General features: G+C 39.5%; 2 protein-coding genes and 5 long non-coding RNA genes across 8 annotated transcripts; 2 read left to right on the top strand and 5 right to left on the bottom strand.

Moving 5' to 3' along the window:
• Positions 1 to 20,203: 20,203 nt before the first annotated feature.
• Positions 20,204 to 23,605, bottom strand: LOC122999517. Its single transcript, XR_006407762.1, has 3 exons — positions 23,249 to 23,605; positions 22,483 to 23,131; positions 20,204 to 22,373 (listed from the first exon to the last, which is right to left on the bottom strand). It is a non-coding gene; the product is annotated as an uncharacterized LOC122999517 (long non-coding RNA).
• Positions 23,606 to 57,716: 34,111 nt separating this feature from the next.
• LOC122999514 lies at positions 57,717 to 77,674 on the top strand. Its single transcript, XR_006407759.1, has 3 exons — positions 57,717 to 57,815; positions 76,866 to 76,871; positions 77,663 to 77,674. It is a non-coding gene; the product is annotated as an uncharacterized LOC122999514 (long non-coding RNA).
• A 9,974-nt stretch (positions 77,675 to 87,648) lies between these two features.
• Positions 87,649 to 89,520, bottom strand: LOC122999506. 2 transcript variants are annotated; one of them, XR_006407749.1, is made up of 4 exons: positions 89,015 to 89,520; positions 88,667 to 88,741; positions 88,364 to 88,559; positions 87,649 to 88,156 (listed from the first exon to the last, which is right to left on the bottom strand). It is a non-coding gene; the product is annotated as an uncharacterized LOC122999506 (long non-coding RNA). The 2 variants fall into 2 exon arrangements; XR_006407748.1 differs by having other exon boundaries at positions 87,649 to 88,559.
• An 8,478-nt stretch (positions 89,521 to 97,998) lies between these two features.
• Positions 97,999 to 99,361, bottom strand: LOC122999519. The gene is made up of 2 exons (XR_006407764.1): positions 98,927 to 99,361; positions 97,999 to 98,839 (listed from the first exon to the last, which is right to left on the bottom strand). It is a non-coding gene; the product is annotated as an uncharacterized LOC122999519 (long non-coding RNA).
• Positions 99,362 to 107,087: 7,726 nt separating this feature from the next.
• Positions 107,088 to 107,650, bottom strand: LOC122999503. Its single transcript, XR_006407744.1, has 3 exons — positions 107,636 to 107,650; positions 107,398 to 107,401; positions 107,088 to 107,205 (listed from the first exon to the last, which is right to left on the bottom strand). It is a non-coding gene; the product is annotated as an uncharacterized LOC122999503 (long non-coding RNA).
• A 287-nt stretch (positions 107,651 to 107,937) lies between these two features.
• Positions 107,938 to 253,443, top strand: man1a1 (mannosidase, alpha, class 1A, member 1). Its single transcript, XM_044376385.1, has 12 exons — positions 107,938 to 108,724; positions 140,712 to 140,808; positions 158,167 to 158,282; positions 170,104 to 170,184; positions 214,092 to 214,186; positions 229,376 to 229,499; positions 229,771 to 229,864; positions 235,980 to 236,095; positions 239,158 to 239,377; positions 240,278 to 240,450; positions 240,603 to 240,718; positions 246,134 to 253,443. Exons 1-12 carry the CDS (start codon positions 108,215 to 108,217, stop codon positions 246,258 to 246,260), a joined length of 1,869 nt encoding a protein of 622 aa, XP_044232320.1. The 5' UTR covers positions 107,938 to 108,214; the 3' UTR covers positions 246,261 to 253,443.
• Positions 253,444 to 259,412: 5,969 nt separating this feature from the next.
• LOC122965673 (NACHT, LRR and PYD domains-containing protein 3-like) lies at positions 259,413 to 281,082 on the bottom strand. The gene is made up of 12 exons (XM_044329834.1): positions 281,055 to 281,082; positions 279,982 to 280,081; positions 279,341 to 279,419; positions 278,930 to 279,158; positions 275,110 to 276,913; positions 274,836 to 275,009; positions 274,527 to 274,700; positions 274,218 to 274,391; positions 260,676 to 260,849; positions 260,368 to 260,541; positions 260,214 to 260,260; positions 259,413 to 259,990 (listed from the first exon to the last, which is right to left on the bottom strand). The coding sequence occupies exons 1-12, from the start codon at positions 281,080 to 281,082 to the stop codon at positions 259,413 to 259,415; spliced, it is 3,735 nt and encodes a 1,244-aa protein (XP_044185769.1).
• Positions 281,083 to 288,358: the final 7,276 nt, after the last annotated feature.

Below are 288,358 nucleotides of genomic sequence, written 5' to 3'. Positions count from 1 at the left end.
TTGGCTGAAAGTTGTGCAATATTTAACGTGTTCCTTTTTCCCCCACAGTGCACACAGTGCGTGATTATCTAAAGGGCGTGCAATCATGAGCGACAGGCAGAGTGGAAAAGCTTGAGTCATTAATGCTCTTAAGTGGCATTATTCAGTCACATCCAGACCTGCCTTTATCTACCACTCTTTTTTTTTTTTTAAACTATTCTCATATTGCTGCTTTCATGGCCGACTAATGTAGACGCCCACGATTCAGTGGTGCAGGCGGGTGGGTTGAAGAGAAAAGAAGAGAGAGAGATATATAGACGGAAAGGGTTCACAAAGAGGAGAAAGGTTATGAAGAGAACAAACAGAATAGAACAAAATGGAACAGATGTGGGTAGATTTAATATTCTTCTCCAGCATGCAGGTTGATATTTGACACTCATTTAATTGTCATAAGTGACCCTGGCCGTGATGAATGCGATAAAAGAAAAATCAGAAATGAAAGAAAAGGGGATGAGAGGTAAAGAAAATGAGATCACAGGAGGAGGCAAATGAAGAAGAGACTGAAAAGAAAAAAGGTTGTTGCATCCAGCAGGACACACACATAAACACACATGCTGCAGGTGCACATTTAAAGCTACTGATGGTAAAGTATCATGCACCCCATTACAGAGACGACACGGGGTTCCAGCTCTGTTCAAAAAGCAGCCGAGTGATTCTTTTAAATCCCTCCTGCCCTCCTATAGCCTCCAGGTGAGAAAATATTAAAGTGAGGAGAAGAAGAAAAAAAAAAAGCAGCAAGAAAAAGAGTTTTCATTTTATCATCAGGGGAAAGATCCTCACTTCTTCCTACAGTGGAGGAGATTATGAGCCATAAGGGGTTAGCTGCACTGAATGTGATTGCTACACAGTCGGAGATGAGTTTGTTGTACAGTGATGGGAATCAATGTGCACTGTTCAATCTGTGCAGATAATAAATATGTTTTACTGCTCTGTCTCACTGATTAATAAGCTATAGGTAGGTGGTGGTTTCATGTCTTTTTCTGCAAAAGGTAGAAATAAAAATGATAAAAAAGTACAATCTTGAGCATCTAAAGTCATTGCAATGAACAAATAACAACTGTATTTCTTCCCATACTTGTGCAATCTTGTTTGTTTTTTTTATATCTTATCACTCTGGTACCTGAGGAGTGTTAATTTCCTTCCTTTATGTGTATAAATGTGTTGGAAATATCAATAAAAACCTTGAAATCCTTGAACTCTGTAGATTCTAATCAGTTCTATTTTTATTGCAGTTATTCTGTAATGATTGTGATTCATTTAGTTTGTCGGCTTTTGGAATCAATTAAATGAGTCACTAAATTAAACTCGATTAAAACTGTAAGACGTGATGCAGGAGAGTAAATAATCTCTTTGTCATTTGTAATTGGATCATTACAGGACAACCTGTGTGTTAATACATTTATCTGACAGTTGTTTGTAACATCGGGGTTTTTTATGCTATAGAAAACAGTGTCTCATGGGGATATTTTGAATTTTACATAATTTTTTCATTATGACAGTCACGTATGATGTCCTGCCTTCTGATCCTGTGGATCGCAGCGTCCTGATTGGCTCCTCTGATCAGCTCCCTGCAGCCCATCAGATAATCAGCTTTACACCAGGCAGATACACCTGGAGACACAGTCCGCTGCTGAGGTTCCCAGTAACTCAACTGGAAACCAGACATGGCTCCACAGAAATGGTACATATGTTAGAGGCAATTTAAAAACAGTGATGCTTATAATTCCTCAATAAACAGAGATTGTTATCATCACATATATACATGTTTCTACTCACGTATATATGCTATATATATATATATGTATATATATACATACATATATGCGTCTTTGAATGTGTCTTTTAACTCATTGTGAGGCCATGTTTCACTGATTTTAACAAATATTTACCAGCATTATAAAAACACTAACAACTTAAGGCAGACATGATGGAAAACAACATTTATATATTATAATATAAAGTTTTAATAGAAAATGTGTCAGAAAAAAGTTGCCAACAAACAGTGGTGAACTTAAAGAGATAGTTCAGGTTTTTTAAAGTGGGTTTGTATCCATAGTCAGTGTTTAACCTGCAGTAGATTTGGGTCAACAAGCTCCCAGTTTGGAGAAGCAGCACTGTACTGGTGTGGACAGGGGCAGCAGCAAAATGTGTTTTAGCCACTTAAACAAAGGCCCACCGAAAAAAATCAATATCTAGTCTAACGGTACGATATATTTAGAAAATCTTCACCACTTTACTACATGAACTACGTTTACTCAGCCGTAGAGCTTCAGTATTTGATGGATAAAATACGTTCAGCTGCTCTCGTCCACAGCAGCACATCACTCAGCTTCCTGTCTGCTTCATAAACCCTCATACAACCCCACTTCAGAAAATCTGAACTATCCCTTTAGTTCAGTATTCGCTCTACCTTTTAGATCTGTTTTGGTCTCCTTTGCATCTGGTTTTAAAGCAGCTGAAAGCTCCACTATATTAACCAGTTAACTGTCTGCTGCTCCAGTGGGTTTATCAGCTCAGTTTAACAGCTTCCTGTTGCAGCTGATGAGAATGAACCAGAACAGTAAAGTTATGAACTGTAAAACTAAAACAAATTAAACTGAGAGGATCTGTAGAATCAGAGCCGTGTGGTCCTGCAATTCCAATTGTGAAATATATATTTTAATGTAAAATTGTTTTTGTTATTGTTGTTTGTTATTGTTGTGTGTGTGTGTGTGTGTGTGTGTATAAATTTCAGTTGTTACTCTAACATGAATCACACATAACTACAGAAACATGTGATGACTAATAAAAAAGTGCTGCCTACAATCTTTTATCTGCCCGACGGCAATATGTGTGTAATATGTTCAGCTTTTCCTGGTGGCTCCTGATTGGTTGATACTGTATACTGAATATGACTGGATTGGGGGAGGAGAATTTTACGAAGAAATGTTGTCAGATTGAGCCATTTTTTTTATTAATGATTGACTGATTGATTTATTGAACAGGACGTTGTGCAGTATTAAGCATAAATGATGCACTGCACCAGAGTTAGCTTGAAGCTTATTTTCATCTGTAGTCCATTACAATCAAAACATACAACAGCACAACAACAAACAGTACAAAGCAAAAAAAAACACAAAGAACACACGATACAACAGCACATCACATACAACCACAATGTCAATTAAAAGTTAATAATGTAAACTAGACGTTCCACTGAGTTGTAGCTTTCACACAGAAAGCTGACTGTCCAGATGCAGTGTGATGAAATGGTTCGATCTTGTATAGAGGATATTCTGGAGGATCTAATAGAACTTACTGAGCGAGTGAACACAAAGTCACATAGTGGAGGAGGACAAACCATTTAAAATGTTATAAACTAGGCACAAATTTGAGAATAATATAAAATTCTCAAAGCTCAGTAAATTGTATTTCTCCAGAACCCTACAGTGATGGAAATGCATTGGCTTTTTGTCCAGATATTTGTAAAAGGACTCAAGAGGTTTTATGGCTGTTTCTCCAGCCTGCCCCCAACATGTGATGCAATAAGACATCTGGGAAAGAATCATAGCTGCATAAATATCTTGGCTGCGTCCAAAGAGACAGTTTCTATTAGTTAACATTAACCCCCTGAAGGCAGCGAAACACGGATCTCTGAGGTGATAAATGTAAAGCAGTTGCTAAGTAGCCACCAAAAGATAAAAGCTGCTAACCACCAGCAGCTAGCTTCCTGCTACGCTGTACGGTGCATCACACACGGTCCTTTCACCCATTTGTAGTGTAAAAAAAGATTCATGCAGCTTTATTTTCAATTGTCTAGTGTAGCGTCGTGTTAGTCTTTACATTAATATGTAAGTGTGATACTGATGCACATGTCCATTAGTGATCGTGTTTCTTTCATCAGTGTTTTAACGTGCAAATAAATACACAAACAGACAGCAAGGCAGAGCTGCTGTAGTTTTAACACCTTTGCCTCAAAACTGCTGACACTAAACTTCACACATACACATGCTGGTGAAAACCTTTTAGAGACAGAGCGGCTGGGAACGTGGCAGACATTTATACACAGTCTAAGACGAGGAGTGACACCACACAGTAAACAGAGAGAGAGAGAGATGGTGAGCGAGTCACAGAGCTGAAAATTTAGTCTAAATGCAACTAGCGTATTAGCCGACCCATTAACAAAGCAGGTCATAGTGGCTCCCCTTTCATTAATTAGAGCCTCAGTCCTCATGCGACTAATTAAAATGCTCAAACCCACAGAAACAGAAATGAAAACATGTGTGTGTGTGTGTGTACATATCTCCAGAGAGGTGTAATACACCCCCCGCTGGTGGTTATCGCAGAGTTTCTAGCAGCCTACAGCCGTTCTCCGTTATCTGTCGTCGTTGTCATGGTGTCACCTTCGTGGATGCTGAGTAGCCACAGTGGCTATCTCCATGGTGACTGACATGCATCAATTCCCCGGCGAGGAGGCTCCTCTCGATGATGTCATTGTGTGGTAATTGGATTGTAATTGGTGTTTAATGGTCTGTGCGTTGATGCCGCTGGAGCCCGTCTCCGTGGAGACTCTGTCCTCAAACACAGACGTATTAACGTCCTGCAGGACCGTCGTGGACTTCTGCCATCGATTTATGATTCCTTCCAGTCTCCGTGATTGCATTGATTTTCCTCTACAGTCTCTTGAGGCGTTTCTTAATTGAATATCACATGACTTTATGATGTAGTCTCTTGAGCCGACACAATAATTATATCTCTGGGCTCTTTCAGTCCAGCCGATTCAGCGCTTTTCAATCCAGTGTCTTGATTCTTATCTCGACATAATGTCGTTAACATTTATCAACTCAACCTGACTTGTAATCTCGTGCTCTTACAACTTATTCCAGATAAGCTATCACACACCAGTTGTGAGTGAGTGAGTGTGTGTGTGTGTGTATGGTTTCCCCAGCTTCTCCCTGGCTTTCTGTTTATAGGCCAGTAGACACATGTGGTGGCTCCCCAAAGGCATCGAAATCCATTAAGAATTCATCAGTGGCAAGATGGTGCTTTCTTAATCAATTCTGTGTGATCTTGCAGAAGCATTCAGCCTCATTGACAGAGAGAGCGAGAGACATGAAAGTGTGAGAAATGGGTGTGTGTGTGGAGTGCAACTGGTAAGGGTTTTGTAGGCCATTTTGTGCTGAATTTGTTTTTGCCGTTTTCATGCCAAAAAAACTCGCAGAAATGAGTTTTTCAGGATTTTTACAATCTACGGCCGAATGTAAGTGGACATTCAGGTCATGATACATCCAGAAAGGCTTGTTTTGGGTGATCTTAAAGCTAAAGCATACAGTGTACACAGTCTAATCAATGGAGTGCTTCCAACTTTGTTGTAACAGTTCTGGGAAGGCCTTTCCTTTTTAAACATGACCCCTGTACACAAAACTTACTGACCATTTTAAAACTCTGGTGGAAAGTCTTCCCAGATGAGTGAGGGCTGTTATAGCAGCAGCTCATAGTTTTCAATCAATCAATCAATCCATCAATTTTATTTGAAGTGCAGAATCACCATGCAGAATGGTCCCAATACACTTTACAGGTAAAAAGAATACACAGGACAAAACATACAGCAATCAATTTACAATAATAAAAAGGAAAAGTGAAACAACCACATTAAAAACATCAGTGTTAGATGGATGTTAAAAGATGATGGACCCGGCTAAGTTTTAGAGGGGGCTGTAATGAAATGAATAAAAGTAGGTTTTCAGTCTTGATTCGTGCTTCTTTACCATGTAATGGAAGGCTGTTGCAGAGATAAAGGGCACGGCAGGCAAATGCCCTGAAGCCAACTGATTTGGTGTAATTAGCTCAGATAGGTAAGGTGGTGCAAGTCCATGCAAGGCCTTATAAGTCAAAAGAAGAACCTTAAAATCAGCTGTAGCTTGCACTGGGAGCCTGTGAAGAGAGGCCAGAATGGGTGTTATAAGGTCAAATTTTCTGGATTTTGTCAAGAGTGAGATACTAAACAATCACACAGTTGTTAGTTGGGCAGCCCTTTCACAGGTCAAAACAGTCCTCCAACATAATCTGGAATGTTTTAGTGAAATTAATACTTGAAAGGTCCAATAAATGACACTGAGCCTCACTGGATGTCAGCAAACAACTATTTGCTATGTAAAGACATAGTAGAGTAATGGCGACATGAGCAGAGAATAAAGTCGCACCAAATGACTTTATCAACAATGAAATTTAAACAGTTTTATACCAAACACCTTGTCTGAAATAAAGTCCAACTCATTCAGATCAATCATGTCCAATGTTCTAAAAATGTACACATGTACACATTATTATTATTATTATTATTATTATTGTTATTATTATTATTATTATATGGGCTCCTTTGATAAGAAGGATCCAGACTGCAGTGACAGTGTTTCTACCTGCTGATGATGATCTTTACACAATGTGGGTGTTTAATTTAATGCACAAATGCTTTACTTTGTTTTATTTCCATGACACATTTACACCAATAAACTTTAATAACCATTGAAGAGAAGTCTGCGCTGAGCCCGAGGCAAACTTCCTCTCAAAGGGGCTTTAAAGTTAAGTTTAATACTTTTAACAGTAATTGTGCAGATGTAGATTGTATTTTAATACTAGATATAAACAAAACTAAACAACAATCAATATATGCATATTTGTGAGGAAATGAATCAAAATGTCAAAAGTGTTTACAGTTCTCTGAGTGGATCTCGCAGCACAGAACATATTTTAAAGTTTATCTTAAATCATCTACAAGAATAAAAGTTTGTTTGTTGACCAGATTTTGTGTATTTCAGCCTGGAAAGCATCGTGACCGCTGAACAACAATAATAAAGTATCGTCTTCTCTCTCCATCACTTTCTCTTCAACTCTCCACCTCTTCATCTTCCTGCAGATTACAGTTCATGTCTCTTGTTGTCGGGCTTTTACCGCTGCTAAATGAGGTTGCCTGAGAAACACTTTAGAGCCCTCGGGAGGCACGGAGAGCCTTCCTAACTTTTATCTTCAATAACACACAAACAACACGCTCAAATGAAGAGAACAAAGCCTCGCTGGTGTTCATGCATGAAAGTGATTGGAGAAGAGAGACGAGAGAAGACACAAAAGAGGAGAACAGAGTGTTTATTTTAGTAATGAGCTCTTGTCTTCACGGTTTCCGCTTCCAGCTGGGCGTTTTTTTGTTCTTCTGGCTGCATTTCATGTACACAGTGGATTTAACCGTAGAAAAACTCTACCTTGTTTTGACTGGAGTTGCCAAATACCTTCTTAGAGAGAGCTGTGTATATGTTAGCTTGGCTTGGGGGAGATATACAGCGTGTAAATTGATTACACTTGGCCCCGTGGCAGCATAAGCAGCATCTTGCGTTTACTCCCGTTTCCCTCCACTTGTAAAATAATCTGACTTTAACTGTATCTGCGAGGAGAAGACTTTAAGATCTTCTCATGACTGCCGAACATGTGAAGACACAAACTGTCAAACTGTCTCGTTCAAAAAACATCAATTCTGTCAAAATCTGACAACTTGACAAACTTAAGTCACAGTTTTAGTAGTAAAGGAATCACTGAGCATCACACATTAGAAAACATCACAGTGTGTTTCTTTCATATCTTCCTACTGTCAGGAAACAAATACTGTACAACTGAACACTGGAAGGAACTTGTCAATATGCTACATATTTAGACAAGTTTTCCCATTATTGGCAAATAATAGTCAGATTTAAAGTCTCCCTCCAGTCAAAAATGAATTTTTCTTCTTTCTTCTTCACTTGGATGTTTAAGCTTCATTGTGCAGAATGATATATGTGCTGATTTTGAAGCTAAAGGGCTGTTAACAGAGTATTTTCTATAAGTCTTAAAACATGTCTGGAGTGGATCTTTAATACAATAATAAGAAGAAGAGTCTACAGCCAGGCGAGCGTCTCTGACAGGTGCTTTAAGTTAAATGCTGTCGTCCACATGCTCACGATGAAAATGCTAACATGCTAATATCGAGCAGGTGTACATGTTAGCATGCAAACATCTAAGTCTAGGTCAGGGGTCAGCAACCTTTAGCGTACAAAGAGCCATTTGAGCCCATTTCCCACCAAATAAAACCACCTGGAGCCGCAAAATCTGATTGATCCCTAAAATGACAATTACACCGCTTATAGCTACATTACACTTATGAGTGAATATCTAATTAAGGGTACATATTTCACATATTTCACATAAACAAAAACGTACAAATGTATTGTGTTTTCTCAATAAAACAATCAGTGGTTTAAGTTAAAATATTCATTCATTCAGCTTGATATTTTAAGGGAAAACATATTTCTGCTAGTTAGTTTGTCAGCTATGTTTTGGACAATCTGTTCGCCATTACAGACTGACTAAATGCTTTACTTTAGGTAAAACATTATTAGGAGTTCTTGTGTCTATTCTGCCATATGTACAATGATTTTTTTTTTTACTTTTTTTTTTAAGAATTGAATATTTTGCAGATATAATAGTGATATGCTCAGCACTGTCATTAAGGTCAGGAGTATTTTTAATCATAAATCCATCTTACAGGTCATTAAGATAGTTTTAAGATATGTTATGCAGAACTGTGTGGATGAGCGATGTCCCTCAAAGGATAACAGGTGAATCATTCTCGTCAACAGTAAAAGCAAATAAATCTATCCATGAAGCATTAAAAGTTCTATTTTCATCAGAAAACTTTCTTTTTTTTTGGAACGATTTTTCCATCGTTAGCTTACCGCGGGTAGACCGCTCAAAAAATGCACTTGCCTGTTGCCTGGCAACGGCCCGGCAGGTGACGATCGCCAAAATATTAAAACATGTTTTATTTTTATATTACAAGATCACCTAACTCTCCAAAATGACAACTATTACATTAAAATAAACTAACTGACTAAATTAAAATGAAATAGCCATTATTTATTGATATTTTGTTTCAAAGAGGGCAGAGGATTGAAAGAGCCGACTCCTGGTCTGGTGGGAATGTCATTAGTTTTGCATGTATTTGATATTAAACCGAACTGTTGGACAGATAAAAGTTTTGACCTGATGATGGCACCAGATGAAAAGTCACCAACAGTATTATAATTCATCCTGAGAAACATGAACGTCTGTTGTTGAGACATTTCAAAACCACAAACGCTAAAACTGTATTTATGTTGGTCATTAAAACGGTCATTTTTCATTCTAATCAAACACAACTGAAAGTTTTTACACTGTCTGAAGTCACGTGTGACTGAGCCTGACCAGATACCGTAGTTCATATTGTAGAGGTCAGAGGTCAGAGAGGAAAACCTGCTGCAGAAGGGAATATTGTGGGAGTATTCACAGGCTTCAACTCGCCAGCACCTTGTCACATTGTTTTATCTCTTTACTTTGTCTCCAAACTATCTTGTTTTGTTTCACAGATGAGCAGAAGCCGGAGAGACCGTCTCGCGACATGAGCGCACCAGATGCTCCATACATAAATATGACAAGAAAGAGACACTTCCTCTGTATTTCCATATTTCCTGTGGTGAAATATATGGATACTTTCTGTTTTAGAGTGAATACAGTCAGAGAGTAAACTGGCTGTTGGCTCCGTAAGTCAACACATTGGATTTGATGTAATAATGAATATGAGGTTAAAGTGCTGACCACGTTCAGATGTCTGAGGGTGTTAACATCTTTACGGGATTTTGTTTATTTTTTTTTAAATCTCCCAGTTTTTGTGCAGCAGTGACAATGATCCAACAACAGTGAAACGTTCCTCAATCCAACCGATCATGTGTTTCGCTGCAGAAGACTAGCTTTAAAAAAACATTTGAACAAGCAGGAAATGAGAGCGGCTGCAGTGCATCACAGGCCTGGCAGAGCGTCACCGAGGAAGAAACCCAAGTGTCTGTTAATTTCCGTCAGTCACAGACTTCAGACTGTATGTGTCTGAAAAGGATTTGCAATCAGATATTAAAGACTTATCCACCTAACATTGTGTTCATCTGACGCCACCTTTTAATTCAAACTGGCAGTCAGCAATAAACAAAAAATGATGACAAAAAATTAATTGGCAACCATTATGACAATCAATTCATCATTTTGAGGCATTTTTAAGAAAAAAAAATGCTAAAATTCTCCGGTTCAAGCTTATTTAATGGGAATATTTTTCTGTTTTTCTTAGTCCTCTATGACAGTAAACTGAATATATGTGTGTATTGTGGACTGTTGGTCGGGATAAAAGACATTTTCAGATGTATCTTGGATTTTGGGAACATTTTATAGATCAAATGACTAATCCATAATGACAATAATTGCATTAATTGCAGCCCTGTTTTATATATTGGATGCATTACTTCTTTGGATGCCGCCAGTGGTTGTGGAGAACATTTACAGTAGCTGTAACCAACTGCAGCCAACCAGATTCAATTCAAAACAACTTTATTTGTCTCTGTGAGCAGAATCATGACACCCAGATACACATAAGATAGTTAGGAGAGAAAGACTATTAATCACAAAGCTAAAAACATTCAGGCTATAAGCTTATAAATTATAATTCTGAATTGTTCGACACATCTTAATGTAAACCCGACTGCAAAGTGTGAATAATTGTTTAGTTTCATTGTGGAAAACTAAAGGCAGCACTGGATTAAGAAGATCTATCTGTCACACATCAGTGGAAGCATTAAGCTACAGTAACTGACGTTAAACAGCAGAAAGCTCAACATTTACATAAACACATACAATAACAGCTTTAGGTAAAGTTTTATTCAGGGAGGAAAAGACCAGAAAAACAGAATAAGTGACTGAGTTTAAGGCGCATGTGGTTCAGTTTATTTTCTTCCCTGTTTTCAAAAACTTATTTACAGATAAAGGAAGCAGCATATTGAAATACACCTGGAGCTGTGCACTAAGAATAAAACATTCTGAATAAACAGTATCTAAAAGGTACACAAGGAAGATTAAATTTAGCAAGAAGTAAAAAGAAAACAGGGAGAAAATGTATCTTCCAACACTTTCCCACAGTAGAAGCTTGTGTGTGTATCCCTCTGTGGACTGTAGAGTCAAACACAAGGACATGAATGATTCAACATCTGGCTCTCCCACATCTCTCTACATGTATCCTCTGTACCAAAGGGAACAACGAGAGACAAGAAAGAACTGCTATTCTGTCCCTTCCTCATCATGTTTGCTCAGGTTTCAAGCTGTGTAACTTTTGCATGTTCAAGAGCCCGAATGGTCCTAACATGTATTTGTCCAAGGATGTATGTACTAGAGATGAGCAGAGAGCCCAGTATTTGTATTTGTATCTGTATTTGTTGAGGCATTTGTATTTGAATAAAAGTGTTACAATAAGTTTTTATGAATAAACTACCTTATGAAGGAGGTCCCCACACCTGGTCTGGAACTGGAGTCTCCCAGATCATAGACGACTGCGCTGACTACTGAGATAAAACTACTAAGACAGACATCTACCTATTTATACACCCATAACACAGAGACACCACAGCATGTAACATGTAGAAGAACTTCAAAGGTGATTCTTGCTTTGCATTTTTCATTTATTGCCTATTTTTTACAACCTAACTTTGTGGAAAGGAGAAGGAGAACAACAGGTTATGGAGAGTCCGTTGGGAGCACTTTGCTTGTGTCAGTAGTTCAGCTTTATCTCTGGGGAACATCCCCGACTCCAGGACTGATGTCCAAATTAGGAAATGTGCGTCATGTAGCAGGTGGATGTGACTCCCCTCGTTGAGACCTGCTGATAGACGTCACAGCGGAGCAGAGGAGAGACACTGAGATAGTGATGTAACTGCATGCTGGTATTTGACGTTTTTTCTTCTTCTTGAAAACAAATAATTTTTAAAATATTTGTATGAAACAAATATTCGTAGAAAACACACTATTTGTGCCAAATAACGTATTTGTATTTGGGCACATCCCTAGTATTGTTGAAATGTTAATATGCTACGTGTTACGTAGATATTCAACGTTTCTGTGGTTTGCAGAAACGTACAATACCAACGTTATATTCTGGCGACCAGGCTGATATGATTTGTGATATATCAGAGGGAATAATCATTTTTACATCATTATTCTCATTTTCATTGAAAAACATATTAAAATGATTATGGTGTGATTTTTGTGGGACCAAACAAAGATGTTTTTTTTTAAGTCTGTAGAAGATGATGTGTAGACCAGGACGTCTCTGCAGCACAATATTTCATTTAAAATGGTATTTTAACACACATTTTGATAAAGATTTTGATTATTGTTCGGCCTTTCAGAACCCTGAAGGGTCTGGATATCAGCAGCAGGCTGGATACTCCGAGACAATAACATACATTCAGTTTTGCCAGAATTTAAAACTGGCTTATGTTTGATGAGATCTGAAACGTATAATATATCGTACCGTGTTTACCTCCAGAACCAGGATGCTGGAGCTGATAGGATTTAAAACAGCTTACCACCTTATAAACTACCGGCAACAGATCACTTTATATCAGAGGTGAAGATCAGAATATTTTATCCTCTGTTTTTTCCATTTTCAGGATACATCAGTGCTGTGAATGGAAGAAGGATTAACAGCTGCATAAATAAGAGCGAGCAGCATCGAAGCTTTACAGTGTTTCTCAGGTTATAGAAATCAGCTCCTCATTAACTCTGAGATGTTCACATCATGTCCTTCATATATAAAGACACTTTCTCTCCTTTGCATTGAATTCTCAGCATTTTTCTTCACAGTTGGAGTGTTTTCATATCACGATGGCAGTGGTTGTTCTTTTTTTTTTTTCTTTGTTCTTCAAGCTTCACAGCCAACAGATTGATCAGCACTTCAATGCTTCTACTTAACACAAGCATTGAAGTGGTGTTAGCAGCTGTCTGAAAGGCTTCTGTGGTCCTGAGCTGAACTTACTGCCAGAATTAAAGTCAGAAATGCAAGAGTGGACGGTGACAAAACATCAAATACAAGGAATTTAACTTTAAGTTAACTTTAAGACTTAAGTTAAGTCTAATGTTGGTTAAGATGAACTGAAACTGGCGATTAGCAGGTAATAAGATCCTGATTTCTATGTTACAACTACGCTAAATTTTCTAGAAAAGTTCCCCACTGTCAAGGAGCAGGTGGACCCAAACGCAGAGATGGTAGGCAGGGAACCTCTGATGCAGATATTTTTAATGAAAATGCAAAAAGTCACAGGAACAAACCAGAACGCAGGAGACACAGGAACATCGAACAAAAGGAGACAACTCGACAAAGACCGAACTGAAAACTGGACTATAAATAAACGAGACACAGGTGAGACACATGAAATAATCAAACACAGGAAGTAAAGTGACCAGACACAAGGAGGAAATATTTAAAATAAAACAGGAACTAAAGTAAACAAACAGGTGACACAAAAAACACAGGAGGAACACACAAGGGAAACAGGGAAAACCAAAACCAGGAAACAAATGCAACACAAATAAAAGAGTCCAACTGAAAACAGAAAACGTCTGAAGGCATCAGAAGGAGAACAACAAAAACCAAGGAAGTCAAAAGAACAAAAACACAAAGAGTCCAAAAAACAGAAAAAGTCCCAAAACAATGACTACTGTATCTACCCTCAACACCTGCGAAAACTCAAACTGTTCTGTGAGGGGTCAGTGGATATCAGTAAGATATTTTAGATTTGTTAGCGAGGGCATTCCCTACTGTTAAATCAGAGACCCCCCGGTTTATTTTCTTTTGTAATTTAGTTGAGTTTAACAGGTTAATTTGCAGAATTTAATTAATATAATGGATTAAATTTAAACTGCATAAAAGTTCATGTCTGCAGGCGATGTAGATAATCCTAAACGCCTTCCTCACACAGCGTTTGTGAGTTTGTATTTCATTCAGTATTGTTTGTGGATGCGCCGTCTGGTTCCCGCCACCAGGTTATGCTGTTGAGTCGAAAAAAACGAGTTGTAAAGGAGAAAACTGTTGTTGTCGTTGTTGTCATGGTAGCCAAGAGAAGAAGACAATAGTTTTTTAGCAGCAGAGACTGTAAGAGTGAACATATACTGCTTTGTTTTTCGTTGTTTGAGACTTTGCTAGTTGCACGACAGTCCTGCATCTGCCGGAGTCCTTGGCTGCAACAGTTTGGTCAAATTTATCCCAATTTTCATGTTTGGAAGTCTTTTGACCTGAAAATCACCAACATTAGTATTTACTGTTATTATTTGTAACACATCAAACTACACTACATTCATAACTTCATGTTCCTGTTTGGGTTCACACGAGGCCACCAGAGTTGAGAAACAGAAAATGTTTGACTTTGTTTGACAGTGTTTACCAGGACACACAGCAGAGCGTTAATTAGGAAGCTTAATGATTCAAAAGAAAACTAAGACCATTTAAGACTTCAGTCGGCGGGTTCAGTCTCATTGAAGTCGAGGTAAAAGATAAAAGATTTATCGGGCAGAAACCTTTTATGTTAAATAATTCAAAAGCTGACAGCACTATTAGGGATAACAGTTTGATGTACGGCTAAATAAAGGTGGAGTTTCACTCACTAGCAAGAGTGCAATTTCCTGCTACAAATCACACAGAGGCACATAACAGACACGTCTGACTGGTGATTGAAGGCTCTGAAGATGTTACTCTGGGATGAAAAAGCCCTGCATCTTCTGAGGAGGACAATGGGCAATTTTGTTTTTTGATAGCTACAACTGAGCTGAGGCAGCAGAAGACGGTGACTAAACATTCAGTCTTAAAAGGGAACAAATCAGGCTTGTGTGTGTGTCGTCCTTTCTGTAGCCTCTGTTGCTGAGGTTGTCTCCATTTCAAGTGAAGAAGAAGAAAATGAATTAAAATCCTGAATCCTATTTGTTGACGAAGCCTCCCGAGCTGACCAATCAGAACAGAGTGGGCTCATCAGGAGGCGGGGCCTTAAAGAGACAGGAGCTAAAACAGCCTGTTTCAGACAGAGGCTGAACTGAGGGGCTGCATAAAGGACCAGTAGAAGATAAATAAGGAGTTTTTAACTGGAAATCATGTAAAGATATTCCAGTAAAGCCCCAGAATATAAATATAGAGCTGGAAATGTGCTGATACGTCCCCCTGTAAAGGTTTTGCATGTTCAGTTTATTTTATTTTTGTAGTTTTTACAGTTTGCAGTTAAAAATGTGCAGCATTATCTAAGTCTCAGGTCCCTGTCAATGAATAAATAAAATGTTAAAGGTTAGCGCATTACTTATAAAGACACGACGGCCGGAGCGGCTCGCTTTGAGCTTCAAAACCGCTCTTCAGAAACCAACGGGTGACGTCACGGTAACTACGTCCATATTTATACACAGTCTATGGTCTGGCTCTGTGTCCCTCCACCAGTCCACCAGACGCTCTCAGACTTTGTCCCAGTTTGTTGAACTGGGCTGAGTGGCAGTCAGCCCTTCAAGTTAATATTTAGTGAGTGAGGAGTTTGACACCTAGTGGGACGTCAAAGATGAAGCAGTTTATACATCAGGCTGCTCATCCCACACGTCTTCTGTGTTTACATTCAGTGCATTTAGCAGACGTTCTTATCCACACGCTGACAGCTGTTTATTTAATAGCTCGACTCTCTTTAATTCATCCTCAACACATTATGAAAAAAGCCAGTTTGTCAACATTTGTTTCTGTAGATTTGAATAATTTGCATTTACAGCCTCTGTGTGAGAAGAACTGCATCATTATGAAACTGTAAATAATTATAATGTACCTATGTATCTGAGTTTATTCATGTATATTCTTAAATGGGCTTATTGAATAACAAGATTGTGTTTTTGATTTCCGGCCCTGCATCAGTCACCTGACCTGCTCCCCCGTGTCTCCACCAGCCAATCAGCTCTCAGCCTGCTCTTGCGTCTCACCACTTGTTCCTTGTTGTTTCATTAGTTCGGTTTGTATTTAAGTCCTGGTTTACGGTTCGTTCAGTCTGCTCTGTTTGTTTTGTGTTTGTCCTGCTTCGCTCCACTTAACACGACGCTGAAGTCACATAATTGTTGTTAGATGTATTGAAGGTAGTAAATAAATGGATGTAAATAAATAGTTTTCCTTTTTCTTCAGTTAAAGAACCCCAGATGTGGTTTTTGTCCTGTATGAGCTTCTGAAACCACATCTGCACCCTTGTGTAACGATAACAGTAGTTAAATAAACTGTATTTTTTTACTGCACCGAGTAGCCGAGCTTCTTCTTTCCTTTAAAAAAACAAAAGGCAGCTTGTATGAAGTTATTATTAACATAAAAGACTAAGGAGTTCTCTTCCTTTACACACTTGGTCTCCAGAGACGCTTTTAAAAAACAATTGAAGACTCATATATTTAAATTAGCTTTTGTGTCACCTTGAGTTGGATGTGATGTGAAGTGTTTGTTTGTTTGTTTGTTTGTTTGTTCTTGAGGTCTCCTGCTGCCTGTGTTTTGTCTTTATGTTAACGTTAACTTGTGGCAAAATGTTTTTATTGTATGATTTTATGGTCTTAATTTTAACTTTGCGATACTAAATCAACTTCTTATTACTTATTTATTAAAAACCCTTTAAAAGCACTTTAACAACCATTTCAAATACAAAGTGCATTTGGATAAAAAATATAGTGAGTTGAATAAACTCACTAAAAAAAAAATGGGAACCAATGAAAAGAACAAAACCTTCTCTTCTCTCCCTCGGCAGCTTCAGATAAATCTAATTTAGTTGTTTCTCAAGGTTACGTCGAGCGCTTATATCTCTGGTCCAGAGCCATTACTCAGGATCCTTCCTGAGGAGCTTTTTTTTTTTTTTCCTCGTCACAGTGGAGCAGTGAGAGTGGCCAAGAATCACGACCAATATTAGTAATGCATTCTCCTGCGAATTTACTGCTAACTGTGTGTGTGTGTGTGTGTAACAATGACAGTGAGCAAGCTAATGTATTTTAATTTATTCAGGCCCTCAAACAGCTTTGTCAGTCACAACTAAAATGCCAATAAACACATTCTTTAAATACACAACTCATGAATAAGTGAGTCACAGAAGAAGAAAAGCAAAAGGAAGATAGAAAGTGGGTAGATAGAAGAAGTTTAAACATATGAACGGCTGAATTCTTGAGTTAACAGACACATAAAATGATTAAGCTTATGTGTGTAAGCTTCTGTGTAGGGGGAAATTAAGTTAAAATTATCCCTCCTCCCTTTTTTTCCATCTTTTCCATCTCTTATAAAGTCCAAAGGCGACTGAATATGTGATCTGGAGGAGGAGAAATGTAGGAAGCGAGTGTCAGAGCCAGCAGTTATAAAGATGACTGATGTATGTAGCAGATGGAGAGTGTTTTACGACCTGTACCGGCACTCCATTTAAGTGTGTGTAAAATTGATGGCCGACCATAATTGACCTCAGTAGCCACTACAGCGCTGAAAGCTGTTCCTCCACTCTGAGGAAAGAGGGGAGTTCTTTTTCTGTTTTTCTCCCGACATGGTGGGGGTTGATTTATGTAACTCTGCGGCAGGTCGGCGTTTCATCACAGGCTTCTGATGGATTTTTCTGTGTAAGATAGAAGAAGAAGAAGAAGAAGAAGAAGAAGAGATGCGGGGGGGAAAAAAAGTAGAGAAGATGAGGGAGGAAGGGAGGAGGATGGAGATGTAAGGAGAGGAGGATGAGGAGACAGGAAGTGGAGGAGGACTATTGGGAGAAATTCTGTAGATTTTACAGTAGCCGAAGGATATTTGTCACCATGCAAACCTCCTCTAGACCATGACTACCTGGGATAATGGATTCTGTCATCTACACCACAACTATTGACAGCCTGCATCATCATATTGGACACGTTTCATGGCCTGCGTGTCATAAAGGCCACCGCTGCTCTGTGAATAATATATAACTACAGTATATAGAATATCACTATATGTTACATGAGCTGCATACAGACACATAATCACCTGCTTGTGTGTCTGTCAGCAGATGCATTTTAAATACTGTATGTAATAAGAAAATAGACAGAAAGGCTTTTTTTACATCATTTTGTAGCAAAAACTCCCCCAACTGTTGATGTCAAGACCCCATTTTCAAGTGCTTCAGTGATTGAGGATGCGGAGAGCAGTAAGCGTAGCAGGAGTAGACGATAAAAAGCTTTGTTGTTAACTCTCTGACCCTCATTCTGCCTTCAAAATTCCCCTTAAGCAGAAGTTAGATAAAAAAAAAAAACCCATCTATTTCACACTGTGACAATGACTTGTTTCCATGCTTCATCGGAGCCGATATGTTCCAGCTGTCTGCTACATCATATTTACTCATTTTCTGTTGTTCAGTTTGACATGTTTGGTTTCTTTTGGAAACATTAGGATCTTGACAAGAATTGAAGATCAGTTTCTGCTGGTTTCCTTGATGCTTTTTTTTTTTTTGTGTGCAACAGTTGTTTTGTAATGACGGACCCCCGAGGGATCCACCTCTAAGATACGAGTAGTTCATGTGTCACTGAAATGATGTCTGTGATTCTCAGTCATCATAAGATGTCTATAATAGACTTGCTGTACAGTTTTGAAGCAGTTGCCAGAAGAAAATGTTGGCATTGAATGTCTCTGTAAACCACAGAAACCTTGTATATCTACGTTTCAACACGTTATACGTATCATTTCTACCTGTTGAATAATGATGTTTTATGGTGTGACGACGCTGTGGTTCAGGTCTGGTGAGGTTTAGGCACAAAGACCACTTGGTTAGGGTTAGGGTAAAATAAAAAGGGCCGATGTCTCACTAAAAAAAAGCCGGTTTTCTCACCAGAAAAACGGCTGCAAATGTCCTGACGTCTCACTAAAAACACCCACTTTTGTCGGTTGAAACAGGAAGCAGACATTGGTTTCGGTTTCAAGGTGGTCTCGAACCGTGTTCAAACAAACTTACTAACCATCCACCTGCCCCTCTTCCTCCTATATAGGAAAGATCAACTCATATAGATCACATGTGAACTACGTCACTTTAGAAATGTTGATATATGTTTTGTTGAAATGTTAATATGCTACATATTTCACATGTTGAAACGTAGATATTCAACCTTTCTGTGGTTTGCAGAAACGTACAATACCAACGTTTTATTCTGGCGACCAGGCTGCTTGAAGACAGTTCAGCTCTTTAAGATTCGTTCACAACTTCAACAATCGTGAGACTTCAGCAACATTCACATGACGGCCATGTGACCTGATGACACATGGATGGAAGTCAGAAAAAGGTTTTCCAGCTTCCTGGTTTGCTTCCACGTTGTTGTTTTTAGGCTTTGTGAAGTTTTGCAAATCTAATACATTAATGGTTTCAAAGTTTAAAATACAGAGTGATAATTCACCTTGTTTGCAGTTTGCAGTGTCTTGTCAACAGTTTTACAGATGTCTCTTTGATTATGGTGGTCAGTTATGAAAAATGCTTTTTCAGCTACAGATTAATTTATTTTTTCTGCCGTACTACAGTCGACTACTGGCTGCAGGGCAGACTGGATGCACGTATCCAGCATTCCTAATAGCCTTCATCTATGCTAATGTGTCCCATGGAGTTTAAATTCCCGGGACTCTGCACAGGTCAGTCAGAACTGGAGAAGCTTTGCGGTTTAGAGGCCAAAATGTCTCCAAGAATCTACCGCAAGTCCAGCTGCCTTTGACTCAGCACTTCTAGATATTATGAAGATTATGTTAATGTGACTGTATCCATATGGATAAAGTGATGACCACTCTGAAATGTGAATTTTAAGTCAGTTTGGATCAACTTTTCTCAGAAACAAGCAAACCAGAGGACCTGATCTCAGGCTTCTCTCTCCTGCAGTTTCTGATGCTTCGACCGGGTGACTCGAGCATCACTGTCAGGGTTTGATTCCCATAATACGAAAACCCTCCAGCAGCCTCAGCAAGGAGTCTGCTTTCTACAACCAGAAACTGATTCTCCGAAACTCTGATTCTAGGAAATGTTTTTTGTTTATTCATCTATGTTTCTCTTTAGATATTATTATTATATGTTTTTATATGTGCTGTCTGGTGTCGTTGAGATTTAAGGAGTATAAAAGCAATTTGTGTTTATGGGACAAATGCATCACATTTAAGGTCTTTGCACACCGAGTCCGTTTAGTTAAAAAATAAATACGACGTCACGTTGTGTCGATCACGTTTACACGTTGACTCCGAAAGTTTCGTCCGTCATGAAAGTTTTCGGAGCAGGTTCGATTTTCTGCATTTTTTTTGCATCCGTCAAAAGCTTTTACAGAGTTGTTTGACCGCTCAGAGCCACCGTACACGCAAACAACACAGCCTGGAAACACTGATACTATCAGCTCCAGCAGAGAAGTTACACACAGACTGATCACAGGACAACTATTGATCATGATCTCGTCTGTATGCTGCAGCATTTTGAGGCTGTCTGAATATCTGCGGATCCAGTCGAAAGGCCGATCACCTGTGATCACCTGTGATCAGGTGTGTGTGTGTGTGTGTGTGTGTGTTTGTGTGCTGCCAGCCGCTGTTCAGGATCAATTGGATCATGGATATTGTTGGTCTTCTTTTTACTGTGTGGTTCTTTCATTTTCTTTCAAGAATTTAGAGGACCACAAAATCATCCTCACTGCTTGACGACTCCATTTTGCCTCGAATACACTAATAAAACGCATCAGACTCAGTGTGCAAAGAACTTTACTCCTCACAAACTGGTGCAGTGACTGTTTGCATGTTCTCGTTCAGTATCTCATCCGTTCTTGCATTTTTCATTACAAACTTCTAATCAGACCACCTGTGTCTCTACCTGTATGTGTTGTTGCTGTAGTTCTGTGCGTATTGTTCGTGTTGTGTAACGGTTTTAACTTTGTCTGTGATCAGTGTGGGACAGAAAACGTCTTTACAAAAGGTCTGCGATGAGCTTCAGGGGCCCGTCCACGCTAAAAAAAGCACACTGTACTGTACAGAACTCTCTGGATGAAGGCGTCCATCAAACACACCACACTGTTATGACTCACACAACAAGGAGCAGTCAGAAGTTGCACATGAAGTTTCACAAACACAACAGAACATATTGTAGCTACAGGCTAATTTATAATGAGGAAACTGGTGGGACGCAGTGTTCAGACTCTGTTTTATTGCTGTTGGTTTATTGAAACTTGGAAAAATATCAGGCAGATATTACCATAAACTCGGATATTAACCTAGTATGTAGTTAGTTTCACCACTGTTATAAATAGCCTCAAACAAACTGTAACCTCTACAGATACATATAATATAGTGAAATGTCAAACTCTGCTTCTTTTAGGCTTCTGGGTCAGTTCTGATTCAAAGCCAAGGTGTTCAGTGAGGGGAGTTTAAACCGAGCTGGCAGAGCAGAAGGGATCTGTGCACACCTTTGTAGTTTTCTGTTGGATGGTTGGAACAGATGGCGGGAAGGTTGCTCATAATCTTGGACGCTGTGTGTGTGTGACACTCTTCTCCTGAGCAGTTGTCTTGCTGTAAATGAGGACAGCAAACACTCATCTCGCTTCTCTGCTGTCCAAACTTTTTTTATCTGCATCTCTGATGTGTTTTGTCGATCATGGTTGCAAACGTCCTGTTTCAGTGTCACTGTTAACCTTCTACACTTTCTGTGCAGTCTATAGGATCCATAACAAAAGTGTACATGCACACAAAAGCCAAAAAAATAATAATCACACTTCTGAAACTGTGTTCGCTCACCTGCAGGCAGTGTTCCCTTTATAGATCACAGTCCACCTGGAAATGTGTGGAGCAGCCTGTCATATCCTGCTCTCTACACGCCCACATTCAACCATAGATGGTCAAAGCCCTCATGAATACTAATGCATAGAAATGAGCCTGCTGATCAGCGGTTCTTTATGGTGAATCACTGCAACATCCGAGAGGAAGAGCAAGAAAAAGACATTTTTCTGACATAGAAATCGATGTGCTCGTGGGTGAGGTGGAGGTTAGGAGGCACATATTGTTTGTTGGCCTCAGCGGCGGTGAGGTCACAAACAAAAGAAAATATACTGAGTGGCAACATGTTGCTTCCACTGTTGATGCAGCGACTTCAACAAACAGGACAGCACCTGAAATGAAAAAAAGAGAGTGGTCAGATCTAAAGGTGGAGGCGTCAGAGCGTGTCTGCTACTGGTGGAGCAAAGACACGCCTGAGCTTTCAATGCTGGAAACCCTGAATGGCCTCTACTGGAGGAAACAATGTGTGTGTGTGTGTGTGTGTGTGTGTGTGTGGTGTCGGAGCAGGAGGAAGACACACGACATGGCAGAGACCACAGACGAACCCATTAAAACACTGTTTTGTCTTTTATTGCTTGGCTCGGCTCTTTAGTTCTTCTTCCAGAGTTGATGGGAGCAGCAGGTGCTGAGGAGGTTCCTCGTTAATGTCATAGCAGACAAACTGAAACAAATAAGAGTCGTGATGTGTGAAATTTCAACGACATTAAAAGATCTTGTTAAAAAAAATGATCCTTTGTGTTGCTGAATTTATTTTACAAACACTGCATCACATCCTCATGAATCTTTGCTCCCAGTCGATCGTCTTCCTGTCAGGGAGGGGGCTGCTGGTCCTCATGCTGGGAGGAAGGGAGGCCAGGAGGGAGAAGAGACCATATTGTGCAAAGCAGCACACGTCCTGATAATTTTGCAGATTTTTTTTGGGTGGTATAAAAATCCGTCACCTGAAGCATCTACACGCCTCCATCTGAATGCGTTTGAGGATCATTGTTGCACGTTTCCTCTTCACTCTGCAGGTTTGCAAACAGGGTGAGGATCCAGAGCCTGGAGGGGAAGATACCGTCACCTGCAAGTTATAACGGAGAGTAATTACACATCAGGCTTAGAATTTCTACAATCTGCTGGTTATTAACTTAGCAAGAAGCCATCCGTCACGTACAGCGCCTGCATGTAGTCTGTTCTCTACACTGCTATGTGTCATGTGTTGAACCGGACCATCATGCCGCTACATCTGTCAGACTGTTTTCATATGGAGCCTTATAACAATATGAGTGCAGTAAATTATGCTGATTTGTATTTGTGAAACTGGACATTGTTGCAAATTGCCTTCTTGATGTTGGCGTGTTCTCCTACAGCGTAATGAAACCTGATGTATCAACTACTCACTTTAATCCAAAACAGCAGGGATGTGATATATCAAACCTAGGATGGAATTAACAGAATTATATTATTCCCAGAAGGTGTTTTAGGCAGAAAGGTAAACATATATATAGTGTTATTACTATATATTATATAGTGTTAATCATATCAAACACATACCTGTCGACTGGTTGTACCTGTATTTGTACTGGGATGGTGCGGTTCCGTGGGGTCCCTCCTAATCCTCACGTAGTCCTCCAGCAGGACCGGAGCATCCGTCATGCAGCATTACGCACGATTGTCACTGCAGTATTTATGTTCACAGCTATCAGACTGATTGCTTCACACCTTCCCGAAATGATCGTATCAATCAGCGGTTTCCACCACCCTCGGGTATCATCTGAAAATGAGAGTTTTGATAGATGAACATAATTTATTTAAGTTTTGTTTTGGTGAACTTGGCCTGCATTATGATTAGGACTGATAATGAGAATATGGAGTGTAATGATTGTGGGAGAGAGCTGTCGCCTGCTTTAGATCCAGGTGGTGAAGACGTGTCCGTCAGGTGACTGGAGCCACCGCGATGCACCTGACAGCACAGTCAGGTTCACTGCAGCAATTTTACACACAAAAACTACATGAAAATTAAAATTATACTTGGTGATATATGCACAGTATTAGAGGATATTAATAAACATCTATCAACACTCTGTTCTGCAATTCTTTAAAGATTTGATGTAATTGTGGATTTCTACAGATGAGTTGATTAACGTGGTGAAAAGGAATCAGTATGTTCACGCTTAGTATCAATGCAAGACAGACATTCCTGAATCCTGCAACCTGCCACATCCCAACGTCATCCCGCTGTCATCCTGACATGTGATACTGATCAGCGTTGATAAAATCGTGAGCAGAATTTAAATTAAGATTTGAGTTGGTTTGTATCTTTTAAAATTGCTAAAAAAGTGCTTATGGATTAATTATGGCTAACTAGCATAAGTACAGATAATGCTGCTGGTCTGAATGTTTATGATAATGCGGATCTATAATGAACATTTAATATTGAGTGAAATTAAATGGGTGAGAGGATCTTTACACAATCTGGTTTCAATTCACCACCTCACCATCTGCATCGCCACTGTCCTCCGTCTCCAAAATGTTTGAACTCGTGGATCAGAGTTATCGTACAGGTGTTCACGTTCTCCCGTCAGGTTTGTGTTTACAGATCACGACTTCATCGTGGGAAGTGCTGAACGCGTCTTTCCAGCCCTGTTTTGTGAGCACACAACGGTTATAAATGAGGCTGCAGCTCCTTACAGTAGTTTTCTCAACTCGACATCGTTTCAGTGTAAAAATAACCAGTTCATATACAACCGTCTTACTTTATTATTCTTAACTGTGGATACTATCTGCAAAATAAGCATTTTTCAGTCAGATTGAGACACAAGCATTAATATAGCAGAGGACTGCTGACAGCACACATCTGCCCAGAGCGCCTCGTGTTGAATAAACATGTCTGAATTGATATTCCAGTTTAAATATGTACTGAAAATTACATACATATTAGTGCATACATTTGTATGATGGATATTAACATACTAAACACTACAGACTAAAATATGCGCACTATTCTGAGAGTTTGCGTCCCATTTCTCACTGAGGGAAAAACAAGCAAAAATATGTGCATTAGAAGGCATCGATAAAACATTAGGCCCGACACAACTTTTATTAAATATTTTTAAAAAATCAAGTTTGTCTGAAATTGATATTTCACTATTTAGGGGTTTTTTTTTTTTTCAGTAGAAGACAAAATGACTTCATGGCAGGTTTTTGCCTGAACATTTGAATTGTTCATACAATACAGGGATTTGTTTTTGTGTTGCACATTTATACCGTTCATAGAAATAAGAACATCTATTTATTGCACAGTGCTTGCTGACCAGCATCAGTGTTTAAAGCTCATAAAGCCAAACTGACAAGTGAGAAGACATTCAAAGTCACTCATAGCTGCTTCTGTACCTGCTTTGTTTTGCGGATACATGACAATTAAATTCCAGGCTTGTGATGATGATATACGAGGAGCGACCAAAACCTTCCCAGAAGTCATTGATAGGTCGGGAACAGAGTGTAGTTATCGTATCTGCCACTAGGCAGCGTGTAACTACAGCTCGGTGAAACTAAAATTGGGAGTGAAAAGGAAAAGATTCACCAAGAAATCCAGAAAGAAACACAAGAAGCTCTAAACAGGGTGACAAAAGATGACGACAGGAAGTGTTTCCAGGAATGGGAGAAGAGTTGGGACAATACATGTATCACATCTCAAAGAGAGAACTCTGAAGGGGATAAGAAAGGTTCTACCAAAAGATTTATAATGACGGATTTTTTTTTTATAATTCCAGGAAAGTACACTAAGGTTTTGTTCCACCAAACAGGACGTCTTTAACAAATAAACCCAGACAAATGCAAGATAACACAATGTTAGCATGTTGTTGCTGTCTAACCAGATGGTTTGTTACACAGAAACATCTGAGAAGTCGTCCTTAGAAACTGACACTTTCAAGAAATACTTGGCAAGTGATTGGATGAACCATCTGTCTTTCACCGCCATCATCTCTCACACCTAAACCACATCTGTAGCTCCTCATAGGACACTGATTGGTCCAAACCACTGTTAGTGGACACTAGGGGTGCCCGAATACAAATACATTATTTGGCAAAGCACAAATAGTGGGTTTTATATGAATATTTGTTTCATACAAATATTTAAAAAATTATTTGTTGGGGGTGTTCCCCAGAGATGAAGCTGAGCTACTGACACAAGCAAAGTGTGTTGTCTCTGTGTTATGGGTGTATAAATAGGTAGAGGTCTGTCTGCAGTGAGGTGATGAGTAAAGTTTTATCTCAGTAGTCAGCGCAGTCGTCTATGATCTGAGACTCCAGTTCAAGACCCGGTGTGGGGACCTCCTTCATAAGGTAGTTTATTCATGAACACTTATTGTAACACTTTAATTTTCCAAAATTAAAGGTGTCATAAAAACAAAAACAGGATTTTTAAGCTTCTTTCCATTTTATTCAAATACAAATTATTTTGCTGCTTCAATAAATACAGATACAAATACAGATACTGTGATCTCTGCACGTCCCTAGTCGACACGAGCGTGTAACTGGACAAGATGGAGTCTCACATGATCTTGTGATGTTGTGATGTTACAAATCCAGCTGCCTTCATCATCTAATAAACATCTAAGCTCACTGTAGATAAGTAACGATCCACTTAAGATGACTCAGTTATCCTTGAGAGGCGTCAGGTTGTAGGTCAAGTTTTATTTGTCACATTATCAGGACGATGCTGTTGTGCAAAGAGACACAACATAAGTTTAAAAGGATAGAAGATTAAAATGTAAACAGGCACATAATATAAACATACATATAACCACACAAACACAGGCAACACATACTAAATATACCTTCTGCAAAAAAAGAATTTAAAAGAAAAGTAGTGGTGTGTTTGTCTAGCGGGTGTTTGAGGTGAGTGGGGGGGGGTTCGGCCCCTGAGCAGCGTCCTCGTTTAGCACCTGCAGCGCCTGAGGGAAGAAGCTCAGAAAAAGCTTTGCTTTTACTCAGCAAAGTCATCCATATAACCTGCTGTAAGCCTGCTTTCTGGAACAGACCCCAGTAGGCGGGGGCGGGTACACATCTGCTTTATTTGAGCACAAACTAAACATCAAACAAAATTCCCAACTTCAGTTTTAACTTCCCAGAGCTTCTTGTCCCTATTGCTACTTGTCCTGTTTTCACTTACAGTCACAGCCGCACAGTAAATCCCAGAGAGCGAGCGCGCGACCGGCATATTTATCAGGCCGCTAATCACCCTGATAACCTGCAGCTGTGCCCGTTTCCTGAGCGAGCTACTCTCCATCTACAGTCCCTCCTCTGCAGCCAGTAACAAAACCATATCCTTATGTTTTATAAACTTTTTAAATGTTTAATGTCACTTTTTATGGTACCATTTTATGCGGCAATAAAAATAATGTGTGCAGTGACTCACAGAATTCTCTGTTGTTCTGGGTATTTTACAGCAGCATCAAAGTGCGAAACAGTTTGAATACAACAAAAAGAAAGGAGTGCCAAACTATGTTTTCCATTTTGAACAAGTACAATGATTTGATTTTAACCTGTGTGACCCGTTCTGAGTGTTTTCTCAGCAGGTGTCACAAACAGCCAGATGTGATGAGGAGATACTGTTCAACAAAGCAAGTGTGAATTGTTTGATTCACCTTTTTTCTGGTGCACTGAGAGCCTTTTATTGAACAATTCTGAGAAAAAACATGTTATTTCCCTTAGTAATAACAATATGATGTAACGTGAAAATGTTGCACTCCTCAGGGGTTGAAATTGTATCGTGTAAAACATACACGGTTGAAATTGGCCTTGTTCATATATCTGTCAAATACTTTGCATGCTGAGTGAATAACAGCAGAAGGATTGTTGAGGCTTCAATGTGTATAAATGTCAAGTAGAATAAAATGAGGACAAATCATGTGTAACATCTGAGGGTATCTGACATGCATTAAAATCACTCTGCGTTGAGAAATATAATCCTGTTTGCTAAGAACATCAAGAGATTAAGAAATATTCTTATTCTGTGAAAACTTTCCATCTTTGAACTGAACTTACAGCTCGTCCAAACTGTGTTTGTCTGGTTGTGTGTAGATATATCACCGCACATGTAGATGATGAATGATTGTATATGTAACAGGGTGAACTGTGCAGCATATGTATTATAATTACACAAAATTTGTAAATAGTTAAATCCTGACGCGCTACTCCTCCAGAGTCAACAGGTGGAACATTTATGGCTCAGTTCACTGCACCCCAACGTTCACTTTGTGGGTCCGTCCCCCCTATAAATGATGTCCCCCGCCTTTACTGCTCCCCTTTTGTTGTTGTACTTCAGGGGAGATGTAGCACTTCCTTTGAATTATGGGCGTAAGTTTGTTTATTAGCTTGGACTTCCTGTGCAGTATGCTAACACATTTAATTTGTGTGAGTCTGAGTTTTGACCGGAGGATTTCTTTTATTTACTTCTGTCGTCAGGTACGTTTTCTGTGTTGTCATGTGTTTACTGCCCCCCTGCTCCACTCATCTACAGTTGTTTTAATAATGTAGAGCTGCAACGATTGGTCGATTAATTGATTTGTTGTTAACTATTTTGATAATTGATTAATTGTTTAGAGTCGTTCTTTAAGTCGTCTCCTCAAATGTGAATATTTTCTGGTTTCTTTAGTCGTCTATGACAGTAAACTGAATATCTAAAATAAGATATTTCAGGCGTCACCTGAACAACATTTTTCATCGTTTTCTGACATTTTATGGACCAAACAACTAATCAATTAATCAAGAAAATAATGTGTTGTAAGTGTTTTGTATTCATTTCTGTCATCCTGCTTCTACAGGTTGATTAAACATTTGCTCTTTGTCAGATCACCTCATGATTTATGAGTCTACTAAAGCAGAGCACAAACAACCTATGAATTTCAATTTTTACAGACTTGGAGCTGCGGTAAGACACACAAAACACACAAAACACACACACACACACACACACACACATAAACACACTCCTCTCCTTTGCTCTGTGTGTTTCCAAACTGAATACTGCACCTCTAAACAGAAAACTGCTTTGTCAGCTCCGCCGTGTCGTTTTTATGCACAGATTTAGCGGCTGCAGTTTGAAAAGGTCTTGTGCCCTTTTGAGAATGTGACACAGTTTCTCCGTCGGATGCAGCTGTAAAGTCGGGAGAGTTTAACACGCACTGTTTGTTTTTAATGGAGTTAAAGAGGAAAGAGTCACAAACTTTGTCCTCACGTCTCACGTGAAGGACTTTTTGCTTTTAAATTTGCTTGATCAGTAGAAAGTCTGCTGGCTCACAGACACGAGACTCGAGACAAAGCGGCTGTTCTTTCCAGTCTCAGATTAAACAGATACAGAGTAGAACAGGAAGCACAATAATATGAACTGACGCTGGTCTTTTCCTACATGCTAGAAGCAGAGATCTAACACAGCTGCTCTCACACATGTTACCATTTGCTATAAAATGTTTGCTACATATATTACTCACATATGATTTGCATAAACAGTCAGATTGTTGATGATTCTACAATTCATCATAAAAAACTGCACATTTGTGTTTGTTGTTGTGAGTCTCGTGCAACTACAGTTTCAACAAATTTGGTTTATTTATTGATCTGTTGTTAAACCACTTTGCTTCAGACTGAACATTCAGACATTCATGCTCCCCAGAAGATAAATCCTCCCTCACTCAGTAACATATCCTGACATTTACTGCATAGATTAGCACTAAATTTGCTGCAGCCATTTATCATTCAATACTACAATACCTGCAGAACTACATACATTCACGTCTGCCTCAGCTGTATGTTTGTGTTTGTTACAAATGTTAGCATGTTATCGATTTTGTCTTCAGTTTTTAACTATTTTATCTAGTTTATCTGCTTTTTATTACATTTTGCTGTTTACTGTCTACACTTGTTCTGTCTGTTCTGTATGAAAGGTGCTTTACAAATAAAGTTTGATTGATAGAGGGTAATTATAGCTTAACATTTTAACACCAGCATGTAAGTGTGTCATTGTGAGTGCAGCCTAACGTGAAGGCTGTCAGTCTTGTGTAAAAGTGTTAAGTTCTACAGGAAACAGACTTAAATACTTTCTGTTTCAATGATACCAGCATCAGAATCTGTGAAGTACAGAAAACTGAACTTGTTCACTTATTCTTCAGTCACATATTTCCTGATAAATAAATGAAATTCCTGAAAAATTTAAGAAACTGGTTTTATTAAAACTGATAAAACATTAAAGGACGACTTCACCGATTTTCAAGTTGATTCCTTTTGGTTCTAATGTGAATTATACATGAGTGACATTAAACTTTCCTCTGTCTTCTCTCTGTTGAAATATCTCTTCATCCAGCTGCAGACTTTAACATCTACATTTAACTTCTTGTCCTCATGTTTTGTCGCGGTGCCTTCAAGGACTGTCAGAGGACCAACGGAGCTCCGTTCCAGCCGCAGCCGAGAGAGACGCTGAGGTCGGAAATATCTGCTCTGCAACAAACTTTGTGGTGCTTTGTTAAACCTGACTTTGTTTTCTGACAGAATATTATACTGGACTCTGACTCAGTGACTGTGTGTTACCTGTAACACAATCAGGTCCCAGTTCTTCATCGTTCATAATGATAAAAGAAACAGCGTTTGGTTGTTTCACCAAGCTGAAAGCTGAAAAGGATTTTATCTAACTTTATTATTACATTTTCACTCGTTGGGGGCAGCACCCTTCCTTTGAAGGGAAAATGTATTTAATTAAGTCTTCAGTCGGTCTAATCTGAGCTTTAAGCTCCTTCAGTGACCACATGTCTCCTGCTTCTCAAAGGACACAACAGACAACTTCTTGGATAAATGAAAACATTTATTTAATAGATAAATGTCTTAATAATACAGGATAAAGAAAATCATAAAACACATGAGTAGCGAGGTCTAAATGATAATATAAACCTTAACTCAGTGAAGCATGTAAGTATAGCAAACGGAGGGACGCTAATTAACTTCTCATATCAGCAAATGTAACGTCTACTGTGTTGAAGACGTCGCCGCGGGATGAGGTCGTCTCGGCGGGTCTGATTTATTACGGCGTCGAGCTCGTTGGCGTGGTCTTCTTCGTGGGATTTGGGCCTGTTAGTGAGCCGAGTCCAGCGAGGTTCAGCTGATCTCGCTTCAAGGTTACACCATGAAAGAGTCGCTGCTGGTTCAGGTTTCAGCATCAAGACCAAAACCTTGTGTATCATACTGGCACCAGTATTGAAATAGTCCAGTATTATTGTATAACTATCCAGCATTATAGAGGCTTCATGTTTCCTGTTAATCTGAATGTTCCAGTAGTCTGATATAATAACAGCACCACTACTCACCCTGTGGCTGCTTCATTAAACTTTTACATTCACTGATCCAAACATCCAGTGTGAGGCAGGTTTTACCTCCCAACTGTTCATTGGACTTTTTATTATTGTATTTTATATTATTTACAGTGATAATTATTATTCCTGCACTGCTACACAGCTCTCTGCAGTAGTTCTGGTGGCGAGACGATCACTCCTTGTATTAGTATGTGTACTGGTGTTTTGTATGTGTTGAATAAGCTACTGGATGCCTACATCTATCTATCCATCTATCTATCTATCCATCTATCCATCTATCTATCTATCTATCTATCTATTATCTTTTACCCTTTTGAAACTGCTTTCATCCAAAATGAAAAGAAAAAATAAAAAACCATGGAAGGGTCAGCCGTAGTTGATCCTTTCTGCCCGATTAATTTCCTTTCTGTGAATTTCTCTCCTATCTGATTAAATGTGCACGACTTGTTCAACTGTTTGATCTTCAAGTACGTCTTAATAAATTCAGATAAAGTGCAGCAAAAGTCAGAGAGAGAATTAAAGAGCGAACAAGCACAGCTTAAACCCGGGTTTGTGGAAGAGTTTAATGAAGTTTTTTTTTTTTTTTTAGAGTGAATGAAGAGACGGTTTGTGAAGAGGACAAACAGATCTGAGACGAGTCAAGTGGAGCTGAAGTGAAAACGATAGTGAATCTGATGTGGAGATAACAGGATGAGCTGACACTCCGATGACTGCTGCTGCTGCCGCTGACTGGGAGACTGAGCAAATTTAATGAATAGAGGGAAAAGAGTTTTTACTTGGCTAGACTCCATTTTGTCAACACAATTGTTTTTTTTTTTTTTTGCAAATACAGCTCAGCCCAGAAGAAGGTGTCAGGCGGCTCTTATTATTATTATTATTATTATTTTCATTTCAGGAAAGACAGAGCAGTGAAATAAACTACTAAAAGAAAAATATATGGTCTTAGCAACAGTGATAAGACTGCAAAAGGTTTAATGTTGGTTTATACTGATGTGATATCATAAACGTGTATCTATTATATAAATCTATGATCATAAAAACTGGGAACTAGGAAAGAATCTGAGGAGTTTTGTCACTTTGTCAAAGATCTGCTGCTGTTTGGAGGCGTTTAAGGATCGGCAGATGGGAAAAGTCGCCACCTGCCAACACGGAGAGCTCCAGGAATGTCTGGCAAAGAAAGTTGAACCAGGCTCAACAACGCGTCGCCATCCAGCAGGGCGCTGCAGCGGTCAACAACAACAACAACAAACATATAAGTGCCTGTTCCTGGTGGATTACTTTGCTGTTTACCTCGTAATCATTGCAATGAAAGATAAAATAGTTTCCAGAGTTGTAAAACCCAACCGATGTGCTGTGTTTTGGCATTTGATAAGCCTTCAAACACACTCATTTGTTGCTCTAAATGGACCTCTTGAATTGTATTTCATCATTCACTGGTACCCTAAACAACACAGCCCTCTCGCTTTGCTTCAACACAGAGCTGTTTTTCAATCTGAATGCAGAATGCATTGAGACCCCAGAAGCCATCACACTGTAATCAGTGGCTCAAAATGATCAGTTATAGAAGCAGCCGGTCCGACAAGCATCACTTCAGGGTTTCCCCTGCAAGTAAAGGTCCTGGGAGCTGAGTGGAGACTTTGTTGAATTGACTTTTAGAGGAAAGAAAAACCTTCTCTAGACTTTTAAAACAAAGTATTTACATCTAAAAGGAATAAAATACAAATAATAATCACACTAATAATATTAATACAATGGTTTAAGATCTGATAAACATCACATGTTTCTCTCTAGACTCCCGCTGTGTTTCCTCCGAGTCATCCTGTCTGTTTGTTTCTGCCTCCATTTCTGATTCCCTCTGTTCACGGGATTCTCCGGCTGATCGTCCATGCCTCGCCTCGCCTCGCCTCGCCTCGCCGGCGCACTTGTTTGCGTCCCCTGCATCTTCGCCACTGTGTACAGCATGTCCTCATTACTAAAACATCAAGCGTGTTGCATTAATGCTCCCTGACAGCCCCGCCTTAACTCCATTGATGTATGCTTAGCTTGACATTTCTCCAAGATCCCCAACCAGGCGCCCCCCCCCCCCCCGTCTTCCCCCCACCGGCCTGCTGCACCACAGGGGTGGAATTGTTTGTTTTCATCTGTTTGTGTCTGTCTGCCACCCTGCATCTGTCTGGCCTCTGTCCTCTCGCACCCCAGACCTCATCCCAACCTCATTCCCCGTCATTGCTTGTAGCACTTTTTCCTTCTACTTTCTTACATAAATTGGCTCGCTGCCATTACGGCATCAGAGAAAAAAAAAAATCAATCCCTGCGGTTATTCTTGTACATTGTTATTCACCTTGAAGCTTGTAATGTCCAACAAGCATCAAATATTGAAGATGACAAGATAATGTATTTATATGAGAATCGCAGTCATTTTTCTCTCTGCTGTTGGATGAATTATGTGAGAGAAGACTTGTCATGGACACTTAAGTGAGGTGAACTTCAACTGGAGGCCTGGTGGGCACCGACCATGATAAACGGATTGAGCTGGTTCAGCTGTTCCCCCGAAGGATTTTATCACGGACACTAGCCATTGTGCAGCAGGCCAAGAGCTCTATATTGTGATTTTTACTTTCTGTTTTCTTTGTATCTCTAAAAAAATTCTTCAGCCCGAGTTGTGCCAGAGAGCTTATAAAGAGAGCGCGGGGGGACGATTTGACAGCATCTTTAAGAGGACAGTGGATGATGTAAGAAAGCAGAGCGCAGTCTGTGGAAAACAATACAGCTGCATTTATTTCACACACACACATAACTGTGATCAACAGCATCCTTACTCAATAAGAAATCAGCACAGTGACAATAAAAGGCTCCTGTTTGTCGCGTTACTTGATCCACAACTGTTCAAGAAACACAGTCGATCCTTCCTCACGACAGACAACATCTCTGTTTCCTTTGTATCTTTAAAGTTCTTCAGCCCGAGTTCTGCCGGAGCACTTTACAGAGCGAGCGGACAGTTTGACAGCATCAACAAGAGGACGGTGGATGATTTTTAGAAAGCAGAGCACGGTCTGTGGAAAACAACATAGCAGCAGTCTCTGTAATCTGCTCACAACATAACACGAGTTTACACGTTCAAACTGCCTGCAGTTGATTCACCGATCCTTCCCAGAGAAGTGACGTCAATATTATACCAATTTATTTTATTCTATAAGGTGATTTTTGGGTTATTAGGAGGAGGAGAGTCTAAACCATGATCTTTCACCAACACTAACCAAGAGGTTTTTGTTCTTAAACTTAACCAACAGTGTTAAATGACACGCAACACGAAAGTGTAAAGTCGTGTTATTTGTACTCAGATTGTGAGACCAGTTTGGTGATCAGCAGCATCCTTCGTCAATAAGAAAACAGCACAGTGACAATTAAAGGCTCCAGTTTGTTGCTTTACTTGATCCACAACAACTCAACAACACAGACGATTCTTCCTCATGACAGCATGACAGCAGCAGCGCAGAGATTTACAAATCACTAGAAAAACACTGGAAAATGAAAAAAGGACGTCATGCAGATTAACAGAAACCCTAAAACCAGACAGACGTTTTTCACTTCTCACAATCCTGCATACAGAAAAATATTAGTTATATATAATATTATAAGTATAAAAAGAGACAAAGAATTATACACATATTTATTTGAATTAGAGTCTGACTGATACAAGATTTAACGGAGACACTGATATCAAACTGATTAATGAAATTAGAAGAGCATAAACATTTTTGATAAAGATCCAAGATATGTACTGACCAGGGCCAAATGTGGCTAACATGCTGTTATCCAGCTAAAATAATCCTGTTAATTATCATCCAGCTCATTTAGTTCTTTTAACGCAGTTTGAGGATCAATTTGATTATCAATAATAATTGAATAATAATGGCAAAACAAGCAGAGAGTTGAAACTATGATCAGCGTTCATATGATTGGCTGAGTGCTGATCATGAGGTAGGTGTGTTCATCAATATAATTTACATGTATGGAAACATTTTATTGGTGCTAAAATCATAATTATATCAACTTTCTTTTATTGTAAATCTGTGAAAGTGAGAAATTTGTATCTGAAAGTCTGTTTATGTTTTTATGTTTTATGTTTGAAACAGAGAATCGATACTGATGTGACTGTTTCTAATCTAATTCATAACATTCTGTATCTTGTATTTCTCTACTGCAGTCAGTCGTCATATATGTTGTCACCAATATACTGAATCTGTAATAATATAAAAGGTCAATATTAAAGAAATGTCTTAATAATGAAACATAAAGATGTGAGCGGAGCTGTGTGTCCTTGTGAAGGTGGAATCAGCTCAGTGAGTGAAGTCAGGCAGCTATAAAACAATGATATCAGCAATCTAAACTGACTGTAATGTTTAATGACGTGTGATAACCGGTGTTCAGAAAATCAGAAATGTGTATTAATCCGTCTGACGTTAAGAGCTCGACATACATCACCGTACCGCTGTGATGTCACCGTCTCTGTTCCTGTTCGTGATGCTAAAACCACCTGGTTGCTAATCGCTTTAGTTAAAGCACACTGAGAGAAGCCTTCTGCCCTCCGTCTCTCTCTTCTCTCTTCTCAAAAACATTAGAAGGAATTTTATGTGATAATTTTATTGCAGCAGATTATTAAAATCACTAAATTATCCTTTTTGTATAAGATTCTTGATTCAATATAAACATTTCTGGAGACATTGTTGTGTATGTACGGTTTCTCATCAGGATAAACATCTGTAAATCTACCTCCAGCTCTATATTATAAACATCTGGACACCTTCAATACATTAAACTATAGCCGAGGTCTCTACATATGATAATGTGCAGTATGAGTCACATATGGTGCATTAATGTAGGTCCACTGTTGAATTATTCACACAAACATAATGACTAACAAACAGTGAGACTAGAAATGACAGCTGAAGAGGATGGCGTGGGTGTCAGTAATCAAACGATTATAAAACAGTTTTAAATGTGAGATTTATCTATTTAATGCGTAAAAAAAAGAAAAAAAAACAACAAAAAACAGCTGTATAGACCTCGAGCAGATGTGTCCTGCCAGCGAAGAGGGAAATGTCATTGCTGTCACGATTCCTGACTCGGCCGTGTGTCTGCCTACCTGTTGCCACTTCCCCAACGGCTCTCTCTCTCTCTCTCTCTCTCTCTCTCTCTCTCTCTCTCGCCAACTGGTGTGTGTGATTGTGTGAGTGGAGACAGATGTGCTGGCGTCAGAGCAGAGCCCCACCAGCTGCAACCCATACCATAATCAAGACCTCTACTTATACTCAGCCCTGCCAGATCGTTCTGTTACGACCCGAACGCAGGACCCAGACTCAGAGTTGGAATGAATAAGAAAAAGGTTTAATTGACCGGGCTCTCAGGGAGCGGAGGTGGATGGAGGAGCAGGGCAGAGCGGGGATGTTAACGTGGCTGGATGACGCTGGTAGACGGGTCGACAGGGTGATGATGACACAATTAGTTCAGCAAACAAAACAAAACAAGACTAAGCTCTGAATGCACATGTTCCACAATCCTCCCTCATCTCACAGGAGACCTTCAGCTGCCTGCCGCCGTTGCTGCTATTATTATTGTTGTTATAACCATTGCTATGCTGACGATACCCAACTCTTCCTGTCGTTCCCGCCGAAAGACCACACAGCCTCAGTCCGGATCTCGTCACATCTTGTCGATATATCGGCATGGATGAAAGAACGCCAGCTCCTTGTCGTCCCAGCCAGTCCCTCCATACAACAAAACATCAGCATCCGGCTCGATTCAATTCAACTCAGCCCACAAATTCTGTCTGAAACTTGAGCGTCATGATCGATGAGCTAACCTTTAAGGTCCACGTGGCCTAAATCACTCAGTCGTGTCGGTTTGTCTTGTACAACATCAGGAAGATCAGACCCTAGCTGTCTGACCCTGCAGCACAACTCCTGCTACAGACTCTTGTAATATCACACATTGACTACTGTATCTCCTTCCTGGCAGACCTCCCCGCATGTACCTTCAAACCTCTGCAGATGATCCAGAACACAGTGGCGGTGCGTCTGGTCTTCAACCAACCAAAAACAGCACACGTCACCCTGCTGTTCATCTCCCTCCACTGGCTCCCAGCTGCTGCCCGCATCAAATTCAAAACCCTGACACTTGCTTACAAAACAGCAACTAAAACAGTTCCTTCCTACCTGAACTCCCTCATTCAGGTCTACACTCCCTCCCACCCACTACGCTCTGCCAATGAAAGGCGCCTGGTACCACAACACCCCAAGTGACCCCCAGTCTCTAGCTGGACTCTTCTGCTCTGTAGTTCCCCGGTGGTGGAACGAGCTACTAAACTCTGCTCTTTGATCTGCAGAGTCCCTCTAAATCTTTAAGAGAAGACTAAAGACCAACTCTTTCACAAACACCTCTGCACTTAATGGACTGAAGGAAGAGAAAAAACAAAAATATGCCTGTTGGCATCTACGTCCTATCAGACTCAAACTTTGCTTTATAACACTTTACTCATGTTGTTCTCTTCTAACTAGATCCCTGCTGGTGTTCTATCAGCTCTCAGATGTACGTCGCTTTGGATGAAAGCATCTGCTAAATGAAAGATTGTAAGATTATTGTTGTTGTTGCTGTGCTTCTCTTTGTCTTCATTGCTGCTGCTCCTGTGGGAACACTGGGTCTCTGTAGATTAAAGAGTACAGTCTAGACCTGCTCTATGTGCCCTGAGATAACTTCTGTCGTGATTTGGCACCACATAGATAAAATAAACTTTACTTGTCGATGGCTGAAACAACAACAACAACCTGGCGATGAGAGTTGATGAAGAACCAGAGCTGATATACTGCTGAGTAGGTGAAGACTGGAGCAGGTGTGAAGGCTGGACGGCAATCAGGGAGCTGGGAGAGCGAAAGGAACACCACGCCCACAACACACACACATACACACTCACACACACACACACACACACCATACACACATATAGGGGAAACACCAGGAAAAAAAACTAAACCGGAGGCGCAGCCACGACTGTGACAATGGTTCATTGCGGCGGCTTGAAGAGTGCAGTCATACACTATACAGATCTCTGTTTGTTTGCTTTATGCTGACAGGACCAATTCATCACCGCCGTGTACGTCGGCTTTAGCCTTCAGCACAACCACTGCAAGCAAAGCAACTTTTCCGCGGGATGAATTCTCTCCTACGTTTCGTCGTATCTCCTCTGGCTCGCTGCCTTCTCTTCCTTTCATGTGTCCTTTATGTCGTTGTTTTCTTTTATCTCACGCTGTCTCTCAGCTCTCGTCCTCCCTGCAGATTTTTTTTGTACTTGTCTTTCTTGGTTGTATTTGTCCTTTTGTTCTTCTTTTCTTCTCTTCAGTGCTCATCTCCTCCTTTGTTTACATATCCTTATTCATGCTCATTCATTTTATCTTCCTTGTTTTCATTTTACTGTTGTATATACAGTACAAAACAACAACAACATACAACCAGTTTAATACTTTAATACACCACTGCACACTGAATTATACACATTCTCCATTCAACTTTAAAAAAACTACTTATCATAATCAAACATTTTATATTTGCTATAGTTATGTATTTTCTCTCTGTCTCAACTATTAACAAATAAACCATATATTACCTGTTATTTTTTTAATTTTATTTAATCTAATAAAATACAGTCCATCACCTCTCGCACTGTTGATTAAGGTTAAATGGACTCGACTGTGTTTTACATGCAAAAAACATGTTTTTCTTTCCATTTTCTTTGCAGCTACTCAAACATGATAAATGAAGAATCATTGTTTTCCTCCCTGCAGATAGATATCTTCTATCATAATGATGAAAGCACGGTGCAAAACAGCTTTTTCCCCTCTCAGTCTCATCAGTATTGATGACCCAGCACATCCACTGAGAAACAGTCTTACATGAACTATAAGAAGCCGGTTGGTTGAGGTTCATACTGTATGTTATATACTGTGATTAATGAGTCATGTCTGTATCTATGTTCCTGCATGTCTGTCTGTGTTTGATGATGGCTTCAGGGCAAGTTGACACTTGAAGATTGATTTTTTTTTTAAAAAGAAAACATTGCGAGTACACACTGACCTAGTTGCAATTAGCTAGAAATTAACCTTTTGTTAACTACGTCCACTCACACACAGAGCACAGCAGTAACTATATAATACAACAGGATGTAAAGAAGTAAAGGCACAGCGAGGCAAGAAACTCATACCAGAGAAGATTTAAGCTGACATGTTGTCACTTTAGTTTGTGTTTTACATGTTCAAACATCAGGCGCTAAATAAAACATAATGTAGAATGAATGAAGCAAAAGGAAAGAACCACAAGTATCATTTTAAACATTATTTGAGACGAGCATTCAACACTTTATTGGTTTCTGATTTTACAACATGCAGCTTCAGTAATGAAACTGACCTCTTCATTCTCAGTTTATTATGATGCTGCAGGCTTTTTACTGGGGCCAGCAGCTATAATCAATATTTTTTATAATAACAATGTCTCATATAAAAAAATGCATAATGTGCACTCTGATGATGAACCTGCAGAGAGAATTATCAGAGACTCTGCAGCTCCTCTCGGCTTTACGGAGCTTTATAGTGAGTTTCAGCTCGTTGTTTATCTGTCTGGCTGCAACTTTACTGGTTTTGTTCTCTCTCAGCGTCTCATAGCGTCGTTTTCTGCAACAAAAAAAGCTCTAAAAACACAATTTACACTGACTCAGCACTAAATGGCCACCAGACAGACACAGTTAGCAACTAGGTGGTGAACATAGAGGCCTAAAAAATCAGTTATTACAAGGTTTAACTGAATGTTATTATAAAACATACTTCTGTCACAGTTTTTATAAACACCAACTGTTCATGACTCTCTCGTCTTAAGTCCAAATCTAATCTGACGTCATTCTGTGTGTGTAGATCACTGATACAACAGTAAACTCTACAGTCTTCTGCTAAATTTTATTATTTTCATGAAAGCTTGAATAATTAAATATAATAATATGTATTTCATGAAACCTTGAGAGATCACACACATAGAAGATGATCATTATTTGTTAATTATCTTGCATGTTGTTGTGTATGTTTTACATTTAAACTCTTGCTACCTGTTTTACTTAAAGTGTGTTTATAGTTTCATCAGGAATATTCAAGGTTGCATCTCTCGCTAATTAGTTCTTTGATAGTGACCTCATCAAAACAATAATAATGAGGAAAATACTTTATATGTTTGTGAGGAAAATCATGGTTCAAAAATCAGCAGTTAATAAGGAAACCTGCTGTCTGTGTTTGCACCACGTTATGATGTTTTGCTTACAGTCACCTTGTATTAAACACATGGTGTCAGTGTATCAGACCAGCTTACAGAATGTTTCATTTGTTTGATTGATTGTTTCTTGTGATACCAGTCGTATAGTAAATATAGTTTTGGTATTTTTCTCACTATCGGCTGAGCTGCAAACATTACATGATGGCTGCTCAGTAACATGTGGATTCATACTGACTCACTCTTTCAATCTTATTTTATTCTCTCTCTCTCAGAAGGAAATTAGACTCAAAAGTCACTGTGTCACATTTTAAAGAACAAATATGCACAAAATCAAGTGTAATTTTATACTGGGAGTAGTGTGTCCTGACTGGTTTCTGGAGTCACTGCAGGGTTGAAGTTCAGTCCCTGAACAAATACCAGTTTAATTACAGTTAAAGGGGACATGACATGCTTTTTGTCATTTTCTGTCTTATATATACAGTTATTATGTCAGATGTCTGTGTTAAACACAGTCAAAAGTCAACCCGTCATGAACGCTCCTCAACTTCCTCATCAAACTGACATCAGATCGTTCGCACGTGCCCACAAACGGCCGTCCGTTCCGTAAGAGTTCAGGCAGTATTGTCAGCAAATACTAGTTACAAACAGCAACGATGGTAACAGTCGTTATAGTTGTACTTATTACTTGGACCTTAGATGCTTAAATCATCACACAGCAGTGCTGCAGATTTCTAAGGAAACACATTAGTGTTTATTGACTACACTGGAGCAAGAAATTGGGCAAATTGTACAACATTTAAGTAAACAGGTGATTTATTCCTGCCTGTGATGCAGCGTTTCATCTCTTTAGATGAGTTGGACCTTTGTGCACCACATCTGAAAACAAATGGCTGGTTTACATTCACCACCATCACACACAGCCTGTAGATAAAGACGGACATAGCGAGGTGTGACATCATCCACTGGTTGCCTTTCATGCTCTGGAAGCTAGTCGGGGTTAAAGTTAGCTACTTTGGCTAAATTGTGCTAACGGGGCAGGTAATATAATCTAACATTAATCTCAGTGAAACATTGCGTGACGGCGTCCTGTGAAGGTTTTTGGAGCCAGTCGGCACAAAATCATCCTCCCTGATGATGATGATGATGATGATGGAACTGCTCACAACTCTAAATATGTTCATAGTTTAAAAAAAAAAAACCCAAAAAAGATAAAATCAACAGTAAAAGTAATAAGCAAGAAAAGAACATGAAAGAAAAGCAAAGAACATCAAAGCAAAATATTTTAAAAAGATGGAGAGACGTGGACAATTAATTAAAGATCATTACCTGAATGTTTTTCTGTACCAGTGGGGGTTTAGAAGTGGTTCAAAAGATTATAGAGATTTAGCAGCCGGTGGCACTCAGGCAGGTTCATTTAAAGTCTAGAAACCCTGCTGGCAAAGAACCAATCACCTCCTGTTTTTAATCTACACTAGGTGTCAACTCCATAAAGCTGAAAAGTGATATTGTTTGTGCAACTGTTCCACGAGGTAAAAAGAGTGATTGTGATCCTGAAGTTGTAAAAGTCAACATACACTTTGATTCTTTAATAATTCAGTAGCTGCAGCTGGTTTAGGGATCAGTCTGTTGGTATGACGCACACATATGGAAGGAAACATAATTAATGATAGAATATAAGCAGTTTAACCAGCAGGAAAAAACCTACTAAAGCACAATATTCCTTCAAGGGGAAAAGACTGGAGTTATTATAGTTTCTTATTTTCAACATGGAACAGCTAAAAAAAAATCAATAATGTGTTAAAACATGGTTCAATACTTTCCAACTTCCCTTCGCTGTCTGCTGCCCCGAGCCCACTGCTTCCTGATGAAGACCAAAACCTACAAATATATAGATTCATTTTTTTTAAAAAGGGCTAAATCATTTCCTACTACTTTTTAGCAAATGTTACTCCAACTGGGACTGTCTGTCTTCAGCCGCGTGTTTAGTGAACATACATTTTGTTGTTTCAGGTTTGTTGGAAGATTCTCTGTCGGTCTCTCAGCTGTTCATATGGAAATCCTCCAGATGCAGCTGGACCAGAGGACCAGACTGAGGCCAGTCCTGCAGCATGTCACAGCCTGCCAAGGTTCATGTCAGCAAGGATGGATGCCAGTTTCACCCCCCCCCCCCCCCGGCGCCTCCTGGCTTCATCATACATAGAAACAGTCTGCTTCACTCTGCTTGTGTTCATTTTATTTTTTCGAACTGTTGGCTCTTTTTTTTTTTTTAAGCCAGGAGATGAAACAAGGCCAAAACAGCGCTGCGCCTGATTTCTATTAAAGCAGAGCGGAGAAAGAGAAGTTAGTTACAGCTGACAGCTTATAGTAACCAGAATAAAAATAAATCCAGGAAAGAAAAATAAGTGTCAACATTTAAAAAAAAAAAAAACGACTTCACAGCCAGAACCAGGATCTGAGTTCCTGCTACCTGCAGACTGCTGTGGAAGCATTTCTGGATGATTCTCTGGTCTTTTTAGGCTCCATTAGTGTATATTTTTTTAAAAACAAGAATCTCATATTGACAGTATTTACATTTATCTGTTGAATATGTTCACCATGTCGTTAATGCTGGAATGGGACTCATAACTTTTAAAGGAACGGCCTCTACAGGAAGAAATAAAACGCTTTTTAAACTAGATGAGATATAATAGCCTAAAATAAATGGATCATGAGTTTATATTATATCTGCATATGTCAGGAGAGTCAGAATCTGATGTCAAAGCATATCACAGGTGACATTTCTTTATAATGGTGATAATATATAATAGTGATATTTTTGTATTTTTTTTTGTATTTGGGTTTTGTCTTTACTTCAGAATTCAATAACTGGAGATCAGAGTTATCCTTCATAATTTGAACTTTCTATCCAGTGATAAATACACATTTTTGACTGTATGACACTAAAACAGTGAACAATTATAAACCATATTAGCATATACTGTAACTGTGACTGTGACTGGTCTTTAGACCTCGTTAGGACGGTCTTTGTTTCAGTCATTTTATCCAACATCAACTAAATATCAGGTCATAGTCTCCATTAGAATTTAAAATCTTCTTTATTTGGTTGTAAACAGCACATAACACACTTTTTATGATTTTCTATCATTTATATCCTGTTATAATGTCAAATGTCTAAGTTAAACATGTCTGTGCTTCTGCTTTACAGGTTTCAATTAGTGTCTAACGATGCAGCTAAATGTGATTTTATTCAATCTACATTTCTATTAACGTTAATATCTTCACGTATTTATTGTCTTGCATATCTTGTATTATTATGAGCCTCTGTGTTACAGGTTTTAAGGTTGTTTTTTCTTTCTTCATTTTATTATTTGTTCTGCATGCTCATAAATGATCTTAATAACTTTGTAATTTCAATCTCATTTTCATATTCTGTTTTTAGGGCGACTGTAACATCTGTCCATGAAAAATAGCCTCTTGGCTAACTCTGGTGCATTTATAGCAATGTTTATTAATGTGCACTGTCCCACTGCACTGTTAAATAAACAAGCAAATAAAGTAAAACTTGAGGTGAGCATATGTAAAAATGCTCCCTGCAAGGCAAAATTCGGGGCTCCAGCCTGCTCTGAACGCCTCATTTGCATTGTTACCTCTACGTCCGACATCAGACTGACGTCAGATCGTCCGCTCCGTAGCCTTTGTTGCTGAGGTTGTTTCGTGGGTTCCTCACGTTGTCCACTCGCATATTCAGATCAGATTTAGGCTGGTTTGTTTACGTTGCTTCCTGAAGCTGACCAATCAGAACAGAGCAGGGTCATCAGGAGGCGGGGCCTTAAAGAGACAGGAGCTAAAACGGCCTGTTTCAGACAGAGGCTGAACTGAGGGGCTGTGTAAAGGACCAGTAGAAGATAAATAAGGAGTTTTTAACTGGAAATCATGCAAACATATCCCAGTAGAGTCCCAGAATATAAATATAGAGCTGGAAACATGTGATACGTCCTCTTATTAAAATGATTGTTGGACAAACTACCTGCACTGGTGCGAGTATGTCCAGTATTTCCCATCCTCCTCCAAGTTATTGTTTTTCTTTTTGGTTGAAGCTGCAGTTATTTAGTTTCCAGTTATTTCTCCTCTTCCTCCTCCTCCTCACCTCTCACAGCCATTTCCAGTCCTGCCTTTTACACAGTGCACAACATCATCAATTTGCTTGTTTTCTTCAGCCGACACAGCAGGTCAGTCTGACAAGGACAAACAAGACGCTGGATTCTGACTGCGTGTGCGTATATGTGCGTGTGTGCGTGTGCGTGTGTGTGTGTGTGTGAAAGACAAGAAGCATCACTTGTTATCTCTGTCTCTCTGGATCTACAGCACCAGTCAAAAGTCTGGACACAGCTTCCCATTCACATTGATGAGAAAGTGTGTCCAAACTTTAAACTGGTGCAGGTTATTTATGAAGCGTTTCTTGTTCTGAAGGGCCTCATTATCATCATTGTTCTGTATTTTCTGTTTGTCTGATGGAGGTAATTATGCTTTGTTTGTCAAAGTAATTACATTCAGCTATTTTGTTTTGGACCAGTTGACCACTTGATGTCGTTCGGCCATGTTAGGTAACAGTCGGTGCTAATTTTGTTTTTCTTGTGAGGTACGTGCAGGTTTTTCCTTTCCTTCAGCCCATCAGAGCTTTGTAGGTCAGATGATGTTTTCTTGCTCCAAAGACAAATAAATCAGCAGCAGAAAAATGTGTGAAAGTGTGAATGTTGACTTACAGAAATAACACTTTTTTTTTTTTAAATTGACCGCTCCATGTTACCGCCACCGCTAACCGCTCCGGTGTCGACAGGAGGGCAGATGTGTCGCTCATATCCGCCGTTCAGTCTGACGTCAGAGCTGCTATAAAGACGCTGTTGCTGCTCAGATCATCATCAGCAGACTGCTGCTCATCAGACAGTCTCTCTGGATCAAGGCAGTTAACCCTCCTGTTGTCCTCAGGTCAATTTTGATCATTATGTGTTGTTATCAAAAAAATTGAAATGGTTTTAAAACAGTATCCTGACTAAATTTTTACATGTACCAGTCTGCCATAATCCATCAACATATTTCCCTCTGATCTCAACTATAGTTAAAATAATTCATAATTTCTTTAGTCAGGAGTCTGTTTTGAAACCATTTTAATTTTTTTGATGACAGCACATAATGACAGGAGGGTTAACAGTAAAATATGTCCAATCAATCAAGACAAAAATATTCAATCAAAATATAGAAATTAACTGATTCGATCGATTCACAGATCAACAGAAAATGAATCACCGACTATTTTGATAATCAATGAATCATTTATGTCATTTTTTTTAAAGAGAAACTCCTAAAATTATCTTGTTAAAGCTTCTTAAAAGTGAATATTATCTGGTATCTTTAGTCTTTAATTAAAATAATCGTTAGCTGCAGCCCTGTTCATTTCATTCTGGTTTAAACTTCTCACTGTCCATCCAACAGATTTCATTATAAATCTTTTCTCCTCGAATTGTCAGAATATCTCAGCTTCTCTGCACATGCCCCCCCCCCCCCCCCCACCCGACATTTTCTATTTTCAAGAACGAATCATGTCAGGTACTGCAGGTGTCTTTTCCTTCTTCTGTTTAATAACTGCAGGAGTTGCTCCTGAAAGCACAGCAGTGGACCAATACTAATGCCAAACGCTCCATGACGCTCCATCTTTTTCAGAGTCCTGTTGGGGGGGGACACAGGGAGGGAATGTAAACTTCACCAAACTATCAAACCCACAATCTTTTGGCTGTAAGGCCACAGTGGGTGAACACTGAAACACCACGCTGGTCTGATATGTGACTCACAGATACAAGATTTCAAAATGTCTGTTCAGCAACCAGCAAAGAACCAGTCTATCATTGCTGCAGGCAACCGGTTCTGCAGCTGAAAGCCCAAACTAGAGATGTTTCCTTTCAACTAGAGATGTTTGGTGTTAGAATGACCCTCCAAGCAAAGCTGGAAACTGCTGATTGTATAAATAATGGAAGAAAAGATTTCCATCATTCTTACGGACAAAAAGGTAAAATATAAAGTCTAAATTGATCAACTTTACTGCTCACAAACATTCATCCTGTAACCATCTGAAAACTAATTAGTGTGAATGCTGAAATCTTTATTAGTGTGAATGCTGAAATCTTTATTTATTATTCTTCCGTGTGTTTTTTGCAAGCTTTCAACTCCTCCATACTTTGAGTGACAGAAACTATTCAAATATCAAAATGTTCAGCTCTTTAAGGACATCTATGTTATTACTTTTATTATTTTCAGCTTTCTAGCATATTCCAGTGATTTTATATAATTTTTTAAAATATTAAAATTTATAATGAGAAGTCTATGGGAGGAATGTTTGAAAGCTAATATCTCAAAAACTAAAAGTGCTCAACTGTTCATATTTGATGTACAGGTGTCCCATGTCGAAGTGCTTAACATATTTAAACATTGTACCAATAGCGCCACCATGTGGTCAGTTATTACACGTTTAGCCTTTTGGCTAATAACTCATGAACCGTAAGACCTATAAAAAAAATATTTGGTCAGGATGTTCCTTGGATGATGCTGATTAGACTGATATAGGCCACGCCCATTTGCGCCCATAAAATTCTTCCGCCATTTTTTTTTTTTTTATAAACATATGTTTTGCTTCTGTTGGCACATATTTCACGCAATCTTCACCAAACTTGGTACATACCATATTTAAAGGACCCTGAACACAACTTATTTGTTTTCAGATATCTCTTACGGTTTGTCTGTTATTGGTTAGCAAACTTTTGAAGGCGTGGCCTAATGCACTTAATGGTCAATAACTCCTCAATACTGAATCGGATTGTGATCAAATGTGGAAATGTCGTACCTTACAGAAGTGTGTAACATTTCATAAAGTTCTGCCAAAAGGGGACGCTAAAGTAACCTTATAACATGATATTTCATCAGTTCTGTTGTCTTTAATGAAATGAAACTTGGTACACACGTTTTCCATGAGAATCTGCACAACATACTGAATCATGGCACCAATAGCCCCACCTTGTGGTCATAAACAAAACACCGCCATACTACTTATTAACTGCCAAATCTCTTAAATGTAACATGCCATGGTAATCGAATTCTATTTGTACAGATGAGGATCCTGAACAAGTGTTCAAGTAGTATTTTCAGCAATGCTTTGCGATTCCTTCCAGTTTTCAGCATTCACACGTATTTTCCACAGGAAGTGCATTTCTAGTATTTTGTTTGCTTTGGAGACTAAAAACATCCACTTTTCCTTGCTGAAGAAGTCATTTTCATTCTGAATCAGAAGTCAGTGGAGCCGTGTGAGACAGAGAGGACATTATGAGGTGAGAGGGTGATGAATGGAAGGTGATGAAGTGGGTCCAAGGTGTACAGCTGTATGACAGGTAAGGACAAAGCCGGACTGGATGATCTGTGATAATGGGAAACAGATGAGAGAGAACAGAGGGAGAGAAATGACAAAGACTCTGCCGGCTGCTGCTGCTGCTGCTCTATTCTTATGTAAAATTCAGTGGTATCACAGCGGCTGGTGCAACAGAGAAATGCATCCCTCAGAAACAAACTGACAGTCTGTAGCTGTCTGCAGTAAGTCTCCTCGATAGACAGATAATAGAGCTCCAATCATGAGTTGATCAACAGAAAATGAATCACTGATTGATTAATCATTGAGTCATTTTTAAATCTCGTTCCAGATTCTTTGATGTGAATATTTCTGGTTTCTATGATTAGAAACTGAATATTTTGGGTTGCGACTGTTTGTTGAGATTTTATGTTGCATCTTGAGGTTTGGAAAAATGGTGATCAGCTGACTTTTTATAGACCAAACAACTAATCAGTTAGGAGAGAAAATAATCAACAGATTAATTGATAATGAAAATAATCAGTAGTTGTTCATTTTTTAATCCCCTTTTGTTGAAAATGTGAGTTTTGTGTCAGAATCGGAGCTGAAACAGCTAATCAATTAGTCCATCAACAGGAAATTATTCAGAAATATTTTGATGATCAATTAACCAATAAATTGATTAATTCATTCATTGCTTTCAGTGTTTTATATTATAAATATATTCTGGTCTCCTTTGATGGAGGGTTTTTATGAAATAAATGAAAATAATCATTTGTGAGTATCTGTTCATATAAATTTACCATAAGATGGTTATTCATATTGTTACAATGTATATTTTTTTATTCCATAATTCAGTTACAGTATACGTTTGCATTGTAAACATAATCTTCCTGCAGCGCTGAAGACATAATGGGAAGCAGGTTAAACTCCCACACATCATGTAGGACACAATACTGATTATTTCTGCTTTTGCTTGCAGTGTCATCCAGCTTTTCTTCAACTTCGAAAGCTTCGCTTTTTTACAGAAAATATGCTGTGTAATCTAAAACCAGCAGCTGTGCAAAATGGCAACTCATTTTAAAATTGGAGAAAAGGAGACGAGGGGCCCAGGAAATAGACGTATTTCTCACTGCGAGAGAGTTAATGTAGGCAAACATCTGTGTATTCACGGCGGCGCGCTGCCTCGTGTGTAAGCCGAAGATAGCGTCAATTATTGCAACTGCTTTTTTACGATAGCATAGTCCAAATACGGTAACCTACCGATTACTCAACTGAAAAATGAATATCTGGATGAAATGTTCTTTTTTTTTTGCTTCTCAGGAGGGAAAGTCGAGCACAGAATAGACTGGAGTGTGAAATCCCAGAATTGAAATTTAATAGGAAAAAATTCAACTTGTTTGGACAGCCGAAGAGGACGAGGGGGGAAATCATGTGTTTAGCCACTGTGTAGAAGTTTAAATGTGGGAATAGAGAAAGAGAACAATAACCATCCGTACACACACAGTTTATTCATATACCTTCTGCAGCTAAATACATACAGAACATATATGAGAAGGACAGAGGAGGAGAGACATGCAGACAGACAGAAACACAAAGAGAGAGTCAAGAGGTGGCAGTCGGGAGGGGGGGGTGGGGGTGGGGGGGGGGGACAAAAGGAGTGTATTACCCAGAGAGACGTGCTTATCCTGCGTCGGCCGGTCATCCAGAAAATAGAACGTGAAAGGTGTTTTAGAGAGAGACACCAGATAAAAAGGTGATCCTCTCTCTCTCGCTCTCAATCCCCCCCAGTGGCTGCCGATGCCAAAATAAAAGCTGTCTGAGTGCTGATGCAGGGACAGGAAGTGTCGGGGAAAAAAAAAAAAAAAAAGACAGAAAGAAAGTGTGCAGAGTGTTTTGACATCTACTGTATGTGGAAGAGAAAGAAAAAAAAGCAGCTGACAGGATGACAGTTGTTATTAATCACAGAATTGATTTTATTTTTCCACTTTGAGAAAGCATATTTGCTTTTTTTTTTAACAAAAATGAGGAAGATTTACCACATTTTAACAAACATAAAAGATTCTTAGATGGAAACTCAACATGAGACGATCGTCTTTCCTGGTGATGTTTAATGCAAAGGTCTGCTGCAACTCTCAGCTGAAGACTTCTCTGTTTAATATTTTACACTGCACTGTAACTTTTATTCTCTTGTTTTATCTGTCTTATTTCCTTTTTAGCTTCTCAGTTTCTTATTCATTTGTCTCGTTTTGTCTGATCAAAAACACAAAGATATTCAGTTTATTATCTCTGACAAAGAAAAACTTCAAACTGTCACGTTTGAGAAGCTGCAACCAGCAAATTATTGACATTTTTACTTAAAAATGCCAAAATCGCAGCTGAAGACTTTCCTGTTTGCTGCCTTTCATTAAACCACATTGAAGGTTAATATTTTACACTGCACTGTTACTTTTATTCTCTTGTTTTATCTGTCTGATTTCCTTTTTAGCTTCTTTTTATGTGTTGCTTTTATATTCTGTTTTAATGCTTTTTATGCTCCATGTAAAGCACTTTGAATTGCCTTGTTGTTGAAATTGATTGGAAAGCTCCAGATCTCTGCTCTCTCATCTTCATCACCTTCCTCCCTGTTCGTCCAACAGGTGTTTTACTATGTTAAAATATTCCTTTTCTATTCATATCAGACACTCATGTTTAGATATGTTGCTTATTACTGCAGACAGTAGATTTCCAGCCAAAAAACCGCCGACCACCAGATATTTATATCAGGCCACTCAGTCTCATATACATCTGAAATACAACACATGCTGCTGGATGGATAATCACAACGCTATCAATTTTGCCTCCGAGCAAACAATTACCTTTTCCATTCATTAGAATTCATCAGCCTGTTCAGACGGGGGCGATTCAGCCTGGGAGACGGAGAGATTGGAAGCCAACAATGGGCAGACAGATAAATGATGTAAGCTGTGGATTATGATTTAAATAATTGCAACCCCTTGTGACCTCAGCTGGTGCTTCTCATTGCATACTCATTGATCTGGATCATTCTGGAACAATAAATAAACATCAAAGTCTGACTCTCAGGCCCGGTTCTCTCTCTCTCTCTCTCTCTCTTTCGCTCTCCATCTGAAATGTGTCTTCCCCTCTTCCTGCTGCGTTCTCCATTATGACTGCTTCAAAGTAAATCAGTGAAGCAAAGTGACTTTCCAATTCAAATCGTTTCTAAAGCAACACGTTCAATTTTATGATTAAATAAGCCGGAAATATTGAGGAAGCCTCAACCCTCCCAGTGGGGATTCAGCTGAAATTAGATTTTTACAGAGCAAAGGTTTCCTATAAATGAATAAAAAGGCTGTTGTTTGTCATCTCTCGTTAGGACAGATAGATTTTTTGTCTTTTCCTGGTGTGACATGCTGTTATGTTAAGCAAAGCTGCAATCAGTGTTGCCGTGTTATACATAAATACTGTCACATTGCAGAAGTGGGAGAGAGGATGTTTCTTCAAAGCAGAGCAGCAATGCCTACATCTAATAAATTATTTAAAGCGACGAAGACAAACATGACGTGCGCAGCGCTCAGATATAGGTACACTGAATGCGAGCGCACGTACGCTCACGCTCAGGAAAAACATCTGTGAGTGCCAACCAGTCAAAATGAGCGTATGCATAATACATGTATGTAAATCTCATTTGTGAAGCAGAAGACATGCATGTGCACCTCTGACACTTGCTCCATATAGGGAGCGTGGTTGGAAATATGCAATCTCAGACATGTGCAGAGGAGTTTAATTGTTCCTTTAACGGCTCATTTGACAACATAATTGTGGTGTTTCCATAAAATTCTTACGTTAAATTGGAGAAGAAGAATTAAAGAGGTTCCCCGTGGTGTGAGGGAAACGTTGGTAGAGGAAGGTAATTCTCACCTCATCTCTTCAAATTAATGTTAGTTGTGCTTAAAGGTAAGACGATGTATGAGTTTGTATTTTAATCATACATGTATGATTAGTTTCTGAGGTGGAAGCTGAGGATCAACCGTCACAGTTTTTATCTCTGTCAACAAAAAACTGGATTCCACGAACAACATATATCAAAAAGTAAGAGTTGTGCAAACATTTTAGTATTTGGCTATGATGAAACTGATGAAACTTCAGTAGAGATCTGCAAGTTTTACACCTGGAATTAACATGTGATCAGTATCTGGATGATGATATCTGATCAATGGGTCTTTGCATTTACACCTGGTATTAAAATGCATTCTCATTATTTCAATTCAGCACATATTGTGATCGGATCTCGATATGCAAATTATATGCAAAGCTCAGCAGAGCTAACTAACGTGGTGCGTTCAAGGTCATAAGTAGCAAATGCTGTGGATGGTTGATTTTTAGCCACTGTTATGACACATATCTTTTTCCAGGTTTGTTTAAGCTGGCAAGACCTTTCAACTTGCTGGGTGTATTTTTTTTTCTTATGAATGTGGTCTCGTTATATGGATTGATCCTGACCACCTCCAAATGTGGTCTGGTTGATCCGATCCTCACCTTGCATTAACAAGCGTTTTCCTTTATCCGGATATGTTATCCAGATACAGACAGCAGTTTAATACCAGGTGTAAATGGGGAACCAGTGACACAATTTTCATTCAGTATTTGTCATTAAAAATGTTTCGTTGAACATGTTTGTGTTTCTTATAGTATAGAATAGTACAATTTTCAAATCGGATTTTATGTATTTTGTGTGTTTTTTGGGTCCAATATGATGATATAGTATGTCAAAGTGGAAAAATAATTGTCTGGTCATATAGGTGATGTTGTGCTGAAAAAAAAGATACCAAACATTGGCATGTTAAACATTGTTTTAAAGTGATATATAAAGACAAATTCAAAAGTATGCAAAAATAGGCCAAGACTCCTAAGGGTTAAAGGACCAGTGTGTAGAATTTAGTGGCATCTAGAGGAACGGACTGGTCAGAACTGGAATATAATGCTCATAAGTATGTTTTAATTAGTGTATAATCAAACACTGGCTCTAGAGAGGGCCTTTCATGTTTTTCTATATACTTGGAAGGGTCGGGGGGGTGGGGGGGGTAGGGGGGGGGGGGTGGGTGGGGGGGAGGGGTGTTCAGTTGGTTCTGCAACCTCAGCACTAGATGCCACTAAATGCTGCACACTGGTCCTTTAAATCAAACCTGTAAAGGTAAACAAGCATAAGCTGTTACAGAGGTTTTTTTCCTACTGTGTGCCAAGCAGTTGTTTAAATTTTACTATAATTCATTGTACTATGTTAGATTATATAGCAGTCATTGGGTGGATGCATTTATCCATACACCACATACACACTGGGGAGCAATTTGGGGTTTAATGTTGTTGCTCAAGGACGGTCTATTCTCCACCTGAGCTACAGCTGCGAAATGGGATGTGATTTCTGTTTAAGTCCCTCAGATCCTGTTTAGTTTTAAAGGTTTGGATTTTTTCCAAGTCTATCTTAATACAATACTCACAAGTTAAATGTACATGGAGTTATGAGTCGCTGTAATGGTTCTTCCTCTCCATACTGGCCATGAAGTGTTTGTATTGGTTTATTGTTGGTCTTCTGCCCCTGAAATGTTACTACCAGGGTAAGAATCACCGTCCTTGGACACACAAGCAGAGAATTTCATACTAAAAACACTTATAACATTAACTTTGTGTTTGCTATGACTGAACTTTGAATGCATTGTACACTGAGTGAGGACCATGCATCCTGTTTTCAGTCTCTTACTGTGTAGCTGCTGCTACACTGGATGATCTCTTCATGGCCTGAGTGGTTTTTTATGACAGCTGTCAAAGACAAACACATGTTTTGACATCACTGATAACAGTGCTGCCACAACTTCAAATAAATTCTTATCAGGGAGACCCTAAAGATATATATCAGTGTCAGCAAGTATCGATCACAATTGATGTACTGAATAAGTCAAACAAACTACATCATATCCGTCAGCTTAGAGACCATCAAGACAAGGTCCCGTTTTTGATTCATGGCCAATATTGACCACAAATATTGATCCAATCCAGCCACTATTCATTCTTTCAGCATCATTGGCTTGACGATGAATGCATCGTCTGTAGTCTCTGTCATTTTTCCCCTCATCCTTCTCTCTCTTGTCTCACTTTTCATACATGCCCTTTTGAGACCGGCACAAAGATCTTTATTCATTAACATAATCCTCTGGTCATGGCTTCTGAATACATTGCCATTTAAAACCATGCATGCATCATTATAATAGGTCATACCCTAAAACCAAAACTAAAATGACACTATAAAGAAAGCACATTCTCAAATGTGGCGTATTTTCTTTTTTTCTAAAAAAATCTAATCAACAGTAATAGCCGTGTACGAGCTGGATAGTCTGGATCAGAGAGGTGCTGAAGGCGTTTATTAATCAAGGAGTTTTTGTTAGGATGAAAGATTCAAGCAGAGTTATGAGAGGAGAGGGGAAGGCAATGACTGTCCATATACTGTGATACTTAGTAATGATCCTGAATGATTTAGGCTAATCTGGCATCACATCCTCAATGCGAACCGGTTTTGCAAGGGCCAGAAAAACATCAGACACTAGAGGATTAAAGAAGAACTACTGCTGTGTTGTTTAGACCTCCCTCATCATCTACTGTAACTTCCTGTATTCAGCAGGTATGAACGTTGCTCCACAACTCGAGCAAAAACTTTTAATAAAATGAACTTTCATGCAAGTCACCAGTAAGTGTACTGTATTTGACAGCACCACCAATTTTTGTTTCATCAACAATGAATCAAACTCTTATCGACGTGTTCAACTCTGCAGTTCTACGGGGCTTTTTTGTTGTTTTGTGCACATTTCCTCTATAGGTTTATCAGCAGTTTTCAGCAAAAAAGCTCTGCTAAAAACACTCTACCACACCTGCACGGCAGCCAACACACAAAATCAGTGACTGACTGGTGAACTAAGTCAGACTCTAGCAGATAGAGTTGGTGGAAACCAAACCAGAGCTTAAAGAAGAGCAAAGTTTAGGCTTAAATTCATCAGGTGGCCAGAAACATGACTTCAAATGAATGCTACTGTTGCTCCATGTCAACTATTTGTTAACACAGTAGCCACAAAACCTTTATAAGACAATGATATGTAAAGCAGGTCACATGATCATGTTGTGGAGCATTTCTACACCAAGAGGCCAAGAAAATTCACTCAATAAAGCTGTAATAATACCTTCAGCCCCTAAACCCAGCTAAAAACCCATCTGTATAGACAGACATTTGTGCTATTCTATCTCTTAATTTGTCTATTTTATCTGCTCTCTCCTTGTATGTTTCTATCTAGTGTCTGTTTTTATTTATTTTGATGCATTTGACTTTATTTTTCTGACTGTGAAGCACTTTGTGACTGGTGTTTGTGAGAGGTGCTATATAAATATACTTTACTTACCTACTTCATTTTCTGACCTTGATAACTTATTCTCCACATCAGAATGCAAACTCCAAAATAACTTCTTCCTTCTGTGTATTAGTTTCTCAGATCTTAATGCGTCTGTCTTCAACAGTCACGCTCGGGCAGCTCATGTTACTCTCTGATCACGCGAAAGTGGATGAAAACCTGCAGAATCTTCTTTGTCCGAACTGAATTGGTTCTTGCGTGGCCGACATGGTGGACATTTATCTAGTTTTACATTTCCTGTCCTGCCCCATTCCTCACATCGTGTACTTACTGTGGACTTCAACCTACCATGTCCCAGCATGCACTTCTTCATATGAAATTAATGGAGATGGAGTCATTTGCCAGATTGAGTTGGTGGAGTTTCACTCTGCAGGACGTCGCCATGGTTACATGCCAGTGGCAGTGATTGATTCATTTTTAAGATGAGGAATTTGAGACACCTCAGCTACAACCTGCTGTGCAGGGACATGCATCATACTTGGAGTACTTTAAACAGCTATGAGAATGAGGTAATGGCCCGAGGCAGTTCAACCTGTGCAAAACCACCAATGAATTACAAGCAGGGCCACAAGGACATTTAGTCCATTTAATGCTGAAAAAAGTCATGAATGTCTTACATTCATCATTTGGTGGAACATATCTATCTTACATAACTTAAACATCATCAGGTAAAATATTAATGTGTCCTCAGATGACATTTTAAGCTCACAGCCACTTACTGTAACCCTGAAATGAATGAAACTGAGTCTTCTTGGCTGGACCAGCCAAGGACCAGCTCTATAACCCCGAACATCTGTCCATCACCGACTCACTGACTCACTGAGTGATGAAGCTACACCATTGGTCAACTGGCCCAGTGTTGGAGTTTCTTCAATGGCCGTTGCTCTTTCAGAATGAATAAGCTCAAACAGTTTCTATTACAGTCCAGAAATAAGTTTTGAAAACACACATTTACCGACCGAAGCGTCGCACACGGAGGCTCCGACACCGACAGGAGCAACAACCCACAGATACAAAGAGACACGATGGATCCATTTTACCAGCCTGCATGGTGGCTAGCAGCTAGTTAGCATGGCTAGCATCATTGGCATAGCCATGCCATGCTGCGTGTAGACCATACACGGTCTAAAAATAAGGTGTAGCCGCGGTGTTTCCAGTTTAACAGCACCGTGCTGGGAAGGTGGCAGGTGTGTTTACAGTGTTTGTGTGATCTGAAAGACGTTACGACGCAGATATAAAGTCACACAGCTGACAGACTGTTTAGCATGTTTAGCATCTGCAGATGAAAAAGCAGGAGGAGTTAACAGATAGTTAGAAAAGTTATAATTAGAATTAAAATACGTTCTATTTCAATATATAAGTATTGTTCTTGCAACCACATTTATATCCTTTTTTTTTTGACTCAAACGTTGCTTTAAAATGTCATGTGATGCTACTTCAGTACACTTTACCAGCAAATATTACAGGGACCACTACAGAAAATTGCTGTAACACACTGACCACACACAGTCCAGTTTACTAGGTTTTGACCTGGTCTTGTTAACATGTGATATGAATGGAAGAACTAGTACACAGAATACAAAGAAAAGCAGATTCTCCAGATGTTTTACTACAGATTTTTACATCTGTGTCTGTCTAACGGCTCATATGTCGTCATGTGACTTTCTTTATGTATAACTGACGACAATACTAAGAGCTTTTAACTAAACAAGACAGATGGAAGAAATAGCTTCGGGACTGCAGAATAGATTTACAGTTCAGTCTATAGATTATCCATGCTGTAAAAATAAAGGATCAATTTTTAACTGTAAACACACCAATGAAATCCACAACACAAGTGATTTACACCATTAATAGTCACATGCTTGGAGTAGAAATGGCTCAAAGATGAGACATAAATTAAATCAAAAGATATGTAATTTTATAAGTCTTCTTAATAATAATTATAATAATAATACACTAGAGTTTAAGTGTAGTACATATCAGGTACTGTATGTATTTATATGCTGATGTTCTTTCCAAATACTGTTCGATATTCTACAGCAACAAAGACGACGGAGACTAATTCAGGACAACAGCAGTAATCACAGCTTATGGCTGCTTCATGCTTCATGCTTCATGCTCGGCTGGACGTGTGAGAGCCGCTGACCCTCCACACGAGTGGCTGCTTAGATTAATCTGGCACAGTTTCATCTGATTCAGCGTAGCTTGATGTTCTTTTGCTTCAGTTTGGTTTGTTTTTGGTTTGATGAGTAAAGCGGCTATAACGGCTCGATGTGCAGGAACAGATCAAGAAGTAAATATTCTTGTAATTACGAACGCTCCTGTTTCTCGAGCAGTTTTTTAAGGCAAGTTTATTTGTGCAGCACATTTCAACAACAAGTCAATTCAAAGTGCTTTACATAGATATGCATAAAAGGCATTAAAACAGAATATAAAAGCAACACAAAGACATAAAAACAATTAAAAAGTGTTAAATTTGGAAATAAAAAGAAGCTAAAAAGGGAATAAGACAGATAAAACAAGAGAATCAAAGTAACAGTGCAGTGTAAAATATTAACCCTTAATGTGGTTTAATGAAAGGTAAACAGGAAGTCTTCAGCTGCGATTTGGTGTTTTTAAGTCAAAATGTCAATAATTTTCTGGTTGCAGCTTCTCAAATGTGACAGTTTGAAGTTTTTCTTTGTCAGAGATAATAAACTGAATATCTTTGTGTTTTTGATCAGACAAAACGAGACAAACGAATAAGAAATTAAAACAGGCATTTTAACTGTTTCACTGACATTTTATAAACAAAATAATTAATAAAAATGATAAAACAATCAGCAGATTAATTGATATATTGATAAATTATTGTTGGTTGTTGCCCTCGATGATCGAGTTTGAAACTTTTGCCTTTTTTTCAACTTTATTTCTGTGAATGAGTGAACAACATGTAAAGAAGCTGAACAAACACATAAAACATGACAGATGACAGGAAGACAGCAGAGAGGTCATGTGGTCAAGTGGGTTCAACATGCTCATCAATTAACTTTGATTTGTTGATTAGAATCCAATAATCTTAATAATAATATATAATAATAATAATATTAACTGCAGTGTTCAGGCCGTCTGTGTTGTTTGCTGACAGGCTGTGGAAACATCTGGTCTGTACAATATGTTTGCCTGAATTTCGGGTTATATGACTGTTTAGTTCTTAACTGGTCGTCATCAATCATTTAATTAGTGTGAAGTGCAACATATGAGGCTGGATTAGTGGTCATTCTGTTGTCATTCTGAGAGGTTTGAAAACCTGTAATGTGATAAACATTTTAAATACTAATATAGTTTCAATCAGTATCAATCATCATATTATAGCAGCAGTTATTACTGGTTCCATCAGTTCTGTTAGATATCTGGGAGCTGATTGATAAGTGTAACAAGCTAATTGATCGTTGTGATCGAGTCCCGAATGTGCAAAGTCTTTACTGTCACATGTGCAGTTAACACAAGTTTGCCTTTACAGTGAGATTCTTCAGTTTATTAAAGAAACAGGAGGTAAAGAAATGAAAAATATAGAAATAAAAGAAAAAGAATAAATAAAATATCAGGAGAGATAACATACAGTTAAAGCTGGTAAAGTTGTTTTACTGGTATTTCATTGGGTTTGATCTGCATCCGTCTGGTCTCGTTCTGGTTTTTTTTGTTTGTTTTTACTTTGCTTTGTTTGGCTTTGACTTGATTAGATCCTGTGTAACAGTAAATCAAGTGGTTGTTGAGTCGGGATAAGTTGCTTTTCCTTCGCCAGGCTTCCTACACACTGAGAAGGCTGCGAGCACTCTGCAATCTATCAAAGTGTATGAGGGTAAAGCACACACACACACACACACACACACACACACACACACACACACACAGTCATGTCACGTACACTTTAACACTCCACATGAAAACAAAATCTGGGGCTTGGCCCGCCGCCAGGTACGACTCCAGTGACTCTGTGTGTGTGTGTGTGTGTAGAGGATAAAAAACCTCGAGAGAGAGAGAGAGAGAGAGAGAGAGAGAGAGAGAGAGAGAGAGAGAGAGAGAGAGAGAGAGAGAGAGAGACACATCTATAAGGGAACTCCTTCCTAATCGCCAACACAAAGGGCTCTCTCTCTTGGTCTGCTGCCATCACACTTCACTTTGTGTATAATGTAATCTGTTTAATATCCCGGTCAGTCCTTTCAGCCCCAGGAATGCTTAGACAGACGTTTTTACCATAATTGCCTCATAGATCAGGGTCGGCTGTGTGTGGGGGGGCCACGGTATCCAGATACTGTACATCAGCTGATCACAGCTCCAGATAAGCGCTAACCCTGCCTCTCAAGGTGAGTGCATGTACCAGCGGGTGATGTGTGTGTCCTCATGGATTCAAGTCTTATCCATATAAAAAAAAAAGCTCCTGGACTGCTGGGTTTGATAGAAACTGAACTCTGTAGCTGTACGTCAAGCTCGGCCTCTTCATGTCACTCAGGACCGGTGAGGTTACGACCTCAGAGCCTATAAACACTTCCTGTCTACAGACGGCGAGTCACCTTCTCTCAGGTTAACGAGGGGCCGGTTCTGGACAGAGTTCATTCGTCGCCTTTGGGCTGTAAAATATTCTCAATTAATCCTCGTTTTAACCTCTAAATTGTTGTTTATTGTCAATTATAATTTCCTAAAGTCCAAGGTGACATTTTCAAATTGCTTGTTCAGCACAACAACAGCCTGAAACCCAAAAGGTCCTCACATCTCTACTTTGTACCGTATGTAAGCCGAAAACTAGCAGCAACTCTGGATGTTGGTGTGCTGAACTTCCTTTTACATCCTGGGTCTTATTTTTATAGCTTTTGCCACCAATTATAGCTGAATCAATTAATAAATCAACAGAGTTAATCAGCAACTATTTTGATAAAATTTTAAATGTCAAAATATCAGTTTCAGCTTCTATATTGTGAACACTTTCTGCTTTTCTTAGTCTTCTATGACAGTAAACTGAATATACAGTTGTAAGTCTACATACCCTGACAGAATCTGTAAGATGTGTATCATTCATAGTGTCTGTAGTTATGACCATAAAACTCAATTTTGAACTCATTACTTCAAATAACTTTGTTCCAGGAGTTTTGAGGTTTGTCTCAGTGCTGTTGGGCTGTTTTATGACATTGGTGCAGTAACGGCTTATTTCTGGCATTTTTGTTCAAATACCTCCTTGTTGTGCATCTTTCAGCTGAAAGTTGCATGTGGGTTTTTCTTTGCAACAGTTGTGGCTGAAATCTTTGTTGTTCTACCTGTCCGTGGTTTGGTATCCACTTCATCAGAGCTTAAACACTACTGATCGGCATTTTCAAATCTTTGGATACCTTTTTATATCCTTTTCCTGATTTATAAAAGTTCAACTACGTTTCCTCGCAGGTCCTTTGACGATTCTTTTGCTTTCCCCATAACTCAGTATCCAGTAAAGTCAGAGCAGCCCTGGATGGAATGTGCAGGGCAAGAAACTCATTGACTATTTATACACAGACACTAATTACAATCAAACAAATCACAAGTGTGGAAACTTACCCTTCATAGCCATTTCAACCTGTGTGTTTATTATCATATTATGTCAGTTATCATTATGATTTAAAAAGGGCAAACACAATTATGTGAAAATAAATGGCTTCACGGAACCACTATCCCTAAATAAAAAGAGAAGATTTCCAAAAAATGGCCAATATTTCACATATTCTACCAGGAGATGTAAACTTATGAGCACAACTGTATTTGGTTTTTGGACTGCTGGTTGGACAAAACAAGAAATTTAAACTTCACTCAACTCATATCAGTGAGGACAGTCATATATATATATATATATATATATATATATATATATATATATATATATATATATATGATATGATAAACTGGCAGCTGAATGTATGTTGTAGTAGTTTTATGCGTTACAGGATTACAACAACATCTCAGCTGAGGTCACCTTCAGTTTAAAGCTCCATATAAGCTGAAAATAAACTGGAGGTTAGTTCACATTCTGCCTTTTTTGTACAAATTAAAAATGAATAAAACAACCTTATGAATAATACAGCAGCAGCCCCGGACCCCGTCCATGTCAGTGCCTCCTTACATCAGCAGCTTTTTTTTACTTGGTGAGTAAAATAATAACCAACAGCATAAAATCCTGGTTGCAAAAAAGACAACAACAAAAAAAAAAAACAGAACAAGCTGTGAATTTCTTCTCCCGAGAGCCCATTACAGGCCACAACAGCAACACCTCAGCTACAGCGATCGCTGACGGAGCATTTATGCTGCTCTTTTACATTTTAATGTCCTTTTAAAAACCTCAGTAAAGTCACTATCCACACGGAGCCAGAACAGGAACAGAACAGGTGGGCGACTCCACTTCAGTTCATTAAGGTTAATCCAGGAGACGTCATTTCCACTTGTTTAATCTCAGTTTTTTAGCGCTATGGTGTTTTTGAGCTGCTAATCCCAGATATTGCTCGTCAATCAGCGAGTGCGTTCGGCTCTGTGACGTCTTTATCCTGGATTTTCTGTCTCTCTCTCTAGGAAACAAATCAACACATTTAGCCGCTAGCTGTGTCCTGACATGGCATTTAAAGAACTGTGATCCCGTATTACTTATCTGATGAAATCATTACATTTATTGGTTGTAATCTGATGTGAATATGTAATTCCCTGCTTTTATCCAGAGGCGTTTTTTTAAGGTTTCCACTGCTGGAAGTTGAAGGAAGTGAGGTCTATTATCTGAACTCTGTTTTGTTTTTTTTAGTATTGACTTCATGGAAAAACTGAATCTGAAGTTTCATGAGTGGAATAATCCAGGCTCCATTACTCAGTCATCAGTTTCCCGCCACAGCTCCACTTCTGTTTGACACACAGTAACTGCTTTCTTTAAGCTTTTTTTTTTTATACCTCAGCATTTCATACCGCTCACCAGCACACTAAAAATTAAATTGTTTTAGTCCAGAGAGACATAACCCTGCTGGAATAGGGTTAGCTTGGGATTTTACAGGTTTGAAAACTGTATAAATCAGCTCCCGACTGACTCGCTGCCAAGTTTTTAAAAATGACCTTGAGCTAAAGCATATATGGAGTAAAAAGGCATTTAGCTGAAACTAAACTGCTACAGCTAAAAATACAGTATAGAGTCAGAACAAGGATCATGTAAGGACAATTAAAAAGCACTTCAGCAAATATTTAAACCTCACAAGACACTATAGTGCAGCACATGAAAGGATTTTTTTTTATACAAACTGGAAATGTGGATGAGCAGAGACGCAGCAGGGCGAAATGAATAATGTGGGAATCCATGAGTGATAAAAGTGTTGAAGTATGGACCGAAGGAGGAATAATAAAGAAACTTATGTGTCTGTAAAAAAGGAGAGAGGAAGGAAAATAATCCTTGATTAATTATAGACTAACACATGAAACAAAGTCCTGACCAACCGCTGAACCCCTGCAAGGAGAAACACAAATACTTCTTTTATCTTTTTTTTCTCATACAGCTGTTTTTTTTTTTATCTTCTTCTTCTCTGGTGTTCTCGTTCAGTCTCTCGTCAGCTGTCTTCCCTCCTTCTTTCTATCTGCATCTTTTCTTCACTGCTTCTCTAAAAATCTTCTCCTTCCTCTCTCTCTTGCTTTCATGTTCTTCTCGCCTCCTTAACTTTCTCAATCCAGTGCTGAGAAGGTTAATCTGAAGTATTCAAAAACGTTAATACCCGGACTCTCCCGCACATACGCAGACATGCAAGCACAACTATCGCGAGTGCTAATTCCCTCCAGAGATCTCTCTTTAAAAAAAGGGGCTTCATCTACAAAGGCTGAAACCAGGGGATGATTCTCCATCTCAACGCCGCCTGATTGTTCTGCCCTCGCAGCAACCTTGAGAAAACCGGTTGTTGGAACATCAAGTGGAAAGAAAGCAGCTGTTGAATTCCCAATGAAGGCCGGTCCGAGTCCCCGGACACCGGAGTTGATCTGAGAGGATTTGGGTGGATATCAGCGAGATGGTGAGGAACAAGATCCGGAGAAGCCGTCACCGATAGGTCAATCAAAGGACGACGTGGAGTTACAGATCAACAATGTCAAGGACTTCCAACTGTCAAGTGAAATCAATACGCGTGTGTGTCCAGGAATGTCAGGCTGAAGGGAATTTAAAATCGACAGCAGAGACTTGCTGGTTTCTGAGCTTTTTTTTGCTGGAAGAACTGTGGAGGCATCATGCTGAGAGCAGTCTCAATACCTCTAACTGTACGGCTGACACGCAGCTTAAACTGGGTTTTATGCCAAAGAATCTGATTAACATGGTTCTCATGCTGCACTCGTTCCCGTTTATTTAGATTTTAAAGCTTTTTTTTTCATGAAAACGCTGCCCTTTTTGAATGTAGTTACCCAGATTTAATTCAGATTATGTCGTCGTTCTTATCAAATCTTTAGATTCTTGTCATATTATTGGAGTAAGTAAAAAAAAAATAAAACCTTTATTTTCAGGCCCAGTCAGTTATTTCAATAGAACTGCTGCCATCAGTGGATTTACTTGTGATAGTGAAGTAAATCCGTGCAAATCTTTCACATCGAGTTCAACTTGGTGGTGACCTTTGACACACGTTGACCGACAGTAAATGGACTTAAACAGTGCTGAGGGAACAGAGTCAGCTCATTAAACGTCCACTTTTATTTAACGTCCTCTATCGGAGAGCAAACGGCGCCGCAGAAAGAGAAACGGTTTGTATAGAGTTATGAGACAGGAGTGGATGGTACAAATCCATCTCTTAAATAAACTGTGTCCCATTAGCGACTGAGATATCAGGTTCGCTAACTGACGGGCAGCAATCTAGCTTGTTCAGAGAGCATTTTTACCGCCGTCAATAACTCTTAACTGAATGAAATGATGTACAATCCCAGGAACATAATTTCAGGGTTAGTAAAGTACACACAGTACAGCACACAGAAAAAAAGAAAGAACCTCTTCATCTACAGTCCACCAGCTAGTCCTGAGTGTATCATCAAGCCAATAGCACCAATTAGTCAGACAAAATGTGCAACTTTCTATTGTTTTAGGGGCTTAATTAAGTATTTTGTTATTCTTTTTGTTTAGAAAGTAAAATAAGGATAAATCTAAATATTCTCTATTTTGTGAGGTGCATGTTGGATATTGATCAGCAGATAATCAAACGATCATTTTAGTAATTAAACAGAAATGTTGGTTGGTTGAATCTCCTCAAATGTGAAGATTTGAGTCTTTTGTGTGATAAATAGTAAACTTATGGACTGTTGATCAGACAAAAGTATTTTTTGCAATTTTCTGTCATTTTACGGACAAAACAATTAATAATTTAATCAAAAAATATAATCAGCAGACTAATTGATGATGAAAATAATTATTGGTTGCAGCCGTACTGTTTTCTCTTTTAGAAATAAATCAGCAGAATCCAATACCGTGTTTTGTTCCTATAAATCTTCTTCAGAGTCTGTTTATTAATATATGTACACTAAAGTACTGTACGGTAGAGATGCAGTCGATGTCGTTGGTCGAACTATGATCTTCTGCAGCTTATTTAGATTCACGGAGGAGCCTCGAGCCCCCAGACTCACTGCCTACACAATACTTGGCCTGGATTGTTTCTTTGACTTTCGCTAATACAATTCCAATATGTGAGGGCACTTAAAGCCTGATTATGCTGTTCTGGCTTTCCACAACACAGCCTGACAGTCTGATGCTAAGTAAGTAAAGTGATTTGCTCCTGAATTAATACAGTCGTTGAATAATCTAATTAAAATGCGGTTACAACGACTGTCAGACTCTGTTAGACTTTCCTCCCTCTGCTCCCAGAGGACAGGAGGTTGTAAGCTGCCATCAGACACAGAGGGAGAGGCAGGAGCATTAATCAAATGCACACTTGCATTTCATCGGGTCTATTTTTCATTCTTGGAAGAACGGACGTAAATCTAAATGCACTGGTTGTTTATGATGTGGCGTTATTGTCACAGTGTGGCTGAAAGGGATCAAACACCCCATCTCTTCCTGATATAAACTATAAATCACTTCATATTAATGAGCAGTGACGTGACTTTTCCACTAGGTGGGGCTACGGCCACAGGTAGCTCTGTGTATTTTGGCCGTGAGCGTGCACCATACGATGCATGGATGTATAATAAGAGCTGGATACGGCGCCAACGCTCAGTCTTGCAGCCAGTTTTTCCCAGTGGTCACTCGCGGTATTGCAGAGAAAAATCCCCCTGCAGCCCAAAAAGCATTTTCCCCCATAGACCACCATTGTAAAAGAGAAGCCTGTAAAACTGTTGACAGGACGCCTCGAACTGCAAACAACATCAATTATGACTCTTTCTATTATGAACTTTTGATCCATGGGGGTTTTATGTTTGTAAAACTTTCCTCGAGCTGAGAAAAGCGATATGGAAACTCGCAGGGGAAACACTACTGCGCATATTCACTGGGCCGCACAGCGCGGAAGCAAACCCGAAGGCTAGAAACTTTTTTTGGCGTATGCGCCAGGCAAGCAATTCCTATAGGACTGAATGGGCGCCATTTTTAGTCCGGTATCCAGCTCTTATAATCCATCCATGGTACGATGTGGCGGAGACAAGCTGCTGGTAGCTAGCAGCTAGGCTAGCTGTTTCTAAAAGTTTTTTAAAAAAGCATCTTTTGGTGGCCACTTAGCAACTGCTTTTACTTTACATTTATCACCACAATGATCCATGTATGTTAGCTGTCATACAGTGATCAGAAGACCAATCAGGTGTGGAGCTAAATTTAAAACATGAACTATTCTTTCTCAGGTTATTCTGATTTATGACGTCAATATAACGTCACCAGTTTCGCATTAAGTCATTTTCAGTTGACACAGAAGCTGCAGCAGCATTTAATAGGAACAGTTCATATATTGTCACAGTGATCAGAGAAATATTTCCATTCAACAGTTGTTTCTGTAAATTGATTTTCCAACAACTTGATCAGCAGCCTTGAATTTATTCACACTTGTCATTTATTTGTCGTTATTTTCATGAATGATACTCGATATGCTTCACACACCTGACAGCAGCAGAACTCAAATGTCTTCTCACACAAGGAAATAAGGCTGCAATAAGGATTATTTTCATTTTTTGATTAATTTGTCAAATATTTTCTTGATTAATGACAAAAAAAACAGTGACAAATTATGGTTACAATTTCCCACAATCAAAACTTTACATCTTCAAATGTCTTGTTTTGTCCGACCAACAGTCCAAAACCAAAGATAATAAGTTTACTATCATTCATTACAAAGAAAAGCATTAAACTCTCACATTTTAAAGGTTGAAACAACATGTAAATAGTTATAAATATGTATATAAATAGTTGCAGACTAATTTCAATCAACTAATTATTGCAGCTCTACATGGAAAATACAAAGCAGAATAAAAGAACTACAAGTAGAACACATGAACAGCCCATAATGCTGTGTGATATGAACGATCGGAGGCTTAACAACAAAAATCCCATCAATTATAAACTCAGACACTCGTCAATCACACAATAATACAACAACAGATGCCACTGATGTGTCGTTGTAATGAAAACACAATATTTTCTTACAGCAAAAACAAATCATCCACTGCTTTATTCACACAAACGTGCAACTCTCTAAACACTGTGCAGAGCGGTAGAAGGCTTTCAACTGGCAGTTTTTATTTATTTATTTGCACAAGAGATAGAACAAAGATATAAAAACACATTCACACATAGAAGTTTCAGAGATTGCTGAACGCTGATAGTAAAAATACGCCCAGAGGCTGGAGAGGATTTCTCGCCTGGAAAAGACTTCAGAGGATAAAGAAATGAAGTGCAGAAGGATTTAACAATCTGATAAATAAAACCTGTACTATGAGTTATGCTATAAATATGACTGGCGCTACACGACCGGGTCAACACTCACTGTAAATCAGTCATTGTTCCTGAGAAGAACCGCCATGATGTTATTGAGTGTATGAAGAGATTTATGGATGCATGTACGGGACACTGAGTTTATTAGTCAACATGAGATTCACAGCAACTCTTCACTGTCACATGAAGACAACATAGACATAGATAGATAATCATTTCATAATTTAAGTCATGTCTCAAGTTAAAAAATGCCAAACATTTAATGGTTATTTGAGCGGTTTGTAGTTTAGGAGGCTAAATATACCTCGACAGCTCGTCTCACATGTTCCTTCCATCAAAGGCTTTTTCTATAGCGAGATGGTGAAGTTCAAAACAGCCACAAGCAAATTCACCCGGTGAAGGTAAAACAGAGCTGCAGTCATTTTATGTTAGTCAAGCTTAAAATGCAGCCTCACAGAGATTAGTGGTGTTTTCATCACAGTTGTCACAGCTGATCTGTTGAGGGCGGCGGCGGCGGCGGTGGCGGTGACCTTGAAGGTTGAAGGTTTCGACCACCAAGAGCAGCACAGAGAGTCCAGAAAAAATCCTCTGGTTACAAACTGAGAAAGTAAAAATTTGCAAATAATTAAATGATTTGGCTTCTACAATTTGCCAGAGCAAAATCAATTTAACTGTCTCCAACATCACATCACTGCAGCGTATATAAGTGAGGATGTGTTGCTGGGTGTGTAGAGGTTCTGGCCACGTCTGCAAAATATACAATCACCCAGCCGTACAGGCAATAACAACAGACCTGTATTGGATTGCCTTGTCGTACACTGCCTACAATTGCAATCATAAATTGCTCAATGAATCTTACTGCATCAACTTGTCTGTAAAAGACACGAGTCTTTGCAGCTATTGCAGTAGACTAATATCAGCCATTTCCCTTCACTGTGTGCTGAGCAAGACTCTGTCTGCATGACAATCTGAAGACAGTAAGATTCTTACTTTCAGGTTGTGTTTATGGGTCATCTGGACAATTTTATGCAGTGTTTTTTCCAAGTCTGTAGTAGTCCCTTTAGTACCTCGTGTTTTTTTTTACAAGAACTCGATGTAGTTCATTATTTCTAGATGTTGTCATATTTATTTAAAAAATGTGTAAAAAAAAACCCTCAAGAGGCAATATTTCAGATTTCAGCTGAACAAATTGAAATAAGCATTGTCTTGAATTTAAAAAAGGAAACATATTCATTAAAACTTTACTTTAAATTCTGTTTAGGTACAACTAGTCTCAGATAAAATGTGTGTTTTGTCTGCTGCAGTAGCTTTTACATTTGCATGGAAGCCACAGTGACATACTGAGTTAATGTGAGTGAACTTTGGTTCCTCTGTGATCTATTTAAAATATCTCAATCTTTCATATATCTACCAATTACTCCACCTCACTTTGCATCTATGCATTTCATATGATAGGAAAAGATGCATGTGGTACTACACAAACTCCCCTGATGGACGCTAATGAATAGGACAGGTCATAATGTTGATGTCTGACCTCAGTAGCAGGGGGTGAAAACATTATGCTACCTACACTCACATAGTAATTGCTTTCTCGGTTTAATGAAATTCTTCTCGCGGACAGTCACTCACCTTGAGAGGTGTCCTTGCATGTTTTTAAGAAGTAGAGGCGAAAGTTTCCTCCGTCTGTGAGAAGAATAATCTCTTTGGGTTTTTTTTTTTCCTCTAGAAAGTCTCTTGAGTTGACTGAACGGTGGAAATAACGTATGAAGTAAAGCAGGAAGACTGACAACCGCTAACATTCTGCTCATTCAAAACTGAGTTTACACTGAGTGTATTAATATCTTTCAAATATAAAATATATTTAGTCAAGGTGAGTGACCTCATGTGAAGGACTGTCCTCCAAAAAAAATGGTAAAATCAGTTGCTTAAAGGATCATTCTGGTGATTTTCTATATTTTTCTTCTTGTCAACAAATATCATGTTTGGATCCAAACCAACAATGAACTGATCTACTGACAAGTATTGTGTGTGTATCAAAGCCTGATACATCTGATTCCTCCGTTGTTGTTCCAGAAACTATTAAAAACACGTCAGTGAGTCACACCGCCGCACTGGGTCACATGTTCCTTCATCATGAAGAGTTTGGTCACGTTAGTTTGTTTAGAAACGGCTCCAAAGACTAATAACAGCATCATGTTTTCAGTCTCTGGAGAGTAGTTCCTTGTTTGGCAGATGCTACTGCTCGTGTGCAGGAACGCTCCATTTACAGCTTCGCAGCTTGTTGTGCTACATATCAAAACCTCCTGACTTTGTACTGATGTTCTTTGAGAAATTTACAATGTAGTACAAAGTCAAGAGGTTATGATATGTAGCACAACAAGCTAGCAAAACACTGAAAACAGCTTTGGAGCTGTTTCCAAACAAACTACTGTCACCATAATCTTCATGGTGAAGGAACATGTTTTTAATAGTTTCTGGACACCAGCAGAGGTCTACAGCACAGATGAATAAGATATATCAGGCTTTGATACATAATACCTGTTAGTAGATCAGTTCATTGTTGGTTTGAATCCAAACATTAAGAAAAACATAGCAAATCACCGGTTATAGCCTTTAAGCAAGTGCCTCAAAACAACATATATTTTATACTTAAGTGGCAGCGCCCTCTAGCAGTCGTAGTAAGTACGACAGGAGCAAGGAAGAAATCAGATGACATCATTACAGAGCGACAAATCATTGGACTTTTACACTAGAAGGGCTGCTGTCCACTTCCTGTTTTTAACCACGAGTCAACAACCCAAAATAACAGAGTGGAAATTATGGCCTTGAAAACGACTACTGTGCTGCCCAGATCCAAACGGTTTCCTCTAATAAAAGTCAACAAGTATTCAGATATCAGTCTAATGTTTAATGTTAATTCCTTGTAATGAAGACCTACACAAGCTGGAAAGCATTAGATAATGTTAACTTTTTACTGATTGATTGAGTGCAAACAGCTGGGAAATTAATGTGATATTAAGCATAATTTCTCCTCAGAATGATTGTTATCATGAGTATAAATCCTCTTTGAGGGTTGGTTATAATTAATGTGTTTATAGCTCCAACCTGAGCAGCACTGTTCCTCTGAAAGTCCACTTTACTCTGCTGTTTGAGGACTATTAGCTCAGAACTAATTATTTGCATTGGTTTTTTACTGACTTGGGCTCCATGGCCTTTTCCCAAGGATCTGTTTCATCACAGTGAGTCTGGCCTCAGGCATTTCCCTTCTCCAGTCAAGTGTACAAGCGATTTATGCAACGGAATTTGAGCGGGGGGTGAAGCGGGGGGGGGGGGCTTTTTGCTCTATAAAAAAAAAAAAAGGAGAAACTTGTTTTTTTCTGTCAGAGCATAACGCCTAAAAAAAAAACCTCCCACCCAATATGCTTCAGTCCCGCTCATCCCTCTTTTTGCAGAGCGGAGAGCTAAAGTTAAATAAATGATGATATTTATGAGACCTACACCTGTGAACCTGCGCTATATTTGTCACTCAGACAGCAGAGAAAAAACATGCCAATGCTGAGGCTCGTATGTCTTCTGCCAGTAGCAAAATAATCACATTAGTCTCTTTTCATCCCTCCTCCCACCACCTCCATCTCTGTCTTCTTCATCACAGTCATTATGTCTCAATGATCCCCCTCTCAGTCCAATTCTCCCTTTCTTTCGCCTTCCCTGCCAAAGTACCTCTCGTAGCAACAGTAATTCTCATTAATTATCACTGCAGGCGTGTTTCAGTGCCAGAGAGCCCCAAGGTGATAAAGCTCGGTCAAACCTCCCTGTTCCTGTTGGAAAGAGTCGCGCTTTGCTGGATCAGGCGGGAGGTCAGAGATCTTTAACACTCATCAGCACAACAGAGATTAACTTTATCTAAGAGATGGAGGCAGATTAATGGTTTAATCCACCGATTGTGAAAATAAAGCATGATTTTCAAGGCAAAATCTGGTTTTATTTGGATGGAGGATGCTTATAGTTTCACTTTTTCTGCACAAATGACTCTGAGAAATTATTAATCGTTTCCTCCAAAATTCAGATAATACTGAAGGCCACTACAACACCATGTTGAAATTAGTAACTCTGATGTTGGTTTCATGTATGTAAATGTACAGTATTAAAGTGATGTTGAACAACTTATGAGATATAATTAGTAACAGAAAAATACACATTTCATGTCACTCTTATATCACCTCCTATTCTCACTATTAAAAAAATCATTTTTTCAAGAAATTTTCTTCTGTGATTGTCATCCAGTGTCTAGTTCATAATCAGGTTTTGGGTTTATGCATCAATCACAAAGTTTTTAAAAAGTTCTTCAGTTTTATTAGCTGTGATAACAGTCGGCTGGAATGTTCAACATTGTTCAACTCTTTTGCTCTTTTCTGTAGGGCACATAGTTGATTTATATTAGCTGTAGTACTTTTAAAAGTACTTTTAAATTGCCTTATAGACTTCCAGCATGACGCAGTGGGAAGCAGCAGTATAAATCCCAGATGGTTCCCCAAAGTAAGAACTGGTTATTAAAGTTAAAAAAAAACGCAACAAAACCTGAGAATAAACAATAAACCATCCACTGACGGTGAGGCAACCAAGCTGAGAACAAGGTTATGGAGGTTATTCAAGCCAACATCACTGACGAAATAAAGGCTCAGACATGAAAAAAGATTTAAGCCAATCGATGGGATTACTAAAGAAGGAGGTTAGCTAGAAGCTGAACGCTACTGTTACCAAACTAAAAGAAGGAAGAGGAGGATCAGGGGGTGGATGATGTGGATGACATGTGCTGAAGCCAAGGAGGTGCCGTCTCACACCTTAGAACTTCAAGAGAACATCCAAGTCCAACTAACAGACCTGGAGGCGCGTTCATGCAGAAATAACATACACATCCATGGAGTTTTTCTTCGTATACAACACTGACCCAAAACACCACAACGTTCCAACCCATCGTCAGTGGTCGTCTACTTCCTGGTGCATAAAACTGAAGAACTTGTGCTTCCATCCACCATGACGGGAGAAGAGTGTTTTTGGACCAAGACAACCTGACCAAAATACTGTGAAAAGAAAGGCACGTAATGAAAAGGGGCTCCATTTCCAGACGTTCACCCAGTGAAGCTCTTGACACCCAACCCAGTCACCAGAATAAAACAAGCATTGTACATTTCTGCAAACCACGGATACGATCAAACTCTACTTTTCAATCTGTACATTGTGTTTTAAGCTTTTTGAATGTCATTCAAGCTGCACTGAATGGTTGTTATCCATTGAATAATGATGTTTTATGTTGTGACAACGCTATGGTTAAGGTCTGGTTAGGTTTGGGAAAAGATCATGATTTGGGTTCAAATACCTGGTTTTGTTGGTTGAAACAGGAAGCGAGCAGTCGTCTCTGCTGCTTTAATGCTTTTGCAACTTTGTGACATGCAACCAACCTTCTAGCCAACTACCCAACCTGCCTCTTCCTAACATGGCGGGGAGCTCATATAGATGTCATCTGAACTACATCAATGTCCCTATGATACGTACTGTAGAGATGTTGATGTGCTACGTATTAAATGTATTGAAATGTAGAGATTCAACATATCCGTGATTTGCAGAAATGTTCAATGTCAACATTTTATTCTGGCGACTGGGTTGTGACACAACAAGTGACTTTTTCCTCTGAGATTTTCCTCTGAAAAATGTAAAAAAATACTGAGCACATACATACATACTGTGTGTGTGTGTAAACTTTGTTTTATTTCTTTCTGCGGTAGAGTCGACAGAGGGAACTTCTATTAAAACTGAGTGGAAGAGTCAACCTTCCTCAGAGGTATTTTAGCTTTGTGAGAGTCAAAATCATAAAGACCTTTATGACGCTAAAGGACAATCATGGATATAAAAGACCTACAGACCTTGATATTACAATGTAACCCATTTTCTTTTCATTTTGCTGTCTTTTAAAATCATGTGAAGTATTTTATTTTATCTATGATGACCCTGTGTGTTGTCCTTTAGCCTTTTTGATCTGTTTTGTCTTTATATAAGCTATATGAGCTGGAAAAAAGACAGAATTGGTTGGTACTTGATATGCTTAGTTGAGGTATCAGCATTGGTATCAGGAGATAAAAAGTCGGATTGGTGCGTTTGTTAATCTCATTTGGAATTTTCTTTACACCACAAGTCATGCAGCATCACGACAGATAGGAGCGGGACGACACAAACTACAAGGATCAGACAAACGCTGCCTCCAGACAAAATGGTATATAATACAGAGGAAAAAAAAAAAAAAACAGCCTTGGAGGATTAGAAAAGTGTAAGCTCTCCTGGGGGAAATGATGAAACTCTAGATAATAGAGGAATCCAATCTGCATCAGCACAGCTTCATAATCCTTCTCCTTTTTGGCCTCTGTTCCACCAGGAGGGGATGCTTTTACTCGTCGCCACGACAACACAACATCACCCAAATACAAGACGTGCCTGAGAGGCCGCGGCGTCTTATTAACAGTTAATGAAAAATCCAGTAAAGGGGGGGGGGGGGGGGGGTTGTTTTTCCCATTTTTGCAACACATTTGTATGCTTACTGTATTTCTATATCTGATATTTTGTCCTTACCAAGGTTGTCCAGTTTCACCACAAGTCATTTTTAGTCAGCCAACTTCTTCCCTGCTATTACTGTGTGCAGAACCTGCTCCACAACTGACTGTGTGGCCGTTCCCCCACAAAGCACCTCCAGCTACTGAGGGGAATATACTATCTATTGAAATGAGATGGATAAATCTAAACCCAGCAGTCCACCTGATATGCAGCAGCAGATAGTCATTCAGTTATGCATATTAAAAATCACAAAAATTTATAGCTTGGAGCAGACGGTCTCTTCTTGTGAAACGCTATGTAGCATTGATAAGCAGCAGAGGAGCATCAGTACATGGATATGAGCTCAAGGTAGCTGCAGCAGCAGCAAATGGAAGAACAGAGGCTCGGCAGTTTAGATGTAATTATGATATGAAGAATAGTAACTCTAGCTGTCACATAATCACATTGGTATGAGATGAAATATTTTTAATGCTTAAAATGAAAGTGTGTGGAGAAAATGTGAATGTATCATATGTCAAAAGCCAATGTTTCCCATTATAGTAAATAAATACATTTTATGAATAGGATGTGTGCAAGACAACATAAATAATCACCTGCTAAAGGTGAGCCAACAGAAAACCCTTCAATGACAACATGAGGGTAAACATGCTGCAGTATGTCGCCCGTATCACTCATAATACTCAAACATGAGTATTGATATTTCACCACAGTATAAATCCATGTTATGAAAGCACCACAATGCAAAAGACAAACAATTAGCAAAAGAAAATAAGCTCAGTCAATACAAGAAGTTAAGTCACAATTAATACCAAGGCGATCAATGATGGACAGCACAAATATTCAGCAGAAATTGACAGTCAGCATATTGAAGATGTCTAAGGAGCGATACAGCTGTCAGCAGCCATATCATCGCGTTCACAAATGATGAACCGAGTCAAATGATTCACCCGCAGTGTGCATGTGAGAAGAAGCAGCAAACACATGGTGAAGTGGTGATCTGTCCTCCGCGTCTCAACGGAGGACGACTGAGATTTATTAATTTATTTATTCTTAAAGCCTTGATTCATTCAGTCACCCAGCAGCCGCAATTCAAAACCAGCAACCAGCTCAGTTTTAAATTAAAAAAATAAAAAATCTTGAATTAAAACCAGTTAGACTCACAAAGCATCATTACACACTGAATTCTCAATTTCTCTGTGGACAACAAGCACAAATTGAAACACAAACCAGCTGTTACCACATGACAGAACTATCATCCTCCACCAGGAAACTAAAAGCACATTCAAGCCTATAACTAACCCTTTTCAGAAAAAACACCACATGTGTTTGTTTGTTTAGTAATTATTACATAAAATTTAATTTATTTATTATTAATATATTTAATCTTCAGTCAGTTAAACATTCTTTGCTTCCTCCTCTTCTCTGTTCTCAGTTTCAGTTGCTTTGTGATGTTTCAGGCTCATGGTAGACATCAACTAACTAGCTACATGTTCTCTTCACAATCTCCCACCAGCCAGGTTGCTATGTTTGGTGTCATTGTCACGAGGTTTAGCAAGAATGGACCCAAATGCAGAGACCAGAATGCAGAGTTGACAGAAATCTTCTTTTAATAGGCAAAGGTCAGGACAGCACAGGGCGAAACAGAACAAATGATCCAACAGAGACTGAACAGAAAACTTAAATAGGACTTAAATAGTAACTGAACTAACGAGAAGATGAGGTGCAGATGGGGAGATGAGTGGAGAACTCAGAAGGGGAGTGAACAGACAGGGAGCCGATTGGCTGGGGAAACACAGGGAGCAGGGCGGGTCTGATGAGTCCAAATGCAGAGCAGGTGTTGAGGAGGACATGAACACACAGGACAGAACAACAGAAAACACAATACTCTAAATACAACCCACATCAACTCGTCCAAGAACCACCATGAACCTGAACCCAAGTATACAACACACCAGGGTAAACAACAAAAGGCAGTCCAAACCCACCACCCAAATATAACAAGAAAACCCATATGACCAGAAGGACTAAACGGAAGTGCAAACCAGGAAACCCCAAAGAACACAAAAACACAAAGAGACCAAAAAACACACAAAGTCCAGGCAGGATGTGACAATCATAGCAACCAACAGACTTTTATAATCCATGTACCCAGAGGAGCGTTCAATGTTCATGGTCATAAATTGCAAACAGGAAAGCAAAGTTAATTTGAACAAAAGCTGTATTTGTATTTGAATAAAAGTGTGAGTGGAAAGGGGCTTAAAAATCCTGTTTTTGTTTTTATAACACTTTTAATTTTAGAAAAATAAAGTGTTACAATAAGTGTTTATGAATAAACTACCTTACAAAAGGAGGTCCCCACACCACCTCATTGCAGACAGACCTCTACCTATTTATACACCATTACAGCACAGTGTACAACGTGTAGAGAAGAACTTCAAAGGCGATTCTTGCTTTGCACTTTTCATTTATTGCCTATTTTTTACAACCTAACTTTGTGGAAAGGAGAAGGGGAACAACAGGTTTCACTTTGCGTGTGTCAGTAGTTCAGCTGGGGAACACCCCGAACTCCAGGACTGATGTCCAAATAAGGAAATGTGCGTCATGTAGCAGGTGGATGTGACTCCCCTCGTTGAGACCTGCTGACAGACGTCACAGCGGAGCAGAGGAGAGACACTGAGATATTGATGTAACCGACCTGCACGCTGGTATTTGACATGTTTTGGTTTTTTTTCCCAAAAACAAATAATTTTTATAATATTTGTATAAAACAAATATTCGTAATAAACTCACTATTTGTGCTTTGCAGAATACTGTATTTATATTCAGGCACACCCCTAGTGAGCACATCACACCCACCATGATTCACCATATCTAAAGATCATATCTATCGTTGTGTTTGGACCTGTATATAATGAATATGTTTGATTTTTCCACAGGCAACATGGTGAAGTGGAAGTTTAGAACAGCTTTTACAATCGTTGCACCTTCAGCATGTTGTAAAAGTTGGCAAAGTGCTGAGCTTTGCTGCCAGTTTTATGCTTTAACAGCACTTAAACATCTCAAACAGCAAAATCCACCCCAAGACTAGATAATTCTTGTTTTGCATAAACCTTCTTTGAGAGATAACACACTTGTTTATCTGCTCTCACAGAAAGAAGTTGTTTCTAAGTACAACATGAACCCAAACAGTCAGAGCCATTCGTCTTTTAAACTTTTATTTTTTCCATCTCTTTTACTCTTAATAGTTTATTGTAGAGAAATCAAGACCTTAACTGAGGATCAAATTTAATTGGTAACAGTCATATTTTAGAATAAAATAAAAGTCTGATGGGATCAGTAGTGAGAATTTGAAGCGTTGAACCTTCACACACAGTAAAATCACTTGTTTAAAGTGCAGAAACTCCATCCAGCTCACTCTAACCCCAAAAGTCAGATGTGCCTCGATTTTACCAAAAAGTAATTTTAGGAGAAGACGTTAGTGATGTGAGGAACTTTGAGCTGAGTGTCTGTAAGGGGCCATTTTAGATCATTTAGTTTAGTATGTTAGTTCAGAATGTGGGTTCAGGATTAAGATAAGGGTTTGTGGTTTTGGCATTTAATTAAGGTCAAGATTTGGATCAGATGGTCTGGAACCCTCTTGCAAGAATTAAAATATATATATATACAGTTGTGCTCATAAGTCTACATACCCTGGCAGAATCTGTAAGATGTGTATCATTCATAGTGTCTTTAGTTGTGACCATAAAACTCAATTTTGGTCTCATCACTCCAAATGACTTTGTTCCAGAAGTTTTGAGGTTTGTCTCGGTGCTGTTTGGCAGATTGTAAGTGGGCTGTTTTGTAGCGTTGGCGCAGTAACGGCTTATTTCTGGCAACTTAACTGTGCAGCCCATTCTTGTTCAAGTATCTCCTTGTTGTGCATCTTGAAACACCCACATGCAACTTCAGCTGAAAGTTGCATGTGGGTTTTTCTTTGCAATCTGAACAATGAATGGCATTTTCGAATCTTTGGATATCTTTTTATATCCTTTTCCTGATTTATAAAAGTTCAACTACCTTTCCTCGCAGGTCCTTTGACGATTCTTTTGCTTTCCCCATAACTCAGTATCCAGTAAAGTCAGAGCAGCCCTGGATGGAATGTGCAGGGCAAGAAACTCATTGACTATTTATACACAGACACTAATTACAATCAAACAAATCACAGGTGTGGAAACTTACCCTTCATAGCCATTTCAACCTGTGTGTGTCGACCTGTGTGTATATTATCAGGCCAAACGTGCAAGGGTATGTAAACTTTTAATCAGGGCCATTTGGGTGATGTCAGTTATCATTATGATTTAAAAAGGGCACACACAAATAAATGGCTTCACCTGACCACTATCCCTAAATAAAAGAAGTTTTTAGCGTGATCAGTCATGTTTTCCAAAAAATGGCCAATATTTCACAAATTCTACCAGGGTATGTAAACTAATGAACACAACTGTATATATAAACTAAACTAAAAGAAATAATTAAAAGGAAGGCATCATTTTCTATTCTTTCAAAGTCCAGCATGGTTTAAGGTGCATCACTGTGGTTTAACCAACATCAAGGAAAAAAAAGTGATGATGACAATGAACTTTTGTTATCTGCAGCAACATAATCTAGATGTTGTGAAGTTGGAGATTAATATAATTTCTTCAGTACATGTCAAACAAGCCAGCTGACCTAATAAAAACTGAGACACATCAGAACGTAATCAGCCGTACAGCCAGAAGGTGCATCACAGTCATTAAAACACTCGACAGCTACATTATATCACTCAATAGAACAATTTAGCATGTCTCCGTTTTAACCCCCGTTTCTGGATGTGCAGAAATCTAGTCAAAGATTTTTAAGGATATGCAGTAAACAAATATCCTCCAGAGATTATATAATAGTGATACTGTGTCTCTTAATATTTGCAGTATTGATTTAAAGGGTTAGGGTTAATGTTAGGTGTCGCGGGTTCGCTTTCAAGGAGGGACCAATGATGGCTCAGATGACGAGAAAACTTCAGTGTGGTGATTTTTTATTCACACCAAGTTCCCAAACAAGAGTGGCAAAAATATTTACAGTGCAGAGGTGGAAAAAACTCAATAACAAAAAAAAGTATTTACAAGACAGGTTTCACACTGGCAGCTCGTCGTCACCCACATTGCTACTCGGCCCAGAACCAAAAATCAACAACCCTAAATGAGCAGAGCTCCCCTTATATACTCTTAGCCCCTCCCCCGGGCAAACCAATTAACAAATGATAGCGTCCTACGGTCAAATTTAGCATCACAAAGGAAAAATGGCACTAATCTCCCTCCATACAGCTGTGGCTAAATACCCCCAAACCAGAATAAATCATAAAATATCAGTCCATTCAATGTTAATGATATGGTCCACGGTCACCTGACCCTCTTAAGCGCACCACCAAGCGCTATTTATGGTGTGTCCAGGAAGTGCCTCAGTTTGGCCCATGCCCGGAGGCAACCAGAGGCAGCGGCAGCAGGTAAGTGTGTATGTGTGTGTGTCACGTCAGCGCCGAGTGTGCACCCTCGAACACCTAGCGTGAAGAAAAGAGTTCAGACAGTGGGGAAAAGTTTGTGGAAGTGCAGGACCGCGGGACACAAGTGCGGGCCTGCAAGGAATAGTTTTAACCGGAGCATGGCTCTGCAGGAACAGTGGGAGCGCTGTGCACTCCCGGCACCGGCGCTCTCTCTCCGGCCAAGAGAGAGAGAAACGCATGCCGGTTAGGGCATGATGGAGCGTTCACTGGCGCCTGTCACATTAGGGTTAGGGCGTCAGGGTGTTAGGGTTAGGGTTAATGTTAGGGTTAGGGCGTCAGGGTGTTAGGGTTAATGTTAGGGTTAGGGTTAATGTTAGGGTTAGGGTTAATGTTAGGGTTAGGGTTAATGTTAGGGTTAGGGCATCAGGGCGTTAGGGTTAGGGTTAATGTTAGGGTTAGGGTTAATGTTAGGGTTAGGGCGTCAGGGTGTTAGGGTTAGGGTTAATGTTAGGGTTAGGGTTAATGTTAGGGTTAGGGCATCAGGGCGTTAGGGTTAGGGTTAATGTTAGGGTTAGGGTTAATGTTAGGGTTAGGGCGTCAGGGCGTTAGGGTTAGGGTCAGGGTTTCAGGAGTGATGTCAGTGATATTAATGATTACTTCTCTTATACTACTGCCTGTACCAATTCAACCTTGTTCACTACATCTATTATATTCTCTATTCTTTATTTATGTTTTCATTAATATCTTTTAAATTCATAAATTCATTGATTTATTATTAAATTACAATAAAAGTCCTTGAATCCTTGAAACCTTGAATGTACAGTAATTGGTTCCCCCATCGAGCCGGAGGTGGTGCCCGTCATTTCCTAACCGCAGCTTCTCTATTTGCAGAGTGAACACTGAAGGTTGAAGCAAATTTGTTTTTGTGGTCCAATCTGGAATCAAGCACTCGCTTGATCAAGTTGACATTTAGCTTGAACACAGAGGTCACTCCACCGCCTCTGTGGATTGGAAATAAATGAGTTTCAAGATGGTGTGTGCTCAATTTCTCAATAGTAATCTGATAGCGTGGAATAAAGAAGCTTACCTGGTTTTTTTTTAAGGCGGGCTGAGGGTTGGTATGTTTGCATCCCGAACAAAAAAAACAGGTAATTTAACTGATTAACACAACAGAGAGCATGGTGAAGTGTGGTGTTGTCCATTTGATTGCTTGTCAGCTTTAAAGGAGAATTCCACCCTCAGCTTCATCAGTTTGTGATGTCAAATCAATCCCAACTGTTATTCTTTGATAAACTGTTCATATTTTTATGTCCCTTATTTTCCCTTTAATGGTTATATCTCTATTTCCTCCAGTTAGACGTCCAATATTCCCCAGAAATCAAGCCCCAAAGGAACGTCAGGCTATTCAAAGTATGTCTCATGACTGCATTGTATTACGGTGGTTGGAGAAAGTAAAATCTTTTCTTTAATTGGTGTCTTTCAGCACAGTCGTCAAATGTGAATGTAAAGCTGTGAACCAAGAGAGGTAAAAAAATATAGCCTCATATTTCTGCCATCAAACTCCGATGAAGCTACACTGGAAATGTCTCAGTTGTATCTACATTGGCCATTTATCCAAAGTAACTGGACTTAAAAGGCATTAAATAGTAAAATCTATTAAATAAGATCCCACCAGCCTCTATTTTAAAATTTCACAAACTGATCGCTCATCATTTAGAAAATATAATCAGTGTTTCTCTGTTGTTGATCAAAAGATTTGGACCTGCAGCGATACCAGAGAATGTTTTATGTTATCTTGGACTCTGTTGCTCTTTTTATTTTATGTCTGTATAGATGGTAAATGTCTGCATTAGCTGTATATGATGCTTCTCAGTATTCAGTATCTTGCACAAGGACACTTCAGCATGCAGACAGGAGGAGCTGGGGATCGAATCTTCTCTATTTTTATTACAGCCAAGGATGTAGAGGAGGGTTAAATCAGTAGTTTACACATGCATTTACTCTGACAGTCAGTATATAAAACAGTATTAAACAGAAATTTGTGTATAGAGATAGTCTTTGTGAGGGAAAATGTATTTTTCCGAGAGTTATTCTCATATAGGTGCTTATCTCCCGTATGAAGATCACTGCCTGCAGGCACTTGTTTACCCCGTTTATTTTACATGAATGATGGCAGCACATCCTACATGTCTGCGCATATCTAGTAATTCTCTTTTCAACAAACCACAGCAGCAGTAGCCTTTTAAAAACTGGGACAGACGAAGGCTCACAACATTATATTTAGGTAGAGATACTCAGGCGTGACATTCTAGCTGTGGACAGATGGTCACTGCAGTGCTATAAAAGTACCATCACTTCCTTTTACTTGCAAAAAAATATACACAAGGCCTCATCTTCCCGAGTCAGATCAGACTACTGAGACTGACACCGTGCATCCAAACACACACTCACGATTTATTCCTTCAGTCATAAAGCTTTTGACTTTGTCTCTGCTGTGTTTCAAATCTATGATGCCTGTGTATGATGATCCTCATTAACACCGAGGAAGTTATTATTTCAGTCTCATATGTGTGTTTCCCTGTCTGTTCATAGCAGGTAGTAGAATAATTCAATCCTGTGGAGCATTCATGTCATGGGGTAAGAAAGATATTATTTGTTTTGGGGGTAAAAAGCTTCACATTTATGAAGCAGGTTATGATTTTGTTAAAGGGGACATATTCTGCTTTTTGTGACTTTGTCATTTTTATTCTGTCATGCTGTCAGATGTTAAACATGGTCACACTTGAGGTGAACGTACATAAAAATGCTCCCTGAAAGTCAAAAACCAGGGCGTCAACCTGCCCTGATGCTTCGTTTGCAAAGTTACTTTTACTTCCTCCTCGTGATGACATCAGATAGTTCACACATGCCCACAAACGGCCATCTGGTCCGTAGCCTTTGTTGCTAAAGTTGTTAGCATTTTCATCTCGCTTCTTTCAGATCGGAAGCTGACCAATCAGAACAGAGCAGGGTCATCAGGAGGCGGGGCCTTAAAGAGACAGGAGCTAAAACGGCCTGTTTCAGACAGAGGCTGAACTGAGGGGCTGCATAAAGGACCAGTAGAAGATAAATAAGGAGTTTTTAACTGGAAATCATGCAAAGATATTCCAGTAAAGCCCCAGAATATAAATATAGAGCTGGACATGTGCTTGATACATCCCCCTTAATGAATTTTGAACCATCAGGTGACTTATTTCTCCTGGATTTCTTGAATCAAGGGGTGAGTTTAGATTATGTCCATTTCTGCTCAACAGTTTCTCTGCCGTTCAGAATTTGTAAAACACTTTTTAAAAAAAAGTTTTCCTTCATCCAATCTTTACAGAATTAGGTGCATAACATGTTTCCATTATTAAAAGAATGACTCCATTATTCACTTGTTTTTTCATACACCATCTTCCAATAATTGGTGAACACCTTTTTGTGAACCTCAATAAAACACACTGTGCAACTGAAACCAGATTTCATATTGAGCAATCATGCAAATGTTTGATGGCATTTCACCTGCATTTTAAATGACTGTAACTGAGAGATGATGGATGTGACTCATTTTAAATTTTGCACATTTTTATCCTTGTACAAAGTCTGGATTTAGGTACTCTTCAAAAAATCAGCTTGACTGTCTGTAACGTGTATTTTGATGCAGATCCAGATACAGATTAAAAATGTATAAATTCTCCCATCCTGTTGTTCCCACGTGCCATAGATGCAGAAGTCTTGTTAGCTATGTGGCAGTCAGACATATCAAGCAGCTGCTGCCATTTGAAAGCCTTCATGCTCATGTTGTGATTGCTGGCAGTTTATCACAGTGAGCCATGTCACTCCAGCTTAGGCGGCTTGCAGGAAGCCCAGGTCGCTGCTTAGCTGGACGGCCTCATGCCTGACTCATTCTGCTGAGTGCACAGCAAGGACACTGTGGAGGAACAGTCCCTGCCAGGCTGCATCACCACATCACTGTTCCTGTTGGGACGAACACAGCTCATGCTCTCTCTCTCTCTGTCTCACAATAGAGCTGTTTTCACTTCACCGTGAGGCTGTCAGCAAGACCGTGGTCACCTCACCCTCAACGTACGACACTGTAAATGAGAACATTAACAGCTAATTTCATTCTAAATAACATGCAGTCAGGAGTATCTGCACACATCAGAAGTAGGGCTCTATGTGTTCTCTACTATTGCATTTAAATAGCTTTCTTGTTAACATGCAAGCAGTGTAGTTTTATCGACTTATTTTATTTATCAATTACACTTCAACTGACATTTCAGGCCCTATTTTCCCTAAATAAGGCACAGGTGCAGGTCTGAGTCCTGGCCAACATATTTTTGTAATTTTCCCGACCATCAGCACCGGTGCACTCTGGGCTCAGCCAGGCGCAACGTGGAGGAGAGACTGAATACATGATTAGTGGGAGGAATGTTTTATACGCAGGTGGGCGGGCGTCAGTAACGACCAATCACACCAGCTCCTCTCATCACCCTTTAAACACAGCAACAGGTGAAACGAGACCCTGAAGTTCCAAAACATACATTCAGGACACCTCAAAATATTAATATACATCAATCAATCCAAACATGCTGACGATGGTAGAATGAAATAAGGCTGATTGTCTCTCATGTGTGCTGCTGCTTATTTTGTGCAAACAATTAATATAAGATGATTAATACATTTCAACTCTGCAGTTCTACTCCCCCTCATTTATGCTTTTAAGTATGTAAAATATCTTTAAATAAACTTGCTGGAAATTTGCTGGTCAAGTTCTTTCACTGTCTAGTCAAAATATTTAAATGATGAATGAAGGGATCCACGCTGTGCCAGCTGTGCACAATGTAAGCAGGACTGTGTTTAAACCTGTTTTAAAATGTTCTCATGAACATGTTTTATGGCATAAAGGATGTTGATGTAGACTTAATCTGTTTAGAGCTCGCACAGCAGCTCCGCTTCACCAGATTACACTCATAGACCGTAGACTGTATAAAAATAAGGTGTAGCCGTGGTGTTTCCTGTTTAATAGCACCGTGTTGTTAGCCTAGCATGCTAAACATATGGATGAGCCAGTATGTTTACAGACATCTGCAGATAGAAACAGATGAAAGAGCAACAGAGTTAACAGATAATTAGAATAGTTATAATTAAAATAAGTTCTCTTTCAATATATAAGTATTGTTCTTCCAACTGCATTTATAACCTCACAGTCCAGACATAAACCAGTTTTGACCTGGTCTTGTTATATTAAGAGATGCATGAAATAATATTTAAATACAGAAGAATTTATCTTTGCTCCAAGTGGCAACTTCTGACAATAATTAATTCTTGGTTCTGACAGTTTAGCTCTTTAGTCGTGAGCAAAGACGAAGATAAAAGCAAAAGAAAAACATATTTCAGTTTAAATAATGAGCTTCACATTCACCTGCCAGCATATGGAGATGGATTAAGGGCACAAATGTGACTGTGTGGGTGCAAAAATACAAAAGCTTTGCACTTTCACAGCAAATTATGACCTTTTTTTTAAAAAAAAAAACATTCAACACTTTCATTAAATTTTACTTCACCTCTCAGTTTGATTGAGAAAGCTCTGCATCCAAGAACTCATTTACAACCAGCTTATTAATCAACCAATTGTTCTCGTGTTTTGCTCGCGTTTAAACAAGTTAATCTGTGATGGAATGACTTCTTCTTTTGTCGTTACTCATTAGCGGTATTGTTCATTAAATTCGCTGACCTACATCGTCTGACGTCTAGATTCTTCTTGCTTGTGCAGAAATTAATTCATTTATACAGCGTATGACTTTTTAAATGCATAGTTGTATTAGTACCACTGTACTTGTACCACCTAAAACTACAAAATGTTGTTTTGGACTGACAAGAACACAAATAATGTTTTTTGTTTTGTTACATGCATTATGACAATAATATAACAGAAAAGGTAAATGATACCACTGACAACAGCCGGGAGACGTGATCATAAAGGTCATTCTAAACGCCAAGCTGCTGTGTAATAATTCAAGCGTTTGTATTGTGTCCACCTTTTCTGTCAGAACAACAAATACAAAACTGTCACTACTCTCTACTGCAAGGTGAAGGCATTTAAATAAAAGGCGAAAGGAGAAACAAATTCATCTACTCCTGCAGAATGATGGATGATCCGAAAACAAAAAACCCATTTTAATGGTAAATAAATGAAACAACACATTTACAGCGTTTGCTGTTTTTTTCGAGTTTGACAACCACAGTTTACAATTCTAAATTATTATTCCCAGCCATTACCCTCGGAAACTGAAAGGCATTGAAAAGCTTGACACACGGTGAAGAAGAAGAAGAAGAAGAAGAAGAAGAAGAAGAAGACACAAGGAGTCTCTCAAAAGAAAAAGGGAAAAAAAGAAAGGTAGCTGGAGTGCCAGCAGCTGTGCCGCGCTCCATTGTGTTGAAAGCTTGATGAAAACAGTGCTGCTCTTGACTACCAATCTACCACCCTTGGGAAGGGGAGCAGATTTTGAATGAGCTTGATATCCACTGAATGAGAAATAAATGCCTCTCTTAAGTACCTGTCAGCAATGCGAGCAGAGCAGCAGCTGTGTTACGCTTCACTCAAAGCTTTTTTTTTTTGGAAGCATCTTTGGCTGAATACAGGGGGATGTAGAGGTTATTGAATGAGCTCATATAAAAGTAAATGCTCACATAAATACGTAACAGATTACATTTTCATTTGACATTTGGCTGACACTCTAATGTGGAGGAATTTAAAGTGAGCAGAGCACAAGAATAACCTTCAATTGCAACTTTACCCACAAATACAAATAAAAATCAGGATGTTATGTAGATAAAAAAAACACATTTCACCTTTTTAATGGTGGAAAGAAAATAGTGGGTAAACTTCCTGGCATTAGTCATTTAATGAAATTCAGTGTACAGTCTCACTTTGAGCTAAATGCTTTGTGCTCATAATAACCGTGTTTCCATTAGAATCACACATTAATAAACCTTTGAAATGTTGCAAAAAGGAAAATTCAGATTAGGTGCGTTTCCATCAACTGTTAAAAGCGAATAATCTAAGTTATGCAATGCATAGTTTCGTCAGCAGATGGCGGTATAGGCTGAGTAGTAGAAGACGCAGACGCTGCCAACTGGAAACAAAACAAATTATATATTAGTTATATACATGGATGTATTATAAGAGCTGGATACCGGACTAAAAATGGCGCCCATTCAGTCCTATAGGAACTGCTCGCCTGGCGCATACACCAAAAAAAGTTTCTAGCTTCCGGGTTTGCTTCCGCACTGTGCGGCCCACTGAATATGCGCAGTCGAGGAAAGTTTTACAAACATAAAACCTCCATGGATCAAAAGTTCACAATAGAAAGAGTCATAATTGACGTTGTTTGCAGTTCGAGGCGTCTTGTCAACAGTTTTACAGACGTCTCTTTTATAATGGTGGTCTATGGGGGAAATGCTGGGATTTTTCGCTGCAATACCGCGAGTGGCCACTGCGCCGTATCCAGCTCTTATTATACATCCATGGTTATATATAATAAGTTATGTTGCCTTGACGAGAGATAAATAGAGAGAGGTCTTCAGGAATTTGAAAGGAGGTTGTAATTGTTTATTGGCCGTGCTTTATGCCATGCGGAGACGCAGACAAAGAAAAGTAATGATTCTAATGCAGTAAGGGAGAGACAGCACACACGAGTCCTGGGAGGTCATAGGTCACATCCAGCCTTTGACTGCGACATTTCAGAATGTCAGAAGACGCCAAAAGCAGAAACAGCTGATCAGTCATGTGAGTTAAACGTTCACTACGTCATTATTTATTCCAGAAATGCGTTTCCATTGTCCATTTTGTGCATAAACTCTTTTGCAACATTTGCTGGCGTAAAAACATTTTGTGAAATTGAGGAAGTTTCTTCTAATTTTGATGTTTCCATTAATTTTTAATGTGATACTTCAAAGTGCACATAAAAATAGGTTAATGGAAACAGGGCTAACAGCACTGTTAATAAGCTGTGTACTAGTGTGTATTTATATAATTCTTTTACTTATGTTTCTGAAACTCTTAATATATTTTTGGGAATCGTATATTTTTGGTAGTTAATGGTTTATTCTACAAGTGTTTTTGGTCCAGAGGAAACAGAATTTCATTTCAATGGATGTGAGTTGAGAGATGACGATAAAGTAATGTTGAATCTTGAAGCTGACTTTTAACAAGTTTTACATCTTTTTTTTTTCATTTCCACCGTCTCGGTTTAGCATGTTAGGATGCTAATATTTGCTAATTAGAACTAAACACAAAGGACAGTTGAGGCTGATGGGAATGTCGTTAGTTTTCATGAAATGTCTGGATCACCAAAGTCATTCATTCATTACTTTCATTCATCCTGAGGGGGGCATGAAGGTCTGTACCAAATTTTATGGCAATCCATCCAACTGCATTTGGGATATTTCAGTCTGGACCAAACTGGTGCTGGCAGGCCGACAGACTGGTCGCCTTCCAACTGCTCAGAGCAGTTGGAAGACAGGAAATGGCTGGTTGGAAAGAAACAGTCTGGCTCATAATTCAGTTTAAAATGGTGAGTTGTTTTTACATTTTGCTTTTTGTACAGATGAAACAAAGGACATATAATGTGTTGATTGGTGAGCTTTACAGGTGCCGGTAGCCTCATCTTTTTGGTAGCAGTGGCTAGCTAGATGTTTAACTCTGTTTCCAGTCTATGTGCTAAACTAAACTAAGCTAAGCTAAGCAGCTGCTGGCTGTTGCCTTCAGGGACCAGTATACGTCAGAAGTGCTTGTCTGATGGCTGGAAAGCTTCAGCTTTCTGACGTCAGATTAGAGGTAATTTCTGTTATCTTCGAAACAAATGATCCAACATTCAGACCCTCCTCACGCCATGATTGGTCAGCTGTGTAAAGATGAGAAAAGAGTCAGAACTTCTCTCTCCAGCTCTCCTTTTTCATTCACAACACAACTTCTCCAACTCCAACTTAAGTGGGCCAAAGATCATTTGACCTGTTAAAACAAACTTTAGTCATGATATCTAATATTTGAGTGTCTGAAGTCTGTGATGCCAGAGGACATTTATATCTCCCCTGCTGATTCTCTGCCGCACCTGAACTGCAAACTGGTCTTTTGCCTTCGGCCTGATTTTCTGCGAGTGACACACCTGCTCAGCTGGACTGAGGTCAGGTGAATGACAATGCCAGTGGAGAACATCCCACTGCTGGGTCATAAAAAACTCCCCGGCTGTATTTGCTGTATATTTAGGATGATCCTCCTCCTGCATTGTCCTACAGTTGGCAGACTGCCTGAAAAAGGGAGATACAGTTGCTTCACTGTTCACCCAATATGGATGTAAACACAATAAAACTACTTAAAGTCACTTTCTAAACGATGGACTCTGTTCTCTACTTACCAGCTGCTAGTTTCCTCCTGGTTGTTTCCAGGTTATCCTGGTGCAGTCATATGCATCAAACTACCAATAGAGGACCTGTTGTTAAACAGGGACAAATGACATTTATTTGTAGTCAAACACAAACACATTGCTGGTAATATACACATTTGTGAACACAAAGACCACACTAGAACTTAATAAAAAACCAATAAACCTATGGCTGAAGAGGGTCCAGTTAACTCACTTCTACCATATATGTAAACATTTCACTCAGACTGAGATGAGCAAATATCCAAATAAGGTGCAAATGACACAGAATGAAAGCTGTGAAACATCCAATCACAACAGTATTCACAGCATTAAACCTACCTTTGGACAAGCAGTCGCACCGTAAATGTTAGTCTCATGTGACACATAGTTTGGCTAACAAGTGAGCCTGGGAAGCTAACGTTAGCTGCTTCCCTGCTAGCCTCACACTGAAAGGTTGGTTTTGGAGTGAAAGCACAATAAATACAACATTACACAATGAAAGGTATGAATACACAACACAATATAGCATTAAGTCTACCCCTAAATCTAGAAATTGGTCATTTGATTGCAAATCTGCGGGCAAAGTTAACAGATCCGTTCTCATGGATTATGAATCTGAGAGCTCAGTTTATAAACCGAAAGTACAGATTTACACATGGATTTATATTTCTCAGCTCATCCCACGGGGGCAACGTGAAAGTCTGGATACCTCTTATTCAGGATTTGTCTCAAAGGGAGAGTTTCCTCTTATTAGCGTGCTGATACAGTATTCATTAAGAATACAGTGTCATTTGTGTGCACATGTGCCAAACGCCTGTTTTCTCCTTCTGTTACTGCCGTTACAATCCCACCATGCCTGTCCCCTCTTCATCCTCCTCCCCTCCTCTTGTCTCTTAATCCTTCTCTCCTCCACTTCTTCCTCCTTCTGTCTCTCTCTCAATATTTTGCATACATCTCTTGACCCTCCTCCTCCTCCTCCTCCTCCTCCTTTCCCTCATCAGTATTCATGACAGTGTGGCCTATCTATCCCAATGAAATGCTGTTGCATTTAGTAATGTTGCAGGGCTTCACCCATCACATTCCCTGCTAATTTTGGATCATTATGATGAAAAATCACCAAGGCTTCCCTGGAGCCTCTGTGTGTGTGTGTGTGTGTGTGTGTGTGTGTGTGTGTGTGTGTGTGTGTGTGTTGTACCTTAAAACATATAAATGATCCCTTATCTTCAGATTAAGTGTATATACAAGCTGAAGAGCTTATCCAAATACACTGTATCACAGGACTCTGCAAAAGTTTTAGGCACTAAGAGTAAAGTGAGGATGTTTTCAAAAATAATGTCATGAATAGTTTTTATTGATCAGTTAACTTGATTCAAAGTTGATTAAACAGCAGAAAGTGAATCAATATGTTGATGTGAGCAGCTTTGCCTTTAAACCAGTAGCAGTTCTCAGTGTTTCAGGTTCTCGGCAGGTCGGTTGCTCCTGCGTCTTCTTCTGTGTCTTCATGTTAATCCCAGACTGACTCCATGATGTTGAGATCAGAGACCATCTGTTGCAGGACTGAAGATTGTTCCTCAGGACTCTGGATGGATGTTTGGGCCTAAAATGCACAGTACTGTATATAATCTGGTCAAATTAATATAATAATTTCTTGTGTTAAGTGTTGTAGCCATGACAGAGATGGTAACGTCAGTCTGTTGGACCAACAGTTTGGTCCAGAGTGAAATATCTCAACAACTGTCAGATGAAATGTTATCAGATTTGTTCCAGACATATCTGGTCCCCAGATAATGAATCCTGAAATCCTGCTATTTCTCCAATCTCAATGATGCAATCCAATCCAATCTGACTGTTGCATCAGCCTGACACTGAAATGACAGCTGACAGCAGCAGAGAGAGAGAGGAATAGTTTTAAAAGTTTGACAGCAACGAGATGATTGGCTCACAGAGGTCACGGCGAAATCTGATTGATTTAATGAAGACGTGAACATCCTCAGTCAGCTGATTGAGATAGACAGAGGATGAATAAATGGATGAGCATGAAGAAAGCCTCCTGATTGAACACATAAATTATTAAAGTAACGCAGAGAGTACACACAATCAACACAACAACAGCAAGATACAAAGTACACAACAGTCAGCTGAGTCAGGAAGTAACCCAAGGTCCACTTTGTCAAGAGCTTTCACCACATCCAATGGTCTTCATCAGTGGAAGGAGTTTCCTGCCGTCACGTGACCTCATTATGGAACAACAGCTGACAGCCGAACCGTCAATATATTCTGCTTCATTCACTGAGAGTTATCACAGCCGCTCACAGGTCTATTGTGTATTGTCCACCGTTAGCCTGCTTGCAGTCAATCTTTACAGGTCAGTAGAATTCAATAGAAAAATAAGTAAACACACACACACACACACACACACACACACACCAGCCCTTTGTGGCGACATCGCTGACTAAGCCGATGTGTCTTTTTTACAGCTTGTTTATTGGTTTAACATGCTGACTCTGCATCTTGCAGCCAAAAATGAAATAATTGTAACGCAATATGTAAAACCTTTAACAGTAAACCTCAGTGTCCATATATTGTAATATAGCTATAAAACCGTATTAATAACAACTGCAGAAGCCCTTCTGTCAATCACAGGTACAGTATGAAGTCTGTCACCGTGCACAAAAATGCAGGAAATAAGAGTTTTAAAGACTTATGGGAGAAAAGGGTTGTACTGCATTTTTTAAACATTAATAATCTTTTTACATGTCCAGAATCATTGTTGATAAGTCGCAGTTTGCAGGGATAATCGTTTTATAAACAGGGTCACCGGGGATTGTATTGTTATCAGCAGCACATGACGGTCATATTATGGATTATTCAGAACAGGCTGATCACAACGGTCAATCTTTTTAATCGTCATCCAATTTGACCTTCAAATCTTTCAATTTTATCAGCTTTTCTAAAAAAAAAAAAAAACCCTCCCGATCAATCCGGCACCATTTCACGCTTGATTTAACACGGATTTCAAAAAAAAATGAGAGCAGACTGTATGATGATGGGAACATTTTCCATTTGTGATAAAAACTCTTAAAATGTGGCTTTTATTTGGTAAACTATAAAGCTATAAAGCTTAAAGTCCCACTCGACTCAAAAACATGTTTTTCTTCTTGTTCTCTGTGCTGAATGATGTTTGTTTTCATTCATCTGCTGAAGGAGGAAAGTTTCTCTGAGCTCATTAAAAATATAATTTTATGGGGCGGGTCTACGAGCAGGATTTATGACATCACAACTAGTTTGGAGCCAATCGTGGTCCAATATTCAACGTACACAAGTGGAGACTTGAAGCCTCCAGAGCACAAACACTGAGGATGAACTTTAGGAGACATCTGGTGTCCAACAGTTAAACTCTTTAATGAGGGAGAAGGAGTAGAATCCATTTTAGGGATTTTAAAGTGACAATTATACTTTTTTTTCTGGAAAAACCATATCAGACACACATTATTGTTCTGAGCAGAGTATTTTTTTTAAATATCTTAATAACTGTCAGGAGGGGATCTTTAAAGAGTTTGCACACAAAGTCAGAATTTTTCAAACGTTTAATTTAAAATCCATCATCAGATAAATGAACAGAGACTTTGCACCAGTTTGTGTTCGCATTACAAAATAAAATGCAGCCCTCAAGAAATAACAGTGTCGAAGAAAAGAGGAGAATTTTTACAGGTGATACTGGAGATCTTTAGCATGTCGGGAGACTGGTTTCATACATTATTAAAAATGTTGAACCAATTACTGTAAACCAGTTTATCCCAAACAACAGCTGACAGCACAGATACACATACAACATGTTGCCGGGGGGGGAACATCATGCCTCTGCTACAGCTATAATCTTCAGTCATACATAATCCATTTTTTCTAACCTTTTATGGTCGGAAAAGACAGAAAATCAAGTGTTTCAAAACCATTTATGACAAAAAACAGTTTCAGATTTGGTGTGTAGACATGACGGATTACACTTGAGGTTATATTAAACGCACAATATGTAATTTCAGCCGCCAGGGGTCTCAATCAAAACAATAACAAAAGACGGAGTGTGATGACGGTGTGAAGTAGCAAGGGATCATGGGAGTTGTTGTCTTCATTGGGATAGGATTACTCCAGTGTTCATTATTCAGGATGTTTTTACCAACAGAGGTCTCCTCCTCTCCAGAACAAATGGACCCGCAGATTAAAATCGTTAAAAATACTAATTAAAGCTGTTTCACCTAAAAAATCAATGTTTCTCCGATGATGTTTAGTGACCACCGGACTTCCTGGAGGGGCTGTTAGCCGAGCTGCTGCTAACGTTTGTCCAGTTTATTTCACTGATAACTTAAGATCCAGACGTCCAGTGACTAAAATCCTTCTTCTGGCTAAAAGATAAAGTTAAAAACCACCTAAATTTATCATGAAAATGTGGCTTAAAACTGAATAAAAGTCAATTTATAACAGTTTGTGTGGAACAACCACAACGTCGATGTCTTATCTTGTATGTGTGTAAGTTACTCTTTGGTAGACGCCATTGTAGCGGACAAACACAGCGCCGCCGTATGCATCTGGTGCGTGTTTACTCTTTGGTAGAGGAGGTATGACGCCATCGACAGGCGACCAAATGAAACGGTCCGTTACTTTGATTAAATTACAGATTTCTCTGGGTTTGAACATTGTTGGAAACATTTGGGATAATGTAAGTACACAACTCAACAACATATATAACATAGGTCTAGTTGTTTTTACACATTTTAATGTGGAATAATTACATATTATAGCTTTAAATCTGGAATTTCCAAACAGAAATGAGAGACTTGTTGTCCAGAGTCTCCAGTATAGAAACCTCCTTCAGCAGCTGGATTCTCCTCTTCATCCTCTACTGATGCTGCACAGCATGTGATCACATGTGATGCACACATAGACCAATGATCTCCAGTGCTTTGAAGAACAGACATCTACTTTGACTCCTTCACATGTTTTCTGAATTAACACAGCGGGTCTTTTTGCATCTTGTTGTAATTCACTGCATCCCATAAAGATGTTTGGCACACGACTCAATATCAGACGGAGCGGATCCGTTTCCTGGCGAAGATGTCTTGTTTATCAGGTGTAATCGGTGCTTTAATCCTAACGTGACATCCATCACTTGCGCCAGAGCAGTGAACTAAATCCTGCAAGGCCAGCCAAGTGTGCAAAGCTTTGTCTGATACATCAGTGTAGCCGCTGTCAATGGATGATGGATGATGTGGTTCTTGAGGCCGAGTAGCTGGGCTCCATCTCTGTGTATTACCTCATGTACACAAGTGTTGAGGACACCAACAACACACAACAAGCTGCACTGTAAGCTGGACGATGTGTAAACCAGGATATGAACACAGCCGTGTCGTCCCTGGAAGATCAGTGGAAGCTTAGTCCAAGATCTTGTGCTAAATTAATAAAACTATTCATGTGTTTGTGCAGATTGATAACAAAATAAGTAAATATTTAATGCTAAATTCAGGAATCTGATACAAGAAACATGAGACAGCAACTTGAGACAAACAGTTCTCTGTATCCTTGTAATGTATTATGAACAATTCATACCACACTACGTTTTATATACAGAACAATGTGAGCCTTCTGGCATGGAGCAACCTTGACTGGTTTCCAAATGGAACCTGAAATACCAAAGAATACATGAATACATGAAAATACATGAAGACAATGGGACTCTACCTCTGTGCCAATGGGAACCTTTTCAGTTTGAATGCACACACACACACACACACACACACACACACACATTATTGCAGAATCATGTGCAGACTTGCAACGGACACATGATTTTGGACCGTGTGTCTGTGCAGGCCTGCAGCAAGAAAGAAGTCATTTGAATGGCTGAGTAATTCATGGGGACTGTTGGCTGAGGCAGCAGAAGTCCTTGAGCGTAAAGCTGTGGATGAGCTCCGAGCTGGAGATGCTGTGGTCTTTCCAGTTTATTTAATACGACTTCAGTTAGCTCAGTGGAGTAATACCAGTAGGATGGTTCGGATTAGCCGACAAACACAAGAGAAAAAAAAACACAGATGCAAAAGGATTAAGAAATAAACACAAAATCTACAAGACAGAAGCTTTATAAACCTTTACTTAAATGCAACATTATTTAAATTATCTTGATTATCAGTGCAACTGGAATCCAATCAGTGAGCTGAACTCAACATCAAATCTATTATCAAAATACTTTACAATCGATGTTCTGACGACTAATCAGTTGATACTTTCTGCTTCATGAAATCATAGTAGATGAGTTGCAGCGATTGTAGAGATGCTCAGTTTGGCCTGATGAGGTTTGAATCTCACGTTATTTATGTTTTTTATACATTTATTTATGATTAAATGCACAGATCACCACTAGTATTTGTTATATTTTTTTGTTCTACCACTCAGTAGATATTTGTTGGGGTTTTTTTTACTTCCAAGTTTTTCTATCATAAAATAAAACTTTTGAAGCAGTTGGTTTAGTCATTTCTCTAAAATACGCTTCAGATTCAGAACACGATTCTTTGAGTGACTCGTTAACTCATTTTGTGCAGTAAAGCAAAGTAAATTTGCGCCATGAAGCAGATATATATGTCCAATCTAATCAGTTAGTTGATCGTCAGATGACAGAAAATATTAAGTAAAGTAAATATGCCAAACATTTGCTCGTTACAGCTTCTCAAATGTGATTATTTACTGCTTTTCTCTATTTTATAGTTTGGAAAATTGAATATCGTTGTGTTTTATGCTGATATTTTATGATATTTTATCAACTAAAAGATAAGAAGAAGAAGAAACTAATCAGTAATTAGTTGCAGCTCTTGTCTGATCACTTGGTGGTATGAAGTGTAAAAACAGTGTAGATGCTGCTGTTCCTTTGACTGATGTTCTTGTTGGTTTAATGTTGCTACTAATGTGCTAATAACTTATTCACAATAAAAAACGACCTGACATTTTAATGTATTTAACACAGAGAAAAAATAAGAAGTGTGAATCTCCCTTTTCGACAGTTTTTAGTGGGATTGGGGGAAAGAAGCTAATAAAAAAAAAAAGAAATGTTCCTCCACAAAACTCTGTCCTTGTCATTTACAAGCCCGCGCTGCAGGTCCTGATTCATGGGGCGGTGATGGAAAGTGATGCTGGGATCGTTAGCTGTGTGTATGTGTGTGTCTGCTAATCGCCTAATAATTGGATGTGATGGCAGAACGTAGGCTGTGATGATGAATTACCGGCTGCCGAGCTCTGAGCACAGCAGGTAGGTGGCAGATGCTGCAGGTGCTGAGTTAGTGTGTGTGTGTGTGTGTGTGTGTGGTTTCATACACAGACATATGTTAAAGTCACATACTTGCGTGGATGAAGAATTTGCCTACATGCTTTCATTCCTTATAGAAAGGACTTGCATACCAAATTAAAACATACTGTAAGATGGAGGAGGATCAACTGGAGCCTTAGGGGAGACACACACACACACACACACACTAGTAAACCAGTCACATGGGGAAACCATTGAAACAGAGCTTATATAGAAGCAGCCCACCGTGCAGAGGAGATCTGCTGGCGGCTCACTGTGGAGACTGCTGCAGGAAGCTTGTCTAATCTACTCTCTCTGTGAAGTAGCAGTCACACTGGTTCAGTCGGTGTTTCAGAGCTTGAAAGGAAACGGATTCCTGCCGTTTTCCTTTGTTCTTTCTATTGTCATTTTCATTTCATTGTCAGTGCCGAGTTTCCTCCACGTATAGAGTTGTCATTCCGGGGAGTCGAGCTCAATAAAACTGATGAGAACGGCACTCGACTCAGCACAGAATTGGAAGGATTTATTCCACCAAAATCTCTCAATGACTTCCTAATCAGGATTTACCCTTTACAGTCTAGGAAAAGACTGCCTGAAGAAGCAAAAAATCTCACCACAGAAATATATATATATACCTTAAAGCTACTCACTTATATGTAAAAGTAAACCCATTTTATCTACTTAACTGACGCACTGAGACACACTAATTGAAACGCTGTATTAACCTTATTCTGTTTATCCTATTAACCCCGTTCTATAAGTCTTTAAGTGTTTCCTAAACAGCAGCGACAACACGATCACTGGCTCGAGGAACTAAAAGGAACTTCGACAGCATGGGAAAGTGTCAGAGAAGATTAATTCGGGAAGAAATATCAGAAAGAACATGAGATAAAAGAGCTTCAATATTGAACTTTTGCCAAAATTTTTACAAATGTGTTTTTAGACAGTTGCTTGTTTGTTTAGAAGAACAGAATATTTTACTTCTTCAGACGTCAGCCAGACTGCCAACATGAAATATGAGATAAAAATCACAGTTTGGTTGACCTGACATCCCTGTCTTACAACAATTATTTTGTTTTACCAATTATACCTTGATGGAAGACATAAGAGCAATGCTTTTGCCATCATGCAGACACATCTATGGTTAGGAAGCACAGACCTGACTGACCAGGGTTTGCATCCTGAGACAACAGGCCATGAAAACTCTCTGATGAAGGTCAGGAAAAGATTGTGGTTTCGGTTACTGCACAGTAACCTTTTAGCACATCCTCTAGAGTATAACACACCCGCTTTTCACTGCACATGCTGAGAAGTACAAGTATTTGACCATTAAATCCTTGAATTTTCAATCTTAAATGTTAATAGAATAAAGTGTTGATGTCAGTGTTTTTTAAATATTTAATCAATACTAGAATCTTTACCTAAGGGGATGCTTTGAGTATCAGCATTTTTAGATTCACCAGTTAAATTAAAGGGACATTATCGAGCACATTTCCAGGTCTAAGTTATTTATCTTCTACTGGTCCTTTATGCAGCCCCTCAGTTCAGCCTCTGTATGAAACAGGCCGTTTTAGCTCCTGTCTCTTTAAGGCCCCGCCTCCTGATGAGCCCACTCCGCTCTGATTGGTCAGCTTCAGGAAGCTTCCTCCGGCTCCGGAGGCTACGTAAACAAACAGTAGTAGTATTTTACTTCTTTTTTTTTTTCATTCTTTACTCAAAATGTCGACTTCTCTAATACATCCATATGTGTTGGAGCCCAAATCTGATATGAAACATGTAAGTGGATGACATGAACTGACCATGGAAACACCTTAGCAACAAAGGCAAAGGAGGAGGTAGAGGTAACATTGCAAAGCATCCAGAGCAGGTTGAAGCCCTGGTTTTTGACTTGCAGGGAGCATTTTACACATTCACCTCAAGTTTTGGAACTTTAACCATGTTCAGCATAACCACCTGATGTCATAACAGTATAAAAGTCACATAAAATCACAAAAAGCATGATATGTCCCCTTTAATTAACAATTACCTCATTATATTTAGTAGCATATACATAATTTCTAGGGAACAGGGGTTGACCTGAACATAACTCGTACACATATGCAATCAGGAACTAGACGTTGCTTCATTTTAAGGGCTCACAAGCCAAAGAAGTTGCGAACTACTCACCTAAAGTGATGACAGTGCTTCCTTTTCAGTTTTCTGTACACTGCACACACAAAATCTTTAACTCTGCTCAGTAGGCTCTTATCAAACTCAAAGCAATGATGTGTGTAATTATCCTATTCTAGCATTTATTAAATTGTACTGTATCTGCCTAAGGGCTCCGATACTTAACTTGTTTTTGATTGGTACGAAAAAAATATCATTTGTGTGAGCCAGCTGCATGTTCAGCTTCACAGCATTTTAAAGGATCACATTATTTCACACAATTTCAGGAGACTGGGTTTAAATGAAATGTATATTCGACTCTCATCGCTGCAGAAACCGATTATCCTCCCTGTTAAGGGTTAGGAAGTAAAATCACATCTGAAAGTCTTCGCTGTGAATGTGTTGCACTGTTGCAGATGTGCTTGCCTGCTGTCATGGCATACAAATGTAAAATGATTTGGAACTTGCCTCAGGACAAGATTTGGGATGGAGTACATCTTACCAATGAGAGGAAAGTAGAGAGAAGGATCCCTGAAGCTCAGGCAGGACTCGCTGGTGGATTGTCAAGGACCTCTTAACTCCGACCTGCTATTCGCACTGAGCAGCTTTGGAGAGCCGCAGTTTTCACACTTCTTCCCTGGAGAGACTCCTGGTCAACACATGTGCTTCCACTGCAGTAACCCAGACGACTTTCATAATATTTTATTCATTTATTTGGATGAGAATTAGTTAAAGTAGTTATTGGTCAAATATTTTTGGCTGAAGGGAATTGTTACCTGTGTTTACAGATGGATTCATAGGTCAGTTTACACCAGACGAGCCCAGATGTCAAGACTGTGTGCTAGCAAAGGTAGAAAAGATATTTACTCTCTGCCAGGAAATGTCAATCAGATTTGAAATAGGTAGAATTCAGACAGAGGAAAAAATATAGATATCTGCTCAAAAGCTTAACAGAATCCCTCATAAACTGAAGATGATGTTTGTTCCTTCTGCAATGCAAGTGAAGATTCTTGTTGGGGGTTTCTGTGGCTCAACCAGGATTAATGGTTTAGGTTTCTTTCTTCCTGACAATAAAGGGTTGTATGTATGACCAGCGTTTGATAGATATGAGTTTGAGAAGGTTGAAACTGATACAGATATTTGTTCTTTGATGCTGCTGATAGTGAATTTTTTTCAGTATCCTGAGATTTTACTTTTTTTTTTTAAACATGTAGACCAACATTGGATACTAGTGAAAACCTCATTAATGAAATAGTTTCATTATTATTGTATATTTGGCTGGTTTTGCTTTTTCTTGTTTTATTGATCAATTAAAATTTTAAATTGTATTTGTTTTCCAGTAGGACTAGCGATTATTTTGTGGAAGTTAACAGGGATCCAAATACATAATAAAGAATTAGTAGCAGTCTAAAAAATGGTTTTAGAAAAAAAAAAAAATACTACTAATAATGATCTTTGTTTATGTAGCACCTTTCTAAATAGAAGATTGTAAAAAAATACAGCATATACTGCAGTTTACAAGATAAAAAGTAAATCTTCAAAAAACAATAAAAAGACAGTTTGAAAGAGGTGATAATCCTTAAGATTTACATGAAATAAAACCCTTTTTATATAATATTTATGATTTTTTTTAAAGCAATATCCATTCAATGTATTTACATTTTAACTGCCTCTCTATACAGTAGTTTTCATGTTGAGCGTCGACCTTCACTGTAAAGCTCACCTAAAGCTGTATTAAGTTACCGCTGATGCAAACCCAACATTTCCCGACTGCTGCCTGTCCACATTAAAAGCACTGGAGCAGCTTTTATTATGAAGCAGTAACAGGAAACACAATATTTGTCACTGAGGTTAGCACTGACAGTGACTGTTCATCAAAACTTCATCAACAACACAAGATTTGGCCACATTTATTGCATCTTTTGTCAGCGAAAATCAGATCGTAGTTGTTCATGACATGATGGAAAAAGGCCGATTACTTTATTAACATAATATAAATTTGTTTGGCTGCGTTGGAAACACACTAGTCGCTCTTCTGTTGAAGAGTGTTTCCCGCTCCCCCAGATTTCTGGGCCTTGTAGTATTAAACTGTACTTGCTGTTACCATGGTAACCACAGGTGTCTCCAAATCAACCAGGTCTAAAATCTTAAGGAATACAGCTTTCATAGAGTCTTAGTTGCCACAATTAGAAGGAGATCAATCATATCAGAGGTACATCACAATGATTGGACAGTGAACACAATCTGACTTTAACACGGGAGACAACTGTTTGTTGTCATGGTGAATATTATTATAACCATGATGACGAAGGCCCCGTAATTTTAACCAGGTAGTTATTTTGACCAAAACCATGATATTTCCCAAACTCTAACCAAGTTGGTGTTGCGCCTAAAGCTAACTAAACCCTTAACCGAAGCGCTGTAAGATCAGAAAACATTTATTTCTGACATATTATTTGTTGTTCTGCAGGGACAACAACGTACTTTGATGTTTAATTTGGAGGACATGGTGGCAACCCTGCACATGACGGTACATGAGGTATAGATGACAGATGGATGGCAGTACAAATAATTAAACAAGCATTGCAATATATGCTGTATACTTCTGTTTTTTCTCATTAGAAGATGACACTCTGATATCTTTGTTGCATACAGTTCTACTCAAAAATAAAACAGATTGATCAAAGCCAATTTTACTTTTATTATTTATATTATCAGATTTTCTGCCTTCATTTCAGGAAAACAGATGTTTGTCTTCTCTGGACAGGATGTCCCAGCAGGGGCATTATGGGAAATAGGATCAGGAGGGAAGGGGGGGTGTGGGGGGTAACAACATTTACGTTTGGCACGACTCCAGGAATCACTAACCAATCACATAAATGTAAGAACAGGCTGGAACATCTTATCTATTTCTCTTAACTTTCTTCCTCTTGGATTATCCAGTAAAAGAAAAAGTACCTAAAAGATAAAAAAAGAGTCAAAGGATAGCACATACATGCCGAACTATTAATAAATATTTTAATACTGGACACTTGTTATTTTGTTCCAGTAATGTTCACCCTCCTTTCAGCCTCCTGACATATACTGTACACCACTGGTAATTAACATATTTTTCTTGCTCTTATTAAAGAATTCCAAAATAATTTGATTTCAGGAACGCAGAGAAGGGATTGCAGGGGAGCTACAAGTCTCAACCCAATTAGTGACCTTGTTCACTGAGCACATCTTTCCTTTTTTTTTTTCATCCTGTCTTCATCACACAGTCTATTCACTACCGCCGCTCATACCCCTCCACCCCCTAAACCCTTTCTTTTCTTCTCCGCTGGACTCTCTATTCTCTCACTTCTCTTCTCTCTCCTGTTTCTCTCTTTTTCTCTCTCCGCACAAATGAGTCCATTTTGCCCGGGGGGATGAGACCACGGCGGTTAAATCAGATTGGGGCGAGGTTATATTTGGACTGTGGCGAGAGAGAGAGAGAGAGAGTAAGAGAGAGAGAGAGAGAGAGAGAGAGAGAGAGAGAGAGAGAGAGAGGCATCAAACAGCTGGGTGATGACTGCATGGCCTATTTTACATCAGCAAATTGGCTGACAGTGGAATCCCAGGGCACATTGAGCTGACAATATTAGTAATATTAGTTTAATAAAAACCCCAAACTCATTTGAAGCTGCCTCACTAATTACCATTAACACACATGAATATGGAGATCCGACACTGAACCATGACGATGATATAAGCAAAACTGGAGATTGAATTGTGACTTCCAGTCAGAATTACCAAAATAAAAAAAATATGACTTAAATATTAATTTATACTTTTACCCCCCAAAAGATCTTGCACTCATAACTCCAATTAGTTTGACACTAGTTGATTTAAACTACAAATCAAATCCTATTCAGAGATATTTGGTGGAGTTTTCTCGTAAACCAAAACAAAAGTTTCTGTTTAACTTCGTGTGAATCAGTAAGGTCTAACAAATGCATTTTCTTCCGCAAAGTTAATTTATCTTGACACCTGTCGATCAGTGGAATAGTCTAAAACCACTGGCAGGAATGTGTATTACACTAGTGGTGATTAAGCACCTTAAAGTGCCAACGACGGCCGCTAGCTGCTCCAACTGGCTCCCATTCAAAAAGCATCAACTTCTGTCTAGAAATACTGAGTCCAGCATTGTTTTTAACGAGTCATTCTGGTCTCAATCTCTAAATTCAGGCCCTCCTATAAGTGTGCTGGTGGTCATTTTGGAACTTATTGCTCCATTAATAAGATTTAAAGACTTATAGTAGTTTTGATGTCTGCTGTGCGGGAGCTGATTGACAGCTTTGATTGACAGTTAGCTCTGAGACTCACACTGAGTCGGACTATGATACCTGCCCTGCTGGCACAGTTTAGCTAAAGTAGCTAACGTTAGCCCACGTGTGCAGCCCTCAGTGTTCACATGCTCTGGAAACACGTAGCTGAGCGTGTTTCCAGAGCGTGAAAGGCAACATCCTGCACTCCTTATCTGGAACGTCCTGGCTCCAAACGGAAAAGATGGCGCCGAACAGAAGTGGCAACTCTGAGCTTCAAACTGGCTCCACTGAAACCAACGGGGTGACGTCACACCTCGCTACATCCATCTCTGCAGTCTGTGGTACTGCGTCGCCTGCATGCTTGTGCGCCTCGTCATGCGTGATCACGAGACAAAGAAAACAGGGACCCAGTCATAAAAACACTGCTTCATGAGGCTACTAATGGCTAAAAGCCCCACAGGGCTACTTTAAGTCAACAACTAAAATAGACTGTATGTGCTCATATATGAGCATAAAGGTATTTTCATCTTTGGTCCAGTCTTGGTGTTTATTTGGGCGACAGGTCTGTTATTCCACCATTTCTGCTTTTCTTCACTCCAGATCTCAAGAAGACATCTGTTGTCACCTGGAAACATCAACTCGCCAACTGCCATGATTCATACCTAATAATGACATGAAGCGTGTGAAGTCATTAAGTAAATAAGTGTGGATGCCAGGTGGGAGGAGCATGGTGGACTTGGCAAAACTTAGACCACAGTTCCGAGCTGGACTGGACCAAACCCAGATTCAACAGTAGCTTTTACAGCTTAATAAAGACGACGTCCTGTTGCTTCACAGCTTTGAAGGCTTCATGTTTAAACAGCCACATCCAAAGTAGTAAATTTAAAATGAACCATGCATCATGTACAGAAAGAATTCACCACTGTCTGTGCAGTTTTTATTTTTATTACCTGGGACTACTGACATCATTTGGTGGAGAGTAGAAATATAATAGTTTATGATGGCAAGCAAACAGTATTTGTAATTGCCACATACAGTAAAGGCTGATGTGGACAGATTATCCCAGTAGGTTAAAGGAAAATGGCTAAATCACAGTTCTTTATTTATGAAATAACTCCTGGGGAACGCTGGCTTTAAAAATCTAATAGCGTAGGAGTATACAAAAGGGGATTTTTCCCTTTGAGTGAGCCTTAAAAGTGGGTCTTCTACCTCTTGACAAGTTTAACAAGCGTCACAACAAAGGATTATTATTCTTCCCTATGTTGAAAAACCACAACACAACTGGGAAAAAAACGGGTGTTTGTTTGATGCATGCGTTATATCAACAGTGAAAACAAATCCCATTGAAAAAAGCCCCAAAGTTTGATGAAATGACGCAGAAAAAAAACGTCGGTTGTTTCAAACTGGTTTCTACACGAGACTCTTGGTTCAATATTGAGATGCCAACATTTCACCCGAGATTTAATTTTCTGCTTGAATCGCAGAGTGAGAAAGTAATCACACGGACGCGTGTCATCGTTTAGACAAGTTGTCATCCCCAGAATTAGAATTTCAATATGGCAGCACGCATCTGTCATCCCCAGATTAGACTTTCCATCTCTACAGGTGAAGTACATCATATAACTGGCAAAGCTTTCAATCCCAGATGCTTTTTCTTTCTCTCAGTTCAGTAATTTATTTATTTATTTATTTTTTATTTATTTATTTTTTTGGCCGTGGCAGCTATTTGTCAGGGACATTATGTCATGTCAGTGATGTATGGTATAGAAATGTAAATGTTCAACAGCCAACAACACATTCAAATCACTCAGAGAAGATGAATTATTGAATCGTCCTCAGCATCTGTAATAACATAGAACAAGTCCAAGATTGATTTTTTTCTTCTTCTTCTTCTATGAAACTCTAGTATTAGCTGAGACAAAATTCCAATCTCTATTTAAGTGTAAATTGCATATTTCATGCCCGTAACTGACTGGTTCCTCAAACCATTATTAGTCACCGTCAGAGACAATTGAAATGATTGCCATTTATCTCCCACATTCACGCAGACTAACAAAGATCATGGTTCTCATCAGTGAGTGTATGTGTGCATTCATGCGTGTGTGTGTGTGTGTGTGTGTTGTGGGCTGGAGTGGGGTTTTCGTCCATTTGTTAAGCCTATGAATAATAATAAGCATCCTGCACAAAGTAATAGATGAGAATTTCGATGGTAGCCGACTGTGTATTGTAAGGACGGTCGCTCGCTATACACCTCTGCAGAAATAAGTGCACTATTCTTCTTTATAATTGTGCGTTAAGCAGTAAATCAGTTCTCGGTGATAAATAATATAAGAAGCAACAACTCTGAACTAGCTCAGGGTTTAATGGCTCCTTGTTCCACATCGTCCGCCTGTTGATTAGTAATCAGCTGAATCCAACCCCCCCCCATTCTTTCACAAGTCACCGGATCACAGACCTGAAGGCTGAGAGACACATGACATGGCCAGGAGATAAGCCGATGAGGAATGTCACGGCTGGTGGAAACACTAAAGACCCCAAAAACTGTCTGTACTTGCTCCGTGATGTTAAGCAGTAACACAGGTCACTGTATTATTGTGTTGACTGAGCCCTTCAGATAAAACTGAGAAGGCTGAGGATGATAATCTTGGTTAAAGTGGACAATTTAGACTCTTAATCATTTAACCTGTTAGGATAGTGAAGGGATACCAAACTGTAGGCTAGATTATATCACTAATTCTCCACTGGGTTTTAATCCATGTAAAGTAAAACAGAAAGAACTACATTGAAGCTGCCATAATCGTTTTTATGGCCACTAGAGGGCATACAAACGTCAAAGCTAATGGCTAAACTGTTACTATACAAACATACCTGACTATACAGCTAGCAGCTAACTGTATCTGTCATTTGGTGATGGGAAAGTATTGATCTATCAATTCATTTTTGATGAACTATTTATTTATTTAGTTTGTAAAATGTGACAGAACACTCGTTTTGTCTAAAGCCCAAGAATACTCCATTAAAAGAACATGAAAAAAAAAAAAGGAAAACCAGTAAATTGTCACATTTGAGAAGCTGGAACCAACAAATGTTTGGCGTTTTTTGCTTGATGAATAACTTGAATGATTAAACAATTATCAAACTCGCTTTTGATTAGGCTAGTTGTCTGTTGATTGACTAATTGTTCAAACAATTAACTGTTTCAGCACAAGCAGGTCTGTCAAATCTGAAGTAATAATCTAATGATGTCATATATAATAATATATCAGTCAGAGGGACCAAACCACTACTTTTACTGCAATACTTTAACTACATCAAGCTCATAATACTTATGTACTTTTACTGCAATACTTTAACTACATCAAGCTCATAATACTTATGTACTTTTACTGCAATACTTTAACTACATCAAGCTCATAATACTTATGTACTTTTACTGCAATACTTTAACTACATCAAGCTCATAATACTTATGTACTTTTACTTAAAGTCCTCCTTCACTCATTCATTTTAAGGGGTCGGTCTACCAGCAGGATTCGTGACATCACAACAAATTTGGAGCCAATCTTGGTCCAGTATTCAACTTTTACACAAGTGTGATGTGGAAACTTGAAGCCTCCAGTGCACAAACTTTACAGTGAAGGAGGAAACATCTGGTGTCCAACAGGAAACTTTAGAAATGAAATATATTTGCATATTCATAGCTTTCGGGTTTTTTAATGAGGGAGAAGGAGTAGATGTCATTTTAAGGATTTTAATGAGATAATTGAACTTTTTTTGTGGAAAAACCATATCAGACAAATTATCATTCAAAGTGTTTTATGTACGTATATTTTAAAACATGTCTGGAGGGGATCTTTAAGTTGGATTTTTCATGCAGGACTTTTACTTGTAATGGAGTATTTTCACATTGCTGTATTGGTATTTTTACTTGAAGATCCTCTCCACACATGTTTTTAACCCTTACTTGCTGTTCAGGGGCAAATTTGACCCATTTTTACATTTGAGAGAAGAAAAAACAACCTTAAACACTTTTCTTTTAGCCTGAAATTTGATGACTAATCCTAATGTGACCCAGAATATACACATATGGACATATTTCAACTTTTTAAAAAACATTTTTGTGCAGCTGATACACAGTTTTCTTCACATTTAATATAATTCATTGAACTCGTGATGTTCTCCTGGGTTATGTAATGTAGGAACATCATATAATGTAATTGCAAATGTTTTTTCTCCATATACCAAAAGTGTAAAAACTAAAGAATAAACTCTCTCTGCTCTCTGAAAGCTTCATTAAGGTTTAATCACCAACTTATCCGTGACTGATGAGGTATTCATGAATGATTTGTGGTTCGGAAATTTGGTATAGAGACTAATCACGAGGGGATACTGTGAAGGATCTGAATATGAATTGCATGTAAGGGTTAATCATTTGTATAATTACCTCGTTAAAGTCCTTAAAATGGCATCTTCTTCTCCCCCCTCAATGAAAAATCCTGAATCTATGCAAATATTTCTAATTTCTAAAGTTTTCCTGCAGGATACAAGATGTCTCCTCCTTCACTGTAAAGTCCATTCTCAGTGTTTTTTACACCGGAGGCTCCAAGTTTCCACATCACACTGTGTAAGGTGATTATTGAACCAGAATTGGCTTCCAAACTGGTTGTGATGTCACAAATCCTGCTGCATCATGCACCCTTAGAATTAGATTTTTAATGAGCTTAGAGAAACTTTCCACTTTCAGGAAATGAATGTGGAAACAAACGCTTAACATACATCATCCTGTCAAGTCATCTAGTCTTTACATAAACAATGGGTTAGAGGGGTGATGGCTCATTTAAAACTTGAAAAGCTTAAATATTCAATTTGGAGGATCTGTACAGAAATTTCTCAAAGTCTGGCAACCATTTTTTTTAGATTATTTTGACTCCATACACTATGATGAAGAGTAAAATGACCTGCCTGTATTTTTTCCGTTTTTTTGGAACGGGGTTACGATGTGAACCCTGAGAAGTAGCTACCATCTGTTAGAGCTTTTGTTGGATGTTAATTTTTTTAAATTTGTTTGGGTTTTTGGTTTGGCCAATGTATTTGGAGATATGACTCAAGATGCAAAGGATATTTATTGTTATGTGTATTTTTCTGTTTGAAAAATTTAATAAAAAAACACATTTGAAATAACATACATCATCATACACAGAGAAGCTCAAACTGAAGGAACAAGAAGAAACACATTTTTGAGTGGACGGAGACTTTAAGTTGGATTTTTCATGCGGGACTTTTACTTGTAATGGAGTATTTCCACATCGCTGTACTGCTAATTTCACTTAAATAAAGGGTCCGAGTACCATGTAGCATGTACCACTTCGCGGTCTGCTTCTCTGTCTGATCAGGGGAAATAAAGTTTTCTTAACGGCTGTCAGCGCTTTTATACCCCGATGGGAGGACCCGCCCCCCTCCTCGTGCCCCCACTACTCACAGGGCGGAAGGTGATTGGCTTATGGCGCCTGTCAGTCACGCCTTTCTCCCGCTGCTTCCTGTGTGATCCGCTAGACTCGCTCTGTCTGCAGACGGTCTCCGGTATGGACAGCCGCTTCTCTCCCGGAGTTTCTACCGGAGATTTTACTACTGTTATTCTACATTTGACTCCGTTTATATCATCTGGAAATGGATTTCTGAACGGAATAAGCCGAAGCTGAACCCGCCGTGTGTTAAATCGAGCGTTTAAACCCTATTTTTTTTTTTTTTGGTTGTTCGAGTTTAAAGGAGGAGAAAATGCCAGTTGCAACTCTTCTGCCTTTTACCGCGACCCCGAGTAGGAAGTCTGCCAGCCCGACCTCTTTCAGGTTGACAGAGAAATTTATTTTGTTGTTAGTCTTCAGCGCTTTTATCACTCTGTGTTTCGGGGCCATTTTCTTCCTACCGGACTCGTCCAAGCTGCTCAGCGGAGTTTTCTTTCACTCCTCCGCGGTGGAGACCAACACCCGCACCGGTCCGGACAGCAGCGACTCCGGGTCGGCTGGAAACGACGAGCGGGTCCTGGCTAAAATCAGGAAAGACCACGAAAAAGCTCTGATAGAGGCTAAGGATACTCTACAAAAACGACCCGATGAGATAAAACAGGACATTATAAACGAGAAGGAGAAAGTTGTAAAGGAGAGTCTGGGTCAAGGTGGGAAGGATGTCAATAATTTACCGTTCGTCGAGTATCACCGGCCGCCCGGAGCGACGGGACACGAACCGCTGGACTCCGAAACCAGGGACAGACGGGCTAAAATCAAAGAGGTAAGTTAAGGATCTGTTGAGCTCTCTGATCGGTGTACGGAGGAAAAACTTCGCACCAAACCCCGCCAGAAAAAAACGACAATCGAAATTTACCTTAGCTTACAGCAGCTGGTCCTCACTATAAAACACGACTTTACATATCAGACCAATCATTCCTATAACATCTACAATTCGGCTTATATATAACACACAAAGGATTAATAATGTGAATAAGGTTGAAACTTTTTACAAACTGTTCGCTTCTTATATCGAAAGTCTTCGCCGCCGGTGAACATACGTGTCGCAACGACAGGACACCAAGTGTACAACTTCAGATTTTGCGTAATAAAAGTTAACCACAGTGCATAATTCGCAGCCGAAGTTTCCAGGACACACATCAGCCTTCAGGGAATGAATATATGCGATATTTTACGTGTCATTTAACACACACACGTGGACTTGAGGCGTTAATTTGACAGATTTGTAAACGGAGTTCGGCGCGACGTTTCTTAGCAGGCAGCTCCGGGGGAAAAAGGAAGGAATGTGTGCAGGATCCACCGCCCCCCTCCGGGCTGCTATACCTGTCTTTCAAGTTCCCGTCTGCCAGGGCGATACGGGGACTGGTGCAAAAAAAAAAAAAACCCAGCTCTCGTGTGCTGTCATAGTGGGAGCACTGGGAGATTACGGTGGGGTGGGGGGGCGAAACACACCTTTTTATCCTTTCGCAGATCTTTATATGACCCGGATTCACAGTTGGTCACCTGAAGCAGGGCTTTATGTGGGAAATTGCAATTTTGTTCTTAATTTGAAGGCCTGACTAATGTTTTCCCATAGCAATGGTTTTTCTATCTTTTAATTATTACTAATTGAGTCATAATGTACCCTCGGATTAATTTATCTAGATGGTGCCACAGTGCATATCCTATTTATTTCAGTACATTATGAATCCTCTGATGTCTTGTTATTCTGCACATGTGAATGTAAAACCTTTATTTTTATAGCCTACAGCCGTGACATACACCAACAGGTAGCATGTCTGCTGTTACTGTGATATGTCGCTGCAGTGTGTGTGTGTGTGTTTGGGAGGGAGGGGTGGTGGTTTCATGGTGTGCAGTCAGGCTGCTGCTGCTTCATCTGTAGTGGTATGATCCCAACTCTCTGCTATAAAAAAAATATCCTCAATGAACGTTTTTATCCAAATGGAGATGACGTGTATTTCTTTAGTGGTGTTTTTGAAAAGGTTCACATGTGGCTTTTTGGACAGCAGATGTCATCATCCAGGTGTTTTACACAGAGTAGGTAAGGTTTGATGTCCTGACTGAGATGCGTGCTTTGTGTAAACACTCTGGTGGACTGATATGTATGAAAATGGGACACCTGCAGGTCAAAGGTCAGAGTGGATGTGAAGGATTTCCCTGAACAGTCTCTAAGGTGTCCATGGGGCAGGAGGTGATACTGAAAAAATGAAATATCATGATAATATATTTGACTGAATACCCCACTATCAATAATATCAAGTATGAAAAGCAATAATTGCAATCAAAAAAGTCTCATAAGTTAAGTAAAACCTTGTCAGTTAACAGACTGAAATATTTCACAATATTATTAAACCAACATCAGTCCAATCATATTTATGATATTTCTGTACGTATGTAAACGCTGCTCAGAAACCTAAAAGATTATCTCTGGTATTTGGTATGAAAGACACAGTGTTTGAAATGTGGATGTTGGATGTTTGTGACCTTAAGATGACGTCAGCGGCCACTAAAAGGTTAAGAGAGCCTGCAGTCACGCTGTCGACCACACACACACACACACACACACACACACACACACACACACACACACACGTGGCCTTAAACACGTCATGTCAACCAGAAGCCTGTTAGTACTCTTTAGTCTCCCAGTAGTGTCCGTCTTCCTGCCATCGTAGATGTTTAATTAATGCTTTTAGTCATCATGTCAGCGGTGATACAAACACACAATCAATGCATTGTGTCATTGTCTTCCCTCCCAGTCAAAAATAGAATAATCTATCGCCTATTGTTGGATTTAAAATGGTGTAAACATGAACTTTGACCCCCGTGTTTGCATCATTAACCGCCTCACTTAACAGACTTACCTCCTTACTGTGATACCAGTGTTTAAAGCTGAATAAGATGCTGTTGTGTCTGTTTTTAACATTTTTACTTTAGAGATAATTCCCTTTAATTTATAGCTGGCTGTGTGAATGTGTAGCGCCTGTTAGAGCCCCGGTGTTTCTGTCTGTTCTGTTTATGTTCTCAAATTCAACTGTGAACTGTGTGACTTCCAAAACAAAAACAGCGAGCAGGAAGAAAATCAATAAAACATCGGTCCCAATGAAAAAAAACAACTGTTTTGAATTCTTTGTGGGTTTTTTTTTTTCCGTCAGCTACAGTGTCTGTGTTTGTAAAGGCGAAACACAAATTGTCATGCCGGGGGCAGGTTTCTTTTTTTTTTTTAAACAACCAAATATCAAGTTCATATAAATGTGAGAAACTTCAACAGTGGTTATCAGTGAAGCGCCGATGCTGCTCTGAAAACGTTGGTATCTCCAGCAGTATGACTTTAAGTTCACTACATGTTTTCCTACTGTTTCTTTTTTAATGTTTTTGGCTTTATATCAGCTGTAAACCAGTTTATTGATCACCTGCTGTGTCCTTGTCAGAAGTGTCAGCATCAGAATTTGGGGATCAACATGTCACAGAATGATCTGAAGTACATTTTAAAACCAAACCAACTGTGTGTTTTATTGCTAAACGAGAGGATCAGCAGCATTAGCAGGTTAGTTTAGAGTGCATCTGGTGCAGATGTGCGTTGCTGTATCTCCTCCTTTTGTAAACAGCATCAAGCAAATCATGTCAGGCTATTGACTACCGATATAGGACATGGAGTAGCTGTGCAGACGTCTCTGTGGGGACCATCTGTTGCAGGACTCCTTGTTCTTCTTGTTGCTGATGATAGTTCCTCATGACTCTGGCTGGATGTTTGAGCTTGTTGTCATGCTGCTGAATACATTTCAGACTGATCAAACGCCTCCCTGAAAGAATCTAAACATCTAAAGAGCTTAAAACAACACAGAGCTGTATATAAAACATCTGGCGCCGCCAGCGGTGAACACTCTCGACACCGTCCTTCACCCGTGCACCGTTTCCCCCTCTTGTGACGGCGGTTTGTAGATCGTTCATGTATAGAAAAAGAAACTTCTTAATCTCTACTGTGTTTGCTCAAAGTAAACTCACAGTGTTGCAGGAACAGTCGGTGACGTTGCAGTATTTTCTGACAGGAAAACAAATGTTGAAGTCTTGCAAACCTCCCACCTAATGAAGCAACTAATGAACACATTGTAAACTTAGGGAGGAAAGTGCACTACAAGGAAAAACACACCACAAAACTAGGTTGTTACATCCATCCAACATAATACAGGGTGTGTCAGACTTAACCGTCAAGGCTACAAAAACATGGATCAAAATCTCGATCAGTTCTAAAACTAAATATCTTCTCAAGCAGAGCACATCGTCCCGGCAGCGAAACACATCCTGTATGTGCTGTTTAATTGAGGATTAGTGTTTGCCTGCTATGTCAACAGATATCTTAATATTAAGGGAGAAGCCGTTTGAATATGTCAACGAGACAAAACCTATCCGGCGTATAGTGAAGATAAATATGGACTCCATGCTGCAGGTTACACCTCACATGATTAAAACACCAACATTAGTTATGAGAAATGTGAGCAGGGGTGAAACTTGTGCTGCCTCTATCAATATTCCCAGTTCACAGCTATTGATTTGGGACCTTGCAGTTGTGGTTTTAAGTGAGTAGACACAGTGGCAGCGGCCATGTATGTTCAGCTCTGACAGGAGAAAATTGGACGATCCAATCGCAGGAAGGTAAATCTTAAGACATTCAGCTAACGTCAGTACAGAGTGTCAGAATCTCAACATCCAAACAAAAGCTATGATGCTCCTCATTGTTATGAATGAATACGCTGTTCTTGGAGGCATCTTGCCTTTTCTTTTTCGCTCCCGGACCAAAATAGCAGCTCGCTCACTCATGCATAATTATCAAGGAACAAATAGGCCTCCGTTATACGCAGCCATAAGTGATAGAACAACTCACCTCATTGTTTTTCAGGTCCTTTAAGCATATTCAATCATAGCTGTGTGTGATGATGGATTGAAAAATATCTGTTAAAGTGACGAGATGACGTCTTCAAATGTCAAATTCAACAGTCTGAAACCCAAAGAAAAGCATTAAATCATCAGATTTGATGATTATTCGATGAGTAAACTAGTTGCAGATGAATCTTCTGTGGATGGACTAATGGCGAGGCCTGCATCCAGCTGCACTATAGATTGTTATTTTAACCTTTATTTATTCAGGGACGTTCCACCCTGATCACATTCACACCTGGAAGCTGCCCGGTACAACCAGTCTGACCTGCTGGTTATGACATTCATAGAATCCTCTAAAACAATAAGCAACAAACAATCCGAAGACAATCTGAATATAAAAACAACAAACAGCCACCTTTATTTAGAGGCTTCTAGAATCATTTGAGGTGAAGCTGTGTGATGCTTCTCGCTCCACCAGTTGACCCAGTTATCCGGGGATGGTTGTGGTCTCAGTGGGGGGGGGGGGTTGTGTTTGTAACCGGGCTGCAGGGGTGACTCGGTAAAGGATAAACGGCTTGTTGTGACTGACCGACACAATCCTACAATCAGCTAAATCTGTTTGTCTGCTTGAAATCAAAGAGTCTCAGGAGAACCCATCTTCAGCCTCCTCCTCCTCCTCCTCCTCCTCCTCCTCCCCCTCCTCCTCGCAGCCCGAGCTTTCACTCGCTCTCAGAGAGGCTTTGGAGTCAGGAGCAGTGGGGGATAATAATGAAAACCTGTGCTGATAAACAGAGAAACTGAAGGTAGTCTCCTCACTCCTCATATCCTGAAATTTTGAGTTTCCCAAGTTGTTCGGGAATATTGAAACGTGTTAATGGACAGTCTGTATCTGTGACCTTCCTCTAACCGCTGGTTAACTGCAGGCCAGACGCGGTTCGGTTTAATGATACTGATGTTTAAACACTGTTTAACTGACTCCTTTAAGAGAACATGTATGAGAGGGGAATTACATAACCTGGATACAAGTGAAGCTGGATTTTATTGGGTAATTATGTCATTATAATTATGAGTAATTTTGTGGTTTAGCAGTGTAATTATGGAACTACGGTTGCAGGTAGGAACAGAGATTAACCTGCGACTGTATTAGAACAAGTCAGAAGCAGGTTGAACACACTTCCTGTATGAAAGTTGCTGGTTTTCAGCCCAACTGGTGTGAATCCCCTTGAAAAAAACCACCAATAACAAACTGTGAAAGAGGAAGCCAAACACACGTTTCCATACTCACTACTGCAATTTTCACATTCTGTATTTTGAATTTGACACTAAACAACTTTATCTTGCCTGCTCCTCGTTTCCCAGCGTCCTCATAATCCATTTCTTCAGGAGGTTCAATTACTGCGCTGTCAGGAAAAACTGTGAGAACTAGAGATGCTCCGATTCATCAGATCAGTATTGGCGCCCGAACCGAACGTATTAAATGGATCAACTATCGGCCAGATGTGACATATCCACATTAAATACACATTCTTTGTCTTTTTCATGATGTTTTTGTTGTCTGTTGAAGTCGTGGTCGACTACAGAGTCAGTTTTTACTGCCCCAGCAGTCTCTGACCTCAGTGTTACCTTCAGTAAATGATCCCAGTGAGTTTCACACAGTCAGGTACACAGTACACTGTAAAATGTGACTTGTTGTTTCAACTTAAAAATATGAGTCAAATGGCTGCCTTAAACTTCTACATTAAGTTATATGATAAGATATATGAGTATATATAGTTCTTTTAACATGTATTGACTAAATATGTCATGTCATATGAACATCAGCCTTCGCTCGGTGGGTTTAGATCTGTTAAGTCATTGAACTGGTCAGACTGTTGTAAATCTAATTCAGATTAATTTGAAGAGTCGCACGTTAATTTGACACTCGCAGCTTTAGTTGCTGCTGTTGTTCTGTGAAGTTGCTGTAAAGATAAAATGCAAAGCAGTGATCTTATCACAGTGTGTTCAAACTAACCTTCATCACGGTTTACATCGATTTTATTGTGATGAAAAGGATCAACTGTGATTTATTTTAACGTGTTAACACAGCCTGAGCATGCTGGGAAATCTACTGATCATGTTTCTCAATAACATGAGAACTCACATTTATTCAACTCATCATGTGAGACTTCAAGTTATAAAACATTTATATTTAAATGAAGCTAATAACAAAATATTACAGACTAATATGAGACAGAGTCATTGATTAATCAGCAGACACACTGATGACTGACGGAGGTGAGGTATTAAAAATATTAACGGGAGAGAAAATGATGGATTAGAGCAAATCTCTGCTTATAGTAAACATTAGTAGCAGTCAGATAAAGTACAATAACAGATGTAATCTATTCCTCTGATCTCTCAGGAATCCTGGACTTTGCTTCAGGAACTCTGTTTTTGTGACGGCATTTTTTTTAATATAACGACAGACTTGTTGCTGATTAAACTGCTGCCGCCCTATCTTACTCCTCATCCTCCTCATCCTCCAGTGTGTGTGTGTGTGTGCAGATGAGATGCAGATGAGCGTTTGACTAGCCGTAAGGACGCTGTGTTTGCAGAATGTTCTCCTTTCAGCTCGTTATCTTAAAGAATACCTGCTTTACTTTCTCTCAGACATCCTTATGTTCAGAGAGCCGTGGATTAGAGGCCGGTGGTTTGTAAAGGTCTCTCCTCGCCGGGCCAGAGCCGACTGTTGAGGAAAAGATGAAACATCAATCTTCCTTCACTCGCCTTTCATTTCCTTCCCTGTTCTTTTCTCCTCTCCTCCCTCTCTCTCTCGTCGTCCTCCTCATCCAATCTCTGCTCCCCTCTTCTCCTCTCTCCTCCTCCTCCTCCTCTGCTTTGCTGTCTTCAGGATTCAGTTCAGTTATTTTCGCCTACTCCCAACACGATTGTTATCCCATTGTGTGTGTGTGTGTGTGTGTGTGTGTGTGTGTGTGTGTGTGTGTGTGTGTGTGTGTGTGTGTGTGTGTGTGTGTGTGGTTGTATCACGACAGAAGCCATTTTGCCGCTTTGCTAACCGTAAGAGTCTGAAATAAAATTCTCTGTTTCTGTCTCTTCCTCAGGCTAACTTGGCAGCCAATAAGTCCCATTTCTGTATCGACCTCCGGACTAATTGCCTCTCGTTGCAGGTCCTGGAAACCAGACGTGTGTGTGTGTGTGTGTGTGTGTGTGTGTGTGTGTGTCAGAGTTACTGCTGGTGCTCTATTTAATTGTCTAATGACTATAGGAATAGTTGTAGCTGCCTGCGTAGGTATGTGTGCATGTACGTTACTGTACTGTAGAGACAGAACTCCTTCCTGTCTGTTCGTTTCCATGACTAATTTCAGTTAAGTCATCAATAGGTACGTTTACATGTGACTGTTAATGTCACTCATTTGAATGAAGCCACTTTGATCAGAACAGGCCGTCCCATTTGGAAAGACATTTAATTCTTTAAAGCTTTTTGTTATAATTTGATCAAAGGAGGAAGATCATGATGTAAACTGTCTGTCTGATTGCAGACTCTTGTCTTTCATGTTTGCCCATTTGAGTTAAATAAAAAGCGTCACATGTGCTCCGGTGGTGTCATAAGATTTAATACGTTAACAGAGAAAAGAGAAACTTGACATCTGATTCACTTCTTCTTTTTCTAAATCAACAATAAGAAACCTTAAAAAGAAAAGAAGTGTGGAACTGAATAAACAACTTTTCACTGTTGAAACTTTAAAACCGGCTCAATCAGTGAGGTTCTGCTCTATGGAAAGAGACACCAGAGGTTAGTTTGGGTGCAACAGAAAGTTAATTGGCAACTATTTTGATAACTGATTGTTCGTTCATGCCAATTATCAAGAAAAAATGCAAGTATTCTCTGATTCCAGCCTCCCAGAAGTGAGGATTTGCTGCTTTTCTCTGTTTTTATATTATTGTAAATGGAATATTTTTCAGTTTCGGACCGTCTGTCTGACAAACAAGCGTTTTGAAGATGTAACTGAGGGATCTGGTGACAGCGATGGACAGTTTCTAACAGTTTTTGTCATTTTACAGACTACTGAATGGATTGAAAAATAATTGACAGATCGTTGATACTGAAAATAATAGGCTAGTTCTGTTTTACCAGTTTCTAATTCAACTTTCAAAACTTTAAATCTTTTCTACACTTTTATTTGTTTGATTATGCTTTAGAGAATAATAATAATGTTAAAATAAAGGTAACCCTACTAATCAATCCAATACAAGCACAGAATATATTCCAAATGATTATTAGAGGAATGAGGTTGAAGTAAACTTTCACGACGAACACTTGAATGTAACTGTAGGCTGCTGTAATATATCAGGATGTCCGACGTCTACCTCATACAGCACCTCAAGGCCTATAAGATCCAAGTAATGAATATTGTAATAGCGTAATAAAGTGGCTGTAAATGTATAGGCTTAGTGGAAAGCCCGCGAGGCTTTAGATATTTTAAATCCATATTTTAATATGGATTGTTACAGCACGGTGTCGGTCGGTGCGGATCGATCGGTTGGGTTTTGGAGGTTTTCGTAGGTCGTACTTGGCGATTGTACTGGTTCCAGGTCTTCCTCATGTTTGCTGCCTACATATATACGCACTCAAACTCTTAGTGCACTCTTCTTCCATGTATTTGTGTCTATGTGCGTGTCCTTCAGCCTTTGAATAGTTCAGCCGTAGCCCAGGGCATGCCCCAGCATCCCACACACCACCAGCCTGAATGGGGAAGATGCTGGTATATTAAGCTTTATTGCCTATAGTCCGTATCCATCTCCGAGGTACATCTAGCTCTTTACTGCTGTTACTGTATCTACTCTCCCAGCTCCGTTCTTGCTCATGCATAGTCATTGAGCATTGATTTGGAAAAAGCTCGGAGCAAAATAAATTAGATGGATCGTTATTACTATTACCTAGTACTCGTGCTAGAGGTCAAGGCACAAGCGAGCCTTGAAGCATGGAGGGGGGGGGGGGGGACTGTAAAAGCGTGTACGTACAGTAGAACTGTACATAATAAAAGACACTTACTGCCCTCGCCATAACTGCCTCAACTGTCATGGAAAGTTAGACATGAACTTCCCACCATCAGCACTTTGCCTGCTCGACCAGCCTCTTTATAAATACCAACCATTCAGTTTAAAACAGAAAGGCATGTACATGTTAAAATAGAGGATATGGACACCTGACTGTTGTCTTAAAACAGACTGCCCTTTAAGCCTAATTAAGCCTAAAACATCACTGAGTAGAAAGATTTGAGATAGTTCTGGGAAATTATGATGGACGTTTTTATTATTCTCTGATATTCTGCTAACAAGATGATTAGTTGATTATTTGAGAGAATAATCGGCAGATTTATCAATAATGAAAATAATTGTTGTTTGTTGATAGTTTGGTGTCATGTGATCAATAATTAATTACACTGAGCAGATGGTATCTTGACAGCAAACTGGGTTTGATAGAGATATGAAATAGAGTTTGTAGACTGGTGTAATACAGATACTGTGGATATTTCTTATTGAATTAGTAGTTTTGTGAAGTTTTTAGGAAGCAGAGACAAAACTTTGCAGCATTAACATCAAGGCAGCAGCCAGTTAAGTGCATTTGTGCCTTGGGCTTAATTTTGGGTGTTTTCATGCATGAAGGTGCCAGGTAATGCAATTTTAATCATTTAAGTTTTAATGTTTCTAAGTGCTCAAGGTGCGCTACTGAATTTAAATGACCATAATTCATTGCACACGTTATGATGCCGTGTCGTCTGGAGTCACAGCGTGTCAGTGCGAAGTCAGTGGAGGTTTGAAATGACAGCAGAACGCAGTAGAGACCCTCACTGAGCTGAAATGAAACGAGTGCACATAAATTAGATAAATAACATGAATAAACATCGTCTCTACTGCGTTTTGCTGTCATTTATGGTGGCGCTGCTCTCTGAGGGTGTGTGTGTGCTGCACACGGCGGAGCAGAAGAGAGACACTGAACCAGGTGAAATACTCGAGTTGACAACAGCTTATTACGTTACTGTAAGTGCAGTAACGGGACAGAGTGCACAGTAAACTCGGCAGCCACACATTTCTCTCTTCTGTATCTCTCTGTTTTGTGTCTTCAGGTTATGCTAGCCTATTGTTGCTAACTTTGGAGCTTTACTTTTCCAGCAGTTGGGGAAACAACAGACGTGACTTTTTAGCATTTATTAACTGACACACTGTAGTCTGTGCTGTACATTTACTGCCAGACTGACAACTTACTACTAACCTTTTCCTCTGCCTCGCTCGCATCCACTGTCACTTCTCTGCCCCTCGCTCTTTCCCACTCGCTACGCAAACATACTCCTTAACGGAGCCACGCTACCGATTTCCCAGGCAATGGCAGAAGTTGACTCATGTACCGGAACTGCGCTGCACAGAGACTCTCAAACGCTATCAAATATTAAAAAATATTTTTTTTGGGGCTGGGGGGGGGTTCTCGACCAGCAGACTACAGCCCTACACACTATATATATTGTCATATTGCACAGCTCTAGCTTACACTAGACTGAGAGAAATTAGTGCCTGAAAAAGCTAGCTAAATGAAATGTCGATAACGGGTCATCAGTAAGCCTCCACGCATCGTCTGAACCACCTCCGTCTGAGCTTGTAGCTCAACATCAACAATGGCCAGCTGTTGGCTGGTGGACAAGCACTTAAACCATCAAATAACAAGTCCAAAGAGAGACTCACCCAAAGTTACAAATAATCTGAAATGGATAGACCAGACAGGCTCACATTTTCAACTGAAGTTGAGCTTTTCTTTACTGCATCCTGTCAATACGCCACAGACCTGCAGTAGGAAATGGACCTGGTGATCCCAGTTGGTCTACAAATGGGACCATCTTTTATTCTGTGTCTGAGGGCATTATGAGTATCCTCTGATTTGTTGTCTGTTGGTTTCTCTCACATTCAAACTTTCTCTCTTTACTCACAAGACTGTAGATAATCTGTAAATTTGTCTTATGATGATATGATTTGTCGTACCTGGATTGATTAGACTCATTCTCTAATCTTAAAGGCCCTGATTCAACTTTTCTTTTTGAGAATTTCTGCTTTTTGTAAATTTGGGGGCTTGAGTCTTAATTCACCACAAATAAACAACCTTTAATTGAAAGAGGCTGTTATTAGAAGCAGGACTTTATTCCTATTTTTTGGTATTTGATCATATTTTAGTCAGAAGCTCCTGTTTATTGTGTATTCATTTGCTCTTAAAGCTGTTTGCTGTTAATAAAAACACCAAATTTTCTTCATTTGTTTCAGATTTAAACAATGACGTTCACTAAAATGCATTTATTGTGAAACATTTGTAGGAAATGTTGAGCTTCATTGAGGAGAAAAAAACTCAATGCAGAATCATTCAAAGAAACCCAGAGCAGAATTACATGACCATGTTGTTGCACTGATAGACAGATAAATACGTTGTGTTCAATTTAACATGAGAGCCATTATTGTACAGATAATTAGTTACCCCCCTTTTCAAAGCCACTATTATTTGAATACAAGACCTTATTGGTGAATTCAGAGTATTTTGAGGTAGAGAGACATGAATTTACGGAGGCCACGTGTCAAACAAGGCATTGCTTTCTGGATCATTAGCAGTCTACAGTAGGACTGCAGGATTATTAGCTTCTCTTTTGCTAGAGACAGTGATGTATGCTGAGCAGAGCGGCCTTTCAGCCTCACGGGGGGCTTTGGGTGAACACATACATGTAAAATCTATGGGCGGCGTCGCCGTTAATGACCGTGCCTCGTGCATTTGTCGCAGCCGTTAGATTAGTGAGGCCGGGATGTGCAATTTGTCTTGTCTTAGTCGAAGCTAACGCACTGCTAGCTCATTAGCATTTAGAGGTTATTGATTGCTTTCACAATTGCCTCAGTGTTTTCTGTAATATTGGAGAAAGATCAGATTTTAATTTTGCATTGGAGCACATGGAACCAGCAGGTCACTGTCAGAGGCTCCTTGATGTGTTGAGAGTTTTTTGGGGGGGGTTAAAGGGCAAAGGACAATTAAACTACATGCCTCCTGCATATATTAGATAAGAAGCTTAATATTATATAAATTAATCAATATACTCTTCAGTCTACAACTCCAATTCACCTGCAAAATGTCTATGATTATTAAATTATAGCAGCAACAATTAGTTGAGTAATCAATTAGTCCTTAAACAGCAAATTAATCAGCAACTGTTTTCATAATCAAGTAATGGGTTTGATCATTTCTTTAAGCAAAAATGACAAACATTTGTTGATTTCAGCTTCTCATATGTGATCATTTAATTCTTTCTTTTTCATACATGATAGAAAACAGAATATCTTTAGGTAAGACGTCACTCAGGGACATTATAACAACCATTTTTCAGTATCTTCTGATATTTTATAGACATGACATCAATCAGTTAATGGAGAAAATAATGTGAGGATTAACTGAAAATGGAAATAATCGTTAGTTGCAGCCCTGAGATTAAATGCTGATGCTGAGAGATATAGTGAACTGATCTTCCTGAAACCTTTTCCTGAAGGTTTACAACTTGTCCTCCCTGTTTAAGATGTTCTGAGTGTCGACTTATTAAAGTAGAAACTAGAGTAGAAACAGCACAACACCACGTACATGACACATATAGTATTGATGTGAGTGTATTGGAATGACTAATGAACTTTAACAGTGAAATAGTGTGAAACTGAGTGACTCTGGTTGTGTTTGGAGCAGTTAGCCTGTGTTAGCTTGGCCTAGTTGGCCCACAGTTCCAGACAGAAGCCAGGCTAATCTGGATTTTAAGAAATCCCTCCTTTATCTGTGACTCACTGAAATGCCACGTCTCATTGTTTATTCCGACAAGTCGCAGCAGGAACACTTTCTTTATTTTGCTAAACCGTCTCTACAAACACTGAAGGAATTTTGTTATCGTCTGTTCCCACGTTAGAACAACGTCACTACAGATGATTGACAGGAGGCGTAGCTGGTTATAGTCATGGCTGATATAGTTTAATAGAGTTCATTTTGTTTTGATAAGATGAGTCATATGATATGATGTTGGACATACTTACTGTATATTGATAAGGTTCATTAACTTGTATATTAGAGGTGAGACAAATAATCAGCTGTGTGATGTTTTCTTGTGACATTAAAGCAAAGGTGTTTTTTTCCTTTATAGTAGACAAGTGAACTTTTGTCTGTTAATGTAGTTAATGGACCAAATATGGTGTCACCCATGTCCCTTCTTGGACAACGATTGGCCTGAAGTCACATGACCATATATCCAACCCATCTTTGTAGATGCCCCATTGGCTGATATGTGTCTGGATGTATATAATTGGTTGTTTCATACCCAACTTACTTTATTTAAATGTTGTTTGTAATGTGTTTTATGATGACCCTGATGAAGGCCACAAGCCGAAACGCGCCGGTCAACTAATAAAGTTGTTCTTCATGCTACAAGTGTTGCTGGAGTTCTCATCTCACGGCAGATATAGTTTAATAGAGTTCATTTTGTTTTGATAAGATGAGTCATATGATATGATGTTGAACATACTTACTGTATATTGATATGGTTCATTAACTTGTATATTAGAGGTGAGACTAATAATCAGCTGTGTGATGTTTTCCTGTGATATTAAAGCAAAGGTGTTTTTCTTCCTTTACTATAGAGTGAACTTTTATCTGGTCAACGTTGTGTCAGTTGAAACACTGTAAATGCAAACAGCAGTTCAAATCAATAGTTGGCTGCAAACCAGCACTGAATTAACTGTCTAGCTAATGACTGCATGTGCAGATCAGTCCTGATGTTCACCTGCATGGACACACAGATGTTTGATCGTTAGAACAAATGAGCACAAAATTACCCCCCAAAAATCTGAAGAAGTTCCCTAAATGGACGTTTTTCTCCTGACACCTCAATAAGTCCAACAACGAGAATTTGCCGTTTCACATCCTGTCAACAAGTTTCCAACTCATTCTTGGCGACTACAAGCTTCTAGGTTTTTGGCAAAAACAGTCTGGCTGCTTTCAAAATTCTGATTTAAAACCCTTCGGACTGTGAGTCACAGAAGAAATCCAGTGACTCACGGTCCGAGCCTTGTAGCCTGGTCACGGAGACGGAGCAGAAACGCTCTTGGATATTCAATATTAACGTGTCCCGAGCGCTCCGGAGGGTTATGGCCGGCTGATTCTCTCTCCCTAATCCAATTCAGTCTAATACCCCGAATCATAGGCTGTCAATCACATACTCCATTTATTTTTCAATCTCCCCTTCCTTCTGTCTCTGCTTTTCTTTTTTCCATGTGAGGGCTGGCATTTTAACACAGCAAGCTCTGCCATCCTGCATATTAGATTAGCTGAAGACCTCATGGGCTCTTGTGAAATTTAAGACTTTGCATGTCTGACTGTCACGTCTGCAGCATCCTGACATCACATCACACTAGTCCACAAATCCATAAATGTAATTTCAAGTCACCATATTTAGGTTTCGGTACAGTTTGTTCCAGTGTTTCTCACCATATTGTCTGTACAAATGTTTGCATGGAGAGAGCTGAGCAACAGGACAGTGTAACAAAAGCTTGAGGTGAAGTTTACTTCTATTACATTTACAGTTTTTTTTTCTGTAATTAGCATCTGTTTTATTAAAGTTGCAGGTAATTACACAATCAGCACATCGTACTGCCCTCTGGGCTCGCTCTGTAAGTGACATAGCGCCGAAAAAAGATGCAGCTCAGCAAGCTGAGAAATGAAGTAAAAAAGCACCGATGCTGAGACAGAAATATCTTTTTAATGAAGTAATGACATCACAAAACTAAGGACACAATTCATCTGCAACTGAGACAGATTGGTTATATATAAAAATATACGCCGTCTCAATATAAATGTCTTAGCAGGAGAACGCATAGTGCCAGAGTGCATTAACGTCTCAATGAATGTCAACTTTAATGACTGCAAAGGCCATAACTCCCTTTTGCACTCTTTGTTTTTAAGCATTATAGAAATAGTCAGTCATGTTGTGCTCATTTATTATAACTGCTGTGTGTTTCTCTGTCTAACAAGCTGAACCACAGATCATAATGTATCATCCTACCTTCCCTACAGTGCAGAAAGTAGAGAGCTGCTCTCACGCTTTTGCCCCTCGGACGACACCGAAACCTAAAAAATCACCCGAAACAGCTTTAAAATGGCTCTGAGTGTTTAATTTACGGGAGTGTTGGAATGTGTTCTGTAATCCAGAGGTTGACAGGTGAGGTTTAGTAGTTTGTCTTCTGTCTATAACACCTCTTCCTTCATCCTCTCTCTGTGTTTTTTCCTCCCAGACACATGCATTGGCTGTGTGCTGTTGTGTCTCCAGTTCAATTTACTGGGGAGAAAGGCAAGCCAAGTCCACAAGCTAAATTATTTAGCCAGTAGCCTGCAGCTACTCCCAACACATGGGAGATTAATGTGTGTCTGTGTGTGTGTGTGTGTGTGTGTGTGTGTGTGTGTGTGTGTGTGTGCATTATAATAGATTCTAGTAATTATGCACTTTGCGTACTACATGTTTTGATAGTCATCCATCGAAATGAACGTGTAGCTTGAGTGCATGCAGGGTGTCAGACAAGGGAAGGTCTTCACTAAAGCACACACTTACTTATAATTGACTGATATGAGTTTTGGCTTTTTGGTTTAAAGCTCCTTTTATGTTGTTAATTTTCCATTTAATTTGACCAGTTCCCCCTCAAAGCATTGTTATCAGCTGTAAAAGCATATGAAACAGAATTGAAAGCATAATAAGGCACCTTAATGCTCTACTGGAAGGGTAGTAATGCCATTAATTTACATATACTGGTGTCTCAATAAACTCAATTCTGATTGTTTCCTTTAGACGGCCGCTGTAGTCGTACATACATCACCCCAGTCAGTCTATTATAAACTATACAAATGTTTTTATAGCCAAGAGGTGAAAGTCTCCTCACATGATGTATAAATTGTTGAGACCTGTGAGTTTGAGTGTTTCAACACATCTAACAAACAGCAATAATTAAACGCCAGCGTCACTAAACAGCTTCTTGTCAAAGTCATTTTTCATTGTTTTTATCTTTCTTATGTCAGACTTAATCTCATGATAAACACGAGTTAACAGATCTTCCTACTGGTTAAATTCCCATCAGACCTGAATCCACTGCCCTCACAGTACCCTCACTGAATAATGCCTTCACTTTAATGACCATATAATTAATCCTGGGGCATTGATGACCCTTTGGGAACTACTGGAGAGTGTTTGCATAGCCTCAGATCTCTGCTTGTTACCACCACAGGGAGATCTTTGGACTTTTAGGTATCTTTGTAGGATCGGTATTGGAAGAGATCTTTTGACAATTTGTGACATTAAAGAGACTGCAATGTCTCAACAAACTCAGTTCTGATTGTTTCCTTCAGACGGCCGCTGAAGTCCTACAGACATCATACCAGAGGTCAAACTCCACATGTGATTTTAAATAATAGGCCCGTTTTTATAGCCAAGAGGTGAAAGTCTCCTCATGTTATGTATAAATTGTTGAAACCTGTGAATCTGAGTGTTTCAACACATCTAACAAACAACAGTAATTAAACCCCAGAGTCACTAAACAGCTTCCTGTCAAAGTCGTCTTTCATTGTGTTTTTTTATCTTTTCTTATGTCAGACTTTATTTCATGATAAACATGAGTTAACAGATCTTCCCACTGGTTAAATTCCCATCAGAAACTGAATCTGCTGCCCTCACAGTACCCTCACTGAATAATGCCTTCACTTTAATGATCATATAATTAATCCTGGGGGCACTGATGACCCTTTGGGAACTACTGGAGAGTGTTTGCATAGCCTCAGATCTCTGCTTGTTACCACCACGGGGAGATCTTTGGACTTTTAGGTATCTTTGTAGAATCAGTATTTGAGAAGTTCTTTTGACAATTTGTGACATTAATGAGACTGCAAGAGTCTGATACCAACCAGGATCTGGATTTAATTTGACAGATGATCCAACAAAAACCGTCATTTACATCAAATTATCAGGGCTGAATAGCTGAAATCCAAACCCCCGGTAGTAGCTGCTGGTGTCCGTTTAAATCCAGCTCACAAAGCCTCTTCTTCCCCCTTCTGGGAGAGCAAAGATTAGGACTGAGCTGATCTGTTCCACAAAAAAAAAAAAAAAAAAAACATAAGAAAGTATTTGGTCTGGCCTTATCCCACCACTGCACTAACAGTTACAAATGGAGGACTTTTAAAAGTGTTTTAGCTGGCTAAAGAAGATGCATTGGATTGGTGCCCAGCTGGTGAAAAAGAGCGTCTCTGGGCTTCCAGCTGGGAATTTCACAGGACAGTTTCTCTTAATGTGTCTTCATGACTTAGACAGAAATATATATATATATATATATGTATCTACAGAGAAAAAAGGCTTGTTTTTTGTAAGAATTAATTAAATATTTTTTGCACGCACACGTAATTTGTAACGTAAGAGCTGCAGCTTGTGCTATTTGCAGTGAGCAAACAGTATTAGTTTAACTTAATAAGGGTCTAAACATTGTGTTTTAGTATATAAATGAATATGTCAGGTACCACTGAGGTCAATTACATTCACAATAAACTGCATGTTCTCTAGTGCTTTTAACAACTAAGAGCTTCGTCTTCTAACAGCTCGGCTAAATGTAAAATGTTTATTTGCAGCTTCTGGGAATCTTTTCAATGTTCTTCAGGCTGCTTTTCGGATATTCAGGAGTCTTAAACTATTTGAGTTTGTTTTCATGGCAAATTAATGCAAATTGTGAAATAATTATGGCTAAGACTATCCAGGTATTTTCAGCCACGGAAACTTTATTATCCCTTTTTAACGTGTGGCTTAATTACTCCGGAGTAGATGTTAATTTTGTCGGCTTTGTAGTGGAGACGTTGTGTAATTATCACATTATCACTACTTTAATATTATCATTCAGTTCAGTTCAGCAGCCTTGGGCTTTTATTTTTATGCTCAGGTGGAAATGGGCAGTAAAAGTAAAGTGTTTTGAAGATTGGATGAACCCACTGTGTGCTGGATGGATCGCTGGAGTGTAAATGTTATTGATTATCTCCTCCATTTATCGGGATTGGTGCAGTGATTGGATTAGGAAACACTTTCTCTGCCAGGCCATTAATGGACACAGGAGGTTTAACACTTGACTCGATTAATCTATGGCTGCAACTAACCATTACTCTCCTTATTGATTTACCTGCACATTATTTTCTGGATGAATCAATTCATCTGAGTGAAAATAGTGAAACATGCCTGTTATAACTTCTAAGATCTCATGGTGACGTCTTGTTTTGTCTGATCATAACGTCAAAGAAAAGATTTAAATCATCACATTATAACTGTTGATTAATTTATTCAAGATCAACTAATTGATTAATTGTTGCAGCTCTAGATGAATCCATTAGTTACATTAATCAGCAACGATTTTAATAGATTAATTTAATATTTCCAGCCTCTAAAATGTGAATAATTCCTGTTTTTTGTAGTTTGATACTCAACTGAAAACAAAAACTCTATGAATTTTGGTCCATTTGTCAGACAAAACAAGAGTTATGAAGACATTATCTTGGACTCATGAATCAATAATAGAAATATTAATTTTCTGCAGCCTTACACTGGTTTATTCAGGACTGGTATCATTCCAGTCCAACTCATGGTACCAGTCCTGGAGAAACCTGCCTCCATCTCCAGTTTCATTGTCGATGTCACAGAGGTGTTTGAGAGGATGTTTAGTATAAAGGTTAACGTCGTAATAATGTGAATGATGAGACAAAAAAAAAAGCTTTTTAATACGTTTCTGTCAAACGGCCAAAACGGAGGGCGGTTTCCAGATTTCCCCTCGAATCAGCCGATTCATATTCCGCCGTTATTCTCCGAGTCATTTGGATGCAGCTCAGGTCGTATTTTCTGGCATTCGCTGACGTTCAGTCCTCATCTCTGCCAACCTGTTAAACAAATGAGTGATGAGCTCGAGCTTTGCCGCCGCTGCCGCCTTCCTGCCTTCCTGCCTTCCTTATCTGCTGCCTGCTGTATTGAAGCGGGGATATGGATGTAATGGAGGGAGGGAGAGAAAAATCAATCTGCCTTTCACAAAGTCTTCATTAGTTTGCCTTTTGTCAAGCGGCTGGGTCAAACCCAATTGGGCTGCTTCCTACAACCAAGAGAAAGGTCAAGTCAATAAATGTGTGTGTGTGTGTGTGTGTGTGTGGTCTGATACACACCACTGAGAGGTTTGAAAGGGAGTGTTTAGCACTTCACCCTCCGGCATTAAAGTCACAATGAAATGAATAGAAAAACCTTTTCAAAAGCTTGTTATAAAACATCTTGTTTTTTCAGAGTGGTTTTCCCCATTCACTTCAATATGAAACATGAAGCATATGGATCCTCCATCAGCTCCTGAACACATGGCTAATAGCTGCTTTGGCTCCGTTTCGGGGGCGGATAATGAAAGTAATCATATCACCCTCAGACGTCATTGTTCATGTTTTATTGTCATGTCTTTGTCGTCAATAATCGCCGCTCCCGCCGGAGTGTTATTTTACTGCCAGAACCAGGTTTTTTTTTTTAACAAACAGACAGTCGGAGATATAGATTTACTCTTCAGTTTCATCATTTCTCTCCTCTCTCCTCCCCAGACGGCCGTCACATAGTATTGATCAGTGTGTAATGTTGCTTTTCAGGTAGGTTCAGTCTGTTGACCGTATTATCAGCTCTGAGCTCTGTTAAGCACCAATCAGGCTGTTGGGAACGACGCCTTTTATGACCCCCGTCGGGTCAGCGAGCGTCGGATCGGGCTCGGCTGTTAGCGGTGCAGAGATGCCGGGAAATGTCTTTTTATTGGCCAGAATTTATCGACTTGAATTTTACTCAGTGGATGATCATTGATGAAGAAGATGGTCATGTTTTTCTGATAATCAAATAGAATTTTATTGATTTTAAAAAAAAGGCTTCTTGATTGATTGAAGCACTTTAGATAATGTCTGTATCTGTTCTGCTCTTTGTGACTCAACAAATGGAACATAAAAGTCAAACCTGCTGTGGAAACTACTTTGACCTGTTTTTAAGATGACGTCCTTGATACTTGGGGATCATTTGCATTCGCAGCAGAGTTTGTTTAAACTGAACCAAACAGGTTTGGTGAGAAAAGCAACCTGAGCTCCATATTTACTTTTCCAGCCTCCACCGTCAGCAAATGTTTAGAATATAATTGCATTGTCTGTTCTTCTGGGTTATTGATGGTGTTCATGATCTGCATGAAAATATGAATTTAATCTCCGTCTTCAACCTTTGGTTCTCGTGTCCTTGTGACTGTTTGGAAGATGTTTTTATTATCACTGTTTCCTCTTTCTTTAAATTTAAACTTACCTCTTAAACTCCCAACATTGTGTTTGACAAATGGAAAGAAAAATGGACTTTGTTGGAGATTGCACTGTTGAATTGCGCTTTCCAGGAGGTCAGGAAGAAGATGCACTTCCTTCATTCAGTCAGTCAGTCAGGGGACATTTGGCAAGATGATGTGTTCATCGATGGTGGAGGTTCGTCTTTAAAATGGAGAGAAACATCCTCCGACCTTCAGTCAACACACACAACACTGATTCATTCATTACTGACAACAGTTTCCTTCCTGTTGGTCATAATACAGGAAAAAATACCAATCTTGTGTTTTTATTTTTAGAATTCTGCATCAGCCTCCTTCACTTCACTTCCCTTGTAAAGCATTTTTCCAGCCTAATGGAGATGTACACAACTATAACACAAGACATGCCAAATGTTTACACCTCCCAGTATTCCATACTGGGATCTGTCACTTCTCTGTTAGATATAAAGGGGCTCAGCTGTGGGACAGTTACATTATATAAGCTTTGAACTTGTCTGATGAACCGAACTCAACCCAAGTAACTAACCAACTAACTAAAAGTTTGCTTCAGTTAGGATGCTCCCGTTACATTATCTTATCTGTTTTGTTTCTTTGCTCGGTTTGCTTTTGACTCTGTGGTTGCTTGTTTATTTTTGTAGTTCACATGACTTTTGCATCTGTTTATAATGTGCAATGAGGTGAGATTACTCCCATAAGCCTTTAGGGGGTTTTCTAAATCTCACCTGCACAAGTTGTTTCGTCTCTTTTGTTGTGTTGTTTTGTTTTTACTGTGCAAATAAATATAAAAAAAATATGACATGAATGTGACATGAAAGGTGTTTGATCCAGTGTTTCACTGTTAGCTGATAGCAGTATAGCAGCTGCAGCTAGCTATCATGGAAACAAAGTATTAAACCCACTTCTCTGTCAGCAGAGACAGAACCGTACAATACTGACCCATATATGGTTGTTGAAATACTAAACGGCTTAGGAAATCCCTCGCTGATCCCTGAAGAACTGCTCCCCAGGCGGAGAGGAGGATATTGTCCTCTCTCTCTCTCTCTCTCTCTTTCTTTGTGAGCAGCTGAACATGTGAAGGAGACGAGGTGGAAAAACGGTTAGGTGGTTAGTTTTGTTCCAAAACAGCACGGCTCAGAGAGCAGAGACGTCAGAGCTCCTGTGTTCGGCTGCGTCTTGTAAAGGTTTGTGCCAGAACCGAACCCGACTGTGGCAACACAAAACCTTGTTTTCTGCTTAACTAAGTCAGCACACAGGGGAATTATAGCAGGAATAACAGGTTGATCTGAGTGTCACAGCTCACTTGTCTTCAGGGTTAATTGCTTATGCGTCTATGTTCAGTATTGTTATGAAACCTGATTTCTGACAAAGATACAATTACTGAGTGTATGAGACCTGTTACAAAGGACAACATTCTGCAGACGTAGATCTGGTTTTAGATCCAGACTGGATTAGATCAAGACTGAGACTCAGACAAACTACAACCAACTACGACCATCATGGTTTAGTTTTAGGTCTTCAACGAGTGAAAGAGAATTTATTTAAATCAAAGTTTTGAACACAAATACAATTAAAAAATCTGTTTGATTCTTTCCTTTGTCAAACATGATAGTTGGTCTGAAGACGTCAACTTGGACTCTGATAAATTATAACATTTTTTAGACCAAATGATGAATCAATTAATTGAGAAAATAATCAGCTGATTAATTGGTAAACTAATCGTTAGTTGCACCGTGTTTATTTTTTGGGTCTCAGATAAAAAGTTTCAAATCAGCTCAAGGACAAAAAACCTCTTTGATGTTCAAACATGAAGAATCATCAGGAGTCAAAGTTCAGAGCAGCAAAATGTACTTTAATGCCAATAAAGGAGATCAATACAGTTCATAAAGATCACTTGATTACTAACCTCAGGGTCTTATGTACCCTTTGGGTCTGCATAGGTCACGCCTGGTGTCCATCCTCTTTGTACTTGGCCAATTACACCATCATAACTTCTTTACATCACCTGTTGTTGGCCCAAACTAACCAAAATAGCTTTTTGGCTGAACTGGTCATGTCTGTCATAACCAGTTCTATCCAGTCATGCTCTTTTATTTTTTTATAACTGTTCAATGGTCACTGTACACCATCATTTCCAATCCTTCCCCTGGCTCTATTCCTCCACTGCCCCCCCCCCCCCTTCTCTCTCGCTCCTTTCCCACGGCCGCTCTTTTTCCTTTTTTTGGAATCACTGAGTTTAATACAAACACATTTAAAGTGTTAGTTTATCCAGTGCATTGAGTGAGATTCTTAACATTTTGGTGCCCTTACATTGATTATATGTGGTCTGTGAGGTTATATATTTATTATAATGTCAATTCAACACACTACTACTTATTACTTATGATACTTGTCATAATCATTCTGCACCAGTTTATCATAAGTCTTATAAGATTTCACCACAGTTGCAGCCGTAGTTACAGGTTACAACTTGTTGCCTTTTATCAGCTGTTGAATATTTTAATCTAAAACAAAGAAACAGTATATTTCATGTTTAGTTACACCAAGTCATGTATGTTCAACCTCTCAGATCCCTCAGTAATCAATAATTTATACCATTTAAAATACCTCCCAGTTGCTGCACAGCCGTCGTTTTCAGTCATTTCAGTGCAATAAATCAGCAAGAAGAGTCTATAAACTGTCTGTTTATTATTATACCAGTTATCTAATCTTCAGATGAGAATGTAGTAAAAACTTTTACAAATGCATTTACCTACAATCATCGTTTAACTGTGATGACTCATCTTCACATAACTCCAGTCATTTTCTGCAAACTGATCTTTATACCGTTTGCCCGGGAGGCGAATAGAGACGCTGAAGAATGTAAAACATTACAGCGTAGTTGTTTAAAAACGGTCATCTGTAATATAAAGTAGAGATGATTTTAAAGGAAATGAGTAAAACAATATAAAAACACAGTCTCCTGTTTCCCGCTCATGCAGCCTGAAGCTTGGCTGTGGTTCAGCAGCAGCAGGTTCACACTTTCACTCCTTTATTTCCTCGTCATTAAACTGCAGCTCACCGAGGGGAAATTGTTGCACCTGGGTTACCCGCCATTATATCTGCACATTTGTAATTCAGAATATTCTGTACCTGGACTCTCGCCACGCTCCAGTTAATACTCGCACACGCAGGTGGGACGAAAACGCAGTCCGCGATTGCTTTTGTGTCCTTGTGAAACGAGGAGTCGTAATGGCGGATAGTTTTTTTGGAAACGCAGCTGTAACTAATAACACTGACAATGGCGACGTAGCGTTTAGATGAGACGGTTCCAGGACCCCGGCGGTGTGAACGCCGGCTCGCTGGCGTCTAATGGAACAGACGCATTAATGTTATTAGCCACACCTGTGCTTCTTTTTGTACTATACGATGAGCCAAAATGTGTGTCGGAGCTGTTTGTGTTTATTCTGGTCAACAGGCTTATAAACGCTTCCTGAGCTGACGTGTAACATAATCTTGACTTTCCTCCGCTCTGCTTCAACCTTAAAACTCGTCTTGTGTAATTTGATTAAGTGTTTGTTTTCCATATGAGAGTCTGTCAGAGCCTGTAAGCAGTGTGTATAAGTGGTGTAATGATGCGTCCTCTTCCTCTTTAATATATTTGCTGCCTCTGGGGGCGGGGGGGTCGCTTTTTAAAAAATGTCATTTCTATTTTATGATGTTTAATATGTCAAACCTTTGCATCCTCCTGTCTCTGTATCTTTAAGAAATTCAATTTCTTTTCTCCGCTATCTGGGAAATTTACATGATTCAGGGATTTTTTTTATGCTTCTTTCTGCCAACTTGATCATAGTGATTTTTTATTTTATTTTTTATGGGCTCTTACTTCTTCCCATAACCAGCAGCAGCAGAGGCTGTCTGGGCTCAGAGATAGTGATGAGAGAGATGCAGTAATATTTTTACAGGGGTGCTCAGTGTTTCTCTCATCTGTGCATGAAGACAGAGATTAAATTCAGGAGAACATAAACACAGACCAACCCTGCAGCAACCCAATCACCAGATCAACCACCAACTTATACATGTTTCAACAGCTTATTAGCACTAGAAGGAATTAAAGGCGTTACTTTCTCTGCTTTTTCTTTACTGTTTGATAATCATCAAATACATAAACCGCTGCTGTGAAACTTTAACAGGTGAAGAAAACAACCGATTTAATACAGAAGTGAAAGAAGCATTTCCAGTCATTTGATGAAAGCTGAAGATTTGCTCCTGCAGCGTGGTATCTGCTTCTCCTCCCTCATGTTGTAAGTTACTGGTATGAATGACACGAACAGGAAATGCTAACCGGTTTCTGGGTGAGGTCACGACAGGGTTCAGATATGTTAGGAGCTGTTAGCGGTTAGCTTTGGCTGCATGTTTCCTGTGATGTTGCAGCATCACTCTGATAAGACAGGAAACTTATTCGAATGCTTTTTACACACGACAGAAAACTGATTCAGCTTCAAAGTGATTTTTTTTAAACTTTGCAGAAAGATTGAGGAGAAAACTTTCTATTATCCACACAGACACAGTGATGTGTTTCTGGCTTTGTTTTCCTCCGTCCAGTTCACTTCTATCAATATTCCATCTTTATTTTTTAGAAATGAACTCGTGCGGATGTTTCAAACACAATTAGGACATGTTGTTTAACTTTTCTTGCTGTTATCATGATATCACTCCTCCTTCCTGTATCTCCTCGCTAGTTTTGACCTCCTCTGTAGGGTCAAGGCTCTAAAATAATATCTCTGTGTAGTAATGATATTCTTGATGATATGACTCAACCGGATGCTTCTGCTTGAGGTGCTGAAATAAGTTGGTTGTGTCGCCTCCTTTTGTTGTTCCAGTCTTCCTGCACTTTCTTACATATTAATGTGGTTTATTTAACATCTGACATCTCTTGTTAAGTCACTTCCTGGTTCTGACTCCTCCACATGGAGCCTGCAGCAACGTTAGCGGCTCCACGTGCGTAGCGGTATGACGTCATCACACCAACAAGTTGGAATATCGCCATTATTTACGACGTGCATTTTTTTAATCATATTAAACACACCCACACCCCCCCCTCCTCACCCCACCCCCCTCCTCATCTTTATCTTCCTCTCATTGAGATGGCAGAGAGTGAAGCAGTCAAGCATCTGCACTTCATCACACTCGCAGGGGATGCTTCTTTGGCAGGCAGATATGTGTGTGTGTAAGTGTGTGTGTAAGTGTGTGTTCCTGTTTGTGAGGTCCACATGCTGGTTGGCTGTCTGATGTCCTTATCTGCCCAACAACCATATTGTCACCCAGCTGCCCTCTCCTTCTCTCTTCCTCTTCCTCTTACTCTCTCTCGCTCTCACACACACATAATGCACCTGTTACAAGGGCGTTAGTCACAAGTGTTTCCCCTGAGACGAGCTATCGGAAGATTCAGTTTCAACGTCGTTCGTTCTCTCTCACCGCCGCAGCAGCAGCAGCAGCAGCAGCAGCAGCAGCAGCCCCGGTGGGAACTCTTAGAAACACCCTTCTCCCTGCTCAGCCTTCACACATTCCCTCAGTTACAGATTACTCAGGACACCTCGGAGCAAACAGGGTCATTAACCCCTTGATCTTTGCACAGCGGTTAATGATTTACCATCATCGCTCTGTGTGCATTTATATATATATGTGTGTGTGTGTGTGTGTGTGTGTGTGTGTGCAGACGGTGGAAAACACACAGCCTGGATCACTGCCAGGTTTTTCATTATTTTTGGGGACATTTTAAAACGGAGTCTCAGTGGACTCGTGACTCGGTCGGGACTTATCGTTGTAATGTTAACACGTTTATTTTTATGTTTGTGAAATGCCTTTTGGCAGCCTGCTCAGAGGCTCCTCTCATGTGTTATTTCACTCACAGAAACCTTTTTTTTTTTGGAAAACGTCTCCTCATCGCTGATGCTCGACGGTATCTAGCTGCATTTAGAAGTTTTTAAAAGACTTGAGGCAACAAAAAATACCTTTTTTAAGCCCCTAGCTAACAAATATTTGACTTTCTAACTCACCACTGAGTGACCTAACTGTTGAAATACATTTGAGAAATTGAAAGTAAAAGCATCATAAAGGTGTTTGAGTCCCTTTGATATTGACTTTACTGGAGGATTAAACAACATTCTTTCATATATCTACTACATCCACAGCATCTGATTCACATTATTCATGATCTGTATGGACACATCTGCAGTTGTTTCATTTATTAAACAAGTCTAAACTTCAAACTATGATCTGACCAGAAGAGGAAACAGTCAATCTTGTTAGCAACTCTTGTTTTAAATGCATCTCACTTAGTTTTTTTTATGAGTACGAGGTTAATGATTGTTAATTTAACTCTGCAGCTATAAAGAGAGAAGCTGTGCAGTTCAAGTGGTTTCAAGTCTCAGTTTCTTCTCGGATTCATACTTTGAAAAGATGTTTTTTGCACAATGATGAAAGAAACCAATGACTAACTTCTGATCTGCAGCCCCCGTCAGCTCACTGGGCTTCATTTCACACTGGTTGAATTATTTGTGTTTGTGTTTTTACTCCCTGCTGCCATGTGTTAGCATACTACAACACTATTTCTCCTCCATTAGCTGGGCTGCTGACAGGAAACCATTGTAGAGAGGAGAGCTCTGGCTGTGTGTGTGTGTGTGTGTGTGTGTGTGTGTGTGTGTGTGTCATCAGTGAACAACACAGTTATTAGTTCAGTGGCTGAGGCAGATCAATAGGCTGAGAAGAGAGGTGACGCTGGGGGGACAACAGAGAGGAGGAGGAGGAGGAGGAGGAGGAGGAGGAGGAGGAGGAGGTGATTCTCTACTCAAGGTGATTGTCAACAGTCCTCACGCAGCCTTTCTGTAGCAAATAATCTGTGTGTGTGTGTGTGTGTGTGTGTGTGTGTGTGTGTGCATACTCCTGAGGAAGAACAGGTGTGTATATGTACTTAAGAACTTCCTGTTAGATCGCACCTGATGTTTGTGCTCCAGTAAAACCATCGCACCTTAAACACAGAGCCAATTAGCACAGAGCTAGCGTACGTCTGAAATAGCATCAGCCACCAGGTCCTAATAACAGCGGTCAGACTAGAAAATCCCGAACACTTAATCCAATTAGAGTCAACACATGGGGATCCTGAGCATAAAATCCAATAAGAGTTAACACACACACAGGAATGTTTAGTCGTGTGAGCCGCACTCACGCTCACACACTGAATTACAGAATCTGCACCTATTAATTAACAATATTGTCTTTTTTTTTTTTTTTTTTTGATCTTTGCTTGAATGTAATTGTGATGATGGATTATAGATTATAGTCCCATCCTGGATCCACATCTCTAAATCGCCAGTATGTCTGACTTATTTAAACACATCCTCCTTTCATAAATATCTCTGTTAAAACAGATAATTCTTATTTTCATCGTTGTCTTGTGTATTATTTATTTTCCTACATCAGTACACCTCATCATGCTTGAAAGCTTGAATAATCCACTAACTAACAAACTAGGTTAGACCACCTGAAACTGTGTTTTTATTTAATTATACCTCCTGGAGTATGGCGCTAATCATTTTAGCATCTTCCATTCACTTACATGAAACGGTTAGCGTTAGCTTTTCTCGACTAGAAATGACATCAGAGCAGTAGTAGTAGTAAAAAACAACAAGTTAAGACTGATAATGTATGATACTCCTGCTATACAACTCTATGCTAACACGCTAGCATTATTATCAATATAGCAGACAGTTGTAATGAGACAGAAATGTCTTTATGATATGTGAGATATCACCACTGGCTTTTAAGACTCTTTGTGGATATTCAAAGCTAATTTCTTCACATGCTTTCGTACCTCGTTTGTTATTTTTTTTCTCTTTGTTAGCGATGATGAACGAGCGTCGTCCTCCGTCGTCTTGATCTCGAAGCCTCTCTCGGGGTTGATCTCGGCTCTCACGCTGGGAGCAAGAGTATTGGAGTAGATCTCTTAATGTGACATGCATATAGGAGCGGTAATTAGCAGGCTCACTAGCTGTAATTAGTGGGTTTAAATGGAGGAAAGCCATCGCTAGCTTGTCCTTTTGATGTGTGTGGGAGATGTTATGCAAATTAAGTGGATTTCACTCCGTGTGTGTGTGTGTGTGTTATAAGAAGTTCTCCTGTGAAAATAAAGCAGCATTTTTGATCTCTTGAGATGTCAGAGAAGGTTAAACCACTACTGAACCCGGCGAAGGTTGAGGCACACATGCTCGTATAGTGTGTGTCGGTGTGTTTGTGTAACATTGAGAGAGATGCAGATGGAGCACATGAGATGAGAGGTAACTGCTAATTAAAGCGTCTCCTGTTCCTCTCTAGCGTAGCGCAGCATATTCCCCCTTATAAAATGTAATCTAATAAGCGGTTGTTCTGTGAAAAGCATGAAATCAGAGTCTATTCATGCACGAGGCTCTTCACCGTGTGTGTGTGTGTGTGTGTGTGTGTGATGTAACCTGGTGAAGAGCGTCCTTGATTGAAAAAGTTGTCAGTCATGCTCACAATACGAATAAAAGGATGAACTCTCGGCAGCTTGGTAGCATCATGAGGCTATTAATTCCTCCTCTCCAGCGTTCACGGTTGTTGTTAACACCTGCACGGCACTTGTGATTGTGCTGTCAGAAGTTATTTTTTTAACACTTGTTCTGCACTTTATGCCGTTTCTTGACATCCGCTATCAGTCTGTCTGACCTGCTTTGTTCACTACACACTGTCAGTTCAAATCAGAAGTGAAATATACTCAAAATAGAGCATCATCTGCACTATATTATTATATATATATTCACTCTGCTTGCAGATGCCTCCTGCTGGTTTTTTTATTTTATTTTATTTGAACATAAACGTTGTCATGTGATGCATTGCACCAGAGTTAGCTTATAGCTAGTTTTCATCTGCAGTCTGATGTTACAATTAAAACATGAATGAGTCTAAAAACATAATACAAATGATGAAGAATAATACAGAATAAACATAATACAGGATAGATATTACAAGGTTGCACACAATAGCATCACTCACAGCCACAATGTCAACTAGAATGACTAATGAATACCAATTAAAATCAAGAATATTTGTGTTTATAAGAAGATTCTGATTATTGTTTATGTCATTTATCAGGTTGTAGCTTCATATATTTGAGATTTTGTTGCTTTTCTCTTTTCTTATCTAAGTGTAGATTGAGTTTCTTGGCATTTGGATTGTTAAGATAGAAACGAACAATCTGAAGACGTCGTGTGTGTGTCTGCGTGTGCGCTGGCTGTGATGTAGGTGAGAAGGTGTTGCCGTGCCGACGCTTGATCGCCCGCCTGACTCGCTAACAGGCTCGGCTTCACTCGACTTAACTTAAACTAGGCGACAGGTCACTCAGTCACCTGTTGACCAGCTCGTGGTCGTTTGTAGTGTCTTTCATAATGATTGCAGTTAATAATTGTTACTGTTAGAGAGAGTGAGCTGACTAACAGTGAGTCAGCAGGAAGCACACACACACACACACACACACACACACACACACACACACACACACACACACATGCATATATGAGCTTGCAATAGGATACTGCGTAGTGAGAGAGGGTGTATAATACAGTAATATGATCTCCTGGGAGAGTCTGTGCAGGCTGTGCATCACTCAGCTGTGTGTGTGTGTGTGTGTGTGTGTGTGTGTGTGTGTATTATTCAGGTGCATAGAGCTGGCATTGTTAAGATTGTGGCAGGGAGTCACTCTATATACGCTATAGGCTGCAGCATTGTGCCAGTGAGAGCATATATATATATATATATATATATATATATATATATATATATATATATATATATATATATATATATATATATATATATATATATATATATATATATATATATATATATATATGACAAGAGCACACTATCACTGAAGTGAAGTGTGTGTGTGTGTGTGTGTGTGTGAACAGATTTGGCGTCTGAAGGTGGAGGATAAAAAGGTTTTAGTGTTTCTAATCCAGAGGCAGGTTCTAGAAAGCTCTCTGTGACGACGCTCTATAACCTGGATTAGGAGGACAGATACACGCAGAGAGCTGGAGGAGGAGGAGGAGGAGGAGGAGGAGGAGGAGGAGGAGGAGTCGCATCTGAGACTGAAAGGAGTGTCTGGGGGGGGGGTTAGATTGGAAACTAGTATTCATGTTGGTATCAAGCCTCCAGCCAACACAGCAGAGATTAAAATGAGATGAAACTCTGGCGATTCCTGCCGGGGAAGCGAGCAGTTTCAGCTGCAGATAATGAGACTCGGTAGAGGAGGGAGGGGGTGGGGGGGGGGGGGAGGGGGGGAGCTGGGTGAGGGTTGGGTTTTTTGTTTTTTAGCGAGGAAGGAGCGGATCAATCAGCCACTGATCATAAATGCAGACAGACGTTTGGAATAGGTCATTTGCTGCCTGATCAACAAATTATCATCATTAAAAACATCTGCTGCTCTGAATTATTAAATCTTTGCAGTCGTTGAGACTCGTGTTTAGCAAAAATATCGAATTTCTTTAAGCTGTGAAGTTTTAATTAAGACTAGATGAGACAGCAAATACATTTTAGGCCACTTATAGGAATTTATATGTCATAATATAATTCACAGAACACTATTAGAGATAAAACAATCCTTGTATTTTATGCTGGATGACATATTAATACTAATAAAACTAATAAATAAGTTACCATGAGTTGCTGATAGATTCATATAAAGAAACTGTTTTAAAACAGTCGTCATACTTGTGTTAAATGTCATTTATTCCAGACTGAAGACGACCCATCAGTGGTTTGATTTGAGACGTTACAGCAGGTAAAATAGTGAGAACGTCTCATCGTCTCATCACTGCTGCTTAGCTGCGTCGTTTAATACAAGAAGAGTTGCATCATTAAACTTTTACTGACAGCTTTGATTCAAGTGTCAGATAAATAAATGTGAGATCAATTATCATTGATGGCTTTGGGGTGAACTATGTAAACAATACTGTTAGACTGAGCCGACTGTCTTGAACTCTGCGGCTCCCAGATATTAAAGGACCGCAGACGAAACCACAGACCACAAGACTGCGGTCAGTGTTTACAGATACACACATACGTGTTATAGTGTCACAATAATAATAATAATAATAATAATGTTGCTGGTTGAATTTCATGAAGTGAATTTCTTCCCAGTGAGCAAGCAAACATATCAGCAGCTTTATTAACTCATCACAGATATGGTTGGCTGATACTGGTTTTAGCTTCAAAAGTCCAGTATGAGCTGGACTATAAACGTAACCACTGAGTTATGTGAAAAGGGCTTAATTCTCTTTGTCATGACCCAAAGTTGATTATCATCTGTAACTCACTTCATTTGTCATCTTCTTCTCCTCCCTCCTCCCTCCTCCCTCCTTCCTCCTCTTCCTCTTCTTCCTCCCTGTCAGATGATGAAACATGCGTGGGACAGCTACAGGCGCTACGCCTGGGGTTCCAATGAGCTCAGGCCGGTCTCCAAGCAAGGCCACTCCAGCAATCTGTTTGGTGAGTGAAAGACCATACACACACACACACACACACACACACACACACACACACACACACGCACACACACATGATTGATCTCTTGTCCCTGTCACCAGCAGCCTTGGCCTTTAGATTAGCAGCCAAATTGGCCGTCAGTCGGAGCCATACATATGGATGCCTCTAAATGTCAACTTTATCATATATTTATATTCTGTTTGCGCCGGTTGTTTGTGTCTGTGCTGTTGATGAATGTGAATCATCATATTCTGTCTTCTGTTTTTTTTAATTACCTCTCAGGCTACGTTCATTATTACAGGCTTGATTTGTTTCTTTGAGTCCGATCTGATCTTTTAGTGTTAATGGTTCACGTTCTTGTCTGTAGTGACATGTATCAGGCTTCACTGTGAACACTGAGCACAGATTTAACTGAAACGTGAGCCGCATATTTAATGCTTAAATGCAAAATAGATGCTAAACGACTCATAAGCAAAATTTATGGGCTCCTGAGTGTCAACAAACAGGCAGACGTGGACACTTTGAAAAGCAAATGTGAGGCAGCTATCAGGGAGCAAATTCCAGATGATAAATGGTTTAAAGCAACGGTTCTCAGCCCTTTATGGGTACTGGACCCCCTGCAAACACAATCTGACAGAAACAGAGATTGCATTAGGATGATTCTAGGGAAAACCTACATTGCTTTATTGTAATACTTTTTTTTATTGTCTCTTTTTATCTCTCTATTGTGGTTTCTGAGTTTTTCTTCTTCTTTGTCTTGTTGTTGTTGTTGTTCTTCTTCTTCTTCTTTGTCTTGTTCTTCTTTTTCTTCTTTTTCTTCTTATTTTTCTTCTTGTTCTTCTTTTTCTTCTTCTTTGTCTTGTTGTTGTTGTTGTTGTTGTTCTTCTTCTTCTTTGTCTTGTTGTTCTTTTTCTTCTTCTTTTTCTTCTTGTTCTTCTTTTTCTTCTTTGTCTTGTTGTTGTTGTTGTTGTTGTTGTTCTTCTTCTTCTTTGTCTTGTTGTTCTTTTTCTTCTTCTTTTTCTTCTTGTTCTTCTTTTTCTTCTTTGTCTTGTTGTTGTTGTTCTTCTTCTTTTCCTTTTTCTTTGTCTTGTTGTTGTTGTTGTTGTTGTTGTTGTTCTTCTTCTTCTCCCTCTTCTTCTCCTCCTCTGTGTGGAAGATTTACAGGCTCGTTTTTTAATGATTGCCTTCTTATGTTTAATGAGGAAATTCAATCAGCTTTGTGTAAATTCCATCCACTGTTTCATTACAGGAATTTATCATACGTGAATGTAGGAAGAGAGAGAGAGAGGAAAGCAGCTGTGTGAATACTAATTGTTAGATTAGGCTGTTGAGCTCTGGGTGTTAGTCTTTTCTGTCTGTTTCCTCGTCTCTATCCATCCTTCACGTCTCCGCTATAGAAAAGTAAATAGGTTTTAGTTGGCTGCTCCAGCAGACCCGCTTCCATCAGTAAATAAGACAGCTCGGCCCCGGGGCCTTGTCACAGCCGTTTCCAACTCCTATACAACATGATGTATGATGATAATATTAGCCTGACCTGGAGTATTATGCAATGAAGCCACTTTCAATACCTGAGGCTATTTCCCTGATATACAGTAACCTGGACTGCTGGTTCAAACTGGCCAGTAGAGCTGAAAATGAAAAGCTTACTGGATGAAGATGTTCGAGGTCTGATTTAGTTTCTCAAATCTTGAGGTTACGACAATCTCTCAGAATTATAAGTTGATCATTTTTAATAACCAACTCATCATTTTGCATCTCAAAATAAAATACAAAATGATGCTATACTGATGTTTATATGAGTTTTAAGCTGAACATTAAGTCTGGACAACCCAAACCTGGCTGTGTAGAGCTGTTGAAGTGAAGAAGACTGTAGAAGGGCTGGATCTACTTCAGGTGATCGTCCCCTGAAGGAAAACACCTGCCGAGTCTCAGATGCCAGATGTGCTGTCAGCTGCTGGCTTCTCCGGTGTGTTTGGCTCGAAATTCATCACCTCAGGGAGGTTGTAATATGAATATCTTATAATTTTTGTAGGTTAAAGACATTCACCTCCAGCTTTTAACTGATAAACAGAACCACAAGATACCATCCATGTCAGCGTTCAGATGGTAAATACTGTAGGCGCCCTGATGTCTTCACTCTCTGCATTTTCTCTCCCTGCCCTTCATTCATCATAGATAAAAATGTTCATAAAAATTATATCCATGCACTCAGGACTGAAGAGGAAAAAGCTGAATTCTTTCCCAGGGTTTGAATTTATCAGCAGCCATATATCCTCCCAAAATATTGGCTGGTAATGATGTTTATCTCCTCTACCAACTACTTTGGCAGACAATCAATCACAATTTGGGAGTTTTTATCTATTAAACATTATTACAGAATGTGTTTCTGTCACCCAAACACTTCAATGACAAACAGAGACGACGAGAAAGATGTGACAGTGTCGACTTTAATGGGTTTGTGCGTCCGTTAGTGGGAGCAGCTGTGTTCTACTTCCTGTCAGTGTGTTTAGAGAGAAGTTTACTGGTTGTTAGTATTCGACAAAAAATTAAAAAGGTTAAGACGCCGAGTCTGAATGTGCAACTAATCTGCGATAACAATCCAGTTGCGTAAGATCATAAATTGTAGGAGACAGTTTAAGTTTAACTGAGAATAAACATCTATTCGTCTAAAACAGCTGGTTGATCAGAGGAGCTTCAGACAAACCAAACCTGAGAGAATCATCTGAAAACTGCAGACAATCAATATGATCAATCAACACCAACATAGTCCTGATAAAGCTGTTTCCTTCTGACCTTTATACTTTGATTGTTGCTTAATTATCATACATATTCCTTTCTTGTAGACTGTTATTCTGAAGGACTTTCAGAGATCTAAAATATTAATAAACACGACAGGAGAATAATAATAGTATTTTTAAAAGTTACATACTTCTGTGGAAAATCTGACAAAATGACTGTTGATTCATTTCTTAAAGCGTCAGTATTGGTAACAGATTTAAGAAGAAACAGAGTGAAATTTTAAATGAAAAGGTTCCACTGAAACAATAAATAAATAACATGTTCATTGGGTAACTGAAGGGCAGATTGATTGCTGTTTCATTCAGCGTCTAGACTGCTGTAACAGCTTTTCATAGCAGAGCAACAACTTCAGTCACAAACAATATTTCATGCAGAACGTTCAGCGGCTCCGTAAATACAGTCTGTATAGTTCAAATGTGATCTGTCTCGTTACATAGAGGCTGACTGATAGCGGCATTTTGGGGTGCAATGTTGATAATATTGTGCGGAGTTGATTGATTAATTTAATAAACATGTTCTCTGTGCTCTGTCTGTCCATGTCAGTAACCACAGAGCTGCTCGCTTGTTGCCGTCTGCCTTCGCCTGTTGGTTTTAAATACGGTTGATCAGTTCAGGATGTCGAAGAACAATATTACAACTGTGGAACAAATATCTTAAAAAGAAGCTGCAATAGAGAAGAGCCTCTTATCTCCAGAGATGCTGCAGAATCACCGTTTGCTAAAATTACAGCTGGAGGCGAAGAAGGCCTCCATGTCTCCTCCTGTCGTTTCTCCCTCCATCACTGAGCGCTCGTCTCAGCTGTCTATAACCCACATGTGTCTACAACAGGTACATGCCTGTGTCCCTAAGTCTATTGTGGCTCAGATCCATCTGCTTAATACAGATGTTAGAAAAGAACCAGATATGTCAGATTTACAAGTGTTCCTAAATGTCTCTGTTCTCTTAGTAATAGCTTTTAGGAATATTTTGAATTATTTAGACCTCTTTCTTCCTGCGTAGGAAGCTTGTAACTGTCCTCATGAACTCTCATCAGAACAACCACTGATCCCAGTGACCACGATGACTCCTGGAGGATGAAATATTACCTTATTAAGTTTCTCCAGATCATCGGAGCTCATTTTGGAGTTCAGTGCCAGCGAGTCGTCACTGACTCCTGTTGGACATTATGGAATTTAATTCAATCTGAGCGCTATTATAATCCCAAGAGCCAGAGGAGGAGTTTGTACCGAGGCTTTAACACGGAGTCCGCTTGTTTTCTACAAACACACAGCGGAGAAGAGAAAAAAGTTTTATTGCAGATGTTATGGGTTTTTATACTATTTACTGATTATGCTTGCAAAAAAAACTGCACTGGATGATGTTTAATATATTTTAATCCCTCGGTGGGATGTTGTTCACACTTCAAAGCAGCAGAAATACATCACAGATTAAGAGTCTGTAAATCCCCCGAACCACAGGCTGGTTGTTTGTTAAACCACAATGTCTCACTCTGTTTCTTTTTGTGTGTTTGTTTGTTTTCCTACATGTCTTAAAGAATGAGGAGTTGTTTGCTGTAACAGAGAGGAATCTAATGAGTAATATAACTATTTACGTCCTTTGTAGAGTAATTAGTGAAGGGTGAGCGTGATAAGTTATGTTTAACGGTCACTTGCCCAATGTTGGGGAGGATGTTTGGTAGTTTTTGGAGTCTGATCAGAGTCATATACTGTATTTTGCGGTGATATTTAGTCAAATCATTGTAATTAAAGCATATGTGGTGGGTGGATGGTGCTTTGTCAAGCTTTGCCAATTCAGAGAAGCAAAAAATATCATACTGGCTTTTCTGGCTTCTAAATGTTGGAGTGTAGTCGCTCCAGTACTGAAGTCTGCGGTGTTTCCTGTCTGTGTGGTTTCCTCGTTGGTCCTCTTTAATTGACACTGCTGACAGGCCGCCGGCTGTGCTTCAGAACAGCCAAACAAGCTAAAGGTTGAAGCATAGGTTCTCGTTCTAGCTGAGGGGCCAGCATGGGAAGGCACCCGTGTGTTCACCCGACCAAAAAAAAACTCCCCATGGGGTGTGTGTGTGTGTTCTGTCTAAAATAAACACACTTGACTGGGCCACAGCACATTAAAGGTCACTACTGATTTCTCCTGTTGCAGGCAAAGAGGGAAAAAAAGGCAGAATTTTTAGGTCGTTTGCCATCGAGCCCAGTTTGACCTGAACTGGGCCGTGAGGGAGCAGCGTTTGTGTGGGTTTTGTGCTTGTGTGTCTATGTATGTGTGTGTCTGTGAACTAAGATGCCACCTGTCTGGTTGCTCTGAATCAGAAAACACCTTAAACTCTCACTGTGTCTCAAATACACCAAGTCCAACATGTTTGATACCATTAGTGATTAACTGAGGACGTGATACAAGACAACATGTGACAGACATATATAATAGTAAATAATACCTTATATAGATACAGTAAGCACAATATTAACAATATGTTTAGATTATGACACATTGAAGCATTTGTAATTTACCCTTGTTGGTGGAAAGTAGTATTGAATCCACTGGAAATGTCTGTATTTGTTTTGACCGAAGTTACTATGGAAATGATGGACTTCTGGTAAACAAGCCCAAGCAGGCGTGCAGACAGAAAACAGCCCTGTGTTGGTGTATTGTTTTTAAAAACTGGATAGACATCCAGAAAGTCAAGTTTGAGTAACAAATCCATTAGTTTGAAGGCTTATGAGACGCCAAAACACTGCACATCGGTTTGTAATACTGGATTTTACCACGTCAGCGATCGTTTTTCATAATTCGATGATCACAAGGTAAATAGTAGAAATGCTTCTTTCACGTTATAAAATAATCCACCAGGAATGTGCGCTTGCACGTATATCATCGACCTCTGCAGCACCTCGCCGGTCATGTTGCTGCTAACGTTGAGATTATAGAGGTAGGATGTGCTGTGGGATGTCTTTTAGTCCGACTAACATCAGTGTATAAACAGTCCAACATGTGTTATCTATCGGCGGAGCCTTTGCATGAGATGGTGACTGCGCTCTGTTGTCTGTAAGATGACGTTTTTTTTTTTTTACTGCAACAGTCTGTTTCAGAACGAGCTCCTCGTTTTTTTTTTTTGTTGTTTTTTTTTTCTTTACTGGTGTCAGGGAAATTCTCCCCTTTGCTACTCGGGGTTAGATATATTCACATCGTGCTCTGACAGCCTTTTAAGACTCTGGTTATTTGCAGGACACTCGGATGGATCCATAGCTACAGGCAGTGTGAAGAAGTGAAAGGCCCGAGTACCTCCTGAGACACGCAGGCTTTACAGTGGAGGTTATCTGCTCGGTCCTGCCTGCAGTGCTTTAAAAGGCCACCGGATGAATGGCAGGCGCTGCCACACATGCTGCCAGGGTTTCTTTTCTTTATGTTGTTTTTCTTCCATGCCGTCTCTCTCTTCTCAATGGCTTTTCTGCTCTTTGTCCCCTGAAGTGATGCTGAAACTCCTCATATCACTTTACCTAAGTGACAGTAGAAATGTCCTGATGGAATAGAAGCTGAACTAAAGCCTCTTTCTTTGTATTTACACTTAACCTTCACATTTCTAAGTATGTAGTCATCCCCCCACCCTCTTTGAAATCAATAGTTAGTCAGTTAAGCCATTGTTAATATCTCCATGTTTAAAGATATATTTACAAAATGATAATTTTTAAAGCAATTATTGGACCCTTACTCTTCTATTAATGTCCCATCTACAGGCTGTAGTGCTCTGAAAGGTGCAGTTCTTCACTCAGAGCGGCTGTTTAGCTGCACCGAGCTTTCTGCCAGAAACTGATTTGGGTTGTTGGTTTAAATCCAGCACAGATGTCTATTTAACCATGGTCTATTATACCATTAAATGTCTCCCAGCTGGCTTTTCTGCTGCCTTATTTTAGACTTTGTCCTTGATTTCAACGTGGGGGCTTTATTTACCGTGGAGATGAGTGCAACCGATGCAGCTAATATAACTTAAAATCAATCTTAATAAGTGTTTGGCTGCTCTGTTCATCTTGTAATACTTCTTTCATTTTCACCTCTTTTGTGGACAAACAAGGACATGAGAGAGTTTCTGGAGGGGTCGCAGCTAAAACTAATATCTGCCAAGGAGAATAAAGAAATTGAGCCGCAGGAGCCTTCGTCTTCCTTAAAGGCAGCAGAATAGCATCATTTTTCTTTCACTCTAAACATAATGAAAGTAATAGAGCAGCTATATTTCCTCTTTTAGTTGTTTATACCACGATGAACATGATCCTCATGGAAAGAAAGAGGCATCAACGCTTCCAGATGCTTGTTTAGAAAAAAAAAAATCAGCTGTTTGTGTTCAGGTCTACTTGCATTATAAAACACTTAAAAACAAACAAATAGTAAGATTTTGATGTCCGTTCTCCAGCACTGGAAGCTAGCGGGAGGTCATCGGAGGAGCGATGTGTCGAGCTGCAGCGTTTCAAACATTTGAAGCTCTGAAAAGCAAAAAAAAAAAACCTGTTAATAGCTTATTTTAGCAGCAGCGTTACTGTTGTTCATTTCAATCAGTTCAGAACTCATATAGCAGTAGTTCGGAGGGCAAATAATCAAAACAGTGAAAATCAAAAGTCCAAGAGAGTAATCATTTCAAGACAGTCGTGTTCTCAGGCACATTCTCAGGGGTCTTTTTTTTAAATCAGGTCTTTTTTTAATGGTTTCCACTTCAGCTGGAGGAGAATGAGTCATGCTGGGAACAGACACAATCTGCAAGATATTAAAAAAAACAAAAAGTTATCATATTAGAAGTATTTTCAACTGGAAAAACACGGCAGCCAGCCAGCCAGCCACATACCGTCTTGCAGGATGTGTGAACGTATGGCCTGCGTGTACTGTAGCCGTCAGAGCCGAATACACGGAGCTTCTTCCTGGTCACAACCCCATCATTGCGCCGAATTTGATTCCGTTTCCTGCATCCTGCTTTGCCTCTGAGCTAAAAATATTGTTATCGTCCACCAGTCGTGAAGGCTCAATGTTTTTGGTGTCTTTCTATTTCCAGACAAGTCATTTACTTGGTTTATATAATTGGACATTAAGTCCCAGGCCGCAGCCTCGGCTCCCACGCTGCATTGTGTGTGTCTGAATCAGATATTCAATCTCTGTAATTGAAATGGATGGAGTAATTCTGCGACGGCCTTCCCTCAGGTTTCCCTGTTGCCTGTTTGTGTGTGTGTGTGTGTGTGTGTGTGTGTGTGTGTGTGTGTGTGTGTGTGTGTGACGAGGGGAGGGGAGGTTGTGTTTGGTTGTGTCTGAAATGATGTAAATCACACTGTGCACAGAGGTGGGTGGGACACAGACAAGGGAACGCTGCAGCAGCTGAAATCCATCACATGAACACACACACACACACACACACACACACACACACACACCTTGCAGCCCTCTTGTTGTACGCACTCAACTCATGAGCCTTTGTTATAGAACCTTGAGTCTGCATCCACGTTAATTAATCACCTACACACACACAAACACAGAACAACGAGCCTTTTCGCCCCCTTAAGGTCTAGAACACACTGCGACAGTAGCGTCGAACTTCCCGGATGAACACACACTCTCACGGACACACACACACATGGTCCCTACAAGTTCCCACGCCTGAATAAACAAGCAGACAAACAGAATTAATAACTAACAATCTCTCCAACATACTTTCATATGTGCAGCAGCCTCTTTGCATCTCGTATTTTTGTCGTATTATCACAGCTTTGCTTTAAATCGTTCTTATTCCGTATCACAGTCGGATTGTCAGCAAAGTGTGGTCATGCCTTTCGGGGTAACCTTGACAAAAAGTGTTGACGCTCGAGTATCTGGCAGCAGAAGCCAAGAGGTTAATACACTTTGCGGGATGTGTATGCGCGTGTTCGTGTGTGTTCATGCTTTCTGCCGACGATAACACGATTAGCCAAAGGCTTAGCCATCACTTTTTCCTCACCTCCCATCTGTGCCCTCTCAGAAAATACAGTGTAGACTCAATGTTGAGGCGGTAGTTGGTGCTAAACGGGAGCACCGGCGGGGCCTGTGAATGTTGAGATCTGGATCAAATTGTGGGATTAAGGATTAGACCTGGAGTTTGCATTGAGTTAACATTACGATGTGGGACGCTTTCATATCTCGGAGAAGCATTTCCAGGCTGAGAAAAGGCAGTGAGCCGAGGAGAAAAATCCAGGAATTTAGTTTGTCTCATGTGTTAAAGAAAGACTTTTTTTTTCTCTTAAAGCCTGAATTTTCATAAGACGTGAGCAGCCGCCAGTTGTTTTTTTTTATATCAATGACACTTTGACTGCTGTCAGTCTTTTTAAGGCTGAAGCTGCTATTTTTAGGTTGAAGCTGCCGAGTCAGTGCGTAGCGCCAATATTCATTTATCTCCACCAGTAAAGCTGGAGGGAGGTTGTGTTTTCACTCATGTCTGTTTTCTGGCTGCGTGTTGTTTATACAGTGCGACATAATATCTCATAAAGTTAAATGAGTTTCACAGAACGAGCTAAACGGGTCACTAAAGTTCATTTGATTATCATAGTGATCTGGAACGGACATTTCTGCTGTTACACAATTACATTTTAGTCATTATTATTATTATTATTAATTAATGGGAGAAACTGAGACTTTATTGCTTGTATTTAGAAGTCAAGTCAAGAGGTTTGTATAAACTCAGCTAAACATTGATGCAGGCTTATCACAGCAAGCAGAGACTGTACTGACCCGTCTAACAGTGTGGCTGCATCATTAATATATTACTATTGAAACAGAATTGCATATTTAATTAGCTTTTTTTTGTATCAAATTGTTGCAAAAATGGCTACCAGAGCAAAAAACTCTCTCTTGAAAATAAAAAGGGAGTCAGAGGTCCAAGCAGCAAAGTGTTCTTTACTGCCGGCAAAAAAGGGGAGCAATCAGCACTTTTACAAAGAACCAAATCGCTCCAAAGGTTTTTTCTTTGGGGTTCATTGTTTTTATGTCCTTGGGTCGGCTTAGGTCACACCTTATCATCCACCCTCTCTAATTTTTGACCAATTATTATGTTACTTTTATCTCTGTCACTCGTTGTTGTTTGAGGATATGTACTGGCATATTCAATTCTACCTGATTATATCCAATTTTTATATATAAGTATTGGGAATCATTTTACACCATTATTGCCAAGTTGTCTTCTGGCCTCTTATTTTTTTTATAAGTTATTCTAGTCATTTTACACCCTTATTTCATGATCTCCTCCAGAGAGTATTGTTTTAAAAGGTGAAGACTTTAGCAGACCCAAGCAAAGTGACATGTAATACAAACACACTCAAATTTCTCCAGTGTATGATTATGATTCTTCTACCGTGCCTCTATATGTACATTGTGATTAAATATGGTTCATGAGATTATAACTACACCAATACAAATTGTATCACACTAGCCCTTATTGCTTATAAACTTATAAAAATCAATCTGCATAGCTTAATATTGTCTTCAAGAACACCAATGACTTTTAATGAAAATACACCACAGTTTACTCTGTTTTAAATTGAGTTCTTGATGCCAGGATCAGACAACATGATGTTTTGATGTTTGAGATGTTCACTGTGTTAAAGTTAGTATGGGGACAGAAAGAAAAAGAGATTACCTGAATAAAAGACGCCAGCAGGAATTTCTTAAGCAAAAGGCCCTGATTATGTTTTTGTTGTTAAAGTGGCCATAAAGATAAAATACATACAGACAAAATTCAGTAAAGAGAGTAAAACTGAGTACGTTCACTGACGGAGGAAGCAGGAAGCTTCGGGGGTAAAAGGGCGCCGCAGATTGAGTCACACTTAACGTGACCCACAGTTGAAGGGGGACTTAATTGTGGGAGTGGCGCTTTGCTTCACATGGCCGCTGTGACATAATCCGCCGCTCTGTACTCAGGCTGAATTGTGTGGAGAGCGGTGAATAACGGGGGGAGGCTGGGGGGAGGTTGGGGAGGTTGGGGGGGGGAGATGTGAAAGCCTCACCAACAAGCTCAGTGTGACCCAGAGCTGCAGGGCGAAACCGACTGTGAGGTCACGCTTTGTGTTCACGGTGTGCATGATGTAATCCACAGGACATCTACTGCTCTTTACCTCTTATTGCAGAAGCTCAGAAACCCTGCAGACACGTCCAGACTTTATATTACACCACTCAACTGCTATATACCAATAATTAAGTTTAGTAGATATTTAACTTTAACACAGTTTAACAACACAAAGAAAAAACAGTCAGTAAGACCTTATTGTTATCATTATTGATCCTTGTAATATATCAATTAATTATGTAATATGTTTAATAAAAATGACAAAATAATCTTAACTCAATGTCCACTTGTAGATTTGATACATCTGGAGGTTTTAACTGCATCTCACAGTCTTCATCTTCAAATATTAGTCTTTAATCTTCATCATCATCATGTATCTTCTCACTGATACATTTATAACCACATAGAGAAAACTAACATCTATATGACAGCAGGACTAACCGAAAACTATTTAAATATAATAAAAACATAAAGTTATAAATCTTATAAATCTTCACATATTGCAAACAAAATGAGACTCATGCAGTTTGGGGAACAGATTCAAAACAGATCAATGTGGATTTATTGATGAATCCACCTTTACTTCACAGGAACACAGTTTAAATCGTTCTTCCACCTTCTGTTAAAATATTCAAATTGTAATAATAAACTCTCCAAACAAAGACTGAAGACCAAATAATAAGTAGAGGTCAGGTTTGCATCTTGTGTGTGTGTGTGTGTGTGTGTGTGTGTGTGTGTGTGTGTGTGTGTGTGTGTGTGTGAGAGAAACATCACATCAGTCAGTCGTGCACACACACCCACATCACAGATTACAGCTCCGTCTTTGCCGCCTGATTGCGTGAAGTGAAGGTTATTTTGTTCCGAACAACCAAACAATGCATCATTCTCCCGTCTGACGCACACACACACACACACACACACACACACACACACACACACACACACACTTACACACACACACACACACACACACACACACACACACACACACACACACACACACACACACACACACTTACACACAGAGCTGTAGGACGTGTTAGTGATGCACACTAATAGACTTCTCTACTAGAATAAGACTTTGTACATGACATTATATAAGATCAGACAAGCAGGAGTGTGTGTGTGTGTGTGTGTGTGTGTGTGTGTGTGTGGAGAATAAGGACGTCTGCCTATGCAGGTGATGGATGAAGCCGGCGAGGTGTGCACAGCTTTCTTTTTTAATTCATCCATCACTCTCGTCTCTACTCATTTTTCTGTTGGAGGAAGAAAGTCAAGCAGGAGAACGGATGGATGGATGAGGAAGAAGGAGGGAAAGATGCAAAGTGAGAGGAAGTACTGAGGAGTCGATTTCTGTTTGTGTAGTCTCAGTATCACATATCACAAATGTGCCTCAGGGAGGCTTTACAATATGTACAGCAGTACAACAAAAAAGAGAAGAGAAGAAGAGAAATGCCTTTTTAGAAATGTGAAAGGAAACAATAGAAGGAGGAGGAAAGATGGATGGATAGCTCATCGGAGAACAAGCGGATGTAGGAAGAAGAACAGGATGGATTGTGTTTCGAGGCGCACGGGAATGTTCCTTAATGTTCCCATTTCTCTGCCCCCAACCCCCCCCCCCCCCCCCCCCCCCATCTGTCCTCGCTCTCTGTCTGGGAACAGGAAGGTAATGATTGTTGTCTTCTGATAATACGAGCCTTTTTCATCACGCTCGCTTTAGTAGGTCAGCTTCATCCTCAGCTCTCGTCTTGTAGGTAACGTTTGACTGTTTCAGCAAAAACGTCTGTATGCGGCACTACTGATAAGAATATCTCACCATCATCATGTTGAAGGAACTCTCGTTTGCACTATTGCATCTATTGCACTAACGAGCTTCACCTCTTGACATGCGACGCTACGATCAACGACACAGTGAAGACAAAAGTGATAATAGCAGAATAGGAGGGACTTCTGAAGCTTCAGTCACACTATAACAACTGCAGGAAACAAAGTCTGTCACTTCAAACAGGTGCTGAGAGTCAAGCAGAGAGAGATCGCCAGGATTACTAAATACAGCGACAGGCCCAGGTGGAAAAGATGTACTGAAGCGGTCAGCAGATGTGCTGCCAGGAAGTGGAGACACTTAGTTTTGTCCAAACTTACTCTAAACTGTTGATAGGAGCTTTCAGTATAACAAAAATATGTGTGTGAGAAGGCAATCCCCAACACTTAACCACTGCGTCTGATAACAAACCAGCAGACCAGGCTTCTTGCTGTGGGCGGCGGGAAACACAAAGAAGTTTTAGCAAATGTAAGAAATCTCCCACTTGTGACAAGCCTACCACCTACTGCAAATAACATACGGCCTGTCCTCCCCCTACCGCGTCTCCTCCTCCTCCGCTACAACTCGTGTTTTTACAGAAGCATCATAGACGCTGCCCTCTGCCGTGCCATCTGCCGCCTCGCAGTCGCTGACAGACACTAAATCCTCAACAGCAGCAGCACAAGCATCACCTCCAAAATCATTGGACTTTGCTCTCACAACCTCTCGAAAACCTCCGCTCAAATCCCTTTCATTTTTTTTTTTTTTTTATAGTCTTCCCCCATCTGGACACGAGACACTAATCCCAGAATCTGGTAACGAGCTGATTTTTAGCAGATTCTTCGTGCCCTCTGCCATCATGTCCCTGTTCAAGCTGTCTAATGCTGCACATTTCTGATTAAAGCTCCAGTCTACCATCAGTGTCATCTGGGTACTTTATGACAAGTGTTGCTAATATTTTATGCAGAAGAAATGATGGAAATGAAGCAGTGAGGTGCATCCATTACAACAAATATACAAAGATAGACATTTAACAGCAAAACATACATATTCTTCTAATGTCCAGTCAGAACACCTCCTATCTTTAACTTCAGCCTTTCCTAAGTCACAGATTTCCTTTTTATATAGATTTAATAAAAAGAGAACTCACTCTTATGTAATCAGACCTTCACTGCAGACAAACTATGAGATGAACACAACTGTGAGAAGTGAAATAAAATCAGTTTAGGCACTACCAGCATGCACACACACACACACACACACACACACACACACACACACACACACACAGGTGTTAACACTTCATTTGTATAACTAAACCCCTTATCAGGACTGTGTGCTCGTCTCACTTTATCTCACTCTTCTGTTGGTGTTGTTGAACGTGTGAGACACGTTCACCAGTATAAAGGTTGATGATGTCATTTCCAGTAAAGCTCTGTCCAACCTCAACCTGAACAGAGATCTAATCAGCCATGATAGTTGGCTGTTATATTCAACTGTTTTATTTTAAATCACATGGTAAACCGATACTGATATTTGATCATTTTCAAGGTAAATAGACGTATTCAGGATCTCATGTTTCTTGTATGAAAACTGTGAATCAGTGTCTCTGCAGGGGAAATTGTTGTGATACAATCTGATAAATGGAGTGAATAGCAATATTATTTATATTTTCCCCCCGAAACTGAAATATAATGATTGAAATCCAGAAATATCAGAAATAATTTCCTTTGCAGATGAATAAATGTCCAAACATTTCCACCAACCTGTCAGACTCCCTCCGACTTCTTTTATTAGTATTCTGGTCAGTGTTTTGACCATCTGTATCACACACACACACACACACACACACACACACTCTCAGATAGAGGAAGAGCAGTGAGGAGGAAGGAAGCACAGTGACAAGACAATGGACGGGAGGGAGGAAAGGTGTCTCGTCCTCTTTCTGCATCTCTTGAGGCTTCAACGGAGTGAAAATGTGAGATGGATGAAAAACAGGATGGAAAGTGACTCCGACAGTCACACCTCTGGTCACATGATCTCTTGTTTCTGTAACACGACCCCCCTAAAGGGGAACGCTGTAAAAACATCATCAGATGACTGATGATGATGATGATGATGAGTCAGCTGATGAGTCAGTCATTAAAAACTGGATACGCGGTCCACTTCTTATTTGATGAATACGATGTGTTATGATTGATTACTCGCCTGAATTATCATCTCATTAAACTCTGTTTCAGACAGAATCAGTCACTTGACTGGGTGGAGTGGGAGGACTGGAAGGTCTGGACCTCAGCAGATTGATTACAGGCTTATTGTAGACAGATTTTAGTTCAGATTTCATGCACGTATATGTGACTCATCCCTCATTTCCTTATTGTTATTGTTTCTTAAGGCGGGGCGTGTTTGAGACTAACTGGTTTGGACAACGTCTGAAGGCAACAGCCGCACTTCAACTGTCACAGAGATGGAGGGAGATGCAACGGTCGTACAAACTGGGATAAACGTGCACATCATCTCTGCTGCAACACATTCATAGTGCTGCACTAGTACGTAGCTGTGTGAAGGATGTGAGAAGTTCAACCTCTGCTGATTTTATCACCTCCACACGGCCGGATAATCGCTGCAGGAAGTGGGCGTGTTTGTCAGATCGTCGCTTTTGGAAAGTTATAAAAGTCGTTCATCTGACTCTCGTATCTGTATGAGACAGTCGGGACGTATTCACACCAGATCACCGCTGCAGGACTGTGTGGAGGTGTTTGGGGGGGGGTGTGGGTGTGTTTATTTGTCCTCTAGAACGTAACTTTATATCACCAGCTTGCTCCACCACAGCTGCTCTCTCTCTCTCTTTTTCTCTCGTCTTTTTTAAAACGAGTCGGGAACTTTTAAACTTCTCAAACGAAGAGACACCTGCTCCCCTCCTCCTCCTCAGCTCTGATCAGTCTGATCTCCAGCTGTGATTGGTCACCACAGCCTCCAAAAGTTCACTCTGGTTCAACTGTCTGGCTGCAGTCCGGTGCAGCGTCGCAGCAGCCGAAACTGCAGCCGAAATGCACCACCGCCATTTAAATGAATGGGAGGACTGGCGTTTAGCCTGGCTGTACCCTAGCCTGGCCTGTCCAAAGTCAAGAACACACCTACCAACATCACTACTGCTCACTAATTAACATGCACAGCTGGTCATACATGGTTGTTGGGGACAGTTTTTTATCTTCAAGCTCGTAACACAAACTGTCATTTTCACATTTTCTGTCTTGAACTGCGGACAGAGCTGAGCTGTTTCTGCCTCCTTCCTGCCTTGATGCTAAACTAACGGTCTGCAAATTGCCTCCCAGTTCCAGCTGCGTACTTAACGTACATACGTGAGAACGCTACAAATGTTCTCATCTAACTCTGGGACAGAAATGCAATATGTGCAAAATGCCCGAACGCTGAACTATTCTTTTAATACCCTGCTCATCTGAAGAGGTGTCATGTCCCAAACAACATTTCTGTATGTCCAGAGGATTCTGGGACATTTTTGGTAAAACTGAAAGGTAATTAATTTGTATTATCAGCCAGTTTTATCCAGAAATATCATTACGGTAGCTTTCAGCACTTTAAATCTGCACATTTTTAATTAAAATCATCTTCACAGCGAGGAACAATGACCAGATTGTCATCTCACAGTGGTGATAGTCATCTCCTGACACAGTGAACACAGCGCCGGTTTTTTGATGGACACCTCTGGCTGATGAATCAGCATCGTCGTGTCTAATGGAAAGCTTTCAGCTGCCTTTTAAATCCTCGCACCACTTACAGAGAGAGAAATAAACCAAGAGATTCACACAATAACAAACCAGCAGCTTTCTGGCTTTCATCTCGACTCTACTCTGTAGCCAACATCATTTACAAACGTCTCCTGCTTTGACCTGGACTGTTTCTCTATACTCATTATGATTTCAGCATTTTTTTTTGTCTCCTCCATGTTTTTCTTTCTGTCTTCACTCCCCGCCCTCCGTCAGCCTCTCTACGCTAATCTATTCAAGTTTTACTTATTGTCTTGTTCCTTTCTCTTCCCCGTCTTCCATCTTCATCTCTTCGGCCTCTTCGTTCTCACCTCTAAGTGGTCAGAAAGCTCCTGCAGATGAGGTCTTGTGTTGAACAAGTATGTTAGTGCTGAAAGCTTTTGCTGAGGGCTCCGTGCTGCATGTTTAATGAGCTCTCCGGCACATGCACAGACTGAGATGTTGGAGTAGTTTTGGCTTTGTTAGGGAGCTTTGTGTAACGACGGCGGTGAAGTGATGCTTCTGTGTGTCTCTGTGTGTCTTCCCTCCTGCTATGAGGCTAATCACCAGAGATGAGCGATACTTCCCGACGTTTTCATCAGCGCCGATAATCGTTGCCTCTCACCATCTGTGGAGCAAAATAATTTATTCAACATCTAAACATAACTCTTAACTTCTGCTTTTTATTCAGTGTTTTTCCAGAGAGATTGCTGCCAACACCTGTTGTCATTCATACTTTAAAAAAAAAAGCAACGGTACACTGAATAACAAGCTGGTAGCATCTGAATGAACTTCATGGTTTTTTTATACAGCAGTTCTGTTTTATAGCAGACAGATAATATGCAAAACACGCAACACCTTAAAAAGAATGTGTATTCAGAAGAGAACCAAAGACTGAAATGTGTCTCTAATCTTTGGATTTCTGTCTCTTGCAGGAAGTATAAAGGGAGCGACGATAGTGGATGCCCTGGATACGCTCTATGTTATGGAAATGTTTGAAGAATTCGATGCAGCTACCGACTGGGTAGAGAAGAACCTCGACTTCAATGTGGTAAGGAAGTGTTTCTGTGTGTGTGTGTGACCCTCTGCTAGAAGCCATAAGTCAGTCAATAGAGCCTTGAATCATTGATCTCAGTGGTAGAGAGGCTCCTTGACCCATTTGGCACCTTCGTCAACATACATTCTGGTTAATGAGCCTTTAATGTGACAGAACAAACAAGTCTGGGTGTTAACGTCTGTCCTGTAAGACACAATCACAATATAATACATAAGAAGACTGAAAGCCAAACAACTGTGATAATTAAACAAATCATTTTACAGCTTTTAGCTTAAATAAAAAGACAGAAGCTTCACTTGAATGTTAAACATTTTCCTCAGTTTGCAGCACAGTGACTGAAACAGTTTATAGTTGTGATTCGTGTTTAATTTTCCTACAAACAGTGATGCCGTTCAGTCGTTTATTTCCTGGACGTCAGACGTTCCCAGCAGCACCTGAATGCAACACATTATAATTAGGGATGCACGATATTGGATTTTTATCTGATATGCTGATATTTCCAACTCATTGTGGCCAGTTGATATCGATATATGAACATTATGCATGCAAGCATAGATTGTACTAAATATGATCCAGAAAGACAATATATGAAGGAAGAACTGAGGAAGACTGAAGTTCAGGAGCTCAGCATTAAAACTTTAATGAAGCTGCCAAGTGGGAGGAGCAGTAGAGTTTTCATTGAGTTTATTAGACAGACAGGATTAATGTGTAGGATTTAATCTCTGGTCCACACTCCGGAGCAGAAGGTGGCGCTAATGCACCTAATACGCTGGTTACCAACCGCTGTTATAAACCAAAAAGAAGAAGGGTTTTTTTTTCCCCAAACAGAGTGGTACATCCTGTCAGCCAAGGTGTTTCCTATCTCTGCAGCCAAACATTACAGTTCCTCGACGGACTATTTCACCCTGACGGTCCCAGTTCTTCCTCCGCAGGCTGCACTTCACTCAGCCGCCCGTCAGGTCTCAGCTGACACCGGGACCATCAGGGAGAAACCGTCTGTCGAGGGAAACACAGTCAGGCGGCGGAGGGGAAGGCGATATATCGGCCTCTCATAATCGGCAGAAATCGCTGATGCCGATATTTCATTTTAGAGCTTTTATCAGCCGATACTGACGACATGCCGATAATATCGTGCATCCCTAATAATAATAATAATAATAATAATGATAATAATAATAATAATTAATCCCAAATCTTGATCAGCACCTGTCTGCAGAATTTCTGTCTGTGAGGTTTTGTTGCTGACAGAAACACACTTGTGTTATTTGCAGAAGGAAAAAAAAAAAAAAAAAAAAAAAGCAAGTGTGTGGATCAGAAACACAGCACGGCTTGTTTACAGTTAATATTAAATGATGCAAGTGTTACAAGAGGAGGTGATGCATGCAGAAGCCTTTTCAAGTGAAAGAAAGACAAAGAAGTCCTGAGAATCTAGTGAAGAGCCCATGTCTGTTTGATGTAAGTATGAACTGTTTGTACTCAGTCAGACATAGATGTGATCTGTGTTGCATCCTTGCAAAGTCCCTGCAATAAAAAAAAAAACCTTAAATCCACATCAGCCAGAACAACAGAGGCTCAGTCCTCTGCTCATTAGAACACACAGAACATTTTGAAAGCTCCTCGCCAAGGACGTATGCTTGTATAGTGGGACTCCCAAGAGCTGTAAAAGTTTTATTACCGGCTCATGAAATAGAGAAAAATGTGTGATTATATTTGCTGCACAATCCCTCTGTTGAGACAAAGTCTGAAGGACACATTAGCTGCTTTATTTGGATTTTTAATAGATATGATTTCCTTGAACAGCGTTTAGTATTTATGTGAATGACCTTATGTATGAATTTGTCTTTAAAATAGTGAAGTCAGAAGTCTCCTGTATAATATAGAAAAAAAACATGATGTTTTCTCACTTATTGATCTGATGTGTCTGTTTACAACCAACAGAAAACATCACGACAACATGATGAAGCACAATTCAAAAAGTATAACATGAAAACCAAAAAAAACTTACTGGCACATAAGACATAATAAACACATGATCACTAGAATTAAGCCTTAATATGATATGAATGTGATGAACATAACAGCGTCGTTGGACGTTTAATATTTTATATGCGACATGTTTACTTAATGAATTTTTTGATGCCTGCAAGATTAAAATGTAAGAAACAATTATCCAGACTTCTAATAAGCTCTGCTGGTGATGCATCAAAATACATTTAATGTGTTATTAAAGTGAAGAACTAGATTGAGGGGGGGTCGCGACTCTCGTCCCAAATTTATCCCAAAATTAACGTAACTTCACCTCCTCCCTGAGACGACTACATGCTAATAACTTATATATAACATAGAATAACTTATCATAGTTAACTTGTTAATGCATCTCTGTGTGTGTGTGTGTGTGTGTGTGTGTGTGTGTGTGTGTGTGGACAGGAAATTAGAGTATTGACTCTTGATTCCTTTTCCACAATGTTATCAATAAAACCCAGAGGCAGAGAGCCGAAAACATGTCTAATGGATCCATACATGAGTCTATTACTGTTAACCTCATACACACACACACACACACACACACACACACACACACACACACACAAACTCTCTCTGTGTTTGATATACGTTCATATTTATATATTTACTTTTATTATCTGTCCAGTTTTAATTTTACACTCATGTTTGTTGTGCACTTACAGTGTTAAATGCTTGTGTGTGTGTGTGTGTGTGTGTGTGTGTGTGTGTGTGTGTGTGTGTGTGTGTTAACTTGAGTTCATTAAAGGTGTAAATAATCGTCTTCATGAGTAATGTCGAGGTAGGTTTTAGGTTTTAAATATTAGCTTTTTCTTTACATTTTATTAATCAATAACAGCATCATCGTGTCTGTAATTTATACTCAAAACACCAGTGAAAAATGTCCACAGAGAAAGCACATGAATAAAAGGCAGTGTGAGTATTGTAGGACTGTGTGTTTTCAGTGTTATGCTGTTGCTGATGAGTTTAATGATATGAGCACATGTAGATATTTCTCATTTTGCAGCGAGCGTTCCTTTGATGTTTGCCTTTGTTGTAGCAGCGTCCTCGTTATAAAGCCTGTGTTAAGAGCTCCTCATTAAGGACGGGCACAAAAACACTGTCTTTGTCTAATCTTTAAGTCGTGGCTGCAAATATGAAAATGTTTACGAGGTTTCAATTCTAGGTATGAGCTGCGTACCTTTTTATAATATATGAACATCAAGTACTGTGGTTGATTACGCCTTCAGATGAGCTTCTGAGCAGCTCACTGTAACATCTGTGTTACATTCACATGTGGAGGTTTTCCACACCTGAATCTTCAGTGACACAGCGGTCTCCTGTGCATAATCCTGCCTTGTTTATCTGTATTTACCAGCAGTTGTTCTGTCATTCAAACAGCAGGAGGTCTGTTGTTGTCTTTACGCTGCAGTAGGATCATGTTGAGGCGTTTACATAGAGTCTAGCCAAAAACGCTGAAACTCAGCAATTCCTGACATTTAATCCTGGGAAACTTTCTCTGTCTCTGGTCAGTTAAATGATTTATTTCAGCTTTTATTTCTTCTCTTCACATTCCCCCGTGGGTCAGAAGTTTATATAGACTCGGTCAGTATTTGGTAGCTTTGTCTTTATATTGTTTAACTTGGGTCTAATGTTTCAGGAGCCACAAGCTTCTCACAACAAGTTGCTGGAATTTTGGGCTTTTCGTCCCGACAGAACTGAGTCAGGTTTGTAGGCCTCCATGCTCGCACACGCTTTTTAAGTTCTGCCCACTAATTATAATTGAATAGAGGTCAGGGCTTTGTGCTTGCTACTCCAATACCTTGACTTTGTTGTCCTAAAGCCATTTTGCCACAACTTTGTAAGTATGTTTGGACTCATTGTCCATGTGGAAAACCCCTTTGTGACCAAGCTGAACCACTGGAACTGTGATATAGTGATTTATAAGTGAAATAATCTGTCTGTAAACAATTGTTGGAAAATGACTTGTCATGCACAAAGCAGATGTTCTCACCGACTCGCCAAAACTAAAGTTTGTTAGCATGAAATCTGTGGAGTCTGTAAACTTCTGACTTCAGCTGTACGTTCGATACTCAACAGTTTGTGCAGGTGCACAAGTGCTTTTTAATGGGAATGTAGTGGTTTGTTGTTGTAAAAACCAACCTGTGAAATGTTGAAAATGACAATCAATGTTTGGCTTGTTAAAGATTTAGACAAAATTAATTTATTGTATATGACAAAAGGAAGGACGAATGTAAAGTAAATTTCAGCAACTGGGGTGAAAAAAATAAAGTTAGTTTAAAGAAATAAGTTGCCTTCAGTTATACATCAAATTCAGACGTGTTGACTTTAGAGACACAGAAGGAGATAAAACCAGACGAGGTCAAACCTCGTATACGGCTGGGCCGCGTATGAAACACTACAGGGCTTCTAATTTGAAAGGACAGATACAGGACGTGGCAACCAGGCCCCCAGGAAGTACGCCAGGCTTTGACTGAAGCCAATCTGACGTAGAGCCTTTCTCAACACCCAGCACGCCGACCGAGGTCGGACTTAATGTCCTCGCTGCTTTGGACTTGGCAACTCAGAGTAGAAACTTCCGAGGACGGAAGGACGCAGCAGCTCAGCTTCAACACACCTTCCTGACTGTACGGTGACAAAATCATCTCAACTTAAAGCTCCACTAAAAGGCTTTTCACCCTGCACATCCGGATCCCAGGGCTAAGAGGTGACCCTGGCAGTTAACCTGAGCCCAGGACTGTATGGTTCATGCTGCACTTCTACCAGCTCTGGGTTAAATATCCGTTGGAACACGTGTGACTACTCCATTCCACACTGGCACCTTTTATCCCAGTGGTTAGTTGATTTTCAGGAGGGCTAACCCTGCTCTGGAGCAGGGCCAGCAAGCCCTAGGCTAAAGTCAGGGGTTAGTTCACTTTGGAGTTTGCTGGTGTGAAAGCTTTCTTAGCCCGGGGCTAAGAAGATATGGATGATTTTAGCCCTGGGCTGAGTGCAGTGTGAAAAACCTTAAACACTTCTTCCTCACAAAAAAACAAAAACACAACCTCATTAACAGAGAGATGCAGTAAATAATGTTATTCAGACTGTAATAAAGATACAAACTGTTACTTCACTTCATCAAATAAAATGAGATGTAATAAAGGCTGAAATCATATAATGTGGGACAAATGCATCCATCTCTCACTGCTGTCTAATTAAACCTGGAGTGTCACATGACTCCACTAATGTGATGTCATAGATGGGGGGCGGGGCAATCCTCCACAACAGGAAGTACTTATTGTGAAGTCAAGTGACAAAGGATCTAGAGTAATTTAATGTGAAGGATATAAATTTCTCATAAATGAAGCAAACATGCTGATTTTTATAAGATTGTGTTCATGATATATTTATACATCAAAATATGTGGTTTGAAATGTGGGACAGTTATATTACAGTAAATGGCAGGTTGCTAATTGTAATATTACTAATATTAATACATAATATAATACATAACTATACTATCTGACCATGAACTTTGACCTCGAGTGTGACCAGAGAAGTTTTTATTGTATAAATGAAGGTGATTTAGACCTTTCAGCCTCCCAGTAAGTGTCCCAGTTTTCAGCCTGAACTGTCCCACATTAGGAAATAAGCAACACTTTTGTCTCTGAGTGTCATATTTGCATTTTCTTTTCTGTTATGAGTAGAAAACACTTTCAGAATGACAATGTTTTGGCCTCATATCAGAATATAGATGGATTGCTGGATTCCTAATTGCAGAAATTATCCCACATTACTGTAATTCACTCATCTGTTCCACATATCTGTATTTATACTGTTGTAAATATGGTGATATTTGTGCATATAGAGCCCCAGAGGCAACGCTGTTGTTCTGTCCAGTAAAAACACGAAGCTTCACTTTATGTCTACAGTTGTTGGATTTCATCTGAGAGACCAACATTTATCTTCCAGGAGGAATTATATCATATATCAAGATGCTGCGGAGACATTAGAGCCAGCAGTAAATCAGCAGAGAGCTGCACAGATCAGATCATCGGATCATGTTCTCCAAGAATGACGACATGTCGACCAGCAGATCGTCTCAAGAGTTTAACGTTTAGTCTCATCCGTCCGACAGCTCGTCACGTCTCTGAGACGTTGGAGCAAATCTCCAAACATGTGATATTTGGATAAACTGACCACATGTTGGGAATCTAAATGTTACTTTCTCACCTGAGAAAATACTAAAACGTGACATATTAACAGTCCAACAGCGAAAATACAGCTTTAAGCCGTGCTGCTGTTAGGTGTGAAATGCATTCTGGGATACCTGGCTGTCCCAAGCTTTGACCAATGGTGTAACTTCATCACTCAGTCAGGAACGTTGGCGTTTATAAGGCTGTCCAACCAAAAGTTTGTTAAAACCTAAGTGAGATAGTTTGAGACAGTTTTATTACTAACAGTGATGGTTTTATTCAGGAGTGTTTCTGTCTCTGGACACCGTTCAAGAAGACGGCGAGTAACAGATGGAGAAAAGATGAATCTACATCAATACTGTACAGCTGTCCCAAAGCAAAGTTACAAGAGTTCTTATTGGCTTTGAGCTGCTGGTTTAGACACACAGTAAGACGACAGCAGAGACCCGTCAGATAAAACTTGTTCCTCTTCCAGCTGCTGTGTGAACTCTGTGGGATGTAAACAGTCGAGTTAGATGATATCTGAACCTCTCAGTGACACAACAAACCTTCAAACTGGCCCGAGAATCCAGATCCATCACAGGGGAGATCACCAAATATAAAGTCAGAAAAAAGAGAAACAGCTGAGTCCTTTTAGCAAACATCACTTAAACAGAAGTGAACATACTGGAGACTTTTCTCAGTTGCAGATTCTTTCAGATTTCATTGTATTTATTTATTGATTGGGACAGTTTTTAACATAAAAGATGCACCATAGTTAGCTCAAAGCTAATTTACAACCACAGTCCCCCACAATCAAAACATACGACAGCACAACAACTAACAGTACAACACAACAGCACATCACACACACCCACAATGTCAATTAGAAATTAATAATGTAAACTTGTCAAATTAAAAGCCAGACTACCTGCGCTAATGAGAAGACCATAGACTCACACAGCTGATTGGTCTTTAGCAGGTTTTTTAATCTGGTCTTGAATGTATTGATTGAACTACAGCTCTTCATATCATCAGGTAAACGTTCCACTGAGTTGTAGCTTTCACAGAGAAAGCTGACTGTTCTATTCTGGAGGATCTAATAGAACTTACTGAGGATACTTATTTGAGGATCTAGTGAATATTTATGGCAGCAGAAACAGGCACAGAAATCAGATATATCAGACTTTGTATACAGAGACACTCGTTAGAAGGATCAATTCATTGGTTTGAGTCTTTTCAGAGGATTTATTGACAATAAGAACAATATAGAAAACCACCAACATTATCCTTTAAAGGTAAAAATGTTTTCCAGTTGGAGTTTTATTAGATTTTATTGACTTTAATGTAATTGTTTTGCCACTTATGAACTCAGTTACAACCATATAAACCAGAGAAATGTTAGTATATAGTATTTGTAGTATAATGTATCAGAATATTATCTTAATTTGTCTTCCTACATTCGTACATGTCTTGACATTGCTCAGTTTTTATGTTCTTGATTGTAGATGTTAAGCTTGTGTCACCAGGTTTCTCTAAATGTCAGTGAAATGTCTAAACTGTTAACTGATAATATAGTTTTAGGTGGAAACGCCGGCTGCGTTGCTTCAGCTTTGCTCTCTGCTCCTCTGTGTGTGTAATGATTGGAAAAGACTTTTTCCACAGCAGACATTTAGACCTGCCATAGCAGGAAAAGCAGGGGTTGAAATGATAACCCCGATGCACTATACCAGCGTCATGAATTTCCTGCTTTGACATTCAAAATGTCTGCGTCTGTGAAAAAGATATATTTGTGCTTTGCCTGCATCACAAAATCAGAGGAAATCAGACTTTAACACCTCAGTCGGAGTCCCGCTGCAGGACCCACACAGGTCGCTGCCATTTATTTTAAATCTATTTAAAGGGAAAAGCAAGAGTAGAAGGTTTAACACACTCCGGAGACGCCTGTCAGAACTCAAACACTCTGAAACACAATACAATAAGTTTATTTAGTATAGCACCTTTCACAGAAATGAAATTCACAGAGTGCTTCACAGGAATAAGAGTTGAAAATAAGAACCATAAAAACATACGTAGAGTAAAAACAGACGCCACAACAAATGATCAGACACACCAATCAGACAACTCAAGAAGACACAAAAGCCGATATAAAAGGTGAGTCTTCAATAAAATCTTAATAAAAGCTTCTACAGAGACTGCTGACCGTATATATGTACAGGAAGAGAGCTCCATAGTGTTGGATCCACAAATGCAAAAGGAACGCTCACCTTTAGTTTTCAGCCGCGAGTGAGGGACCGCCAGCAGGTCCTGGTTGGACGACCTGAGCGACCTACTGGTGACGTAGGGATGGATGAGATCCATGCAGGGCTCTATATGTAAAACGAATGGGCAGCCAGTGCAAAGAACTTAAAACCATAGACTGTATAAAAACTTGGACGTAGTTACCGTGACGACACCCGTTGGTTTCTGAAGAGCGGTTTTGAAGCTCAAAGTGAGCCGCTCCGGCCGTCGCCATCTTGGCAGTGCGTGACGCTGCCTAACTCCCAGCCAATCAAAAATGGGCAAAGAGGCGGGCCGAACAAGCCACCTAGCGGCTGGCGGACCTGTCACTCAAAGCAGCCATGTCCTTCATTATGCAGAACTTTACGGCTTAATAAAACTTAAACGGGTGAGTTATAAAAAAATTCACCCTCCGTACAGTTGTCATGAAAGAGGAAATTAGCTACAGAGACCAAAACCGTTGTTTGTACCAGACTGTAAACATGTTTATTTCTGCTGTAAAGTTGGACATTTTAACATGGGGGTCTATGGGGATTGACTCACTTTTGGAGCCTCAAGTGGTCGTTCAAGGAACTGCAGTTTTTGGATTCATTTTACAGCCCCGGAGGTTGCCGCTTGCTTAAAACACAATTTACAATCACAAGAACATGATGGGGGAGAAAAAAAAGAAACTCAACATTTCCTAAAATGAGAAAACCAGGTTTCACTTTTCTCTCCATGACCACCAGTTTGTCCAGTGACACATTACAGCTGCAGCAGCCAATCACAAACAAAAGATCATGAGATGCACTTTTTTTTATCTAAAAGAGGCCTTAATTGGAACATAATCTGATCCACTCATCTTGCTACAGCCTGCGTTTAGCTCCCTGCTTAGTCAGTTTCCTGTCAGCCCTGTAATGGCTTTAAATGTTCCAACATCAGGAGACCTGACTCTTTGCCCGCCAACTCTTGTCGTGACTTCTTGCAGGATGAGATAACCGTCACGCGGCTGCTGACTCGGGAGGGTCAGTGTCAAGCCGTTTTAAAGCAACGACGGCTGCTAAAGATACTGCAGTAAATGTTCACTCAGGAATACATTATTTAGGACAGGTAATGCTGAAATATTTATTCATTCCAGCATCGCTGTTGCACTATGTTTCACTCCTCTAGCTCATCAATATTGCACTGCCAACAAACAGCAAGGCAGTGAGAAATAATATTGTCCTTCTGCATTTCAGCCGCCTGTTCATGGTGGAGGAAGTAATTCTATTTTAATTAGGACAAAACAGCAACACAGTCAACCACTCAGTCAGTCACTCACTCAGACAGGACACATTTTGTCTGGCATTTTATTTGTTTTTTTTTTCCACAGGACAGAGTCTATTGTGCTATCTCTAGTCGACAGCAGTGACTTATAGGAGCTGTCAGTCAAACACAAACTTCATCTGACTGAGGAATCTGTTCATAAAGACGGAGAGAGAGAGAGAGAGAGAGAGATGAGGCTTCATTGTTCTGCCGCTGAGACAAATGGCTGCACAGATTTTAGTTGTTATTTGACCCATTGTAACTGTCAAAACTGTCTAGAAATAGAGTTTAGTATTTTTAGATGCTGCACACTCGTTAAGGCAGCGTTTTGGCATCTGAGGATGGAGAGCATTGATTGTCAGCGTTCTGTGACAGAGTGGAATAAATGTTCCTACAAAGGAAACAGAAGCTGCTGATGAAGCAGAGGTCAGAACGACTCAGACGTTGAATGAAAGGATGTTTGGTTTCATTATCATCCACAATCTGACTCTTCCTGTTGAGCCGTTATCAGGTCAAATTACCAAAACACCTTTTAAAACTAATGATTTCCATCATCCTCAGCTTTGTTTCCTGCTTAATACTAAAACTAAAACATGGTAACAAGGCCGTCACTTTTTCAAACAGTCAAGTTGGAGCCAGTTTGCACTAAAAAATAATTAGTTTGAATTAATTCGAACACGACCCAGATGTCATAATGTGTCAGAGAAACACTTTACTGGGAATGTTGGGATCATAAATGGCAGCGATGTCCATCCGTCAGCAGACTTACAGCTGCTCCGTGTGTCAGACCAGGTTGTAGAGTTAAACTAGCTGCTGAGTCAAACAGCCTGATGTTTGTTGCTAATTTTGGCCTTAAAATCCTTCCAGACTCTGCGTCTCAGATGCTTCGGTGTCGTGACTATCTGATCACACGGTTCTGCTCGCTAATGTCCTGCATTTTAATTTATTAGCTTATTAGCCTAGTTTACCGGCAGGTCAGAGAGCGGGCTACAGGTCAAGCTGATTTATTATTTTTATTTTAACTACTTCAAACCGTCTGTTGCACTGACAGACTGTATTTTGATTTTGAACAGTTGGAATATTTATTTTTTCTCCACGTTTGAGTGAAAGTTTGAATATATACATACATATACATTATAAATATTACAGCTTCCAACCATCAGCATGATGACATTGTCTTTGTAATCATGTTGTTAGCATGCTGGCTAACGTTAGCACTGACAGCTGTGTCTACATGCAGCCTAAAAAATAAAGCACAGCCTTTTGTTTCTGTGTGTGTTGTGATTATAACTGAAACACTAGATTAATCGATTAGTTGACGATTATTAAATTAATCGCTTCTATTTGTCATTTTTTTAACAAGAAAAGTCAAAATTCTGTGATTTCAGCTTTTAAAATGTGAATATCTTCTGCTTTCTTAAATCCTCTGTGACAGTAAACGACATGTTTGGACGTCATCTTGGACTTTAAGGAAACACTGATCAACACTTTTCACCTTTTTATGACATTAATGACTAAACAAATAATCGATTAATCTAGAAAATAATCAACAGTTTAGTTGTAGCCCTACCCACAATGCATAGCAAAGACAGGCAACTGTTCAAACTTCTGACACTTCTCCTGCAGCTCATTCATTCATTCATTCATTCATTCATCTCGCTCAGGCTTCAGTCGACGTCACTCGTTCACAGCGAGACTCGACCTGACGAACCAGGGTTTCATCTTCTTCAGTATCTCCTGTAGGCAGCTTTAATCCAGCCCACCTCAGTCTGATCCCCCCCGCCCCCCCCCCCCCAAAGGCAACGTTAGAGACAATGTGAGGCAGATTCTTTGGGAAGCACATTTCATACTCAAAGACGTTTCAAAGTCCTTTACATAATGCATTAAAAGCATTAAAAAAAAAAAAGAAAGAAAGACGGCATAAAAACATCAAAATGCAAATGAAAAGAATGAAAAGTTTTTAAAGAAAATGTAAAAGTTAAGAGCAGAGACATGAATACAGGATGTATTAAGGTTGAGAACATGATATGAATGATGTATGATAAATGTTCTCTTGTCTTGTGTCCCTGCTGCAGAACGCTGAAGTGTCGGTGTTTGAGGTGAACATCCGGTTTGTTGGAGGTCTGCTGTCTGCGTACTACCTGTCTGGGAAGGAGGTAAGAAACAAACTGAAGCTTCCTGTCCAGGTTCCTCACATCTCCTCCTAACTAACCCCCTTTTTATACAGCGGGAATATCACGCCGTCACTTCACCTCTCTGTTTAGTATAAAAGGTACAAACATGGAATTGTATGTAGAGGAAACACTGCTGATACATTTTCCCATTAACAACCGAGTTCTCCCCAGTGTGGGTGTTGTCCTGTCTAGTTGGATTTATTTGTCTTTTTCCTTGGAAAAAGTTAAGTTTGACTTGGATTCAGACTCCAACAAAGCTGCTTCATGTGTTAAACACGCTGTGGATTACTGGGAAAATGGACACAAGATGTTGTGGTTCTTTGTTGTTTTCCTCTGTGGTGTCTGTGCACAAGTCCAGGATACAACAATAGTTATTAATCCGTGTATAAAACTAGATACAGTATTTGTCTTTTTTGTTTTTCACTCGGTGCTGCTAACGTTTACTAAGAAGCTGCCTAAAAGGTTCCCCAGAAATTGGAAAAAAAATGTTGTTTCTTTGTTGTATTTTCAAAGAGATACTTTTTTTTTTTTTTTGAGGTGAAGAGGAAAAAGAGGAAGGTTGTTATTCTGTCGGCCTTGAAGAAGGAAATATGTCCTGAAGTGTCTGAGCGCTGACAAATCTTTGCTCCAGACTGGTGTTATTCAGAAAAATGAGAGAGGAGAGAATTTCCACGGGGCTTCTCACTTTACTCACAGTGCCAGTCCTGCTGTGTGTGTGTGTGTGTGTGTGTGTGTGTGTGTGTGTGTGTGTGTGTGTGTGTGTGTGTGTGTGTGTGTGAATCTGCTCTGTGACAAGAGGCTGTGAAAATGACATCAGCCAGGTATTACACTCAGATCTGCTTCTTCTCTGTCGGTGCAGGAGATTTTTTGCGTTAAACTCGATTTTCCTCAATATCTATCTATCTCTTCTTTCTCTCTGTTTTTTAATTATACACTTCAATCTCTTAATGAATGATAAGACTGCACCAAAAGAACGGATAACTCTGCAAATCACCTGCAGAAAAAAAGCTTTTAAAACCTCCACAGAACCCGCTACCTGCAAAAAGCTTGATTTAAAAACCCGAGAGATGACGTCACGAGAGGGATTTCACTCTGAGTGACTTTGATCCTCGCTGCTGTTCACACGTCTGCTGGAATCTGTTCTTTAATACACACACACACACATAGAGAAGCTCCACCGCCATCCCAGCAGCGAGTGAACTGGAGTTGCGTGGTTAAGTGCTTCGTTATTAGCGGACACAGATGGGAGTCAGACTGGGATTTCTCTGGTAGTGAAACTCATTTCCGAGCTCGATGAGATGAATTTCTCCGCTTCAACACACCGAGAAAATCTAGAGGAACATTATTTCTGATTCGTCAAAGACGCTGGATGTCAGAGCTAAAAGTAGCAATAATAACAAAGAGATGAAGAATCATTGTTACTAAAGTAAAGTCACGAGTCTGTAAGATCTCAGGAAATGTAAGGATGCTAAAGTGAAAGTTAGTTTAGCTTTATTTTATGTCAAACTAGAGCGACAACGATGAATCAATTCGTTGATCGACAGTTATTATGATAATTGAATAATCGTTAAAGTCAGTTTTGGAGTTCGCAGCTTCTCAAAAGTCCGAATTTTTATGTTTTGTTTTGAGTGTCGATTGGACAAAACGCGATATTTGTAGATGTCTCATAAAACGTACACATTGAACTACATACAAGCATTTTATAGGCAAAACCATTAATCGAATAAATTATCGATAATGAAGATAATTGTTAGTCCCGTTTAAAACAGCTTAAATATTAAACCAAAGTTCAGTATTGATTTGTCATTTTCAGAGACAAAATAACTCAAATCACACAAGTATTTCAAACCCGACCTGCTCTTTAATTCTTCTACACGTATAAATCAATATGAATATTGACTCTGGTTGCCTCATTGACACCTATACATCATCTTGATTGGTTCCTCAACAGCCAGTTACATGATATCTGTGTCAATACACCTAAACAGACCAGTTAAACCAGTCAACAAAAGACTTACAAACTGTGGTTCAGCTAAAAAGTGTTCAAACGGACGTCGCCGAGTCTCTGATCGTAATCAATAAACACGATCAGGACAAGAAGCTGCTCCGTCAAAACCAGCTCAGGAAGCTTTAATGAGAATCTCCTGAAACGTGTCAAACCCTGGAAGCGTTCCTCAGCAGTCACTCTTAGCTCAATTTCTTTTTATTTTTTATGAGAGTGGATCAGTTCAAGGCTCTAGTATTTCATGGGAGCCGTGGGAGGTTCCTGTCCTCCAGGTCAGGGTCTACAGATGGAGGGCTGCTGCGTGGCCTCGGAGGACCGAAGGCGTCTGATTGCTGGGTTCAATCCTGAAAAACAGATGAAAACGCATCAGCGGTAACTTTATACTTCGTAATTACACTGAAATAGGAGCCAATATATATGTAGATCCACTTTAAAATAGTAAAGTAATAAACAGAGGAGGACAAGTTTTAATTAAATTAAATGGAAGAACTGGGAGTAATGGCTGCCGACACAAAAAAATCACAAAAATACCAAAAGTTTTATAAGTTTTAAATGAAGACCTGACGAAGCAGATAATTACACTCCCACAGAATGACATTTAACAAAATATTCTGACACATTTCTCTGATCAGCATCTATATGTTTGTTGTTTATTTACCTGATTTTGTCAAGTGAAACCTCTTCTTGGCAGGTAAATTAGTTAAGTTATGTAATCATTGGCTCAGCCTTTCTACTACAATTAGACTCTTGACAAGACAACCAAACCTACAAAACCAGTATTTTACTAAAAGCACATTTACTAAAAGCTGTTGAGCTGTATGAAGGTGCTTTTTGCTTTTTTCATAATAAAATGAACCAGTTGAACACTGGTCAGGCTTTATATAACTCCCTGTTTGGAGTATCTGTTAGATGAAGCTGCCGTCGACCTTCTGAGTAGATGTTCAATTCAAAGCCAGCGAGAGAGCAGAGAGGCTTTCAGCTGAATAGAGAGAGTTATAGATTAGACTGTGACCTTAAAGTGTTCAGACCCTCGACTGCCTCTGTAGTCTGATATGTTGCTGCATGAATGGAAAACGGATTCATTAGAGACACTAAATACTCCACAATGACAAACTGAAAGCTTTATTTGCTGTATTCTGTCTTCTGTTTTATTTACTTTATTCACTCAAGCAGACATTATTTAGTACAGACAACTGGTTCCTTTGATATTCTTTGATATCAGAGCATGATTGGGACAGGTGTCAATTAGTCGATCAACTGTAAATAAGTATTATTTAATCAATTTTTAAGCAAAAAATGCCAAAAATTCACTTGTTCTTTATTCCTTTCTGGTTCCAAATGGGAATATTTGCTGATATTCTTCATCCTCCATGATAGAAAATATAATATCTTTGGGTTTTTGTCTTCTGGTCAGACATGTGGAGGCCTCTGTGGAGTTTTATGGATCAATCAACAAGACAGGTGGACCGTCTGAGCTTTCAGTGTCTGAGTAGTTTTGATTCATCTTTGTCTCTTTTCAGAGTGTCTCAACGGGTTTGAGCACTTCAATTATTACTAAAAAAACACTCCTGCTTCTGTAAAGCAATCTTAAAAATGGAAATCAGAATTGGGTTTTTATTTGATTTATCTTTCAGTTGATCGCGGGGGGATTTCCTGCCGTCGGTGTACGGAAGTCAGAGAGTTCGAGGTCCATAATTGCCACCCTTGATCTTCCGTACAGTCAGCAGTCTGAGCTGGAATGTGTTTTGTGTTTTGTTCTTACAAGCTGAATTTTGGAATTTAGGAGAGTTTTGGGTTTAAGAGGGATGACGGGGCGACGAGTCAAAGAGTAATAAAAGGTGTTAGTTAGAAGCATACAGAGGTAAGGTCTCTCTCTCTCTCTCTCTCTCTCCCTGTCAGTCCCAGTCTGGCTCCGACTCAAAGAGACCGAAGCCTTTGATGAAAATGTGATCAGTAAAAGTACAGCTGCTACCGGCTGTAGGCACCTTTTGGCAGGCTTTTAACGTCCCTGCCTGCATACAAATCACAGCAGGTAACATTATTCATTGAAGAAAAGGAGGAGGAAGAAGGAAATGATGGCAGGAAGGAAGTAAACAGTCTGCGGGGGAAGATGAGTGAAATAAAAGACTTCCAGTCATCCTTCAAGGAGAGACGGACGGAGAAAGGAAAGAAAGAAAGTGAGACGCTCAGAGAGAGAAGGAGGAAGAAGAACATGTCCCAGTTCCTTTCTTTATACTAACTGTCTACATTATGTACTGTATATTAATCGTTATAGTCTGTTTCTGCAGTTAACATATCAGGAATCAGTATACTTCAGTTTTAATAATAAAACTTTAGTCATTTAGACTTTAACAAAGAGAGCAAAATGTTTTTCCACAAAATGTAAGTATTTTTTTAATACTCAGGTCTTCTTGTATCTGTTTCACAACCATCCACATTTAGTTTTTTTTCCAGCTCCTATATTTTCTTTGTGCATTGCATTATGGGGGGATAATGTACATCTACAGCTAACTACTTCAAGGATATTTTAGCAGATATACTGACTGTGAAAACACTACATGCTTAAAAGCTAGTATGTGGTATGGATGTTGGATACAGCTAGTGATGCTCCATAGTTAAAAAACAACAAAAAGACTTCATGTATTTGGTCTTTTAGGGCTGACAAATCAGCATAAAACCTTCCTCAGAGCACAGCTAGCAAGGAAAACTGAAACTAGGGGGATGAGGGTATAATGGAAAGAAAGAAAAGAATGAAACAGAAAGGGAACTAAAAGGTAGACGAGTGAACGACAGGAAGTACGAAGCAAACAGGAGCCAAAGATAAACGAAAGAATTAAGGAAGGAATGAAGGAAGAAGTAAATAAATGAGGGGAGGAGGAGGAGAGATGAAGACCTATAATGGCTGAACAGATAATGAAGAACCATGAGGAGACGGGAAGATAAGTGTTAGCTTAAGGAAGCTTGTTTTATTTTAGAAAGAAGAGGCGATTTCTTTCCACTGGACAGATGTATGAAGTCATGTTGGCGTCATATTGATCTGCAGTCCTGTCACTTCTTAAGTATTAAAAATATTAAATATGTGCTGTTATTCATGATCAGAGGAGGTTTTCATCCTGATTATAATGAACAACAATGGTGATGCTTGATAGTGATGAAAACTAATCCTAATCTCCTCTAGTTGTGTCTGACAGAGTAATCTGAGGATGAGCGTCCCAGCTGCCTCCTTCCTCTCTTAGAACAACTCAGATTAAAGCTCAAATCCAGTCATTGAAAACCAAAAGCAGAGGCTTTGATGCTCAGGTGTCGCCTGGACCTCCAAGAAACGGCGACCTATCGTTGATTGATTTGATTGATTGAACAGGACAGTGTGCAGTATTAAGCATAAATGATGCACTGCACCAGAGTTAGCTTGAAGCTAATTTGCATCTGTAGTCCATTACAGTTTAAACATACAACAGCACAACAACAAACCCCAAAAAACAAAAAAAAACAAAGAACACACCATACAAAATACAAAGCTACACATCACATACACCCACATCAGAGCGAGTCCTGATGTGATTGGACGATACGCTCGCTAAAAAGCTCCTGTGCAGCTGTTCTGAAGGGTTTTTTTTATAATAAAATGAACAAATTGAACAATGGTCAGGCATTACGTAACCCCCTCTACATCAGGAGTATCTATTAGATGAGACCAGAGATGAGATCTCAGGTGTCGTCTGGACCTCCGAGAAACCTATCTGAGCGAGTTTTGATGAGATTTGACTCTGCAGTCACATTTATCTGAGTGAAAAACGAAAAGTTTGGAAGAAAATAGATAAAATTTCATCTGCTGTCTTTAAACCTGAGGATGTTTTTTTGTGTCTTACCGATCATGTTAATTACAATATATAATATATAAGAAGAGGGAGACGTGTAGGCAGTTGAAGTGGAGGTTCAGCACATTAGAAGAAATAGCATGAACACTTGAAGAGGGTGAGCCGTGTTAAGTGCTCATCTTACAGCGGGAGTCAGATTATCTGTTAATCAAGTTCCAAACCGACATGTTTGTACTCTGTGATTAAAGGATACGGTTTGGTTTCCTGTCATGTCTACTTTAATACAAATACTTAGTTGAAGGAATTACTGGTTGCTGTGGTTATCCCTCCTCTACAAACTGGCCTTTATAATGTAGGAAATAGAGACAAAAAAGTTCATCCACAGACATGCTAAGTGGTATTTTTAACCTTCCTGTTGTCGTCGGGTCAAATTTGACCTGTTTTCAAATGTTTTTATATCAGAAATATGGATTTCTTTCATCTGATTGCCTGAAAATCACATTGATGGTTCCATACCACACACTTTAAAGCAAGTAAAAGTAGTGATCACTACTTTCATTGAATTTTGCACATAGCACTTTTGTCCTCCCGGGTCAATTTTGACTTGGACAAAAGTCACATGGTCGACGGGAAGACAACAGGAGGGTTAATACTAACATAAACAATATATCAGATAATAAATCATGACCATGCATAAAACATACAGGAAGCAGCATATATGAATATGTTCCTGCTGACTGAATAACAATGAGCTGCGTTTGTCTGGAGGAACATTTGCTGTCTCTGCTTGTTTTTACTGCACTGATCTGTGTTTGACTGATTCATCTTGGCACAGTTTGGTTGTTTCATGGATTTCTGTGGCAACAGACAACAGAAATGAGGTGAACTTTTTAGGTTCCTGTTGCCAGACTTTGATTCATTTCCTAAAAGGTTTTATTTTCAGGGCTCAGACAGACGCAGCAGGTCTCCGCTCAGTCTCTCCCGCTAATTGATTGGACTCCATTAAGACTGTTTATCCGAAAATATTCACCAATCTCAGCCAATCGGGCAAGAGTTCATCCTTCACTTTCATTTTCAGCTTTCATGATCAAATCATACAATTACTTAGTAGTGATATTGTGGTAAATAGATTATTATTGGACTACAGTAGGAGTCCTCCAAGCTTTCAACACACATTTAGATTCAGTCTCACTAATAATCTGAGAGTCATTAAAGGATACGAGTCACACAGAGCTGTAGAAACCCAACCAGGCTGCTTTATATCTCAACACCAGTATTTATTCTCTAATAACTTGATCTCATGTGTTGTTTTGCCATAAGTTTGTTCATTTCTCAGACGTATATGTGGTGCAAAGGTTCAAACATTATCTTGTCACCTCCCATTGGCTGCCTGCCTCACGTTACAGATACCAGAACCTGCAAATATCTGCATGTTCTAACAATAATTACCAGTCAGAGGATAATGTCCTCCTCCCAGTGAGTTGCTGGTATTCACGGTCAGTCTTATGTGACATAAATGCAGCATTAATCATGAGAAGCAGGAGACTTGAGAGGCAGATTGTGACTGACAGACAAGTAGACAGTTGTTACTCTGAAGTTTGGAAACTGTGGGGAGATGTGAACGTTTTATTAGATATGCTGCTCAACCATATGGCAACAGCTCCTTCACTTCCTCTTCTCAAGTATTTGTGACCCGTTTATAAAAGTAAACAAGCAGCCAGAGATGCTTCATTATGTTTATTTGGATATCTAATCCAACGGTGGCAGGAAGTACATGTGATGTAGACATGGATGAGAGTTTTGGGTGAGACCCTTGTTAGCCTCAGGCTGGCAGCAGCAGGGTTTACTGGAGCTCTCTGGGGAAGACTCTCCAAGAACACAAGATGTGGATCACTAGTGTGAGTCCAGGTTACAACCAAAGCAATTAGATGTTTATTGTCCAAACAAAATTAAACATGCATGTGTGCTGTCAGCAGTCTGGAGACGTTGATCCTGGACTCCTGGTGGTGAAGTGTGATTCATGACTCAGCGTTTACTGGTCGCTCTCGGTTAAAGAATAACGAGTAATGTATGTAAATTCATATATGATATCAAAGTTGAAAAAATCTGAATGAAAATTAACATTCTTAATTATTAGAAAACTGAGTTCAAAAACAGGTCATTTGGCTGCTCAAAGCATTTCTCAGGACTGTGTGGGCGTGTCCAGATCATGTTTGATTGACAGCTCACTTTCAGCTCAAGTACCACTTTATTTTCTATTCATTCACTAAAACATTTTACTGATATGGAATAAAATGCCAAATCTATCAAATGGACTCTACTTGGTTAGAAAGCTTGACTAATCCACTAACTAGCAAACTAGGTTAGACCAACCAAATCTGTGTTTTTATTGAACTATACCTTCCAGATCACGAAGCTAAGTGTTTTAGCATCTTCCATTCACTTACATGAAACGGTTAGCATTAGCATTGCTATGCTACACATTTGAGCTACTTATCCACTCCGTGATTAATGCAGATTTGGATGATGTACCCAAGTCTGCTAGTTAGCTTAACGCAGTAAGTTTCAAATCATATCAGGCTAATTTGAATTCTCATTCTAGCTAAAAGCAAAGAAAAGTGCACTGCATTGTTTTCTCATGAGTTTGGTCAGATAGCCACGTCAATCATCTTTCCCTTAAATATGATTGGGCAGGTATTTATGATGTAATAAATTCCCTAGTTTAGCCCCGCCTAACTGCAACCCAGTAACAAGTGAAGGGAGAGAAACTTTCTAAAGAATTACACAGACTATGTCAAAGGCTTTGTTCTCATAGTTAGTTTTTAGGTGTTTACTATCTGCACATTAGATCCCAAATTATATGATTAATAGCCAATCATGGATTTGCCTTTCCAGGGACTTTAATGTGACATTAAGCTGAATACTTTCTGAGAGTTTATGTCCACCTCTGTCTCTTCATGGAGGTGTCACAAATACTCAAACCAGCCGCCACCACAACAACGACTAACATCTGTGCACAACTTCACTAGAGGACTAACATCATGTACTGTATTTAATTAGAGACACAATAAAATGCTTCATTTGCAACATGCATCACACTATTAAAAAAAACAACCAGAATACATCAAATCCAGATGTGCGTGAACCCAAAAACACATTGAAAGATCGACTCCACACACAACAAACCACATCTGGAGGTTTAGACCGAAGCTTCAACACAGTAGAAGTGCTGCGTCGATGAACAACAAGCGAGATGAGAGAAGGAATGAAGTGTGGCTCAGATTAATGGAAAATACAGCAGAGAGGGGAGCAGACGCAGCACAGAGCAGGACAACAGGAGGCCGGCTGGCAGCAGAAAATGGTTTTTATAGTGAAGAGGATGAATGAATGACATGTAGAGGTTCACTCAGGAGGTGCAATGACAGAAAACTTTAGATAGCTTCTTCTCCTCTAGACTTTCTTCTACATTAGTTTAAAGTAGATGATTAGATTCTGACTGTTATGTGCACCAGGTGATATAAATGACATAAACAATGATCCAAATAGAAGATTTCCTGGAAACAAAGCTGTTTCTAACCAATCTTATGGTCTCACTTGACACTTTTACCAGTTAATTAAGTTGACATTCTGAGACACCAGTAATTAGACTCATCCCTCAGGACACGTAGCCAGTCAAACAGTCTGAAATAACATTATTAGATATAAAATCTTTATTATTTCTCTTTTTGCAGCTCATACAATTCTGGGTCATTTTTGTTGAGTTCTGAATCTTTTTATTTTAAGAGAATATTTTCTATATAAACTTAATTAAATTCATGATATGCTGTATATTGTGCAGCAGTGTGTTTCTGTCACCATGATAAAAAAATAGCTGTTTCTTGTTATAAGTTGGTTTGTTAACAAGAAACGTCCTAAAACAACAAAGAGTCACTCAGTGCCGAGAAATGTTTCTTCTTCTTCTTTCTGTTAAAATGGAATAATTTAATATCTAGTGATATAATATTTATATATATATTATTGGAAAATATATTTTTATGTCATTTAACATGAAACTATCCTGTTATAACGTGAAAAGGAACGTTAAACGGTAAATGGACTGCATACATAGTGCCTTAATGATCACTTTACACACAATCACACACACACATTCTCACACACACACACACACACACATTCACACATTCACACACACATCCGCACACACACACACACACACACATCCGCACACACACACACACATTCACACACACATCCGCACACACACACACACACATCCGCACACACACACACACACACACACACACATTCACACACACACACACACACACACACACACACACACACACACACACACATTCACACACACACACACACACACACACACACATTCACACACACATCCGCACACACACACACACACACACACACACACACACACACATTCACACACACACATTCACACACACATCCGCACACACACACACACACATACATTCACACACACACACACACACACACATACATTCACACACACACACATATTCACACACACACATCCGCACACATACACACACACACACATTCACACACACACACACACATTCATGAGCAGTTTGGGGTTTGGCAACCAAAGACTGGTGAACATGTGAACTGGAGGATTCGGGGATCAAACCACCGACGTTCTGATTGGTGGACGACTCGCTCTACAGTCACACCAGAAGAAGAAGTAAAGAAAGGAGGAAGAGTTCCTCGTTATAACAGGAAACTGAGCAAATACTTTTTTTGTCATGGTGGCAGCAAAACATACCGATATCAACTAATATGAAAAAAACTGATCAATCTCTTCTCTATAAAACTCCTTCCAGTGATAATCAAACTGGTTTTAATGGGAACAGATTCAAACATGAGAGTCAGATGCTGTGATTGAACATCAGGCAGTGAAGAGACGACAGACACACACGTCTTAATCCCTGAACTGAATGTAGAGTGGACATCTACAGGCAGGACACACACACACACACACACACACACACACACACACACACACACACACACACACACACACCTAAAAAGGCAACCAAGAGCAACCCACACTGACAGAACAACCCCTGAGACTGTGACGTCCAATCAGACACCTGTCGAGCATGATACACACTCACTCACTCACACTCACACACACACACACACTCACACACACACACACACACACACACATATCTAACCCTCTATTTACTCCATCCCGCCTGGCTGTGCAGCCACCAGGAGGGAGAGAAGGACAGAAACAGGCTTCAGTGTTTTATTTCCGTTGTGTATCTCAGGTGAGTCTCTGGAGACGACTTTAAATAGACTTTAAAAGCATTTTTTAAAAGTATTGTCGTACCTCAAGACATCAATGTTTTATCAAATTTAGAAGGTCTGAGTTAGGAGTTCATCGAATACGACAGTGAAGATGTGACGTTCTGTAGCAGCTTTTAGGACCCAGTAAGATGCTTCTGGTTGCACAGATCTACTTCTTCTATCTGTGTTTTGTGTAAATTGCTTGTTTGTACGATGTGTTGATTGTTTGTTTTAATGAGTAATAATGCCATTTATATATTTGTTATTTAGTCTAAATAAGGGGAGGTTCGTCTGTCTGTATTCTTTCGTCACTGCTCATTAAATATTCGTTTGCACAGAACTTGTTTGATTCAGTTGATCAAATATGAAGTGATTCCCTGTCGGATGTTTTGGTTTCCTCCAACAGTCCTGACAAATCCAACCCAGACTCTGTTTATCCTCACGGACCGCTGACCCGTCCACTTTGTGTTTCTGTATGTTGTTCCTTCAGCTCCTCCATGATCCTGAAAAAAGAAAGAAAAATGATCTACGAGATAAAAGTTTCAGTTTATTTTTTAATCTTTTTTGGAACGATACATTTAAAATCAAGGCAGCCGGATGGTGGAAACACACAGAGACGCTTAACATGTGAGTCTGTTCAGATGATTCATTAAAAAGTTTGTCAGTTCAGGAATCTAATTATTGATTACTTGTAAACTGAATATACAGTATTTGGGTTTTGGAGTGTTGTGATGCTGATTTTTCACTATTTTTTGTAAACAAAACAATTAAAGGATTTAATTTTTAGAAGGTTTAAGAGGTTAGTGTAGAAATATCTGACTGTATCTGTGTTTTGGACCAAACATAACAAACTTTAGGCTGATTATTGCATATTAAAGAGTTGTTTTTAGTGATATTAAGACCTGCAGACTCGACTGAATGTCTCCAGTTTGTCAGTTTTTATGAAATAAGTTGATCCCAAACATTAAAGTACATCTGTTTATCATTCTATTCATACTGAAATGTTCAAAATATAGACTTTCTATGAACAGCTGACAGTGATTCAGACACACACACATTCATCTCCCCGGCAGGAGAAGCTCATTGACACAAAGCCATCCGCTGTGTAATCCCATCTCTGACCTCTGCCTGCACAGGTCGACACAACAACCTGCACTCATGACCACTGACAACCACACACACACACACACACACACACACAGAGTGATGCGGTGTGTCGGGTGGAGCCGATAGCTTCTATCTTCTGTCCTCAGGAAATCACATTCACTCAGTGAGAAAATTGGCTTTGCTGCAGGGAGGAAAAACCGCCGCCTCCGTCCCTTTTCCCCCCTTTTGGCCATTTCTTCTTCTATCCTCCTGCTGTGGCTAAGTAAAGCGCCTTAAATATCCGCACAGATACACACACACACACACACACACACACACACACACACACACACACACACACACACACACACATGGCCAACTAAAGGTTACTTACCGACCGTAGAGAATGAATTTTCTGGATATCTATCTTAATCTCTTTTTAGGCCGGTCTAATCTGTTCTGAGGAGCGAGAGCGCGGCTACAGATGGAAGGATTGAGGACAGAAGAAGAAGAAGAGAGTCGAGTCTGACCAATATGATCCTCACATCTCAAGTCTCCCTCTTTTATTCTATATTCCTCTGCTGGTTTTAACTATGAAACAGGTTTGAAATGATTCAAAAGACCCTGATTAGTCTTCATTCAACATACAATGATAGAAACGACAGAAAAGCAAAATATTGCTCGAAAACTTTAATTAGTTATCAAAATTCCACCCCTGTGGTCCAATAAATTACATTTATATCCTACTAATTAGCTTTGCTAATAATGTTTTGATGGGAAGTGTAATTGCTTCCTGACTTAGGTTCACTGGTAAGAATGTTTCCAGTAAAGGAAGTTTTGTTTTTTTGTGTCGTATGTTCAGTGGAGAGTCAGCAGCTTTATCCCACATGTGTTCAGACACCTGTTGGTTGGTTTACATGTTAAAAACATTTTGTCACTGTTGAGGTTTTTAATATTTAACCAGGATCCGTTCTGTGACGTTCTGTGATTATATAAACACAACTATAGAAAAGTTGAATCCTGCTTCAGCTGCAACCAGTGAAGTTGTGTAAGAGATGCTGTTTAAATACAGACTGAATACTGTCAGCGGACATGTAGCTGCTGCTCTGTGACTTATAATATTTTCTCATTATGTTGATAAAAACCAAATCCAGGTGTTATTCCATTTCTAGTCCCATATTCTATTGTACTGTACAAATGATGATAACTTAAGAGAGCTACTGTTTCATGAAATCGTTCGACTAAACCCTGAAATATTTTGGTGTTCAGAGCAAAAACTGAACGACTGTTTAACTTTGATGTATTTAAGTTTGCTAACTTTATCTTAAAAGCCTGGAAAAGAAGGCGAGATGTTTAATTAGTGTTTACTTAGACGTTTCAGTAATATATGCTGAGCTTTTGACAGTAAATTAGAAGGTCTGCACTATTTAATGATGGTCTCTAGATCTTTCTACAATATATACGTTGTACTCTGGTCCTGTTGGATTTCATGGTGTCTTGTGAGCCCATGCAGGTGAACAGCTGTATGCAAGACACAATAATAAGAATTTCAGTCATTCAAAGCATGTTTGCTTTTTGAAACTGCTAGCATATGAACATATTGAGGAGACGAGGTTGCAAAATGATTGTAAATCATCTAATTGATAAATCGACTAATAATTTTAGCTGAAGCCGCTCAGTGATCTGCTCCATCATCAGTACAGATCAGTTTATCCAGTCTGGTTTGAGCTGAAGTTGCCTCATTTTTATCTTTATAGAACTGATCAGGTAAAACAGTAATAATGGAAATATTTGTGTTTCAGTTTACTTTTTACTCGCCTGGGTTAAGATTGTATTTTCTGTTCGGTATTGATACCGTAGATTGATGAGTATGAGAAACATTCATCAGATTGTTGTGTGTGTGTGTGTGTGTGTGTGTGTGTGTGTGTGTGTGTGTGTGTGTGTGTGTGTGTGTGTGTGTGTGTGTGCCAAACTGTCAGGGTTTATTCTGTGTTGCTGTTGTAGCACAACTTCAGTTAAATAAAACATGAATGATATAAAAAGTCAGTGTGAAACTAGTGATGGCAGTTTCAGTAGAGTTGTATTTACAGTGGAGGAGGAAAAACTATAAAGATAAAACTAATGAGGTGCAGTTAGAAAGATAAATTAACCAGTGAAATGTTTACTTACTATATAATTGTCCCTAGAAAGAAATGAAATAATGACACTTTGGTAAATGACTTTAACATTTAATATTATGTTGACATAAATCATAAGAATGCGCTTGTTGATTTTGTTGATATTGATTATTTTTTTAAAAAGTACTCCTCTTGTTTTCTAACAAAGTGGAGCCTCAACTCACCAGCCAGGGCCAAAATTATTCTCATATTACGTCGTCCGCATCCATCAACAGTGTCAACACACACGACTCATAAACAATTATATCAATAAAACGCTCAGATCCTTTGTATTTACAGTATGAGAAAGAATTTATTGTTGTAAACTTGGCAGCTACAGTTTGATTTTTGTTGCATTTGAAACAAATTATAATTTAATAATGATTCCCCCTTTTTTCCTCTTATTTTTTAATTTGATGAATAAGTTTAATTTAAGTAATTATATTTTTAAGATAAATAAAAGTTGCTCATAAATCATATTCTTCCATAGACCTGTTATATACCAGAGTATCTGTTTATACACCAGCGTGTCTGTTTATATACCAGAGTATCTGTTTATACACCAGAGTATCTGTTTATATACCAGAGTATCTGTTTATATACCAGCATATCTGTTTATATACCAGCGTATCTGTTTATATACCAGCATATCTGTTTATACACCAGCGTATCTGTTTATATACCAGAGTATCTGTTTATATACCAGCGTATCTGTTTATATACCAGAGTATTTGTTTATATACCAGCATATCTGTTTATATACCAGCGTATCTGTTTATATACCAGCATATCTGTTTATACACCAGAGTATCTGTTTATACACCAGAGTATCTGTTTATACACCAGCGTATCTGTTTATATACCAGAGTATCTGTTTATATACCAGAGTATCTGTTTATATACCAGAGTATCTGTTTATATACCAGCATATCTGTTTATATACCAGCGTATCTGTTTATATACCAGCATATCTGTTTATATACCAGAGTATCTGTTTATATACCAGCGTATCTGTTTATACACCAGCGTATCTGTTTATATACCAGAGTATCTGTTTATATACCAGAGTATTTGTTTATACACCAGAGTATCTGTTTATACACCAGAGTATCTGTTTATATACCAGCATATCTGTTTATATACCAGCGTATCTGTTTATATACCAGCATATCTGTTTATATACCAGAGTATCTGTTTATATACCAGAGTATCTGTTTATATACCAGCATATCTGTTTATATACCAGCGTATCTGTTTATATACCAGCATATCTGTTTATATACCAGAGTATCTGTTTATATACCAGCGTATCTGTTTATACACCAGCGTATCTGTTTATATACCAGAGTATCTGTTTATATACCAGCGTATCTGTTTATATACTAGCATATCTGTGTATACACCAGAGTATCTGTTTATATACCAGCGTATCTGTTTATATACCAGAGTATCTGTTTATATACCAGTGTATCTGTTTATATACCAGAGTATCTGTTTATATACCAGTGTATCTGTTTATATACCAGAGTATCTGTTTATACACCAGAGTATCTGTTTATACACCAGAGTATCTGTTTATATACCAGCGTATCTGTTTATATACCAGCGTATCTGTTTATATACCAGAGTATTTGTTTATACACCAGAGTATCTGTTTATACACCAGAGTATCTGTTTATATACCAGCATATCTGTTTATACACCAGAGTATCTGTTTATACACCAGAGTATCTGTTTATACACCAGAGTATCTGTTTATACACCAGAGTATCTGTTTATATACCAGCGTATCTGTTTATATACCAGCATATCTGTTTATATACCAGAGTATCTGTTTATATACCAGAGTATCTGTTTATACATCAGCGTATCTGTGTATACACCAGCGTATCTGTTTATATACCAGAGTATCTGTTTATACACCAGAGTATCTGTTTATATACCAGCATATCTGTGTATACACCAGTATATTACAGCAGCTACAGCACCAGTCAAACTGTGTCAACACTTTTGACTGGTGCTGTTTATTAGTACATAGAAACACTGCCATGGATCAGTAACTGAGGGGCCAGATTTACAATGTTGGTAAATTTAACCTGCTAACAGTTAAACTCTTCTGAACACACACACACATACACATACACACACACACACACACACACACACACACACACACACACACACACACATACAGTTGATTAAAAGGACCACACAGAGATCTGAAGCCGTGCTGCTGTCACAGAGTTTTATTTCCATCTGAGGCTGACTGACCAAATCCACTTTAGATAAAGAAACTCAGTTCAGTGAATCAGTAGATGGAGGCAACACACAACTACACACACACACAACTACAAACACACACACACAACTACACACACACATACACAACTACACACACACATACACACACACACACACACACACACAACTACAAACACACATACAACTACACACACACACACACAACTACACACACACACACATACAACTACACACACACACACACAACTACACACACACACATACAACTACACACACACACATACAACTACACACACACACACACAACTACACACACACACACAACTACACACACACATACACAACTACACACACACACACACAACTACACACACACATACACAACTACACACACACACATACAACTACACACACACACATACAACTACACACACACACACAACTACACACACACACATACAACTACACACACACACATACAACTACACACACACACACACAACTACACACACACAACTACACACACACATACACAACTACACACACACATACACACACACACACACACACACAACTACACACACACACACACAACTACACATACACAACTACACACACACATACACACACACACACATGTGTTTGATATTATAAAGGTCAGAGATAAAATAACTGAATGTATCACTGATCAGCAGTTACTGTACATGGACTGAGGGCTGTTTGCTGTGTGTGGACCAGTTATTGTTTAAATGACACTCTGACACAGATTAAAATAATGCAGGATGAGATTACTAATCTGGTAATACACGTTAATATAAGCAAAAGTGTGACAAAGAAGTAGTAATACAATTGAGTGGATTAAATAATAGTAAGATAATAAAATCATAACAAATCATAACAGACAATGATATAATAATATATAATATAAGCACATACATGGATGACATGAAGCAAGATAAGATCATATTTCAGGTAAAGTTTAAGATTAGAAAGACAACAGATTAACATAGGCCTGCGTAAGATAAGAGTAGGTTACCTTTAAGTTATAGATGAAGATTTTCATGATATAAAACTACATGTTTTATACTATTGATGGTTGACATTAGTTATTATTCTATATGTAATAGTTATTATTGTTAGTGGAGTTTGTCATTCCTGCTCTGGATTAAAATTGTCTTCACGCACACATGAAGGAAAGGATGCATTAATGTGATCCAGCGTTAACATTACACATCACAGCCATGTTAACCTGCTGACATCCTGCTGCTGAAGAAACCAGTTTACACAGTTTGTCACCACAGTTCACAGTAACCACAATCATACATCAACAAAACGTCTCCAAAACAAAACACGGTTCATTTTTGGTTTTTTTTAGACAGCAGATCAGTTCAACATGTTAATTATTGAAATTATAGTGATTCTCTATAATTTGATATAATATGTTGTTTCAGAAATTTGGCAGCTTTATTCTATTTGGTCTTTTAAATGGTGTTTAATGGTTTAAATGGTGAGGTTAATATTATACACATCTTAAAAATGTAAAATTTGTCTTTTATAACAGATATTATAAACATATTTTTTTCATTCATCCAGCTCAGTTTCCTCCAGAACTTAAGCAGATAAACTGGTTTTTATTTGTTTTGTTGGCAGATTGTGACAGACATGGACTTTATTTTAGCTTTTAGACATATTAGATTGAAGTTGCATGGCTGCATGACAGCATTACAGTAATGCAGTTAAATACATCTGATTTAGACGTTACAGCCATGAACCTCCAGTTGTAACTAATCTCATTGTCCATGTCAGTCCATAGGCTACAGAGACTGTTCATCTCCACAGTCTGATGTAATGGGATTAGCCTACTGAGCAGACCGCAAACTGGGGCTGTAATAATCCATGATGTGTTACACATGCAAACACACACACACACACACACACACACACACATCCTTCATCCTGGGTGAAGTGTGTGTGTGTGTTTTAGGAGTCAGTTGCATTGTTTCTTCTGTGCATTATTAGTACACACTCCTCTGTCCTCTGTTCTCACTCAAAACACACACTCACACACACACACACACACACACACTCACACACACACACTCACACACACACACTCACAGCAGTCGACTGCTGCTGCTTGACAAGGGGAAAATTGGTTTGGTCAACAGGGTCACACTTGGACTGAGTCTTGCTTCTTTCCTGTGGTTTACCAAAGCCTGTATCAGTGTGTGTGTGTGTGTGTGTGTGTGTGTGTGTGTGTGTGTGTGTGTGTGTGTGTGTGTGTGTGTGTGTGTGTGTGTGTGTGTGTGTATGCAGCTGTGCATGTAATTCAGGCAGTTGTGAGACCTGACTTTGTAGCCTCCTAACAGCTACACACACACACACACACACACACACACACACACACACACACTCGGTGAGAGTAGGAACCGAGCCTTTCCTCCCGCCGTGCTTTGACAGACTGTGTAATTGCTACAGCACACTTTGCTTTATTTCGCCGTCACTCCTCTTTTGTCCTCCGTCTTCATAAAGACACACACACACACACACACACACACACACACACACATTGAGAAATTTGAACCTCCACCAAAAAAACAACAAAAAGGCAGAAGTGCTGCGGTCGCTACAGCAGCCAAATGAGAGGATTTTACTCACAATTCCAACACAAAACACTCCTCAACGACCTGTTCCTGGGCTGAGTGGAAACCTGCTACCGTCACACCGTCTGCATCCCAACGCATCCATGAACAGCCAAATAAAAACACATAAAAGGTCAAAACATATGACTTTGACTTGTTTAGGCTGCTACAGCAGCTGCACGGCTGTAAAGTCACATCACAGAGACACGTTTACTCAAAAATGAACATGTAGCCGTAGTGATGGGCGATCCATCTTCATCAGCAATGAAATAAGAGTCACTTAAAGAGCTTCAGATCGGAAATAATTAACTTTTGACAGGTGACATTTATTACCAGAGTCACTTATTAAAGCTACAGTATTAATAAATCCTCTTTTCCATGAGGTAGAAACATTTACAGTAGTCCAACATCTGTCACTCATCTGTAGAAAGTGTCTGAAATTAACCTTTATGTAGTGCAGCATTATAATATAATAATGTATATTAATAATAATAATAATGATAATAATACCCATCATTTGACTGGTTCAGGTCAGCCAGAGAGTCTGATAGTGTTCATGTTTGAGAACAGCAGAGACTCAACACTATAACTGAACATATATATATATATATTTATATATATATATATATATATATATATATATATATATATATATATAAATAATATACTATAACCACAGGCTGAATTAAGCAGTGTTCAGAAAGTCATCACTGTCGATTAAAACAGAACTAGAAAAGTCAGAATGATCATCAATATCATCAGAGAATCTTTGTCTTCCTAAAAGTGAAACTGCAAATAAAAGTTTTAGAGGCTAAAAATGAACTTTAACCTGCACAACTTAGTGAGTTTTGCCATCTTATTATCTCTACTCGTATCCCTCCTTGTGAGAAAACTTCAAAATAAAAGCTTTTGCATGGCGGAGCTGCAGCAGTCTGGTGTGAAAATGATGCGCATTGCACAAGCAGAGCATCAGCGTTCCTGCTGCTTACACTGTGAGATAAATATGAACGCAGTATTTTTTATAAGCATGATGCAACATTCAGTGCAAACGGAGGAAGTCGTGTGATTTACTGCCTCATATTAGTAGTCAGTGTTAAAATGTTTATTATTTAACCATGACCATAATCTGTCACTTATGTTGAGCATCCTGGGTTTTATTCTCTTCATGCAGCCTTTTTAATCCAGACAGCTGAGGTCAGAGAGACACGGTTCAAAATAAATAATGCAACATTTATTTGAGGAGCTTTAAGAAGCTCATGTTGTTCGTTCCAGAGTCTTTATCCCCCGAATCTCCGGAACAGTCGTTGAGACCCGCAGGAAAAGCACAGGAGTAAATAATAACATTAACTCCACTCCATTTATTGTCTCAGGAAACATTTAAAGTCAGAGTCCTGAAACTGGCTCAACTAAATGCTTTTTCTTGCTTTGACATGTCAAAATGTCTGTTATGACAATAAAACCACAGAATCTTCCTTTTCTATTCTTTCACTTCTTGAAGACAGACAAAGACAAATAGAGTTCAGGTAGCAGGTAGCAGTTTGTTGGAAATCAGTCATTTAGAGCATCTAAACCTACAATAGTAAGTCAGAACACACTGTACTGTTCTTTAAGTATTAAATCCCAGGATCATTGACGACTGTCAGCGTTGCATTAGAATCATTTTAATCAGTTTAAGATCTTCCCACATAAAACCGGAGTATTATGGACTGAGCGTATAATCACTCAGAGTGCATCATATCAGAGGTAACACTAACTGGGCCGGAGCCATAGAAGACTGCTTACCCCCCCCCCCGTATAATATTATCAAACCGATATATATACCGTATTTGTCCAACAAGAAAGCCGATATGTCCTGAGGGGCGACTGACTGACAGATCCGCAGCAGGTTATTGTTAGAAAGGAGTTCACGTCTGTTGCTTCGTATCTTATTCCTGTCAGCTGGCCTGAAGGGAGTCAGGCTGCTTCCAAAGACCCGCTCTCATTGGACCTTATCTCTTTCCTCCTGCAAGGATGATAAGGCAAAGAAGCTATTTGCCTTGTTAATATACTCTCTTATATACACACACACACACATGCATCTTTGAGTGACAGAGGAAGCAGAACAAGAGTCTCTCTCCCTTTTGCTCTCACATGAGTATTATCAAACCGAGGCGCTATCTAATCACAGATTAGCGCTCGACTCTGACATGCCTATTGTTCAGCTTTCTCTCTGCGTTTGTATCTCTAACTTGTTCCGCCTGTCATTCATTTTTTTTGTCTTATATTACACTACATTTGTCTGTAATTTTCTCTTACGGTTATCTTTGCTCGGTGAGTGCGTTGAATACATGAGTCAATGTTGAATTTTCTTTCTTTTTAGAGCTAATTTGTCCAAACTCATCCTAAAAATATGTTCCACTTCAATTAGTTTTGTCCACCTCTAATATATTGGATACTGTTAGGTTTGATTAATTACATATATTACAGCATATATTGTAAAATTGACCATTACTGCATCAGTGGTCTTTGGAAAACCCTGAACTTAGCTGTAGTTTAGCAAGTTTGCAGAAATGAATGCAGCTCCAGTTATGCACTGAAGCCGACTGAATGGCCATCTCTGCCTGCCTATAAGACTATTCGAAGCCAATGTAATTAACAAACTTGCGTTGCCAGAGCACCGACCAGCTTGTTGCAGCCCGATATTTAAGGTCTGGCCCACGAGGCTTTTGCACTCATTTCGAAACGGTTCCAACAAATGCTCTGATTAAAAAGCTACTGACCCAAACAGTTTCACTTCTCCCTGGCATACACTGTGAAATACCGAGCATCTCAGCATAGTGTACTCTCTCTTTTTTTAATTACAGCTAAAGCAAGCATGCTGTAAATGTGGCATTATAATGCGTCCGGCCTTTGCTCTGCTCAGTGGTGTGAAAAGACCAAGAGTTTCCTTGGGCGAGGCCGGAGGGCTGCAGGCTTTTACTCATCACACTGCATCTCACAATGGAGCTAAATTAGATATCTGAGCGTTAAAGGAGGAGTCTGGTAATATTCTGCTTTTTTTCTTGTTGTCAACAAATCCCATAAAACAGCCAAAGCTGACAATGAATCGATCCTACTGACAGTTTTACCTGAGCAGCCTGATAAAGCTTATTTCTCTGAGTCACAGACCTTCATCGTTGTCAAAAACTATTAAAACACGTCAGTGAGCTCTGGATGACTTCATCACCATGAATATGAGCGCTGTAGTTTAATCAATTCCACTGTAAAAATTATATTAATGCCCAACTGAAAAATAGTCACCAACAAATGAACTATTTACCCCATTTTGAGTTATGTTTGTTAAAATCTACAGTGTCCAGCTGTTTTTCTCCTTTTTGAACCATTTCTGAAAAAAGATGGTAAGGCCCTTGGTGCCGAGTGCCACAGACAGGATGAGGAAGTTGGAAACTATAGATAGACTTTGGTCTTTTCATTTGTTATAACAAAAATAAAGCTTCATCCTGTGTGTAGGGTTTAGTGTCATCCAGCAGTGTTGCAGATTGCAACTGACTGAAGGTTCCCTTCCAATCGTGTAGGAGAACCTACGGTGGCCGTGAAACTACTCAGAAACACGAAAGGTCGTCTCTAGAACCAGTGTTTGGTTTGTCCCTTCTGGGCTATTGTAGAAACATGGCGGTGCAACATGACCCGCCCCCTCTGTAGATATAAAGGCTCAACACAAAGATTCTTAGTTTCATGGGATTATAAACTAATTAAAACATACTTATGAAGATTATCTTCCATTTCTGCCAAGTCCGTTCTTCTAGATGCTGTTAAATTCTACACACTGCACCTTTAAGATCTTGTTTTTCATCAAAATTGGTTTGTATAGAAAGAAGACTGATGTTTGTTTCTTCCTTAAATACTGAACTGATGTATCAAATGTGTGACTGTGAACTATGAGTCAGTATAAATAAGATATATTTTTTTGATGAATTCAACGGTGCATCGCCATCTCCGACCTCAGTTGTTGCTCCAGACGCTAACCTCCTCATGTCGGCTCTGACTCAAATCCAGCTGAATCCATATTGTCTTATCTGTATTGGGAGACACAAAGAATCCAAACTTTAGTGGGTGAAAAAAGGCGCCATGCCCTGCGGCTCTTTGCTCAATATTAATGCCCAGCGCCGGCTGCGTGCCTCCCAACTCTCCACCAGGCAACTCGCTGCTCTATGGGACTTACAGTCCAATTACATCAGCTATCTCCCAGGCGTTGTTACCAGGTCTCTGTGAGTGTGTGTGTGTGTATCTGTACATCTGTGTATACACAGCAACTGAAGTCCCCTCTGATGTCTTTTTGATGTTAGACTGGTGCTTTTAAGGGCTAATACAGCAGGCCTGTCTTTCTGCCATGTCCAACCTGGCTTTGAAAAAGAAGGTAAAGTTAGTGTGTGTGTGTCTCAGTTTGTGTGTACCGTCTAGCTGTGGAGATCTGAGGTTTTTTTTTTTTTTTCCTTGCAGACAGCAGTATGACAGGTAGCTTTGTTTAACACTTGTGCTACACACCGCCTTAAAGGTCTTTGTTCTCCTCTGAGCTTGTCTGTCTGACTGCCTCTCTTTCTAACAGCGCTCTGTTTCTCACAACAACACTTCTTCTGGTTTTTTAACAATCTTACCTGCTTGATTGATTGTCTGTCTGCCATCCTGTCTATTTATATAATGTATTTATTAAATTAAAACCATTAAAGCAGCTCTGGATTACCAGTTAGTGTGGATACTAACAGGTGATATGTTGTCCTGACCTGATGTAAAAGCTGCATTAACCCATATTGTAATAGACACAATGGATAAATTCACCTGACTCTGCAGTTCCCCTCAGCTAACCAGAGCGTTTTAGTGTCTTTCAGCTCATTGTTTTGGTTTTGTGGACCACAGTTTTAGTGTTTTGCTCACTGTCATCGACCGAGTTGCAGCTATTTTCAGCAAAAAAAAAATCCACTGTACACTATCTGCCCAGAACCAAACAGCAGACGGACAAAGTTAGTGAGAAGCTGATGAACAAGTTGAACATTTAGCAGATAAAGACGATGGTTTCTTCAGGAGAGGGTGGAGACCAAACAGGAGCTAAAAGGAGAGTGAATACTGAACTCACACTGGTCAGGTGGTGACACCGTGGTTCAAAGTAAATACTAATGTTGCTACATGTCTATGTGTAAACAGGCAACTGTTCACTGATATTATGTCAATTAATGTATTTAGTTTGTTTCAGTTCCTCCAGTGGCCAAAAAAAATCAATGAACACTGCTTTAACCTCGTTAAGTTTTCCTCTAAACTTTGTTTTCTTGATAGAAAACAATATTATGCCTTGTTGCTATACTGGTTATTAAAGATCATTTATTGGTTGCCAGAGTTGACATATTGGTTTCCATATTTTAATTGATTATGATACTGGACTGAATATTGTAAGACAGTCTTTACAAAGAGCAGGCTTCCCACAGTCAGTAGTAATGCCAAATGAAACAAATGCACATTAACATTAATATGTTTGAGCTGCTGTTGTTTCATCTATGTGGATGAGTTGCAGATTCCCTCCACACACACACACACACACACACACACACACACACACACACACACACACAGACCAGATCACTCTGACTGGATAAAGTTTTGTTGACAATTTAAAGTAAATTCTGGAGCTGTTGTGTTTTCAGAGCAGCCAGACGGAAGAGATGTTAAATTCTTTAAGCCATGTTGATTTTGTTGCTTTTTTTGTCTAAATATACAGGACCAGCTGTCTCAACCAACACAGATCTCTGTAGCCTCTGAATCTGTCACTTACACACTGCTATTCAACAAGGCTGCGAGTTTACTGTCGGCACATGTTTGGAAGATATCAGAGCTCCCCACAAAAAAACGACTCAACCAGTGACATCTTCTTTCTAACAAACACCAATCCAAATCTAGTATCTTATAAAAAAGACTTGAGCAAATTTAATACACATGTAACACACGTAGGAACTTCTTTTTGGGAAACTGATGACCTAAATGCATGTGGAACATCCTGAACACAGCGAAATATTAAGAAAACACAAGCAGAGGGGCAGAGTCTCTGCAGACCTTTTAAAGTGAAGAAGGTCTCAACCACAGACCTTTACAGTGACTGACATTTGCCAGTGACTCTTGTGACATTTAGACCCACAACACACCACATGCAGAGCGCTCTGTCTCTGAGCTTTGATTTACTGCTTCCCTTTCTGTGACTGATTTGTGTCACAATACTGATTTGTGTCAACCCGGGTCACCCGCTCTCCAGGATGCTTCAGATATTTCCCACTTTGGTACTTTTGGTCGTGCCGAGTCAAACCACGCCACGTTGATTTGTGTTTCTGTTACCAGCGTAAACGTGCCGGGTTGAGACTGAGCTCATGTCTGTGCTGGAGATCAGAGAGAAAGAGGTTTTTGAGACGTCTCTGTTCAGCTCTCAGTACTTTTGCAGCTTCTAACTGGATCTCTGTGGTTTGAAGTTTAGTTTCTCTCCTGTGTTTCTGTTTTTCCTGTCAGATATCTGCTTTATTTCTCTGTTGTGTTAAGTTACCGCTGATGAAAACCTTTCCTGCTGCATATTAAAAGCCTTCAAATAACAAAATAACAGGCGACTTTTATTGTGAAGAATTTACAGGAAATGAAATGTTCCTCTTCTTTAACCACTAGTCATGGCCTCACACAGAGGACGCTGCTTTTAAACATCATTATCTCCAGATGAGTGCGTCATCAGTGAAAGCACGCAGCCCTGATGTAACGGAGATGTAAATCCCCGCTGCAGCCAGGCTGACGTGACGAGTCAAACCGAGTCGGCACACGTGTGGGGGAAAAGGGCTCGTACGTGACGATGTGAAGCAGGCTGGTCGAGCTGTGTGACACCGGTGTGGTCTGTGTTAGCTTCTCCACCAGGGAGTCAGATCAGGCGCTTTACGGTCTTTGGCCTTGTTGAACTATTTGAGTGAATATTTGACATTTTCCCTCGGATGAAAGCCTTCCGGCACTCAGCTCATGGTTGTTCTCTGACAACACCAACTCTCCGCCGGGACACATGAATGGCACTTCCATCTTTTACACTCATTCACTCTGATTTCCACTCTCTTTTTCATCCTCTGCTTTTAGCCTGCTGTTCCAGGAAGTATTCTGAAATATCTACTATAATATGTTTGTTTACTGTGTGCTATATTTGCCCCACTACCCTTCTTGATAATTCCCAAAGTGGCTGCAAAACGAGTGAATAGAATGACCCGAATGGAAAATCTGTTGGTTTCCTGTGAATAGCCTCTCATTGTCTCATCCAGATGTTTCCGTGTATTTCAGATATCACTTCAGCTCAAAGCTCCACGTCAACTTTTTTTTCACCACCTTCCCAGAAACGTCCTGAAAAACAAATTTTAAACCGTCCCCCAAATCAAAACATTGTTTCTTTTACTTTGTAAAAGCAAAGACAGAGTTTTTGCCTTCGGGGGTCTTTAAATCACCGGATCCACCCCCAATGATGTGTTTTCTTTAACGATTTACTTTGAAGATTAGAGATGCTGCTTTCACTAAGTGTTAAAGTTTCCATGGTGAACTGTGTCTTTGCAATACAGTTTCATATTTATGCTCTATGTCAGCTGCCTGCTGAGGCCTCGTTCCTGCTCCTGATAACCCATGTGGTCTGGAGAGATTGTAGCGTGCTGAGTGCACCAGTTCCTCCAGCAATCTCTCTTGTATAATTGTAGAAATAATTGTCATTAGTGTCTGTATACTTCTTAATATTCCCCGTTGTTAGTTTGCTTAGCTGTGAGTCATCAATTCGTGCCTGATGGGGAAAAAAAAACCGAAGCTGTGGACTGCAGCTCTGCTCTCTGCTATGTTCACATTTCAGAGAATGGAATTAGTATTTTCCTCACTAATGATGTGTTATTTCACCACCCGTGACCCATCTGCTATTAATCAGAATGTTAATTTCTATGATCCGACCCGCCCAATCTGCAGATTAACCGCGGTGCCTGCGGATATAGAACTGCATCACGTACAAGCTGTGTTTGATAAGTGTTTAAGGTTTAGATTATAACTTAAAAAAAAAGATCATAATACATATTGAAATGATCTAAATGTTTTCTTAAGCTGATAAACTCACACACAGCATCACAGCGCTGTGTTTTTAACCTTATTTGCGAGGTCCTGCCAGCTGTTTGAGACTGAGGGGGTGGACGGACCGGTTTCCTCCCGTCTCCGGGGACAACAGGACGCCGTCAGTCAGTGATGTGTTGACAGACTTTGTTGCTAATGTGGTGATTATGTGCAGATCATCACTTCTTGTTCCTCTTGTTAACTGATCATCCAGCAGGTTAAGTGAGGTGTTCTGATTAGGAAAACCTCTCATTATAGGAGTTTCTTTGATCATGAATGTGTCAGCTTCCATTGTGTTCATGTCAAACGCTGACGTTTCCATGGCAACTGCTAACATACACATAAACCCAGCTGCTGTAGTCCCCTCCAATCACACCTTACAGTTACAAACAGTTGTAGCCGTGTGTACGTTTTCCTGATCAATGAGGACATTTGCTCCACTGATGTCAGAACAGAGACATCGTTCCCTCCGCTGTAGTTTTATCCAGAATGCACATTTCCCCCCACAATCCTCCTCTGCAGCTGCACGTCCTGAGCTCAAATGTGTAGTTTTCTGTTTGTCAGCAGTTGCATTTTTTTTTCCCTCCACACAAACAGATAAAATCAAATGTGGGGGCAGGGAAGCAAATCCAATCACAAGTGGCCACTACAGATGCATCTGAATGCCAGGTGTGAACTGGAGTCTGCCTCAGCTGGGACTCAGTCTGGATATGAGATATTCCGTCTGAACAGATTCCCATCCTCCTCCCATCAGTCTGCTCACTTCATCGCTCTCTTGGACAGTGTTATAAAACTGTTACATGCAAGTTCCTATGACTGTTTTATATTTGTCTCATTATTCAGAATGCATCATTCTTCAGATTTAGACGTTTATCTTTCCTGACAGCATGACGGCATTAAGATTAACACGATGTTCCTCCATCGGGGTCATGTCCTCTGTCTGCTGTAGGTAGTTTAGTACAATAAGTTGATATTAATAGGTGTATTGATATGTATTCTGACAAAATGACCGGCTGCTTGTTGCTCACCTTGCAGTTTTCATCCCCTCAGCCCATCCAAAACGTGCACCACCCCCCCCCCCCCCCCCCCCCCCCCCCCCCCCCCCTAACTTTCCTACCGAGACGGCAATTTTCTATGTAAATTCACTTTCCTCCCGGTCTTCTTCATTTCCATAGCAGCAGCAGCAGCAGCGCCGTCAAAAGAGCTGACTGTCAAAAGTATGCAGAGTCAGCGCCGACTATGTCACAAGGGAGAGGAGTGGAAGTATTATCAAGAGTTCAGATAAGATAAGTTAAGATGAGATAAAATAATCCTTTATTAATCCCACAGCGGGGAAGGTCTGCAGCGTTACAGCAGCGAAGGGTGTAGCACGCTAGCAAGAAGCATCAGTGGAAAAAAGAAAAGCAGATGTAATAAATAAATAAACAGACTCAGTGTTGAGGTTAAGTTGATTCTCATTGCTTGTGTGTGCACGCACATGCATGAGTGTCTGTCAAATTATTAAAGCTGCGAGCAGCGTTGGTCGGGACCTCGCACTCTGGCCCGGCGGGATCAGATCAGTTTGCTTTTTAAAAATGAGGAATATTTCTTACAAGTGTGGTGTGCTTTTATTTTGAAAGTTTGATTGACATGTGTACTGTCAGTGTGTAGAGACAATAAGTAACTGCAGCTGGACACAGACTCATATATTTGAATGGAGAGTGTGAGTGAACCCACACCTGTTTGAACATTTACTGCTTCCACATAGTTTTAGATACAAACTTCATTTGAACTTTAAATGAGTCACGAGACTTTGACCTACAAATCTTGAATTTACATGTTTTTTCTATCTTTTATTGTTTTTGAGATATTAGAGTGTGAGTTTTAAAGTCTTTTCTTGCTCCTCCTGTGATTTTATAATGAGTGTGTATTGCTGAATGTTTCACAGCACTGAGGGAGTGACATCACCAGGAGCAGTTGGAGAGGAGGGCGTTTGTTCAGGGGGCAAAATTGGGGCAAAGTCTTATTTTGAAAGGCTAATTGTGGACTTCCTGTTCGATTTAGGTCAGGGGTGTCGGTGTATGATTTGTAGGTCTTGATGGCCATTTTAGTTACATGGATGGTGCTAGAGAGCACATTTTGGCACTTTAGGGTTTAAGTGGCGTAATAATAAAGAAACAAAGAAACAAACACATGAAAAACGATAGTAGTCTTCGCCCTTAGGCAGAGGTTTTACAGCAGTCCTCTGCCTTTTGGGCTCGGTCCCTCATTATGATTGACATTATCTCAGCGGGGCTGGATTTCTTCTGCTTTGTGTGTCAGTGGTGGTTTTAATATTAGTTATCCTGATGCATTGTTAAATCTTTAGTTCTACACTCACTTATCATGTCAGCTGTAATGAAAAGGTGCTTTAGCTGTATAAGGAAGCAAGTCTACCCCTGAATTACAGCAGATAAATATGAAAACGATGTATTTTAGCAGCGTGGATGCAGGCTGTGTGAAATTGCAGCAGCAGCAGCTGAAAAGACACCAAGATTAAATTGAACACAGTGGAAAATATTTGTTTTTCGTCAAACGCACAAACAAATGTTACACCCCCCAAAAATAAATGTTGTTTGCTGCGGATGGTGCGGCTGTCACAGCGTGAAACCTGAAGCCTGACAAAAGGCTCTGATCTCTTAAAGATTTGTTTAATGTATTCAAATAATAAGCAAATTTTTTTAGTTTTGGATACGGACGAGAGAGGAGAGGAGAGAGAGAGAGAGGCTGCTTTGCATTTGGAGAAGACACAAAGTCTCTGAGGCTGCAGTCGGTGTTTATATTGCATATAAATCCATCACATATCGAATAGAAACACAGTGATTCCCAACATCATTTTATTCCTCTCAGCAAATTAAAAACAATAATCTGAGAGTCCTGTTTGTTTATGTGTGTACAGAATATCTAGGAGCGTTTGCAGAGTGTATAATAATGTTCTGCATGTGTTGAAGTCAGGTCAGTGCATCCTGTTGTAGTTCATTCATGTTGACATCTCTCACTCCGTCACTGGAGGACATGAAGCAGACACAGTATCCAGACCAGCCTTCCTTCAGCCTTCCTCTTCCTCCATCATGTGTTTTTGGTTTTTTTTTAGCGCTAGCAGCAGCAGCAGCAGCAGCAGATCCTAAAAGAAGGCTGAGTGAGTGTTTGTGTTGTGTCCTTTTGTGTTTTATCACAGCTGACAGGTGGGAGCACCACATCCACTCAGGAGTTGATTTCTCCTCCTCCTCCTTTCTATTCCTCCATCCAGTCTGATTAACATTCAAACAGCTTCACCTGCAGCACTCTCTGGTAGTTGAGGGGGGGGGAATCGGAGTTTAATTATTTCGGACAGTAAAAGGTATTCTTGGGAGGCACATTGTGGGAGGAACCCCCCCCCCCCCCCCACCTCCACCTCGCCGCCTCTATAACATCACGGTGACCCAGGGAAAAAATGTTGCTGTTGGAGCGAATGTATTCATACAGTTATCATCCACCACCCAACTGCTGAGGTCAAACTCTAGCAGGATTTCCATAATATTCAGATGTATGTAGAAGAGAGTCGTCTCCATGTAAAACCATCTTACCTTGATAAATATTCCTCCTCCCGAGGCGTTCTGTTGGTTTCACACCTTAGTGAATGTCAGGAATGTTTCCTGCTGTTGTAACTCAGAGTTCAGTCTGCTCCGCTGGATAAACTATGCAAACGGAGACGCCGTCGTGACATTAAACACTTTGTTTATTTCCTCTTTCTGTGTATAAAAGAGTATAAAATAGTTTCCTGCTCTCCTCTCCTGCATGTATGCTTTGCTTTAATTATTCACAGTTTGTCTTCTCAAGCAGATGTTTATTTTTTTCTGCCACCGTTCATCCCGTGTTTTTCCCTCCCCGGGGCGAGTTATTAAACCCAGAGAGAGATTGAGAGAAAGAGACTTTGACAGAGAGTTGAGAGGAGGACAAGAGCAACCATTCACACAACAGCAGGCTTCTTAACCACTGAAAGCTGTCACCTCCTCAGAGTGCTCTGTGTGTGTGTGTGTGTGTGTGTGTGTGTGTGTGTGTGTGTGTGTGTGTTGCCTAAGCCTCTTCAATACAGCTGTCAGGGCTGCAGCCTCCAAACGGGTCTCATTCAGCTGATACCGAGACAGTCGTATAGATTCACTCCGTCCACATTCTGCCTGCATGGATTCATTAATTCATGAAATATCACGCTCCGGGGCTCCTTTTTAATGCTATTTGAAATAGACAAAAATAAGAAACATGATGATTTTTTGTGCCTGAAATAAACATTAAAAATAAAGACAGCACTCAGCATAACATTAGGTCAACACGCTCTGCATTTATCTCACCAGGAAAAGCAGAGAAACACTTTTAAAGCTCTTGAGAACTTTATGATGGTAACGACATATTTCAGATGCTCCTGATCAGCGTAGAGTTAAAACAGCTGACTGATGATGATGATGGTCCTGATATGCAGCTGTGGATCACATGTTCCTTAAAGTGACTTTAAGTGATTTTTTGCATATTCTCTTTAGGAAGTTTTGCACTCCAGGAAGTATTTGGCATCATAAACATAGTGTAATGATAGATGTCATCTAACATAACTGCAGTTTATTAACCCTCCTGATGTCCTCTTGGGTCAATTTTGACTCGGGAGGACAAAAGTCCACAGATGCTATAAATTTTAATAAAACACCCAAAATTCAATGTAATCATTACTTTTACTTGTAAAGTGTGTGTTATGGAACCATCCATGTGATTTTCAGGGAGTTAGATGAAAGAAATCCATATTTCTGTTATAAAAACCATTGAAAACGGGTCAAATTTGACCCGAAGACAACAGGACTGTAACTGTCTCTTATTTGGGACGACAAGTTTAACTTTTATAAAATCGTGTTAACCCATTTCAACACTTAAAAAACACTAATTGTCAGTTGGTTATAACTCTTAAATAACTATTTACTCATTAATATTTCACTCATTAATAATGCTCCTCATCTCAACAATAGATTAATATTACCTCCTATAAGGTATGTGCCGTATCAAACTGTTCATGATAATATTGGTTTAATATTTAATATGAAGAAAATGACAGTTATTACCATTATTATTATTAAGGATACTGCAACATATTATTATATTCATATATTAATGTACAGCAGGAACAAACAGCTCAGAGTGACAGTGATGCAGCTGCTGGTTCCAATATAGGATCAACAAAGACACACACACACAAGTTCACATTGAAAAGGTTTCATTATCTATTAATCGATTATTTTCCCAATTAATCAATTAGTAGTTTGATCTATAAAATGTTTGAAAATGGTGAAAAATGTTGATGCAACCAAAAATGTCTTCATGTCATCATATTAGACTAAAGAAACCAAAAAATATGACTTTTAAGAAGCTGTAACAACAGAACTTTAACATTTTTCCTTTAAAAAAAAAATGACTCAAAATGATGAATCAATTATTAGGACTTATCAATTAATCAGCTAATCATTGCATGAGATGTAGAGAGAAGATGAGGTGTCATGGATGGAAGAACGGAAGTGAGAGTGTGAGGATTGAAGAGGGAGGAGGAGGAGGAGGAGGAGGAGGAGGAGGAAAGAGAATAAATCAAGTATAAGAAGGTCTTCAGGAGGGACTGGCGTGTCAGGAAATGAGGAGGAAAGAGGGAGGAAGGAGTTGATGAAGGGAGAAGAGGGCAGTGTGTCAGGATCCAGGAGGAGGTGGTGGGAGGAGGAGGAGGAGGAGGAGGAGGAGGAGGAGGAGGAGGAGGAGGAGGAGGAGGAGGAGGAGGTGTCGGCATGCGTGGCTCGCTCCGTCCCCACAGACGCTGCTGTAATCTGGGCCACGTGTCCCGCAAGGCCTGCTGGTCACCCAGAGGCCTGGCTGGGTGATTCATCTTAGTTAGGGAGCTGTCCAGGCGACTCTCTGAGGACTGCAACACGTAATCATACACACACACACACACACACTCTGCCAGTGCATGTGGTTAGAGAAGCTGAGCTGGAAACTTAATTGGCTGAACACGAACACCCACGTACTTATAATGTTAAAATCCTTGTGGGGACCTTCCACCGCCAGCCTGTAACTCTAAACACAATCTAAACCTTCTTCTATAAACGCCATTAACCTCAGTTTAAGCCCACGTCAACCTTTCAGGAGTCTATACGTACACATGTGCACCCACATCTGTCAAATATGTTTAGTACAACTATGGAAATAAATGGAAATGATGCTCGTCATACTGAAATAAAGTATTTAAATAAAGAGCGTTGGGTAGCTTTAGTGAAGATGCTAAAATCTGACGTCACCTCCTCCAAACAGTGTTAGTGAAACAGTGCTAACTTTGGAGCAAACCTCCTTCACTTTTCCAGCACTTGGAGAAACAACAGACGTGACTTTTTAGCATTTATTAACTGACACACTGTAGTCTGTGCTGTACATTTACTGCCAGACTGACAACTTACTACTAATCTTTTCCTCTGCTCCGCTCGTATCCACCGTCACCTCTCTGCCACTCTTTCCCCGCTCGCTACACAAACATACTACACAATGTCGTATTCCTTAATGGAGTTACGCTACCAATAGTTTCCCAGGCAACAACACAGAGGTTGACTCACGTACCGGAGTCAGACCCAGCAGTCTCCGTTAGTTTTGGCGAGTTCAAAGTTGTGAAAACAACGAGGGTGTTTTCAGGTAATTTGTTAGTCTGTTCCTCCCGCCGCAGGAAATAATGGATTAATCCTGGAAGGTTGTTGATGTAGAACTTTTCTCCTTATGAAAGTAACACAACAATTATTCGACCAATGAGAATTTGGTCGGACGAGAGCATATCAACCAACTAATCGACCAGTCGACCAGCAGACTGCAGCCCTAAACACTGGAACAACCTTTTTCCTGGAAACCTTGACGTTAAAAATAAAATTAAGAGGCTCTCAGTCTGCAGGTTTCACCATCGTTCCTCTCACTGATGATCACATTTAACTCACATCCATCCTGGTGACTCAGTGGTGAAGACATATATCCTACAGTATAACAACAATGTCAGAATCAACTACTATTGACACACGTTAACTCTCAGTGTTCTTAAAGAAAATGCAGAGAACAAATGATACAGATTAGAGCTGCAACGATTCATTCATTAGTTGCTAACTATTAAAATTAATCGCCAACTATTTTGATAACTGATCATTTTGAGTCATTTTTTAAGAAGAACATTTCCAAATTCTCTGACTCCAGCTTCTTAAATGTGAATATTTTCTGGTTTCTTTAGTCCTTTTATGATAATAAACTGAATATCTTTGTGTTGTGGACAAAACAAGATATTTGAGGACGTCACTGATTGACATTTTTTACCATTTTCTGACAACAAGACTAAATACAGATACAGACATACATCTAAACAAATATAAGCAAGCTTAAATACATAACTATACTGTATAAATTACAGACAAGCACTGTTCATAGTTAGTATGATCGATTCCAGCCGGGAACCTTTCATGAGCTCACAGTCCTCATTGTTGACCATGTGATGGTTAAAAGGTCAAGAAAAAGACAGTAAGTGGACGTTGAGATGTGAGACTGTGTTGTCAAAGCTGTTTCCACGGTGAAGAACGAGCTGTCACAGACGTCATCGTTTGAACATATGATTTAATCTCTTCATTTGGAAACGAACACACCAGTGGACGTAAACATCATTATCCAGACACGACGTTCTAAATATGTGTTTCTGCACTAATTCATGTATCAGTTTGACATTTATGTTTGTTCACTTTTTTTCCAGTTCCAGTGTAATTGGTTCAGATAATTGGGATACACTGGGGGATTTGTTTACAACCTGTCTTGATTATTATCCTGCTTGTGTTGTTTGCTCTACTGGATTCCGTTTTAGTGATGTGGCTGCATCCCCTCATAATGAAATAAGACATAACTCCCAAAAAAAATACTGGAGTCATTCTGCAAAGAGACTCTTCTCTGGATTGTTCTGTCAGATTGTGAGCAGTCACTGACATCATCATCATCCCTCTGATTCTCTTTCTTTTGTCTCTGAAATCTGAATCTCTGTCGTTACAAAAAAAGACAAAAGACGTGTCAGAGACGATGACTGAATACTGTGTTTTCACACTTGGTTGAGAGATTGTTGACAGTGGTGAGAACTAATCTATACCCTGTGGAAATACATCACACATGTTTGTGTAAAAAGGTGTATCGACTTACCTGATGTTCCCACTTTCCCTCAACCCGCCTCGCCTGCTTATACTTCATTTAGTGATTTTCTGCAGTAAATATTCTTCAGCGCCTCCGGAGAAAAAACTGCAGCTGGTGGTTTCACATGTAGTTTGAAAGTTAAGAGACACACAGCACCAGTTACAGGTTTGAACTCACCTTCACATCCCCAGTAATGAGCTACATTTAATCATCATGTCTTGTATGTTGAATGATGATTGAATGTGAGGTGGTTGAAATTATTTCTGCTGTGTTAAAGCTATAATATGTAATTATTCCACATGAAAATGTCTAAAAACAACTAGACCTATGTTATATATGTTGTTGAGTTGTGTTCTTACATTATCCCAAATGTTTCCAACAATGTTCAAACTCAGAGAAATCTGTAATTTAATCAAAGTAACAGACCGTTTCATTTGGTCGCCTGTCGATGGCGTCATACCTCCTCTACCAAAGAGTAAACACGCACCAGATGCATACGGCGGCGCTGTGTTTGTCCGCTACAATGGCGTCTACCAAAGAGTAACTTACACACATACAAGATAATACATCGGCGTTGTGGTTGTTCCACACAAACTGTTATAAATGGACTTTTATTCAGTTTTAAGCCACATTTTCATGATAAATTTAGTTGTTTTTAACTATATCTTTTAGCCGGAAGAAGGATTTTAGTCATTGGACGTCTGGATCTTAAGTTATCAGAGAAATAAACGGGACAAACGTTAGCAGCAGCTCGGCTAACAACCTTCCAGGAAGTCCGGTGGTCACCAAACATCATCGGAGAAATATTGATTTTTTTTTTATTTTTTAGGTGAAACAGCTTTAATTAGTATTTTAATGATTTTAATCTGCGTGTACGTTTGTTTCTGGAGAGGAGGAGACCTCTGCGGATAATTCGGTGGGAGAAACCTGCCGAACGTCTGAATCTAAAGTTATAAGAGAAATAAACCGAACAAGTGTTAGCAGCAGCTCGGCTAACAGCCCGTACCGGACGTCCGGTGGTCGCCGAACATCGTCGGAGAAACATTTTTTTTAGGTGAAACAGTTTTATTCAGTGTTTTTACCTGTAATCTCCAGGTCCGTTTGTTCTGGAGAGGAGGAGACCTCTCTGGGTAAAAACATCCCGGATGATTAACACTGGAGTAATCCTATCCCAGTGAAGCTGGTTGTTTAACAAACACACTAATTAAACACAAGAACAACCGGTGATACGAGACGTATGTATGTAATTGCATCCTCCCTCGTCCTCGTTCCTGCTCTCTCTCTCTCTCTCCAGAGCAAACCCTTTTATTCTCATTCTGTGGATTAAATGACTTTGTGGAGGGCAAACATAATGGCTGAAACTTCCACTAGAAGGAAAGTAGAACACATCTCTTTCTCCCTTTACCTCATTTCTCTTTTCATTACTCATCTCAGGAACTTTAACCAGTCCTGTTGTCTCTCTCTCTTTGTCTTCATTCTCTGACCTGAATCAATACCAGTAGTTTGGCTTTGTTGGTGTTCTCTGGTGTATCTGCTCTCTGTCACACACATAGAGGATAATCACCGCTGCTATTATTATTTTATGCCTTACACTTATATATTACGTACATAGTTGGAGACATATTAAATTTCTGGTAATTTGGTACTTTTGAAAACCTGTTTTTTGATGGGAGTTGAAGCCAAAAGCTGATATTTTCTCAGTATTTAAGATTCCTTCAGCTGTTCAGTGTTTCTCCTTGAAATATTATAATGAAACAGCCACAGAAACTGCTTCCTCTAATAAAACATATTCAAACACGCCTGTAAGGAGAAATGAGTCACCTTAAAATCTGTTTGGGTTCTCACAGAAAACCAATTTAGTATTAATCAGTTTTATAGCAGATATGTAATCAGTCAAATAGCATCATGTTAGACACATACTATGCAAAAGTTTTAGGCAGTAAAAGTAAAGTGAGGATGCTTACAAAAATAATGTCATGAATAGTTTTTATTGATCAGTTCATACAAAGTTAAACAGCAGAAAGTAAATCAATATGTTGCTGTGAGAAGCTTTGACTTTCAAACAGCAGCAGTCCTCAGTGTTTCAGGTTCTCAGCAGGTCGGTTGTTCCTGCATCTTCTTCTGTGTCTTCATGTTAATCCCAGACTGACTCCATGAGATCAGAGACCATCTGCTGCAGGACTCCTTGTTCTTCTTATAGATGAAGATAGTTCTTCATGACTCTGGACGGATGTTCAGATGATCAGACGCCTCCCTGAAGAATCTGAACATCTAAAGTGCATAAAACCTTTGCAGAGTATTTGTAGAAGACAAAGACTGGACCAGATTTTGAATAGAAAAGAGACACTCTGCTGCGTCAGTAGTTGTCATGATTCGCAGCAGCTTCAGTCCCTGATCTGAAGGTGATTTATAGTCGGGTCACTTGACAGAAATGATTTATTTTCAACAAAACAAAAAGTAGCTCAGCGTTTTCATTTCACGTCGCTGCACCTGGAGAATTTTGTTATGTCATGGACACCGTCATATTTTGTTACACAATGTGATTGGATAGTGTTACTAATGTCGCCATGGAGACTGTAGCTTTCACTGAACTTCCGTGTTGATATTTTGGTCTGTAACTTTAGATAACAGTAACATCCGCGTTTAACCAAAACCACAATCTTTGCCCAACTGTGACCAAGTGTTTTAGTGTCCAAACATTAACCAACCATGGTTTCTCCCTAACCTTAGCCATACCATAATGATCTGCTATGTGCAGATATTGCAGAAACCAACAATTGGAATAGAATGGAGAAAAAAAACAACAATGTTATCATTGAACATAATCTGGGGTTGTGCAGAAACCAGTGATGATGTTTTTCTCTGGCGATAAGAGTTGTACAGCAGCTAACCAGACCAAACAACAATATATTTCTAAAAAGTCCCTGAAGGAAGTGATCCGTTTTTTGGCAGCAACAACATTTCCTTGACGTGTTCGGTCTCGACGTGTACATAACTCTCTTATCCAACATCACCTCAGTGTTCAAGTGAAACCCTTCAGGAGTATGAGACTCTATTTTTGATCATTTATTTCCTTATTACATAACAGCTGACAAGATGAAGTCCTTCCTGCCATCACTTCCCCCCTTTTCAGTTCACATATTATAAAACGTCCCTCCTTATCCCTGCACGATAATTGCAAAGACATCACACCATGATAGGTATCTGAAGAGGTACTTAGAGGTACAACACTTATTAAGATAGTAAATATGCAGTATGTGTCACTAAACATTGTCAAAACAGTCAGCTAGTGGCTCCAAAAAACACGTCATGGATCCTCAGATACTGTACTAAAAGCTGGTTAATCCAGTTCATCAGGTGAACACACACACACACACTGTAGGAAGGTAGTTCATTTTCCTGATGGATGTTTTGTCAGAAGCAACCAGGTGTGAAATGTGATTATCAACATCAGTTTTTACTAATGTCATCAGCCACAGGCTTCGTGTGTGTGTGTGTGTGTGTGTGTGTGTGTGTGTGTGTGTGTGTGTGTGTCTTCCTCTATTTCTGGATAATTCAGTTGCTTATTAAAGCTTGTTGGCAGTTTGCTTGATGGCCTTGGACACAGGGTGCGTTTAATTTATTCTTCCTTGCGTCCCTCGGAGTGTTTTTATCCTTCCCCTCAGTGTGCTAGTGGCATTATTAAAGGCATTAATCACTGGGACCTGACGATCTGATGCCTTGTTACAACACGATCCTGCTCCCACACACACACACACACACACACACACACACACACACACACACACACACACAAGTATCTGTATCTTGTACTAAAAAGTCCTTTTTGAAATGTAAACTCATGTTTGAATATATTAAGGTTTTGAAGATCTACTCAAGAATTCAAAACCTTCAAGGTGTTATTTTACTCTTACTTACTGTTTTTCCATTTCTGTGCTCGTCTATGTGCCCTTGAGCAAAGCACAAGGCCACGGAGGGCCGCGGCGGCATTCGGTGAATGTGTTAGAATGTCTGAGTTTATACTGTTAGTGATTGTATGTTTCTACCTTGATAAGTTGACATCTGGCATCTGATTCATTTCATCTTCTGTTCTGCAGCATTATACCACGTTCATACACAGAGCTGCTTCACTGAAAGAACCTGCTGTTTTCTCTGGAAATTGAAACACTTACAGGTCTCGAAATTCTATTTTGTCAAGCGGCGTCTTGTTACGAGCGGCGGCGGCTGCGGGTTCCTACATGAAACTGTTGTGTTTCACATGAGGGATTTTCTGTATTTGCCTTTTTGCTCTTTCTTTTCTCGCTGGTTTATTTCAGTCAGAGTTCAGCAACATTTGAATCAAAGTCTGATGACATGTTGTTGGATTGTTTGAAGCAGATGGTTTCATATAAACAGTATAGAAGTTATATTCTTTCATTGCCCTTTTTGGTTTTTTTTTTGCATCTGGCACCTTCTTGGTTTCGTGGTGGAGTTGCCGTATTGTTTTGACAAGTAGCCTCTCGAGCTTTGCTTCTTCACAAATCTTTCTCTCCACCCAGCCGCCGTCTCTCACACCTCGCTGAGTGGCAGATCCCTGGGGGAGGGAGGGGGGGGGAGGGGGGGCAGACCTGCCAGCCTGCTGACATGTTACTGTACCACCTCTGAGTGTATATATAAGAATGATAATAGAATAGAGGAGTCAATGCTGATATGGAGCCACTTATCTCTCCTGTTGGTTGCCAAACCTGATGCAACTTTCCATATTTGAATTCTGTATATTTGAGTTATAATTGTCCTGTATAATTAAAGTACATATCTCAATAAGGGAAATGCCATGTTGGGTATCTTTGTGAGATTGATGCATTTGAAGAATTACAGTTTAAATTGTTTTGCCTTCTGCAAATCCGATCAAATTTGTAGTTGGTGAGTTGAGTCAAATCAGAGCTGTTTTTCATTTGCAAATGCAGCAAATCAAGTGTGGCTTGAAAAGGCTTTTGAGAATTTTGTGAAGTGTATTGAAAGGGTTCTGCCAGGGTTTCTGGTTTCCTGTATTTATATTCTGGATTTGGTTGCACATGGACGCCTGCCTCAGATTTTTTTTAGCTGTTCCCATTATTTTTTATTCAGTCCTGAAGATCTAAACGATGATGTTTCCTCTTTCATAGAGGTTGATGTCACACCAAAAATTCAAAAATACTCTTTTATGCATTGCTGTTTTGCAAGACAGAGTGTTCAGTTTAATGACAGGTTTGACTTTTTTATTCCAAATTCAAACAGTGTGACAGTATATTACCGTTTCTGCTGCTGCTCTTCTGCATGAAGAGTGAGGGATGAAGAGTGAGGGATGAAGAGTGAGGGATGAAGGGTGAGGGATGAAGAGTGAGGGATGAAGAGTGAGGGATGAAGAGTGAGGGATGAAGAGGCCATGCATGTGGGCTGCAGTAGTTAACAGAAAGAACTGTTAGTGGACAGCAGCATCAACTGGAGTCAAGCTGCTGAAACTCTGGCAGCGGAGTCAAACAGTCCACCACACGTCTTGGGCCAAATCCCTCTCCAATCCTAACTGCTGGACTAAAACTCCTGCCAGGAGCTAAATATGGAACTACTTCACTTTTTTTTACAGGCAACAAAGTCAGACACCTAAGAGACACTAGGAGCTACGGGGCTGTCCGGTCAGATACGCAGCCACTGAAGCTTCGACAGGAAAAAAAAAACAGCGTCAGCAGTCGTAGCAGAGACGCCGTGATTTTAACATTTTCAGAAGGGAACAAACATGGTTAACTTAGCCCACAATGACGCTTTCATTCTGTTATAAATAGCAGCAAAAAACAACAAAACCAAACCATACACTCAAGGAAAATACAAAGCATGCGCATTTTCATTTACATCACAGCTTTTAAAGTCCATGTCGAGTGTTTTAATCCTCCGTTTGTTGGACGTGGAAAAACACCTACATTCGGATTTTTGGTGACAGCAAAAAAAACTGGAGATAAAAGCCGGTGAGTCATGGAACACATCTGTCTGTTTTTATTAAGGTCAGAGGTGCATCATCACCCGGTTTTATGCATTTAAAGCAACACCAGACATTTTACACACTGCGGTTAGAATTGATGGTTACTTTACTTTAGTGCTCCAGAATTGTGTAAACTGCTGTCAGTACACTGAAGTACACAGCACATGTTCATGTTTACCACTTCAGACTGTGATGTCTTCTTAAAGATACTGAGATCAAAAGTCCAGGAGTCCAGCTGTCTGTGGGTGGAGGTCTGACTCACCAACGTTTAGGAGAAATTCAGTTTTGTAACTTTTTTTTTTTTTCTTATTGAGCAGAAAATCATTAATACATCAAAATTTCATTCATTTTCTTCAGGGGATGTTTGTTTTTCAAGCAGCGAAGATAAAGAGAGATCTTTAAAGAACTCTCTTTGGCCAGAATTATAAAGAGGAAACACCGCTGGAGATTTTAGATTTGAGTTTTAAACCCTGTTCGAGTCAGAATGGTTTTACTGGGAAACTATCTGATAGCTTGTTTTTTAGACTAAATGGGTTAAAGAATCTCTTCAACTCAAATTACAGATTGAAAACATCAACAAAGCTGCAAGCAACAATAAGACGGAGGGAAAGATATTAGCAGATTATAAGGACAAAAAAAACAAAGAAACGCTGTGATGAAGGGGTAAAGAGTTGATGAAGGTGTCGGCTAACATCTGAAAATAAAGGCTCCTTATTCGACAATACTGGCGACGTGAATCCAGTTATTTGAAAGTATTTAACCTTTGAATGGCGTGACCTGGAGTTGACGCATGCTTGGACAGCGGCTCAGTGTTGAGCAAGGAAGGCGGCCTCACAGGGAGAAGGTCCGCGGTTTAAAACCAGAATCAACATGCTGGGTAAATATTTCTCTGAACACACAGCAGTGAAGTACCTGCTGCTGTGGTTTGGCTGCTGCTGCTGCAACATTTTCCAACATTTGTTAACTGATGCAACAATTTCTGGTTTTGTCAAATGAATCCATAATTTCGTCAAAAGGTCATTTTTTTTTTAGATAATCTTTACAAAATAATGATGCACCTTAGTAATAATTAAAGCTGCAAGCAGCGTTGGTCGGGACCTCGCACTCTGGCCCGTCGGGATCAGATCATTTTGCTTTTTAAAAATGAGGTATATTTCTTACAAGTGTGGTGTGCTTTTATTTTGAAAGTTTGATTGACGTGTGTACTGTCAGGTGTGTAGAGACAATAAGTAACTGCAGCTGGACACAGAAAAATACTCATATATTTGAATGGAGAGTGTGAGTGAACCCACACCTTTTTGAACATTTACTGCTTCCACATAATTTTAGATACAAACTTCATTTGAACTTAAAATGAGTCACGAGACTTTGACCTACAAATCTTGAATTTACATGTGTTTTCTATCTTTTATTGTTTTTGTGATATTAGAGTGTGAGTTTTAAAGTCTTTTCTTGCTCCTCCTGTGATTTTATAATGAGTGTGTATTGCGGAATGCACATAGATTGCCTCCCCATTGTTTTACATTGTAAGGTGTGATGTGGCACTGCAACTTTCAGGACTTATAAAATCCAAACCATTCGAGTTATTACAAAGTTTTTAACAACTTTTTTCAGCACAGTGTCATAAGTCGCCTATTAAAGTTTGAAGCCGATACCATTAACGCCCTCGGAGGAGATAACGTTTGTTCGGGGGCCAAAATTGGGGCAAAGTCTTATTTTGAAAGGCTAATTGCGGACTTCCTGTTGGATTTAGGTCAGGGGTGTCTTGATGAGACGAATAATTGAGTTTTGGTTTGATCTCTCTACGACATTCCTACGGGCTGTGGCGACCATTTTAGTAACATAGGTGGCGCTAGAGAGCACATTTTGGCACTTTAGGGGGTTAATTTTTACATTTTATCAAATTTTTCACCAGACCTGATGTGCGTGCCAAATTTGGTGAGTTTTTGAGCATGTTTAGGGGGTCAAATTTAGGGTTTAAGTGGCGTAATAATAAAGAAAGAAAGAAACAAACACACACGAAAAACAATAGTAGTCCTCGCCTAAGGGCTCGGTCCTTAATAATCAAGTTAAAGTAAGGTTTTAGTTGTCTGGTATATTGATAGATGACCAGACTATTCTCTGGTTACTGTGGTGTAGATAGTTTGGTTTTCCTCCGTGATGTGCAGGATCTTTCCTAACAGCTGCTCATAAAATGTAAAACCCTCTTCCAGCCGGGAGAATACCTCCTGTAATGAGATTCTCTCTTTTCATTCTCAGGTGTTTCGTAGAAAGGCGGTGGAGCTGGGCGAAAAGCTGCTGCCAGCCTTCAAAACACCCACCGGGATCCCCTGGGCTCTGCTTAACCTCAAGAGGTAAGACACACACACACACACACACACACACACACACACACACACACACACACACACAGAGCAGTCCACTGTGGTGGTATTTGAGGCAGCAGGTCTGTTTTGATGGTCTGATAGTTTAAAGAGCTCTGTGGTCTGAGGCTTGATGTGAAGCAGGGTGAACACAGGCTCAGCTCTCACACACGCAGAGATGAGATGTGTTTAGTATTTTTACATGACAGAACGGACTCGTCACACAAGTTGTTTGGTTGTTTCTCATCCAGGACGACGACGCGCCGGCAGCTGAAACTAAACTAAACACTCAGAGGACAAACCAAAAGTTTCTGAGGCCTCTGACAAGGTTATAGGCCACAGTCAGTTATTATTAATACACTGTGACACACTGCCACTGGGTTTGACCACACACACACACACACACACACACACACACACACACACACACACGCACACACACACGTTTAAGACAGAGATTTTTTTTTAAAAAAAGCCAGTTTGTTCTTTTGTCAGAAAATCCTCCACCACTGATATGATGCAAGTTGACTGATTACATATTTCTGAGCACGGACGTCTTGTTAGTGGTTTGATATACTGAAGCTTGTTATTTAAACTAATTTAGCATTAAAGTGCTAAAATGTAATGTAACTATACATTATATTATGAAAACATACGTTTGGGATCGGAACATTGAAGGACATGTAAGGAGATAAAATGCTGTAAAAAAATGATCAGTTATACAACCGAAAAGGCTGCAAACTAACCATTTTTTCATGATGTGTTAATCATAATTTGAAAATTGCTCAGTGACCATGACGCTGATCTTTTAACCTCAGCCAAGTAGATTTGAGTTGCTTTGATTCAACATGTATAAAAATACAATTATAGTGCAAAAAAAGACATTTAGAAGATTAAAAAAGACAAACAATCATTAAAAAAAATAAAAATGGCCAATGATTTAATTACATACTCATATTTCTAAGCTACTTCACACTGTCAGGAGTATTTCTCTTCAGTTCAGAGGTTTGCAGACCTGTTTTTATCTTCAGTCCGTCTGTCAGTCAAACACTCTTCTTTTCCTCCCGTTTTCTTTCTGCGTCTCTTTCCCCAGAGAGAGAGAGACACGACACTGCTGTTTGTCAGCCGTTAATTAAAAGGCAGGTTGTCATGGCGATAAACGGGCTGTAACAAATTCATTTTCTTTCTGTGTATATGGGTGAATGGACTCTGCCCCCCCCCCCCCCCCCCCCCCCCCCCGTCGTCCTCTCTAGAGTGAGAAACACCCCAGGGGAGAGACAGTGTGTGTGTGTGTGTGTGTGTGTGTGTGTGTGTGTGTGTGTGTGTGATCCCCTAGAGGCCTGAGCAGATTGCTGGTGATGATGACTTTACCTGCATGACTGAGCTATGATAGCTTGGTAGCACACACACACACACACACAAACACAAACACACACACACACACACACACACACACATAAACACACACACACACACACACACACACACACCCTGCACCACGGCGGCTAATGTGCCACCGATCAGGGAAGTTTTTTTGTTCTCACATGACAGCATCATGCTGTGCGTCTGCTATAAATATAAGTAACCAGTAATTTGTTAAGTCATATTCTTTTATGATTCCTTGAAACGTCTCTGTAGCTGGAAAAGTTCGACATGTTGTACTTTTGTCTAAATTGCTGGTTACGAATATATCGATGTATATATATGGTGGTGACAGTATGGTGGACTACAACAATTACTGAAATGGTTACTTACTGCATATAGCACTTTACAATCTTTGCCTGTCATGCACCCGTTCACACACACACACACACACACACACACACCGATGGCAGCAAGCTACCATGCAGGCATGCTGGCTTCAGGGTTCAGTATCTTGCTCAAGGACACTTTGACATATAGACAAGAAGAGCTGGGAATCAAACCGCCAACCCTGCTCTACTTCCCGAGCCAGAGTGCACAGTGAACTCACATTTCTCCGTTTTGCATCTTCAGGCTAGGCTAACCTATTGTTGCTAACTTTGGAGCTAACCTCCTTCACTTTTACAGCACTTGGGGAAACAACAGACGTGACTTTTTAGCATTTATTAACTGATACACTGTAGTCTGTACTGTACATTTATTGCCAGACTGAGAAATTACTGCTAAACTTTTCCTCTGCTCCGCTCGCATCCACCGTCACTTTCCTGCAGCTCTTTCCTACTCGCTATGCAAACATACTAAGCACCGCCCTGTTCCTAAACGGAGTTATGCTTCCGATATTTAGAGTTATTTTTGGCATTAAATAAATATCTTTCTGCCTGGCGGGGGTTTGTTGATATTATTACCATAGACTGTATAAAAATATGGACGTAGTTACCGTGACGTCACTCGTTGGTTTCTGAAGAGCGGTTTTGAAGCTCAAAGCGAGCCGCTCCGGCCGTCGCCATCTTGGCAGTACGTGACGCTGCCTAACTCTCAGCCAATCAAAAATGGGCAAAGAGGCGGGCCGAATGGCTGAAACAAGCCACCTAGTGGCTGGCGGACCTGTCACTCAAAGCAGCCATGTCCTTCATTATGCAGAACTTTACGGCTATTGCTTGGTTATTAGAGAAGAAACACTGATTCAGTAAACATTCAGTACGTTGAGCACAGTTAGACCCAGCAGGCTCCATCAGGTTGGCTGAGTTCAAAGTTCTGAAAACTTGTTTTCACAGGTAATTTGTTAGTCTGTCCCTCCCGCCACAGGAAATAATGGATTAATCCTGGAAAGCTACTGATGTAGCACTTCTTTCCTTATGAAAGTGACGCAGAGATTATTTGACCAATGAGAATTTAGTCGGACGAGAGCATATCGACCAGTCGACCAGGAGACCACAGCCCTAGAAGCTAATGCCCAACAACAAGAAATAACAAGAACAGCTGTACCAAGACCCTCTGAGGAAGTGGTCTGGGCCGGTCCCAACCGAACTCTGGAACGGTTCGTCTGTGATCGACTCATCTACAAGGTGTATAAGTTTGAGTTAAACAGCTTCCGTAGCCAGATGTGCTTTACAAACTCAGATGTGGACGAGCTAAAGCAACGGTTGCTAGCAGCTAGCTGGAGTTACAGACAGAATATCCAGGCACTTAAAATGTACCCGTGGTGATATGAACTCACTATACCTTGCAAAACGAAGCTGTGCTGTTTATTCTCAGCATGTAATTTGCTTATTGTTGTAGGAATGACGGACCTGCTCTGTGTGGCCTCTACTTTCATTTTCATGGTCACTGAGCTGTTCATGGCCAGTATAAAACACACACACACAGCAGATTACACATCACAAAACTTCCCAACTTCATCGAATTCCACCTTCAAGAGAGATTTAGACTTGTACATACAGGATGACGGAGAGAAACAGACCTTGAGTTTATTGCTGTGTTATATAAACACAGTCACATATTTCTCCTTTACAGTCCTACGTAGACACACTACAGCCTCCCCGGTCTGAATATGTATTTGCTGTGTGCAGGTTGGACAGAGATGGATGCCAGAAAGACTTTTTACTGTAAATTAGAAACAGATCGAGAGCAAATCATGACGTCAAGGAGAACAATGAGTGAAGTGAAGCAGTGTTGTTAGACTGCCTATATAACCTTGACCTGAATCGTAGCCGAATAAATCTGTAAAACACTTGTAAACTAGGCCCAATTATCTTCTTTCCCTTCATCACTAATGCTTCCCCCTCTTTCTCTTTTACTCCTTTTATTCCTCTCCTCTACAAACTGTTTTGTTTTTAATGTTCCCTCTCTTCTGTATTCCCTCTACGTCCTTTCCTCAGTCCATCCATCTTGCCCGGACTGACCCAGTATCTCCTTCTGTTTCAGGACATCAAGGGTACTGGTCCGCTCCACTCCACGGCCTTGTTTCCCTTTTAAATCCCTCTCTCTGCAGTTCTTCATCACCCTGTAGCTGTGTAGAGAACCCTAGAGAGACCACAGGAAATAAGGCCACAGTTTAAAACCTGTTATTGCCTCCACACCAAATTATTTTGACATAAATGCCGTTTCCTCGGTCTGGTTGATATCTTTTTCCACCGGAGGCGTAGTATGCAGTTGTTTTGTTGTTTTTTTTGTTATTAATTTCTCTTTCAAGATGAAAGCTTAGGTGAACACAGTGTACGTTACAGCATCTGGAAGTGCTTAGTCAGCTCGGGGTTTCACTACAAACCGGTTTACGAGTATTATGGAACCTAGATCTCCCATCAGCCACGGTAGTAATTCAGTTTTCCTCTCCGAGATTTTTACATAATCGTAAAAAGATTTGAATATGGTTTCAGAAATCTCTATTTGCTCTCTGTTTGTAAAGAAGGTTTAATGATCTACTCAGGTCTCCGTCAGGTGTTTGTCAGGATGGGTTAACATGAGCGTGAGATCTTTCCTTGACGTGCAGTAGATTTATCTTCAGGAGACACTTAAAACAGCCTCAACTTGTCCGTTTACGAGGTCCCAATAAATCAGAGATCCAGTAGCTCTGGATGATCAGAGACTGGTCCTGTACTCATAGATCTCCTCATCGTTTACCCCCCCCCTCCCCTCTCTCTCTCTCTCTCTCTCTCTCCCGCTGTCCCTCCCTCTGTGCATAAAGCCATTGATTGCCACTAACTGAGCAGAAAATGCTGCTAAAATCCGATTGATTTGTCTGATTGATCTGCCACAGACTCCGACCCCAGCAGAGCGAAGCCGCTGTCTCTCTACAGCCAGATGGACAGAACAACATTTGTCCCTAAATTTAGCTCCGATTATCAAAGAGTTACAGAAGCAAAGAGCTGCATCTCTGAGACTGTTGAGCTTCCACTGCCAACCAAATGTTCTATGTATGAATATTTTACTGTTAATAATTCTATAAATAATATTACTTCTCTTGTTTTCTCTCATTTTATTACAGAATGACAGCTTATTGTTTAGATACAAAAGCTAATAAAAGACGTGTTGAAAGTGGAAATTTCCATAAGCGTACACCAGTTGAGGAAATATTTAGTTTTATATTCAGTTGGAATATTTTGTGTCTTAGATGAAAGGGTTTCCACGTCTCCATGGTGATGGGAGGTCATGTGGCTCAGGTCTTATTCTGTTCTGGTGGCGTCTTCATATATATTATAAATCTATTATAATCTTATTATCCTGATCAATACTGTATTCTGTACAAAACATCTACAGCACATCTGTCCGTCCTTCCATTTTTTCCCCATTAAAGGGTTTTTTTGTGGAGTTTTATTTGAATTTGAATCGAGTATCTGAAGACAGAGGATGTTGTTGCTGCACAGACTGTAAAGCCCCCCTATGAGGAAAATTAGTGATTTGTGATATCGGGCTGCATAAATAAAACTGAGCTGACTTGTTTAGACAGAGATCTGAACACTTTTAATCAGTAGTAGCACTACAGTTTTTACATGATATTATATGCCAGACAGGGAAAAGGGTGAGGAGGTTTGTGAAAATCAGGCAATAATTGGGAGTAACGTCAAAAAAGTCTCACTTTATTAAGTAAATCTGAATATTTTTATATATCAGACAGTTTAACCTTCATGTAATTGCTGTAACAAGGTTATAGAAAGTAATAGAAACATCAAATAACTGTACATCAAGGCTCCAGTTGAAATCTTGCTGTATACACGTATTTATATGTACCTTTACTTCATGCACATGTAGTTTTCTACCATATTAAGTTGCTGTGCACAGCAAAGGAAGCCACTGCAACACTCTACCAATCAACTGCTTCCACTTTGCCTCTGACTCACTCTCTCTACACACACACACACACACACACACACACACTAGTTACCCAGTCGTTATCTGCTTTAGCCAGTATGTCCCATAGCTCTTCTATTAACATTCAGGCTGATAAAGCTCTTGCAAATCACTCCCTCTGTGCTGCATACTGACTGGCCTTAATGGGATGAGGCAGTGTGTGACTGTGTGTGTGTGTGTGTGTGTGTGTGTGTGTATCAGGTTGTGGTGTTGTGGATCTGTGCTCCACCCTGAAACTAGTCGTCCCGTTTCCTCTCTATGTGCATCGTAGTGAAGATTGTATCCCACATGCGTGTTAAATCTTACGGCTCAATTAAGTTTTTATTAGTAAGCTTTGACACTGTTAACAAAGTTTGTGGGAAGGTTTGAATGTGTTTGAGCCTGTTGGGGATTCAGAGGGGCTCCGCTGGGACACAATAACCCCTCTCTCTCTTTATGATTTATTCCGACCTTGTTCTCATACATTTGTACGTCAGCTACCAATGTTACAGAACGCACCAGCTCAGTAGTTCCTGGAGTTACGGACGGGGGGGAAATAGAAAGAGCTTTTTGACGGCCGTCACTTGTGCTTCTCACTGAATGACTAGAGTCTGTTTTTCTCCTCTGTCGCATTTAAGGAAGCGTAATTTGCACAGACAGCAAGTTTAAAATCACTCAAATATCCTGCTGTATATATATGTTGAACTCATGAACCCTATCTATGTTTATTGATCAGGACTCCCAGTCTGCCCCAACAGGCAGATTCCCCTCACTCACTACAGTCGGCTGGGAAATAAAATCAATGAATCAATAAATACAAATACTGTCGATTTCTATTTTGTCAGCCTGCTGAAGGTAGTTCGTCCTCTCGGCTCGCCGGGAGCTGTTTCTACGGACGGAGACGCTGAACGCAGGTCGGATTGAACAGATAGAACGCCGCCGCTCACTTCTCGCTTTCTGTGTGAATTCCCAGTTAAGTGTAATTCTAGGTTTTGTTTATTCTCACAGGTTGGTAAACTTGCAAGTCTTGTGCAGAGCAGCAATTTTGAGAGAATCTGTTGAAACCAGATGCTGTTAACGCTTACGAACAAGACAAATATCAAGTGATTCTGATTAAAATGTGTGCAGTGTCGCCTTTAATGCTTCCACTCTAAAAGCAGCTTGCACCTAATTTATTAGTTGTTGTTTTTTTTTGTAAGATGTCACACACACAAGATGTAGTTCTGTATTAATTAATACAAGGGGGGGAGGGGGGACTATTGCATTAGCTTAAGCAAAGCATTTGCTTTCTAGCTAAACTGCTGCAAAAAGCAATGTCATCATCATAATGATGCTGCAAGTTCAAGCTAACTCTGTTACCCCTTTTGCTCTCTATCCTTATCTCATGAAAGAAAATGTAAAAAAAAAAAAGTCAGTTTGGGACAGATTTGCTCCTTCAGCTACAGCTAAGCTCAGAGGCTAAAGCAATCAATCCTGAGCTCTTGGGGTCTGAGAGTTTGATTAATAGGCCTAGATGGAGAATGGCTGTATTAGTGCAGCCTAGTGGGGTTGTCACCCTGGCTGACCCACTTAAGTGCCACTCTGTCATGGAGCCTTTCTTGTAGATGTGATAGGAAAATGAACTTGTTAATCCAGTGGATGTGTGAAAATGCTCTGCCTAGTGAAGACTGATGACAGAATATTAACATTTTTGGTAGCTGGCTTGTGTTTTTCCTTTAGAGCTACTTACAAAGAGTGCAAAACTAGAATAAGGTCCTGAGTGCCTGACGCGGGGGGGGGGGTACGCTACAACTTCAAGGTCAATGAACAGGAAAGTAAAAAGTAGAGTTGAGTGTCATCAGCGTAACAGAAGAAGAAGTCACGACTACATTTAACCACAGCTAGAAGAAGTGAACTTTGCAGCTACAACTACACCCAATAATGATGTCACTGTGCACCTGCACATCACTGCAGCAAGGTGAGAAGTTCAACCAGAGCAAGAAAGATTGTCAGGAGGTATCGCGTTCTTCTTTGAGTTAAAGGATGAGTTAAATGTTTTTTACTGTATTTGACAAATGTCTTCTGACACGTGAGAGGCATCATGAGAATCAGATTTTGTAGAGAATGTAGCAGATAGTGAAGAAATTTTAGAAACTGTATCTCCAGAAAGGTATAATTAATGCACATTTCATGGCAGGATTCTCGTCCAATAGATCCCAGTTTTAAAAAGTGACTCTATTCAACCTTTGATGACATATTTCTATCTTGATGGGAGTGTGATCTTACTTCCAGGATACCAGTGCTTCCTGTAAATATGACCATTCCAGTTACCAAATCCATTCAATGGTGTCTACTGGTGGCATTTATTGCAGAACAACAGTGAAGTTTAATCAGGACACTTTGTTTGTGTTCTGGCAGTTTTGACTATGATGTGATGTGATTTTATAAGGAGTCCAAACCTTAATTTATCCAGATCCGGTGGCCACAGATGAGGGCATTTAGGCTAATAAAAAAGTAAGTTATTTACAATGAGTTATTTTTGTAAGTTTTTATCCTTCATTTAAGATTTTAGGTACAATAATTTTAGGGTGTGGATTAGACCTGCAAATAAGGATTATTTTAATTATCAATTAATCTGTCCATTATTACAGTCCACAGCACAAAGATATTCAGTTTACTAGAGAAACCAGGAAATATTCACATTTAAGAAGCAGAAGGAGAGTATTAGTATTGTTAGTATTAGTATTGTTAGTATTAGTATTGTTTTTCTTTAAAAAAACGACTGAAAACAAATAATCGATTATCAAATTAATTGGCAATTAATGTTCTGTTGATGGTTAAAGTCCAGTGGCCACAGATTAGAGCATATTAGGGTAAAAGAAAATACCTTTGGACTAGTTGTATAAAAAAAATCTAGTAACGTTACTATTGTTATTTACAATGAGTTATTTTTATAAAAGTTTGTATCCTTCATTTAAATTTTTAGGTTTAATTATACAATATTTTTAGGGTGTGGATTATTTTGATTATCGATTAATCTGTCCATTATTATAGTCCACAACCCAAAGATATTCAGTTAAGAAACAGGAAGAACAAGAGAATTTTATTATTGTTTTTCTTTAAAAAAAAAATGACCCAAAACAAATAATCAATTGTCAAATTAGTTGGCAATTAATGTTCTGTTGAAGGACTAATCGTTGCGTCTCTAGTGTCTTATTGGCCAGTAAGAGAGGAAGCCTTATATCTGATGTTCTTACCGTGGCTACAGTCTCAAACACAAGCATGTACGTACCTACACAGTAGACACAAGGTTCTGGTATTGGTGGTAACACAGTCTCACTGCCCTCAGGCACTTTTAAGAACAAAGAAAAGTCTGGCATACAGAGTATCCAGAGATTTTTTTTAAAAAGCACAGACGAATGCACACAGTCGCTCTCCGTGCAGCTCTCCTCGGCTGTAACCTAAGGCTGTGGAAGGCAGCCATGATTTAAAGCCTCTAATTAAGTTGCTAACTGTGAATCTATCGCAATTCACATTTTCCCTGCGCCCGGAGGAGGAGAGGCACGATAGATTTTAAGACACAGAGGAAGAGATATGGACGGAAGAAAAGCAAGAGGAAAAGAAAGGTCATGGCCATGGATGAGGAGGACAGTGAAAAGGGATGTCACAGGGAACAAAAATATAGACTTCATCTAAACCACAGAGTGCAAATGAATTGGAGGAGTGCTTTCTAACATAATACTAGAGGAGCGTGAGAGGGCACATCCTGGAGTGACATGCTAATTTATGGAGATGGAATGCCTTTTCTGTTTTTCCAGGTTACTGCTTGGCACCACAGAATTAAAATCAGTGTTGTTGGCGCTGCTGTATGGACTGGAGGATATAAAGCTACCAGGCTACAATTTGTTTCATTTCACAGCTGGCCAGAAAATGGCTATGGGTGTGAGAGGTTGAACGATAAGAAGAATTGGACATCCCTATAACAGGACAAACAAAACAGACAAGACACTAAGACGGCTGGAATATGTCCTACAATTCAAACCCTCATAATTCACAGTGACATCAGTCTGTGATGACCTAATTCTTTTCTAGGTTAAGACTTTAAGAGATCCGTATTTGTTGCATGGACGCCTTGGAGCCCATGTTTTTTCCCTTGGCTGAGCAGAAAACATGTGACGTCTGTAGAGCTGAAACAATTGATTCGATCGGTCGGACGTCAGAACATGAATCAGCAACTTTTCAGATAATAAATTCAACATTTCAGTCATTTTTTTCCAGCAAAAGTGCCAAAATTTCACCGTCAAAGGTGACTTGTGGCTTGTTTTTCAAGTGTGAAAAAATACGAATACGAATATTTTGGTATTATAGACTTTTGGTAGAATAAAACAACACTTGTGAATGTGCAAAACTATGACAGCATTTTTCACTTTCTTCTGACATGTAGACTAAAAGATTAATTGAGAAAATAATCATTAGTTGCAGCTTGAAACATCTGATTATGTTGGTGAATGTTGTTCATGATAAGCATAGAGAATATGTACTGGAACTTCCTAAAAAAAAATATGGCCTGGTATCAGCCTGGATAGCACAGGATTTGCATAATTTCCATACTCAAAGTTACTTTACAACATCTCATTCAACTGTCTTGCCTCTGCAGTTCAATCACATATCAGCTCTCAGCTACCGCAGACTTTGGCAGCTTGTAAAAATTTGTATTTGCATTGGAAATGTACAATTGGGAGTGTACTCTTGAACTCGGAAAATGTACATGGTGCTTATTGTATCTCATACTGCATCACAACATAGTACATTTAAGCAAAAGGTCTCTAACTCAACCCCAAGCAAAATAATTCAAATCTGTGGGCACCGACTCCTTTTAGCCAAACAAACTGTCACATCAGAGGTGAATGAAACCGGCTGATCTGTTGATTTGTAATGAAATTTCAATATCTGCTTTGATGCAATGGTGTAAGCCAAACATAATCTCTTAAAAGTCCTTTAGTTCTAGGTCACAGTAACATTTAATTAACATTTCCAATCTATTTTGCAGAGAGAACAACAATACCTTCCAGTGTGCTGCGTTACATTTCTAATGTTTGCTATAAAGCACGGATTATCAGTGCAACATTTAGCAGAAGACAGCGTGATGATGAAGAGTGAGACACCACTGTGCCTCCTTGAATTCAACTCACTGAGACTTTTTATTCATCCAGCTTTTAATGTGAATCTTAACACCCCTGACTATTGTGAAAATTAAGCCAACTGAGATCACAAAAACAGTCAATAGGATAAATCCATTACTGTCTTACACACAGCAGCACATTAACTGAGCAGCAGCACTCAGATTCCAACATAAAATCACTGTTGTTATGCACATAAAACAAAAGAAAACAGACTTAAAAAAGCTTCAAAAGTACACTGCTAATAGGATGAGCTGAACTGTCACCTGTATAGACAAGCTTTTACTGTATTCATTACTACAATTGCTGCAGAATTTCTACAAATTTGGATTATAAAGCCCTATTAGGCTGCTTTAAGGATATTCATTAAAACCCTGAGCTCTTATACTATACTGCACTGTACTCATACAGAGGTCATTTATTATAGTTTTGACCTTGTAATAAGTCTCATTACGTCCCACGTGAGAAAAGGAATGTAGCGCATGTGAGTTTGTAGCAGGCCTCTGAAAAACTGCCACCAGGACATGTGCATCAGTAGGCAAACACAACAGCGGATTCCCATCAGATGGACTAATACAGTTGTATTGTGCTGTATGCCAGTGGATGAATGCCAGTTTTCAATCCCCCGTACGGAAAGTGACTGGAACAACAATGAGTTTCCATCAGAAACCAACCATGAACGTCCCCTCAGTAGAGCTGATATTGAAACAGGTTCATTTAGTTGAAAATAGAGACGCAGCAGCTCTCTAACTCTGTGTTTTCACTGCGTTCGCCAGCCTTTAATGTATCATTTCAATCACAGTTCACTCACTGTAAGCTGCTATTGCAGGCAGCCACAATGAGAGGTCAGACTGATAGATGAATTTTTATATGAAACACACCACAGCTCTCAGACACGAAGGATGTTTCTGTCTGTTTGGTTTCCTCACCTGTTTCTCTCTGTTCTCATCTGGGGTTGTTACTCTTATTTGCTAAAACGACAGATGTCAAATTAATTTGTACACAACCAACATAATCTAATCCTAAAATAAATTAACATTCTGCTCATTTGTGGTGCTTCTGTTGCTTCTCCTGTAAACAGACATATCTCTATCCATTATTTTTGCCAAAATAATACTTACAGTTAATTCGTTGCATCTCAGTACGCTTTGGTTTGATGATTATCCATTCATGGCTGGCTAGTTTCTTCCATTTAACACAACACTAGTCTAGTTTATTGAATGAGGAGACAAAAGGTCAGAGTGACTGTACATTTCAAGAACTGGATTACAGCGTGAATCATTTCAGACAAGCTGTTGCACTTATGGACTGTAAACTTTGAGTTTGAACATGTGAATACAGATCAAATACTTTTCCCCATGTTGGAAATATAGTTCAAAATTTAAAGTTACAGCTTTATTACTAATATGTTTTTAATCTGCTTTGCTTCAGGACTTCAGGTCGCATAAAGCAGGCTGATGTGAGTTTTCCAGAAGTAAATCCTACAAAGCATAACACAAGTGGAGAGGAGTCAGTTATTCGAAGTCAGTTAGCGAACTGACTCAGTAATGTCAGTTAAGTTCAGTTCAGTAAAATATCTATTTAATGATCCCCTCTAGATATGTATTAAGACATATAAAATAACTGTTGGACTCCTTCACTGTAAAGTCCATCCTCAGTGTTTGTCCACTGGAGGCTTCAAGTTTCCACATCACACCTGGACCAGGATTGGCTTCAAAACTAGTTGTAATGTCACAAATCCCGCTCGTAAGCCCGCCCCTTAAAATCCGATTTTTAATAAGCAGATGAATGTGAAAACAAACTCTGCACAAACATATTTTTAAGTGAAGGACTTGAACATTTGCTAGCACTGGCTAACATTAGCCACCCTGAGCTACTGGTCATACCCATAGACTGTATAAAAATATGGACGTAGTTACCGTGACGACACCCGTTGGTTTCTGAAGAGCGGTTTTGAAGCTCAAAGTGAGCCGCTCCGGCCGTCGCCATCTTGGCAGTGCGTGACGCTGCCTAACTCCCAGCCAATCGAAAATGGGCAAAGAGGCGGGCCGAACGGCTGAAACAAGCCACCTAGTGGCTGGCGGACCTGTCACTCAAAGCAGCCATGTCCTTCATTATGCAGAACTTTACGACTTAATAAAATGAGTTATAAAAAAAACCTATAAAAAAAACCAAAACCATTTTTTGTACCAGGCTGTAAACATGTTTATTTCTGCTGTAAAGTTGGGTATTTTAACATGAGGGTTTATGGGGATTGACTCGCTTTTGGAGCCTCAAGTGGTCGTTCAAGGAACTGCAGTTTTTGGCTTCATTTTACAGCCCCGAGGTCGCCGCTTGGTCATACTACTCTTTTGTAAGAAAGTGTCATCTCTCTTTTTCAAAAGTTACATAGTCTTGCTGTAAGTAAATTCCCACTGTCTTGTTATGCCCATGTAGTTAAATAACTTTGATAGTTAAGTTCAAACAAGCAGACTTCCTTTGACAACTGTGGTTTTTTTTAAACATTACTATTTTTAATTAGGTTCCGGGCAGCATTGCAGATCTCAAATAGTCTTAAATTTGTCTTTCTGAAACTTGCAGACACCCTGGCCAGATTAATTATATCCCAAAAACAGCTTCATCTATCTGTCTCCAGCTTTATACTTTATATCTGAACTTCATTGGTTTGTGTCTGTTTGGTTTACGCAGCAGCTTCTCTCTGCTGTCTTTTGTTTTGTTCTCCTTACCAGGGATTTAGTTTTTCTCACAGCGGGGCTTTGGCAGGGATTGGGGTGGACAAGGGTGCGTTGGAAAGGTGTGTGTTTGCCTCCCCTGCCCCACCCTAACCCCAGAAAGGGATTTGTGATTCATCACAGGGCTCATAAAAGGATTGAAAAAGATGGATAGACAGATCAAGTTGACTGAGAGGCGGGAGGTGGAGGAGCAGTGAGAGTTTTGCGGAGATAAAAGAATAATGTCAAGTTCTTCTGAAAATAGCTGGAACACTTAAATATAGTATCTTTTGGATTTAATACATCATGTCCACCTCATGACTATACCCCATTAAACTTTGTGCATGTAATCATAGACTTTAATATCCTTTTTTTAATGTCTGCATTAGCGAACAGACACACAGCTCCCAACTTAATCAGGGTCTACATTGATGGGATTTAAGGAGTTTTTTCCCCGTCAGTTATGTTTCTGATTATGATCTGTGTCTCTCTGCTCCCAGCCTGATGCTGTGGTGGCCCTCCTTGTGTTTGGTTGACTTGATTAAATCCTTGGTGTAATGGGAAACAAATTATGGCTTGTGCAGCACGAAGAGTTGAAGGGGGGGATAATTAGTGTGTTCACCCACCACTTTGACAAGATGTGTGTGTGTGTGTGTGTGTGTGTGTGTGGCACTTCTACCAATCACACTCCTTCCCCTTCTCCTCTTTCTCATTTTTATGTCCTCAGCACCCCATCTCCCTCCTCTGCTTCTACTCTCTGTGTCTGCTTCATGTCCATGTGTCCACATGTACTTGTCATAGTGTAGACATCCTGGTGTGTGTGTTTTACAGGGCAGTGAGTTGTATAATATATATTCATGAGTAGTTACTTGATGCACTGCCATCAGAGTCATCCGTCCTTGGCCTGGAAGTCATCTGTCAGTGGCTCTAATGATCCAACACACACTTAAACTCAGCCTGTTGCTTGGTCCTCTGTCCTTGTCAAGCATGCCAGTGTTGGTAACTCTCACATATGGTCTGACTGTCAGTGCGACTTCATTTTCAAGCAGCGTCAGGGGAGGGAAGGCAGGATCCAGCAAGTTCTGACTGACTGACAGATAGACACCAGCAAGGATGGGATGTGCTGCCAAAGTCAACCAAAAATGAACACATCCATAAATAGGACAGATGGAGTGTGAAGAGAAATTTTAGTTTATGATTCGGTGTCATTAATCTCCCGAGGTCAGAGCTTTCGTGTAAATGTCACTTAAGTAAAAGATGACATTTAAGTAATCTTCAAAATTCAAAGCAGACTTTCTGATGATTTATCACCTCTTTTTAGCTGTCAGTTTAGTATCAAGACAAGCAGGTTGTGCTATGTGCTGATGAATGGGTTTTCTGAGATGATTCGTAATGTTTCTTGTGTTGATACTCACAAATCACTAGTTGATATTATTAAGAATTAATGTAAAAGTACACAAGTTAAAATGTTATTCCCTTTTTACACACCAGTTCAGTATGTTTTTGTTATTCTGTTTTATTAACAGAATCTTTTGTGTCCTTGTTGTTTTGTCTTTGTCCAGTGGTATTGGTAGAAACTGGCCGTGGGCGTCAGGTGGCAGCAGCATCCTGGCAGAGTACGGCACCTTGCATCTGGAGTTCATGCACCTCAGCAAACTCTCTGGAAATCCCGACTTTGCTCAGAAGGTAACAGCAACTGAATCACTTAATGGTTTCCATTTGCACTCTTGAGGTATCTGCAATATCAAGGAATTTATTAATGAAAGCAAAAATAAGTGAAAACTGCAATGCAAAACAGACTCTTTACCCAATTTTCCCATTCAGATTTCAATTATCACATTTTTATCAGTTTATGTGTTTAAAGGCATTTTTACATATTTGCAGTTCACTTTACATGTGTAGTTTGTACTATTTTGAGTGAGATTTACCTTTTTTGCTCTGTTTCTTTTATTAATAGGTAATGAACATCCGGAAAGTACTAAATCGCCTGGACAAACCCCAGGGGCTCTACCCTAACTACCTGAACCCCAACAGTGGCCAGTGGGGCCAACGTAAGTCCTCTTCAATACTACTCTTGCCTCTATCATGCATTCCCTCCTTGTAGAGCACTTGAGTAAAATAGCAATACCTGGTGGGAAAACTGTCCTTGAACTCAGGATGTCTGTTCTCAGACGCTGGGCCAGCGAGCTTTTACCTCCTGCATCCGATTTTTGTTGGTTATCGGTAAATGCCAGATGGGTAATTTATCAAGGTAACTGTTTTTGTCAAGCACTGTTAAATCTAGACTACTAGACACACATAGATCATTCATGAGTAACTCACTGGATATTGTAATTAGTAACTAACAGGCTCCCATTCATGGGAAAGTGCTCTCAGACTTTTGGACCCTACTGTAAACACATAATTTGTCAGATGTGTCCTGGATGATATGATCGTATCCCAATCCAAATCAGCACAGACATTAACTCTGTGCATTCACTCGTCTTTGCACAGCCAACTGATACTCATGAAGAAACACAATCAGAAGGTTACAGCCCCTTCTCATTATTTTGTGCACATTTCAACACAAGATTAGTCCTGCACCCTTTCATCCTTTTCAGCAAGACATTCCAGTTGCTGAGTCAGTCTCAGATTATAGCAGATTTAAATTGTCAGTATTTTTTGTGTTATTCCCTAAAAGCTGCATTTAATACAATGGACCATCCTTATTAACTTCCTTCCTTATTAAAATGGGTTGGTCTTCTCTGGCTCCTTGGCTCTTCCCTGATGAGGAGAGTAAACATCTTTTGGGGAGGCTCAACCCTTGCGTTTGTCATTTCCTTGGTGGTTTACGCCTCTGCATGGAACAATCATTTGTACACATAATATTACATAATATTATTGCAGACATCAATCTGGCCAAATGCTTTCTGCCCTGTTCATGCGCTTATAAGTTGTAGTTCAGATACAGATGCAAGACTACAGCAGAATGATCTTCAAGATGGCCCCGTCATCACTGCTCTGCTTAGACTGTGCTTTTTATTCGTTACTTTTGTGTTCTTTCATCTCCCTGCTGTCTGCACTAATAAGCTACAACCTCAGCACACTTCTCAACCCAAACATTTTCCATGTTTTGCATGCACAGGACAGAGGAATCCAGTAAACCTAAAGGTGGCAGTGTATGTTTCATGACCAACCAGAACTGGTGTGATCCAAGGAATGTCAACCTTTCTGTCTACCCTAGGAGTTCTCAGTCTACGGTCATCACCATTGCCATTTATATTCTACCACAGGTGGATAGGGACAGTGTTCTGACCACGTTACATGATATAAACAAACACCCGGACGCAGCCCTCATCGTGGCTGGTGACTATGATAAGGCGAACCTCTAACAGGTTATGCTGAACTTTTTTCAAAACATCACATGTGCAACCAGGGGTGAAAACACATCAGATCACTGTTACACCTTGTTCAAGAACAGTTACAAAGCCACCTCTCTCCCGGCTTTTGGTAAGGCTGACTACACTGCCCTCTTCCTCATACCGAAATATAAACAAAGGCTAAGGCAGGAAGCCCTGGTATTGAGGGAGGTCAGATGCTGGTCTGCCCAATCACTGTTCCAGACGAGCTCTAATAACATCAACGTGATGGGAAGTGGTGACATGCTTTATATCCAAGCTGATAGGCAATATTATTCCTGCTGACTGTTAAGTTCTTTTCTAACCAAAAACCGTGGGTCGATAAAACAATCCGCGAGGCTCTGAAAGCACACACCGCTGCCTACAACAGCCGCCTCAGATGGCATGCCTGGGCGGGTGCTGACCAGCTGTCTCCAGCGTTCACATATATTTTCAATGTACATCGCGTGCCTGCTGTTGATTGATTACAGTTTGGTGTTCAGTACTATAGTTCCCCTCAGACTGGTCACCAAGCTCAGGGACCAGAGGTTGAGCTCCTCACTCTGCTTCTGGGAGTTGTTGCAATTTCATGTATAATTATGCAACATTATATTATGTGACAAATAAATCTCTTGAATAAAAATGAAACGGCGACTAGGTAATTTCACACCTAAACACGAGGTCATTCAACTGAAAATCACAGAATAAAAACCTTAAATGGCAACGTGGACTTTGAGGCTGATATCAGAAACATTAATAAAATTTGCATTTATCACTTGAAGAATGTCACCAAGGTTAGAGCTTTTCTTTCCCAAGATGACGCTGAAATACTAATGCATGCAAATTACAACTTGTCTAGATTATTGCAGTGCACTTACTGCTGATCTTTCAAAGAAAACTATTCGACACCTGTAATTTGTACTGACTAAAAGCAGGAAGTGTGCACATATCATCCTCTTATTGAAATCACCACATTGGTTCTCGCTCAGATTCAGAATTTTAAATGTGTTCATTGTTTTCTAAATGTATCCATGAGCTTGCCCCCAATTATTGTACATAAATCATTTTCTATCACAATACGTCGTACTTCATACTTAAATGTCAGATCCAATAACTTCTTTTTCTTAACTCTGATCCAAAACTGAAACCTTCTATGGTAAGTTAGAGTATTGATAAATCAAGTAATCGATCAGAACAAACAGTAATCAGCAACTAATTTGATAAATGAGTCATTTTTAAGCAAAAATGCCAGAACTTCGCTGGTCCCAGCTTCACAAATGTGAATATTTTATGGATTTCATAGTCCTCTATGATAGTGAATTAAATCTATTTTGGTTTTGGACCAGGCATGGGACGATATAAAAGTTTCATGTCAAGGTTATCCTGGCCAAAATAATTGCAATTAAGGAGGATATCACGATTTAATCTTCTTGAGTGTTTTTATCCCAATATAAGATAAAATCTCATATCCTCTCATCCCTATTTTAGACTGTTGGTAAGACAAAACAAGCAATTTGAATATGTCAACTTCAATGATTATTTTTTATTATTTTTTAATTATTCAGCCATTATTTTCTTACATTTTATTGATCCAACGATTAATCAATAACTGAGAAAATAATCAGCAGATTAATCAGTAGTAAAAATCATTGTTATTATTCCTCTGAAAAGCACATTGAGCACATTCTCCACATGTGTTGGAGAAAACTAATGGAAGTGACAATGACAAGTGGCAGGAGTAGGAGTGGATATCAAATCAGTTTATCAAACCCATTCTTAAAACCACTTTCAGCCATTTTTGACCATAAGAGGGCAGAAACTAGACTTCAGAACAAACTCACAAACCCTTATGAATTTTTTTTGTACGGATTAAACAAACAAGATATAACATCTCAGTTAGTAAGCTTTAAAGGTATTGTTCCCAGTGTTTGTGCTAAGCTAAGCTAACAGATGCTATGAGAGTGGTATCAATATTCTCATTTAGGGGCGTTTTTTTAAACCTTCACTGTTCTGAGCTCTGGTTCGTTTTCCCCCTCGGTGCAATTCAGCAGACCTGAACATAGCAATCGTTCTCTGGTTTGGACCAAAACAACCACAGCAAGACTCTTTGAGGAAGTGTTCTCAGCCCAGTCCCAAACAAATGCTGGAGAGGTTTGTTTGTGGTTACAACGTGACCCAACATCAACATCGACTAGGCATACTCTGCAAGTTTGAACTTAACGGCTCCCATAGGCAGGTGTGCTTTATATAATGGCGTTGTGGGTGAGCCAAGTCATTGCTGTCATCGTCAATCATCGTTGCTAGCAGCTAGCTGGGGAATGAATTGACGTCTGACCTGGAGTGGTGTAACAAAGTACATAGCATTTTTGATATTTGATAGGTAGGAAAAGTGTGAAAAGAAACCAAACTAAGGGGAAAAAACACCAAGTTTACCAACTCATCCACTGATCTGAACCAAACTATAGGTTTGAAAAGGCCCAAACTCTCAGCAAGAAAATATCTAACTATTCCTTTGTATTGGAAAGTTATTGTCAACCTGCATGTCCAACAGAAACAAAGAAACAGAAGCATCCCATTGGAGTAATGTTCCTCACCATCTGCCAAGAAAGTCCAATAGTTTAGCCAAATCCAGAGTCTTCAGGAGCCAGGAACTAAAACACAGGATTCAGGAACATTAGGAAAATGATTCTTTAGCCTGCTGTGTTTTCATTATAACCACCCACCAAGAGGTGCGAAGATTAGACAAATTAGACCAATAGTCTATTAAAAACTGACTTTATTATGTTTTGCATACAGAAAACAACACAGAATCATCATGTTCTTCATAATTTATTGTTTGGAGACTGTTTGAATCAACAGTAAAGGACACATGCAGAGGTGGAAAAGGGGAAAGTAGTGTTACTAAAGTAGTGAGGATGTGCTCTCACTTCCAGCTTGGGAGCATTTCTTTGTAAATATATCATGTTTGTTCAGGCCATTCGCTGTTCTACATAAAATCAGAGCATAATTCAGGTGAAAGGTGTGGCATTAAATTAGAAATCTTTTAATCCAGTTTAATTATTTAGTTTTTTTGCATCCACTGATATGCTTCTGAATAAATTAGTCCTGTCTGGTGTCATTTTTGATACCCAGTTTGGATGTTAGTATCTGTGATGGTTAAATATGAACCTGCACCTCTCGTCTACTTACTATCATTATGCTTTGAAATATTGAATAAATCTACTGAAAGTAAATCCACAGTTATAATTGTTGGCATTTAGCCGACACTTTTAACCAGAGACAGTAAGAGTGTTTTCATGTTTTCAAGTATTTTATGCAAATTGACATATTCACTTAGGAATGCGGAATAAAAACAGCAAGTTTCAACAGCAAAGAAATGAGACAGAAAAAAAAAAATCCTCACAAAAAAGAAAAAAGCTTTTATTCTTGTCTTAGTCAGAGAGGGGTTTTCATCTAGAAAGAAATTATGCAATAGTGATGGGAATGCATTAGTTGAATAAATTATGGCCTATGGATGTTTACAGCCTAATGTTGTCTGGAAAATATCTCCACCACAGTCTCCTAGAAATGCCTCCTTCATATAGTCTGTCTGACTGACCATTCGCAGGTCTGTTCAATCCAAACAGCTGTTATGTCACCATGTGTCGATAAAAATGTTGAGTCATCGTTTCCACCGACGCTCTGTTTCTAATTATAGTATGGATAAATTTGCACATTAAAATTTGATAGCTTTGAATGATTTTTATAATCAGACAGTTGGAGTGTTGTTTGGCGCTCTATTTATAGCGTCTGTCATCTCTCTTGATTGTCTGTAACGCTTGTTCTCTGATTTAATATCAAACTTGTAGAGGGTCGGGTACTCTTATCAGACCACCAGCCTGCTTTCTTTTCACAGCTGACATTTAATTAGGCCTCGGTGATACCGGAGATAGACACTTCATCAATAGCAATAAGAAAATTGTTCGATAGAGTGTTTGATAGTTTCACTTGAAAGCACATAATAAATACGCAAAGTTCCCTCCCTGGCTCATTAACAGCCTATCACATCCCTTGATAATGGAGTGTGTTACGAGTGACACGCAAACAGCCCATCATTTGATAAATAAAGTGGTTAAATTAAACTTTTTTCTCCTGGTCTTTATTAAAAATAGGTCATTAAAAATTATCAATAATTATCAACGTCGACTGAAATGAAACATTTTAATCGTGATAAATATTTCAGCTGTATCTCCAGTCCTACGTTTAATCTCTGCGCTCCACAAACACGCCTGGACTCTGTTAATGACACATGCATATGGATGATAACCTGACGCTCCAGATGGTTTCTTACACAGAAACATCTGAGAAATCGTCCTTGGAACCTGTTTGGAAAAGGGCCGGCGCTTTCAAAAAAACACTTGGCAGGTGATTAGATCTGTCTGTCACCGTCTTACCTTGCCTCAAAGGACGCTGATTGGTCCGCATCCTCGCAAGGTAATATGGATGAGCCTTCACTGACAATCAGCAGGGCAAACACAAATATACAGCTCAGCTGCCAGGAAGCTTATCTACAATAACAAACCCCCCCCATCCCCCCTTTCTCTCTCACACACACATACATACTATAATACACTATATCATAGACTGCAGGTGTGTTCTCTCTGTATTACACACATTCATCCAGCCCGGTGTCATGTGAGGATGATCTATGGAAGGTCCAAAAGTGATGGCAGTTGTAATCTAAACCAGCAGACGTGTAGGAGGCCTGTTTGTGTGTGTGTGTGTGTTAATCTTTATCTTTGTGTTGCAGATCACGTGTCTGTGGGTGGCCTAGGTGACAGTTTCTATGAGTACCTGCTCAAGGCCTGGCTGATGTCTGACAAGACAGATGAGGAAGGCAAGAAGATGTACTATGATGCCCTGCAGGTATGACACACACACTCTCATACGCTGCTGACAAAAGAAAAATACATTCAGACACCAGAAAGCACAGCTGTGAGGGTTTAGGTGACTTTGACTTGTCAAAATTTATATAGAGTTTGCATACAATCTCTGTTTTAGTCATATTACACATATCTTTTATAACCCTCACCTCATCAGCTTCTGCATCATTGAGTTTGTCTCACTTGTCTTGTTTATTGCAGATTTTCTGTTTAGAGAACAGGTCAGGTCTGATAATTCATTCTTTTAATAGCTGATACTCCGTTTCATACATTTAAAGTCTGAACTTCTGTAATAGCACATGATTTATATCATTAGCAGTAGGACTGGACAATATCTTGAATTCATTTAATTAATTCAGATTTTCTATTTTTGCACAATGTGTTTGATGTCTAAATTGTAAAATTTGAGTTATTACGATATGCACAAAATGGTTATCTTTAGTCAAAAAGTAAAACTAGATGCTAGTTGCTACATTAGCCTTTTTGAGTCACGACAGTCCCGTAAACTGTGACGTGAGTCGTTGCACTACGTGGGTGCTTTTCATTATGCTAACGCGTCTCCTCGCTTCCCTCACTGACGTCTCAGATCCTCCCAGCGAGGATGTGAGAAAGAGATGCGAGGACGGAGGAATTTAATTCATCAAACGGGATGTTCTCGCTCACTCTAGTGTCATCGTGAGGAGACGACAGTTATTCATGATGCACATCGCCTCAAATGTCACATATGTTCACTTCAGGTGTTCAGCTGTCTCTGGTTTTCTCGTAGTGAATTTAACAGTCACATCTACGAGAACGACAGTTTGTGTTAGTTGACGAGGGATCATCTCTGGTTAGGAGAGTTGAAGCTCTGCGAGTCGACTGAACAGTTTGTCTCTACCTGCTGGGCAGCTAACGCTAGCTAGCTAGAAACACAAACAACAGCAGATCGGTTAGTTCGCGGAGCTTTCTGCTCCGTCTGTGCTCAAACTGATCATTAAACTGGAGGCTCTACATAGTTGAATCATCTGCTGCTGACAGTCAATAGTAATGATGACAGCAGGTCTTTATTATTCTTATTCAACTGTCTTAAATAATCATGAATTGTCCACACGGTTCATATTTGAATACGCATCTTGTGAACTGTAAGAGAGAAAATAAACCAATCACAGAGCGTATATTCAAAGACTGATGACACTGAATCTGAGCTCTATGGGTCGTAACTTGTTTTAGTGCAGAACACAACCAGCAGTGATGCAACAGTATGTGCAAACTTTTCACCACTAAATGATGATGGTTAACCACAAGGACACTGGGAGTGTAGAATATAAGCCCAGTGACGTCTAATTGGAGGCTGTTGTCAATGAATGGATGGAGTAGAAGGGTTTGGAGAAGCTGTTTACAGATGGTGAGCTGCATGGATTTTCTCTGCAGGGTTTTGCATCCCGCATGCGTCCTCTGAGTCATAATAAATGGCTGTTTGATAACGATAGAAAGCACATGTGAGGTCAGCTTTAGATATTGTTGAGAAGTCTTGCTGTTGTGTTTATTTCTCCCTGGGTGGGGGGGGAGTATTAGAGTATTATAGGAATCCAGTTGTCCAAATAACCTTGAATCTATGAAGTGCTTCTGATGAGATCATGAAAGCAATAATTTAAATGACGACCATGTTATTACCATAAATACTTTCTAGGGCAAATAAGATTGTAAGAATTAAGTTTTGTTTGACCAATGTTGATTTTTATTCCGCTAGTGGCAATTTTGTGATTAAGTATCTTTCACTTTGATCATTATAATGCTCCAATATTTAGTGTTTTTCTTGATAATATAATCCTTTGGAGCCAGATAGTGAGTCTGAGCAGACGGGAGCAGAGATAAACACACAGTTGTATAAGAAGACGAAGACGGGGAGCAGATGAATCTACAGAAACCAAAGCCCTCCTAAAGTGAATAGATAGACACCACACACACACACACACACACACACACACACACAGCATTTCTGTGTTAAACAAATTGTCAACTTAAGTCGTGGCGACAAGCGATGGAGTTGAAGAAAGATGATTGGCCGTTAGTCTGGGGAGCAAATATATACAAGATGAGTAAAATACAGAATTAATCACGCAGGGATAGTTTACCCATAATCCTTCCTGATCTTCTGGATTAAAGGTATTCTTGAGAGGCTGAGGAGGGAGAGACAGCAGCAACAAGGTGAACAGTATGTCTGAGTCACAGCAGCACAAAGAAATAATAACTCTGTTGTCCTTTTATCTGCTGGCTTTGTACAAAGGGTCAGACCAGGCAAAATACGTAAAAATTCATTTTTCCTCATCATCATGACAGAGTTACCCGGAATACTTCACAAAGCTTTCTGGGAGCGTTTTTACTAAGATATCTTTCCTGCTGACATTTGTACCGTATATCAGAAAAAAAGAGTAGCAGAAGGGAAGCAGTCTAGACTTTGGATGGAAATATTCACTCTTTTCAACCCACACACATCTTTCATGACTGCCGGTTTCATTCATTCTCCTCAGGGATATATATATATATATATATATATATACCTATACATATATAGATATATACACATATATAGTAGGCGTAATTGGTTCAAACTGTCAAACTGTTGATTTAATGTTACTGGAAATACATGTCCGTGTTTAGATTTTGTGATATATATTTTTAGGGTGCCATTGAACTCACTCGTCCGTGAACATCTTTAGACATTCAGAGAGTTATTACAGTAAAATTACACTTTAGAAACAGCAATTTGGTTAAGAGGAAAACTAATTCAACTAATGCAACTAGAATTCTTTCACAGTAGGTGAGCAGGTACAGTCGCATCTCTACAGGATACTTCATAATAATAATATAATAAACTTTATTTATATAGCACTTTTCTTAACAAAGTTACAAAGTGCTTTACAAAAGAAAATAAAACCAACAAGGCAGATAAAAATAAAGTAAGCGTTCATGTTAAAAACAAGTTGCATCAGGAAGGATTTTATCTGGTGATGAGAAGTCATGTAGGAGTGACATAAACCCTTTATCTCTCTTTGTCTCTGTCAGGCGATAGAAACCAACCTGATGAGGAAGTCGAGCGGTGGGCTGACTTACATCGCTGAGTGGAAGGGGGGGCTGCTGGAGCATAAGATGGGTCACCTGACCTGTTTCGCGGGCGGCATGATCGCTCTCGGTGCTGATGGAGCGCCCAGCGACAAGACGGGCCACCAGATGGAGCAGGCGGCAGAGATCGCCCGGACCTGTCACGAGTCTTATTCCAGGACCGGTAAATACACACACACACACACACACACCTGCTGATGATGAAGATGGAAGTTTTGGTCACATTTTAGGTTCATTTTTCCTTATTTCAGTTTTAGTCAACTAGACTGTTTCATTTTATTTTAAATCAGTTCCGTCGTGTCAGTTCAATCTCACCATCATTTCGTTTTGTTTCTGTTCTGAAGTTTACAGATTTTGTCACAGTTGTCACTGAATTGAAGATGTTCACATTTCCGACTTCTCTCTTAGAGGTTTAGATTGAAACTTTCAATTTTAACTCATCAATCTCAACTCTAAGCTGTCCGTTACAGAAATGGAACTTGTGATGAGATTATTTCCACAGTTGCTGTTTCTGAGGTCAAGAATGAAACTTTCAGTTTCAATCATAACATAAAGTTTCAGAAAAGTAGTTTTAGTCTGAGTTAAATAGACTTTAGAGACCCTGCAGCTGCTGGACAGAGGACCAAAATGTGTTTCCAATTATTCACCTCTGCCATGTTTTATGGCAAATTATGATATTTTTCTCCTAATTATAATCCAGCCTCAAGTCAAGTTGTTGGTTCCCATTTTTAACTTTAGATAAACTTTAAGTTTTCAGAGAAATCTCACCGTCGGTTGAATAGCATATTATTTTTTGTGGTGATCTGATGTTTGTAACATTACACTACATTTATATACTGTACATAACAAATACTACATAAATATATGGATAAATAAAATAAACAATCAAGCCAAAAGAAAAAGAAACCCGTCACATACTATAAGGTTATCCTCACCAGGATAAAGAGCCTGTAGACAGGTTACATTATGTCTTGTTTTCCTTACATGTAAGCAGGTGTTATCATTAAGCCGTATGCTGTTTTATATCTGCAGTGTTTTCTTATTTTATTTTCCTCTGCTGCAGCTTTAAAGTTGGGTCCAGAAGCGTTTCGTTTTGACGGAGGGGTCGAGGCTATCGCTACACGCCAGAACGAGAAATACTTCATCCTCCGACCCGAGGTCATCGAGACCTACATGTACATGTGGAGGTTTACCCACGACCCCAAATACAGAGAGTGGGGCTGGGAGGCTGTTCAGGTAAAGTATTGAAAGAAGAAAAAAGAAAATTGCCAATTGTAATGTTGTATTTAGAATTTTAGTTTTCATATTTAGCAAATCATCCACTCTTAAGTTACATAAAGACGTTCTTCTCTTCCTGGTGTCTGTCTGTGTCGCTGTATCTCATCCAGGCCTTGGAGCAGCACTGTAAGGTAGAAGGAGGCTACAGCGGCGTCAGAGACGTCTACGCTTCATCTCCCAACCACGACGACGTACAACAGAGCTTCTACTTGGCAGAGACGCTCAAGTAAGACACACCGACGCATGTCTTTATACGCACATCCTTCACTTCTGTCCTCTTATGATTGTGCTGTCATCGCACTTTATGGTGGGACTGAACCCTCGTATCCCCGGACTGACAGAGATGTCACATCTCACACACACACACAGTCTAAGATGTTGTCATTGGTTCACACTAAGCTCCAGAGAGAGGCTTAGGTCACCAGCAAGGTTACTCCATACACACACTGACTCCATCTGAGAGACGTTTGCAGCTTTTCATCTCAGAAGGCACTACTGATACTGGATTGATAAAATGTTAGTCTGAGAGATGAGACAGTGATGGATGAACAGAATGAAGATTAATGGAAGTCTAAATGTTTGGGCCCTTAAGCTGCGCAGACATGTTTTAATGGCGCTTACACTGTACGTTTGATCGACTGGTCACAATGTAACGGTGTGACTGGTAGTGTTGGGTGCCAGTTAGGTCAGCGCCTAACAATATTCTCCTCAGGGTCGAGAGTCCAAGAGTCCAATAACCACCGAGATCAATTAGCTTGATGAATTCTGGAAGGAAACACCTCGGTTGTAGGCAACACGGACTTTTAGACGAAAAAACAAAGAAGCCGCGCCGTCTTTACTCTCGTACCCACGTCTTCACTTCAGAAAAAGGTGATTGAAAGGGTTGGGTCACGAGTGGGACAAGACTTAGGTAGGGATAGCTGATCGCTACAACAACATGAGTGTTCACACAGATCCATGTTGTGTTCGTATGTCATATATGTGAACTTTGGATTGAATGTTGTTGTTTGTTTTGAGTCAAAATCAATACTTTTAAAGTCAGCGGTTCCCAACCTGAGGATTGAGACACTCTCATTAACCTTTCTTTACAGTGCAGGGTTCAAAACACTCCAACATGTCCATTAGGCCTTAAAGATTCTCACCTAAACGCACTGTGTGTACAGGTTGTTTACAGTGAAAGCACCACAGCGTGAACGACTGTATTCAACTCTTTCTACAATATTATATGTTATAAAAACAGGTAGAAACATTTCTTTGCTGCCGACCTCTGAACCCTGACTCACAGCGCTGTTGTTCTGATGACTAATTCTAACCACACAGGTCAAATCTGACTGAAGCTGTGAGGCAGCTTGAACAGATTTCATTGACATTTCTGAGTACAGTCCTCCCACACTTTAACTGGAATGATTTCCCTGGTGAGACATCTAATATGGAAATAACAAGAAACAGATTTTTGCAGAAGTAAACCACACTGAATGCAGAACTATCCTTTTAAAAAGGCCAGTAATCCTCACTGCGTATCATCAAACTCATACATTAGTCTATTCATATACAGTATTTTCACCATGTATTGGTCTGACCCCCTTTTGAAAAGTATTTCCTTTGATCGTAGGGCTTTGTGTGGTTAGATCTTAAATCATAGTGTCGTGGCAATTTTGCAATTCCACTCTGACAAAGAGGAACGAGACAAAAATCTCTTTCAACGTCGTCGCACTTCAATAAAGCTCAGAGCATCGCATGTGCACGAGGACTCAGTGTCTGTTAGACAAAGAGTGAAAAGGCAAAGTGAAGCACGCAGATATATCGTCACCCGTCGTGAAGGCGGGCAAAGTATTCCATCTTTCTCAGAACAAATTAAAATTCATCTTCTAGCCCTTTTGTTTCTTTCTTTGGAGCTGAGAGGCCTTCGTTACATTTTGCATCCGCTGGGACCAACAGGCTGAACACCGTCTCACACTTCATCTGCACCTTTAGCCTCAGCCGTCCCCTGCTCACACTCAAAGACTAAGACATCATCTGCTCGCACTTCATGATGTCACATTAATAGTACTTTAGTGCATAATCAGGCTAAAGTTCTCTCAGTTAAAAGTTACACGATAAGATTCAGAATAAATAAACATAGTGGAAATTAAACACGGTTGCATGTGCAGTAACTATATTCAGATGTGTGTGTGTGTGTGTGTGTGTGTGTGTATGTGTGTGTGGTGTGTGTGTGTGTGTGTGTGCAGTAGTGTGTGTAATTTCCCCCTCACAGTAGAAAAATAGTAGAGCAACAGAAGCTGTGAAAAACGCCCAAACACACTGAAGGCAACAGCTACTTCTCACTTCCTCTTAATAGCTGCCTGATATTTTTACTCAACTGCCTTCGTGTGCATGTCTGAGTTCATGTGTGTTAATGTGTGTGTGTGTGTGTAACCACAAATGGCTCTTTAAATGTGTTGTCAGCCCCACAGTGTGATGTCTGGGAGCTAATAGGGCTCTCCTCCTCAGATGGCTCTCCAACTGTGTTCAGGAAGACAGTCTGTTTAAACCATGAGGAAAAAAATCCCAACTACATTTTAACAAGTGTGAATGTGAGTGCACATGAACTGTATGTGTGTGTGTGTGTGTGTGTGTGTGTGTGTGTGTGTGTGTGTGTGTGTGTGTGTGTGTGTGTGTGTGTGTGTGTGTGTGCGCACGTGTCTGCTCCTGCAAAAGGGAAAAATTAAGGGCAGAATTCCACTTGAATATGTTGTTTTGCCAACTGTGGTGTGAAGTTCCCAGATGTTGATTGTATTTGGGCAGCCAGCCCAGGAAAACTAACAGCTGTCCAACTTCATCAGTTTGTTGTTTATGCAAGGTGGAGGAACAGCATTTAGCTGACACAGCAGGAAGCTCAGATAGTTTAAAAAAAAAAAATCACAATCATAAAAATGTTTTTATGTGTTTTAAGATGGTTTTATTGAAATTAAAGTGTGAGGAAACAAGCCAAAACTCTTCATTTTGTTGTGTTACTGCCCAAAGTGACACTGTTGACCACACTGCAGTCACAACACTGAGCATCATCAGGACTGACCTGAACAAATGTAAGATAATTAATATATTAAGCACATTTAAAACAACTCAAGTTGTAAAATGTTCAAGAGGACGACACACAGATAGTTTTGTCTTCAGTATAATTGATTTTTTCTATTTTGTAGCCAGCTAGCTTTATAGGAGTCTGAGTAAACATCTGGAATAGTTCCTGTATGTTTGTACTGGAAGAAATCATTCAAATGTAATCACTTTGGGAGGAAAAAAAACTATAATTTTGTTATTTTTTGATGCAATTACCTTTTGTTTTGCACAAAAGAGAGTGTATCATCGTCCACTGTACAGACAATTACAATTATCATAATTTTAATGATTGTTATAGTTCAGGTGGTCAACAGATAACAAACCTTCACCTTCCTGCTACCTCTGCTGGTTTGCACACAAGCTCACCTGTCTGAGTCATAGATGTTTAGTCGTCTCATTAAACCTGGTTGTTGTTCTGTAGGTTTCATTCATCTGTTCGGGTTTCAGTTCAACAGTTGGATGGATGTGAAACAACAGTGAACTACTTATCTTTCTCCTCCTCTTTATCCGCTCTCTCTGTTTTCTTTACTTCCATCACAATGTTTACAGTCTTTGCTGCATCCTCCATCTCTCCCTCCTTCCTTCCTTCTTCTTCTATCATTTTTGCCTCCACAGCAGACAGCTGCTGACAGGAAGTCAAGGTTAGCTTAACAGAGGCTGATGGGGGGCGAGGCGCCATCCAATCCAGCTTTTTTTATAGGCTGTAAATTTTAACAAGCGTCACCTGTGCTCCTGATTACACCACACACACACACACACACACACACACACACACACACACACACACACACACACACTCAAAGTAAGATGCCGGATTCCTTTTGCAGGTCATGACATACCAATCAGTTTGTAGAGAATTTTGTGGTTTTTTTTGTTGATCAGAGCCAAAAAACATCCTAATGACATCCAACATGTGAGACTGAGTGAGATATGAATTTTTATAAGCATGATAAAATCTGTCCATGGGAAGCAGCACAAAAAGAACAAAATGTCTCATTAGCATCATTTCACATTACAGGCCTCCCATCGGCAACTGGAGGAAAAATATGAGTGTAATTGACCACCAGCCTGGACAGTAACACAATGATTACCTCATCCGTCAAGCCGCATCATAACCGTGATATCAGAGACGGACCTCGCCGGACAGAAAATATCAATCCCATTTACCGGCAAAGCCATAAGTCTAATCCTCCTAATGTTACTCTGGGATCTTGGCATTCTGCAGAGCCACTTCCAGTATTCATCTTCCTCCTGCTGCCAAGGACACGGCCATACTTCACACTGCTGTCTTCCTTCAATCACTCACTGCTTTCTAGTGGTCTGTTGGCAGGCAGAGGAGGACGAGGGACTTGTTGTGGAGGTTGAGGGCTTCATGGACACCCGGCTCCTCTGCTGAATCATTAGTCTTAGTCATCTGACACATGCGTGCCGTTTGTAGGTCGTTCCCTTTGCTTTCTGTCACATGATTTTCTCTGAATCTCATTTGTTTTGTTTTTTATCGATCCCTCCTTCTGCTGCCTTCGTTTTCTTACTCTACATGATGAAATCTCGTCTCATCACCGTGGACCCGCAACTGTCCTACAACACATTTTATTTACTTAAACTTTCTTTCTTACAAGGCCTTCGATGGATAATGTTATTTTTGGGGGGAGTTTCATAACATATGATGACATTTTACCGCAGAATTTCATCACTTCAGGTTTCATAAACTGGTCTTAGCTGAACCACGCCTCTCAGTTCCACATCTGTTTCATCAGAATAATCTCAAAAAAACTGAACAGGAAACGGTGTAGATCCCACAATGAGTCATCTTTAGAAAGACATTAATAAAAAGAGCAAAAGCATGTAATCAAAAGATAATTTACCCTCAAAATTTAATTGGAGAACTTTTTCATCTTTATAGTTGTTTTTAATCTTAGTGCTGATAAATGATCTGGATAATATGAATGCAGATAATAAGCAGGTGGAACCCACAGCAGATTTACAATTATCATTTATATATATTCTCTATTTGGTATAATTTATAACAATTTTAACTACAGTTTAATTAAACTGGGGTTTATTTCAGTGGGAAACCTTCAGTAACATCATGATAGTAAACCTGCTCCAGTTCACTGAGCTGTAAGATGAAGAAATTGAGAATTCAGTTTAAATTTTTTGCTTAATTATCATTTTTAATATTTCCCTGGGTTATATTTTCCTTCCCAAGATTTCAGAGGGTTTTTTTTCTTCTTTTTTTTCTTATGTTGATATTTCATAACATTCGAAAAAGTTTTGTGTGATCATTGGGCCCCACGTTGGGTACAACTTCTTAGATGTCCACCAACATAGCAACAACTTGTTTGGCGCTTCCTCGTTTGAATGAACCTCCCACCTCAGGCGGAGTGAATTATAAGACAATAACAAACTTTGTGAGCTCTACTTGCACCACAAAATAGAGTCCTTATCCCAATATCTGTGCTTAGTTCAGTTTCACATACACATCCGCTCATCATATCTTGCTGTTGAGTGTTTTTAAGTCTTTTCCCGTCTGTGTCTCCTCCAGGTATCTCTACCTGCTCTTCTCTGATGACGACCACCTGCCGTTTGAGCACTGGGTCTTTAACACCGAGGCTCATCCACTGCCGGTCATCAGGAAGGACAAAACAGACAGACCCAATGAAGTGGAGTAGCGGACCCTCCTGCGCTGACAACCCAAAACAAGTGCGAGAACCTCTGATCCTGTGTACCTGAGCCTCCAGCTGTCTGTCTGAAACAGTTTAGCCATTTGGAGTTCCCAGTGGCTTCGGATGCCTCTTGATTGGACATTGATTTTAGTTTTTTTTTTAATTTGTAATGGGATCAAAAGAGAATTCAAGCCTGCCAGCGCTGAATTCCTGCTGTTGCATCTACTTCAGAAAATGATTTTTTTTTTTTTTTTTAGACATTTTTAGCTCTGGTTGAGTCCAGACGCTGGTCTGAACCAACATATTAACTGCTGGATAACGTCATAACTCGTCAAAATGTAATGAAATGTCCCTCTGCTTGAGTTTAATGTGATGAATTCCAGCGCTATCTATTGTAAGTTTGTAATATTCTTGTATTATAAAAGCGGTACCATCTGAAGATGTCATTACATTAAGTGGCAGTTTATTCCACTACCAGGTTTTATCACATCTTCCAACTCATTTAGAGGGACAATCTGACCAGTTATCACATTATTCCTCAGTTATGTTGTTGTTAGGAGCTGCAGCTCCACCTGTTGTCTGTTTTTTTGTGAAGGAGAACACTGAAAGACCTGAACCAGTTGTCTCCCTGATGTGGATATTTTGGACCGCAGTCTTTGGGCACCAAACCCAGAAAAACTGCAGCTCTCGTCTTGAGGATCACAAGGCTGACTCAGAGCAACTTAGTGAGCTACAGGACGCTCTGTTCACGTCACATGCGTCGTCTTTTTCCCCTCTGCTGTACCGCTTCAATATCTGAATAGGAACCAGTATCTCTGCGTCAGCGATGGTGCCGCCGCCGCCGCCGCCACTCCACTTTTTACATTGTCTTCAGGGGAGCACTGGGAGTTCTGCAATTCTAAAAACACGGTTGTCTCTGTGGGAGTAAAGGAAAGACGCCTCTTTTTATAAACCCACAGAAGCTTTAGACCTCTGCTTCCTCTCCGTCACCTGTTACCTGAAAACACCTGACTGCTCTTTATTTCCTCTGAGTTCGGTGTGACGCAGGACGACCAGCCACACCAGCTCTCTACCTGCCAGTAACTACACTTTCTCCCCTCGACGTTTACACCAAGCTGTCCCTCTTCTTCTGCTTATCTCATCCTTCATTCATTTGTATCTTTTTAGGGTCTTTTTTTTTTCTCACAGCTACACCAATTCTTCTGAGGTTCGATCGATTCAGGTTTTTCAAAGCTTTTTAACTGACAGCCAACATGTTAAAATCTTAATCTGTCTTATAATATTGTTTGTTTTTAATTTTTTTTTAATTAATTGCCATGTTCCTCCACAAAAAAAATGACAGGTTTTCAGTTTTTCCCCTCAGGATTTTATTTATTTATTTCTGGAACAATCTGAGCGTCAGTGAACACGGGGTGTAGGAAGGAAATACTGGCATCATTGTTGGATTGAAGCCTTTGAGTTCAAGAAACTGAAAACATGTTTCCTTCTTTTGGAGGCTTGATATCAAACAAACAAACATTAACATCCATAAAGGATTAATTAGGCTGCCGACGTTCTATATTTCTGTTATTTACCCTTTAAAAAGACCAACAATATGTCAGTCCGTCTCAATACTTTCTGACGTCCCCAAACTCATCTGTTTAAAATCGTTGTTAAAAAACGGTTCATAAATATGTCGTTCTTGTTTTTCAAAATCCTAAATCAGCTCGACGCTGTAAATTGTAACTCAAACAAGAGTAAAAAGTGCATTTGTTGGGAACTATTTTCAGCCGCTGATTTGATGCACTAGCAGGTATTTACAGCAGCTGGACGGTTGAAACTATATCAGGTTTTACCTATAAAAGACCTTCTAAGTACAGTAGGATCTTAACTGATCCTTAAAGATCCCCACCAGACATATTTGAAGATGTATATAAAATATTCTACTTTGAAAAATGATTTGTGTCTACTATGGTTTTTCCACAAAAAATGTTGAATTATCTTAAAATTAAAGTTAAAATCTACATCTATTCATTCAAGCTGAAGCAACAAGAAGAAAAACACATTTTTGAGTGGAAGAGACTTTAAAATCTGAACAGTTTTATGTGTAAAAACAGAATTTTTAGACCCGAGGACACTTAAAGTCTCAACTGAAGACGATACAGATTAATGATACTCATGCATACGTGTAGAATCTGATTGAAACGTCTCATTTAGAAGCTTCTTATAGACGACATCGTTCCTCTACATCACTATCAGCAAACCTGCTCATCGGTCGAACCCTCGTTGGGGTTGTTGTATCGCTTCTTCTTGTATCTGACTATCGTTCCTCAAGTTCCAGTGTAGGGCAGGCTGTAGGATCTTCTCTCCTCCATGAGGAGATGCGGACACTCGACCTTCACACACACACAAGAAGCCATACTCATTCAATACAGCTTTACCATTTTGTCCTTGAGATTTTTGTTCCCTTCATCCTCCTGTGTGAAGGAGTGTGAGTGAAGACATTAATGTCGTCGACACAAATGTTGTGTTGTTGTTGTCGTTGTCGTCGTATGCGTCGTGTTTAACTCATCAAAGTCGCGCTCAGCAGAGTGTTCAGTGAGATTGTACGGTAAAGATTTCTCCTGATGCCACACAGAACTGTAGCCAGATAAAAAATCCAGTTTAGTCTTCGATATAGTGCCTTCACTGTTGAAAAGGAGTCAGAGGGAGAAGCAGCTCACACAAAAACACAAAAGAATAGAGTCTTAAAATAGTCTTGTAGCTTTAAATAAAGGTCCCAGAGCTCAGATGAGGATTATACCAAAACTAGATGTGGATTAATGTGATATTTATTTGGGACTTTGGCCTGAATGTGTCGTCCAGATTTGGTGAAAACTTGGTCTCGCTGTTGTTTCTTTGGGAGAACAAACCATCAAAGCTGAGAAACCTTCTAAATATGACTTAAATTGTCTGTGAATATAATCTCACCTGTTAAAGCTGTACACTCTTTTACCAGAATCTGTGCTAGCAACCATCAGCTGTAATGGTTTGAGACCAGTAGACAGATCCCTGTCAGCAGGTATTTCCTTTACTACACTGACATCTAGTGGTGAGAGTTCTCTATTACAGTCCCCACATGAGACCTGAGCTAAATGAGTCTGAAAAGTTAACATTAGATAAAAACTGATTAATATACATATACGAAATCTGCAATTCAGAATAAAATTGGCAACTTTTTGTGAACAGTGACGAGCAGCCTTGTTTTAAACCCAGCAGATAACGTCACATATCGGCAGTTTAGTTTTATTCTTTCATTGCAAGTACAAAAATTAAAAGATCACCAAACTTGCATCTTTAAAATAACATCTCACATATCTCATGATAGATGTAAGTGATTGAGTCATTAACTATATCATCTTTATGTATATTTGAGTGCAGATATGACACAAAGACAGATGGTGGATTATGACACTGTCCGTGTTCATCTTACTACAAATGAGCTTTAAACAGACTTTAGTGTCACTGAGAGATCTGGCAGATGGCGAGTCATTAGAAAGTTCAGTCAACAAAAGGCGTTTCTGTCTGAAATAGTTCGCTGGGATTCATTTATTTCAGCTGCCTGACAGGCTGAGGGGAGTTCATCAACCACAACAGCAGGTTTTTCACTGCAGGCTAAAATACATTTGGCCCAGGTATCACTGTGGAGGAGAACAATCTGACGGGCTGACACGTATTGAACATAATCCCAAAATTTATAACAGTCTGTAATGGAAAAGTCATAATCTGGATTTGACAGATTTTGCCCAAAAAATAGGTTTTTTTGAAAGAGAAGAAGCAGATTGGCTTTAACTAATTTCCTTCTAAATTTAATGTCCATTTAATTTCCACAGTTTGTAGTGAGCAGGGTCCTCCTACAGCAAGTAGAGCTGAGAAAATCTTCAAATTTATAGAAAATTAACAGAAAAATTAGGAGAATGTGCAAAGAAGTGGCTGATTATGAGCCAGAGTCGATTTGAAGAGGTAATAAAAGGAACAAGAACTGGCTAAACTACAATTAAATTATTACATATTTAAAATCAACACGGCTAAATTCATGTTTTCTTTTTTTATATGATACCCCAAAATGACGACATGTACCTGTCATGTAATGATCAACACACACACACATCAGTCATTGGGCCTTACCATTCAAATTTGAATATAATGTTGCTGAATATACTTCCTGAGCTGTGAGAAACCCTCCATGTCAACACGAGTTCTTTATATCACTGTACAGGCAACAGTGTCTATGTGTTTAACTGTGTCTTGTTTAGTTGCTTTAGAGGCATTTATTATCCACGTGATGATGTATTGTAATGGTTGATTTTTGCTGATTGTGTTAATTTATTCTGTAGTACTACATAGGACTTGGAGGTGTTGGGAGTCGACCCCCAGGAGGCGCTGAGGGTTTATCGGGTTAGAGACAAAGTACGAACCCTAAAATATGGAGCCTCACGGGTGGTTTGGGGATTTTCGCACACTCGTCTGCCAAAAATGACATCCTGAACTGATGTCAGTAATGAGTTTAAAGGTCTCACATGTTGCATCTTTTAACATCTGTGATTTATAACCACAATAATCAGCTGTGATGCTTCTGCCACGGTTATACCAATATATGACCAATAATTTAAAGGTGTTTAAACTGCTACAAGTGGTACCTTTAACGTGATGTTAGCAACGGCAGAAAATGTTTTTTAATGCTGAAAAAACAAAAAAGGGGACCTGGGAGTCAATCAAACAACCTTATGGGAGGATAGGAATCGTATGAATGTACCATCCAATGTGAAGTGAAGAATATTTTATATGCATTTGTCTTTATTTGTTCACTTCTGTGTGCTTTTGTTGTGTTCTGCTTTATTTTTATTTTATCTCGGAAAGCACAAAAAGTGGAAACAGTGTGTGCAGCAGAGAACAGACTGCTGTTGATGGAAGAAAAGGATTGGTCAGGCCTGTCGATGCTTCTGATGGCTGTCAGATGAAGCCTCGACTGGCCGTTAACGTAGGAAATGATCCAAATCTGACACATGAGGTGTATCAGTACATGGTAGATGCACATTTTTGTTTTATTGTTTTTGTTTCTTGTTCTGAAGATCTGAAACATAAATGTGGACATATAGGAATATTCAACATTTTCATAAAAACCAGATTGATTAAAGTGTTAATTGTACAGTTTAGTGTTGAGACACTGAAGCTGCTCGGAGAAAACATCAAAAACTTTTCTGTGAATTCTTCATATCTGCGTCCGTCACTGATGTTGGGAGCTATCGGTTCAGATTTAGAGTAACACAGCTTATAATGAGCCCAAAGTAACATAATGCTGCTCCATCAGTGTTGTTATGTACGACGAGCTCATGAAAGGTCACTGACTTACATCATCTGGCAATGTGGGAAACTTTTCACCTTTACAGAGTGAAGGGAAGTGAGATCTTCCACATTATAAAACACATTGATTTACTGTCACTCGGTGTTCATCATAAAGACACTTTAATGTTTGATCTTTATGCTGTAGAATTTGAATTTAAAAAAAGGCAAAATTGCAAGTTAGTGTTGGTTAATGTGCAGCTGGAGACCAGTTAAAAGTTTTATTCAGGCAGTAAATTTTTAGTTCACCGCGGTCTCTGTAATCTTATTGTCATTAGTCAGTTTATTCCTGTTACAAACTTCTGTGTGGTTTTATGGTCCAGCTGGAAAAAACCGACACCTTCAGAGCGAGTTAAATACTAATCACAGCTGATGATGTTCCAGCTGTGATTGAGTGTATTCTAGCTGAAGTTGTTCTCTCTGTTGACAGTATTCTTCCTCATATACAAGTGGCTTAAAACTCCAAACAGAACTTCACTTCTGTTTTAGGCGACATTGCGGCTGCCTACTGTAGATTTGATTGAAGTCGATCTTTATTTATTCTGATTACATTTGTCCGGTTACAGATCAAACTTGTGTTCTTGCAGAGATTTTTGTCACGGTATGGGGTTATAATTTCATATCTGTTGCTGCAATAATTATGGTGGTATGAAGTGGTGGTCAGTTTTAAAAAAAAAAAACATATACTTGTGGAAATTTGGATCAACATGTTTTCCTGGTAGTTTTGCCGTAGTTTGACATTTCCCCTCCCTTTGTTAAGCTCTGTCAGTACAATTTTGCATTTCAGATTTATATTGTATATTGAACCACACAGATGTTTTGAAGAACTGAAAGTTAGGAGATGCTGAAATTTGTATCCTCAGTGCATTTTGAGGATCATAAATATGATAAAGTCTGTAGACGGTGTAAACGTGGAGGCTTAGAAACATAATTTTGACTTGTGATTTAGACTTAAAGGGCTGATCCACTGCATTTCTCCAAGTAGGAAGTCTGAGACACAACACGAGGCTCTGCTGGTGCCCTTCTGGATTTTACTGAAAAGGTTTTAAACATGTTTTTTTTTTTCCAGTCATGTGACACTGATCTGGTTGTTTCTTAACAGGGAGTTAATTCAGAATGAATGTGGTTGTTGATGTGAGCCATCAGTGTAAAGCCTGCTTCAGCTTCACAGACTGTAGTGTGACGTCAGGCTTCTCATTGTCATATGCAGACTCTAGTTTTTATTTTTATTTTTTCCCTAAAAAGGTTGAATTGTCTTTGCTGATTTTCTGAATATTGTGTTGACGATCTGTTGCGTTCCAATGCCTTTCTATTAGTGAACATTAAAGGGAAATGCCACCCATTTAAGGAACTCACCATTAAGTCAGTCTTTGTGAAAATGCACCACTCCTCCCTACAGGAACATGTAAAATGCATCACACTGACATCAATAAGTGGTGCAGCATCACAGATATGACCGAAGAGTCACAGATAATCTGAATTTATTAAATGGTCGACATTCCCCTTTAAAAAAGGTTTAAAATGTGTGAAACAACCTCTAAAATGTATCTGTACAAAATATTGCTGATAATCATTCCGTTGCACATAGTTTACTTTGTGTTTATATGCAATATTTTAATTTTGTGAGGAAATTTGTTTTATTGTGTTAATATTATTGAAAAAAAATGTAAATATTCCATTCAGGCAAATAAGCCGTTCTACATTTATATAAAAATCTTCTGAGCTTATGGATTAAAATGATATTAATGAGCAGCAGACTTTTTAATAAACTATATTTGTTACACTTCTATTGTGAATAAAAAATCTTTTAATAAATGGTGTTTTTGGATTTGTGTGTTGTTATTTTTTTTAAGCAGGAGAACATTTCCACTCATACTGTCCCTCATTTTAACCTTTATTTTTAACAGTTTGAAGATTTCACCAAAAAAAAAGCTAAAATATCAGGTTTTTAATTTCTAATATATTTACCTTTCTTTAAAGCTGTTCCACCACGTATGGATGTTGAGCTGAGGTGAGCCACGGTGGCTTAAATGTGAATGACAAGGCTTTAAAATGCTTTAAATTAATTATGTCTAGCGGGGTTTTTAAAAATAAGTTCAGAATAATACTTTATTTTTCTATTTTACTATTTCTGTGCTGATTAATAGACATTTTCTGTTGTAAACACACATAAGGAGTTGTGTTTCTATGAGTTTCTATGAAAATAAGAAATATATTTACTTTGCTGCACAGGAAGTTGTTTGTTGTTTGTTTTGACATAAATGTAATTAATGCTGCTGCTGCAGTTCACACTGAGAGGACAAGTTACTCTTAACGAGTCACAAGAATCAAGAAAAGAATACTTGTGCATCACTTTCATGTTTAGATTGTTTTAAGTTATCTTTTTGCTGTTTGGCAAAACCAAACAATCTTGATTTTACCAAGATAACGGATGTTTGTAAAAGTATAGTACAAGAGTTTCAGCTATACAACTTCTGCTTACACAGGTCAAAAAGACAAGTAAAACATATGAAGTAAATCCTTTGTTATTTCTTATGTTTGAGTGTGAAGGTTCATTCTCAACAATTTGCTGAAATTAGTGGCTTTTAAATGGATTTCAGTTAAGATTTTTTTTTTTTTTTGTCAAAAAACATGATAATTTTAACCTTTTGTAACCCAACAGTTTCACCACAAGAAGTAAAGAAGTGATACAAATTCTAAATATTACCTATCTGTTATGGTGTGAGGACCATCTGACATCATTTCTCACCCTGCAGCTCAGGTACATTTAATACCTGACAAGGATTAAGCCAAGTCATCCTACATTAAGAATAAACAATATTCAATCAATAATGAAACTGTATGAACTGTATAATTGTATGAACAGCTGATTCATATTTCAATTATATTTCAAATGACGAAAAGAAGCACAAAAAGCCCATTATAATGTTTATTGTGTTCTCTGCTTCTCTCTGTCTGCCTGTACAGGAAAACTGAGGGGATCTGGTGGCTCTGTTATGCTTTGGGGGGCATTTTGCTGGCATGGTTTGGGTCCACTTGTCCCCTTAGAGGGAAGGATCATTGCTAATACTGCTAATCAATACAAAGTTGTTCTAAGTCATCAGCTTTATCCTATGATGAAACATTTCTATCCTGATGGGAGTGGTCCCTTCCAGGATGACAATGCCCCCATCCATAGGGAACAAGGGGTCACTGAATGGTTTGATGAGTATGAAAATGATGTGAATCATATCCTATGGCCCTCACAGTCACCAGATCTCAACCCAACTGACCACCTATGGGAGATTTTGGACCGATGTGTTAGACAGCACTCTCCACTACCATCATCAAAACACCAAATAAGGGAATATGTTTTGGAAGATATTTTTGAAGAAACTTTTTATAGCCAATTTAAGCCGAAACTCAGAACATAACCTGCGCCGGACCAGGTTAAGTTTGCAGCATAATTTACCATGGTGATCTAGCCAGGTTAAAAGAGAGACACCTTCATGATATAGGGGGCAGTTGATCCTCTTCTTGCAATATTCTACAAACCAAACACAAAACTGAGTATTTCTTGTTCACTTTAGTCCAGTTTATTACCAGTCATAGCAGAATCAACTTAGACCGACCTGATCTGAGGCTATGTTTTCATTGAAAACATCTAAAAATGTCTTTTAAAAAAAACAATTCATTTTCATTTTAAAAAAGGTTATCATATTTACAACATTTTATAATCAGAAGACTTTCTGTGGCAATATTCAGTTTTGGTCCGAAAGGAATGGAAGCAATACCACTTTGATTTAATTGAGCAGGATTTTAAAAATTACTGCAAAGTTATCAAACTTTTTCTGGAGTATGCATCATTTTCATCATTCTGTTCAATAAGCCCTCTAAAATTAAATGACACAAATGAACATACAGTATGTGTATGATTAGTTTTGAAAACACTACAATAAGACATGACACATCTGAGAAAACCACTTAAGAGTTAAATGTCTTATAACATGATGGAAGGACAGTTGATATAACTAATACTAAAGCAGCTGCCTTTTAGTGTTTTTGGTATTCTTCATTCACTGCAGTAAATCTTTCATTTTGAGAGTATGTTGTTTGTACTTACAGATTCTAATACACTGACCTTTACTGGCATGTAGTTTATTTTGTGTTAGGAAACCAAATATCTTTTAAATGACAAAGGACAGCCAGTGTTTGGAGGTAAGATGAACACAGCAGGTTTGTTTGTGTGTGTCTTGACAGCTCGGTAAGATAAATCAGCCAGCAGAAACCAGCCTGTTCTCACTTTCATAAACTGTTTTTGCTCAACTTGTGTGTTCACTGGTGTTTGACACGACACAGACAAAATCTGCTGCAGAAACTTACAAACTTACAGTCCACGAATTTAAACAAACGGCAGCCTGATAATCTTAATTATCAACATGAATTGTAGTTTTTACTATCTACAAGTTTGTTTCCAATCAACCTCTTTTCTCCACATGTACATAAAATAATAACCACTGAAAAACAAGAATGTTTTGGATCATTTCACATTAACACAGTCATTTAACCCAAACCTGAACACCCTGTAAAAAATACAACACAGTGTACAGTCTTAGCTTTTTGAGTACAATTAAGGAGAATGTACTCCTGAGTGCCACCAGAGAGCAGCAGAGAACTATAAAAGCAGCAGTTTGTTAGGTTTTCTCTGCACAGCAGGCTGACCATGATGCCATTTGCTTTCACTTGAAATCTTAATGCTCAATAAATATGTTATGTCTTTAATCTTGTAAGAGCAAACTCACAAACAGCTCCCACCAGCCTACTCTGGAGTCTAAAAGGTTATTTTATATTTTTGGTCTTTAACTCTCCTTCCATGTACAAAGCCCTCCCTCTGGCAACATTACCACTTAACCTGATGTCTAAAAGCCCAGAAAAGTCTGGACTGGGCAGCTTAGCATCACATTACTTTCAGCACAGAAAGAAAAATAAGTGGCATGAGAATATGAGCTGTAGGTTTGGTCCAGACAGAGTTTTAAAGCTGATAAAAGATTCTGATCACAGCAACTTTTAGAAAGTGCATGGTGTTGATGCTTCTTATTACATCACACTTTGGATTTGATTTCTAAGCATCAAATCTTTGTTTGCACATTGCTGTTAAATGGCTGTGGCATGAACAGAGTTGAAAGAAATATCTGATATAAATGGATTTAGTACAGTTACTCTGTTTTAGTTTGATTCTAGAAATTCTCAGCAAATATTTAGAACATTAAGATGGCTGATATTTGTAATTTGTTTGCTTGAGAAGTGGGGACGGTGTCACTGATATTAAATGTTATGAGACACCTGGCTATTGGGGTTCAGATTATCTGAGAAAGACAAAGCTTTGAATTCTAATAAGAACAGAATGCAAATATTTCTATGATTTTACTAAATGGTTAGCAGGGCATTTATTTATGTGGTTGGGAAGACATTGCTGGGGTGTTCTGGGTGTTTGACACAGCTGGGCTACCGTAGGTGTTGGGTTTTCTGTTGAGTTCTGTGTATTGTTCAGTTTCTAGGTTGCTGGAGAGAAATTTATTGATTGGTTTGAGTGTTTCAGCACCATGGAGAGACACAGATCTGGTTTGGAAGCATCAATGTGAAGATGTACATTGATCTGTCAGGTATTTAACTCACAGATATAAACAGACATTCCCATCTGGTTCTTTTATTGACGAACAGTTTCTCAATTGATTTCTACAGAAAATTCACCACATCACAATACACAGTGTTATTCAGATATAAAATCACATACACTGTGATAGAGGATTTTATTCATATCAAATGTCAGCCTTCCATATTGTGGACTTCATGGACCTCCATCATACACACTGTCCACTTCATCACATCGAGACAATGACGGCCCTGGTGTGCAAGGAGAGCAAATGCTGAGATGGGACTTCAGACCTAGCTCGTTGTCATGGATAAAACACACACAAAGATCTTGACCCTGTAGTCTCACAAAGTGTTTTTCTGAACAGAGCTACCTTGGCAATTTATGCAAGACTGCAACAAGAGTCTGCTGCTTTAGATAGATCTGTTTCATTTATATGTATAATGTTTTACACAGTAAAGCTATTACCTTAAATCAGTCATACTGCTAATATTATTCTCATAATAAACCCTCAGCTAAGGATCCTCAGTAATCAATTATTTTCTGAAGAGATTTTTTAAGGGCTTTAAAGTAACAACCAGTGTAGTATTGATGACCCTCACAAGAAAAACAGAATGTGATTAAATAAAGCATGTGGGCCAATAATGTAAATTTAAAAAAACAGTCTTGAGAAATTGTGTTACCAACTGTTGCCCAACAGGACTACAGTCTACAGCCAAGCTAGACGCTCTATGAAGCTGTAGGCACAACAATGCTTTGAACTAAATGCTAATGTTGGCATTGAAACATACTACTGATGGCAATGCTAACATGCTGATGTTAAGCAGGTGTAAGGTTTACGAATTTTACAATCTTAGCATGCTAACATTTTCTAATGAGCACAAAACACAAAGTACAGCAGAGGCTGAAGGGTATGCCATTCGTTTTGCAGGTATTTGGTGGAAAAAGTTTTAGACAAATAGAAAAATTGACCTAATGAAGGTGCTAGATGAAAAGTCAGAGGAGAGGAAGTTATTGCAATTCATCCTGACAGGGGCATGACTGTATGTAACAAATGTCATGGCAATCCATCCAATAGTTGTTGAGAAACCTAAAGGAGAAGTCAAGGGAACCCCAAAGAAAAGTAGGATTCATCATCATTCAGTGCCAATCCATCCAGTATGTAGAGATATTTCCCTGAAACAGTGAAAACTCTGAGCTGCTGGTGGTGTTAGAGGAAACATCAGGAGATCACCAAAGTCAGCCGGCTTCATCCCTTTGGTACCATAAATATCTGCACCAAAGTTAATGCCAATCCATCTTGTGGTTTGGACCAAAGAGGTGGACTGACCGACTGACATATCTGACATTGCCATCCCTAGAGCCACGCCACCAGTGTGTCTAAAACTGACAATTCTGTGCTGGTATAATATTGGCTCAGTGTCTCAGCAGTGATTTTGTATGTAACTGCTGTCTGTTGAATGAATCTTGTTTGCACGCTTGTCTCAAAATGACAAGTTGATTCAGTGTCTCAGATTTGTTAAATTGATGGCATAATGTTTGGAGGAAACATGCCATTAATCCAGAAATCAGTGTCAGTAGTTGTTTATATGACAAAAGTATGAGTCAGCTCAACAGTAGAGTAGCCTCGGGGGACAAACTATCTGTCTTAGTTTTTCTTTCTCTAATGATCCAGAGAGATGACATACAATTGATCAACTATACAGCCTATCAGGTGAAACACAGGGGTACGTGTATAAACTGTACATGTCAGACACATTACATCAGATAGAAACATACGTTGATGTTAATGATTTAACACAAATTGAGCTGATGTCAAACAGACTGGGGTGTCTGGTGGACATTTTCAGGAGAAACTTCACTTCAAGATCCTGATCAAATGGGATAACTAACAGTTACTAACAGCTACTAGATGCTGCTCTAAGAAAACTTTATTGAAGTGAATATCAGATTCAACACAGTTTTTACACATAAGTTCAGCCCAGAGATCATTTTACTACTTCTAACAGAAACAATATTCTGACATTAAAGCACAGTCAGTGATCCAAATGAAACCAGAGTGAAACCTCGTCCACCATCAACATTTAAACACAGGAAGCTGCTGTCACTCCCAGTTTCTATTATTCCCTGGTGAACAGAATGAGCAGTAATTTCAGCAGCTGACTTCAGTCAGCAGTGTGAACGTTTGTCTCCACAGGAGGAGACTCTCCCTCAAAAAGAGGACACAGAGACACTGAGGAACCATATGACCCAAACCTAAACCCAGGATAGAGAGGTTCAGTGAATGTGGTGTTGAAGGTTTGGAGATGGATCAGTGTGTCAGAGGAGACTCTGTAGAAGGACAGAGTGCCAGCAGGACAGTCCACATACACTTCTACTCTGTTAGAGACAGAGGAGGAGGGGATGGATGTTCTTGTCTTATTGTACAAGACAGAGTAACCACCATCACAACAGATCAGACTCCAGGAATGATCATTATATCCAAACAAACAATCATCACTGTTTCCTTTCCTGCTGATTCCTCTGTAAGTCACTGATATATCAGCTCCTCCTCTCCACTCAACCTCCCAGTAACAGCGACCAGTCAGACCATTTCTACACAGCAGCTGAGGCCAGTAGTTAAATCTGTCTGGATGATCAGGATATGACTGCTCCTCCCACACACGTGTCACCTTCCTGTTGTTGTCAGACAGTTTGAGGTTTCTGTTTACTGTGTTTGTGTCCAGTGTGAGTTCACAGAAATCTGATGAAGAGAAGATGACACAACACAGCAGCAGTTTATCATCTGACACACCTGATGGATTTATTAAGTTCTGATCTGTTGTTCATTTTTATAAAGTTTTATGATGATACATTTTGTCAGTTATGTTTTAATGAATGAATTTCACAAACACAATCTTTGTATTTAAAGAGAAACTGGCTGTGTGCTGTTTAGTTGTCATGAATCAAATTAAGTACACACTTACACTTCTTTAGACCAGGTTTTAACCTGTGCTCTCCACCATGGTCCACCCTGGAGGAAGAAACACAGTCAGAATGATTTTCAATGCAACATGAGTCCTAACTGCTGTTCAACATTCAGAGTGACACAGAAACAGGCTGTAACTCATCTGTCCATACCTGAGAGTGTCCAGTCTCCAGTGTGGATCCTCCAGTCCAGCAGACAGCAGATTCTCTCCTGAGTCTCCTGGATGATTGTAGCTCAAGTCCAGCTCTCTCAGATGGGAGGGGTTGGAGCTCAGAGCTGAGGCCAGAGAAGCACAGCCTTCCTCTGTGATCAGACAGCCTGACAGACTGGAATTCAGAAAAAAAGTTAACTCAGTGTTTTAGAAAATCATCTTAGTAGGAAAATCCCACAGATGTCGACTATCTTCACTAACATGAACCTAAAGCATGATGAACTGTTTAACAAACATCTGAATACTGACCTGAGAGTTTCCAGTGTACAGTGTGGACTCTCTAGTCCAGAAGACAGCAGCTTCATCCCTGAATCTTGCAGGTTGTTGTTACTCACATCCAGCTCTCTCAGCTTAGAGGACTGGGAGCTGAGAACTACGGACAGAGCTGCGCAGCTTCTCTCTGAGAGGTTACAGCCACTCAGCCTGAAGAAGAATTAATGATTAACACACAGTGTTTTATTTATCATGTATATAATTAAATATATTTGAAATTGTTATATGCAGAAGTTCATCCACATACAGAGCTTTATTTGAAGCTTTGACCACTGGCAGCAGCCTCAGAAGAGCCTCCTCTGAAGCAGAGTATTTCTTCAGGTCAAACACATCCAGATCTTTTTCTGATGACAGTAAGATGAAGACCAGAGCTGACCACTGAGCAGGAGGCAGTTCATCTGTGGAGAGACTTCCTGATCTCAGGTACTGTTGGATCTCCTCCACTAGAGAATGATCATTCAGTTCATTCAGACAGTGGAACAGATTGATGCTTCTCTCTGCAGACAGATTCTCACTGATCTTCTTCTTGATGTAATTGGCTATTTTCAGATTGGTCTGTGAGCTACTTCCTGTCTTTGTCAGCAGGCTTCTTAGGAGAATCTGATTGGTCTTCAGTGAAAGACCCAGGAGGAAGCGGAGGAACAAGTCCAGGTGTCCATTTGGACTCTTTAAGGCCTCATCCACTGCACTCTGGTAGAAACGTGTTGATTTGCTTATTAAGACTTTAGATGACCAGGATGTTGTTTGTTCCTCTTCCAGCAGATTGACTCCAGAATTGATGAATGTCAGATGGACAAGAAGAGCAGCAAGAAACTCCTGAACGCTCAGATGGACGAAGCAGAACACCTTGTCCTGGTACAGCCCTCTCTCCTCTTTAAAGATCTGTGTGAACACTCCTTAGCACACTGAGGCTGCTCTGATGTCAATGCCACACTCTGTCAGGTCTGATTCATAGAAGATCAGGTTGCCTTTCTGCAGCTGCTCAAAAGCCAGTTTTCCTAGAGACTCAATCATCTTCCTGCTCTCTGGACTCCAGTGTTGACTCTCAGGTCCTCCATCATACTTCAAGTTCTTTACTTTGGACTGAACCACCAGGAAGTGGATGTACATCTCAGTCAAGGTCTTGGGAGGCTCTCCTCTCTCCCTGCTTTTCAACACATCCTCCAGAACTGTAGCAGTGATCCAGCAGAAGACTGGGATGTGGCACATGATGTGGAGGCTTCGTGTTGTCTTGATGTGGGAGATGATTGTGCTGGCCTGCTTTTTATCTCTGAATCTCTTCCTGAAGTACTCCTCCTTCTGTAAGTCAGTGAACCCTCTGACCTCTGTCACCATGCCAACACAATCAGGAGGGATCTGATTGGCTGCTGCAGGTCGTGTGGTTATCCAGAGGCGAGCAGAGGGAAGCAGTTTCCCCCTGATGAGGTTTGTCAGCAGCACATCCACTGAGGTGGACTCTGTAGCATCAGTCAGGATCTCATTGTTTTGGAAGTCCAGAGGAAGTCGACACTCATCCAGACCATCAAAGATGAACACAACCTGGAACTCTTCAAACCTGCAGATTCCTGCTTCTTTGGTTTCAGTAAAGAAGTGATGAACAAGTTCCACCAAGCTGTACCTTTTCTCTTTCAACACATTCAGCTCTCTGAAAGTGAATGGAAATGTGAACTGTATGTCCTGGTTGGCTTTGTCTTCAGCCCAGTCCAGAGTGAACTTCTGTATTAAGACTGTTTTCCCAATGCCAGCCACCCCCTTTGTCATCACTGTTCTTATTGGTTCATCACTTCCAGGTAAGCCTTTAAAGATGTCTTCTTGTCTGATTGTTGTGTCTGGTCTGTTTGATCTCCTGGATGCTGTTTCAATCTGTCTGACCTCATGTTCATCATTGACCTCTGCAGTCCCTCCCTCTGTGATATAGAGCTGTGTGTAGATCTGATTCAGAAGGGTTGGGTTTCCTGCTTTAGCAATCCCCTCAAACACACACTGGAACTTCTCCTTCAGGTTACACTTGAGTTTATATTGACACTCTGCAGCACTAGATCCTGGAGAAAAAAAATAAAATTTCACTCAGATACTTACATCAAAGAATCTACCATTAATTTCAGGATTGTGCTGCAAAAGCTGTACAATCCTTTTGTGGATTCACCCTTTAGTTTTGATGTAAAAAGCTCTTTAATAAATTCTTAAAGAATCCAAACAGCTGCAAGGGCTTTGCTGGGGAAATAAACCCACAACACAAATCATTGCAAGACCACTGACTCAAGTGAGCAACACTACAGGTAACGTGGTGTTCACTGGGTCTCAGGTAAGGCCTGTATCCTTTCCTGTGTTTGTAATCATGGCATTAAGTTAATGTTGTGGCCTGTTAGTAGCTGTTACAGCCAAAAGACTTAGTGGTAATTGATCTTTAGGTAGTAGTCAGGTGTATCCTGGTTTATCTGGCACCTTCTTCCCAACCGTGGCAGGGAGAAAAGGCTGTTATCCAGGTGGTTGGGATATTTACTGATTCTCCTAGCCTTATTCTTGCAGTGCCTGGTGTAAATCCGTATTCAGACAAAAGCAGGTCTTGTGGCGCACTGCCACAGGGTTGTACGGAGGTGTGTGGGGGTGTGGGCATGTTTATTGGTGCTCTAGAATGTAACCGCTGTGAAATAATAAAAAAATGTTGTTTTATTGGTCTGATTTACTGGCTTTCTCACTACCACTGATCCCTCTCTTCATTCACTCTCTAGCTCTATCGACCACAGCAGCTCTCTCTCTCTCTTTCTCTCTCTCTCTCTCTCTTTTTCTCGTCTTTTTTAAAATGAGACAGGAAGCCGACAGTAAAGCCTTACTTTACTTTTAACATTATCAAACCAAGAGAAATATCTGCATTTCCTCCTAGTAATGTCTTTGTCCTCCCTCATGGCAGGGTTGTACAGGTCTGATCAGTCTCATTACCAGCTTTGATTGGCTACCACAGTGTGACATTGGGTTGCGTCTTTCCAAAAGTTGACTCTGTATCAACTTTCTCACCGCAGGACAGTGCAGCTGTGGCCAAAACCCTTGCAGCCTAAACACATGACCCCCATTCAAACGAAATGGAGGACTGACATTTTAGATTTCTCCTGTTGTACTTTTTAAAAAGTAAGACAGTATCATGCATTTACCGAACAACAACTGAACAATGACACATTCGCTCATCTGCTAAATTAGCTTAATTTTTTATCAATGTTGATACAAAATAATTCATACAAATTCAGCATAATAGCAAACTAAGCTGCCAACAGGGCATTGCCAAGCAAATTGTTACAGGATATATTCAGGATATATCCAGGTCCAGATTGGAGACACAGTGTGGCCTTTTAGCAACTTTATTTAACTCCTGTTTCTCTCACCACCCGGAAGTCCCTCTCCCTCTCTCTTCCTGACATCTATGCATACATATGTTCCTGTGTATATACTATCACTACACAAATGACCTGTAGTTAACCAAAAATGTGACATCACTAGCCACAGATTGAAGACTTCTTCAGATACTTAGCTAATAACCTGGCATAATGCTGAATTAGGCCCTCCAAGAGAGTGGTTGTGTCCTGACAGTAAACACAGATTCTGTCCTGGCATCTGATTCCATTATGAGAAACAGCCAGCCAGAGACTCTCAGAACATCTTCACCAGCTAATAATACAAGTACCTGAATTCATGCTATGCTACATGAGTGGATACTACAATAAATCAGATGAATGTAAATGATTAATTGTGACTGTACATAGTTGTGGACAGAGTTTGAAATATAAAGCTCTCCATGTTGCCTCCATTTCCTCTCCATCATATTAAATATGTTAAAATCCTCTTACTGTTCTGCAAACAGTCAGCCAGCTCCTCCTGCTTCATTCTCCTCAGGAAGTGCAGTGTGATCTTCAGAAATGCCTCTCTGCTGCTCCTCCTCTGCTCTATATCCTCACTATCCTTCACCTCCTCATCCTCACTCTGACTCTCTAAGCATTCTGGGTATTCTGGACTCAGAGCCTTCTGGATCTTCTTCAGCTCGTTCTTCACAAAACTGATGATGTTCCCCTCCAGCAACTGAAACAGAATAAAATGTAAATTTAACTGGTAGAAGTCAACATCAGATCATCTGTGACAGACTGAAAAACTGCTGGTATACAGAGTGCAGCATGGAGACTGTTAGGACCAGAATAGTAGTTTAGTAATTAGTGGCTGTGCTTTACATTTACACACCATAAATATGGAGTCCAGGTGTGTTTGACGCTGCTGGACAGACAGACCACTGAGAACCTCTGAGCTCTGCTGATGAACTCTGTGAAGAAAAGATGAAGTCTTAGAATAAATAATGACACTCAGTGTTTAAGTTGTTGTGTTATATTACAGTGGATCCAGGTAAAAATCCAGGTGGCTTTTGAAAAGTATGTAAGTATGTAGGAGGAGTGTGTGAGGACAGTATTTGCCACTAAGGTCAAGAATGAATCTCCACAATCAATAAAACCTGGTCTTAGGAGAGTTGGATATTAACAAACACAAACATTTTACAGTCTGACCTCTGATTAGCAGACTGCTGTCCATTTTTGAAGAAAATAATTGGACCCATAGACTGGTCACTCTTCATGGACACACAGCTTGATTCAGGGTAGTCTGGTGTCTTCTGATGGATCCTGATGGAAACAAAACACAAGTTTAGTAAAAAATAATCTGGGATAAAATGCTGCTGAGAAATATGTTGAATGTTAAATGTTTTTATAATGATAATGAAAAACCTTTTATGAGAAAAATAGCATTCAGTTTAAACAGCCTACCTTTGATCAGCAGACCGTTGTTCACTTTTGAAGTCAATACATCTGTAAATAGAGTGGTCACTCTTGAAGGACACACAGCTGGGTTCAGATCCAGGTCCAGGTTCAGGTTCAGGTCCAGGTTCAGGTTTAGGTTCAGATCCAGTTTCAACAGAGTTTGGTCTGTTCTGCTGCTCTGGACTTCAGCACAACACACAGAGCTTTGAGTGTGAATAATGATGGTGGAGTGATGTGAGAGGAGAACAGTGATGGACAGTTAGAGATCCTCATCTCACCTCTGAGCTTTGGTCTGGCTGTCATGTTCCCCACACAGAGAGCTTTTAGAGGGAGGGACTCCCTCCTCTCTGTCCTCACACTGATCCATAGCAGAGAAACACCTTCACACAAACACAACAACATGCTCATTCATTACAACAAGCTGCACTTCACACCACACATTAGTTCTTATTCATCTCAAAACATGTCACAAATATTCAGTCTGACCTTTGTTGAGTATTTAAGAAGAATTTGATAACACCAGCATTTGTGACACAGCTTCATAGTACAAAATGACATAGTGACCACATTCATGATTTGAAAACTTGACATATGAAAAAAATGTTACTTACAATCCCCAAATTTGGTTTAACACCCTGAACATACATTTTTTTTTATCATCTCTAAATTTGGCATAGCAAGCCTCAAATTTATAATCCTGAATTTTGTTAAAACAAGACTGAAATATGTTGTCATTGTCCTAACATTTATTAAATTGCCTCCATGTTTATTTTATCACAGTCCAAAAAACATGATGATGTGCTTTCAAATGTGTTATTTGTTATAATCCTCAAAATTGTTATAATATCAAAATTTTGTTTGTTGCACCCCAAATTTGTGCTTTGTTATATCCTGAACCACAGAATGAAAAAAGCCTGAGTGTCAAGAGAAAATGAAGGCCTCTGCTTTATATCTTTAAATCTATCTTTAAGTATTTGAATTATGACAGAAGTTGAATAAAGATACCCAAAGATAGTTCACGTGTTCTGTTAGTTTGGGGCCCCTGATGGCTGAGGGGCCCTCAGCAGCCTCTAAAGTCCCTTCCAGTCTGGTCTAGCTCTGGTCCATCTGGAAAGGATTCTGCAGCCTTTGGGACAGTTGAGACATGGACTGTGCAAAATGGGCTTCAGTTAAACAGAGTCAGTCTCAGTGTTGTAAGATGGCTGTTTGAACATTTGGAGTATTAACAGTTAAAAAACGGTAGTCAAAGCAGTCAAGTTGATGAAAGCTGTTCGACTAGTTCTGACACTTCCTGCATTTTTCACTGCTGATGGGAGATAAAAGTCAAACTGCTGCTGATTTTACCTGCTGCTCACTAACAGTGATACATGCAAATCTATGTAAAACACTTTAACTCAAATAGAAATTCTTAAGAACATTTATACCTGCAAACATTACATTGATATTTTTAAAACAGCCAATCAACATGAAGAAACATTTCAGCTGCACAGTCAAACAGTGATACAACACAATGTGATCAACGTGATCGTGTTCATCAGACATTTACAGATTTCTCTGGTAGGATTCTCACCCGCTGAACTTACTTCAGTTCATCTCACAAACACTTCCCACCTTCATGTGTAGAGGAAACATTGGAAAAGAAGAATCTGCTCATTCTCCCATGTCAGTCCAGGTGTCTGTGTGCACTTGATCTGAGGACGCCGTTACATCCTCACAACTTCACGGTCCAAATCTCAAATAACATCAGAGTGACATGAAAACCAGTTTAACCAATCGATGTCAGAGAAATCACACATTAGATGATCCATCCATCTGATCTAATTAAAATGGAAGGAGTTTCTGTGTGTCTGTCTGTACAGTGCATTCAGAAAGTATTCAGACCCCTTCACTTTTTTCACAGTTTATGTTGCAGCCATATGCTAAAATCATTTAAATTAATTTTCCCTCATCAATCTAACTCAATACCCCATAATAACGAAGAGAAAACAAAATTTTAGAATTTTTTGAAAATTAATTAGAAAAGAAATATTGAAATATCACATTAACATAAGTATTCAGATCCTTTGCTATGACACTTGAAATTTAGCTCAAGTGCCTTCAATTTCTCTTGATCATCTTTGAGATGTTTCTACATCTTGATTGGAGTCCACCTGTGGTAAATTCAATTAATTTGACATGATTTGGAATGGAACACACCTGTCTGTATAAGGTCCTACAGCTGACAATGCATATCAGAGCAGAAACCGAGCCATGAGGTCAAAGGAGCTACCTGCACAGCTCAGAGACAGGACTGTGTTGAGGCACAGATCTCGGGAGGATCCAAAAAAATTCTGCTGCATTGAAGAGCAAGAAGAGTTCCCAAGAGCATAACGGCCTCCATAATTCTCAACCGGGACTCTTCCTAGAGCTGGCTGCCCAGCCAAACTGAGCAAATGGGGGAAAAGGGCCTTGGTGAGAGAGGTGACCAAGAACCCAATGGTCACTCCGGCTGAGCTCCAGAGATCCTGTGTGGAGATGGGAGAAACTTCCAGAAGGACAACCATCACTGCAACACTCCACTGATCTGGGCTTTATGGCTTTATTCTCCTCAGTGGAAGACACAGGAAAGCCTGCTTGGAGTTTGCAAAAAAGCTCCTGAAGGACTCTCAGACTGTTAGAAACAAGATTCTCTGGTCTGATGACACCAAGATTGAACTGTTTGGTCTCATTTATACAGGAATACAGGAATGGCTTACGGACAGCTCTGTGAATGTCCTTGAGTGGCCCAGCCAGAGCCCTAACTTGAACTCAATCAAACACCTCTGGAGAGGGCTGAAGATGGCTGTCCATTGATGATCTCCATCAAACCTGACAGAGCCTGAGAGGATCTGCAGAGAAGAATGGCAGAAAACCCCCAAATCCAGGTTTGCAAAGCTTGTCTTCATACCCAAGAAGACTTGAGGTAATCGCTGCCAAAGGTGCTTCAAATAAGTACTGAGTAAAGGGTCTGAATACTTATGTCAATATGTTATTTCAGTTTGCAAAAAATTCTAAAATCCTGTTTTCACTTTGTCATTATGGGGTATTGAGTGTAGACTGGTGAGGGGAAAAAATGCATTTAAATGATTTTAGCATAAGGCTGCAACATAACAAAATTGAAAAAGTGAAGGAGTCTGAACACTTTCTGAATGTGTTGTATATGTAATTAGTTTGCTTGAGAAGTGGGTAAGGTGTTACTAATTTTAAATGCTCTGTAACACATGGCTATTGAGGTTCAGATTATCTGAGAATGACAAAGCTTTGAATTCTAATAAGAACAGAAGACAAATATTTTTGTGATTTTACCAAATGGTTAGCAGGGCATTTTGTTATGTGGTTGGGAAGACATTGCTGTGATGTTCTGGGTGTTTGACACAGCTTGGCTACGGTAGTTGTTGGGTTTTCTTTTGACTTTTGTGTATTGTTTAGTTTCTAGGGTGCTAGAGAGAGATTTATTGATTGGTTTGAGTGTTTCAGCACCATGGAGAGAGACAGACTTGGCTTGGGAGCATGAATGTGAAGATGTACATTGATCTGTCAGGTATTTAACTCACTGGATTAACAGATATAAACAGACATTCTCATTTGGTTCTTTTATTGACAAACAGTTTCTCAATTGATTTCTACAGAAAATTCAGTACATCAGAACACACAGTGATATTCAGATATAAAATCACATACACTGTGATAGAGGATTTTAGTCATATCACCCACCCCTATTCAGATTCAAACAGAGAGTGTTAAGGTGATGAGAGGATCAGATGATTATCTTATCATTTTAATGTACAGAAATGTGGAAGTAAGATCATTGCTCCTTTGCTTTGTTTCTGTGTGCATGTCATTGAGAGAAGGAATGTACTCTAAGAGACCCACTCCTCTCCTTCCATCCTGGGTTCTAGTATAAGCAAAACACATTAAGGGGTCAAAGGCTATATATGGCTTGGGGCTCTTGGTTTCCTGAGTCTTGGGGAAATGTGACTCTTTTATAACATATATCTGCATGTAAATGTATATCTTGTGGCTGTGTGCCATTGGCAGTAACCATATAAGCTGATACATTGACATATCACAGATCATTTCTCTGTTCCTTCTGCAGCTATAATAGATTAGATTAATTGATGCAAATCTTTGTGTGTTCTGTCCCCTTATTGTACAATAATAATTTTTAAACTTCAACCCAGCAGTGTTTTGCATATTATTTCATATGAGTGTTTAGTGTTTTTAGACAATTTTCACAACAAGAGCATGTCTGAATGTTTTTCAAATACAAATGAAAATGTCAACCTTCCATATTGTGGACTTCATGGACCTCAGTCATACACACTGTCTGCTTCATCACATCAAGACAGTGACGGCCTTGGGGTGCAAGGAGATCAAATGCTGAGATGGGACTTCAGACCTTGTTTGTTGTCATGGATAAAACACACACAAAGATCTTGACGTGTGTGTTTTTCTAAACAGATCTGAACAGGAGCCACCTTGGCAATTTATGCAAGACTGTAACAAGAGTCTGCTGCTTTAGATAGATATGTTTTGTTTATATGTGTAATGTTTGTACACAGTAAAGCTATTAACTTAAATCATTCACATTGCTAATATTATTCTTTTAATAAAACCTCAGCTAAGGATCCTCAAAGTAATCAATATGTTTCTGAGAAGATTTTTTAAGGGCTTTACAGTAACAACCAGTGTGGTATTGATCACCCTTACAAGAAAAACAGAATGTGATTAAAGAAAGCACAGGGGCCATTAATGTAGATTAAAAAAAACAGTCTTGACAAAATGTGTTACCAACTGTTGCCCAACAGGACTACAGTCTACAGCCAAGCTAGAAGCTTTTTGAAGCGGTAGGCACAGCAATACTTTGAACTAAATGCTGACATTGGCATTGTAACATACTCCTGGTGGCAATGCTAACATGCTAATGTTAAGCAGGTGTAGGGTTTACCAATTTTACCATCTTAGTTTAGCATGCTAACTTTTGCTAATAAGCACAAAACACAAGGTACAGCTGTGGCTGATGGGTCTGTCATTAGTTTTGCAGGTATTTGGTGAAAAAGTACTGGACAATTAGAAAAATTGACTTGATGAAGGTGCTAGATGAAAAGTCAGGAGAGGGAGTTATTACAATTCATCCTGACAGGGGCATGAATGTATGTACCAAATGTCACAGCAATCCATCCAATAGTTGTTGAGAAACCTCATGGTGTTGCTAAAGGAAAAGTCAGGGGAACCGCAAAGAAAAGCAGGATTCTGGTGGTGTTAGAAGAAACATCAGGGGATCACCAAAGTCAGCAGGCTTCACCCCTTTGGTACTATAAATATCTGCGCTGAATTTCATGCTTATTCATCTGGTAGTTTGGACCAAAGAGGTGGACTGACCAACTGACTAACAGACCCAACATTGCCATCCCTAGAGCCATGCCACCAGCATGGCTAAAAATGACAGGCTGTGCTGGTATATTATTGGCTCAGTGTCTCAGCAGTGATTTTGTATGTAACTGCTGTCTGTTGAATAAATCTTGTTTGCACTCTTGTCTCAAAATGACAAGTTGATTCAGTGTCTCAGATTTGTTTAATTGATAGCATAATGTTTGGAGGAAACATGTCATTAATCCAGACATCAGTGTCAGCGGTTGTTTATATGACAAAACTATGAGTCAGCTCAACAGTAAAGTAGCCTTGGGGGACAAAATCTTTCTAATTTTTTCTTTCTCTAATGATCCAGAGAGATGACGTTCAATCTATCAACTATACACATATACTGTCAGATGAAACACAGGGGTACATGTATACTGTACATGTCAGAGACATTACATCAGATATAAACATATGATAATGTTAACGATTGAACACAAACTGAGCTGATGTCAAACAGACCGGGATGTCTGGTGGACATTTTCAGGAAAAACTTCACTTTAAGCTCCTGATAAAATGGAATAACTAACAGCCACTAACAGCTACTAGATGCTGCTCCAAGAAACTTTATTGAAGTGAATCAGAGTCAACACAGTTTTTACACATAAATTCAGCCCAGAGGAGATCATTTCACAACTTTTAGTAGAAACAATATTCTGACACAGTCAGTGATCCCAATGAAACCAAGGTGAAACCTCATTCACCATCAACATTTAAATACAGGAAGCTGCTGTCACTCCCAGTTTCTATTGTTCACTAGTGAACAGAGTGAACAATGATTTCAGCAGCTGTCTTCAGTCAGCAGTGTGACTCTTTGTCTAGACAAGAGTAGACCTTCTCTCAGACAGAGGACACAGAGACACTGAGGAACCAGATAACCGAAAGCCAAACCCAGGATAAAGAGGTTCAGTGAATGTGGTGTTGAAGGTGTGGAGGTGTATCAGTGTGTCTGAGGAGACTCTGTAGAAGGACAAGGTGCCAGCAGGACAGTCCACATACACTGCTACTCTGTTAGAGACGGAGGAGGAGGAAGAGGAGGAGGGGATGGATGTTTCCCTGTTATCGTGACAGACACAGTAACCATCATCATCAGAGCAGATCAGACTCCAGGACTGATGATTCGATCCAAACAAACAGTCAGAACTGCGTCCTTTCCTGCTGATTCCTCTGTAAGTCATTGATATATTAACTCTTCCTCTCCACTTGACCTCCCAGTAACAGCGACCAGTCAGACCATTTCTACACAGCAGCTGATAGTAGCAGTCAAATCTGTCTGGATGATAATGATATAACTGATCTTCTCTCACACATGTCACTTTCCTGTTGTCAGACAGTTTGAGTTTTCTGTGTACTGTGTTTGTGTCCAGTGTGAGTTCACAGAAATCTGATGAAGAGAAGAAGAAACAACACAGCAGCAGTTTATGATCTGACACACTTGATGGATTCATTCTCTGTTTACAGACATGGCTGAAAATATTGGTACCCTTTCACCTTTTATTTTTTTAAAACTAAATTTTCTCTGTATTAAGTTGAAACTGACAGAAGTATATAGTGTCCCTCAGTCTTTATTTCACATTAAATATAATTGAAACATTGCTTTTGATTTACAACTTAACATATTATTTAATAAAATAAAACAAAAGAAAATGGCATGGCCAAAAATATTGGTACCCTTAACTTATTTTGTAACAGTCTTTGGAGGTAATAACTGCAGTGAAGCGCTTTCTGTTACTCTGAGTAATGTTTCTCACTTCTCCACTGGTAGTTCAGCCTCCAAGTTTCAGCTCTTTCCACAGATGTTCAATGGGATTCAGATCAGGACTCATAGCAGGCCACTTCAGAACGGTCCAATTTTTTCTACTCATCCACTCATGGGTGCTTTTTGATGTATATTTGGGGTCATTATCCTGCCGGAAGACCCATGACCTGTGACTAAGACACAGCTTTCTGACAATGGGCTGTATGTTTTGCTCCAAAAAGTCTAATTTCATTTTGCCCTGCACAGATTCAAGGCACCCAGTGCCTGAGGCAGCAAAGCAACCCCAAAACATTACTGAGCCTCCTCCATGTGTCATGGTAGGCATGGTGTTCTTTTCTTTGAAGGCTTCATTTTTTCTTCTGTAAACATAGGGTTAGTGTGATTTACCAAAGGCCCTAATTTTGTTTCATTTGTCCAAAGCACATTCTCCCAGAAGGACTGTGGCTTGTCAAGTCCAATCTGGCTTTTTTGTTTCTCCCTCTTAGAAGTGATGGATGGTGGAATTCGAAACTATTAAACCTTAAACTTAAACCTTAAACTTGAAGATCAGCTTGGACCTGTATTGAAGTTTTCCTTGGTTCTTTCTCAACTATTCAAGCAATTACTTCTTTTCAGTCTCGGGCCAATTTTCCTCTTGCGACCATGTCCAGAGATGTTGGCTAGAGTTCCATGGGCCTTAAACTTCTTAATAATATTGGCAACAGTGGTCACAGGAACATCAAGCTCTTTAGAGATGGTCTCATAACCTTTACATTGACCATGCTTGGCTATTACCTTTTTCTAATGTCCTCAGACCACTCTCTGGTTTTCCTTCTGTTTTCCATGTTCAGTGTGATGCACACAGTGGCATAAAACAGTAGAGTGAGTAATTTTATCCTTTTAAACTGGCTGCATGAGTGATTATAACATCGAAAACACCTGAGATACTAATTAATACACAATAATCTGCTTCAAGTATCACTACAAATCAATTATATCTTACAATTCTAAAGGGTACCAATAATTTCAAGGCTATTTTAGAATGTCTTTGTAGAATAAGCATTGATTCAGTTATTTTCATAACTTCTTTGTTTTGTTCCACTGCAAACCAAACATAGACATGCATTGATAATTGAAATATCTTCTAATTTCAACACTGTTTAGGGCGAGTGGTGCATTATTTTAATAAAATGCAAGGGTACCAATAATTTCTGCCATATCTATAAGTTCTGATCTGTCATTCATTTTTACAAAGTTTAATGTTGACACATTTTGTCAGTAATGTTTTAATGAATAAATAACACAACTATCAACTTGGTATCTAAAGAGAAACTGAGTGTGCTGTTTAGTTGCCATGAATAAAATTAAATCCACACTTACACTTCTTCAGACCAGGGTTTAACCTGTGCTCTCCACCATGGTCCACCCTGGAAGAAGAAACACAGTTGAAATGATTTTCTATCCAACATGAGTCAAAATTGTTGTTCAACATGAAGCAGTGTTCCTCAGTTTGTCAGAGTGACACAGAAACAGGCTGTAATCATCTCTCCATACCTGAGAGTGTCTAGTCTCCAGTGTGGATCCTCCAGTCCAGCAGACAGCAGCTTCTGTCCTGAGTCTCCTGGATGATTGTAGCTCAAGTCCAGCTCTCTCAGATGGGTGGGGTTGGAGCTCAGAGCTGAGGCCAGAGAAGCACAGCCTTCCTCTGTGACCAGACATCCTGACAGACTAGAATTCAGAAAATAAAGTTAAGTCATTGTTTTTGAAAATCATGTTAGCAGGAAAACCCTACAGATGTTGACCATTTTCACTAGCATGAACCTAATGCGGGATGAACTGTTTAACAAACATCTGTATCCTGACCTGAGAGTTTCCAGTGTACAGTGTGGACTCCCCAATCCAGCAGACAGCAGCTTCACCCCTGAATCCTGAAAGCTGTTGTTACTCAGATCAAGCTCTCTCAGATGGGAGGGGTTGGAGCTCAGAGCTGAGGCCAGAGAAGCACAGCCTTCCTCTGTGATCAGACAGCCTGACAGACTGGAATTCAGAAAATAAAGTTAACTCAGTGTTTAAGAAAATCGTGTTAATAGTAAAATCCTACAGATGTTGACCATCTTCACTAACACAAACCTAAAGCAGGATGAACTGTTTAATAAACAACTGAATACTGACCTGAGAGTTTCCAGTGTACAGTGTGGACTCTCCAGTCCAGCAGACAACAGCTTCACCCCTGAATCCTGAAGAGTGTTGTTACTCACATCCAGCTCTCTCAGATGGGAGGGGTTGGAGCTCAGAGCTGAGGCCAGAGCTGCACAGCTTCTCTCTGAGAGGTTACAGCCACTCAGCCTGAAGAAGAATTAATGATGAACACAAAATGTTTTATTTATTTTGTATAAAATTAAATATATTTGAAATTGTTCATATATGCAGCACCTCATCTACCTACAGGGCTTTATTTGAAGCTTTGACCACTGGCAGCAGCCTCAGAAGAGCCTCCTCTGAAGCAGAGTATTTCTTCAGGTCAAACACTTCCAGATCTTTTTCTGATGACAGTAAGATGAAGATCAGAGCTGACCACTGAGCAGGAGACAGTTTATCTGTAGAGAGACGTCCTGATCTCAGATCCTTTTGGATCTTCTCCACTAGAGAATGATCATTTAGTTCATTCAGACAGTGGAACAGATTGATGCTTCTCTCTGCAGACAGATTCTCATTGATCTTCCTCTTGATGTACTCAATTGTTTCCTGATTGGTCAGTGAGCTACTTCCTGTCTGTGTCAGGAGACCTTGTAGGAGAGTCTCATTGGTCTGTAGTGAAAGACCCAGGAGGAAGCGCAGGAACAAGTCTAGGTGTCCATTTGGACTCTGTAAGGCCTCGTCCACAGCACTCTGGTAGAGATGTTTTAGTTTAGGTTTGTTTTTTAAGACTTTAGACACCCATGATGATGTTTGCCCTTCTGCCAGCAGATTGACGCCAGAGTTGATGAATGTCAGATGGACATGAAGAGCAGCCAGAAATTCCTGAACGCTCAGATGGATGAAACAGAACACCTTGTTCTGGTACAGCCCTCTATCCTCTTTAAAGATCTGTGTGAACACTCCCGAGCACACTGAGGCTGCTCTGATGTCAATGCCACACTCTGTCAGGTCTGATTCATAGAAGATCAGGTTGCCTTTCTGCAGCTGCTCAAAAGCCAGTTTTCCCAGAGATACAATCATCTTCTTGCTCTTTTTATTCCAGTGTGGATCTGTCTCAGCTCCTCCATCATACTTGACATTCTTCAGTTTCAACTGAACCACCAGGAAGTGAATGTACATCTCAGTCAAGGTCTTGGGCAACTCTCCTCCCTCTCTGCCTTTCAACACATCCACCAGAACCGTAGCAATGATCCAGCAGAAGACTGGGATGTGGCACATGATGTGGAGGCTTCGTGTTGTCTTGATGTGGGAGATGATTGTGCTGGCCTGCTCCTCATCTCTGAATCTCTTCCTGAAGTACTCCTCCTTCTGTGGGTCAGTGAACCCTCTGACCTCTGTCACCATGCCGACACACTCAGGAGGGATCTGATTGGCTGCTGCAGGTCGCGTGGTGATCCAGAGGTGAGCAGAGGGAAGCAGTTTCCCCCTGATGAGGTTTGTCAGCAGCACATCCACTGAGGTGGACTCTGTAGCATCAGTCAGGATCTCATTGTTTTGGAAGTCCAGAGGAAGTCGACACTCATCTAGACCGTCAAAGATGAACACAACCTGGAACTCCTCAAACCTGCAGATTCCTGCTTCTTTGGTTTCAGTAAAGAAGTGATGAACAAGTTCCACCAAGCTGTACTTTTTCTCTTTCAGCACATTCAGCTCTCTGAAAGTGAATGGAAAAGTGAACTGTATGTCCTGGTTGGCTTTGTCTTCAGCCCAGTCCAGAGTGAACTTCTGTGTTAAGACTGTTTTCCCAATGCCAGCCACTCCCTTTGTCATCACTGTTCTGATTGGTTCATCTCTTCCAGGTGAGACTTTAAAGATGTCTTCATGTCTGATTGTTGTTTCTGGTCTGTCTGATTTCCTGGATGGTGTTTCAATCTGTCTGACCTCATGTTTATCATTGACCTCTGCAGTCCCTCCCTCTATGATGTAAAGCTCTGTGTAGATCTGATTCAGAGGGGTTGGGTTTCCTGCTTTAGCAATCCCCTCAAACACACTCTGGAACTTCTCCTTCAGGTTAGACTTTAGTTTATATTGATACTCTGCAGCAAGAGTTCCTGGAGAAAAAAATGAAATTTCAATCAGACACTTACATCAAGGAATCAACTATTTATTGCAAATGGCTACTACCTTCTGTAGTAGTCTACTGTACTACCCATGACCCCAGTATTTGGTCTCCCAGAACAACAAAGCCACTGTCATTCGCCATCTGTAATCTTTCGACAAGAATCTTTTCCTGAGCCTCTCAGTGCTGGCCTAGTGGACCCGACACCTTCCTCCTGACCACAGCAGGGAAAAAAGGCTGTTGTCCGGGTGGTTGGGATATTTACTGATTCTCCTAGCCTTATTCTTGCAGCGCTTGGTGTAAGTCCATATTCAGACCAAATCAGGCCTTGCGGTGCACCACCACAGGGCTGTGCGGAAGCTGACAGCAAAGCCTAACTTTACTTTTAATGTTATCAAATGAAGAAAAATATCCTCCCCTCTTCCTAGTAATGTCTTTGTCCTCCCTCATGGCAGGGTTGTACAGGTCTGATCAGTCTGATCACCAGCTGTAGTTGGCCACCGCAGCGTGGCACTACCTCCATTCAAATGAATGGGAGGACTGGCGTTTTCGCCACACTACCTGAATTGGTCTAAATACGGCCTAAATATCTTTTATGCAGGGTAAAGCACCATCTATTGTATGTTCAACCGAGCGAACCACTTTTTGCATGGCCTTGTGGTCCTGCTTGGTGCTGTTTCCGTACCAGACAGTGATGTTCCCCATCAGGACGCTCTTGATGGTGCAGGAGTAGAAATTCCTCAGTACTTGAGGGGATACCTGGAATTTCCTAATTTTAATACTATCCCGATTCAAAGTAAGCATTCTACAACTAAATATACCTACAGCATGTAGAGTATCACATGTAAACCTCCTCGCTTCCAATAAAGGTAGCAAAATTAGCAATGAGGAAAGTACAGGAAAATAATGACTACGATTTTTTTCTACAAAATTACTGTTAGAATCCCAATTTGCAGTAAGCTAACAGGAAACTCCAAAACAATTTCAACATTACCAAGTAAGAGTATGATCAAAACCAATTCAGTCCTTATAAAGAGAATTAAGATTTCTTCTGTTGTACTTTTTTTAAAAGAAAGACAGCATCATGCATTTGCCAAACAACAACTGAACAATGACACATTAGCTCATCTGCTACATTAACTTAATTTTTGATCTATGCCGATACAAAAGAATTCACACAAATTTAGCATAATAGCAAACTAAGCAGCCAACAGGTCATTGCCAAGCAAATTGTAAGAAGATACATTCAGGTACTGTGAAACTCTAATAGATAGGAGACACCATGTAGCACTTAAGCATTTTATTTAACTTCTTGTTTCTCTAACGCCCAAAAGTCCCTCTCCCTCTCTCTTCCCCACATTCATACATACATACATTGCTACATATATACTCTATTACTACACAAATGAACTGCAGTTAACCAAACATGTGACATCACTAGCGACGCATGGAACACATGTGCAGACACTTAACTAATAACCTGGCATAATGCTGAATTAGGCCCTCTAAGAGAGTGGTCGTGTCCTGACAGTAAACACAGCAAACACAGATTCTGTCCTGGCATCTGATGCCAATGTGAGAAACAGTCAGCCAGAGACTCTCAGCTTCTGCAGCTGGGCGAATGGCACAAAATGAAAGCTACTGAAGTCTTCTAAAACAGGAAACACAGTCTGTGTCCAGCAAACAGCACTGGTATGAGGGTATTAGCAGATGACATGTGAGAAGTGTCAGGTTATAATAGCTGTGGTGTATACCTGCTTGAATATGACTGGATGTTACATGTCAGCTGATAGCAAAAGCAATTGGTGAAGCATGAAGAAAGTGGCTTAGGCAAATACGAGTACCTGAATTCATGCTATGCTACATGAGTGAATACTACAATAAATCAGATGAATGTAAGTGATTAACTGTGACTGTATACAGTTGTGGACAGAGTTTGAAATATAAGGCTCTTCCATGTTGCCTCCATTTCCTCTCCAACATATTAAATCTGTTAAAATCCTCTTACTGCTCTGCAGACAGTCAGCCAGCTCCCCCTGTTTCATTCTCCTCAGGAAGTGCAGTGTGATCTCCAAAAATGCCTCTCTGCTGCTCCTCTTCTGCTCTTCATCCTCACCATCCTTTACCTCCTCATCCTCACTCCAACTTGCTAAGCATTCTGGGTAATCTGGACTCAGAACCTTCTGCATCTTCCTCAGCTCGTTCCTCACAAAACTGATGATGTTCCCCTCCATCAGCTGAAATAGAATAAAATGTAAATTTAACTGGTAGAAGTCATCATCAGATCATCTCTGACAGACTGAAAACCTGCTGGTCTACAGAGTGCAGCATGGTGACTGTTAGGACCAGAATGGTAGGTTAATATTTAGTCTGTGGCTGTTGTAGTTAGTAGTAGGAGCTGTGCTTTACATTTACACACCATAAATATGGAGTCCAGGTGTGTTTGATGCTGTTGGATAGACTGACCACTGCGAACCTCTGAGCCCTGCTGATGAACTCTGTGAAGAAAAGATGAAGTCTTAGAATAAATAATGACACTCAGTGTTAAAGGTGTTGTGTTCTATCACAGTGGATCCAGGTAAAACACTTGGCTGTTCTGTCTTACCTTTGATCATTCGTCTCTGTAAAGACTTTGTACCTCTGTTTTAAAATGTGTTAAAGTTTGTGGCTTTTGAAAAGCCTATGTAGGGGGAGTGTATAAGGACAGAATTTGCCACTAACGTCAAGAGTAATCTCTACAATCAATCAAACCTGTTCTTAGGAGAGTTTGGTATTAACAAACACAAACATTTTACAGTCTGACCTCTGATTAGCAGATTGCTGTCCATTTTTGAAGAAAATAGGTGGACCCATAGACCGGTCACTCTTCATGGACACACAGCTTGATTCATAGTAATCTGGTCTCTTCTGATGAATCCTGATGGAAACAAAACACTGATGAATTCATAAATTCAGTAAAAATAATCCGTGATAAAATCCTGCTGAGAAATATGTAGAATGTTAAGTGTTTTAATGATGAAAAAGTTTTTATGAGAAAAATAAAAAATAATAATTGCTTACCTTTGATCAGCAGACTGTTGTTCACTTTTGAATTCAATAGGTTCGTATATAGACTGGTCACTCTTGAAGGACACACAGCTGGGTCCAGATCCAGGTCCAGGTCCAAGTCCAGGTCCAGCAGAGTCTGGTCTGTGCTGCTGCTCTGGGCTTCAACAAAACACTCACAGAGCTTCGAGTGTGAATAATGATGGTGGAGTGATGTGAGTGAAGAACAGTGATGGACAGTTAAAGATCCTCATCTCACCTCTGAGCTTTGGTCTGGCTGTCATGTTCCTCACACAGAGAGCTTTTAGAGGGAAGGACTCCCTCCTCTCTGTCCTCACACTGATCCATAGCAGAGAAACACCTTTACACAAACACAACAACATGCTCATTCATTACAACAAGCTGCACATCACACCACATATTAGTTCTTATTCCTCTCAAAACATGTCACAAATATTCAGTCCAAACCTTATTGAGATTTTAAGGATAATTTGATAACACCAGAGTTTGTGACACAGCTTCATATTACAAAATGACATAGTGAACACACTGATGAATTTAAAACTTGTCACAGTACAAAATGTATTATTTACAATCACCAAATTTGGTATAACACCCAGAAAGTATCTTTTTTTATCATCTCAAAATTTGGCATAGCTAGCCTCAAATTTGTAATCTTGAATTTTGTTAAAACAAGATCAAAATATGTTATTTGTCATAATCCTAACATTTGTTAAATTATCTCCACATTTCTTTTATCACAATCCAAAAAACATGACAATGTGCTTTCAAATGTGTTATTTATTATAATCCTCAAAATTGTTATAATGTCAAAATGTTGTTTATCACACCCCAAATTATCTTTGTTATATCCTGAACCACAGAATGCAAAAAAACCTGAGTGCCAAGAGAAAATGAAGGCCTTTGCTTCAAATCTTTAAATTTATCTTTAAATATTTGAGTTATAACAGCAGTTGAATAAAGAAGCCCAAAGATAGTTCACATGTTCTGTTAATTTGGGGCCCCTGGCTGAGCAGCCTCTAAAGTCCCTTCCAGCCTGGGCTGGATCTGGTCCATCTGGAAAGGATTCTGCAGCCTTTGGGACAGTTGAGACATGGACTGTGCAAAACGGGCTTCAGTTAAACAGAGTCAGTCTCAGTGTTGTAAGATGGCTGTTTGAACATTTGGAGTATTAACAGTTAAAAAACGAACCGCAGTCAAGTTGATGAAAGCTGTTCGACTAGTTCTGACACTTCCTGCATTTTTCACTGCTGATGGGAGATAAAAGTCAAACTGCTGCTGATTTTACCTGCTGCTCACTAACAGTGATACATGCAAATCTATGTAAAACACTTTAACTCAAATAGAAATTCTTAAGAACATTTATACCTGCAAACATTACATTGATATTTTTTTAAAACAGCCAATCAGCATAAAGAAAATTTTCAGCTGTACAGTCAAAAAGTGATGCAACACAATGTGATCAACGTGATCGTGTTAATCAGACATTTACAGATTTCTCTGGTAGGATTCTCACCTGCTAAACTCACTTCAGGTCAACTTACTGACACTTTCCACCTTCATGTGTAGAGGAAACATTGGGAGAGAAGAAGCTGCTCATTCTGCCTTGTCAGTCCTTGTGTCTGTGTGCATTTGATCTGAGCATGCCGTTACATCCTCATAACTTCACGGTCCAAGTCTCAAAAAACATCAGTGTGACGTAAAAACCAGTCTAACCACTCAGTGTCGGAGAAATCACACATCAGATGATGTAGTTCTGCTATCTGTGCTAACTGACTGTCTAATCTAACTAAAATGGAAGGAGTTGCTGTCTGTCAGGTCTGCATATATGTATGTATGTATGTATGTATGTATGTATGTATACACACACAAGTGACAAATTAAAGGTAAAACCAACATAAAGTGTCTTAGTAAGGTGTTGGGCCACCATGTGCCACCAGAAAAGCTTCATTGTGTCTTAGCATTGATTCTACAGTCTCTAAACTCTACTGGAGGGATGAACACTATTCTTCCATTCCTTCATTTGGTGTTTTGATGATGTTGGTGGACAGCGCTGTCTAACATGTTGGTCCAAAATCTCCCATAGGTGTTCAATTGGGTTGAGATCTGGTGACTGTGCATATGATTCACATCATTTTCATATTCATCAAACCATTCAGTGACCCCTCATGTCCTGTGAATTGGGGCACTGTCATCCTTGAAGTGACCACTCCCATCAGCATAGAACTATTTCATCATAGGATAAAGGTGATCACTCAGAACAACTTTGTATTGATTAGCAGTGACCCTTCCCTCTCAGGGTACAAGTGGACCCAAACCATACCAGCAAAACGCCCCCCAAAGCATAACAGAGTCCCCAGATCCCCTCACTGTAGGGGTCAAGCATTCAGACCTGGACCAGTTTTTCCTTTAATTTAATTTTAAACTGTCTGTGTGTCTGTCCTTTGATTTTCTCGACACCCATTCATCCAATCAACTTCACACTTGGTGGGTGTATTCTGCAGTCTCAAGTGTGAGACTAATTGTGTCCTGGGCATCACCATTTAGTAAGTTTACCATTTTATTTCACTAAACTCAAACATTTAAAGCATAAATATAACTTTCACAATGAACACTTTTCCCATTATGTTCCCGGAAACAGCCTGGTCTCAAATAGCTAAACAGCCTGGTGTCAAATAGCTAGCTGTCAGCAATGACAGTTGATTATCTCAGGTTCACTATTAAATAGAACACTATTTTTGCTTGAAATGCCCATCCCTAATTGTGGCACAACAACGTCATTCAAGTCATACTATAGAGGTATGTAAAATCTGGGGTTTATCCATAGAAATTGAATGGGGCTTTGACGACACTGAGGCCATAAAATGTTCATGCGAGCTTTTGCACCCAAATGACACATATACTTTACCATTGCTAGGGGATGCAACTATGTCATGGCAGGTGTATTGCTCAGGACCCAAGGAGGGCAGTGTTGAGTGTGAAACATCAGTGTGACGTGAATACCAGTCCATACCTGTCAACACTCCTTTTTTAAATTATATTATATTATTTTTATTATTATATTATTATTATTATTATTACATTATGAAAAGGGTTTCCTCTCTTGGCTCCAGAGATCTAATCACCAGATGCCTGTACTGCCTGCTCTGCTGTAATGGAACAGACATTTGATGTGTTCTTTTGGGCCTCTTGGGTGTGCTTATGTTTAACCTAAAAAACCAGCAGACCTAGCATGCTTGTTTTTCCCACCATGACCAACACTAAAGTCCACCCTACACACCTTGAAAAACATATGGTTGTTTCCTAATATGCCTTTTTCTCAGGAATGGGAAAATAGTCTCCCAAGTATTCAAATATTTACAGAGAGATTTTTTTTCGTCTCTATGGGCCCAATGCGCCCATAGAGCATGCTCTCTAGAAACTTCCGCCAGCGATTTAGCATTCCGGCTAACTTGATGGGGGATGGATGGGGATAAAATGATTCAATCGTGTGGCTCTTTTAGACTTCTAAAATGTCTTCACACCAAATGGATCAAATTCATTACTCTTTTCACTAATTTGTTAAATAGTGAAACAAGCCATTTTGCGGGGGTTTGTGATGCTCAAAAAAAAATTATCCACTGATTTACAGATGTCTTTTTTACAATGTAAGTCTATGGGAAAAAGTCTTTTTTGGGGCCCAGTAGCATCATGTGACGGACCTGGAAGTTGTGATTACACAGTTTGGCCACTATGTCAAATTGGCTTCAAAGCCTGGCGCACTTCCTGGGAGCTTGCACTGGAAGTATGCTAAAGCTAAGCTAGTGACCTTCAGCTACTTTGTGAGGAAGTTTCGGCACAATCTCACCGTCATCTCTAGCTGCATTCTTTAGGTCCTATTCTGATTGGCTGGGGGTGAAGGTGAAGCCACACCTCCAGCCAATCAGTTTAGGTGCTCATTAATAATGCAGATTTTATATAAAAACTTCAGAAACAGCCTGCTGGAGAACAGAGGGGAATCTGGGCTGTAAGGTAAGATGGGTTTAGAAAAATCTAAACAACTTTTGGTGCATAAAATGTTACTGATATGATTAAAATAGACTCAGTATTTATAAAAATGAGTCAATAAAGGCCATAATACCAGATCTTTAATGTGCTGTAAAGGTTGGTTTACAAAGATGGCTCCAGAAAGCTGAACTGATTTGGATAATGTGAGATGAAATCTCCTCCTAACTGAGGAAATAGAATCCAGGATTGGATTCAGACAGAGTAATAAGGATGCAGCTGAACTGAAACAAAAGCTTTGATAATATGTCATGGGGAATACAATAATAGCACAAATAAAACTTTATCCACTTTTATTTTAGTGAAAGGATTAACTTCAGACATAGTTGCAGTATGCATATTGTCCATATACAGCACAATAATATGCTGTGTACAGAAGAATCCAACTGTTTACATGAAAGTCTAAGAACTTTTTCAATAAGAGTATTAAAACGGGGAAGTGAAAAAGCTTAAATACGAGGAAAAACCCCTGAAGTCTATGGTGTCTCACTTGTTCAATAAAAGATGAGCACAAGAGAGAAAAACAGTTCCTCCTTCAGGGTTATTGTGGCTCAGCAGATTTACTCTCAGTGTCTGCACACACACACACACACACACACACACACACACGCACGCACACACACACACACACACACACACACAAATCAGTGAATTTTCAGGAACGCAGATGCAAGGGTTGCGTCCTCTTCTGTTCTGTAATCTGCTGCTGCTGAATGAATGTTGTTTACTGTTTAAAGCTCCACTCTGTTCTTCTTGTTTAAACTGGGTATAATCTGACTCCTCTGTTGTTCTGCATGTAGGCAAGAGGAGAGGAGGGAGGAGAAAGATGATAAAAAAAGAAAATAAGTGAAGGGAAAGGCGGAAGTGAGGGATAAAGGAGCAAATATGAGGAATGTGGATAGATGGTTCAAGTTCTATGAAAGTGATAAGAACCAGTCAGAGCTTCCTAAAGTACACGAACAAACAGCAACACAACGACAAACCTCAGCTCCAGCCAGCTGTAAACATGTCAAATTAATATTAGAAAATTAGATAAACCATTTAAAATGTCATTTAAATTTAAAATGATAATGTCAATATTAAAGATGTATGAGTGCAGAAAGGAAAACTGAACTGTTCTGAACAACAATGTGAGGAGAAGAGTCCTGAGTATGTAACTTAGGACAGGCGTCACTTCTTCACATGCATTGGTGGAAAATGTAGTGCGTTTTCTCTAACTGCTGACATATTGGACCCCCATAATATATATGGGGGAAAAAAACTGTTCATATGGGGGCAACATACACAGATACTTGGATTTTCCTACATGACAAAATGCTGGATCACTTCTGTTCACATGTCTGTGTTAGTATCTCTTACCACACAATAATCCTGCTTTTACCCACCAACTGTACAAACATGAAACATGAACAAGACAACGAAGGTCATCAGCCTGCAGTGAGCTCCTGAATCTGTTACTGTACCTAAAAAAAAAACTAAAAAAACAAATCCCAAAACAATCTCATCAAATCCTTGAGTTTGTGATTGATGACCGTAGTGGGTCGTATCTCACTGAGATAGTCTGTCAAACAGCAGCGAATCATCGTGTTTATGTTCTTTTGAGCTGAGTTCTGAATATTTGGCACAAAATCAACTTTTCACAGCCTGAACTGAAGAAAAGAATTAATGATCTTTTAATTACCACAAATCAAACCGAATGCCCATGAGCAGTTGGTGTGTATTTTTTCTACACAGCAGTCTTTTCAGATTATGATCCATTTCAGAGCTTATTCATTACATAACTGTTGTCATTGTCTCTGGTAGACTGTAGCACTCTCAGTAAAACACAGATTATGAAGCCTGATGATTATGTATATATGCATTTAAGTACAAGTGCATCAGTAAATTACTGTGCTTGTACTGTACTGGGTCTTTTCTTTGCATGACTGTGTGGCTTAACATCACTGCTAGTGTATGTAAGTCAATTATATTTTCAATATTAAAATTATATTGAACAAAAGTACATATCAGTGCAATATCTCTTGAGCATAGCTGATAATTTAGTCTGATGTGACCGTACTGCTGTTCTGTCAGTCACATCATTTAAATCACTTCTTAAAAACGTATTTTTTTAAAAAGGCCTTTTATTAACTGCCTCACATTGTTTTATTTCCAACATGTCCTTTCTGTTTTATTACTATTGTTGCTTTAATTGTTTTTTTATTTTTCTGTTATTGTTGGGTATTTTATCCCATTTTATTGTTTTAATTTAATTGATGAAATGTTTTGATCTTGATTGAACCACCTAAACCACATTTTTGTTATTGTCTTCGTTGATGTTATTGTCATTGTTGTTATTATTATTGTTGTTATTGTCGATGTTGACATTATTGTTATTGTCGTCGTTACTACTACTATTATTGTCTATTTTATTGTTTTGTGTGAACTGATCACAAACTGATATTTGAGAGTGATGTTTTCCCACCATTCTCCTCCAATCTTTCAACAAAAATAAATTCTAAATAACATACATTTATAGAGGTAACATTCAAATATACTGCTACAGTATAACAGAATAACTTCCTGTGCTAATAATGCAATTTTTTCAATGTGATACATTTCCTATGAATATTCAGATGATGATGTATGATGATAGTGATGGTGATGATGATTCCTATGATGTAATCATTTGTCTTTGTGGAGTAAGTGCTCTGCCACAAATGGAGTGATGCGCACACACACACACACAGCGCCCAGTCGAGCCAGCATGTCACTGACAATAATAGCACAACACTTACATCACCAGCCCACGTCCACACAGTCACTTGATAATAGTGCCGTTGAATGAAAATCCATCTGCCAAAGACTGAAAGAAACACTGTACAGACATAAAGACACAGATTGATGAGTTTTTAGCCTTTGTAGAAGATTTTCCCCATAAAACAAACACATATCCAGAGCGTGAATGTTTATTCTCGACCTTGGGAATGCTAGTTTGACAAAATAATCTTCACTCAAGGTCCATTTACTATCTTTTAAAGGTTGTAAGATGCAGATCAAACTCACTAGTGAGTGGACTTTGGGTTAGCATGATTTTGTCAAAACACATACTGTATCTAATTCATATAATTCCAGTTAACTCTTCATGAATGGATGGTTTCCTGTCAAGCCATTCTGTATGTAAACACATGAAGCATTAGACGAATTGTTGATATGTACATCATGTTCTTAAAAATCATGTGCTGGTGAGAATTTGAGAGCTTACATAACCTCTTATACACTCCTTAAAGCATGAATGGAGCCTTTATCCTGTTTTAAGTGTTGCTGTAAAAGAGACAACCTACAAAAACTATTTAAAAACAAGAAAAAACAAATTTAATCTACAAAAAAAACCTAATATATCACTTGTATAATGTACTCTCGTGGTATCATTGACATTAGTTAATGACTGTATAGCCTGACTGAGCAGTCTTTGTTATAACACCAACAATGCCTTCTGGTGACTAACACAAAGCAGCCATCTTTCTTTGTGCTAAAATTGAGCGACTTCCAAACTTAAGGATCATACAGCACAGCAGTGTATTATATCAGCAAGGAGCAGTGCGGAGGCTGGGTTTTGATTCTTAAATCAACATACTGTAACACACCAGAGCACAGCGAGTTGTAAATGCTTTGTTCCCACTCCCTAACCGCGGTAATGGTCATCAAGGACGTTGCTGAAAAGGTTTTTTTTTCCTGACAGGATGTCTGTTTTCATGGCGACACTGTAGGAAAAAGCTCTGGAGCTACAAAAATAATAGGAATATGGATTCAACTTGCACCAGATTTGCAGGATTCATCAGCTTTATTCTTTATTATTTGGATCCCTGTGAGCTTCCAGTAAGTGTTTCCTAGTCTTCGTGGGGTCCATATAACATGAACAACAATAAAAACAACAGCAATTTAAAAATTACATTGAAGACTTTGCATTATCAATAAAAAAGAAAGGGCTAATCAAGCTAAACAATATAAAGATCAGAGAATAAGAAAAAAAAGGAGAAGAAAAAGAAAGCAAAAATAATCAAAAAGGTTCCAAAACTACAAGTAACATCTATGTTAGATTCATCGGATTTTGTTTTAGTGACATTTTTAGAGAAAGTCTACTGTAGATGTGTCTTATGACTGTGAGGAGCAGATTCCAGGCAGCAGAAGCTCTACAGAGAACAGTTCTCATCTTACAGTTTGTTTGTGTACTTGGCACTGCTGAGACCTGACAACAAGCTGTCAGTAATCTAATTGTGCCTCTTGAATTTCAATTTGAGTCCTAATGAGCATTACTGTTCGATAACTAATTTATTGGCTGTTTTTC

Source organism: Thunnus albacares, chromosome 16 (assembly GCF_914725855.1).
Source record: "Thunnus albacares chromosome 16, fThuAlb1.1, whole genome shotgun sequence".
Classification (NCBI taxonomy): Eukaryota; Metazoa; Chordata; class Actinopteri; order Scombriformes; family Scombridae; genus Thunnus; species Thunnus albacares.
The sequence above is the reverse complement of the archived record's forward strand: the minus strand, read 5'-3'. Positions and strand labels throughout refer to the sequence as shown.

Excerpts from the sequence above, each read along its gene's own strand:
- man1a1 (XM_044376385.1), top strand. The coding sequence starts at position 108,215 with ATGCCAGTTGCAACTCTTCTGCCTTTTACCGCGACCCCGAGTAGGAAG. Across the intron at positions 229,865-235,979 it reads CAGTGGCCAGTGGGGCCAAC|ATCACGTGTCTGTGGGTGGC; the intron begins GTAAGTCCTCTT and ends TTTGTGTTGCAG. Across the intron at positions 239,378-240,277 it reads CGAGTCTTATTCCAGGACCG|CTTTAAAGTTGGGTCCAGAA; the intron begins GTAAATACACAC and ends CCTCTGCTGCAG.
- LOC122965673 (XM_044329834.1), bottom strand. The coding sequence starts at position 281,082 with ATGTCTCAACTGTCCCAAAGGCTGCAGA. Across the intron at positions 279,159-279,340 it reads ACCTGGACTCCATATTTATG|CTGATGGAGGGGAACATCAT; the intron begins GTGTGTAAATGT and ends ATTCTATTTCAG. Across the intron at positions 260,261-260,367 it reads TGGAGACTGGACACTCTCAG|GGTGGACCATGGTGGAGAGC; the intron begins GTATGGACAGAT and ends TTCTTCCTCCAG.